Here is a 288358-nt window from a genome sequence, read left to right as displayed (position 1 = left end):
AACAAATACAATTAACATAATTATCAATTAATCAATTAATATAAATTAATTACCAATTAATAAAAATACATTACCAATTAATAATTAATTATCAATTAATTAATTATCAAAACATATAAATATAATTAACATTTAATTAACCATAATTAAATTACTTCCCACCCTATTCCCCTATAAAACCACAACCCGCTACGGAATTAAATTACGCAATAATTAAATTACATAACATTCATTTGTTTAAATAAATTAAACATACATTACAACAATAATACATCATTTTAACACATATACTACCATACATAACCCAAAAAAAATTCGATATTATGGTAATCTATATTTTAAAATTCGATATTATGGTATTCGATATTTTTAAGGTCTATATTTTGGTAATGTATATTTTTAAGGTCTATATTTTGGTAATCGATATTTTGTACCCCAATTTCGATATTCTGACCTATCTATATTTTGTAGAGTCGATATTCTGTCCACTCTATATTTTAACCTCGATATTCTGGGCAGTAGATATTTTGGAATCGATATTTTGGGTGTTTACCTCAAACCTCACAGTCAGGTCCTGTTTTATTGTCAAGCCAAGCAAGGCACTGCATTGTTTCCAATCGGAGCAGGGGTGAAGATGTGTCGATTTTGTAGCAAATCAGCACTGCAGTCTTAACTCCAGCTGAGTTCTTCCCAGGGCCAGAAGTGTACTGTCCTTGTAGGGTCAGAGTCTCAGTACTTATACCCAAATGTGTCTTTGAAGTCGGGGGTGCCTTAAAAGCACCTCCGTAAAGTGCACATGTCCCTTCTTATACTAGCCCTATCTGCCAGGCTCTCTGTGGGGGGTAATCAGCCCTTTGACACAGGACACTGCCTATTCAGATGTAAGTGTTAGCTCCCACTGCCCCTTATTGCCTATGAAGGCTATCAGAATGCAAATAGATTCATATGGGTTATCTGTCACACCCACCCTTCATGTGTTTGGGGCTGTCTAGAGGGAATGCACAAAGTGCAGCTGTTACCCAGCCCAGTGAGATGGGTCCAGTCCTGGTTCGTAGCAAGCCAGAGATCACCAGGCAGCAGGGCAGCTCAGCGAAGCAGAGACGCAGTTCCTCAGAACAGTCAGTCAAGGCAAAGTGGCAATCCTTACAGCACAGCAGTCTTTACTCCAGCAGAGTTCTTCCCAGGTCCCGAAGTGTATTGTCCAGGTAGGGTCAGAGCCTCAGTACTTATACCCAAATGTGCCTTTGAAGTGGGGGTGACTTAAAAGCAGCTCCTTGAAGTACAAAGGTCCCCTGTCATCCTAGCCCTATCTGCCAGGCTCTATGTGGGGGGTAATCACCCTTTGACACAGGACACTGCCTATTCAGATGTAAGTGTTAGCTCCCACTGCCCCTTATTGCCCAGGAAGGCTCTCAGAATGCGAATGAATTCATATCAGTCATCTGTCACACCCACCCTTCATGTGTTTGGGGCTGTCTAGAAGGAATGCACAAAGTGTAGCTGTTACCCAGCCCAGGTGTGTTTTGGACAAAGGCTGCAGGCACACAGAGCAAAGGTAAGAGCAGAGAAATGTATACTTCCTAAAAGTGTCATTTCTAAAATAGTAATGTCAAATCCAACTTTTCCACTAAAGAATATTTATCACTACCATTCCAAAGAGATGAAACATGCTTTAGCTACTCCTTTATAATCAGGAATGGAATTACAGCTTTAAATTGCTTTAAGGAGTTCTCAATGTTAGCCAATGGGTAGGCCACATAGTACTGAAAAACAAACTTAGCTGTTTGTCACTACTGGGACATATAAAACTTTAAAAGTACGTGTCCTACCTTTTAGTTACACAGCACCCTGCCCTTAGGGCTACCTAGGGCCCATCTTAGAGGTGACCTATGTGGAATAAAAGGGAAGTTTAAGGCTTGGGAAATTATTTTAAATGACATGTCGAAGTGGCAGTAAACTGCACAAAGAACAATTGATGGACAGAATGCAGAACAATGTCATACATTCCCCCTAGTACAGAGATCTGGGCCTAAATCCATAGTTTGTTTGCTCACCATGCCATTTCAATTTGGACCCAGCCATATACAAATCATCTTGACCCTGCGCCCAATGGGAAAAGTCCAGCCCGAACTGCCAGGCAAGGTCCTCCCTGTACTGGAAACAAGAATCCTAGGACCGGTTTCGGGCTTTCAGCCCTCATTAGTCAGGATAGCTTGACTCCAGTGGCATGGAGAGCACGGGACCCACGTCTGGGCATACCCGTCTCACTCGGGGTGACAAATGCAAAAAGTACAATTGATGGACAGAATGCAGAACAATGTCATACATTCACCCCAGTACAGAGATCTGGGCCTAAAGCCATTGTTTTTTTGCTCGCCATGCCAGTTTGGAGCCAGCCATAATCAGTCTTGACCCTGCGCCCAATGGGAAAAGTCCAGCCCGATCTGCCAGGCCAGGTCCTCCCTGTACTGGAAACAAGAATCCTAGGACCGGTTTCGGGCTTTCAGCCCTCATTAGTCAGGATAGCTTGACTCCAGTGGCATGGAGAGCACGGGACCCACGTCTGGGCATACCCGTCTCACTCGGGGTGACAAATGCAAAAAGTACAATTGATGGACAGAATGCAGAACAATGTCATACATTCACCCCAGTACAGAGATCTGGGCCTAAAGCCATTGTTTTTTTGCTCGCCATGCCAGTTTGGAGCCAGCCATAATCAGTCTTGACCCTGCGCCCAATGGGAAAAGTCCAGCCCGATCTGCCAGGCCAGGTCCTCCCTGGACAGGAAACAAGCATCCTAGGACTGGTTTCGGGCTTTCAGCCCTCATCAGCCAGGATAGCTTGACTCCAGTGGCATGGAGAGCACGGGACCCACGTCTGGGCATACCCGTCCCACTCGAGGTGACAAATGCAAAAAGAACAATTGATGGACAGAATGCAGAACAATGTCATACAATCACCCCAGTACAGTGATCTGGGCATAAATACATAGTTTTTTTGCTCACCATGCCATTCCAGTTTGGACCCAGCCATATGCAAATCAGTCTTGACCCTGTGCCTAATGGGAACAGTCCAGCCCGAACTGCCAGGCCAGGCCCTCCCTGGACTGGAAACAAGCATCCCAGGACCAATTTCGTGCTTTCAGCCCTCATCAGCCAGGATAGCTTGACTCCAGTGGCATGGAGAGCAAGGGACCCACGTCTGGGTATACCCGTCCCACTCAGGGTGACAAATGCAAAAAGAACAATTGATGGACAGAATGCAGAACAATGTCATACATTCACCCCAGTACAGAGATCTGAGCCTAAATCCATCGTTTTTTTGCTCGCCATGCCAGTTTGGACCAAGCCATATGCAAATCAGTCTTGACGCTGCGCCCAATGGGAACAGTCCAGCCCAAACTGTCACACCAGGTCCTCCCTGGAAAGCATCCTGGGACTGGTTTCAGGCTTTTAGCCCTCATCAGCCAGAATGGCTTGACTCCAATGGCATGGAGAGCACGGGACCCACGTGTGGGCATACCTGTCTCACTCCGGGTGACAAATGCAAAAATAACAATTGATGGACAGAATGCAGAACAATGTCATACATTCACCCCAGTAGAAAGATCTGGGCCTAAATCCATAGTTTTTTTGCTCACCATGCCATTCTAGTTTGGACCCAGCCATATGCAAATCTGTCTTCACCCTGCGCCCAATGGGAACAGTCCAGCCTGAACTGCCAGGCCAGGTCCTCCCTGGACTGGAAACAAGGTTCCTAGGCGCGATTTCGGGCTTTCAGCCCTCATCAGCCAAGATAGCTTGACTCCAGTGGCATGGAGAGCACGGGACCCACGTCTTGGCATACCCGTCTCACTTGGGGTGAAAAATGCATAAAGTACAATTGATGGACAGAATGCAGAACAATTTCATACATTCACCCCAGTACAGAGATCTGGGCCTAAATCCATCGTTTTTTTGCTCACCATGCCATTCTAGTTTGGCCCCAGTCATATGCAAATCAGTCTTGACCCTGCGCCCAATGAGAACAGTCCTGCCCGAACTGCCAGGCCAGGTCCTCCCTGGACTGGAAACAAGAATCCATGATCGGTTTCTGGCTTTCAGCCCTCATCAGCCAGGATAGCTTGACTCCAGGAGCATGGAGAGCAAGGGATCCACGTCTGGACATACCCGTCCCACTCGGGGTGACAAATGCAAAAAAGAACAATTGATGGACAGAATGTAGAAAAAAGTCATACATTCACCCAAGTACAGAGATCTGGGCTTAAATCTATTGTTTTTTGCTCACCATGCCATTCCAGTGTGGACCCAGCCATATGCAAATCAGTCTTGACCCTTCTCCCACAGGCTTTGCAATGGCAGGCCTGAGACAGGTTTGAAAGGCTACTAGTGTGTGTGGCACAACCAGTGCTGCAGGTACACTAGTAGCATTTATATTATAGGCCCTGGTTATCTGGTGTACCACTTTACAAGGGACTTACAAGTAAACTAAATATGTCAATCAGGTACACACCAATGTCACCATGTTTAGGGGAGAAGCTTTAGCACTTTTCAGCAGTGGTAAAGTGCGCAGAGTCCTAAATGATTCAACAAAAAGTGGTGGTAAGCAGGTAAAAAGTTGGGGGGAAGACCACCCTAAGGAAGATAGGACTAACACGACTGCAAGACCCTCTAGACCAGTGGAATTCAGGCAAATTCAGTCACCCTTGATAATGCGCAGGTCAGCTACGGAGACCACGCAGGTGTCAATGCACACAGTACCTTTCTGGGGGGATAGCAGCGAGGTCAATGGCCTCATGAATGGAGCTCACAGTGTCCGGATATTCTCTTTCAGGCAAGGTGCAGTGTTGCCGCGAGCTGCGCTGAGTCCTCCTTGTGCGGCGTGGCAGCTGCAATTGCAGTAGCCTCAGAAGGCTGGAGGAAGCAAGCAGACGCAGCAGTCTCCCTTGATTTGTCCTGCACTGGGGATGACCCTTCACCTTGGGGTTGCTGTTGATGAATGCCGAGCTGGCCTAAGCTTTTGTTGAGTGGTGCTGCGTGAGGCAGGCAGATGTCGCGACTTCTGTGGTGATATCAGTCAGGGTATAGCATAGAGCTGCAGGAACCCTGGTTAGTCACCCTGGACTGGCTTCGGGTGATCTCAGCATAGTAGGGCTCTGGTAGTGCCGAGTCCAGCAGGAGTATTTGTAGGAGCAAAGTCTTTGATGGCCCTGAGACGTCTTGAACAGGGAGTAAGCCAACAAGCCCTTTGAGTTACTGAAGTTGTCTTTGCAGAGGATGCCAAGAGAAGATCCAGTCCTTCTCACTCTCAGACAAAAGGCAGCAGACCAACACAGTTGGGTAAGTTGCAGAGTAGCAGTCTCTCCAACAGCACAGCAACATGCAGCAGGCCAACACAGCAGAGCAGTTAGCTAAGTGGCATTCCCTCCTGCAACGCAGTTACTCTTCCTGACAGAGACTCCTCAGGTCCAAATAGTGAACAGAGTACATGGTGTCAGAGGGCCAGTGCCTATACCCATTTTAGCCTTTGAAGTAGAGAGACTTCAAAGAAAGATCTTTGTAGTGCACAAGACCCTGCTCTTTCCTTCCCTGGCTCCAGGCTTACTACAGGGGGGTATGTATCCCTTTGTGGGGGGCAGTAACTAGCCCTTTCAAGTAGATGTGTGAGCCCCTCCAACCCATTCTGCTCAGGCAAGCCCATCAATGTGCAGATTACCATTCAGTCACTCCTATCCTTCCTTTGTGTATGTCTTTCTAGAGGAAATGCAGGAAGCCAGTTGTCACCTAGCCCAGACGTATATTCTAGAGACAGGCAAAAGGCACTAAAGGGTTCAATTAAGAAAATGCAATCTCTGTAAAAGCAGCATTTTCAGACCAGCAATTTAAAAACAAACTCAACTAAAAGGTGTTTTTTTAAATTGTGACTCCAAAGACACCAAACGTACTTTTCCTATTTTGTCGCAATTTAATGTTACACTTGTAAAAGGCTGGTCCAATATTACCCTTTGGGAGAGATGGGCCTTCAGTAGTAATATATGAATTTAAGAAAATTTCATTAACACAACATGTAAAACTTGAAAGTGCATGTCCTACCTTTTAAGTACACTGCACCTTTCCCATGGGATGTCCAGGGCCTACACTAGATGTGTCCTTTATGAGGGCCAAGCAAAGGCAAGATGGCCGCTGTGTGGACTGCTGTGGGAGCCACCCACCTACCGCTCCGTGGCAACTTTGCTGATCAGCGAAATTGCCTAGGAGAAGCAAGGGGACAATGAACGCTAAACCACATGATCAACCACCAAGGAGCTGGAGCTCGGAGGACGAAACGGACGCAAGCACAAGCGATATCCTGTACAACTGGAGCCATAATTAGTGAACTGACTTACCTGTTGAACCCTGGACAGCTGGTACGGAGGCCACCAAAACAATTCAAGCCCCCCAGGGACCGCACTGAGTCCAGAGCTGCAGGATGTTTACATGGTGCTCTCACTGTCTGGAAGACGCCGTTCGTAAGTAGGCGGAGACAGGCAAAACAAAACCCAGAGAGCAGCGTCCCAGCGAGGAGGCTGAAACGCTGTAGCAGCAGGTAATTCCTGGGATGTTTGCCAGTCATGGGAAGGTGGAGGAGAAAAAGGGGGCTGTGTCTGGCGGGACCCTGCCAGGAACAGCTACAGACATCAGCGATCTCCCCCCGGCTGACATTGTGTGAACGGATTTGCCAGCATTTGTTCAAGGGGAGTCTTCTACGGGGGGAGCAAATGGGCCAGACACTCTAAATACACCCAATAACATAAGCAGTAAGGAGGAGAACCCAAAGGGGGCACCAGCAATATATCAGAAATCAGGCGCAGTTTAAGCCAGGGGGGAACGTGAAAGGGAAGAAATTATTTTCCCTTAATGACGATTCTGCTATATCCAGCACGAGTGATAATCAAAACTCACACCTAGATAATTCTGGGGGTGACTCAGACAGCTCTTTACCCAACCCAGGTACCCAAAAATGGCTTTCCTCCCAAAAAAAGGAGGGGAACACAGGTGGAAAGAAATCAGAGATAAGGGGATCAGCGTTGGATCATAGTAGGACTGGCAAGTTGAAGTGGGACTATTCATCTACTCACTTCTTGGTTGAGGATGGGGGGCCAGGAGGAGATGGCACTCCAGAGGAGATAACTGAGCTATTTCCCGAAGCAGAGATGGCAACAGAATCATCTCCCTCAATGGGGCTTATCTACTCTACATTGAAGCAGATATAAGTGGAAGCAAGACAAGAGCACAAGAGGGCCCACCTCGCAACAAAGAGGTTACAAGGAGCTGTACGTAAGGTTAGCAGGACTTGTACTGAAATTGCGGAACGGACAACAGCATTGGAAGAGCGAGTGGTAGCACTGGAGGCCGGGGCTGAGGCTACAGTACAGCAAGTGTCAGCTAACGAGACCAGGATGACGGATGTCAAGTGGAAGTTGGAGGACTTTGAAAAATGCCAGCGGTGCAATAATACGAGACTCTTGGGAATATGGGAAAATGCGGAAGGATAGGACATTAGAGGGTTTGTGCTACGTCTGCTGAAAGGTGCTCTACCCGAGCTGGCACACTGGGACTGGGTGACAGAGGTGCAGAGAGTGCACCGTTTTCCACTCATGCTAAAAAAGAGGAGGGGGCAGAGCTATCCCAATGAGAAACCTAGGGCCATTCTAATATTCTTTGGGAACTTCCTCCTGAGACAGGCAGCATTTGATAAAGCGAGGCCTGAGGCCAGACGACCTGCCGAAGGATTCATCTTCTCTCGTCAGGCCAGATTTCTGCCATACCACAGTGGAAAGAAGGTGGAGCCTTCAGCAATTGATAATGCCTTTTCAAAAGTTGGGGGGTGAAGTCTTTTTATTAAGCCCGGCCCGGCTTAAGGTTATCTGCAAGGAAAACCCGAGGGTGTTCTCCTCTGAAATACAGGCGCAAGATTTCCTACAAGAGATTTCGGGGCCGGGGAAATAGAGGGAAACCAGTATTGATTTTGTAGTTGGTCTAGAATACATGACGGCTGCATTCTCTGGGGCGATCTTTCTTTCTCCCCTTTTTTTGGGGGGTTCTTCTTTCTTTGCCTTCCTTTTTGTTTTTTTCTCCCCGTTCAGTTTGGCGGAGTCAGGGTGAGTGGAGGTGGGTTGCAGCACTATGCAGGAGGTTTCACAAGGGCGAATGGATAAGCTAAGGATAGCATCTACTAATATTTGCGGATTAAACAATCCTCTTAAAATACGAAGGATCAAAAAAGACGTACAATATTTAAAGGCAGGCATAGTGTGTCTACAGGAGACACATATAGAGGCTGGAAGACGGAGGGTGGGAGAACTCACAGGATATCATATGCTGGAACACGTACACAAGGACAGGTTATAGTGGCTTGCAAAGGCACAATGAGGTTCCCACGCTCAAAATCAGATAAAATGGGTAGATGGGTTATATCTCAATGCTGTATTGACAATAGTTTTTCACCCTCTGCTCAGTGTATGGTTCTGTAATGGATGATCCTACCCTGTTTGTCTGGCTAAATACTGAATTAGTCAGCTGGCCACTCCCCTTAATCATTTGTGGGGATTTCAATATCAATATGAATTCCAGTAACATCAAGTTAAGGGAAAGATCATATCATGGCCATAAACCCAAGGTCTTTAAATCCCTAGCTTATTTATGTATGACGCATAGCATATCAGATTTTTGGGCTATGTAAGAACCTCAGGACATGGGATATACTTTGTTCTCTGCCCCACACCAGGCTCATGCAAGGCTGGACTATTTCGTTGTGTCCCAGGGGGCACTGTCCACATGTTGTATTTCCAAATTCCCTTGTGTCATGTCTGACACAATCAGCTGGTTTTAGAAATTTCAACACAAACACCAAAGCCCCCAATATCATGCTGGACGTTTGATAGAGCACTCCTCAATGATAAAGAATATGTCGAACATATGAAGAATTGGAACCCAAGATGTCTACCCAAGAATAAGGGAAGTGCAAGACTAGATGTGGTTTGGGATGCCCTAAAAGCAGGGATGAGGGGGGAAACATCAAGATATAGCTGGGCATCTCAGAGGACGGAAAAACAGCATGTGCAGGAACTTTATAGGAAGCTACTAGAGGCAGAAACACAGCTGGCGGAGGTAATCACAAACAGTGGAGATATTGATGAGGCTCAAACAAGAGTGGCGCTAGTAAGATTGGCAATATTTGACATCTCAGCAAAAAAAGCAGCAGGGAAATACATGGCCTGGTGTACTAAAATGTACGAATATAATGAGAGAGTGGGACATCTACTCGCGCTGCGCACAAGGCAGCGGGTAGTTCAGGGGGGATCAATGAAATTGAGGATCCCCTGATTGGCTTAGTTTTTGAACCTGCAGATATACAGGCTGCATTCCAACAATTTTATCAACAGCTATATACTGAGGAAGCCAACTGTGGGGAAAAAGATAGAGGGGATTATCTGGCTGGATTCCCAAGGGAGTGTTTATCGCCTGAAGAGAAGGAAATGCTAGAAGCCCCTATTAAGTGGTGCGATTTATTTGCTTCCGATAGGGAAAGCAGTAGGAACAGACTCCATTCCTGGGTAAATTTATAAGAAGCTAGCTCCCTGCCTACAGGAACTTATGAAGAAAGTGTTTTTAGAGGCTCAATCAGGTAAAGGGGCACCAGCCTCATGCAGGTCGGCTAATATAGTTGTATTTCCCAAAAAGCACAAGTCGATCAAGGAGTTGGGGTGCTATTGCCCTATCACGCTAGTTAATAGCGATGTTAAGGTTTATGCTAAAATCTTAGCTTGGCGACTGGCTGGGGTAATTAAGAAATTGGTTTCCCCAGTTCAGCATGGGTTTGTCCCGGGCCGCAGCACCATTGATCATATTCAACAGACTATTACGCTCTATGATGCCACTAGAATTACAGAGACCCTATGGCGCTACTTTTGCTACTTGCAGAATAAGCGTTTGATAGGGTCTCCTGGCCTTTTGTTTGGGCCACTTTGGAGAATAAAGGATTAGGCAGAGGCTTTATTAATGCCATTGCAATGATGTACATTAACCCAGTGGCTAGAGTAGCAGTAATGGGGGAAAAGTCTGACCCAGTTATGTTAAGCCGGGGCACTCGCCAGGGCTGCCCCTGCTCCCCCTACTGTTTGAAAGATCTAAGGTAATTATAACGTCTTAGCAATGCTCAGTAAAGTGGGGGAAATTAAGATTTTGGCTTATGCCGATGATTTGGCGATCGTTCCTCCTAACCCTGAGGGGGAGATAGCAGAAATTGAAAGGGAAGCCAACGTCTTTGGGCATATCTCAGGCTTCCAGATTAACCAAAATAAAAACCAAATTGTGATAAGCAATGCAGTACAGCTACATGATCAGCAGGTAGTTCAGAAAGCAATGTATCTTGGTGTGGAAATGATGGCAGACGTGACAAAAATTGTAAAGGAAAATTTACGTCCTCTACTTCCGAAGCTCAAAATGGACTTTGCCTGGTTAGACAACATGGAACTGACGCTGGTCGGGAGGAGCAATGTCATTAAAATTTTATTTTTGCCAAACATTCTGTATTTTATCAGCTGCTGGTTTAAGTCTCTTAACCAGATGGTTTCCAGATTTCTATGGGCCAATTGTCTCCTTCTGAGAGCGCTGAAATATCTAACTCTCCCAAGGGATAGAGGTGGCTGGGCTGTCCCTAATTTCCAGATATATCATTGGCCTCGATACTACTGAGGATGGCCCTGCTATTAAATGGGGAAAGGGTAAGCTTAGAGGGGGCAGCCCCCATTTCGATATATATGAGCTGTTATTATGAGCAGAAGCTAGATGGTGTCTCTTGCGCCACACCAAATTCAACTATTTTAAGGGTCAAGTTTAAGATTGTGATCTGTGCATTCAAGGTCTGGACTGCTGTCCGTAAAAAAATTGGTTTGGGCAATGTGAATGCTTACACCGCTGTATAGAATAATGAGGCACTCCCTGGTATTTTTAATGACGGACAGATGAAATGCTGGTATGACAAAGGTGTGAGGATGGTTGGTGATGTTATGGATGAGGCGGGGATAGTACCATTCGATTGGATCAAGGACAGGTTTGGGGTGGAGAACAGGCAATTTTACAAATATCTCCAGACAAGGGAATTCTTGGCTAGAAAGGCTGGGGGTCGGCACGGCTTTGCCACAGTAACATTGATGGAAGGGCTACTGAAAGGGGCAACCTTGTTAGGTATGATGTATAAATTGTTAAATGAGACAATGCCGGATGATCTAACCAAGCATTGTGATCACTGGCATGAACTCTTACAAGTGGGATTAGGGGAAGCCATAGACTCTCTACATTTAGCTCAGACATCATTCATAGCAGCTAAACTACAGATGCAATGCTTTAAAACATGGTTTAACCTGTACATCCCTCCGGCTAAGATTGCTAAGTGGGAAAGATCTGCTGGGTCACAGTGCCCTCGCTGCGGCTGCCACGTAGCAGATATTGTACATATGTTTGCATTCTGCCCCAGCCTTGACACTCTTAAAAGAGATGTTAGCAGCATTCTAGAGCAGCAGCTGGGGTGCCAGATGTACATGTCATCGCAGCTGGGAGTGGGGGATACTGTACCACCGGGACAGGCACAGGTATTCCTGTACATCACAATGACTGTATTGAGACTCTGCCTAGCCACTCGTTGGCTGGACCTAGTCCCTAGTCCCACCAACCAGTCAACAGTGGATGGGCAGACTCTTGGTGATATATCAGTGGGAAACATCAGTATATGCACGGAGAGGGCGCAGAGCACAGAAAAGAGAGATGGAAATCTGGGCGCCACTGAGAAGGTGGATTCGTGAGGAAGAGGAACATGTAATTAATTAGTCAGGCTATGTGCAGGGCAGGGTGGCAGGCTTGGAACAACAGGGTTAGACGAATTGGCCTCCTCGAGATTAAATGAAATATCCTTTAGAGGGGTGCAATCTTATGATCTATAACTGACTGATTTACAATGTAAGTAAGAAATTCTGATGTTAAGGTTACTTTATGATCAAATGTAGCTATTATACTATGATCAATGCCGTGCTGTTTTTCAAAGTAAGAACTGGAACTATTATGTTAGTAACCTGGTTCGGGGGTGGGACGTTCCCGGGGGGGGGGGGGACCGGTCTTTCTTGACTGGATTACCTTTCAATGTTTGTATGTACAGTATGAAATATGCAATAAAATATCATTAAAAGGATAAAAAAGATGTGACCTTTATGTATTGAAAGGGAAGGCTTGGACCTGGCAAGTACTTGCCAGGTTGAAATGGCAGTTTAAAACTGTACACAAAGGCTCTACAGTGGCAGGCTTGATGCATGATTAAAGGGCTATTATGTGTGTTGCACAATCAGTGCTGTAGGCCCAGAAGTAGCATTTCATTTATAGGCCCTGGACGCAGGCAATGCACTTTACTATGGCGGTATAAGTAAACCAAATATGCCACTCATGGATAAACCAATTGTCATCACATTTTAGGTATAGAGTATATGCACTGTAGAACTGACCAGCAGTGGTAAAGTGCTCAGTGTACTGAACCCATCAGAAATTAGGAGGAGGAGGAGGAAGGCAAAAGTTCAGGATAACCCTGCAAAAAGCACCATTTCCCAAAAAGTTTTTCTGGTTTGCTTTATCCATCAGAGAGTTTCCTTATTATGTCATAGAATTATTTCAGGTTTCCATGCTTACTGCATTCTGGGCGTCTGTGGCAAGACCATTGATGAATATTTGCTTATCTGCTCTTAAGCTTCTCTTGGCTTTTTTGTTGGTTTTGGTATATTCTCCTTCATCTTTCACTTTTTCTGCCCCTGTTCAGCTATTGGTGACTGCATCTTTCTTTTCCTTTCTCTCTTGCATTATGCGGAAAGTCTTGGCGGTGATTTGTACTTTCTGGGACCCATTACCTTCTGACAGGTTGATGTGACTATTTATTTGATCTTCTCCCACTGACTTTCTGCTGGTTCTCTGTCATCCTCTAGTTCTTGCAGGACTTGAAACTTGTTACTGAGGTGACTGAGTATTCACTCAGTTTTTACATTTTTGAGGAGGGTGGTGTTATATAACTGGTGTTGGTTTGTCGGTATTGTTTATGCTTTCTTCAGCTTTAGCTTTACCCTGGCCATATTAACGTGATGGTCTGATGCCATGCCTGCTTCTCTTATCACTTTCACATCCTTCAGGGACCTCTGGAACATCTTGGCAATGCAGATATGGTCAATCTGATTCTCAACCTTGAGTATTCTTATGTGTGGCAATACACCACCACCTATCACCACTGTTGAGGGCATCAGTATCTGTGAGCCTTTCACCATTCTCAACCATGTTGCCAAGGCCATTGTTGCCCATCACTTCTTTGTACCCAATGTTTTTGCTTTCAGTCTTGGAATTGAGGTCCCTCATTAGTATGGTGATGTCTCTTTCAAGGCATTTCTCCAGGATGGACTGAAGTCTGTTTTAAACTTGTTCTTTTTCCTCTTCTTTGCTCTCATTTGCAGGTGCATAGCACTTGAAAATATTCGAGTTGATCCTATTGAGCAGAAGGTCGCTATGATGATTCTGGGACTGTGGGATTCCCATCCAATCAGCGCTCTGTTGGCTACTGGTGTTAGCATCAGTGCAAGTCTCTGAGTGTGTGGGACATTCTCTTCCTCGTGTTCAGAATATAGCAGCATTCCTCCTAGAGCTAGTCTTTTCTGTCCAGACAGTTGTCATTTGGAATCGCTGTTGCCAAGCAGGTCAAGGTTGTAATTGTTTATCTCCGCTGCCACTTGGGCTGTTTTGCCTGTCTCATACATGGTCCTCACATTCCATGTCCCAATGGTGATGGTCTTGGTCGAAAGCAGTTGGATACGCTTTGTGGCTTCCAGGGATCTCTGGCTTTCACCATAAGGTATCATAGCTCTCCGTGAAGGAAATTCCTCTCTCCCCAAGGCCGGAATGTCTTCTGGTTAACATTACTGTAGGTATGTTTTGTTTTACATTGTGAGATAGCTAGCCCCATGCATAACCCTCCTCCTTTAACGGCTGGACTTGGGACTGGCCATGGTGGAGTTTCATAATATACAGTTTATTTCATTTTTAATGAAGGATGAGTTTCCACTAAGTGGAGCTCTGTCCCAAACTTTTTTACAGCTTTTTTTCATTTTTCATGATGGCTGAGAGATTTTAGAGATTACTGAGAATTGACACAGAGATCAAGAACTCAAAATTCCAGCTCTATCCTCAGATCAGTGTCACTGTGGAAATCTAGCTTGTGAAATGAAGCTTGCTTTACGAGATCCTAAGATGGGATTGGGTTTATCGTTTAAAATGGAGGCCTATTTCAGACAACGGCAAGCAAGGGCATTATAGGCACTGCAGAGTTGTTAGAATTTCTTCTGCACCACTGGAAATCAGTGAAGATCTTTGAGGTCCAGTTCGATATGTGCCATGTAATAAAATAAATCATAAAAAACGTCCATGCATATATTCATCCATCGAGGACTTTGAATCAGCACTCTTCATCTGCTGGATCAAAACTTAAGTTTATTTTGAAAATGGTTTTTCTGCCTTACCATGAATCTTTTTGTATCTTGAGTCACATTTATATGTTTACATGTTTTTTTCAGGTTGCAGCACTTGTAAACCAATAGTAACTTTCCTTTGCTCAAACAAAAATCATTTTTCTCTGTGATGCGCATTAGAATAAGGATGTGCTTCTATACCTGTTCAAGGAACCCCTAAATGCTAGGAAGATCCAGGGCTTTTTATTCCAACTACATGTGATGGATAATTTATTTTCAAATTAAAAAAAAATATTTTGAGTATATGGTTGCCACATTTCCTTTTATTTTTGTGGCATGTGCTGGCAATTAAAAACACACATTGCACCAACTTGCCAATGCCAAACCTGTTGCCTTTGCAAATGTGTTTCTTTTATGTTGCAGAGCAGTCAAGCATCTTTGTTTTCCACTTTTGGTAGCTTCACAATCACTTTCTTTGGGAGTTGACATAAACAACTTTACAACAGGCGCGGTGGGTCCATTGGGGCGTGGGGGCGTAGACCCCCCGCCCACGCACCACCCGCGCTTAGTTTACTTTCAGAGATGCCGAGGGTGGGGACGGAGAACTCAACTGACAATGCATGTCAGTGAGTCATCATGACATCGGACCTTGGGCGGTCCGGCGTCATGTTGACTGACATGCATTGCGGCAGCACAGCACAAGTGCGCATGAGTGGGCATGGTGAGCTAGTTTTTAGCCCGTGCCCAGTCATGCGCACTTGTGTTTTCACGGATTTGCGCATGCCCATTAGGAGCCCCTCGGTCTCCTAATGGGCAGGCGGCGGGCGAGGAGTAGGCTGTGCCCTCAGCCAATCCTGGCGCTGCAGCAGCGCCAGGATTGGCTGACAGGCTGAGGGGTTGCCACTGCAGCGCTGACGTGACAATGTCAGCTCCAGTTTGAAGAGGGCAGAGGCGGTCAGGTAAGGTGGGCTGTAGGCGCCAACGGACGGACCCGAGGCGGCGCGGACGTGCTGAGGACCTCAGGTAGGATTTTAATTTTTTTTATTTTAACACCCCCCGCGCGACTTCCCCCACCACGCGCGACTTCCCCCCCCTGCGAGCCGCGACTGATTCCAGATGACATTCTTAAACGTTATGCCTCTAAAACAGCAGTTGTGACCTGGCTAGACATACGGGGGTTATTTATGAAACTCATAAAAGTCTGAAATGTGCTCCAAACACAAGTAAGCATAGTTCCGACTTCTCGACTCCTACCTCTGTGGATGGGGCACTGGTTTTCATTTTTATTCTCCGTGGGAAGGGTGCCAGTTGTGGGAGTGTTAAGGACCTGTGAACACCTGTGTAAGCACACCTCCATCCGCCAAGTCTGACTCAGCGCTTTGATTGACAGGTCACTGGCGGCCATATTGTTGCTGGAGTGTCACCAAAGCTTATCGCGAGTGGAGGCACGAGCTTGGGAAAACACCAGGGTCATGTACTGTCAAGAGGCGCGAAGGACGCCGACCTTTCCGCAGGGATGTTCGCGGCTCCGGCGTTTAATGACGTTCGAAACCGAACTGCCGTTCAGTGGACTCCTGTTCTCTCAACTTGTTAATAGCCACTTCGCCGTTCGTGATGTTTCCTCTGACTTCCTATCGGGTGACAGTCATACCATGGTGTCTGCGGGTTGAAAGATAATCACGGACCGATCGCAAAAAGTCATTTTGACCCATTTTCCTTCAAATTTAATGTACACCAGCTGCCTGAGCGGCTAACACTGCGACGACGAGGAGTTTATTCCCCAAGCCATGGTTTCAACTTGCCTTGAGTTTGCTTAGTGAACAATGTCTCTCTTGTATGTGTAAACCCCCGTATATATGTTTGCATATGCACCTCGTAGCCGGGATCGATATTATTAGACGTGCGTAAGTCCGTGTGTTCACTACATGTCGGCTTAGTATTTTATGTTCGGGTGTGTTTCTTCCTGAAGATAGCGCAGTTCTGTAGTGCTACAGATAAGAGTTACGGTACCTTCGGGGACCCTGTCCCTGATCTAGTAGTCAGATACATTTTGAGAAAATTGATCGCAGTTTATTGCTGGCCATTAGGGTACCGGTGCAGTGTTAACCTGCTGTCGGTGCCTGAATTAAGTGCGGCATGAGGCACTATATAGGCTGCAGGTCTCGCCATTCACCTACACATCGTGTTTGTTGCCTGTCTGTACCCAAAGGTCCCCCACCCTAGTGAGTCCCCTACAACGTTAAGGAATACGGTTTCATTGAGCACTTATGGATGCGTGGCTGGTTCGTGGTCTGAACTTTACGCCATCTTGCCCCCTTACTTGTTTTTCCTCCTTGAGGCAACACCCAGCAAGTGCAGGATTGGGTGCGTGGGCCGTCTTGATTATCTCCTAACCCGCTAATCTTACATTTAGGAAAAAAGTGTTTGTTTAATCTATCATAGTTTGTTTATTGCTGTGTAACTCATATTTATTACATTTTTCTGGTGTGTTTATTAACGCTGAAATAAATATGGCTGACTAATGGAAATGTGATGGCCATCCAGTATTTTTCTACAAATTACAAGTTTCTATCCATCCATACATGTGAAAATCGCCTCGCATCCTGCATGTGCTTTTAAGGTGTGCATTGTAAATGACGTTCAGTGTTGCAACTGGAATGTGGAATGTATTAAGAGCACGGCAAAATATTTCAGTGTGCGGTGAAGAACGTCATTAGAGCAGTTCTAATTAACGCAACTTTTATTACACTTTGCATAGTTACAGCTGTTGTACTACTATGGTTCTAATAATCTGCATAAAGGCGCGTGGTGCTGTTGTTCCAGGCATGAAACATGACATCACACTAATATTTTTGCTGTTTGTCAGTTAATGTTTCTATTCTTTTGTGGCACACGGTAGATTACAAGATGTACCTGAAGAACATGTTAATAACAGTGTGGTGAAAATACTAAGCAATAACTGCGGGGCACATATTAGAGTAAGAATTTGGAGACTGGGGTGAGGCACGGAATGGCTGAAATTAAAAAGTACGGTGTTTTTGGATGGACACCGGCTGACCTGGACTAGAGGGTTTCAGACGTAGGGGATTTTGTGCTCCACCACACATTTTACGCCCCACCACTTTCAAATGTCACCAGCCGCCCCTGCTTTACAATAGTTGAATCTGAAGAAGAACAAGACCAAGGCCATGGTCAGTGCTATGCTGTTAGGCCAATGAAGTAATGGGAAGACTCTTCATAACAATATGAGGTAGAAGCTTTTTTTACTATCATATTGATGTGATAGCCGAAAGTTATACTTTCATTGAATAACCCGATCAAGGACTGGAGGAGTGCCTACTTGGCCATGTGAATGGTAGATTTTCGTTTAACAGAATGCCGTTCAGAAAACCTCAGTCTTAGTTCCATTCAGCCAGAAGTTGCTTCCCTTCATCCAGAGGAACACATTTTTCAGACAAATGGTGATGGTTTGTATTGGCCAACCTGCCTACACAGAGGTATACAGAGCTGAATATAATTAAAATACCTTTGGGGATGTAAGTTGTATTAGGATGTAACCTACACCTCTAGTCTTATAAACATATTCTAAAGCACGGTGCAAAGAAGTGAGCAGTCTGATTCTGATTTGCTAGTTTTGGTTTGGTTATAATGATTAACATCATTGAAATGCTGATAAAAATGTATGACTTTGGAATCTAAGGATTCCACATAGGAGGTAGATTGCTGGATCCAGTGGACTGTTTTTAGTTTTGAAGAATAAGTGTATTGAGCGTGGTCAAACTATAGACACTGATTCCTTTTGGAAATAGGCTTTCATCATTCCTGTCCCTTCTAAAGAAAGAGTAAAAACAAGTTTTCACATACATATTTTTTTCTTTGGCCTTCACAATTGTGTTGTTAGCTTGGACAAAGCTCAATGTGTTGCCAGATGGGACCAAGATCTGTATACTTAGGAGATCATTTGGTTTGCTCGGAGGTGCCTTCAATTTCTCTAATTTGTCAGTCTCTATATTGAGGAAATTATTTTCACAAAAAGCCATCAGGTATTCACAATGCTAATTCAAGCACTTTAGATTATTTTGAAGAACTCCTGTGCTTGCCATCTTTCTTGATTGATTTGAGTTTGAAAATAAATTTAATTTGCTTTCTTGGTTGTTAAAGATCTCATTCACCTGCCTTTTGAATTTCTTTCCACTTTTCAGTTGTATGACAGCTACTATGTCAGCTGTTCTATAGATAATATGATTGAATGCACCTGGAAGAGCAATAAGGGCAGTGACAGGGGGAACAGCCATTACAACGCGGTTTTTACCACGCGCAGCTTTTACATTGCATGCGTTACAACGCATGCGATGTTACAACGCAATGCTATTACAACGCAAGTCTTTACATCGACTTGCGCTAGATGGCGTGCTAACATTACAAATAGTGTAGTTTACTATCCCAACACCTTCCCTCCTGTTACGTGGACTGGAGTTGGAATAGTAAATTACACTTTTCTAATGTTAGCACGTCATCTAGTGCAAGTCGATGTAAGGACTTGCGTTGTAATGGCATAGCGTTGTAACATCGCATGCGTTGTAACGCATGCGATGTAACTGCACGCGTTGTAATGACACACGTTGTAATGTCATACATCCCAGTGACAGTCAAGTGAATTGAGTCAAGATTGGTGGTATCATCTTTGTGAACCATGGTGGACAAGACCTTCCTTCGATACCTCAGTCAGCTTGAATTGACAGCATGAGTAAATATTACCTGTTAATGATTACACTCAGATTTTGATGTCAGGATGATTAATTAATGAATGGACTGGAAGAAGTTATGTTAGTCTTTACAACAGTCCTGGTAATACAAAATTTGAAGACCTGGTTTTGTGTATTTCCTGTGAGTCAGTGGCATGATCAATTAGATGGAAGTGCCTGCTGACATTTTTTAGGCTGACATTGCTGTCCTTCACACTGCCACCTGAGGAGACATCTCCTTTTGCACCTGAAACACTGCCTGCACTGGGTGGAAGCCACCGCGGATGCAAATGCTGCCACTGGGGACCACAAGTCCCACAACCCTTCTGCCAGCACACCAGTACCTGACATAATTGGGGATTTAAGGTATGCTGTAGTCCTGCAGCACAGGGAAAGTGCCTGCTGACATTTGTCACTGCTGTTGGGGCTAAAATTGCTGTCCTTCACGCTGCCACAGGAGGAGACATCTCCTTTTGCACGTGGAACACCGCTGCACTTTGAGAAGCTGCCGGGATGCACTCACTGCCGCTGGGGACCACAAGTCCTCCAACCACCCCAACCTGCACACCTCTGTATAACATAAATGGGGATTTAATCCGTGCTGTAGTCCCGCAGTGCAGGATACACACGGTCCGTGCCCAGGCAAAGTGGCTGACAGATGCTGGGCAGGGCCACCCCTCTTGGCCCTTGGGGTTGGATATAACTCTCAATCGCTGGTAAGGTTGTTTAGCAATAGGGCTGACATTTTCTTTGTTTAATTTCTGGTCTGTTCTCTGTTGTATGAGTACTTCATAGCTGGATGAGCAGGCCTGCATTTGCAGGGACATTGGGACACTATTAATTACATCATGATGGGTAAAAGGAAAAACAGCTCAGTTGAAGGGTGGACCTCACACCCAGAGGTTGCAAGAAAAAATTCTGCTACGTCTGGGTTTTCTAAATCACCAATTCTTTCTTATCAATTCTCAAAGGCTGGGACAATCAATGATGAAATCAACACCTGAGAAAAAACGATTATTCATTAGTATTGCCCCGACTGCTTCATGTGAAACCCCTGTTCTTAACTCAGATGACCCTATTATCATGGCCTACAATGATACATCGACTGGTGACTCAGGATGGTCTGACTTTACCCAGTTAGCCACCACTATGACTGTCACTGCTGAAGTCCCCTAACCAGCAGTTGTGGCAGGGCCTAGTAACTTATTAGAGGACTGTGGTCCTCCAGCCACAAAGAGCAAAAAAAGTAAAAGGGCAGAAAATGTGTCTGGTCAGTCTGGGACTAAGGGAATGGGGGATTGGGACTGTCGGATTCCTGGGACGGGTAAGCCCCACAGTCCAGTTTTTGAAACTACTAATAATAATGGGGAGCTTGTTTCATTGCTGCAGTCAACGACTGAGACTGGGGTGGGAAAATGTCTGGCTAAATGTCTGGATAAACTTTCCTCAATTGAGACCAGTCTGAATATTTTAAGAGTTTTGTAAATCCAACTTGTCTCAGATGTTGCCTAATGTTAAATAATGTAAACTCTGGTCCTAAAGGATAGGGGCGGGTGGGGCAAGTGGGTTTTAAGCCCATGAGGTAGCTTGAGTCAACTTTCACACCCACACTTCACCCCCCGCAAGCTGGGCCTGTAGTGCATTCTATGAACTTGATATTCACTCAGAAACTGGTGGTATCCTCAAACCCGAGCCTGGTTTCATGTGTGCTCTCAGAGCATTCCATTAACCAAAAAGGAGCTTGTTATTCAATTGTCCTTGGGCCCCCAGTGTGAAGGGCAGGCACCTGTAAAATTAAGGAGGGCTCATTTTCACCACATGTTTAATTGACTCTTCTCCCTGTCTCGGTACCTTATGTAGAGGTACTCAGTGGGGTTTGTGTACTAAAAAGAGGAACTAAAGAAGATTATCACACCGTATGGAATAAAGTAGTTAATTGGATGTCCTTGCTAGGTAGTGAAGGACATAGACGATTACACAGGGTTATCATGGCCAGAAGGGTCGACTTGGTGGGACCTTCACCCAAATCTCATGATGGTGATTGTGTTTTTTTTTTTAATTCATCCATCCAGGTGTAGCTTCCACAGTCCTGAATCTTGCCACCCTGAAGGCCCACACTTCTACTATTCAGGCCTTTCCCTGGGCTATCTTTATCAGCCATCTGTTGTTTGAATCCCCCCTGGGCCCATTTTGAATATTAATTGTCCCCACAACAGACTAGTGAGAGATCCTGAGGTAAATAGTTTTGTTTTAAGGACACATAACAGGTTTAAGGCTCTGGGTGCAGAGGTACTTGATTGACCCACTTGCCCCAGTGTAGAGAATTCATCCGAAAATATTTCTGAGAATGGCCAGTTCACTGCTAGACCGCAATCAATGGTGTTTAAGAACTCACTTTTGGGGGCTCCTTTGTCCTTGGTACATGCTAATATTTAGCATGGGCTCTTATCTCCCACAATACAACTTGTTGCTGGGGAGTGTAGTTTTTATGGGATTGTTCCTGGAGAAGTGTCTATTAGGAGTGTAGGTGCTCCGTTTAGGCATATCATGTCCTCTTTGGATGGGTTATCACCATCTTTCATGGACAGGGGGTCACCTACAGGTGACTCCTTTGGTTTGAAGACTCGTAAGGATTGCAGTCTTTTGAGTACTGTAGTTTGTAATAATAGCCATAGTGCTGATGCTATAAGCTCCCCAGGGTCAGGTGCTTTGTGTGCTAGGGAGTATTTCAACCCTTTTGGCACATCAGGGAATCATATATCATTGGCCTATAATAATACTTCTAGCGGACCTAGACTGGCTTCTTGGAATGTGGCAGGTGGAAATAACAAAAGATTTGGCCTGGATTGGCTATTTTACCTAAAATCTTTTTCTGTAGTTTGTCTTCAGAAGACCTGAAAGACTGACAGCTTCTTCTTTTTAGATGGGTATTAGTTTTTTTTCCCTGCCATACCATCCTCAAAAGTTAGACCTAAGGGTGGGTTACTAACCTTGTTTTCTCTTTACTGGACTTTAGGTTGTGAAATCTGACCATAATCACTCCTAATGTCCAAGATACCTTACTTTCCTCTTCAGTAGGTGGTAGTTTATGGTTCAGAATTTTTATAATGTGACTCAGGGCCCGAATGATTGTAATTCACTGTCTGTCCTACGAGCCCAGCTTTTAGAGTTTAAATCGCAGGGCATTGTTTAAGTGATCACTTACCGGGTAGAAGAATAAAGTGGGCCAAGGTTACCTCTGAGGTATTTATGATGGATCTTGTGGTTATAAAGGGCAAGGTATTTGCCTACTGTGTAGGGGATCTACTGGATTATATTGCCTTTTTGAGTCCCTATCACAAGATCGAGGCAAATGTGAAGGTAATGTTGTTCCTCTCTCCTAATAAGACACCCAAAAATTGACTCAGCTTGTTTGTCAAGGAATCCTCTGATGTTCATAAATTGCTACTGTATGTGCTCAAAACACAGTCAAAAGATCGGGGTCTAATTTCATCTAGACATGCTTTATATAAAAAAGCGATAGAGAGGAGGGAAACTGAGCTTAGGGAGGAGGCTTGGTCCGAGCTGGTGGAAGCAGCTTCAAAGGCTGGCAGTGTCTGATTTTGTGAGATTGTCAATCGCCCACTTTTCAGGGTAAGTAATGGCCAAGCTATCTCTTCCCACATATGCCCCGAGAAATGGTCTGCTCATTTTGAAGGCATCTATATCTAAGAGAACCAGTTTTTGTTTTATGTGCCCCCTTTGGTAACATTGCAAAAAGGCAATTCAATATTTGAAGTAGAGGAGGTTGAATTGGCAATAGTGTGCATGAAAAGCCACAAGGCTCTCAGTCCTGCTGGACCCCTGCTGACCTGTTCAATTTGTCACCGAGCCTGTTGACCCCGATTTTAACACGGTTATTTAATCTGGTTTTGCATGTTGGTTTACAATGTTCATGGTCCGAGTCCATCATTATCTCTGTGAATAAAAAAGGCTCTAGAGATCTTCCATCTTGTTCTAGGCCCATCTGATTGATTAACTCGGCCGTCAAGGTAATGAGCTGGGTGATCCTAGAGAGGGCCATGTCATGCACTAAGGATGAGTCTGTTCTATCTAATCTTCAGTATGGTTTTAGGCCGGAATTAGGGACCTATCTATGATCAGTGTTTAAACTTTCTTATGTTGATGAGTAAGTACACAATGGAAAAATCAGGTTCATTGTTTGTCGCATACATGGATATGTCCTCTGCCTTTGATACGATGAATAGATCTAAACTGTGGCAGATCTTGCTAGACATGGGCCTCTGTCCAGTGATTGTTTACATCTTTAGTGAGTTGCTTAGGATGGGTCTTCAACAAACCCCTGTTTTCTGAGGTCGGGAGTTAGGCAGTGGTGTATATTGGACCCTTTTCTGTTTAACTGGTACGTGAATGACCTAAGGTCCAGGTTACTTGACAAGCAGGTGGACTGCCCACATATTGATTCTCACCAAATTCCAGCGCTTTCATATGCAGTTACTGTCTTGTTGGCTAGAACCGCACTGCGTCTCCAGACTTTGTTAAAGGGTTTTAGATGGTTTTGTGAGTTACATGAATCAATTAGACCTTTCCACCAACTACAGCAAATCCCAGGTAATGGTTTTTGGTGCTACAAAGACCAAGTTAAGTCATGTCATGTCTGTCTAGGATACAACAGTATACTTATTCAGGGGTTGTTTTTGATAAGCCGAATACATGGGCCCCATTGTTTGAAACCAAGAAACTAGCTTTCTCTAAAACCCTAGCCGCTCTTTTCTGTTTTTCCTCTAGAATTGTTAATGAACCATTGAATGCTCTGATAAAGATATATCAGACCAAGTCTGTCCCAGTAGTCACTGATGGCAGTGATGTATAGGGCTATCTTAATCTGACTCCAGGTGGTAGAGAATGGCTTTTGTAGGCACCTGCTGGTGGTTCTGGTTTCTACCCCTGTTTTTATGGTTCATAAGGAACTTGGGTTGCCCTATCTCTTGGAGTTTATTGCACTCTGCCCCCTGATTATGTGGCTTAATATTTGGGTGTGGCCGGAAAAGTTTCTGGGAAGAGAAATAGTTCAGGTTTTCTTGAAGCTTGATGGGTGAAGGTCAATAAAATGGCTGACTTATATTAGGCAAAACCAAAGGAAATGATGGACGGAGTGTTGAACATTGCAAGCACTCACCCCCAGTCAACTGATCTGGGTTTAATCCATCACCGTTTTTTAGCCCACTCTGCCACCCCAGTTCAGACATGGCCATATGCAAATCAGTCTGACCCTGTGCCTCATGGGAACAGTCCAGCCCAAACTGCCAAGCCATGTCTTCCCTGGACCGGAAACAAGCTTCCTGGGACCGGTTTCTGGCATTTCAGCTGTCTTCAGCCAGGCTTGCTTGAATCCAGTGGCAAAGTGAGCAAGGTACTCATGTCTGAGCATACCCTGCCAACTTATGGCGAACAAAGCAAAAACCAAAGGAAATGATGGACGGAGTGTTGAACATTGCAAGCACTCACCCTCAGTCAACTGATCTGGGTTTAATCCATCACCGTTCTTTAGCCCACTCTGCCACCCCAGTTCAGACATGGCCATATGCAAATCAGTCTGACCCTGTGCCTCATGGGAACAGTCCAGCCCAAACTGCCAAGCCATGTCTTCCCTGGACCGGAAACAAGCTTCCTAGGACCGGTTTCTGGCATTTCAGCCGTCTTCAGCCAGGCTTGCTTGAATCCAGTGGCAAAGTGAGCAAGGGACTCACGTCTGAGCATACCCTGCCAACTTATGGCGAACAAAGCAAAAACCAAAGGAAATGATGGACGGAGTGTTGAACATTGCAAGCACTCACCCCCAGTCAACTGATCTGGGTTTAATCCATCACCGTTCTTTAGCCCACTCTGCCACCCCAGTTCAGACATGGCCATATGCAAATCAGTCTGACCCTGTGCCTCATGGGAAGAGTCCAGCCCAAACTGCCAAGCCATGTCTTCCCTGGACTGGAAACAGGCTTCCTAAGACCGGTTTCTGGCATTTCAGCCGTCTTCAGCCAGGCTTGCTTGAATCCAGTGGCAAAGTGAGCAAGGGACTCACGTCTGAGCATACCCTGCCAACTTATGGCGAACAAAGCAAAAACCAAAGGAAATGATGGACGGAGTGTTGAACATTGCAAGCCCTCACCCCCAGTCAACTGATCTGGGTTTAATCCATCACCGTTCTTTAGCCCACTCTGCCTCCCCAGTTTAGACATGGCCATATGCAAATCAGTCTGACCCTGTGCCTCATGGGAACAGTCCAGCCCACTGGATTCAAGCAAGACTGGGGGTGAGTGCTTGCAATGTTCAACACTCCGTCCATCATTTCCTTTGGTTTTTGCTTTGTTCGCCATAAATTGGCAGGGTATGCGCAGACGTGAGTCCCTTGCTCACTTTGCTACTGGATTCAAGCAAGCCTGGCTGAAGACGGCTGAAATGCCAGAAACCGGTCCTAGGAAGCTTGTTTCCGGTCCATGGAAGACATGGCTTGGCAGTTTGGGCTGGACTGTTCCCATGAGGCACAGGGTCAGACTGATTTGCATATGGCCATGTCTGAACTGGGGTGGCAGAGTGGGCTAAAGAACGGTGATGGATTAAACCCAGATCAGTTGACTGGGGGTGAGTGCTTGCAATGTTCAACACTCCGTCCATCATTTCCTTTGGTTTTGACTTATATTAGGGACATCTTTGTTAGGTTACTTTAGCCGACTTTGTTTGATTCACCCTCCTCCATCTCTATAGCTGATATTGCCTGGGCCAGGATTAACTTTTTATTGTGGAAGTAATCGGAGAGAAAAACTATTGAGCTTGAGAAACCTACGGTATGTGGCCATGCATTAATAAGAACAGCTCCTGCTTTTGAGCCGTATTTGCTCAATACTAGTAATATCCATCATAGATTTCTCCTTACAAGATTCAGGTTTAACCAATTTCCTATGTTTTTAGCGTTTCGTAAATCTGCTGACTGGAGTACAAAGTTAAGCTCCTGTACTTGTGATAATTTTACTACCCAGGACCTATTGCACTCTGTTTTTTTCTGTGGCTGTTATGAAATGCCCTGAAGAATGTATCTAATCCCACTATTAAAAGCTTTGCACTTTGTACACGTAAAACCTGCATTTTTGTATATACAGTCACTCTGCTTTCCTGCCTCATCTTTGAGTATGAGAAAGTCATTTGATGAAGGGAGTGTTGACAGGTAATTGCTGTTAGTCTTTTTGGGAAAAAGTTGTTTGTGGACATGTAATTTATAATATTATTATCCTTCGTGAAATATATTTTAAGAAGTGCTCTTTTTAATCTTATAGATACGATGTATAGTTTTATAAAGTAATTTTTATTGACACAAGTCACTCACCGATAAATTCCCCTGCACGGTATAAGAATATTATGATTTTTTTGGATATAAGCAGCTTATAGCCATGGTGTATGGAATGTTGTATTCTTTGTGTGAATTGTCTGTATTTATTTATGTTTTTTTAAATTAATTTATTTTATTGATTTTCTTAAAACAAGCTACAGTGAGACTCAGCAATTCAATAGTACACTACACTTAATACACTTTGTTAACATATGATCAGTGGCAACAGTTGATGACGGTACAGTGATCCAGTAAACACAGTTATGAGCATAACTTTCCCATTAGCGTACACACATTCTTGTACACCCTACTTTTAGTCCTGCACTCGAAAACCATGTTGTGTAGGAAGACTAGACATAATCATACATAAAGCAAAGGACAGTGACATCAACTCAATAAGAATGTGAAACCTGGGGTTAATCAGATGTTATGTCGTTGCCACCCATTGAAGCGTGCTTGTAAGTATTGAATAATTCCCAGACGTTTTTGAGCCTGTTACGTGGGGGAAGTAGTTCACTGAAAAGTTCCATCTGCGTGCTGCAGAATGTCATGTAGTTCTTCCACTGTGAGATCGTAGGGAGCGGACCGCGAGACCAGGTGTTTGCTACCCTGCGTTTCGCCATCAGCAATCCCATATCTACCAGTCGGCGGACTCCTATGTGAATTGATTTAGAATAGCCCAATAATGCCAGTGTTGGGTCAGGTTCTAGGGTTGGCTTAATTATTTGACCTAATTCATTAAATACTGAGACCCAAAAGGGTGCAATGCCAGGACAAGACCATGCTAGATGGAGGAAGTCGGCCAATTGTGCATGGCAGCGATCACATGTATTGTTATCCCTTAATCAGTATCTGTACAACCTCTCCGGTGTATAATATACCCAGTTTAGGTATTTAAAGTGTACCAGTCTATGCCTACCATTAAGTGAGATCCTCTTGGTGCTGGTGCAACAGTAGGTCCACATAGTGTCTGCTATTTCTATATTCAAATCTCGCTGCCATGCTAAACGAGCCTTTGTGTAATGATTCACTCTGTATGCCATTGATGTATTGTAAATATTGGCTTCTATACGCTTTGAGGATGTTGCACATATGATGTGTGTTAAAGCTAATAGCTCCGGTGGTTCGAGATATTCTTCCCCCAGTAGTTCTCTCAGTGCGATCCGAATTCTATGAAATTGGAATTGTGTCAAGATGGTAGGTGTCGGTTCATTGAAGCTAAAATCATCCCAGGCTTTAGAGACTCCTCCATTGACAGATCCCCAACTGTGTGAACACCTAAGGTATTCAGTGCTAGTGTGACCCATCTTTCCCTGCAAGGTGTTAGCCACATACACCATTCTAGTGATGCTTTTGGTGAATACAGGAGCACTCCCACTTGTTGCTGCAATAAGTAATGCCAGCCATGCGTTGTGGCATTAATCGAATCCAGGATGCATGTCCTCCGGTCTGCAGCCTGAAATAGCATCACAGGTAGTGGGAGTGGGGCCGCCACCTCCGATTCAATACGAAGATGTGGTATGTCTGGGGAGCCATGTATCCAATAGAAAGTGTGTGCGCTTTGCGTAGCTCCATAGTAGAGATCGAAATCTGGAGCACCCAGACCACCCATGGAATAAGGTAAGACCAGTATTTGCCACTTAACGCGCGGTTGCTTACCGGCCCATGCTAGTCTAACCATCACAGTATTGAGGCAGTTGAAGAAGATGCGTGGGAGAACCATAGGTATATTGGTAAATAAAAATAGTAGTCGCGGCAGCACCACCCTTTTCATGATGGATTTCCTACCGAGCAAGGACAGTGGGAGCTTAATCCATCTCTTGACATCATCCTCTAATTTGCTAAAGGTCGTCCCATAAATATCCCTGAACAACGTCTCAGAGTCTGTATGTATTTTAATACCCAAATAACGTACCACATCTGTGGTCCATAAGAGAGGGTAGTCTAGGTCAAATTGAGTAGTGGTAGGTGTAAGTGGAAAGATAATGGACTTCGGCCAATTGACATGTAAACCGGACAGTACTCCAAAGCGCACCACCTCATGGAGTACTGCCGAGAGGTTGGATTCCGGGTGCCTGACATAGAGGAGTGTGTCATCAGCATATGTGGACACTATGATTTTGTAATGTGGAAAGCATATACCCCGATTCTGATGATATTCCCTTAAAGCACAGGCTAAGGTTTCTGCTTCTATAGCGTAGAGTAAAGGTGATAATGGGCAGCCTTGTCTCGTGCCCCTGGAAATGCATATTGGGTCTGTGACTATGTTCCCGATTTTTACTCTAGCCGTGGGCCTGCTATAAAGGGTGCCCAAAAGCTGGAGGAATACCTGGCCCACTCCCATTCTAGTCAATACTTGTATCATGAATGGTCATTCTACAGAATCAAATGCCTTCTCTATGTCTAGGAAGACTGCCACAGCCGCTGTCTCTGGTTTTATATGTTGCAGAGCACCAAAGACAGTGCGCAGGTTATAAGTCAAATTCCTACCAGGAACAAACCCCGCTTGTTCCGGTGCTACTAAAATTGGGACTCGAGGGACCAGTCGATTAGCAAGGATTTTTGCGAATAACTTTGTGTCCACGTTGAGCAGAGATAGAGGGCGATATGAGGCACATTCCTCCGAGGGCTTACCGGGCTTGAGAAGGGACACTATCACAGCATCTGACATAGAGGGTGGCATATTCCCTGTGACACACATGTCGTCAAACAGTGTAGCTAGCTGTGGAAGCTGTAAATCTATAAATGCCCTATAGAATGCAACCGTGAGGCCGTCGGACCCAGGAGCACTCCCCGCGCGCATAATAGATAATGCTAGGAGAATTTAGTCTCTTTCTATAGGTCTCATAAGGAATTTCCTGTGCGTGTTCGAGAGCCACGGTAGTTGTATGTGCGCCGAGTAATCAATTATATCATCATCTGTGGTAGCGTTTCGGGAGGTATATAGTTCGGAATAATATTGACGGAATCTGCCTGCAACCTCTGTCACATCAGACAAAATCTGGCCCTCAGCTGATCTAATCTCTACCGTTTGTATCGCTTCCCTACATTTCTTAAGTAACTGTGCTAAGACGGAGCCTGGTCTTTCATTCTCACCATATGCTCTGGCTGTGGTGTATTTGCCGAGATGTTTGATCTCGTCGTCCGCTGCCATATTGTATTCTCCCAGCAACTCTGCGAGTTCCCCCTCAACCGATTTGTCTGTAGCCGACAACAGGCATCTTTCTAAAATCTTAATTTTAACCTCCAAGTCTGCGAGGCGATTGCGGATGGATCGAAGGACCCCCGAGTGTTTGGATATAGTGATCCCCCTAATGTATACTTTGAAAGCTTCCCAAATGATTAGATAGTCTTCAACAGAGCCCACATTCTTATAAAAAAATGTCTCAATAGCCTCGGCCTGTTCTTCTTTGAATACAGCATCTAGTAGGGAGTAGGGAGGGAAACGCCAAGTAAATGGGGGTATTAGTCTGCAAGGTGTATCTACCACTAAGAGGGTCGGTGAGTGATCAGAGAGCGTACGTGGTAACACCTGACAAGTGCAGACCTTATCGCAAAGTGATCTAGATGCAAACCAATAGTCAATACGAGTGTGTATGTTATGATATGCAGAGTAGCGTGTATAGCCACCAGTGTGCGGTTGTGTTGGTGCAGATCGGGGTGTACAAATTCTCCCTACTTCCACGGATAGAGTAATTTCACAGATACACGCACATGCACTCATCATACACTTGGGCCCCTTTTACTAACATACGCTCAAATACTCTACCAACACTGAACCTGTGGAAAGAAAAAACTCCTAAACACCCTGCATCTACACTGAGGTCGATAAGACCTAATTGTAACTGTCCTGAGTCATGATCTAAACAATCTATACAACAATAATCAAAATAGAGTACTCAATAATTGACAAGAAATAACCACCAACACTGTATTTAAAATTAAGGTACTTTATCTAAAATTAGTCAAAGAAAATCAATCAGAGTAAATCATTTTTTTCATAATTACCTATTCTAGCTAAATGTCAGAATGGGTCAGGACAGGTCTCTCAGTAGAAGTCTCCCGAGTCGCCGTCCTCACAGCATCGATCCTCACCAACGCAGGTTTGGGAAGAAGTGGCATAGACCCTCTCTAGGCTGACAATATTTATAATAAATTTAACAAAAGAAGGCAACATAAAATGTTTAAAACGTCCGCTGAACCACTGAGCAGAGCGAGAAGGAAAGGATGTAGTATCGCTACATTTGGAAAATCTCCGCTCAGAAAAATCACAAAAATAAAAAGACGGAAGAAGAGGACTCAAATTTGCAAATGTTTCTTTTTGAAATGTACTTCCTTAGAATCATCACAAAGCCACCGCTATAATCACAAAGTTTATTGTGGCTCCTTTATCCTCCAAGGTTACTTGGATGTTCGCCCAGAGCTGCTGTCCTCACGGAAAATTTCTAAACCAGACGAAGACTGTGGTCAGATGACTCTCGACCATGATCAGCAAGGCCTTCTCATCACAAATTGACTACTTGAATTCAGGCTTTAAACGGCAGCCATCTTTCAACTAGGCCAAAAGGTACCATCTTAATTAAAAGAGACAAAAACAACGTTACCACAGCATAGTGATTAAACAGTGTTAACCCCACTAATACCCTTATGTGTATGTAATTATCTAGCCTTTGCAACACAAAAAAGCATTAGTACACGACAATTCAAAAGCGTTTTGTGCTTTAAAATAAACAGCACTCAGCAACATTTATTTAATAAACATGCACATTATTAGTCAGCAACACAAACGCATTCCCACGTATAGTTTTCTCTTGTTAATTCGTATTGGTTAGTCAGAACATTTACACAAAACAAATAATTAGTAATTATGAATTAATATTTTTATTTTTGACAAATAGACAAACCAGAGCTTAAAAACCCAATAGATTTTCAACAGAAAACTCTGCTCCAGCAATCCACCCTTTGGTGATATTATCACCAAATAAATAACCCAAAAAAAAAAAAATTTTAGTGAAATTTAGTCCCCTTTTAGGAGAAATTGGAAATGTCTTTTTCTCCTTACACAACACTACACACCAGACACCCTTTCATCATCCCTCTTTGTTTCCAAGTAAACACTCTCCCTCAATTCTTCTAATTCTATTTCTTGTGGTTCTCTTTTCAACCTTTTATTTCTCTTTTCATTATTTCTTTTAATTAATTTCTTTTTCCCTCCCCTGTTTTTACAACACAAACACACCAATCTTAGTATCAATAAAGCAACAATTATACAAGTCAAAGGAAACAATATCTTACCTATAATAGTACTACCTATTTTTGCAATAAAACTCTTAACAGCAACTATCTTATTAGCTATTTTAGTCCAAATACTCTCAGCTTCTAATGGTACTAATTCTTCATGCAAATCAGTAATATTTTTGATATAGACCTTCAGGTCTTTGCTTTCGTCTGGAATGTAAGTGCAACAATGTTGAACTTTCAGCATTCCACAAACTCCACCCTCCTTGGCCAATAGAATATCAAGGGCAAGTCGATTTTGCATAGACATGGCACGTACGGCAATCAATTCCGTATTCACCAAAAGAAACCATCCAGCGGTATTTGTCGATAAGCGATCCACCACTGTTGACAGTTTCCGAATTCCATAAGCATTCAAAGAAATTCCCACTGCTGGAATTAAAGCTCCAAAAATGTCACCCACTATTTCAGACCAAGTTTCTCTCTTAAAACGCGTTAGTAAATTAATATGTTATACATCTTCTATTCTATCTATATGTAAGATGTTTGGAAAGACCAGGCCCACATAACACGTGCCATACCAATGGTCAGGCAACCTGTAATAAGCCTTGTTCCCACAAACATAATAACCTCCTGGAAAAATTGTATCTTCTCCACCTCTGAAACCCCATCCTGTTGCAATGAAGTATGTATCATGACACTCACTAGTCCCAACAAAATATGTATCATATTGGGATTTTCTCCTTGTAATGCACAGCTTACCCTTCTGTGGTGCATCTAGAGCTAAAGTTGGACTAGCCCCATTTCTCAATTCTTTTCCCATCTCAATGTCCCAAATTGTCTCACTCAATTTATATTTCCCCGCTTTCTCATGCATGCTCATTCTCCTTTCCTCCACCATATTTAGGAACGCTTTCTCCTCTTCTTTCAGACTGCAAGTTAAATTGTTCTTAAAAATGTAATCTAATGTTAATTCTTCTTTCTCAATAAAAATCTCACCAAAAATGTTAGCTTCTTTAGCTGGATTCAGCTCTTTGTTCATTGGCAATTGCCCAAAAATGTTATCTTTGTTAGACATCTCATAATCTATTTTCCCTAACAAATAAAAAACACTACTCAACACACTACAAGAAATTCCATACGTAGCTGGTAAATGGTGATAAGTAACACCCTCTGAAACGGATGCAGGTAATTGCATACAAACGTAGCAATCCCTAACAACTTTGAAAAAACATTACTAGAAAAATCATTAATTGACCTATCTTTATGTATGTAAGTATTACTAATTCTAGTTGGAACTACTTTTTGTGAACTCTTCTCTGCATTGGTCACATTCTCTGTATGCATCTCAAATGTACCTATTGTAACTTTGAAAGTAACTAATAAAGCTAAAACACCCCATAATAGCATTAATAATCCAGTACAGCAGCAGCACATTTTACACCATCTTCTTAAGAAGGCACATCTAGTTTGGTTAGTCTCTATGTTAGCCATTTTACTACTTTGACCGTGTCTTTTGACTTAGCCTCTACTACTCCACTACTTGAGTCTCTAAAATTCTGGATTACTTCAAACAATTCATTTTCAGTTCTTCTTCTTTTCACTTTCTCCAAGTGATTTCTTCTGTTCACTCAATTTGGATACTTATCACTCTTTACTTCATTTTCTTCAACATCAAATTGTATTAGATCTCCAACAATATCCTCAGTATCCGACTTTTCATCAATGTCAGTCAAGATTACTTTCAGGATTTCACCTGTATCTTCCTCAACCACTTCTCGTACGGTCTCCTCTGGATTTCCTTGACTTTCTGCCTCTTCACCTTCAGACAGTGCCACGTACGTCCATTCCGGCGACCTATACTTCTGGTTAGGTTTTCTTATCCTCTTAATCTCCTCTGGTTCTTTTGACTCTTTTCGCTTTTCACCTCTTGCTGGATTCTGACTCGACACCTCATTCACTTGTTCAGCTTTCGAGGTATTTGCTCGTATCAGTCTGTATCTCAGCCTCTTTATTCTGTTGTTAGGCCAAAGATCTCCTCTTATAACCTTTTTCGGTCTTGTTTCTGTATTATTTCTTTCTCCAATCCAAGTTCTCTTTCTCAGAACTCGACCCTCTGATTTCTCATTCTCACTTTCATCCGATTCTGTTTCAAATGCCTCTTGTTCTTCAGCAGTTTTCTTTCGCTCCACAGTCTTTTTCACCACTGTTTGAGACTTCCCTACTTCTGTCCCTCCTCGGGTCTCCGACACGCAATCTTCTTGCTGTCTACTTGTCCCTTCACCTAGCTTGTCAAGAATGTTCCCTACACCTCCTCGGGGGTTTTCCGCAATCTGTCCCTCTCTATCTTCTTCTAACCCTGCTTCTTCAGGTATAATCTCAAGTGGTTCTTCAATCTCCTCTTCTGATTCAGGAGTAGTTTCTGTGGAATTGCTCTTTTCTCTTCTTTTTCCTTCACTGCTTTTTGGAACTTCAGGCTCTCTTACAGAATCTGATCTCCTTTCTGAGACTCTCAATGGTTCTCTTTCTGAACTTTGATTTTTTCTCACTGGTTCCGTGTCTTCATCATCACTGGAATCTGACTCTTCAAAATACTCCTTACCAGTCCCATCCTTTGGGTTTGGAACTTTCAGAGTATGACTCGCATGTACCCAGTTTTTCACACCAGCACACTTTACTGAAGTTGTCGTAGTCAGAATGACTTGTCTCGGCCTTCCCCACCTTGGAACCAAGCAATTTCTTCTTCTGTGTACTTTTATTCTCACCCAGTCCCCTGGACTCAGATCATGAGCTTGCTTCTTCTCAAGTGTGGTAGCTTCTTCTCCAACCTGGTGAAACACAGAATGAACTGCGTCAGCCAGGCCTTTACAGTAATCCAAAATCATGTCATCAGTTATTGTCATCAACTTATTGACAGGTACAAATGCATGTCGCATTGCGCGTCCCATCAAAATCTCATGCGGACTTAAACCAGTAGTTCTATCTGGAGTAGATCTAATAGTCATTAGCACTAGAGGCAAGACATCAGGCCATTTCATTCCAGTGGCTAAACACATCTTACCAATCCTGTTCTTGATCGTGCCATTTATCTGCTCAACAACACCAGAAGCCTCTGGTCTGTATGCACAATGTAGCTTCTGCTGTATGCTCAATGCTTCACAAATCAAACTCATGAGTTCATTATAGAAGTGTCCACCTCTATCAGACTCAATCGTTACTGGAAACCCGTACCTAGGAATCAACTCCCTTAACAGTAACTTTGCCACTGTTACTCCATCATTTCTCCTAGTCGGATAGGCCTCCACCCATCTTGAAAACAAACAGACCACCACTAGAACATACCTCAGTCTGTTCACTTGGGGCATTTCAATGAAATCAATCTGCATTCTTGTGAAAGGACCACCTTCTCTGCCTATCGTTCCCAGACTCACCACTGTCTTTTTCCCAGTGTTAAATTGCTGACAAATCAAACATCTTTGACAGATGCTCTCTGCAATTGTCCTGAACTTTGCATTGTACCAAGTCTGCTTAAAAGACCTGATCATCGCATCCCTTCCCAAATGTCCCTGGCCATGATACATCCTTGCCATTGTCGACAGCATGGAATTTGGCATGACTGGTCTGCCATCTCTATAGACCCAAACATGGTCTGTTTCTCTTGGGGCACAACCTGCCTTGATCCAGTCTTTCTTTTCTTCCTTTCCTGCCTCATCCTGCAACTGTTTCACTTCATCCCACGTCTCTAGGACATTAGTAAACATCACAGAACAAAAAGACATTTCACTTTCTCGTTCCCGATTAATCGATTGGTTATTTTTCGCACAATACTGAGCAATGTCATTTGCATATCTGTTTCCAACTGTCACAAAATCATCTCCTTGTCCATGAGCAGCACATTTCACAACTGCTAATTCTTTAGGCAGCTGTATCGCCTCAAGTAATTTTCCAATCACCTCAGCATTCTTTATTGGAGTCCCACTCGATGTCAAGAAACCTCTCTGCAGCCAAAGCTGGCCAAAATCATGCACAACTCCAAATCCATACTGACTATCAGTTATCACAGTCACTCTCAAATCTTTCCCAATTTCACAAGCTTTTGTCAATGCCACCAATTCAGCAACTTGTGCAGATTTCACTCCTTTCAACGGTGATGCTTCCATAACCTCTGAAACCTTTCACACTGCATATGCTGCACACAGCACACCCTCATCATTCCTCAGACATGATCCATCCCCAAACAGCACATGATCACTCTCAAGCAAGGGAAGATCCCTTATGTCTGTTCTCGGTTTTGTACAATAATCAAGCACATTCAAACAATTGTGATCATCTTCTGTCTTCACACCCACATTTTCAATATCCGGCAACAACGTCGCTGGATTCACATTCACACATCTCTCAAGAGTCACATTTGATGCTCCCAGAATGACTTTCTCATATTTAGTCAGCCGACTATGTGACATGTACTGGGTTCTGCTTCTTGTCAAAAGAATTGCCACATTATGAGGCACGAATACCCTTACAGGATATCCCATTATGATTCCCTCACTCTGTTCCAGGCTTCTGCATGTTGCAGCCACAGATTTCAGACAACCTGGTAAACCCACAGCTACAGGGTCAAGTGTTGATGAGAAGTACGCAATAGGCCTTCTCAGCTGTCCATGCTTCTGAATTAACACTGAAAGTGCACATCCATTTCTCTCACTGCAGTACAACTCAAACTCCTTTTCATAGTCTGGCATACCCAAAGCAGGGGCTTCACACATTCTGCTCTTCAGCTCCTCAAATGCTGCCATTTGTTCTCTATCTAGTTCAAATGGGTCTGTCATCTCACTTTTTGTCAGCTTAATCAGTGGCTTTGCTATCAGAGAAAAATTAATTATCCACTGACGACAATAACCCACCATACCCAGGAACATTCTCACTTCCCTCTGGGTCTTTGGGGCCTTCATTCCCCTGATGATTTTAATCCTGTCATCAGTCACCTTTCTCAGACCTTTTTCAATATTGTGTCCAAGATAATGCACCTCTTTCTTGCAAAATTGCAATTTAGCTGGAGATACTTTTAACCCTCCATCTGCCAGATGATTCAGTAAAGCTATAGTATCTACTTCACAAGCTTCACGTGTCTTTGATGCCACAAGTAGGTCATCAATATACTGCACTAGTACTGAGTTTTCAGGCATAATCAAGCTCTCCAATGATTTTTTCAATAACTGATTGAATATCGAAGGACTCTCTGTATACCCCTGTGGGATACGACACCATCCTAAAATACGCTGGCCAAACCTAAATGCAAAAATCGGCTGGCTGTCATGATGCAATGGAATTGAAAAGAAAGCATGACACAAATCAATCGCCGTGTACCACTCAGCATCATGTGGAATCTGATACAAAATCACTGACGGATTTGGCACAATAGGACAACATGCCACCACAATTTTGTTAACTTTTCTCAAATCCTGTACAATTCTGAACTTCCCATTAGGCTTCTTTAGCCCCATTATCGGTGAATTACACGGGCTACTCAGTAGTTCTCTCAAAACTCCCTGCTGAATCATTTTCTCAATTATAGGAGTTATTCCTTCAATTATTTCTGGTGTCATTTTGTACTGAGGAATGTTAGGATAAGTAATTCCCTCTTTCACTGAAATTTTCACAGGATCTACACTATTCATCAATCCCACATCCTCTCCAGTAAAATCCCAAACTGTCCTTTTCACTGTGTCTCTCAGCTCTTGAGGCAAATCCTCCAGATCAAACACAGCAAATGCACCAACCATTTCACTCTCTCTATTTCCTAGAGTCATTCGGTACAAAACATCCTCATCTGGTGTCTCAAAAGCTATTCCATCCGGTGTACAAAAAATTGTACAGTTCATTTTACAAAGCAGATCCCTGCCTAAGAAGTTCACTGGACTAGTGTCACAGACAATAAATCTGTGCATGTCTGAAAATGTCCCTATTTGTACCCTTACTGGTTCAGTAAGACGTGTCTTGATTTGTGTATTGGCTACACCAACTACTTGGATTGCTTCATCCGAGAGAGGAAGATTTCTAATATCTGTTGACCTGACAGTTGATCTTGTTGCACCTGTGTCTACTAAAAAAGTAACACTTTCTTCATTTATTTTCCCATCTACAAATGGTCCTGCCTGGTCTATTTCTAGAGTTGCACCAAGTATGCACTCTTCCTCCTCTCTTCGGCACCGTCAATAATCACCCTCAGACTCACTCCCTTCATTCTTTAACAAGTACTGCTGTACCTGGTTAGAACGCCTTTGTTTGTTTACCTGCTCATCATTGTAGAATCCTGAATCCTGATTGTACTTTTGAGACCCTCTATTCTGCGGCAAGGGCGGTTTTGGCTCTTGACTCTGCTGTCTCACAACAGAAGGTTGTTGCTGCTGTCGATTATTCCCTTCGTTCTGCACCTGTTGATTTAAGGTTTTACCCTCATTATTTGCTAATGGTGGATTGGTACATTCAGATCTCCAATGTCCCAGTTGGCCACAGTTGTGACGTGGGAATTTCTTCTTGGCTTCCTCAAGATTCCCCTTTCCTTTCCCTGCATACCTGGGCCTATTCCCTGCATTATTTCCTGCATTATTCGCCTGTTCCACCAACTGTGCTTCTTGTCTTTCCGCAACTTTCACTTGTGCCCACATTGCTTTTTCTTTCAGCTTTCTCTGTTTTGCTTCAATTTCATCACTGAAGTATTTTGCATGTCTCAGAATCTCATCTATTTTCTTACTCTGCCAGTCCACTGTGTGCTCACGAATTCTCTCACTAATCTCAGGTCTCAGGCCATATACAAATCTGTATACAAAATGACTCAAATCTTTGTCACCCAGGTGCTCATCCCCGCTGAATTGTTTAAAAGACAGTATCAGCCTCTCATAAAAAGCATGAACTGATTCTTTTGCTTCCTGTTGTGTTCGGTCTATTTTAACCCAGTCTGTCTCTTTTGGAGGTACTTTACTTTTCAGGTATACCATCACCTGATCATACTTTCTCATTACCTCTGGATCTGGTGCTCCTGTTCTCTGATCTCTTGGATATTCCTCAGTAGGCCAACTCACAACTATTTTACACTCAGTCCACAAGTCTGCTGGAACAATTATATCAAACAGACTATTCAGGTCAATCCACAGCACTTTTGACAATTTCACAAACCTATCTACCTGCCTATACCACTCGACGGGCTTTTCTCTCAGTCGAGGGAAATCATTCGTAAATGATAAAATATCCTGTCTGGTCCATGGAACATGTACATATCCTCCTCCAGGTATTTCTCTCATAGGATAAGCATCCACTGTTTTCTCTTTTTCTCTCACAGGAAATGCTGAATAAGTCCTGTCCCCTGATTCTTCTCTTTTCTTGTACCACCTATCCTTCCACTTCTCTACATCACCCCATCTTCGCAACGATGCAACCATTTCCTTAATCTGCCCTGTTCTACCAGCACCATTCAGATTTTCAATGTCTTTGTCTGTGAAATCCATCCTGTAAGACTTCTGCAGAGCTTTCACCTTATCAATGTCAACTCCCTGTTCATTCGCTACTGCTCTTAACCTGTCATGTGTATTTCTTGCTCTCCAGGTGATGTTTTTGCACATAAACAACAGTTCACCATCATGATGGTTTTTTAGAATTTCTGTAGGAACTGTCCCTGCAACAAGTTCTTCTAATTCTACACGTAACCTGGCCACATCAATAGCCTGTGAATCTTTATCCCTCTTTTGAAGGACTTTCATCCAATCATTCAAATCTTCAGCTGTTATTTCAGTAGTTTTCCTCACTGGAACCACTTTCTTCTGCGGTTCTAAAATCCGCATCCCTGAACAACTAGCTTCACTAGCATCCAATCTCGAATTAGACTGTACCTCTAATCCTTCACTACATGTGTCATGTCTGGATTGTCTCAGATCACTATTTTCTGTCCTTCTTCCTGAATCTCCTGAGGGACCAGCTGAACTTGTTATCTTATTCCCAACATATGGAATCACCAAACCATTTTCACTCGTCCTCTGCTTATCAAAAACAGGCATAACTGGACCTATGGTTACAGGCACCGTAACAGCTTCCAAATGCTTTGTCAGCTCTCTAATCTTTTCAGTCAGCTCTGATGTAGTTCTGGCTAATTCTCTCGTATTCTCGTCACCACATCGATTCTCTCTCTCCCTGAAAGGATTACCACTTCTTAACTCAGGTGTCACATTTTCTGTCTCAATGATACGCAATGTATCTCTTATCGGAGAAACAACTGGTGTGCTCTCTTCTGGTTCTGGTCTATATGGAGGTGGTCTCTTGTAAATCATATCATTCAAGACCTCATCCTCATACTCATTAACTCCATATCTTCTGCCTCAGGAACCCTTTCCGCACCCTTCCTTTCTTCTCTCTCGTCAACTGTTCTCATAGGATATAATCCCTCTGACATGCTAGTATCTCGCCATCTCTTCATTCGATCATGATGAGTTTCACGATCATGTCTCCTCCCAAATATATACCTATAGTTGCCTCCAGACCTCTGCTTTTCTCGCTCATGTACTTCTTCTTCCCATTCCACTAAAGCCTCAAACTGTGTCGGCCTTGGTCTTGGGTCAAGACATAACATCTTTTCCCGTAAATTTCTCAACACGGCCAGATTAAATGAACCATGTTCTGGGAATGCTAGGACACCATCTTCCTTTGTATACCTAACCCAATTCTCCAACCATATACAGGTATGATACCCATATCTCGCAGCCATGAAGGATGCAGGCGTTTTCGTTGGAGGTAACAATTCACCTTCTCTTGTTTTAACATCTTTATCCTTGTCAAACCAGCGTTTTATTTTTCCAAACAAAGATTTTTTCTTTTTCTCTTCTTGGTAATACATTTTGGCGTTTACCAAAACTTTCTAATCCCTTCCATATTACAACTGTACAATACGATTTTTCATCCAATAACAGAGCGACTCACACTAACGCACCAATCCTGGAGCGTCTACGTCACTAGAATACCTCTTCCAATCCTTGCGCGGCTCACACCAACGCACCAATCCCAACGCGAACACTATTCTGATCCAATATCCAATCAGAGCGCGGTCTGTTTGACGTCAGCAGTCGCTGCAGTCGCTTCTGTCTCCTGTCTCCTGTCACTCGTCTACCCCTCCTTTACAAAATTTCTCAGTAGACTTCGTGTCAAATTTCTACAAAATCTATTAGTTACAACATATAAACATCTCCATTGTCTGCTTCGCTAACCACAGAATAGTAAAGAAAATCTATTTCACAAGAATCCCGTCTTTCACTCACTTCTGTTTCAGTACGGAATTAATACTCTCGTTGACACAGTAGCACATCCCTCTACTCTGCCCTTCTATCATGCATTCATTAAATGTTTCCTCTAGGACTGATCCAAAGAGTTTTACAATGAACTAAATGCTCATACATTCACGCACAATCATACAAGAAAAATGTAGTACATACACACAGAATCCTTCCCGAGAACAGCGAACAATCTGTCCCGCTACAGAATTATAACACACGTTAACCAAGCAGCTTACCTCTGCCCAGTCCTTCAAACAAGCTCAGAGAATACCTATTACTTCTCCCGCGATAAGCTTTAACGGTGAACCTTACGGATCCCTGGGACTTAAGACCAGAGTTTCACAGATAACCTTCGCTATCATACGCACTCCTTTTATACCAGAAATATATTCTAATAGTAACATACGACAATGTCACTGATTCCGAACTCAGACAATGTGACGCGCAACTTCAATTGTCACACGTTTTTCCTGCATACATACAGGACCAACAATCCCGTCTTTCCCGAGAGCAGTATATACTTCCCTCTGCCCTACTACGGAACTGCTACTAGCTCCCAAGTTCCAGAAGCACTACATATAACTCAACACGACGGCTCCAACATATAGTATTAGTACATATACCAACATTAATCAATAATCAATAAGCCAATGTACAAGCAATCTAATCAGATCAAGACAATCATCAATAACCATCAAATTCTGCTACCAGGAAATTGGTGCAGATCGGGGTGTACAAATTCTCCCTACTTCCACGGATAGAGTAATTTCACAGATACACGCACATGCACTCATCATACACTTGGGCCCATTTTACTAACATACGCTCAAATACTCTACCAACACTGAACCTGTGGAAAGAAAAAAACTCCTAAACACCCTGCATCTACACTGAGGTCGATAAGACCTAATTGTAACTGTCCTGAGTCATGATCTAAACAATCTATACAACAATAATCAAAATAGAGTACTCAATAATTGACAAGAAATAACCACCAACACTGTATTTAAAATTAAGGTACTTTATCTAAAATTAGTCAAAGAAAATCAATCAGAGTAAATCATTTTTCTCATAATTACCTATTCTAGCTAAATGTCAGAATGGGTCAGGACAGGTCTCTCAGTAGAAGTCTCCCGAGTCGCCGTCCTCACAGCATCGATCCTCACCAACGCAGGTTTGGGAAGAAGTGGCATAGACCCTCTCTAGGCTGACAATATTTATAATAAATTTAACAAAAGAAGGCAACATAAAATGTTTAAAACGTCCGCTGAACCACTGAGCAGAGCGAGAAGGAAAGGATGTAGTATCGCTACATTTGGAAAATCTCCGCTCAGAAAAATCACAAAAAGACGGAAGAAGAGGACTCAAATTTGCAAATGTTTCTTTTTGAAATGTACTTCCTTAGAATCATCACGAAGCCACCGCTATAATCACAAAGTTCATTGTGGCTCCTTTATCCTCCAAGGTTACTTGGATGTTCGCCCAGAGCTGCTGTCCTCACGGAAAATTTCTAAACCAGACGAAGACTGTGGTCAGATGACTCTCGACCATGTTCAGCAAGGCCTTCTCATCACAAATCGACTACTTGAATTCAGGCTTTAAACGGCAGCCATCTTTCAACTAGGCCAAAACGTACCATCTTTATTAAAAGAGACAAAAACAACGTTACCACAGCATAGTGATTAAACAGTGTTAACCCCACTAATACCCTTATGTGTATGTAATTATCTAGCCCTTGCAACACAAAAAAGCATTAGTACACGACAATTCAAAAGCGTTTTGTGCTTTAAAATAAACAGCACTCAGCAACATTTATTTAATAAACATGCACATTATTAGTCAGCAACACAAACGCATTCCCACGTATAGTTTTCTCTTGTTAATTCGTATTGGTTAGTCAGAACATTTACACAAAACAAATAATTAGTAATTATGAATTAATATTTTTATTTTTGACAAATAGACAAACCAGAGCTTAAAAACCCAATAGATTTTCAACAGAAAACTCTGCTCCAGCAGTGTCAGACGCTATACGTCACCCAAGTCAAACCTAACAAGCGCACAGTCAAGCTCCCTAGTAGCTGCAGTAATGGTTCGCACTGGTCCCCCTGATCTGTCCAGACTAGGGTTACGAATCAGGTTGAAATTGCCCCCCCCCACAACTGTAAGCTCTCGCTATGGCAGTCCACTCTGTTGACTAGAGCAGAAAAAAACTCAGGATTATTAAAATTTGGGCTGTATATATTCACTATGAGTAGATCCATGCCCTTCCCACTGCACCTAGTAATGACACATCTGCCTTCAATATCGGTAATCAACGGAGTGATGATGAGTGCTGACTTAGGGTTGACCCCTGTGAGTACACCTCTCGTGTGTGTGGTGAAGCCTGCAGCATGGATGTTACCTAGCAGGCCTCTACAGTGTAACATAGGGGAATTGAGTGGGAGATGCGTTTCTTGTAGAAGTGCCACATCAGTTGCATATCTCTTCAGATATGAAAGGACTTTGCAAACTTTTCTGTGGTCATTCAATCCCCGAACATTCCATGTGAGTGATCTAAGCGTGTCCATCCCGGAATCACGCCCGTCTTTCGCTTTATGTGTCTCGGGATCATTCAATGTCGCCATATCACAATGTTGCGTGGTGCAGAAGAACTGTGGAGCATGTGAGGCAGTCTAATGTCTTGCTTACAACATCGTCTGAGTCCCATCAACCCTCCACCCACCACCCACATCAAGGCCCCCCCAACCAGGACTTGAAGAAAAAATACCCCAAATACCTCACTGAACAGCGCATGCATACTGCTGTTCGGGACCAAAGGAAAAACTATCCCTCCCACCAAAATGCAACAATAACAATTCCCCCAGTGTGTGATTCACACGTAGGCGGAGGTTGCCAACACTGTATAACGACCTTACGAGTATCAATTGTCAGCCCCCTCCACACACATGAACATGCCTATATTAGGCATTAGCTAAAAGAATACGTATCCTGCAAACAGTATATCAACATTGTCAATCAAATGACCATGTTCACCCCCTGCCCCGTCCCGAAGTGTCAAACCACGAGAGATGTTAGGAACACATCAAAACAGCCAAGCTACTTTAAGAATAAAAAATACAAACCACCCCCCAGTACCTCCCGATGTTCGGAATATCAAGCAACCAATATTACAATCTCCGGCCCCCACAAATACAAGTCTCTTATCTGTGTCGTGATCAATCCTAGAGATCAGTCCTGCTTCTCCAAGGATCCTCCTACCGCACCAGGCAAGGCATACCTGTACGGGCTGTGCTGCAGATCTCTGGACCAGTCCTTCATTGCTTTTTACAGAGTCTTGGGGTATGTGAAAATTAGCGACTTGCCCTGGTGATTGACACGTAGGCGGGCTGGGTATAGCATTGCATAATCAATGTTCTTATCTTTCAACTGCTTCTTGAGTGGGACAAACTGACAACACGCCTCCTGGACCTTCATGGTGAAATTGGGGTATAAAGCGAGCACAGATCCCTCGTAGTGTAAAGTCTGTTTCTCCCTGGTGGCTCTTAACGCTGCATCTCTGTCACGATAATTCAATAACTTTGCTATTATCGGCCTCGGAGGTGCACCAGGTGCCGGACGAGGACCCAATGAGTGATGCGCTCTGTAACCCAATGTTCTCGTAATTACGTTCAATTATTAAAAGGAAATCTATTTTTTTTAGAAAATACCTACCCCTTCATAAACCAATATATTGGCATATTTCGTATATGTGCACCTTCACCGATCCCTTACCATTAGGTTTACTTATAATACCATTGCCTCTCTTAATATGTTTTCCAGAGCAGCTAGTATCAGCTACTATCAGAGGAAGGAGGACTTTGTTGTACCTGACAGTTTTAGACAGCAAGTTATCTGTCAGTGATCAGCGGTTTATATCTCAAAATATGTACATTTTTATTGGTCATTGACTCCTAATAAAGTTTGATTTTGTTTACCACAGCCCAATCACGGTATAAACGATTTCAAATCTATCTCATTAACATTGTATCGATAACTAGTGCCATTAAAGACTTCCCAAAAAGGAGCAATTTCAGATAAAGTATAGTCACTTATATAATGAAATCAAAAGGGATGTTTTCATTTTTTTTCGATTTCTACTCAATTGTCAAAGTCCTCGTCTTCAGTTCTTCATTTAAGAATTCAGTCTAACAACTATGCTTTATCCTTTACCTCAGGCATCGCAACCAGGTGAGAAATTGAGAATGTAAATTTCTGCCTCGCTAATAAATAGCCTCTCTGGTCGACACCTCATCGCCCTGGGCAATAAAGAGTTTGCACAATGAATTTAAGCTATTTTAACATAATGGAAGTACACATTTGACAATTTCTCAATGGTATCAGAATATTTGGTGTAAAATAAATGGCATGTTTGGGAGACGAGCAGCTGGCAGGAGAATGATGTACTGTTGCAGAAATCTTGAAATATGGCTTTTGTATCCCTAATGTAATTAAAGGGAAGACGCCGGCTATGGTACTCTAAGATAAAGATAGACAAATCACCATGGCAACTCATGCTTACACTGCAACAAACCTACCGTTCGCTTGACAGTTCGTAATAGAAATGATGACCTGAAAATTTGACCTGACGACCTCACCCCTCCTAAGCCAGTTATTATCTGCCAAGGAAAGTGGATTCTAAACCCCTAAGGTCACATTTCTGAAAACATTTGTACTTGTGCAGCATGTATGTTAATTTTATGTTCTGTAGAGAACACCTGGAATTCCACAGCCCACCACTGGCAATTTCTGTATCACGCTTTTAAAATTCCTGTCACAGATAATGTTCGAATTATAGTTGCACACAAGTGCATATTTGAGACATTGCTATTTATAAGCCGAGAGGGTGGGGAGGGAAGAATTCCCCCTTTAGTTCTGAGATCTCTCCGAGCCATTCTGTTAACCCATTTTACCATGTACGCTCTAATAATATTTTTATAGCATACAAGTAAAACATCGAAGACTTCATAGATCAAAGGTATCGATTTTTTCACCTTTACATTTTTAAATTATTTAAGGGTTATATCCTATAAATCTGCATGAACTTGCATGGTATTTTCATGTCCTTAACATATATCAATATTATTGAAACGCAGACTGTAGTACTGGAATAAATAAATTCCTAGTTTTATAACATTTGTGATATCAGGCGAACATCTAAACCTAAAAAAACACGCTTCGTGAAAGGAAATTAATGTTTTTTTTCTCAGAGAACCCGACAGACTAAACAGCAATTTGAAAACGAGATTCAGAAACAGCCAATACGTAATAATCCATACAGATACAGTGGTAGATAATAGAAGATTGCGCTTTGTTATTTGTTAGAGTATCACCATCTGGGTTACAATATCCACTAAGAAGAGAAGTGCCCAAACAAAGGGGGAAAGGGAAAAAAAGCAAATCTAATATATAGAAACTAATACTAAAGATGTATTTCTGTGCAAAAATCATCCAAATGTAAACATTTATCATTGCCATGAAACAAATGCGAATTTTAGGGGGTTACAGCCTGAACCATTCGCTCCAAAGGCAGTGGTAAAAAGTATCCTAATTTAACCACTAAAAACTATGAAAACAACTGGACTCAGTGATGGTGCAGGAAGCCCAATGTGGGACGTCATTTAAGATTAAAAGTTTTGATCAGCTGATCCTCTGAGACTGCGGAGGGTTAACTTCATGCCTGGTTCAGCATGCCATGAGGAGACTGTGGTAGCGGATAAGCCTCCCAGGGCTTGAGAAGCTGTTGAAGCACAGTCTTCATGAGGACTTGCAGAGAGAGTCGAGGATCATAATACATGGGACTGAACGCCCCCCTAAACATAGCTGTACTTGTGTATGTGCCATGAGAGTTGGTGGCTGAGGTGGATGAAGGTGGGAGAGGCCTCTATGGAGTTCCCCAGAGACAGTGATGCGTTCCCAAGCACCCTCTGTTACACTTGAGGAGGGGCAGATATCTCACTCCGGGAGAAGGTTGAGAGGCCTGAACTGGGAGTGCATGCAGCGTCCCAGAGGGTGTGCAGGTGCATTGAATGGGCATGGGGTGGCATGCCCAGATGGGGAAATAACCTGGCCTCCTCTGGATCCTTACAAAAATGATGGTGGCCATGTTGGTGTGGGTGCTGGCCCTCATAAAGAGGTGTCTCCGCATTTAATGGTGTACTTTGAACAATAAGGTGGTTTGAGTGCAAAAAGTGAAGGTTACAGGACAAGTGCCCAGAACGCCAGAACTTGTTGTGCAGATTCCATCCTCAGGTCATATAACACAGATAATTATAAAAGACACTTGCAAAAGGACCTTGATAGTGATATGGACCCCAACAAAAACTCAGTGTACAGTACAATGGGTAAGAAATGCTTGCAATAAGGGAATCTGGGTTTTGATAGGAGAGTAGACAAGGTAGGCCTTACATACCTTAGTCTTTAATGAATGAGAGGTAGCAAACCTGAAATTAAATTAATCATCCATGAAATGAAAGTGGCACTAGCCACTTTCGACTGAAAAAACAATATGATGAAATCAAGGTCAGATCATAGGTTGGAGGGAATGGATAAGCACGCTTCATAACTTCGCTGAAAGGTGGATTTCGGAAGTGGAAGATGACAACAAAATAAAACAAGCATTGGCAAAGCCAATAGTCTCGCCTTTGGGACCTTATAAGTATTTAGTTATGCAGCGCAATAGCCTTGGTGCAATAACATTTACTGTTGCATGGCTAAACACTTATACGGTCCCAAAGGCGAGACCTATTGGCTATGCCAATGTTTGTTTAAGGACTTGTGCCCTGTCTGCTACATATGAAACATTATGACTTTTTCATTCTAATTTACATGCATTACCACACCAGGCAAGATGGAAGAGTTATGGGGAAATGGGGCGGGCTGTGGAGATCTGGCACAGAGTTTACATTCGTCCGTCATCGTGCATTACGAAATTTAGCGACCATTAGCCATTCGTAACTGTTTTCATAACGAAAAGATACCAATGGCAAGTTCCATTCCCGACTTGTCCGTGTTGTGGGAGAGGCTGGGTTCGGCAACCTCGCGTCTTTGAGAACGTGTGGGAAGGCCATCTTGCAGTGGAATATGTTTTAGGTGAATGTAACTGAGATTCAATTCCTTTAGCAGGGAAAAAGATCCTTACTCATTTTAAAAATGAAAAGCATTTTCCTAAACGACAAGAGATAACATGGGGGTAACGTTTACGTTTCGGCGATTAAAGAATATACTTTCTTCAAGAAGACAACCCACGCAAAGATCAGATAGTTTGTTTAACAAGCCTGGGAGTTGTAAATAAAAAAAAAGCACGCTACGGCCTGCTGCAGGATAGAGAGGGGGGGGGGGTGGAGGCCAGCAGAGTGACGCGAAATAAGGAAACACACTTTTAAAAAAATCACAGGAGGTTAAACTGTGAACATAACTAAATGAAAAGTGGAACCGATAAATCGGGTAAAGGAACGAAGAGGAAAGAGTAAAATAAGAATTTGGAAAAAGAAACAGTGACCTCGCGGGGAAAATATAAAAAAAAAGCACATTCACCACTCCTAAGTGTCTAAAAATAAAGCTGAGTTCTGTAATCAATTACATGTATAAATCTTCAGGACTTTGGGTGATGGGCAGCCGGCAGGTAGATGAACAGGTTTCTTTCCTAAACTCTGCAAACTCCACCCATGCTAGGCTAGTTAATGCTGACGTAGAATAAACAGCGAGCGCACGCAGCCAGGAGCAAGCAGCCGAGGAGGCCGTTTATGGCTGCCTGGTTTACCACTGTCCTGGGGAGGCTGCTGTTGAGAATGAGCCCCCCCCCCCTATCACAAGAGCTCCGATGCTTTATTCAGCCATGAATTCTAATAGGACAGAGAGCGACTGGCAGGGGCTGGTCAATGAGATGAGAGACTTTAACAGAGTGGAGAGGGGGGCGTGTTGGGGGTATATGTGTAGGCGTGATGCGTTTTTAAAATGATGTGGCTGCATTTTACGTAACCCGAAAACAGGACTATGAAAAAAAAAAAGATATCAAGGCAGGGATTGGCACAGTGGTGCGGGCCGCAGTTGTAAAAGGCAGGGAGAGGGTGAGATAGGGAGAGGGTGAGATTGAGAAAGGGAAAGATAGGGATCAAAGGAAACAAGCCGGAAGGGGGTGGCAAATGGTGTGCACTTTGATGTCCTCAGTGGCCGCGGGGCTCACTGAGGACATCAAAGCAAGTGATCAGGCAGTGCTTTTCAGGCTGCCAAATGGTGCGCGCGCCCGAGGCACATGCACTGTATTTGGAGGCCTGAAAAGCCACTGTTTGCACTTCCAAAACTCCCTTACTAGAATTCTCGCCAGAGCAGCGCTAAAGCGCTGTCTCAGACGAGACCTAAAAATGAATAGGTATCTAACCTCGTAAAAAATGAGAACCTGGAAGGACGATCCTGCCAAAATAACATCAAGATTCCAGGGGACCTGGAAACTGCAAACGTGGTGCAGATGAATCAATTTATCAAACTTTTCCTCACATCTATGTGTAGCAGAGAATCACTTTTGTTGGGCGCCATTGTTGAGCAGGGTCATATGACATTGGATCAGAGATCATTCCCTGGTCAAGTGCCACTCACAATCATTGCCAGGATGTTAAACTAAAGGCATTGGGTCTTTGTTCTACAGATGGCCTGGAGTTGGTACCTGGTGGGTTAGTTGGACCCAAGGGACCCTCAGGATTCAAGGGGACCTAATCCCCCAACTCACAACGCACCAGAGAGCCCGTTTGCACAGTGGTGAAGGGAGGGGGTGGGGCCCTGATGTCACAAGTATGCAAACGCACCCTGTGGCGCGTTTTAAGTTGGGGGAATAAATCCCCTTAAATCCTAAGGGTGCCTGGGAGTCAACTAGCGAACCAGGTACCTCAAGTAAGTGCCACAGAGCAGCATTGCAGTTGATCCCCAGGCCCCACCCCTCCCTTCACCACTGTGCAAGTGGGCCCTCTGGTGCGCTGTGAGTTGGGGCTAGTTGGACCCCAGGGACTCTCAGACCAGGAGAGAGGTGTAAAAAGGGGCGTGGCCTTGGACCACCTCTCTGCAACGCAGCTCTGTGGTGCATACTGGAGGTACCTAGTGGGCTAGTTGGCCCCCAGGGACCCACAGTATTCAAGGGGAATTAATTCCCCAACCTACAACGCAGGTTTAAACAGAGCCGCGGGGAGGTGGCGGTCCCCGTGGCTGCGGGGGGGGGCGCGTGCCCTTGCATACAATTAAAAAGCCCCTGGGAGGTGGCGGTCCCCCATGCATTTTTCTTTCAAAAGCTCCGGGGAGGTAGGGAGTGGCTGTGGGGGGTCGCGTGCCCCCGCAAATAATCAGTATAGTCCTGGGGAGGTGGCAGTCCCCGGGGCTAAAGGGGCCTCGCAGGCCACCACTATTATTATTTGGGCAATGCCCCCGGGACTAGGCCCACCTGGGGGCCTCATTTAAATGAAGCGCGGGAGTCTGTGCTTCATTTTTTAAAATAATTTTGGCGGGATTCGCGACCCCAACGCGAATTCGGCTGAAATTATTTTAAAAAAATGCTTTTTTTGGGGCCCTGGGTGCTTGAGGGACCCCCTGAGCAGGCCTAGGGGATCAGGATGTTTCTACCCTGCCCCCTTTTCTTGTTTTTTAACATTTTTTCTTACTGTTTTTTTGTGACTGAGTTCTACAGAGTCACAGAGTACAGAGTAATTCCGTTCAGCAGTTCGGGCTGTAGCTTTGTCTAAAGTTTCCTACGGAAAATAACATGGGGAAAACACATTTTGGGACCCACCTTTTTTCTCGGCCCCCGCATGAGGAATCACCCCAAAACTTTCAAGACAGCCCGGGGCTGCCCCCTTAAACACCGTAAAATATGGACACGTTGGGCAACATATCTGGGAATAGACTTGCTTCCCCTGCCCGATGACGACCAATAAAGGCTGCCCCTCGACCCCTGCTATACCATACTCCTGACCATATTGCTTGATACTATTATTCTCTTATTGGGATGACTCTAGGGCACCTGCTGCATCATGTACTACATCTGGTGATTTGACCATAGTCTGCATAATGTTTTCAATGTTTGTTGACATGCATGTTTGGCAGGTGCGGTCTATTTCAGTGGTAATAGATATTTCTGCAAATGTTGTCCAATTATTCGTTTATGCCACTGTGGGGCTTCAGCCCGATATATTGAAAAATTACCAAATAAAACAAGACAGAAGCTAACCGGAGCGTCCCACTAGTTTTGAAAATTTCGCAAAGATTCGTCAAATGACGCCAAAATATTGGGAAAACAAAAAACTCTTTTCCCATGGAAACTAGGTCCTAACTGTAACTACCTACTGGCGACCACCAGTAGGTAATATATATATATATATATATATATATATATATATATATATATATATAGATAGATAGATAGATAGATAGATAGATAGATAGATAGATAGATAGATAGATAGATATTAGAAAAATAGAAAATGTTATGAATTGTATAGTGCAGATCCTGCATGGGGCTTGTAATTTTATGTTTGGATGAGTACTTCATAGCTGCATGATGGAAAATTCTATGAAAGTGGATACATATATCAATGCATTCAGCCATTATGCTCAGGTGTGCGTCTTTTGCCCTCCCAGATGTGAAGTACACAGTGTGTTGAAGTTCAAAATTACTGAGGTTATGTGGAATAAAATCTTCAGGGAGGGGGAGTGGTTGACATCTGAGGTCAGTTTGGGTGGGAAAGTGTTGTCAATGTTCATAAAATAACGTAGAATGTTTACTGACAGATTGACAAAGTTGTGAAATATATAATACATATACACAATACTCATATGATAATGACAAAGCTCACAAGATATCTTATACAGAATGTTCATGGGCTTAATAACTGTCATAAGATGAGACAACTCATGACATATGTAAACTTACAACATGGATATATGAATGTTACTAGATATACAACTCCAGTCCAATATGCAATCATCATTTGCCACAACATGAGATTCTCAAAGATACTCCTCCTCCTAAAATGTGCATTCTAGAGGGTTCATGACAATGATTGACTTGCAGGGCTGGTACAAAACAGTGAAAGCACGTTTGAATGGGGTAATGATCTCCTAATGTTTCTACATGGTTACAACACCAACACTTTACTCCATAAATGTCATGACTACCAAACACCACAGATCGTTTGAGGAAGTACCTTTAACCTTATTTTTAACATCCAACTTGAAAGATCACCACAGAGTTTAAGACCCATCCCTCTGGCTTCTGTATTGCAGATATTGCATATGAACATGGTTATATGCAGAAGCCAACAACCACAAGAATGCAATTCATGTACTAATTCTCAGTCCAAGTCTCACGTTCCAGGGGTGATTACTGGTTGCTATCTTGCAGTTTGGTGAGCTGGTTGCAAGAAACAAAATTACCTCCCAGACATTCACAGATCAGTCTCCTTTCTCCTAACACTTTAAATTCTAAAGCCGCCTTAGAGGCATTGGATTTGTTGGGTACAATCTTTCTCTCTAAAATGTATTGCCTTCAAATTAGAACTTTGTAAAGTGATCATAGTGTAAATTTCTTTCAATATTTCTTCCGTACCCAATGCTGAAATAATCTAGGACAGATTTAAAGTGTATACATGGGACTATGCATAGAAGAAGCTGAGGGCTCGACTTAATGACCTGGGGCCAATTTTGTGTGACTTGAACTACAACATGAAAACACCTATATTAGCATAATTCTAAAAGGAACTAGTGACAGAATTAGAGAGTTCATAGGTCACACAACAGGATATGGGAATCCTGTGGAAACAGGCTGGAGCATGGCAATTTGGAAGGGGATTAGATGGGCTTGGATCCTGAATGGCCTTCTTTTTTTTTTTTTTTATTGAATTTTTTCTCGATTCAGCAACACAGTTCATTATTAACAGACCATTATTTATAACAGAGAATTACATAAAAAAAAGACATAGAAAATCAGAATATACACATCTCTGGTTTCTTGACATAAGGAAACAGTCGAGGCAATAATACATTACTGAATATCATTGCTGTATCCAAGTTCTAATCGGCTCCCATATAGCCGCCCCCAACTTTTTTTTTGTAGTCCCTTTCAGTTTATATAATGCCCATTCCATATTATATATAGCAATAAGTTTTGCCCTCCAACTTGTAAAGGCAGGAGGCTCAGAATCCAGCCACTGGGATGTTATACAAGACCTCAAAACTGACATACAAATAAACTTAAATCCTCTATGGGATGACGCCTGCCTACCCATATCTGTACTGAATTCTATTCCGAACAAAACCAAAGAAGCTGTAACAGAAATTGGTATTCCCAAAAATTGTGATAAAAAACATTCGATATCCAGAAGAAGTGGCTGTAAGACAGGACAAGAGAAAAACATATGCAGCGAATCTGCTGCATACAGTCCACATCTTGAACAGTTAGTCCCCTTGCCAGCCTTCCACTTAGCTATCCTTGCTGGCGTATAGTACAGATCGAACGTGGCCATATATGATTGACTTCTGAGACTACCAGAGAGCAAGATAGAGCTGGCTGTTCGCATTACCAGCTGTAGATCCAGATTAGTTATCGGCACTTTCTCCTCCCATGTTGCCTCCTGCCTGACCAGATCATCAGTTTGTATTAACGTGAGCTCCACATATAATTGCCCTATTTTGCATTTCCCTTTTATTAAATCCAAAATACGGATTTGTGAAGGGTCACATTTCCCACCCACAATTGCGGCCTGTAAAGCACTTCTTAATTGCAGATACTTGAAGAAATCCGCCTTTCCAACCCCAAATCTGTCTTGCAATGTTGAGAAAGACACCATCTCGCCCTGCTCCAGCAAATCTCCTACTAACCTAATACCAAGTTGTGACCACCTACGCATAACAGAATCCTGAAACACCACAGAAGATAAGGCAGTCGAGTCTAAAGGTGTATACCGTATAATACTAGGGATAGATAGCAGTTTGCGAAACCTCTTCCAGACTGAGTAGGCCGCCTGAATAATTTTAAACCTTGTCTTTTGGTAGTAGCTTGGCTCCAACACTTTTAAAAGTAACCCTTGTGCTGAATTTCCCAAACACCACTCGTATATAGACGGAGAAAAAGCGGGATCCAGCACTGCCATCTTACCCCAAATCAAAACACCCATTGATTGAAACAACGAGACTGAATAATATAAATAAAATTTGGGAGAGCCAAACCACCACGTTCCAATGGCAAATAAAGCCATTTGATTGCCCTTCTAGAACGGCGGTAGCCCCAGAGGAAGCGTAAGCACATTCGTTCTATTCTGTCAAATAGATCTTTCGGGAAAAGGATAGGGATGGCCCGAAACAAATATAATAGCTTAGGAAAGATGGACATTTTCAGAACATTGCCCCTTCCATATAAGGAGAGATGCAGCCGATTAATTCTCTCCAAAGTTTTATTTGAAGAGGCAAGTATCGGCTCTACATTGATACTCAGGATGTTTTGAGTTTGAGGTGAGATAGTTATACCCAGATACGTTGCCTCTGTGACCACCCCCACCCCTAGCTCCATCTGGGAACCCAGCCTCTGAGTGCAGCACTTGAGTCTTCCCCAAGTTTAATTTATAACCGGACACTGTACCAAAATTGCCAGTTACAGCCTCAATTCTAGGCATAGCGCTACTCATATCTGATGACAAAACCGCGAGGTCATCAGCATATGCCAAGACTTTAACTGAGTATAAACTCGAGGTTACCGGTAGAATTCCCAAGTCCGACTCTAAACTTTCGATGAGAGGATCTATAAACAGAGCAAACAGAAGTGGTGAACAGGGGCACCCCTGCCGTGTGCCCCTGTTGACCAAAAAAGTCTGTGACTCCTCTCCCCCCAATCGGACAATTGCACTCGGGGTAGAATACATTGACTGTATTGCCCGTATATACCCGCTAGGAAACGACTTCCATCTCATTACGGCCCATAAAAATTCCCAGGAGACCCTGTCGAATGCTTTTTCGGCATCCAACAGGGCCACCCCAACCGGAACGTTAATCGCCTGGGCCCAGTCAAATACTGAGATGAGTCGCCTAACGTGGTCCGTGGTCCCCCTCCCAGCAATGAACCCATGTTGTTGTAATGAGACGAGGGGGCTGATCACATCTCCCAATCTCATTGCCAGACATTTCGAATAGATTTTATTATCGGCATTTATTAACGAAATCGGTCAATACGAGGAGAGCTCCTGAGGAATGGACTTCTTAGGCAGAACCGCATGTCAATGGGTTTGAATGTGTACTGATGCTCTGAGATGTCGAATGCCAAGGAGCCTGTTTCTGTTTCCACTTTGGTTTCGGCGATGTGTCAGCTGGGCTGCCGTGGCAGGCCGAGAGGAGGAGAAGGAGATGAGGTGTCGAGGGGGTGAGAGGGTTAATTAGGGATGTGAGGGCCACCTGTAATTGCCACCTGTAACTACCACCCCCACTTTCGCTTCCATCGCTTTGGCTCCCATCAGCCACCCCTGTCACCCGGCGACCCCATTCACCTCGAGCATTTCATTGTCCGCAGTAAGGACCCAAAATCCCACCCGAAGCCCATATCTTCAAAGCCCCTCGACCCAGCAGGAGTGCCCCAGTGGACCTGTAGGGCCCTGCCAAAGTCATCAACTTGATCCACCACTGACTAAAGCGACAGCCTCCCCCGGCTTCCCCTAGCAATGCCCGCCAGGCTCACAAACTTGGCTACTGGCCAGTCGTTCTTTTTGTTGCATCCACATCTAGTCAACATGTGCAAACTGTGGTGAATTAGTGCAGCAGGGCAGCTGGGGCAAGAGCAGCAGCAACAGAGCTCACCGAGCAAAGGAGGAGGGCCCTTTGTGACCAGATCAGCAAACATTGCATCACTGGTAGCAGGGGCAAGCACTGGGCCACAGGGTAATTGGGCGTGGCACAGCATTAGCAGCTGTAGCTGAAGGTAGAGCTGGGATCAGGTGAAGAAGCAGCCCGGCTCTGCCCGGGTGTGGCTTGCACATTCCTGAGACTCCCCAGCCCTCCCTCACCACCATCAGCCTCCCAAATTCCCATCATCAGCCTTCTGGCATTTCAGCCTTCTAGTTTTCCAGCTATCCAGCCTTCAGCTCTTAAACCACCCTCTAACTTTGACCTGCCCACTCCTCTACATCAATGCCGTCACCCAAAATAAGATCAGGAAAAATCTGTGGAGATGCAAAGCCAGCTAAAAGACATGGGGGCATAGGAATGGCAAAACCCACGGGGGAACCGGGGGCCCTTTCATCTGAATCAATGGGGAGGCAAGCAGGATAGACAATAGTGTGGATAATATGCCAGCTGCTTCTTCAATCAATTGTACCAATCACACAGATCCCCAAAAGGTCAAAAGATAATGCGAACCAGCAGTATATCTTGAGACCGAGCTTGTGGTACAGGCCCATGTACATGCCACAGAGCCAGGTCTCCTTTGCTCAACATCATGGAGGTCAAATCATAGGCACTACATTTCCATGCATAAATCGAAGTGGACCTTCTAAATGCCCTTGCAGCTTATGCGCAAGGTAGTGACTGTAAATTACAGGCATTGAATGATATGATCAAGAGAGTGGAACAAGACCCGACCAAAACTTACCACTCTTGCCAATGTGCAACAATGCTGAATTCAATTTCAACCTTACCTACAATTTTGGATTACTGGTCGAAGTGAAGGATTTAAAATTCCACCACGCAGCACAAAACCCTCAGGTACCAGTTACTTCCATGGGGTAATAAATAACATCTAAGAATACTATTTGCTAATTAGCTCATAAACCATCCAGTCTAAAGAACACAAACCAAAGAAAGATGATCAAGATAAAGAACATGAGCAAAAACTACCACAGTGGGCACAGCGCAATCAGTGCCATTGCACCCTAGCTGACAAACAGTCACCTCCCCAAAAACACTGGATTCAGTCTCTTCTCAAACTGACATATGAAGATCCTTCTCGAAGAGAGAGCACAAACGACTCCGAAAAACAAGAAAAAAAGGGGGTGACAATTGTTAAGTGCAGTATCAACCCGCAAGACTCCAAACAAGATAGCCACCCCAATGAGAAGAAGAGCCCCCCCCCTCCTAGCAGGACCTAAATTTAAGTCCTTTACTTTACCCACTATTTTGGCCTTTGGAGGGTCACATCAAGCTCACCAGGTTGTCTGAAGTATCACTATGGAACCAAATGCTCATCTTCCAAGAACCAGCTATGCTCACAACCAAAGAGCACCCTTATTTGATCTTAGAAGACAAGGCATCCTCCCCAGCACCCCACCAGACCTACGCCACCACCATCACCCACAGCCCACCTACTGCGAGACATTACTAACTGCGAAGCCTGGCATCACCTTTATTGCAATGATCATCAAACAATAAAGCTCAAGAGCACTAACAGATGAGCTTAGTAGATAAAACAACCTCCCCAGTTCCCCACTGGAGGACTGAAATCGCAGTCACATCCTCATCATTATCAAGAGAACCAACAATGTGAGACACATTAAATGAAGCCCATAAGTCAGTTGCCATGCTGGAAAACAAAGATCTAAGCATGGTGTCCTTAGCATTCCATTACCCATGTGAGTGAACAAAAGGCCCATAGGGTCACAAACACAGCCACACATTCATTTGCTCACCAGACAGACCATGCTGCCATCACAGACTGCTGTAATCATGGACCAGGTACAATGGGCTGGTGGCAAGACACAGGATTAGACAAGGATGGATTTGATACCCTATTAAAAATCGAGAGGGCAATCATGACATTCTAAACAGGAGTTCAATATTAAAGCTGATAGGAGCACTGCAAAACCTGAATCATGTAAGTTCCAACAACATCAAAGCAGTCAAATTCAAACCCAACCCATTGGTATCTGGCACCAAAATTACTATTATCACCTGGTCGGACACAGGAATAGTATCCCAGCATCATAAAGAGCAATTCTCTTTGTGGTGTATTGATAATATCAAAGCAAACCCACTTGCTGCCTAAGCCCACTCCTCCTACACTTGTCTGTACCTTTGGAAAAACAGAGCGCACAACAAGGGCTGCTAAGGGGCAACAGGGCAATTGGCCCCACCCCTTCCGAAACCACCAGGAACAATCCACAAATAGCAAAATCCCACCAGATAGTCTGTCTTGGAATTTATCTAACATCAAGATCGGGAACCCAAAAGCCTTCATGGCTCTCCAATAACACGTCTTGAAGGGACGCATGAAACCCATAGAATAAAACTCCTTCCATGGCCCAGTCATTAAAACTCTGCTCTTGGAATCTGAATGGCCTAGGGAGCAAGATGGAGGAGAACAAATTCATAACCTTCTTATGTGACTTTGATTTCCTGCTGCTGCAGGAAACCTAGAGGTAGAGTCCAACACCCCTCATAGATTCAAAGAGTATCAACCAAAGTAAAAAAAGTCCTCAACATGGGAAGAGCGTAAGGGGGCCTTTCACTTTACATTGCTACAAATCAGAAGTGGGCCCAAGTACAGCTCGACCTGGGCCTATTCTGGATCCAATGGGTTAAACTCTAAGCCAGCTCCTTTCCGGAGCAGAATTTCACATTGTTAGTTTTGAATGTATACATTCATCCAGGCAAGAAGAGCACATCTATAAATATTGAGATTCTGACCAGCCTTCTTAAAACACTACAATCCACTCATCCACAAGCTCACATAGTGTTGTCTGGAGACTTCAATATGAACCTACTCCAAGGCTCGCACAACAAGACTCCCTAGAAACATGCAGAAAGCCATAGCTAAGGAAGAACAGATCAGAATGGAAAGATGTGCATCACAGCCATGGAAGCTATGGGGTTTTATTTATTTATTTAATTAATTTATAAGGCGCCGGAATCACCCCCGAAGGGGTATGTCCACACTAATGGAGGGGAGGGGAGCACAGACCAGAGGGAATAAGTTAGAGAAGAGTTCTGTTTTCAGAAGTTTTCTGAAAGGAAGATAGTCTGAACATTTCTGAAGGTAGGAAGGGAGTTGATTCCAGTAGTAGGGCACAAGGTAGGAAAAGGCGTTACCACCAGCACAAGTTTTTCTAAAAAGGGGAATCACAAGAAGGGATTTCTCTCCTAATCGTAAAGATCTACTCGGCTGGTAGGGGACACTTTTTTCTATTAACTCACCGGGTCCTCTACCATTCAGAGGTTTATGTACGATGCACATACCTTGAACTTAACTCTCTTATGTATGGGAAGCCAGAGTAGTTATCGCAGAAAGGGGAGAGAGGCTGATCTAGCTGGCATGTTCTTGACTAGTCAGGGGAGCCTTGTCTGAAGAATCCTTGTGGAAACCTACCTGTGCCTGTGCCTGTGCCCTTGAAAGTTGGGGGACCGGTGGGCGTTCAGGGCTTGTCTTGCCTGGCTGCACTGCCGCTGCTGTGGCCCGAGTCAGCAGTGTGCGCTGAGTGAAGCATACGGACTACCATTCCCACAATCCCTGGCTGTGGACCCCGCCCCCAACCAATCAGACTCCCGCGCCGGAGGAGATAAAAACCAATGAACTCCCTCCGCGTTGCGGGACGCGCGCGGGACATGCCGGGCTAAGCCCGGGCAAAGGGCGGGCCGTCTACGGCCGTCCAAGGCTGACTGAGGCTGGGCTGGGCCACCCCCCCCTGACTATCGGCTGCCGAGAACTGAGTAAGACTTTTGCGTTGTATAAACTGTGAGTTGAATCATTGCTCGTATTGCATCGCTTTGAAGCGTGACAGCGCCCCGCTTATCACTGCCACACTATGATTACCTGCCCCAGTAAAAGTAGGAAATCTGTCGTGGGGGGTTCAGTCAGGGGAACTTTAGACCATTTTATTACTAGGGCTGCCACTGTCTTAGAGCAGGAGATAGCCATAACAGAGCGCCGCCTGTCTTTGAACCCATTGTACAATAAACGTTCGTCCTTAGGCCATATCGAGAACGTTCTCTCACCACCGACGACTTCTAAAACTGTTATGGACCCTGCAGTTGACGCGGATCCCATTCTGAAGCCCCATGACGCAATAGATACACCATTTGCTGCCAAGGTTAACATTAGGCATACTTCAAATACACAACTCATAACGGATACTTCTACTGAGGACTTGACCCCAATGAAAATTACTAGAAAAAATAAGAAAATGGCTTTTAGAAGCAAATCTACTGTTCCCAAACCCTCAGCTAATCCAATACTGCAGAAAACTAAACGGAGGAAACATTCTCATCTAGTGTCCCCCACACCCACCCCTCAAACCCAGCTGATTCCAATACCTGCACAACCTTTGCACGACCATACTCAGATACCTATGTCTTATCCTCCCAACTTACTACATGACATAGAGCATCTAGTAAAATCACTACTCTCTCCACTGGCGGAGAGGATTAAAAATATCGCAACACAGCTAACGTCTATGGAAACATCTATCGCTTCACTTACTGCACCCAATAGGGACTTAAACATCTCTCTATCAACAAATTCTATTTCCCCCCCCAATACCGGGCATACTTTACCTGACCAAAGACCTAGCCAGCCAACATTATTACCCAGAAAGGCAAATCCATCTGCTGTTCCACCTATATCAGAGAATAGTGCCCTTGGGGAAAAACATTGTAGATCTACGCAATTGTATAACCCGTAGAATCTCACTGTGACAATGTCAACATGCACTCACCCCAGAATTGCAGGGAGGGAGCGACCCACCACATTGATCTGCCCCCAGAAGCAGCCCCATATGTGGTGATACTTACCGGTGTCCCGGAACTGGCCATGGGCAAATTAGAGGGACATCAAGAACTTAAAAATAAGGTAGTTCACTGGTTGAGTAACAACCGGCCACTTCCTAATGATATCAATGGCGAAATACTCCATGTGAGAAGATTGGGATGGTTGGGCTATAGACCAAAGGACATCCAGGGAGATGTGATTATTATAAACTTCAGAGACCGTAGGGTATTGCGTCATATTGCAGACTGGTATATCCCGACCAGTGGTGCAGGCATATCGACACATACCCTAAGTTACTTTTACCCCCGTTCTCTTTTGTTAAACCCGCCAAAATTACATTCATTATTCGCGGCCAATACAGAACTTCCCCACCTGCCTATCCCAACCTCAAATAGATTTGCCATTCTTTCTGGCCTGGATGATCTAGACTGACTCCCAAATGCAGAAAATGAGACTGGTAAAACCATTATTCTGAACCCTCCTCAAATCATCTTAGACTCTGATTCTCTTAATTATAAGAACAATTCCATGAACCTCGGTAAGTCCGAGACAATGTTAATAAAACCCAATCCATCTTTGAATCAATATCTGATGAGCGATACTTCATGTCCACCAATTTTTCGCCAGCCACAGGAAACTATTGAGAACCCCAAGGGTCCAATGAGCGGTAACACCGGCAATAAAAATAATCCATTGGGTGAAGGCCTATTGTCTTGGAACGTGGCAGGTCTCCTTGACAAATTGACAAACCCCCTATGCGTCCAAACTGTTTCCCCTCATAGTATTATCTGCCTACAGGAAACTTGGAATATTAACGAACTGCATCTTCTGGGATCTAAAACTCTACATACCCCAGCTCTTTCCAGTTCACATGGCAGAAATAAGGGCGGCTTAGTGACTTATATATCTGTAGAATCTGGATTATTACACACAAACTTTATCGGGACTGATAATTACCAGATTATCTCCCTAGTAGGTGGTCGTTTTAAAAACATCACTCTGGTAAATTTTTACAATAACATCCTTAGTTCTCGCCTTGACCTGGTCCTTAATGGCCTAAAGGCCGACTTAATAAAAATTTAGTCTCACCTTAAGACCGACATGCTGCTCATCTGGGTATGGGATTTCAATTGCCCACTGTGTCCACTCAGCAATGGGGGCACTTGTGGTTTGGATTCCATCAGAGGTGACACCTCTCCGGATTTTTCGCATACCAAATTAGGAGACCTTCTAAACGGCTTAATATTTCATTTTAATTTATCCTTTATGAATGAGCTGTGTAATCCATCGAAGTGTTTCAAACCAACCTTCAATGGGAGAGGTTGTCACTCTATAATTGACTATACCTTGATATCCTCCAGGTACCCAGAGATTATATCAAACTGGGAGACACTTGATTGTGCCATTAGCGACCACTACCCAATAATGGCGACCTTAAAACTAACCCTTGCTGCTGATGAAGATGTAAGGGTGAAACTGTACCACACCCCGCCACTTGCTTTGGGAACTACCATGGGGCTCTACCTCAAATGGGATAAGGTAGTTCCCCCAGTTTTTCTCAACTCTCTGATTAATAACACATATGAGCATATACAGATATGTCTGTCTACTATAGAAAGCCCTCAGGCAATCAGGCACTCTTTCTCCGTTATTTCTTCGGAGATTAAAAAACTACTCTCTAGAGCACCGAGGAAAACCTTACAAGGCAGCTCTGGCTGGTTCAATAGGACCTGCTCAAAAGCCCTGAAACATTTAAAAATTATTTTAAAAACTAAACCAAGAAATCAGCTGGAAATACGGCAGGCCAGACAACAATATCGCGCAGCACGGCAGACAAGAAAAAAACAGCTGAAAGCAGAGGCCTGGTTAGCTTTACAGGAAGCCTCCAATAATAGGGATAACACTGCTTTTTGGAAAGCAGTTAATGCACCCTTTCTGCAGTGCACACAGCCCACGAAGATTGATATGGCTATAACCGCTGAAACTTGGGTCAGCCACTTTGGCACCTTATACGATCTAACAGGCCACACAGTGCTTGCGGATACTTCGGATATTCATCATAATCCTCATAAAGAGCTGATTGCTTCTAGCTCTTTTCCCTTAGATCTTACCTTTGATTGTGCTGAGGTGCTTGTGGCACTGATAGAAAGCCCTTCCGAGAAGGCTCCTGGCCCTGATTGTGTGCCAATCGATGTTTTTAAATCACATCTGGACTTCTGGGCCCCTCTGCTTACTAATGTTTTAAACTCCTTGAATATTACAGGCTTCATTGATACATGGCCCGAAGCGGTTGTTGTGCCGATTTTTAAAAAAGGCGACAGGAATAACCCCTCTAACTATCGCCCTATCTCACTGCTTGACTCTCTAATGAATGTCGCAGGGCGAATTATTTTAAATCGTATTCACGATTGGCTGGGCGAACAAGACATAATTTCCAACTTACAATACGGCTTCAGACAGGGTAGAGGTACCATCGAGCAGGACTTGAATTTGACCCTTATAATTGCCAAGTACACCCAGGCAAAAAAGGGGAATCTCTTTGTGACCTTTGTAGACCTCAGCTCTGCATTCGACTGCGTCGATCATGAGCTCCTTTGGGAATCCCTTGTTGAGATTGGCATAGAGCCGCCCATTTTTGCATTTATTAAAGAGCTTTATAGAGGAGCATCAGCTCGTGTCAGATATGATAGGCAGGGAGAGTGCTCCGACAGGTTTTACATCAGAAGAGGTGTAAGGCAGGGATGCATTTTAGCCCCTCTGCTCTTCACCCTTTATATAAACTGTGTCGGACATTATCTTAATAGGAATTATCATGACTACCCTACCATAAATGGGAAACCCATACGTATACTTCTCTATGCAGACGACGCAGCAATTATGTCACAGACCCGCATGGGGCTTCAAAGAGCAGTGAAAGAATTTACTGAGTTTATGTCACAGAGAGGTTTAAAAATTAATGCATCTAAAACCTTTACTAAGTCTTGCGGCCTAGGAATTGGAAAAAAACAATGTTCCGTCTTTATAAATGGCAGCAAGCTTGAAAGTGTTGACAGGTTTCCCTATCTGGGCATCACTTTCGAGAAGAAGGGTACCTGGCGGGCTGCCGCCCAAGCTAGAGGAGCTGCATTTTCTAAAGCCTTAGGTGCATTGATTAACTCTTCTAAAAAATTGGGGGGACGCCCGATCACCCCCTTGTTACAGATTTACGGAGCCAAGTGTGTTTCGACTGCCATATTTGGATCTGGGATTTGGGGGATTGAGCAGGCTGATCACATCTAGCGCTCTGAGAACTTATTTGTGCACTATCTTTTGGCTACCCCTCGTTGCACTTCCATATATGTACTGCATAATGAACTCGGCCTGACATACATCACGGATATTATAAAATCTGCTCCTATTATTTTATGGCATAAAGTCTGGACCACCCCTGAAACACACTTCAATAGGGAAATTATCACCGATTGTCTCAATCTGAATGAGGCTGATAACCTTAAATGGTTGAATTACGTTAGAAACTTGTCACGTGATATAGGGCACCCAGAATTTTTCACCGACCCTTCAACTTTAAACAACATACCTAGAGTTACCTTAAAACGATTAGTCGCTATCCACCTGGCTAATCGCCGCTGGTCTCTTGAAAATTCTAAGTGCACGGTTGTGGAGTACCAACATTCTACCATCGTTGAAGGGATGCAGCAATATCTATCCTTAATTCCATCCCCCTTCACCCGTGTGCTCGTGACTCGTTTCCGTACTGACACCTTTTTCAGATTGTTAACATTCCCCAATCAGAACTGTTGGTCCAGAAATCTGGAGAAATGCCCATGTGATGGTTTGTCATTACAATCTAATATTCAATTTTACCAACTGCCAAGGGTCACTTATTTGAAACCACTGCTTAAATCATGGGGATTACGTTCTTGTAGGACAGCTTACCACAAAATGAAAGCACTAGATAACCCACGAGCCATTGCAGTGGTTTCTCTTTATTTGAAAATGATTGTAAGAATAAGGGCATCTATGCAACCTTGATGATTAATGCTTTCCTCTATGTTACGCATTCTTTTATACACAAACGAATTTGATAATGGGTTGCTATAATATTGAAATTATGCTCACTATTATCCTCTCTTTTAAATTTTTATGTCATTTATGATATTTTAATCATGATTTTTATTGTACTTTTTATGACAATGTTTTTACATTTCGAATAAAGAAATTTGAATTGAAATTGACTAGTCAGGTAGCTGTGTTCTGCACCACTTGGAGTCTGTTCGGTGTTGAATCGTGTGATGGAGCTTAGAGAGCATTACAGTAGTCCAAGCGACTGATCACCAGTGCCTGAAAGAGTTTTTCACACAGAGAGTGGGAGGAGAGGAAAAACTTTACACAGTAGGCTCATCATATGAAATCAGGAGCAAGTAGTACCCACTACCCGATCTTTCATAGTAAGATTCTGGTCTAAACAGACACCCATATTCTTAACCTCTGTTTTAGGAACAGGTGCTATACCCAACTCAACGGGCCACCACTCTGTGGACCAAAGCAATTGGGCGTTGTCAAAGAGCATAATCTCCATCTTACCATTGTTCAGCTGGAGATAATTCTCCGTCATCCAAGAGGAGATTGCTTTCATGCCTTCAGAGAAGCGGGAGTGAATATTCGTAGTACTCTTGTCCAATGATAGGAGAAGCTGGGTATCATCTGTGTACGAAATCGGAGTGAATCCAAACTCTCGGATAACTTTTGCAAGGCTTCCCAGATGCACATTAAACAATGTGGGGCTAAGACAGGAACTCTTGGCACTCCCTCATTAAGCTCAAAGGTTTGAGAACAGAAAAGTTTGAAATTAATGGTCTGTGGGCCTTGAGATAAAAAGCTTGAAACCCATAATGGGGCTGGCCCACAGATCCCAATCTCCTCTAGTGTTTGGAGTAGTACACAATGGGATACTGTGTTGAAGGCTGCCCATAAATCCAGGTGCACCAACAAGACTGCCTGGTTGTTGTCAAGAGAATGTATGATGTCATCTGCTACTGGTCTCAGTTCAGATTCAGTACTGTACATAGGTCTGAAACCAGACTTTGAAGGATCCAGACATCCAATAGACTCTCTGTATTCTGTGAGTTGTTTGTTAATGTGATTTTCTAGGAGTTTGGTCATCAAGGGCTAAAGGGAAATAGGTCGATAGGTCCACTGCCGGGGAGTTCACCATCTTGCGAACAGGAATTATCTGTGCGGCTTCAAACTCTTGTGGAAGTTGACCTTCCCTCATTGATAGATTTAGTATTGGGCAAATGGAAAGAGGAAGTTGTTTGAATAACATGAAGAAAATCCTAGCTGGGATTAAGTTCAAAAGTGACCCTGATTTTGCCCATTACAGCATTGCCTCCATTGTATCTACCCCAAGGGGGGTAAAACTATCTAGGAGGTTTTCATTGGCTGAATTGGGTAGAGTGTGACTTGGTGCTTCTTTCAAAAAAATCACTAGCTCCAGGAAATTTATGATAAATCAGATTGACTTTTTCTTCACAGTAATTAGCAATCATGTCATATAGTACTTGAGAAGGGGTGTTGTCATTGGTACAGGCAATTGGGTTAGTAAAAGATTTAAGAACTTTGTATAGCTCTTTAGATGAGTTCCCTGCCTGGCTAACTCATGAGGCAATGTGGGCTCTTCGACCTTTTTTTTATATTCTTGTGGTAGAGTGCTAAGGTAATCTTATAGATCTCGTTCTCCTTAGATTGTGTCCAGTTTTTTGCAGTAGGCCTTCTCCTTACGCAATTCAGGTGAGTACCAAGCCTCATGCGATCTCTGTGTGTCATTGTGTTGTCATTTCAAAAGAGCAGTATATCTATAGCTAATTTTAGTGCATTATGATTGTTATCTAAACTCAAATTAATATCCCCCGACTCCTGATTCGTGGGTGCCGTGAACACTTTCATGAAAGCGTCCTTAGTACTTTTTACACCATTGTCTCCTGAGGCTAAAAGAGGCACTGGTAGGGGGAATACCCACCTTATCACCCAAAATTTGAAAATCAATCAGGGAATGATCGGACTATACCGCCGGGCAGGGGGGCCTCTGTGTGGATGCAAGGAGAGTTTGTTAAAATGAGATCCAGCATGTGGCCTGCCAAATGGGTAGGAACCTCATTAATTGTTTACAGGCCTAAGGTAGCCAAGTCGGAAAGGAGCTGAGTAGCTTCCATGTTAGAGGTATTTTCACTGAAAAGGCTGAGGCCTGAGGGGGCACCAGGGTTAAATGTTAAAAATATCCCTCATTTTGGGTCACCCACTTAACACCACTATTCAACCATGCATACTCAACAAACTCAATTCCAGACTCCTGCTGTGGCAGCATACTCCATCTGATTTACAAATCTGACGCTCACTCAAATCCTGCAAACTACAGAGTAATTCTTCAATCGATGAATAGGCAAAACTTAGCGCCTCAAATTTGCTCTTAGATCTGGAGGCCTGGGTCAACCAGGCAAACACCATTCCAAGTGTCTTGCTCCTCACAGAAAATGCCAAGGCAAAATCACAAAAGCTCTTTACCTGCATTGTCGACCCGAAGTCAGCCTTCAACAAGGTTGTGAAGGAACATCTTTGGGAATAATGGCCCATTGGGGGATGCTGCCAAAGCTACTGAATGCGATCATCAACCCATATACCCACACTTGAGTAAAAATCAAGGACAGAGATGGTCGGAGAACTGCATGTAAATGATGTAAGACCAGTAGAAACATAGGGGTAAGCCTTAGCACCCTGCTTATTTAACATTTATGTGGTCGACCTTGACCTCCATGTGGCCCAAGCGGCGAGTGACCCCCCCCCAGGCTGACCCAAAAATGACTAAGATGCCTCCAATATGAAGATGACATTGTCCTGCTCAGCCAAACGCCAATAGGTTTGCAGCGCCTAATTGACCAACTGAGTGGTTACATTCAAAACCTGCTCTTACATCTCAACTATGGCAAAACTAAGGTGGTCTGCTTTTTAAGTTCATTCACCAAACTGTAGCCCACATTCTTTTGGCAGGCAAATGGGCATGTTTTAGAATTGGTCAAATCATACATGTACCTCAGCTTCAAAATGAACTCCCTGAAGCACAACAGCAAATAAACTCCTCTTCGCATTCAAAACAATACACACAAAGACATGCAACACATCGACCCACCACCTACATCAGGTCATTAACGCAAAGTTTATTCCATCAATCACCTCTGGCTCAGAACTGCTGAAGGGGAAAGACATGCAACCCTAAACCAGTTACAGTTGAGCCTTTCAAAAAATATCTTTGGGTTACCGCAGTATGTTGCGCATACCCAACTCAGAGTAGAGTTTGGCCTCCTTTTCCAGGGTCCAGCAAGGAATGGGGCTCTAGTGAAATTACGATGAAGACTGAAATCTGCTCAACCCCACACACTGTCCAGCCTGCATTGGTAGGAAATGAGAAGACAGCCGCACAGTGAGGCTGCGCGGCTCCCTGTTTTACAACAATCAATCAAAGCCTTAAATCTAGTAGATACCTGGGACAAACCAATGGATTTTGCTGCCTTTAATTAGATCACCAATAGAGCTGTTAAGCTCTCATCACAAATTCATCACAAGGCAGATTTCACACACAAAAGTCATGCTTAGGAAGTTCTCATATCACATGTTGGCCGGGGCACACAGCTATTCCTGACCACCCATGTGTCAGCAATCATGAAATACAACCTGCTGCGCATACAACTTGATTTTCATCCGTCAAAGGACTTGGTCCCCACTTGGAAGCAGGCATGCTCCAATTATGGCTGTCACATATGCAGATATAAACAGGAAAGCTTACTTTATCTTCTCTGTGTGTGCCGGGCCCCCCTAGTCAAAAGCCAAATTATTCTACGGCCAGACTTAAGAGCCTTACAAATTAGTACATGCTGCTCATCAGTGATTGCTCTTCTAAATTGGTCCTCAGTCCAATTGTCCAGTTAGTTAATGAGGTTTCTTGCCTATGTATCCAGACAGCTTTGGCACCATTCAGCTGGGTGTTGGGCAGGTCCCACTGGGATAGGCTTGAAGACAAAGGTCCCTGCTGTTATTCACCTCTCATGCCCCAGCACTTTCAAGCCCTGGTTGGTTTGCTGATATCTGCCTTGTGTCTAGAAGACAAGTAACATCTGCACCTGAGGAAAATTCTCCTGACGATGGCCTCAACGGTGGCTAGGGATGATGGCCCTCAGGCATGGGTAGGGGCTCGATGTACTCAGGGCAAGAGGAAGGAAGCCACCTAGTGGGCTCTTTTTGACATGCATTAGCACTTTATCCTCTAGCCAAAAAGCTCTCCTGCACATATGGAGTCTTCTGCCCAACTCTCCATGAGCAATCATGGTTCTTTTATAGTTTACTCAATCACTTTTGAACTAGTGACCAAATGAATCCAACCCACGGTATCTCAGTTTGTTCAAAATGAGGAAACAACAGGAATCGAAATAACGTACATGATTTATGGAACCGCACTGTATACTTTGGACTGGATTGTGATTTCTTTTTACTGCAGTTTTAAATATTTGTTATCATGTTCAGTGTAATGATTTTAATTAATCAAACAATAAAGAATACATTTACATGTGCATGTTAATTATATGTATGTCAGACAGGGGGCTTACATGTAACATACAGACTACCCTTGATGCATTTGTTGCATACTACACCAAGCTATCTGTGTATAGAATAGTTGCTAATATATTGAAAATATCTGACTATTTAGATAAATTTTCACTAGAATGTGTGAATGGTGAGGCTAGAGAGCAGCTCACAATTCCATTGTTGGTAGAAGAATAATAGACAGCAATATAATCTCTAGTTAGTGACAAGGTTCAAGAATCAGGTGACATAACAGCAGAGTTCTATTCACACCTGGGAATGTCCATAAATAGGGGTCTCAAATGTGCAGTTCCACAAGTTAATTCCCCTATGAAATATTCTCTCATAAACAAAAAAATGCTGAATAGAATTGGAATCACATCAAATTTGACTACTAGTTAGACTTTTATTCAGAAAGAGTGCATTTTGTTATTTGGTGAAAATCAGTTCAGCCATTTTTGAGAAATAAATGTTTCAAGATGTTTCTCGGGTTGAGCACGAAGCGGTTAGTCAAAAAGTGAGTATATCTGGACCGCTCGTGTCTGATTTGCCAATGTAAAGGTGAATAGTCAATTCTGATCGGCAAGCCACAACATGAACAACATGTTGGGCCAGCTGTTACTGGATGCAGGCGCATGGTTAGTGTGTCCAGAAATTAATTAAAACAATATAAGGGGGTTGAGTGAGCACACTTTGACCCAGAGGCACATGTTGAAGGGACATCTCCTCCTTTATTGACTGGCTGCAGAATGGACAACATGTTGTGACACCAGTTGTGGGACTCAGGGACATGGTCCTAATTGAAATACAATGTAGTGAAATGCCAAGTTTTTTGGATAACAAGGTCCACAAATAAGGGTGATAACACATTTTTGTCACAATGGAAATACTTTGTTGGTGGGGTTTACTCATTTTAGGAATTTTGGTGAGTTGTCAGGGGATTTTACCTTTTAAAAGATGTTGATCATTTTGGGGGATTTAATTAACCATGTGTGAGAGAAAAGTTGTTTCTCTCATGATTTTTCATAGAGGTTAAGGAAGGTGCTTGGATGCAAAACTGAGAGCACATTTTCTATAAGTTCAAACTATCTTGCACTACCATGTGAGATCAAAGTCTGAAATTCTGAGAAAAACATGTGTTTCAACAGCAGCAGCTTGTTAATAGACCCCCATGATCTCCTACAGCTTCTCCACATGGTTCTAGTGAACAACTAGAGCACTAACAGCCTGCACTTATGACAATGGAGTGGCACACCCGAACACCATTTTGATGAAATCAAAACTCTAAAATTGATGGAATTTCCTTTCAAAATTAACTAAGTGAGGGGGTTGATTTTGTCACTGAAATTAGGGTTAGTGCTCAAGAAAGCGAAAACAATATTCTACGAGTTCTCAAATATCTTTCTTATCCATTTCAAGTAAAACATTCTGACATGCAGAGTGAAACATTCTACTTCTAACACCAGCAGAAGTCTGTCTGTGAATTAACTCCCAAGTAATCAACTGCAGCTTCACTACAAAGTTCTACTGGACTAGAGTGCTAACATTTTGTATTCAAGACAAAAATGAAGCACTCCTGAATGACATTTTGTTGGGATACGAGTTGAATTTAAAGCCTTGCCTAAGAAGTAGAGTGAATAAATGATCATTGAGATGGCCAACTAGTTTTCCTTCCCTTTCCACTCCACATCACTGCACTACACATAGCCTACAATAAAAAGTGCTCCAATGTAATTCGCAAGTCGCAGCATGCCTAAATCCGAAGAGGATTGAGAGGAATCCCAATGATGAAGCATGCCACCTAGCGGCAACCCTGGTGGGTGAGGGGTCTCTTGAAAAAAAGTATTTTTTCTAGACAAGAAATTACAACAAATTCTTGCTATATCCTATCTAATTCACTAAGGGCAGGTTTTCTTCGATATACTCGATTTTTGTCTAACTAAGTAACTGTTAGGAGGATAAACCTAGCCTCTACCGCTGCCTCTCTCTCTACTTTGGTAACAACATGATAAACAGTCAAGAAGCTCAACATGTCGAATTGCCATACAAACAAAACTTGTGTACAAGGAATTACGCAAAACAGACCAGATGGTATTTGCATTTTCCGAGATGGATATCTTGGCATACAATGTACATGGTAATGTTTCCGGGTGTGGCATGAATACAGCCCTCTACATGAGACACGAAGACCCAAAAATAAAAGACTTGCATCATGACAATGAGTATCCATGACCTACTAAAAACAAAATACAAATACAAACGGTCCCATAATCCCAGTGCCCCACATTGCTAAATATCTTGCAAACAGAGAGCGTGTATAAAACTATTCATAGTTAATATATAACAACATAGGGGGTATAAAAGGGCATAAATCAATTGTATAAGATTATACACCCAGCCAAACATCAAGCCCAAGTGGGCACATTGAGTATAAGGACAATATAAAACTCTCAATTGTAAGGTGGAAAACAATGATAGGGCTCAAGGGAAAACCCTTGTATCACATAATTCCAAAATAAAAATGAAACAAATTTGATGTGAGCTCTATCACCCTTGTAGAGAAGGAAGAAAGGGATTGGGGGAATCGATTACCATCTTCATCACCTCCCAGAGAGAAATATCCTTCCTTTCTTTCTACAATAACATCATACGCACAAGCCAGAATTGTACAACATGATCATGAGGTGTTAGAGGCTACAATACGATTGAAAGCAAGGTGAGTAGAGTGCAATGGTCTAATCATCTTCCAAATGTACCCTCGGTTCTCCTTCTGTGTTCCAGCCACATTGACCTTTGGTCTCCAGGTCAATAATATGCCTAGATTCTTGTTTGCACAGCACTAAAGTCCTATTGCCACCTCTGTCTTGTTTTATGATGTCATAGGATTACAGGCTCCTGTACTAAAATGTACCTCTTCAAAGTGTTTGGCTATGTATGCTGTAATGAGTGTTTTTGTTGTTTATCATTCTTATGTGTTTGAGAATTCCCTTTTTTAGCCTGGTGGAGCGTACTGCTTACATATCTTTTCTTCCAAGGGAACTTTAAGACATAAACCACAAAGGAAGGAACTACAAGTTAAAAATTGGTAGATGGTCTTGGTGCCCTTATCAAATGCCTCTGGATATTCCTTCCTACCAGTACTATTTCCACATGTTTTACTTCTGCTGCATAGAAGTAAATCACTCAGATGGCAAAATATGTCTTCCTATGCCTTTGTAGTATCACTGTGCATCAATGTTTCTCTGAGCTAGTGGCTTATTTTGCGTGTGTGTGTGTGTGTGTGTGCGCGCGCGCGCTTGTGTGTGTGTGTGTGTGTGTGTGTGTGTGTGTATATGTATGTATGTATGTATGTATGTATGTATGTATTAATTACCTTCTGGCGATAGCCAGTAGGTAGTTATAGTTAGGACCAAAGTTTCCATAGGAAAAACGTTATTTGTTTGCCAGTAACTTTGGTACCGTTTGACGAATCTTCACAACATTTTTAAAACCCATCCCCCCTATGGTTCAGCTGCTGTGCTGAAAGTTTCAGGGTGATCTGTCAAGCGGGGAAGAGAAAAATGGGGGCCCCAAAACATGTTGTCCCAATGTTATGTCTATGGGGATTTTTGATTTTTTTAATATGACTACAGCCCGAACCATTGAACAGAATTGCACCAAATTTGTCAGAATGCTAGATATTGGTCCATAAAGAATAATTTTTTGTGATTTGGTGTACATCCATTCAGTAGTTTCAGAGATATTTAACTTTATAATATATAGCTATCTAGCGACCTACTGAAATCTGATTGGCTGCCAACACATCAACCAGTAACCATTTTTCACTCTGTTGAAGCGGAGTCCCACAAAACATGTTTTAAAAAAAGAAAAGGGGGCAGGGTGGAAACACCCTGACACTCTAGGTCTTTTGGTGTTGTGGGGTCCCACAGGGACTCCACAGGATCAATTAAAGAATTTATATTTTAACATTTTCAGTGGGATCCACAGAACCCACCAAAATTCTTTAAAATATGAAGCGCAAATTCCAGTGCTTCATTTCTAATCAAGGAGGGGGGCACATGCCCAGCCTTCTGGGGTTCATTGATGCCTTGGGGACAACCACCTCCCTGGGGCTTTGAGAAGAAAAAAATGTAGGTGGTGCCTGAGACTACCACCTCCAGGGGTTTATCTATTTAACAGATGGGGGCTCTTGGGCCCCAGCAGCCCTGGCACCACCACCTCCCTGGGGTCTTTTAAGTTGAAAGAATGCAGGGGGGCTGCTTGGACAGACTCCACAGCCCTGGGGACCACCACCTCCCCGGGGCTTTTCTAAAGTATAAAGTGGAGGTCAAGCACCCCCCTCTGACACGGGGACCACCACCTACCCAGGGATAAATTGAAGAAGGGAGGGGGGCCCCTATCTTGGAGCCTTAGAAGGCCCTGGGGACCACTACCACTCTTGATTTCTCAAAGCAGTGCACAATTACTTTGACACAGAGGGAGCTGCATCTGTGTCAAAACAATGCTGGGTACTGCCGGAAGCAGGAGGCCAGCAGGAACCATGGGGGCCTTGAGGTTCCCCACAGTCTCCATCATTCAAGAGTGGGGCCAGGGTACCCACAAGAGAGGCTGGACCCCATGGGATGGGGTCCCCAAGGCCAAAATCAACCCAGGAGGGAGGCCACAGAGCCCCCTCCACTTATTCATTTTATTTTATTTTTTAAATTCAATGCAAATGCCAGGCCCTTCCCTTTTAAAAACTCCCTTTAATGAAATTTAAAAAAAAAGAAAAAAAAATTGTGTCCCCTTTCTTCCCCACTCTCCAAGCGTGCCTCGTGGCACACTTCTGGTTTGGGGATGAAATCCCCTTAGGTTTATAAGGTCCTTAGGGCCCAACAGCTCTCCTGGGATGCACCTTGAGGCAAGTGTGGCTACTGTGGTTCCTCACCGCCCCTTCCCATGGGGCACTCCAGCCCCTGACTTGGGGTTTCAAGGAAACCCCAACTTTAGGTAGAAATTGACAAAGGTCATTCAACATGGTGATAATTTCTAAATCAGAAGAGATTAGATAGGGGCCCTAGTATTCTCATCCTGATGAATGCCATGGACCCTCCGGGCCAACACTGCAGAAACATGTTGACGATATAAATGGCGATGGGGTACTAGTTACCCATTTCGACACACTTGCTTTTTAATATCAAGCAAACACCTAACAAATAAATTGCATTTGGTGATTGCATTGATTTGTAACCTCTCACTCTATTTCCGGCCCCCACTTAGTTTTTAGAAGTGCCTCCCTGTCTCCAGGTGTAGGCCCGCTTTCTACCAAATGCAGTTATTAGAGAGCGAGGACTGCCAGTGATGAAGCATGACACCTGGTGCTGTGTGAGGACAGTCCTTCACATTTTTTTAGGTGCCCTGCACCTCACTTAATCAAGTGTAGTGTGCTTGTTTTTGTGTATAGAATCAGTGATTTATTCAGAGTAGCTTGTTTTGTGTGTACATATTAAGCTTGGAGGACAGCTCACCCTGAACACCCTGTAGCCTCTATTTCCCTCCCCTAGCAAACTCTAGGTTTATGCGTGTGGAGATGGGGGATAACGTTCCCTTAGATGCTAAGAGTTCTTGGTGGCCAACAAGCCCGTCTGATAACTCCAGTAAGTCCCGCACAGCATGATTGCTGAGAGTACTTTGGAGGCCACACCCACTTTCTCCCCCACTCTGCAAACATGCCTCATGGTGCACTGCTGGTTGGAGGATAAAGTCCCCTTGGTTCCAGGAGGTCCTTGGGGTCATCAAGCTGTCCTGTTACCTCGAGTAAGTGCCATAGAGCGGATTGCTGAGAGGACTTCGGAGGCCACATCACCTTTCTCCACCACTCTGCAAACATACCTCCTAGCACACTACTGGTTGGAGTAAGAGGTCCCCTTGGCTCCAGAGAGTCCTTGGGGGCCACCAAGCCCTCCTGCTACCTCCAATAAGTCCCACAGAGTGTGATTGCTGAGAGGACTTCAGAAGCCATGCCCCTTTCTCTACCACTCTGCAAATGTGCCTCCTGGCACACTGCTGGTTGGGGGCATGTTCCTCTATTATGTGTGCTGCATAATACAGCACACATAATAGAGGAAGTAGCTTGGAGAATAAAGAAAAAAATAAATTTCTCTTTGTTATGCCTCTCCTTGGGCAGTGTATTTTTTAGCGTATTCCCAGGTTTACTAGGTCTTGTCAATTTGGGAATGTGTCAAAACCATTGGAGCTGCATGGGAACACCCATGCAACACCCATGCAATGCCTTTCCAGGAAGATTTGCGCTGTGTTGCGATGATCCAGATTTTTGGTGCCACTCAAAGTCATGCTAGTGGCTATGCGTGACTTAAAAAATCTGGCTTAAAGCTTGCATCTCTCTTGCGCCACGTTGCTTGGCCCTGAGTGTAGGTAACAATAACACATTTATCATCACACCTGAACTGGCAAGGTGTTAGGGATTCATTATTATTTTTTGGCGTGATGTGCAGAGCGCAAGTTTAAATCCTAGCAGGTCACTCAGCCTTTCATTTCCCTGAGGGTGGTATACTGAAAACCACTGTACTGAGTGACATTAAGTCCTAGTATTTGCAGTTCTTGAAAGAGTGAAAACTATTATCAAGCACCATCCCACCAGGTTAATGACGATGCTAAAGTATTTTTTTATGCCTTGCTTTTTATGGATCACAAAATTCAGCCGGAAGACTCTCACTGTGCAGCACGTGCCCAGCATTGATGCTAGTAGTGAGTCAATGACGGCATCGCTCTATGAAAAGTATTATTGACTTGCTATAAAAGGTCCATCTCACGCTTCTTACATGAGATATCATCACTTGTCCTTCAACTAGTGGACAGACTCATCGGTATGAAAGGAAACTAGGAATGCTGCAGTTTTCTGGCGCTCTCTTTCCCACCTTAGAAAGAACTCCTGGTTCAGCGCTGTGCATTCACCAATCACTTTTTCTTCTAGGGGAGTTTTAATATCCACATCTTTTTCTGCCCTATAGTATCTCTACTATGGTCTTTTCTGCAGTCTTTTAGTATGACTTCTAGCAGAAAATAGTTTTAAAGGCAATGGAATGCATAATAATTATGAGACGACTGCTGCAAATCACCTAACGTAATGCAATGTAACATAACATACCATAACACACATAAGATACAAAGCAACATACACATAATTTGGAAATTCATCCCTTGAATACCATTGCGTTGCCTTAGTATTGGCCGATAGCGTGTGACATCCTAGCCGAATAATAATTACATTACGTATTGTATTCATGTGGCCCAAAGTGGTTTGATGAGAATTGTTCACATGCCCACCGCTCCTTGATTTTAGCCTTGAAAAACAACCTTGTGATAGGGAACTGATAGCTAGGTGGCGGAAGGAGTATAAGATAGTACTTCACAGCCGGAAAAAAGAGATCAAGGATGAGGCAAGGAATTTACTATTATTTGTGGAGGTGTTAAGGGACAGCTCTGGATTTTGGTCTATTATATACACCCCTATTTTTGTGGGGAGGATAATGAGGCTCAGGAATGTAATATCACAGAGGCCCAGTCGTTCTCTCACTTTGAGGCGACTTATGAGTCCAGGGGGTCATCGGATTGCATCCCCTGGTCTTTGTTCCATCATGTTAGTGTGCCGATTGAGTTTAATGTGGGAAAATTGAGAAAGCCATAAGAGATACGGCTAGTAACAAAGCGCCAGGCCCAGACTGCATTCCTGCAGACCTCAATAAAAGTAATCCTCAATTTTGGGCTAAAATCCTTGCCAATGTTTTTAGTGCTGTGGGTTCAGCAGGGTTCCCGGCATCTTGGTCAAAATCAATTATTATTCCCATTTTTAAAAAAGGGCAGAGAGGGGATCCACGGTGTTATAGACTGATATCCCTTATTGATTCCTGTGTGAAAAATTTAGGAAAGGTAATCTTAACAAAAATTACAGATTGGGTAAATGAGAGGGTGATTTTATCTAACATGCAATATGGATTTAGATGTGGGAGGAGCACTATGGATCAGTGTTTGAATCTGTATTTACTAATAGGCAAATATACCATGGCTAAAGAGGGTTGCTTGAGGATGGCATTTATGGATCTATCCTCTGCGTTTGACCTGGTTAACAGGTCAAAGCTATGGAATATTTTGTTGGAAAAGGGACTTGATCCTTGTCTAGTTTATTTTTTAGCTAATCTCCATCAAGATCTTATGGCTTCGTATAGGATATCCCAGGCTGGTGATTGTACTAGATCTTTTAAATAGGGCAGGGGTGTCCGGCAGGGTTGTCTTTTGGCACCCCTCCTTTTTACTCTTTATATTAATGATCTGGATAAATCACTTCTGGAGGCAGCTCTGGATATTCCGCGTGTGGGAGATGCTTTTGGGGCTCTCTGGACTTGAAAGTGAATAATGGAAAGTCACACACTATGTCAGTAGGTCACAGAGCTAGAAAAACGAAACCCTTCTACTGTAATGAAGTGGAAGTTTCCCCCATGTCCTCTTTTACTTACCTGGGGGTCCTTTTTGACGATAGGTCATCATGGGTTTTGCAACAAAAAGTTAAAAACGACGCAGTCACATGATCTTCTTTATCTCTTTTAGGGTTTGCACAGTGGTTGGGGGCCAGACCGATAGAGGCTATTCTAAAGGTTTATAGAGCTAAGTGTTTGGCCATTGCAGCCTATGGATCCTCTATATGGGGCTACAAAGACCAGGTTGGGATACAGATAGCTGAAAATAAATTCTTACTGAGTCTTCTGTCTGTACCATAATCCACCCCATCGTATGCTATACATCAGGTGTTAGGGCTAGGTTACGTTACTGATATTTTGAGTACAGCTCCGTTGCTTTATTGGCTCAAAACGTGGCTAAACCCTAATTTAACTCTGAATCATCTGATTTTACGGGACTGCGTTAAGTTAGATAAGTCCTCTAAAATGAAGTGGCTGTCGTATCTTAAAAGCATGTTATCTAAAATAGGATGGCCAGAACTTTATGAGGACCCTGATAAAATCCGGAAGGAGGATGTGATGTGGCTAAAATCAAATTTTAAGAATTTTTTGATGCTGGGGCGAGAAGAACAGGAGCTATGCAAAACTTTAGTTAGGGCTCATTCCTTGTTAAAAACAACTATTAATATGGAACCTTACCTGTCAATGGTAAATAAGCCTTATCATCGCTGGCACCTAATTAGGCTCCGCTTTAATTTGGTTCACTTCACATTGGGGGATTACAAGGGATGGTGTAATCCTGATGACTCAGAACCCTGCCAATGCGACAAATTTTCATCCCAGGATACTTTACATTTTTTGATGTTCTGTGACTTTTATTCTAATATTCGCATGAGATTTCTGGTACCCATCCTGAGGGGAAAGGGTTTTTCTCAGGCTAGACCAGCGTTAGTTTTTCTACAGTCATTGAGTAACCCTGGTGAAATTTTTAATATCGCATCTTTTCTCGTAGCGGCGGTGCGGTTAAAGAAAAATAGAAACTTGATGATGATTCCTTCCTAATTAAGAGTTTATGGACTATTGTTATTTAAAAAGAAAAGAAAAAAAAAGTTTGGATAACTCGGATAAGGGGTTTTATCCTGTGATAGTGTTTTAAATATTAAGCTTAAATGAACTGCAACATTGTCCGTGTATTTTAAATATTATGTTAAATGATCTGTAATATTGTTTATGTCTGTTGTTTGTTTTGTACTTTTATGGTTTTAACTAATTGAATAAAGTGGATTGACTGACTGACTGACATTACGTAGCATAAATGAGCACAGCATTGCACAAACATAAGACAATAAACTCCTAAATCAGCGCAACAAAAAATCCAAAATGCATCACTTGACCTTCTGTTTTGAGAGGCTTTGTAAATCAGTTTCAATTCTTAGGATTTTTGTCATCAAATTCTAATCAAGTTATTATCAGTAGTGGCATTGCTAAGTTTGTTTTCCCAGTCAGAATTACATGTCTCTGAATAATTATTTAAATTGTTGAATATTCTTGTTTAGTAACTAAAGTTTCTTGTTTGAAAAGCTGTTAAATACAAGATAAACATTTTTTAAAGTTGCTAGAAATCACCAATCCAATTTTTTTTATGAATTCTCATAACTAGACTCAAATTCCTACTTTGTAATGGTCCACACATAAGAATTTGTAAGTAAACCACTTAATGGAAGTGCGTTTTACTGATGTGTTTTTACGGCTCCATGGCTCATTAGTGTCAGCAAACAACTGTCTTGTGGTAAATAGAAGCAGAATTGAAATGTACTTATTTAAGGGATAATTACCATTGCTCTGCATCTTTTTATGGTGTGACTGGAAAGTGTTACATTTGTGTCTTTGCGGCTACAGAATGTTTAAAAACTGGATCTATAAAGTACTTTCTGAAAGAAAGATGTGAATTAATCTGCCAGGTTGTATTATTCAGTTCATTTTCTATGAATATTTTATGGATTATATGCATAGTAAATATCCCAAATAGGAAAGCTAAAGTTGCTAGCAAGAATACTTCTGCTTTCTACAAACCATATAATTGCCGGAATGTACTTACAGTAAATGGCAATACATTATGCATACAGCAGAACCAGTTCATGAGCAACAGATACAAATATAAGATATTTCTAAATAAAGTATTAATGAAGATGCATTGTTTGACTGGAACAAGGATCCATGTTCCAAAAGTCATTTTCCCCACGTGGTCTGTGTAATACTTCTCTAGCTAATGGTTGTAGCTACTTAAGCCTTTCCATATTCATTTTGGAAGCTTTTATTTTATAAAAAATGTGGAACCAGAGTCGGGGACATTCAAGGAAATTAGGTTTCACAGTCATTGAGGTATTTATCATAAAGAAAGAAATGCAAAATTTGAAAACACTAAACTATTTTTTGTTTAATTTATTTTTGCAGATATAGCAGTTATAACTGGAAATGCTGGAGTGCAAAGAACTATTCTATTGTGCACAATATTTTTATATTTAAAATGTATTCTGCTTCCTCTTTAATGGATGTATTCATTGAGATTAATAAAAGTACTTATTTGTAAAACTAGTAAATGACCAAAATTTAGGGCTGATCAGAAATCAACTGGAAACTGTTGCACAGGTAGGAAACAGGATATTTTGGAGATTCATAGGAGCTCAGGGTGGATTCCAATTTACACCACAGCCTGCTGAGAGGAGCAATCCAACCCTGTCAAACTCTGTTCTGCGCATACCTCGTTTGAAGATATCTCAGGGAGAAGACTGCCATTTGGACTTGTTTTCCTGCCATTTAGTCAGCAGCCCTTCGTCATTTGCACATGCTGGTCTCAGCATCTTGTCAACAGGGCCTCTTCAAGACTGTTAAGTGAAATTTACAGAGGGCACTTCAGGTGCTAGAGGAGGAGGTTGTATGGGATGAGCCTCAAACGCATATTTGGAGTACATGGACACCAGAATGCTGGCCAGTGCCCACTAGCCAGTCCTGGATCTTCATGACAATACCTGTAAACACTAATCCCACTCTTAGACTTCTTCACCCTCCAACTCCCCATACGAGTCTCTCTTGTCAAGTTGTGCGAGAGGTCACAAGCTAGCAGGCCACACCACTGAAAAGAACAAAGAGAAAAAATTTTGAGTATGTTTGCAAATAGTTGGTGTTAGGATGGTCAGTGCAGTTGGTAGGGCCGGTTTAAAGCAGGACATATATGTGTAGGTGATGGCTTAGTAGGGGAACACTTGAGGGAAAGATGTAGCTGAAAGGCAATAGCAGCAGCTGTGATTAGAGTGAGAGGTAGAATATGACAGCTAACAGATAGTTATTAGCTAGCAAATAGGGTATTGTTGTAGTTATGGGTTACTTGAGCAGAAGTGTATAATTGTGTATTGTATGGTGGGGTGTATTCAAGTAAATCTTTAAAACACTTCTGTTTAGTTTCAGGTGTGTTGATTGTACAAGTGTTTGAAAGCAATTAATGATGAGGTAGTTCCTAATGCCAGAATCATTCGCATTTTCAAGCTGTTGCCCCCCCCCCCACTTGTGGCTTTTCTTTGTAGTCCCTTGGGTTTTCATTGGCACATCTCAGCTAACTCCAAACATTTTGAGTTGAAACAGAGTGTGCAATGTTACAGATCTTGTCTGTTGCCTGTGCATCGACACCTTGGGCCAAATGTATTAAACGTTTTGCGTTGCCCTGCGCTACACAAGGGGATGCAAAACCTAAAATGTGATTCACCAAGCCACGCAAGGCCACCTTGCATGGCCTGGTAAATGCAGAGTAACGCAAGACAGCACAGATCAATGCCTTACATTACTCTGGGGCAGAGAGGCATGCTATGGTTGGAAATGTGGGTGTTTCCACGCATCCACCCATGGATTCTAACATATTTCTGGATTTTCCAACACTGGCAGACTTGGGAATGCATCAGAATTGTATGCCTCCCCATCAGCGGCACAATGAGAAGAAATATCTTTATTTCTCTCATTGTTTTGTCTTTATAATGGTGCTGCAATGTGTAGCACACGTATAAAGAGGAAAGTGCCTGTGAGGATTGCTTTTGCACAGGAAGGTGTCCCTGACCATGGTGAAAGGGTACCTGATTTGGTACTAGACAACACATTGTGCACCAGTGCAGGTAGAGAGCATATAATTTTAAATATGGGGCAATCCAGCCCTTTCGCGCAGTGCATTAAGGTGGCTTACTGCATTGCACTGAAAGAAAGTTAGATAAATCTGCCCCCACCAGTGCAGTGAAGGCACCAGCAACATCGGTTTTAGGGTTGTATACATGTTCCATTAATACACAGTAAGGGGTTTATAACTCACCTGCCTCAGATATAAAAAATGATGGAATACATGTGAAAGGTCAGACAGCACAAGAATTCCTACTCTACAGAATGAGAAATGTGAGGACAGTGGAATGCTTGTATAGTCCAGCCGTGTTAGCGTCTGGGCAATGTAATTATCTTCTTGGAAATTGCATTAAGTTATTTACACTACAATGACCTGGACAGTACATGGAAGTCTGCATCCCAGCTTGACTTCCTGTGTGTGGGATCTACCTGCTACAGTGTCAGGGGGACCTTCCAGGCAGGTATCACACCCAGGGCCCCATGCTGCAGAAGATGCTTTCATTAGCACAGTCAAGAGTCTGGGCAATGTACCTACCTAATGCAAATATCAATCATTTCATTATGTTGTGGCTTCTCACAGTGCCCATAAAAGCAACTGTGATAGGCTTTGGGTTTCTTAATTGCCTGCAGAGTAATCATAATGCCGCTCTACAGGGAAATTTGTCTACATTGTTTTACCCACCCCTAGTCACTTCAATAGTCCAAACACTGACTTAGTAATGTTGCACATACTGTGTCTGGCTTACCCATTACTTAATGTTACAAATAAAAATCATAAGCTGTTAGTTCCCTATTTGCACACCTTCACATTTTAGTCCTCTCAGGACTTCATTGTGAGGCATTACCCTATAAGGACATTGGTACGGGTATTTCAATACCTGGCACATGGATGTGATTATAAAATGACTTTATGGCTAGACCGCTCAAAAACCAATTATGCATTGTCAATGTTTCAGTTATATTACTTATGAGCCAGATTCGGAAAATACGGAAAACTGGATGCAGAAGTGTGTGAACTACAGGTTGCATCAACCATCATATGCAAGTTGAGAATTTGATGCATTTTCTTGTTTCTGTAGTTTTGCTCAGTGGCCCTCAGAGTTACAAGTGTCAGATGTGTGCAGTCTATCACAGCAATAAATTTAGGGAAAAAACCCCTGGAACAGAACTTTGATTTGACAGAGGTCATTGTACGGTTGTTCCATAGGAAGAAAATGGATGACGGTACCCATTGACTTCTTGAAAACCTACCAGAAATTTGGCTGTGACATAGTGTGTAGAATAGGGCTCTTGTGAATGCCAATGGCAAAAAATGCAGTACAGTGGCAGTTCTAATGTGAATGGTAAGTAGAAGTTGATCCTCAATGGATTCTGGGAGGTGCAGGATTGTTTCCTTGTCTAGCCGATATAGAATGAGAAGGATGGCTTGAGGCATGTGGCTGGGATTATGGTGCTTCCTAAATAGTCTAGGCCTTCTCCTCTAACTAGAGGTTGGCAATCTTTTTACACACTTGGTTTCATTCTGATCATTCTATTACCTACCTGACTTAGTTAGTAGCAATCTACAGAGTCAACCCAATAACCCTAAGAACCAGGGTAATTACATTTATAACAATTAACAGTGGTTCACTCTGGAAAGCGTTAAGCCTACGGAGTAACTCTATGACATCAACTTTAAAACATGTCCATCAAAATTATGGAAACAATAAAATACATAAAAACTAACCCTGGGAAAGAAAAACACTAATCTAACTGAAATCATGAGGATCCATGAATCTCACTACTTTTATAGATTTCTTTAAATGTTTACACCAAATTTTCTTTAGACAAAAACTCAGGAAAAAATATCTATACAATGACTATTTTATTCAAAAAGACAATGGAGTTCATATTCTCTCATATGTACATCAGCACATTGAGAGCTCATATACAATATGGATGGAAGGAATGCTGAGTGGCCATCTAGCTGTTTGTTTCCCAGTGTGAGGCTTTACGTACTTTATTCTTTCATAATTTTAATGGACATGTTTCAAAGTTTATGTCATAGTGTGACTCTGTATGGTTAATGCTAACCTGAGTGAGCAAATGTCAGTTGTTATAAATACCTGACTTGGTTAGCAAAGGTCATAGAGATGGTTGTTTTTGAGCAACTTTAGATATCTTTTAACTCCTTGTTATGGAATGATAATTTCTTCTGCATGGCATATGTGTGTGTTCTCCTGCCCTAAGTGTCCATCAGTATGTCTGTCTGATATTCAGACTTTTATATTGTCACTATCATCACGCTGACTTAGCATAAATGCCAGTCCTGTCCTTGATTACGCAAGGTCCATGACCTGTCTTGGAACCTGGAGAGGTACACAAGCATGCCCTCAAAGACGACACAGGACTACTGTCCCGCTACTTGTTGTAACACATAAAGCAGTGGTTGCAGAATTCTGTTAGTAGTGGACTGGATCTGAGTCAGCAATAAAATAAATGAGCTACTGATCCTTTCATGTAAAGTTCCACAGTTATATGAATTCCAAAAAACTTGCACTAACTTCCTGTGTGCATTTAGATTCCATGTGGGTGTGGAATACATTTTACACATGGGCAGTAGTCGGACTCTGTGTGTGTGTGTGTGTGTATGACTCTGAGTACTAAAACCATTGGAAGTATTTTTTGATCGCTGCCAGTTTAGCATGGCACAAGATGGAGGAATAGAACAGATTTCCCAGGCAGTGGAAGTATAGTACCTATATTCCTGTGGCTAGAGGTTGAAGATCCAGACACTGAAGTGAAGAGGAGGAAGACAGGGATACCTTTAGAAATTCCATGAAGACTTTATTAGCATGGGGCTGCTGATGAATTCTCTGTGAACTCTGCCATTGAATAGTAGGGGTGAGGGTGGACTGCAGTTTATATTGTTGAAGGTGAGGATGTTTTATGTCAAATGTGCCCTATTTGTCTATCTCTGACTAAAGCTTCAAAGTCGGTGATGAGAGCCAGATGCAGAAACCTCACATATTGCGCCATTGTTGTGGCCTCTCGAGTTTGGAGAAACCTCTAGTGCTACCTGCTGTTGGAAGTATCACTTTATGCAAGGGCTGTGTCTGAAGAGTAGACAGATAAAGAAACTATAAAAAGTGCCACCCCAAGCAGGTTCTTATTTTTGAGATCTTGAATCCATATCTCCTGCCTAATAAAGTGTATAAGGGTCTGACCCAAACATCTATACATTGTTTTATTTCCATGTACTTTGTGACCTGGGAAGTACATGGAAGTACTCGAAAGACTGCTGTGTGAGAAGGGCTGGTATCTTTCTGAAAGTCAGTCTCTCAAGAGTGTGGGGACATCACTTGAAGTCTGCACTTTATGCTAAAGAACTGAGGCTTGGCCTAGATAATGTCATTACTGTGGCAAAGTTAAAAAGCAACTATCTTGATCTGGCAGCCAATTGCTCTATCCACACAAGATGTTGTAAAGGTCTTTGCAGATATAAGAAAGGAATTTTTTGAATTACGAAATGCTCTTCCAATGCACGATTTGGTTTGATTCACTTTTCTTTTCTCAATCTGGAAGGAGATGAGGCCTAGTGGCTCGATCTGCTGCCGTTTGATACTTGGGAACCCAGGTTGAAATCCAAGCCTTGGTGCTGGATTCATTATTGTGTGAATATGGGTAAATCACTTACTTTTACTAGAGCCTAAAAAAATGTAAATGTAATGTGTGTAAAATGCATTTCTGTAATCCCCATTTGATGTACATGATCTACAAGATTTTCGCCCAACTCCTTGTAATGCACTGAGCTCCTTTGCTTCATAGATAGATTCGAGCAATTTAAACACCAGTTCAATGTAACATATTAAGATAAGACATGGATATTTCTATACAAATGTAGAGGAGGAGAGATGAAAACACCTTAATATTGTAATTCTGTATTGTTTGTTTGCTGAACGATTTTGCTGCTATTATTAAAAGTCATTGGTTATAATTGTTTTTCAAAATCCTTGTTTTAATTGTATTTATTTTCCTATTTGTAATGGCTTCACGTATTTGTATCATCCAGCTGGTGTGTTTTCTGATCTTTTCTTGAAATCACAGTGGTTCCCAAGGGAGTGAGGATGCGTCGTCTTCATTATTGGGGTCTATCCGGTCTCCATTCTTTTTTACCCATATAAGCATGTTTTTCATTGCCATTGTTTTTACTTGTAGTTTCTTTTCTTTTTCTTACATTTTTCCTTTACCTTTCAGTCCTTTCTCTTTCCCATTTACTGTGAATCTGGAACTTTCACCTTCTGCTTGTATATTCAAATCCAAATGTATTTAATAGTAGTTTCCTACTCTTATTATGTATAGACTTGTTGTTAATCTCTATGTACACTGATTACAACAATTCAGAATTGTTTTATGGAATGATAAAGGGCGAGATGATCAAAAGACAACGAGTTCTCATTTTTATAGGGTTCAAACGTATCTTGCGCTAATTTAAGAGATGCATCTGGATGAAAAGGAAACCTTTCAGCTTTGCAAATGCTGAATGGGTACAATTTTTATTTCCCTTGCCTTGAAAAAAAGAATGGCACAATTATTCTCTGTAATAGAAATTTAGATGTTAATCTTACTTCTCAAGAAATGGATGATAACGACAGATGGATCTTAACAAAGTTAGTTAGTGGCAAGATTCTGATTACAATTGTTAATGTTTATGGCTGTAAAAAAGCACATCATACATTTTAAGATTGCATTGAAAAGTCAAAGGGGTATGCCAGAGACTATTGTTTATTTGTGTGGATTGTAATCAAATTTGCTATTAATTTTCAGACAGGAGCTCAAAATGTAGGTAAATTCCTTATAAAATGTGTTAGCAATTTTGTTCTGCTATTTCTCAAAAGTTGTTAGAGGATTCCTGGAGATTGTGTAATCTTGCTATCAGAGATTACACTTTCATCTACCCAGTACCCAACTCACAGTCTACAATAGATGACATATTCTTCAGTGAACATTTATCTCAAACTTTAGCAAACACATATATTGGTGCAATTTTCATTTCAGATCATGCCCTAGTCATTTCAGAGTTAGACCGCATTATTTTTCAGAAAAATGCAGATAGATGGAGATTCAACAACGCAGTTTTTACAAGCACTTTTCAATATTTAATTGAAGAGTTTATCTTTATTATTTACACTGATACCTCGATAGAGATGATGTTGGAATACTATAAACTAGTGACTCAAAGTGTTATAAATAACTTTGTTTTGAATGGTGAATCATAATTTGCAAGAGTTTTGGAATCAAGAATTGAGAATCTCTATTTGATATGCATGAAAATGTTAGGGAAACACTTTCTCTTTCAGTCTGATTTCCTTTAGTTATTTATCAAATAACAGCTCAGGAAGGTGATTAAGGAGAAGGTGAGACCTGGAATGAGGAAATAAATGAAACAGACTGCAGGATCTCACCAATCCAGTCCCAGTGTTCAACTCCACGAGTTACGGTTCATACACAGTCTGTTGAGGATTCTGTTATGCAAGCCACACAAAGTGAAATTGAGAAACTAGAAGTGAGGCCCAAAAAACTGCAGAGGAGGAGTAGTGTTCAACATAACAATGTTTTGAGATCACAATCATCACGACCTGCTTCCTCTGGAAATAGTACTGATAATGTACCGATATTTGGATATTTAGAAGCCTCAATGTTGAGCGTCCAGTAGCTACAACACAAAAAATAAAAAACTATTTGTACGAAATTGAGGGGCCTAGAAAGAAGTATAAAAAATGTTTTCAATATTTGGCAATGATTATGGAGAAAAGAGGAAAAGGTCTATGGCTGAGAAAATGGATACTATGACAGTGTCCCTGAATAATTTATATGGTCAGTTACAGCAGGAAAATATGACACAAAGTCATATACAACATAATTTTTTTGAACACATGTTGACAGTTGAGTCGCTCTATAAATCACCTTGCAGACAGAACTGCACCTAAAATTGACCCACTGTCAACTTGCAAACAGAAATTAGCCAAATAAAAGCCCATGTTGCACGTGGCCATTTACAAGTCACAAATGCAGTAGAAAGCTTACACAGAAGGCAAATAGCAGGCTGGTGGCAAGTAGGGTCTGCTGAAAGTGAAGAGGTTTCCAGTGTGAGCAGTATCTCTCTTACTAAGGCTATAAGCATGCATCTCAGTCGAAGTCATGGTGGAGTTAGGGATATGCCAAGAAGTGTGGGGTCAACAACATCTGAAAGACCCAATGCTCGTCAGGGTAAATGCAAACATTACAACATTATACATTTCTCCAATTATTGCTGCTCATTTATTTAAGAAAGTGGATTCAACACACATCAAGTCAACTATACAACAGATATATTTTATCCATTGTTTAAGCTCAATGTTGGAGCATACATATACATACCTAAAAACAAAACAAACATTTGTTTTATCTATTCTTATGCATCACATTTACCATCACACTTACCTTAAAAATAATAATTTCTAATGACGGTATGTCATACCCTCCCTTGTACTGCCCTTAATGCATTCTGTGCTTGATGTGGTGGTTGTTTTTGATCCTCATCATGTGACAATGACTCAGACATGACCTCTGCTTAGCCTTTATGAGTTGCTATGTTTTGCAATATAGCATATTTTGCTATTATCTTACAGCCCGTGTCACTGATGTATGCTGTAGTGCAACACTACTCTTATTGAGACATCTAAAACTACATTTGAAAGATCCAAATGTCCTTTCGATTATATATATTGTCCTTTTGTGTGCAGTATTGTAACAGCACTCAATTTGTGTTGAAGGATTTAGGGAAGGTGTTCAGATCCATCAGCAGAAGCACAAAGTGTATGCACCGTCACATACAATGTAAATGACTTAAAAATGAATGTTTAAACTGGATAACGAAATGGGTCATATAATTTTCTAAATATGATAACACTTACCAAGTAAATATCCTTCCCCAAGATATGCTAAACATAAAGGAGTCATGTGTGCTGCCTAGAAGTACTTGTCTCAATATATGTGAGCATATTGGATGCATCACAAACAACTTGTATGTTTAGGGAATGAGTATTATTTCTATTTAAATTGACACACACACATTGTCAGATGGTGGGTATATAGGAACACAAGTTCCATCAATGCATCCAGTTATATGGTGGAAATTGTGCAATTCTATAATATTTCAATGTTGTCAATTGTAACTCCTGAGAAGTGCAAGGAAATGTTAATGAGTATTAATTATCCTTAACATAGCATCCAGAAAGCCCTAAAACATCTGAATAGTACACCTTATTCTGCAGTGAGCATAATACCTGCACACAGGTATGAAGAGTATTGCTCCAGCGAGTGTTTCTCTCTAGTTACGAGCTCTAAAATAACTGCTCAATGAAGCCTGTAGTTATCAAAAATGTCCTTCTCTGTTTGATGAAAAAGTGTTATTCTGAGCGTGAAAATCCTTTCCTGTCTCGTCCTCCACTAAAAGTCATCCACTATCTGCATCCTCTGCACCATCACGTACAAAGCAGCCATTTGTAGGAAAAGCTGATGCATTTTGGGGCTGTTTATATAGGCTGCCCTTGGTTACCTACCACCTCTTTACAGTTGGGAGGAAATTGCAGACGCCAAATACCTTGTTGCTATTTGTGAATGCTTTGTATATTGAAATAGCAATAGCGGTATTATGAAGTCACAAATAGTGACTGGGTATTTTGAGTGGCTAAAAAAGTGATTAGGTAATTAATCGGTTTGCAAAAATAGCAAAGCAAAGGCATTTCATATATACAAAACAGCAGCTTTTTTGCGGTCTGTATCCAGCTTACAATTGATTACCGAATCACAAATGCTTCCTACATCTGACCCTTTGTTTCTATTCAAAATAAGACATCAAGGGCCATATGTAGGAAGCCTATAAATACCGATTCCTAAATACCGAATTTTACCGAATCGGTACTTAGAAATCGGTATTTGCTATGTACCTAATTTTTCGGTAACTCTTACCGATTCGGTACAATTCGGTAAATGTTACCGATTCTACAATACCGACCGGAGTTTACAAACCGGTATTTACCAAATTGGTAAATACCGATTAGGTATTTACCGAATTGGTAAATACCGGTTCGGATTTTACCGAATCGGTAATTCAAATGTACAGCAATTAAGGAATCAGCCAATCCTATGCAAACTCCACCCCACCCAACCAGGAAGTGGCCACACCCAGGCAGGTGCACACAATCAGCAGACTCTGGAGAGGCTGGGAGTGCAGAGGAGAGCTACAGAGCCAGTGCTGGAACTTGCACAAGAAATCTGACACAATGGCCAGCCAGGACACAGAGAGAGATGGAGGGAAAAGGAAGAGGAAACTCAAATTCAGTCCAAAGGAACTGCAGGTACTTGAGGAGGAGGTGGTGAAGCAGCACCATAAGCTTTTTGGAAAGCAGTCCCTGCAAGTGGCTGAATCAGAGAAGAGAAGGATCTGGCTTGGAATCCAGGCGCAGGTTAATGCCATAGGAGTGCCCCCCCGGGACATTGATGTGCTGAAGAAGCGGTGGTACGACATCCGTATCATCACAAAGGGGAAGATGGCTGATATGAAGAAACAGGCCAGCCGGACAGGAGGAGGAAGGAACAGGGCACCTGCCCTGACTGAACTTGAGGAGCTCGTGGAGTCCACGATTGAGCCCAAAAGTGTCGTTGGGATTGGGGATGCAGACAGCTCTGCCAGAGCTGCTACCAAACAAGGTAATATGCATGCACAGCATTGTGCCCCACCTTCCCCTATCCCAAATCCCCAATTGGGCAATGTGAATCCCACTCCAGTACAGGTGTTTGTGCATACCAGCAATGCATTATGGGAGATGTAGTCTGTGAAACCCCAATAATGACAAGAATCGCGCAGAACAACAAGGCATGTGACACACATTAGCGATAAGCAGGCAGAGGACAATGAGATAGTTTTGCAGAAATGTATTACGATGTTAGCAATGCAGGGCTGCAGGTACACTGAGCTGATGTTGAATTTCTGTCCACAGGCGATACTTCGCGCAGGACTGTTCAGGAGAAAGGAGAGAGGGCACCCCGGAAGGACACCACGAGTGCTGTGCAGACAACAGCACCACAGCCAGCCTCACCACCACAGCCAGCCACGCCACCACAGCCAGCCTCGCCACCCCATCCAGCCTCGCCACTCCTGCTGGCCTCACCCGCATCAACACCACCTGCATTGGTCAGGTCTAGGAGGCGTGCTGTTGCCAGATTGCATGTGTCAGAGTCCTCATCAGAAGAGGGTAGCTATGCCGGTTTGCCCTCCGCCTCTGAGGGAGCACACACAGGTGCCAGACGCCGCCGCAGGGCTCGGGTGCGCAGTCCACCTCCACAGGGTGAGAGCCATGGTGTATTCTTAGGGCTGGAGACCACCATGGTGAAGGTGCAGCGCCTACAAGACAAGGCAATCCAGTCAGTACAGCGCCAAATGAAGGGCCTCAATGACACAATGGGCAACATTGACAGGGGCATAAGCTCAATGGCTGAGGGCATGAGGGAGATGGCTGCGGGTATGCAGGACATGTCCCAGTCCATCATGCTGCTGTGCTCAAAGATGGATGAGGACAGAGAAGCACGGTGAAGGGAGAGGCAGAAAATTAATCATCATCACACAAGGGCAGTGAACCGCCTAGCAACTGCCACTTCTCTGCTCTGCAGGCGCTCCGTGGCAATGCAGGAGGGGCTTGCGCACTGCAGAAATGATGTTTGAAGGGGGCTGGTGAAGGTGACCAGTGCACTTGAGGTGCTGCTTACAAGCCAGTCTGCCACAACTGGTGCTGTGGATGCTGGGGACAGGGAGGACACCACCAGTAGGAGCAGCATTACCCCCCCTGTCACAGACACACGGAGGAGCATCAGACGGCATGGGGCTGCCACTGGTCTCACAGCCAGTGAGGGCACTCAATCACTGGCATCACGCACTGTAGTGCGTGGGCGCCGACGCTGATGCAGCACACAATTACAGGACACAGTTGGGTGAAGGAACCCTTGACTTCCAACTATGGATGTCACCAATTTGATAGGCCAGTTTTGCCGTTGTGTTGTGGCATAGTGCCGGCTAATTAAAACTACATAATGGCATCCAACTACTGGCTGTGTCCCCTTACTTACTTAGAAATAGTTGCATGTGATCTCTGCCCATCTCTGTCTCCAATCTGTTGCTGCTGCCACTCCTGCTGCGTTGGGCTCTGGCTGTGCAAACTCATCATCATTGTCCTCAAAATCTATTATTTCCACCTCTGTACCTGTCTTTGTGGCAAGGTTGTGCAGCATTGCACAAGTGGCAATGATCTTGCAGCAGATGATGGGTGTGTACTGGCGTGCGCCTCCGCTTTTGTGGAGGCAGCGGAACCTGCTTTTCAATAGTCCAAACGTGCGCTCCACCACGTTGCGTGTTGATTTGTGTGCCATATTATATCGTCTCTCACTCAGGGTTGATGGGTGTAGGTAGGGAGTGAGGATGAATGACCGCACGGCATATGCACTATCGCCTAAGTGAGTAAGAGAGTACCATTAGTCACATACCTCAATACACATTCATATGCGGTAAGTATTAGGGAGTGTCACAGTGATTTACCTAGCAGGTATCCTTCTCCAAATTCTCCGGCAACCAGGCGTGTGTAGATCTCACTGTTCTGGAAGATGTAGGAGTCGTGGGTGCTCCCAGGAATCTTAGCTATGATATCAGTGATTATGTTGCCTGCATCGCAGATTACCTGCACATTTATGTAGTGGGTGGACTTTCTGTTCCTGTAGATGTGCTCAGTGGCTGCTGGTGGGCAGATTAGAATGTGTGTGCCATCAATACAGCCTATGACATGCGGGAACTGTGCCATCTGGTAAAAGTCGGTGTTTCTTTTCTGCAGTTCAGCCTGTGTGTTTGGGAAGCTAATGTAGTGTTGCATTCTCTGCATCATGGCATCCAGGAACTTCCTGAAGAAACGGGACAGGCAACTCTGGGATTCCCCGCCTACCGCAGCTATCACTCCCTGGTAACTGCCAGATGCGAGTAGATGTAGGCTACAGAGCACCTGCACATGTGGTGGTATGGCATGCGCCCTTGTTGTTGGTTGATTCAGGAGTGGGTGCAGGTCCCTTATCAGGTCCATGATGGTTTGGGGGTGTAGCCTGTACCTTTCATGTATCTCAGCCTCAGTCTGTTGAAAGAGTGTGATGCGATGTCTGTAAATGATTTCCTCCTGTCTCCAAATCCTCAGACCTGCTGCCTGTAGACGTAGGCGCCTTGCAATCACATACAGAGCCGCCATGGTGTTCAAGCTGTTGCATTTTGGGATTGCTTATATGCACTGTGGCTGATTACCACCTGCTTTCACTCAGTGTTAATTACCGACTCTTAAATACCGAATTTCATGGAATTCGGTAATACCGAATTTACCTACATCTCTTTTCTCGTTTTACCATTTCATATTTACCGAATCGGTAAATATGAATTCGGTAATTATGAATCGGAAATTTAGAATTCGGTAAAGATGAATCGGTATTTACCGATTCATAATTACCGAATCCTTCTTTTTGGACTCCTACATCTCAATTGGCTAAATACCGGTCGGTAACGGGATATTTACCGAATTTCGGCCGTTACCGACCGGTATTTAGCTACCTACATATGGCCCTAGAAAACTAAAGAAAAACTATATTACTCAATATTGAAAAAAGAACATTTCTTTTATACATTAAATTCTAATCCTAAACTAGTTGATGCTAATTTTCAATATGACGAAATCTCCACTAACAATGCACCTGGATATTACTTACAAGCAGTGCTGGATATTATGGTGGTCAAAATCTGCAAGATTATTAGCAAACGGCTTTATTAATTTAGAAAAGAATTAGCTAAAATAGATTCTCCAACAGAAAAAGTATCCATATTCATAAATATGTGGATGTCCTTAATGAATGTGTTGAATTTTATATACTTTTATACACTCCTGATATTACACTGAACGACGATGAGATTTCCTATTACTTAAAGTCGGTTAGGGAGGATTCAACACTTAAGAAGACCATCTCACTCTTAGAAAGGATATTTCACTTAATGAAAAAATCAAAGCTTATTAAAAAGAGGCAAATTGCGCTGTTCTTGATGGTTTTTTGGTTGAATTTTATTCCGATTTCTCTTATATTTTATTCCCTAAACTTCTACAGATTAACATTGTTCTCATCCTGTAACAGATCAGGGGGTCTTTCCCGAAAGAAATGGCTTGCCTTATTCCAAAAGATGGTCTATATTCTACGCTTTGACAGCATTATATGCCAATTTCCTTTGTGAACACTGATTATAAAACTTTTATGAAGATTCTAGCTTTGTGTGTGGATGCCCTTTTACCAAAACTCATTCTCTGTGAGCAATCTGGCTTTGTAAAAGCCAGGCTATCTTCTAACAATAGTAGATCATTTTTTAATGTATTAGGAAAATCATCCAAACTTGAGTACCCAATGAGTGCTGGAATTATAGATGTTGAAAAGGCTTTTGAAAGAATGGGATGGAGGTTTATTTTCAGAAAACAGGAATAGCATGGATTCCTCCTTCAAATGATTGGCATATTATCTCTACTTTAAAGCTCACTTAAAGCTTCTTCATTTGTTGATAACATTTCCTGCTATTTTCGTCTTCAATGAGGTAGAAATCAAGAGTTCCCTTTTTCTACACCCTCAGTTACTATATCTCTGAAACCTTTTCTATCCATAATTATGCTGAATCACGCTGTAACTGGTTGTAAGTATGGAAAAGATCAATTAAAGTTGTCATTTTGTTGGCATTTAGTTAATTACATTATTCTCTATTTTTATAAATTGGAGTGAATCCTTTAGTGAGTTGTATTTTCCATTTTTAACTTTTTTTGTACTTCAAAATTCTTACAAAATGTTTTCAATGCTCAGCCTTTCTGCTCTGTGCCATAGCTACCAGGGGTTAAGCTCAGGCCTAGGTTACTGTAACCTTTACTCGACTTAACAAGAATGGTACCCTTATTACTTGTGGTGGACTACCATCCTCCCCAACTAATAATCAATTTCTTCACAAATGTGCTTCTAACTGTCCCTTTTAAACAGATTCTCCTACCACTCATGAAGGCATCACTCATCATTTGCAGAGATTCTTTCTTCAATGTGGGAGCAGCATTTGTGTTGCGCCTCATTGTTGTGCGGCACCTTGGCTGTAAATTTGGAGGCTGAGCAAGGCTGAGTCTGTTCTTCCTCTCTATCCTTATGCTCTGTCTCAGTCATGGGCTCTGCTGTTATTTTGCAGTGAGTTACACTAATGTGTTGCTGCATCCACTGGTGGATGATGGCTGTGCAGTGATCGAACCAGAGTACATTTCAACTAAACCTATTTCCTTACATTGCTTGCCTGATGTATGTTGTACAAGTTTTTAAAGAGGCTGCGTAAGCATGTGCAGCACAGATACATGGCTGCCATTCAATCAGCTTCTTCCTCTCATGACCATGTGGGTGAGAAGGTAGTTACTTCTCATCAATACAGGGGCTGTGAATGTTTCAAATTTCTGTATATGTGACTTGCTAAAACTTGGAGGTAGGCAAGGGACATCTTCTGTTATGTTTGTTGACGATACCCTCTTCTTCACTTTTGCTCACTTTTTAATTTGTCATTGCAAGCAGAGAATTCTATTATCTTCTTTTAAGACATAGGGGGAGTTTCTAAAGACATTAAACTTCCCTCACAGGACGGACTTACTGCCAATAACATGTTAGTCCAACTGTTCAATTTCAAAAAATCGTCAATACACCACATTTCATACAAACGTCAAAAGCAAATTTGAAACCACAAAAGATTAGTGGAGTCATTTTGAACACACATTTTTTTCCTTTATGGTCATGGATGTTACCGATGATGATAACGTGGGCAAACTGGTGAGTACTAACCAGCAGCTCCCTTGGTGATGCTTACGTGAGGTACTTCCTGACATCTCTCATTTTGCCACTAATCATTTTTTCATTTCATTTTCCAATCTTTATTTCGACCATTTGGTCATAAAAGATGCACATACAAAAAAATCACATGAATTCTATCAGATTTGTTAAAACATCAATACATGATTTTAAGATCAACACAGACAATAAAAACAGTTATTAAGAATTGAAGTGATTCTAAAATCTACCCAGCATTTTTTAAAAGACGAATACGCGTATACCAAACATTCGTAAAGAATTTGGAAAGTGCAAAAACGGTTGGGCCAGAAACATCGGATTTTAAAATCCTGTACATAGGTGTATATTCCCTGCCACCCAAATTCTTAATCAAGGGAAGCAGCCAATGCTTTCTGGCTGCCTTGTAGGCTGGGCAGAAAAAGATCACATGCAAATCATTTTCCTCTTTATCAACGCAAAGAGGACAGTATTTGGTGGAAGGGACTTGTAGCCAGGTGCTTGAAAAGGACCGAAAAGGCAATGTACTGTATCTCCACTGGAGAAATAACTTTCTGGTGAGTATGGGATATATGGGATCGAAAGCCTTCTCAAATCTGTAGAGATCCTTAGTTTGCAGGAATATGGAAGAGAGGGACCCCTCTGTCTGGGTAGCTAAGGCCCTTGCCCTTTTGTGTTCGTGATACAGATTCGCCAGGGATCTCTTAGAGATTCCTGGTGCTACATTCGCTGGTTCGGTCCACAATTCAGGGAGCCCCAGATCGGTGCAAATTGACTGGATGTTTTTGACCCAGGGAATACTGAGCGCCTTGGGGTGCTTTAATAGTTCGGCCAATTCCGCCCTATAGTCGGCGAGATCATCGCTGCTCCATAGCCTGCGCCAGAAGGCAATGGGTCTTAGACTTATCTCGTCGGCAAGTGGCCGTAGCCCTAGATCAAGCCTCAGAGGAAGAAGTGGAGTGCTAGGGGGAAGTGCGGTTATTTGTCTTATAAACTTATTTTCCGTGGAAGACAGGTTCCGACATGGAATGTGGCCCCACAATTCAGCCCCGTACAAGATCGCCCCCCTGGCCTGGGCTTTATATATCTGAATTAAGGCCCCCAGTGGGCGGTAGGTCGAACCAATCATCATCCGGGATATACCCCCGGTAATTTGCACTAATTTAAGGTTAGCCCTGCTCTGATGGGTCCCCCAGATCATATTTTCGTTGAGCGTCACGCCGAGATATTCAAACGTGGCTACTCTTTCCAGCCGCACTGCTCCCAGTTGGGGATTCGGGCGCTGTTTGGGGCTCGGATTCAATACCATATATTTGGTTTTAGTGGCGTTGATTTCCAACCCTCTATCCTGGCAGAAGGCCACAAAGGCATCGAGTATCCTTTGGATGCCCATGGGTGTTTTAGATATTAGCAATGTGTCGTCCGCGAACATTATTGCGGGCACACTGTTGCCGTTTAATTTGGGGGCATCTGTGTAGTCGGTGGCGTTAAGATGGGCGATTACCCCGTTGACAAAGAGGCAAAACAGGGTCGGCGCCAGCACACAGCCCTGTCCTACCCCTCTGCCAACGGGGAATCTGTCAGTCAGTTCCCCCGACCTCCCACACCTCACCTGGGCATAATTGTTATGATGCAACCTCTGCAAGGTCAATAAAATATCTGGTGGTACGCCCATCCCTGCCAAGATAATCCAAAGTTTTCCCCTGGGCACGAGGTCGAAGGCGGCCCGTAGGTCCACGAAAATCGTGTACAAACTACCGCCCTCGAACCTCACTGTCCTCCAATAGACCAGATTCAATCTAAAAACCTGGTCCACAGTCGATACCCCTTTCCTAAATCCTGCCTGATAGGGACTGAGGGCGCCCACCTCCTCTATCCAGTCCTGGAGCCTATTCAGGAGAACCCTGCCGAACAGCTTCTGCGCTACGTCTATCAGACTAATCGGTCTGTAGTTGGCTGGGAGGAGGGGGGATCCCTTTTTGAAAATCGGGACCACCTCAGCCCCCAGCCAAGTACTAGGGATTTCCATCCCACCGAGGATACCGTTAAAAAGAGCAGCGAGGTAAGGCGCCCAGACGGTGGGCTCCTGCTTGAACAGGTCTCCCGGTAGCCCATCCAGTCCAGGCGCCTTCCCCGAAGCCAGGCCTGAAATAGCAGCAGTGACCTCACTCAGTGTTATTGGATCCGCCTGAGGGCCCAGCCTCTCCGGTTCGATTGGCGCAGGGAGTTCTCCAGACTCAGCGCTATATAGGGACTGGAAGTGGGCCTGCCACACTCCAGGAGCTATGTTAGGCTCCACTGCCGAGTGTAGACTCCCTGATCCCCCATTCACAATTCTCCAGAACAGGCGTTGATCTTGAATTGCTAGGGCCTTTGTAAGTTCTTCCCACAGATTTTCCTCCCATTCTATTTTGGCCTGAGCAAGAAGCTTCTTGTAAGCTTGCCTGCGTTGCTTAAGGCGTTCCCCTCCTGTGCCCTCCTTAATTGCTCCAAGGAGTTCTGTTTTGGCCCGTCTACAGGCTACATTATACCATTGTGTTTTACCTTGGCACCTCTCCCTTGGCTTTCGTATGTTACGAGTAAAGTGGGGTGCCGCAACTTTTATAAGTTCCTCATGGGCAACAAACAGTTTGCTCCTTATATCTATTTTATTTGCCACACTGTCAAGATCCCCAACAGTTTCCAGGATGGGAGTAATCTCTGCATAAAGCAGTGGGAGTTTATCCTTGCTTGTGACCATATGCTCCCACCTAATTCTTCTCCTACTGTTGTCTATGAGGAGCGTGGGGCGATTCCCTTCCTCATGGGTCACTGGGGCCTGAGGTGCTGGATGAGCAAGGTCTAACTCGAGGGCATTGTGGTCACTGTCCAACCTGTCTATTACCCTGAAGTCCTGTATTGTTGACCATCTCGCCAATTGGACCAGGACATAGTCCAAATGAGACTCTCTTCCCCGCCGATTGTAAGTATTTTTGCCTGGTATATCGGATCTAATTCGCCCATTACACGCTCTGAGTCCAAACCTTAACGTAAGGGCAGTGATTTGCAGTGCCAGTGGGGTCCAAGCTTTCGGAGATGGCACATCAACCCATGGTACTGCCCACCTAACTTCTTCTTCTGATAAGAACCCTTCCTGGAGGCCGGGGAGTGGCTCAAAGTGAGAGTTAAAGTCCCCACCCACCACATAATATGAATCAATCGACAGTTCAGATAAGAAGTTCGAGAGTTCATCAAAGGTCGATGATTCTTTTGCCATTCCCATCGGCCTGGAATAGATGTTGACCAGCAGGAGGTTAGCTTTGTTTGGCCATGTTAGTAAGACCGCAAGGATGTCATCAGAGTTGAATGGGAGCCGTGTGGCCACACAGCCCAGGTGCGCAGCAACCCACGTCGTAAGGCCCCCTGATGGGCGGCCTTTGCCTTCCCACCTTGCTGGGATGAAAAATGACGAATAGCCTTGATGTCCATAGTCCTCTCTGGCCCAGGTTTCCTGGAACATACATATGTCACCAGTTTCTATGTACTTTGCCCAAGCCGGGTCTTCCAGTTTGTTAGCTAATCCCGCGATGTTCCAGGAAATTATCTTCAAATGTTCGGAGGTGGCAGATGCCATACCATGAGGGTTGGAGGAGGTGAGTCCATGCCCCACTTCAAATGCGGGACCTATAGTAGGGGCAGCAGAAGATGCATGTGGCACCGGTGGTCTTGGCGCACCATTGCCCACAAGGAAAGGAACCGTAGTTATCCCCTCAGCAACAACTACCCCATCAGTGGCTTGGTGAAAAGATTCGGTTCTGCCATGGTCTGAAGCAGCTGGATCATTCAGGGCGCCAGAAATTGAACCGGAGGACACAGCGGGGGAGCCCAAGACCCCTGGCACTGTCTTACAGACGGTAAGTCAGTCGACCCCATCCAAACCGTTCAGGCAGTTAAAGCGATTAAAATCGCAAAAAGGTGTTTCAGGCGGTTGGAAGTACAGGCGTTGTAGAAAGCCTTTGTGTTTACGTCTGTGTTCCACCCTTGTCCAGTCATCGTGTGTTGGGACCTGGTGCCTGGGAATCGGGGGGAAGAAAAAAGATACTGGGAGGGTCTGTATGGTGGAATCAAGGGATCGGTTCATTCCTCCACAAATGTGTCGTACCGTTCCCGGATCCTTAAAGGTTACCATAATACAGTCCCCCACTATGGTTTTCCTGGTCTTCCCTAGCCATGGAACCCTTCTCACCATGATGATTTCGTTATTAAAATGGGATGGCAAGGGTCGGTTCCAGTTAAGCCATTTGATTACCTTTTTCTTAAGGGATTGGTAGTCCTCATTTTCCCCTGATCTTAAGTGGGGGGCACCAGCTAAGACCACCATTAATCTATTAGCTTCAGGCGGGAGGTCTGGCCTTCGTGGTCTGGGAGTTGGGCAAATGGGCGTGGGTGGGGGGGCGTTAACCTGATCTTGATGTATTCCAGAGGACTCTATTTGAGAGCTATGGGAGGCTAAGTCCACGGGGTGGGTAGGTCTGTTGCTTTGATTATTGTGCCGTGCCTGGAGTTGGATGGCCATAAGGGGTTGCAGAGGGGGGGCAGGCGGTGGGTTTCTGGGGGGGGCTTTATTGGCATTAGTTGCAGCTTCTGCTTTGGAAGGATCCCCTGCAAAGGAATGGGTTCCCACTAGCTTTGTCTGCTTACTTACTAGAGTGTTCAAAGTGGTAAGAGAAGTTTCTAGTAGGGTGAGCCTGATCTCGACTTTTTTTAAGCTGTCGGTAATGGGCTGCAAAAGGGAGCGGAGTAGGAATTCAATGCTCCCTTTGGCAGAGAGTGGGAGGTTTAAGTTTGAAGAAATTACCTCTGGTTCTTTAGTGGTGGCCGTTATACTGGGGTTTGGGGGCGTGGGCGGTGGAATGGTAGGCACTATCTCCGTAGGCTTCCCCGATAGAGCGGTGTTAGTGCGTTTCTTGCCAAAGTCAAGATGTGATATTTTGGATTTCCCCCGCCCCCCCACTGTTTTCCGAGCACGTTTACTGGGTGGGGGCCTATGTAACTCCGCCACTACATTTAATTTGGACTTGCTCTTATTAACCAATTGCGTAGGTGGGGTTTGAGTTACCAGGTTAATAGGGGTATGGGAGAACTCGAGAGGGGCTGGCTCTGTGTTTTTTCCAAGCGCTATCCCTGGAGTAGAAGGAATTTCCCTTAGTAAGACGGGGAAGTCCTCGAGTGTCGATTTAATCAGACTGCTGGGTGGAGTGCCTTCCTCTTGAGTGGTGGGATAAGGAATGATATCGGTCAAGGGCCTGGTTTTCATAGATTCAATGGAGCGCCTGCGCTCCACCCTACGCTTCTCAAGCGAGCTTTCCTTGTCCGCTTCTCCTTTAGTGGGTTTAAAGTAATTATCCAAAGTCCCAGAGCTGGAGGCGCCATCCCTTGAGGGGGTTTCCCGTGGTGGGGGCGAAGGCATTGCCTTAATTGTAACACAAAGGGGGATCAAGAGAGTGGGCCCAGCCCAGCCTCCTTCGGCCACTGATGGCCAAAGACGGTCCCGCCCTTGTCCCGGGCTTCTCCCGGGACGCTCCCGCGCGCTCCCGCGCAGCAGTGTTCGTGCTCTTACTTATGGCCTAGGATATAATTGGGTAATGGGTAAGGGCGTGGCGATGAGGGAGAGCGGCCCAGGTGTTGCGGGCGGAGCTGAGCTGTGACTCTTGGGAAACTGAGTCCAGCCCCTCCTGCTCGCAGCCCTCACAGCCCTTAACCCTGGTCTGTCCCAACAACGGCAGCTCCCAAGTTCCAGGCGCCCCTTGGCGAAGCGGGACCCGCGGAGCGGGTTCCGCGAGGCGTGAGGTCAGAGGCAAAGGCAATGGCGATCCAAACGCCGTCCAGCAGGTCCACGTACTGCCCAGGTATGTGCGAGTGTTGTTCCACGTAGAGGGAGGAATCCGGCAGCTTTCACTGGTCAGCTGAGGGCGGGGCGATGAGGGAGAGCGGCCCAGGTGTTGCGGGCGGAGCTAAGCTGTGACTCTTGGGAAACTGAGTCCAGCCCCTCCTGCTCGCAGCCCTCACAGCCCTTAACCCTGGTCTGTCCCAACAACGGCAGCTCCCAAGTTCCAGGCGCCCCTTGGCGAAGCGGGACCCGCGGAGCGGGTTCCGCGAGGCGTGAGGTCAGAGGCAAAGGCAATGGCGATCCAAACGCCGTCCAGCAGGTCCACGTACTGCCCAGGTATGTGCGAGTGTTGTCCCACGTAGAGGGAGGAATCCGGCAGCTTTCACTGGTCAGCTGAGGGCGGGGCGATGAGGGAGAGCGGCCCAGGTGTTGCGGGCGGAGCTGAGCTGTGACTCTTGGGAAACTGAGTCCAGCCCCTCCTGCTCGCAGCCCTCACAGCCCTTAACCCTGGTCTGTCCCAACAACGGCAGCTCCCAAGTTCCAGGCGCCCCTTGGCGAAGCGGGACCCGCGGAGCGGGTTCCGCGAGGCGTGAGGTCAGAGGCAAAGGCAATGGCGATCCAAACGCCGTCCAGCAGGTCCACGTACTGCCCAGGTATGTGCGAGTGTTTTCAAATTTGCTTTTGATGTTTGTATGAAATGTGGTGTATTGATGATTTTCTTAAATTGAACAGTTGGACTAAGAGGTTATTGGCAATAAGTCCGTCCTGTGAGGGAAGTTTAATGTCTTTAGAAACTTCCCCTATGTCTTAAAAAGAAGATAATAGAAATAACTTTTCAGAATAAGTTGGGTCCTTTTTGGTTATAATTTACTGAGTGGGGGGCACCTGACTGTTTACCCCCTGGTGCTACTTCTGTGTATTTGATTGCAAGCAGAGATACTTGTCAAGAATTCTGTCAGTCCAGTATATGTAACAAGTTCATCCAGTTGAACAGTTTATTAACAGTTTATTGCACCTGATCTGATAGTCTGCAAGTGAAACCTACCACAGAACATTTGTAAAGAATAAGCTCATGCCGCCTTAACAGTTTATTGCACCTATAATAGAACCTCAGCATATTTGTGAAGGCATACTTCCTGCACATTAGGTTGGTAAAGATGGTATCATGATATTTTCAGATATATATTTCTTGGCTCTTTTCAGAAAGTAAAAATAAGAGAGTCGTACGGCAAAGCACAAGGGGTAAAAAAAAACACTGTCAATAAACAAATATACATTAATGCAAAGCACAAGGCAAAACACAGTTTATTCACCACATCTAATCAAAGAGGTACTACACTGCTGTAAAACCTTGGCTGTACCTTTAACTTATACCATCTTCTAAATTCAACCCAAGATAATGTAAGAATTGGCAAAGTCAATTGGTGTGGGTATTGTGTGTTTGAGCATGAACCATATGCATATTAAAGCCAGCGAAGAAACAAAATGTAAACTGTTTTGGAAATGCCCTGTCTTCAAATTAGTCCTGTATTTGTTTCTATTTTAAATACATTTTAAATGACAAGGGATCCATTAATGTAGTCTTTTTACATTTCTGTGACATTGAAATAAAAGATCTATAATGAGAGCTCTCTTGCCACTTCACCTTGTTTTGAAAAGAAGCAAAAATAGAATGGTATTGAAGTGAAGCGGACTCACTATAAAGACCACCTTTCAGTTTCATGAAATTAAGAAAAGAAAAAAAACTCTTCACTGCAGCACTTATTTCAACCATCGTCAGGGAAGGCTGGGGGCAACAAGAGGTGGTGGTGGGCAGGTGTAATAAGAAGTGCATAAGGAAGGAAGGGACTGGATAGAGATATGTGAGGGTGGCAGGGGGCGGGGACAGAAGCAGAGAGAAGAGGAACGAAGGGGGCGAAGGGTCATACAAGAGGCTGGCAAGCAGAGAGAAAGAGGAGTGAACTAGGGGTGAGGGACAGAGAGGAGTAACAGAAGAAGGGCAAGTGAGACCCAAGGTAGGGAGACAACCGGAACAGACAGAGAGGGCTATAGATTGAAAGTGTTCACTTATGAAGTTCGATGCAAGCACTCAAGCAGATGCTGAAGGATACACCCACAGAGTAATTAGCACTACGTGAGAGATGACTACGCTACTAGACAGAGCCAAATTGTGATAGACAAAGTCTCAAGAGAGTAGATAAAAGACGAATGTCAAAGTAAAGCAATGTGTAAGAATTTGGGCTATTGACTGAAGTGGGTGAAATCCATATTAAGCAGAACCCACAATCCTTGTCAGGGTGAAGTCACAAGCAACCCCCAAATAAACTTGTGCTCAATCGTCTGGTAGCTTGGCACAGAGCAGTCAGACTTTACTGAGAAGCAATACTTATGCAGCACGTCAAACAGTAATAATGTGAAAACTCAACACAAGAAAAATACTATACTGATCCAATCAATATGCAAGTTTAAAGTGAAGTGCTAACTGGTTATTTGGTTGCGCTTGACTGGGACAACGTCACAAGTCAGGCTGACCATGATGGAGTGTATGCCTGCTACAGGGACATAGTTAGGCCCTCTGACCACAATACCTTAATCCTGGTTGGGAAGAGAAGTAGAGTCCTGTGTCACAGATGCATCACTCAGCAGGGACTACGCAAGGTCTGGGTGAGGATATTCAGCACACAGCGGTTGTTTTAAAGAGCTGTGAAGTGCGATGCGATCTCCTGATATGGAGATGTGTTGCATAACGGTGGATCCAAGGGCTGCGTTGGGCAAGGCGATGTCAATGCATGGACATGCATTGGCGCCAATGGGCTGCGATGGCGGTATGAAGTACTTGCATCTGAGAAATACGCATAGCAGAGACGATGCATCAATTCTGAGGGTGAAGCATCGAGCAGCAAAGCTGATGCGATGGTTCTGCAGGAGTTGCACTGCACTGTGAAAGAGATGCGTCAGTTTTGCTTAATCCACAGTTGGGCTGGCAGAGCACCTTCAGGCCCACTTCCAAGGGTCTAGAATTGGAGCGGCACCACTTGGGAGATCAGGACCCACAGATGGCAGAGTCCTGGTGCTGGGTTCAAAGTTGTTGGGAGCCTGTTATGTCTCTGAGGCTTCTGATCAGGTGGCCAGCCAACTAGCCCTCGTAGTCAATCTGGGATCCTGGGTTTAGCGATGTAGGTCCAGTCCTTCTTACCCAGGCAAGAGGGCAGCAGGGCAGCAAATCAGCACAGCAGGGCTGCATTCTTTGAGAGCAGCAGTCCAGCAGAGTGGAAGTCCTTTCAGCAGCATAGCACTCCTTCTTCCTGGTAATTTCCACAGGTTCAGAAGAGTAGTGAAGGGTTGGGGTCAAATATTTATTCCTGGTACCCAATCTGAAGTGGAGGAATCTTCTATAGGTTTCTACCCCAGAGGTATTTAACATGTCCTGCCTCCCTGCCCTGACCCCAGCTTTTCTTGGGTCACAAAAGACTAGTGACAAACCCTTTGGGAGTCTGCTCAGGAAGAGCCTTTGTGATGTTAAAGTGTGGTACGTGAAATTTCCTCCCTCGTTAACTCAGAGTGTTCCATTCCATTAACATCTATCTTACCTTTGTCTTAGTGTGTCTAGCAATCAATCAGGATTTATAAAGTACAGCTAATCACCTGAAAGGGTATTCAGGCGCTTGCAAATACTGGAGGCATATTCGAACATTCAGTTCTTGAGGTCCATTCAGAATTCCGGAAATTAGGTGATGGTCCAGAGTTGCATGGGGAGGCGGTTGCAGGTCTTTGCTGTGATGTGGGGGAAGCAGGGCGGGGGAGTATGGCCAAGTGAAAGGGGGCGCAGCTTAGTCTTCTAGATAGTAGAAGTTCAGGCAATGGTCAATGTAGGCGGTCCTTAGCTGTATAGAGCCATGTGTGCGTGGGTCAGCAGCTTAAATTGGCATCTGTTCTGTATGGGCAGCCAGTGGAGATGACTGAGTGGGTAGTGGTGTGGGATCATCAGGGTAAGCCGAGGATGAGTCTGGCTGTGGACTTCTATCTGGTCTGAAGTCTCTGTAGGAGGTATACAGCAATTCCTACGTAGAGGGCATTGTCATTGTCAAGTTGGCTGGTGATGAGGGCCTATGTCATGATGTGTCTCGTAAAAGGGGTAACCACTTGAAGATCTTACACATCATGTGCAGAGTGAAGAATTATGTGGAGGAGATGGCATTGATCTGTGATTTAATGGTGAGCATGCTGTCAATGATGATTCTGAGGATTCTGGTATGGTTGGAGGTAGTGGGTGTGGGTCATAGGTCTGATGACCTCTAGGAGTTGGTCCATGTGTTGCTGCTGTTGCCGAAGATCAGTACTTTCATCTTGTCTGTGTCCAACTGCTGGCAGTCGATGATGTTTGTCATGCATCTGTGGACATTGGTTCTGGTGGTGGCAGGGTCATCGGTGAGTGAGAGGATGAGTTGGGTGTTGTCTGTGTAGGAAATGATGTTGAAATTGTGGGATCTGATGATATTAGGCAGTGGAGTCATATATGCGTTGAAGAGCACCGGGTTGAGAGATGAGCCCTGAGGGAAAACGCAGATGACCTCCTTGGGTTTGGAGGAGAAAGTTGAGAGGTGAATCCTCTATGATCTTCTGGAGAGTAAGGAGGGGATCTATCAGAAGGCATCCCCTTGGATGCCGATGGGCGGAGTCTTTCGATCAGCTTGTGGTGGGATATGGTGTTGAAGACAGCTGAGAGATCAAGGAGAATCAGATCTGCTGTTTCTCCTCAGTTAAGGAGGGTTTGTATGTTGTCAGTGGCTGCGATTATGGCGGCTTCGATGCTGGGAATACGACGGAAGCCGGAATGAGAGGTGTGGAATAGCTGGTTCTTCATCAGGTGTGTCATGATGAGTTGCTTGTTGATGATCTTTTCAGTTCACTGATAGACTATCGATGATAAAAACATTGATGTTAGAAATATCAAAAGAAAATACAGAATACCAAAATATCGACTTCCATACATACACAAGTAAGTACAAAAATATTGAATCCAAAATATAGATGTAAGAAATATTGATTTATATATATATATATATATATATATATATATATATATATATTCACTTAAAAAACCAAAGGTTTCACACATGTTATAATTAGGTGGACATTTCACTCGTAAAAAAACAATGAAATTCCCCCGTTATAGTTAGTTCAGATAACTATAACTTGCACGCCCGCAGTCCACTGCTCATGACGTCACATATTACATCACTCATGACATCACTGATGACATCATCCTTTTGATAGAGTGGCGGTCGCGCGAGTTATAGTTATCTGAACTAACTATAACGGGGGAATTTCATTGGTTTTTTACGAGTGAAATGTCCACCTAACTATAACATGTGTGAAACCTATGGTTTTTTAAGTGAATTTGCAAGGTTTTTTAAATGCTAATTCCTAACTATAACGTGTGTGAAACCTATGGTTTTTTCAGTGAATTTGTAAGTTTTTTTAAATGCTAAGTTATGTATCTATTATTATATTTTTTATATATTTATTTTACAATAAACTACGTATTAAAATTTTTATAATGGTTTTTCACCGTGTGCGCACGGTGCGCGCATGGTGCGCGCACCCCGCGATTAAAAAATAATAATTCTAATGTTTTTTTCTGCCTTCGTGGTCCTTCAGGGACCCCCTGACAAAGGCTAGGGGGTCAGAAACTCTCTACCCTGCCCCCTTTTCACGTTCGCCACCTTCCTTTTTCACTCTCGCACTCAAAACAAACAAAATGGCAGCCGACACTTCCTGATTTAGACTGATTCGAACGTTGACTGACATGTAACTACCAATCAGAATTACGCTTGCGCACGCATATTCATGTACTGTAACTGCAACTTTCTCAGGAACTACTGAATAGATTGACTCCATATATGCAAAAGGCACACCCCTGACCTGAGGACTACCTCTTTGCCAAATTTCAAGTAATTCTGTTCAGCCATTCGGGCTGTACCTTCGACTAAAGTTCCTATGGGAAAATGCATGGGGAAAACGCGTTTTGGGACCCCCCTTTTTTCTCGGCCCCCGCTTGACGAATCCCCCCGAGACTTTCAGGGTAGGAGCTGAGCGGAGCGCCCCATTAGTTTAGAACATTTCGCGAGGATTTGTCAACCGGCGCCAAAGTTATTCAAAATAGAATTTTGAGATTTCCTATGGAAACACGGTCCTAACTATATATATATTCACTTAAAAAACCATAGGTTTCACACGTCATCAGCAGAGGATTGCGGTCGCGTGAGTTATAGTTGCCTGCACTAACTATAACGGGGGAATTTCATTGGTTTTTTACGAGTGAAATGTCCACCTAACTATAACATGTGTGAAACCTATGGTTTTTTAAGTGAATTTGCAAGGTTTTTTAAAAGCTAATTCCTAACTATAACGTGTGTGAAACCTATGGTTTTTTCAGTGAATTTGTAAGTTTTTTTAAATGCTAAGTTATGTATCTATTATTATATTTTTTATATATTTATTTTACAATAAACTACGTATTAAAATTTTTATAATGGTTTTTCACCATGCGCGCACGGTGCGCGCATGGTGCGCGCACCCCGCGATTAAAAAAAAATAATAATTCTAATGTTTTTTTCTGCCTTCGTGGTCCTTCAGGGACCCCCTGACAAAGGCTAGGGGGTCAGAAACTCTCTACCCTGCCCCCTTTTCACGTTCGCCACCTTCCTTTTTCACTCTCGCACTCAAAACAAACAAAATGGCAGCCGACACTTCCTGATTTAGACTGATTCGAACGTTGACTGACATGTAACTACCAATCAGAATTACGCTTGCGCACGCATATTCATGTTCTTTAACTGCAACTTTCTCAGGAACTACTGAATAGATTGACTCCATATATGCAAAAGGCACACCCCTGACCTGAGGACTACCTCTTTGCCAAATTTCAAGTAATTCTGTTCAGCCATTCGGGCTGTACCTTCGACTAAAGTTCCTATGGGAAAATGCATGGGGAAAACGCGTTTTGGGACCCCCCTTTTTTCTCGGCCCCCGCTTGACGAATCCCCCCGAGACTTTCAGGGTAGGAGCTGAGCGGAGCGCCCCATTAGTTTAGAAAATTTCGCGAGGATTTGTCAACCGGCGCCAAAGTTATTCAAAATAGAATTTTGAGATTTCCTATGGAAACACGGTCCTAACTATATATATATTCACTTAAAAAACCATAGGTTTCACACGTCATCAGCAGAGGATTGCGGTCGCGTGAGTTATAGTTGCCTGCACTAACTATAACGGGGGAATTTCAATGGTTTTTTACGAGTGAAATGTCCAGCTAACTATAACATGTGTGAAACCTATGGTTTTTTAAGTGAATTTGCAAGGTTTTTTAAATGCTAATTCGTAACTATAACGTGTGTGAAACTAAGGTTTTTTCAGTGAATTTGTACGGTTTTTTAAATGCTAAGTTATGTATTGATTAATTAATTTTTTTTCAGGTTTTCCACCGTGCGCGCACCGTGCGCGCACCGTGCGCGCGCTGTGGGCGCGCCGAGCACCCACGGTTCGCAGTGCGTGCTGTGCGCGCGCGGTGCGCGCACCTCGCGATTTAAAAAAAAAAAAAATTGTTTTTTTCTCCCTTGGGGGTCCTTCTGTGACCCCCTGACCAAGGCTAGGGGGTCAGGAACTGTCCACTCTGCCCCCTTTTCACGTTCTCCACCTTTGTTTTTCACCCCCTCAGACTGCGAGAGACAAAATGGCGGCCGACACTTCTTGGTTTCGACCGATTCGAATGTTTACCGACATCTAACAACCAATCAGAATTGCGCTCGCGCACGGCAGGGTGCGCGCACTGTGCGCGCACGGTGCGCGCGTATAGATATTGATATGCTTTTAAATGCTATTTTCACAGGAAATACTGAACAGATTTACACCAGACCTGCAAAAGGCACTTCCTTGACCTTATGGCTACCTCTTTGCCAAATTTCACGTAATTCTGTTCAGCCGTTCGGGCTGTAGCTGCGACTAAAGGTCCTATGGAAAAATGCATGGGGAAAACGTGTTTTGGGACCCCCCCTTTTTCTTGGCCCCCGCTTGACGAATCACCCCGAGACTTCCAGGGTAGGAGCTGAATGGAGCGCCCCATTTGTTTTGAAAATTTCGCGAGGATTCGTCAACCGGCGCCAAAGTTATTCTAAATAGAATTTTGAGATTTCCTATGGAAACTAGGTTGTAACTATAACTATCTACTGGCGACCGCCAGTAGATAATATATATTGCAAAACCGTTGGTACTCCCATGAGCAGCACTTGATGGAATAAATGCACTACGACTCCCACAATGCATATCCACTGCCTCATTGGAGCGGTCCCATTTAGGGCGTGGCATGATTTAAATTGTGTATGGGAGTGAGTGCGAGCATGTTCCTGGTGTAACGCCTTTGAAAAAGATTATTTCGAAATGCGGCTGTGATATTTGTACCTGCCACTGGAACTCTATCCTTACCTAAGATTAAGGCTGGTAACCTTTGTGACCTTCGAGTGCTGCTTATGGGAGTACCAACGGTTTTGATATATATATATATATATATATATATATATATATATATATACATATATATATATATATATATATATATATATATTTTTTTATATTTATTACCTACTGGCAGTCGCCAGTAGGTAGTTATTGTTAGGACCAAGTTTCCATAGGAAGAGTATTTTTTGTTTTGCTTATAACTTTGGCGTTGTTTGATGAATCTTCATGAAATTTTCCAAACTAATTCTTTGTTCATATCAGCTCCTATGTGGGAAGTTTGGGGGTGATTTGTCATGGGGGGGCTGAGAAAAAAGGGGTGTCCCAAAACATGTTTTCTCCATGTTAATTTCCATAGGAAACTTTAGACAAGGCTACAGGTCGAACGGGTGAACAGAATTACCCCAAATTTGACAGGGAGAAGGGTCTTGGTCTAGAAAGCAAGCTTTTGTTTATTTGGTGTAAATCCATTTAGTAGCTTTGGAGAAATATTGAAATGTACAGATATCGATATTTGGGAATTCTGTCATCTGATTGGCTGAGGCGTTACGAGCACGAGCTTGCTGCTTATTGGCTGCGAGCGGTGTAAAGTGATGTGCTCTAGTGTTTGTAGGATACCTGTGGAAGTAGTGTTAGTAGGCGTTTATACCATACAGGGAATGGCAAGCGAACTACTGAGCTCTACCGTGCGTTTATACTATACCGGAAGTGGGAAGCGAAGTACTATGCCTACCGGTGTGAAGACTCAAGGATCAAACTAAGCTGATTGTTGTACAGTGATGGGTTGTGGATGATGTAGCATACTGGCCGCTGTAGTATAACTGTAAATAGTGTTAGTATGCGCTTATACTATACAGGGAGTGGGAAGCAAACTACTCACCCCTACTGGTCTGAAGACTCGGGGATTAAACCGTGAGCTCATTGCTGTAAAGTGATGTGCTCTGTGTACTATTTAAATGTAAGTCATAGTACAATGTTAGTATGTACTGATACTATAATGTAAGTATGTAATGTTGGAATGTAGGGCTGTCATGAGGGGAATCTTGGGGAGTTTGTACATGGTGCTGGAGAAGACGGATGCCTTGGTGTCTGGTCCTGTTGGTGGCTGTTTAAGCTGTCTTCTTTTTCTGCAATAAATCTACTTATCGGATCCACTGCTGTCTTAATGTTCACTACATAAATTTGGCGTCGAGCGGGAGAAGGTGAAAAGAAGGCAGCACTCACCAAGATTTTGCTCTTGCTTGCGTTGTGCTGAAGACCCGTTTTCTTGGTGAATCTGTTTCTACTCATCCCAGGGTCATCGGCTGATCGAACTATGTGATCCTACCTCTGGTAGGATTTATATTTTTAGATTTTGGGCTTCCTCTGCCTCTTCACTACACTCTGGTTGCTGTACCACACGTGTGCAAATAGTGTTAGTATGCGTTTATACTAATTCTGTAGTTATGCATTAAACAAAGCATCATGGTCCCATGGAGTGTCACCTTCCAGGCGCAAGTCATACAATGTCCCGGGGTGTGCAAGTGCGGGACATTTATGTTTGCTATTACAGGACGGGAGAATTGCTTGCACCCTGTGATAGTAAATTTTTGTTTGCCTCGTTGAAGCGAGAGGAGGAAAACCTTGTATCGTTTCAATAAAGCGGAACCGGATGGTAAAAATGGAGAAAAGAAAATGAAGTGGGGTCTCACCCATTCATTTAAATGAGCATACTGGTGGGCAATGTTCCAGGGCCAATCCCATTATTATATTGCAGGGTCTCTGCAGCACTGGGGATCTTAATCTCACATGTAAATTAGGTGCGGGAGGGCACAGAGACGTTTCGCAGACTAGGGGATTTTTTACAAATTGTTCGGGGGGCTTCGAGGCCAACTCAAGACCGGGGATCAGTAACCTCCGGGGCTTTATTTAAATATGCAGGGTGGGCCTCGCCAGTCCTTGAAGCCTCGGTGGCCCTAGGCAGTGCCTTATTGGTTCTGAAATCACACAGGCAGTACTCATGGTGTTATAAAGTGATACACTTATAGAACTTTTGCCGTTGTACAATTACCCAGGCTTCATTTATGTAATAGTCTGTTGGTTTATATTTGGTAGGTGCACCGGAAAATTAAACAAAATTTCCCTTATAACCTACTATCAACCGCCGATTTTCACAATAAACTACAGACAAGTGTTGTCAGAAAAAGAAGACCCATACACTCAGTTATTTATTGGGGAAAAAAATAACTTTTATTAACACAACGCAAATAAATGAAAATGTAACTTTATTAGAACAACAGTATAACATGCAAGAAGTGGGTGGGACTCCGCTGGAAGCAGCGTACAAAACCTGCAAGACAAAAAAGAAACATAAGTATGTGTGCCATGTCTAAGAGAAAAAGAAAGGTAGTGAGAATGAACGGAGGAAAGTGAGAATGGGACAGAGAGTGAGTGGGTGGAAGGGAGAAGGGTAGGGAGAGTGACAAGAACAGAGGGAGGCGGAGACAGAGCGCCGGCCTACTGCACCCAGCCCTCACTGTTCACCTCCCGTCACCCGTGTGTCTGGGACGCTGGGGTCCGCGAGAAAGAGTGTGGTCCAGCAAGTCCATAAAATGAAACAGAGATATGAATGAGGCCAGACAGTATATTATTATCTATGGCAACATCGCTTGCCTGTACCTGTGCACCCAGGCTGCTGTACCCCAGCCCCTTTCTCCACTGTGCTCATTGCAGCTCCTGCGCGCCGAGGCTTGACTGCTCACCTGCCACAACCGGTGTGTCCAAGGACGTGCCGGTGCAAGCTCCAACTCCGGGGTGCCGCTATCAGGGTGGCCCTGCAGGTCTCCGGTCGGGGTTGGCGTTTTGATACCACTGTGGAAGGCGTCAGAATGCCCAGGGCATCATCACGGGGTGATCACCCGCTCCGCCGATTTTTGCTCCACTAACCCAGTGCCTGAAAAGGAAAAAAAATATATATAATGTTGGAAACGTCTTGAGGTAAATGAAGGTTTCTTTCAACGTTAATAGAGAACACCAATTGAGTGCATCCTTCCTTCTTGAAGTACAATCTTCAAACTGGTAGTGGTAATCGTGGTTCAAAGAGGAGTTGGAGTGCATGAGAATACACAAGGTTAAATAATAATATGTTATGCCAACGTTCACATACAAAGGAACAGAGCGCATGCTAGAAGTATAATGTGCATGTGAAATGCAGTGGCACAAGCCTGTGTGCATGTACACTTAGTAATCAGCTCACTACAGTGCCCAAAAGCCAACGCCACGTTTCTGTAAGGCAGCACTGTCCCCTGGCTCAGGCCTACAGTACGGTCCAGCAGGTCCTTAAAATGAGACAGAGATGTAACTGAATGAGGTCAGAGATCACATCGGTACGCAGGGTAACATCGGTTGTTCACACCTTTGCACACAGGCTGATGCACCCCACCACTCCCACAGCACTGCGCTCAACACATGTCTGTTAGGCAGCGCTGCCCGCTGGCTCAGGCCTACAGTACGGTCCAGCAGGTCCTTAAAATGAGACAGACATGTGACTGAATGAGATCAGAGAACACATTTTTAAGCAGGGCAATATCGCTTGTTTGTACCTGCGCACCCAGGCGGATGCACACCACCCCTCCCGCAGGATCGCGCTCAATTGAAGCCCCTGTGCACCCAGGCCCCACTGCTCACCTGCTGTCATTGTTGTGTGTCCAAACACGATGGGCAGCAGTGTTCACAATTCAGGTGCAGTGTGGATTGCGACGATGGTGTACGCCTCATGGATCCCTTTTTTTTATTGCGCATTGTGATATACGAGGTGGATGCGGCCATATCACCTGAGGCAGTGTAGAAGAACATGTGGTGTAGTCGTTATCCTATTTATACGTACACAAAGTGGGCTGGGCTTGTATATGCCAGGTGTGCGTAGGGGTGTGGATAATAGTTCCGGGGACCTGGGCGTTGTTCAGTTCCTGCCTGGCCAGAAAGTGTACTTATGTGTGTTTCTGTTGCAGTTTTGACGTTTCAGAATGCGCAATTTACATTAATGTAGCATGTACCGGGAGGGCGGCAATTATCGCAAGTGAGATGCTGTTCGAAAACATTGAATGGCCAACATCACATGTCGTTGTCAAGGTTGTGGATATGCACAGACACTCATGTCAATGGTGTGCGGTATTATTGAAAGTGTGGCTATCGCAAAGCGCACACATGTGAATGTGCTCGGATGGAGGGAGGATCAGCAGTGAGGCTACGTCATAAATAGTGATAACGTTCATTATATTTAAGCAATGCATGCCAAACGTGAATCTGAAAGTCTCACATATGACACACTACTATACTGGTAAAGCCTGACAACAGAGAATACAGCAATACAAATGTACACATTACTGTTAACTGTTTGTCACATGTGATCTAGGATGTGCACTCTGTCTGAGGCTGATGATACTCCTTCAGGCAAGCAATATCCAGGCCGATAGGCAGCACAATAATGTGCGCAGACCAGGGGCATCGTGTAACACACATTTGATTTTTGATGTAACGTTTGAGATGCATGCCGATCACACGTGGAAGGCTAATGTACAGACCATGAATATTGATCAAGATGATCGTTGCATTTTGTGTGTAGTAGAAGATGTGTGTACACAGCAAAAAAACTTTTCAAAAAAGCTCTCTAAGCAGAAGGGGTGTGTCTCATCAAAAGCTGTAGAGAGAATGACTAAAATGGGTGGGGTCCTCCAACTGTTACAATGGCAAATGCTATGAACTCATCAAATGCTTTTTTTAAGGTCACATGGCAATCGCACATTGAGGGCGCAAGGAGGCCGCACCCGACAAGATTTTGAGTTTATTACAGTTAGAAATATATAAATGTTTAAAATATTTTTGATTATTGCTTGCTCTCATACACAGTTTAAAGTTATTTAGATATAGTTTTGAGACATTAAAAAAAAACGAGGGAATGGCGTACCCGGCGCGACATCATACGTCTATGACGTAACACAGGGCCTGGCAGCATGCATTCGTCACATACACAACACGCAGCAGGCGCGACCCCATACATACATGACCTAACGTGTGGCTTGGTACTGTGTACCAGTCGGATACCTATGTAGCAGCTGGTGCGTACTCATACATATATGATGTTACGCGGGACGCGGTGCCACAAATCTGTCGGATAAGAAATGCGCATCCTTTACGGGTTTAGCAATATGGCGGATAGGATTCGCGTGGTGATGGAGCTTGGTACACTACCGGTATGGGAGTGCAGTTTTCTCAGAAAAAAAAGATAAATATATTTTTGGGGGAGGATATAAAACATTGCTTAATTTTTAAAGTTAAAAAAAAGAAGTATAATAGAGTTCCAAAATACTACAAAAATAGAAAAAATATAGGTTTTATAAACATTAAAATATGAAATTAACATTTAAAAAACCTTTGAAATTCACTGAAAAAAACCATAGGTTTTACAGACGTTATAGTTAGGAATTAGCATTTAAAAAACTTTTGAAATTCACTAAAAAAACATAGGTTTCAGGGACGTTATAGTTAGTTGGACATTTGACTCATATAAAACCAGAGAAATTCACCTGTGATAGTTAGTTGAGCTAACTATAGCTCGCGCGCCCACAATGCACTGCTGATGATGTCACATATTACATCACTCATGACATGGTCAGTGACATCACTGATGACATCACAGATGACATCTCAAATGGCATCACTGATGACATCATCCTCGTGATAATCTGATGCACATACTGATGCCCTAATATACATTTTGATACACCCATTCTAAAGTGCAGACTACAATATTTTAAACTATACACACAACAATCCCATATACTACATACCACTCACTGTTTCCTAGGTCTACACACACATCCAGTCACTTATACATGTAGTCACTCATCAATACAGTAGTATATTATGCACTCATACATCTATACATGCAGTCACACTCCGCTGCTCATCCATAGAGTTAGTCACACACCTAGTCAGTAATGCAAAGAATCAATCACATATCCATTTACTCATGTATACTGTTACACACACCAAGTCCGTTATTTATAGACACACCATATCACTTATTTATAGAGATACTAACACGTATTTACTGTCTTATACAATTACTGATACAAGCAGACACTCATTTATACACAAACTCTTCAAATAACTTACTCTCATGTATAGTCATTTATATACTCCAATGCTCACATATAGTGCCTTAAAACATATATAGTTAGTCATGCATATACCACTGAGACATTCATTTCTCACCAACACACCCATACACACAGTAACTCATCCATAGAGCCCTTCCCAGATGCGCTTTTGAATCCATACAACCAGTGAATCACCCACTCAGACATCTACGCACAGAGTCATACCCCCCCACCCACCCATACAGACACTCAGGGATGCATACAGATACTCAGACAACAAATCAATAACCCATATAGATACTCATGTAGCTATTCAGCAACCCATGCAGTTGCTTACACACCAACTGAGAGACTAATACAGACTTTCACACAGTGTAGTCACTAACCCATGCCTTCAGTAAGACATGTTCAATCACTCATTTATACAGTCAGTCACGCACCTACTAAATGATCCCTTCAGGCACTTGAAAATGCATTCATTCTTCCATACACCTTGGCATAGATATATATGAAAAATATTTAAACTTTACAGAAACATAAATTCACTGGATGATGTAATCAGTGATGTCATCAGTGATGTCATTTGAGATGTCGTCAGTGATGTCGTCAGTGATGTCACTGACCATGTCATGAGTCATGTAATATGTGACATCATCAGCAGTGCATTGCGGGCTCGTGAGTTATAGTTAGCTCAACTAACTATAACAGGCGAATTTCTCTGGTTTTATATGAGTCAAATGTCCAACTAACTATAACGTCCCTGAAATGAAACCTATGTTTTTTTGTGTGAATTTCAAAGGTTTTTTAAATGCTAATTCCTAATTATAACGTCTGTAAAACCTATGGTTTTTCCAGTGAATATACACACACATACATATATATAATATATATTAAACATTAATATTAATTGTAACATAATAAATTAAATTATATATACATTATAACAAAATATAACAAATAAACTCAATATAAAAAATAAACACACAAACATATTAATTATAAAATATATATATATCAATAATTTAAAATATTAAAAAATCTACATTAATTTAAAGCATTAAACGATTAGAAAATATAATAAACTTACATTTCCCAATAGAATTAGTCCAACAGAAGGGAAAGTGTTGGATAGCAAAATAATTGAATGTACTATTCCAACTCCAGTGAGTTCAACAATAGGGAAAGTGTTGGATAGCGGAGGGGTAAAAATTACTATTCCTACTCCAAACAGTGCAACAGTAGGGAAAGTATTGGACAGCGGAGAGGTAAAAATGACTGTTCTCACTCCAAATAGTACAACAATAGGGAAAGTGTTGGACAGCGGAGGGGTAAAAATTACTATTCCCACTCCAGTGAGAGTAACAGTAGAGAAAGTGTTGGATAGCAGAGAGGAAACAATTACTATTCCCACTCCAAAGAGTGCAACAGTAGGGAAATGGTTGGATAGCGGATTGGGAAATTACTATTCCCACTCCACTGAATGCAACAGTAGAATAACTGCTGTATAGCAGAGGGGTAAACATTTTTATTCCCACTCCAGTGAATGCAACAGTAGGAAAATTGTTGGATAGCGGAGAGGTAAAAATTACTATTCCCATTCTAGTGAATGCATCAGTAGGGAAACTGTTGGATAGTGGAGAGGTAAAAATTACAATTCCCACTCCAGTGAGTGCAACAGTAGGGAAAGTGTTGGATACCGGAGGGGTACAAATTACTATTCCCATTCCATTGAGAGCAACAGTAGGGAAAGTGTTGGATAGCAGAGGGGAAAAAATCACTATTCCCACTCCAAAGAATGCAACAGTAGGGAAAGTATTGGATAGTGGAGAGGTAAAAATTACTATTCCCACTCCAGTGAGAGTAACATTTCAATTAAAAGAGTATAAAATACCCCATTATGAGTATGCACTGTAAGGAAGCACAGGAGGCATGCCTATTTGCACAGAGCTTTAGAAAAATTCAAGGAGCATCAAGACGAGAAGGATTGTTTTACTAGTTTGTTTTGTCAACTAGGTGTATTAACTTGTTGCTTTAGTTAATTGTGTTAACTTATCTTCTTAGCATTTTTTTCCTTTTCAAGAATGATGGCATCAGCTAGCATGTTGCGACCTCCTACTTTTCTGTCAGAGGCAAGTGTGCCACTTTTAACCTGGAGGAAATGGAAGAAACTGTTTGATTCTTATCTGGTTATGATATGGGGAGAGCAAACCTCTCCTATAAGGAAGAAGGGAATTTTTCTTTCTAATTTAGGAATTGAATGCAGGAATGTTTATGGGAGCTTGGATGAGATTTCAGTAGGTCAAGGGGATGAAGAGCCAGCATATATTTATGAAATGTCAGTGAAGATATTGGAGCTGCATTTTGGCGAGTCTCTCTACTTGTCGAAGGAGTGGCAAGCATTTGTAAATGTCAAAAAAAGAAAATAATTTTGGGCACAGATAGTGTTCAACAGGTCCTATTATTGCAGGAGGGTTTAAACAAAGTTATTTTCAATTTAATGCCTGATACTAATGCAGTTTCAGATTGTGATACAGATGTTATAAAGTGCCGGAGTGCATAGTTTTCATTTGTGGGAAGACTGCTGGAGTACTTGTTGACTAAATTCTCCCTACAACTTGATGCTGAAAAGAACTGGGACTCTATATTTGGTGTGGAAGGGTTTGTTTTACACAAACCTGACATAAATCCTGTTGATTATGGCGGTGCTTCTGTAGATCTGTTAGGCTATGTTCCCATGACAAGAGTGTTTAAGGGAAGAGAAGCTGTAGGGAAAGTTTATGTGGTGAAGAGAGGGGACAATCTGTTGGGTTGGAAGCATCAAAGTGATTTGGGAATTACTTTGAATCCAGATTCACCAGATCAAGTTATGATGATTGCACATTTGGGTGATTGATTGAGTGATTAATTGATTGATTGATTGATTGATGGCAGTGACGTAATCAGTCACTTTCCTACAGTTTCCTCACAAAAGTTAAGTCTGCTTTAAAGATATGAACATACAATCATATTCAAAAAGGGGGCAAGAGCTGTAGTTCATAAAGTGAGGAATGTTCCCCATTAGGTGTTGCAACCATTTCAGACTAAATTAAAAAGACTGAAGAGTTTAGGAGTAATTGCGAGGATTGAATCCTCTGAATTGTTGCAGCCTATAGTTTTGGCACACTGGGATGGTGGAAAGAATAGAAGAATGTGTGGTGACATTTGAGATTTGAACAAGAACATCTGGGTGGACAGGCAGATGCCAGCCTATATCGCAGAGGAGTTGTCATTATTGGACAAAGCACTAGTGTTTCATGTTCTAGATTTATCCTGCATGCCATCAAGTGTTGTTGAGTGAGGACTCTAGACATCTAACTTCTTTAGATAGCTAGGCACTTTCCATTTCATCAGTATGCCATTTGGTCTAGACTCAGCATTTGCTTGTTTCCAATGTGTGATGATAAAGGATGTAGAAGGTGTTAGAAGATTTTGCTTTTCCACAACAACATTCTGGTTTATGGCAAGAACAATGGTGATCATGATGAGATTTTGGGACAAGTGATGTTTAGATTGCAAGAGTGTCTGTTAACCTTGAAAAGAAAATAGTGTCATTTCAAGCGGGGACTGTGACTTATCTGGGTCACGCCATCCCTGGGGAAGGTACCAGTCCCAAAATGGACTTAGTTAAGTCCATTGCTAATGCGTCAATACCAAGAGACAAAGGCTGGGATCATGTTTAGGTCTCATGGAGAAGTATTCTAAATTCATTAGGGATTTTGCTTCACATATTCATCCAATGAGGCAACTTCTCAAGAAAGGACACAAGTTTGAATGAGTGATGAGTGTTCAAGTGCTTTTGAAGCCATCAAGAGACAGTTGAGTGGTATGCCAACCTTGATGGCATATAATGTTTGTAAAAGAACTATTTCGACAACTGATGCCAACCTGAATGGATTGGGTGTAGGTTTCTTTCAACTAGATAATGGTGAAGTAAAGGTGGTTGCATTTGCATCTAGGACGCTTAGGATCAGAAATTCACTATTCTGTATTAACCCTTTGGGTGCCAGGCCTTTTCCCCCTCCTGTGCCTGGTGTTTCCCTAGTGGGTGGGTGTCATGACGAGATAGTCTCGTCATGGGCACAGCGCGACTGTGCTCCATGACGAGACTATCTCGTCATGGGCACAGAAGAGGTTAGAGATGGAAGCCCTTGAATGCACTTGGGCAGTGCAGCATTTCAAATTATATTTGTGGTGTATGCCTTTTGTAATACACAGTGATCATGAGCCATCAGTGCAATTGTTTTCATGTAAGGGGAGTGAACATGCAATGCTCAGGATTGGTAGGTAGATGGAATTCAATTTTGAGGTGCAGTATATGAAGAGTTCCAGAAATAAGGTGACAGATTGTCTTTCTAGGTTGCTAGTAGAGAGTGATGATGCTGAAGTTTTTTCAGGAACTAAAGATCTCTTGGACAGGTCAGGAGGCCATGAAGGAAGATGAATGAGAATTGGAGAAAGGCAATATTGTGTTTTATGGAAGAATCAGTGAGTTTGTAGTTAAAGGATGACCAGATTTGAAAGTTCTCGGTGAGGGGGACAAGCAATATGGAGCTGTGAGGGAAGAGTTGTACATGGAAAAATTTGATTTGTGCAGATGTGGAAAGAGAATTCCACTTGAAGGTGTGAGCGAGACATTTGGTGTGTGTGGCATAGGAGGGTCATCAAGGTAGAAATGTAACTAAGTTGACATTAAAAGAGCGTTATTGGTGGCTAGGTTAAGACAGGTTGGTGGAGGATGTGGTCAGGTATTGTAAAGAGTGTGCTCAGGCAGACAAAGGAAGAAGGGTGAGGCAAGCACCTCTTTCACCTGTGGAACCTTGGCAAAGTTGGGAATGGATATTGTGGGACCTTTTGATTTGGTGAGTCCTTCAGAGAGATTTGAAGTGTTGCTGGTTGATTATGCCACCAAATGGGTGACTGCTAAGGGCTTTAGTTCTGCTACTTTCTAAGGTAGTCATTGAATTCCATGAAACAGGAGTTTTCTAATGAGGGATTACTAAGGATGTTGTGACGGACAATGATGTGTAGTTTGTGTCGAAAGAGATTGCAGATTTTGTCTGTGTTCTGGGTATTTAGCATTGCCATAGAGCACTTTATCAGCCTCAAGCCAATGGCCTAGCAGAGGTCATAAATAAAATAGTGAAGGGATGTGCACAGAGGGCATTGCCAAGTGGGATGCCCAGGGTAGATACGCATAGGGAAACCTTTTGGGCACATAGAACTACTCCAAATACATTGACATTTGTGTCTCCATTTGAAGGGCTGAGGGAAAGTTGGCTAAAAGTAAGTTGACTTCAGTTTTGTTTTTATATGGTAGCGATGGTTGGGAGTGTGAATCAACTGACAAGAGTATTGTGGAACATCAGCAAAGATGCAAGGAAAGATACGATGCTTTGCATGAGGTGAAGTGTGTCAGATGGAGTGTTGGCGACATGGTTTCTATCAAGAAGTGTAGGTTTGTAAAGAAAGGCATCACACATTTCCTGGGGCCTTATAAGATTACAAGAGTCAAAAGGAATGTTGTCATTTTGGAAATCGATGATGTGTGCAGTATGTCACAATTGGTGAAGGAGACAAACATTAGTGACAATTTTACCACCACTGTTGCTTTCTGTGAGTGGCTGCAACTAGGAAACAAGGGTTGTTAAGCAAATTTATTTAGCCTGGGGAAGAAAGGGAATCACTATTTATTGAGTGTCTTGAAGGTTGAAGATCAAGAAGACAAGAAGAGCAAGACGACAACAAATTGCATGATACTGTTTTTACATGAGTTGAAGTTATTGCACTCGCTATTTTGAACCTGTTGTATGTTTAAATATGTTCTTTCATTTCCTTTGCTTTTATATGTAAGTGTTTCTCCACTATTGTTTATTGTTATTTGTTGGTGGAGAAGGGATGTGTTGTGGATTGGCTAGTTTGGATGTGCAAGAGTGTCCAGCTAAAGGGCTACTTTCGAGAATGGAATGCTGAAATGGTGAGGCAGTGTGCAGTAGGAATGGAGAGAACCAGAAGCAGTCTGTTGGTGACATAACATGTGTCTTTGTAAAGCGTACGTTCACCACTATGGGTATCTTGGCGCTGAATAACAGATGTTTGTTGTTACCCAACTCAATGGTACTCATTTTATCCACCTCAGATGGTTGTAAGTCTGAGTGGACCCACCGGGATGTGAACTTGTGACCATGAGGTTGAACACAGGCCCCTGCAGTAGATGCCTAGTCCACTGAGCCACCAGACCCGGCACAGAATTGAGGATGTTGGAATAAAGTCCTTGAAATGACTTACTAACTATGAGTCATTCATAACTTAGACATACCAGTTTACAGTCCCCTGATTTGCTGCTCACATTAGCTCATGATCCTAGGCACCCAATATCAATTATAGAGATTATTTATCTACAACCCAATAAGAACTGTTCTGTCCTCAAAGTATAAGACACTGGACTGTTTTCGCTCAAAACAGAACAATTCAATTTTAAGTACATTCTAAAACTTAAGCCCCAGATCACACTTTTCCCTTGTCAAAGCATTGCCTTTTGCCATGGGTGCATGCCTGTGGACCCCTATGTATAACTCGCTGCAGACCTGATCCCGCAAACAACACCCTTTGCCCTAAATAATATATGTGTACAGGCATCCCTGTGAACATTACAACTCTGCGTTGCGATTAATAGTCTCAATGTTAGCCTGAGTAAAATGTAAATTATGCAGTCAGAATAGGTGCACTTCCTGAAAATGTATGTTACGTGAATTTCCTGAAATGAAGTCATCATGCAACTTGCCATAATTATGCGTGATTCACTGCAAACGTTTACTGTTGAAGCATGGGAGCAACTGAACACAAGCATTTGCAATGCAATAGGTCTTGCAGTAACACGAGTTAAAGCTATTGGCATTGTAAATGACAATGCCAATAGGCATTGTTATTTGCAATGTCAATAGCTCAAACTCGCGTAAATGCGAGACCTAATGCATTGCAAATGCTTGTTTTTAACGCTAGAGAGTGGATGAAAACAGGAATACCTCGCTTCCTCGGAGTTAGGCATTTGTGTTAATTGATTAATTAGCAATCAAAGGTACAGATATTATCTATCTCCTGGTGAGTCCAAGCCCACAGACTGAGCGCCTCAAACTGCCTTCAAAATATTCTTCGGAGAGCGCCGTTTGTGATGAGCATCATTAAGTCCGGAATCAATTATCCGATTACCCGGCGCCCAGCTAAATTCTTAGCAAAGTAATAATGGCAGCCGCAGACAATGACTGAATGATCTATCGCCGTTATCAAAGTGTGTTGATTCAGAGCATGGTCTCTCGGAGAAGGGAATGTATATTCGGAGGCGCGCGCTGCGCGGGCGTCGCAGGAGCCTTGCGGCTTCGCGAGCGCTATCCAAGGCCAGGTGTTGCTCGCGAGGCGGAGTTATGACCAGGTGTCGGAGCCACACGTTTTGGAATCTCAAAACATAATGACATTGGCTCGAGGGAAGCAGGGAAAACGGCCCGTGACTTTCCCATCTGCAGGAACAACTGTAGTAACCGCGGCTGGCAAAGGTTCAGCAGCAGCGGAGCCCACGCTCAGTGAACCGGGCCGAAATTACCATGGATGCTTTTCCAGGGGTGGCAAGGATCATTCTCATCTGTCATTAAAGGGTGCATTCCACAACTGGAAAAAAGTATTCAATATCATTTGAAATGAATTTCAAAAGCGCAGAATTACATTTTAGTAAATGAGGGCCAATTGAGACTAGCTAAATTGTATTTAAAATAAGAAATGTCTGAGCCTGCCGTATGGGATGACAAATCCCGGAAGGTTCGAAGCGGTCTGACGTGTCATGGAAGCACCTGGGGTCGGCTGTTTAAAGAGCACACTTCCTGGCAGAGCTTACCTTGATGAATGGTGGAGGGAACGGCCATATGCAGCCCTCCCGCCTTCAGGCCTCAATGTGTCCAAGTGTTGGATCTACAACAAAAGCATAGCCACACATGAAAGGGTAATAAAAAAGAAAAGCCGAAATGAAAAATCATCAAATATCATCTATATAAATCCTGTACTGAGTGGCAAATCTATTTAGCACACTTATTATGTACTAGCAGTGTTCTGTAATGAAACGCACCACCGATTAACATTTACATTTGGTCAGTTTAAAGATGATGTAAACACAAATCGTGTGTTTGTGTGTTCAAGAGAAACGATTTATCTTTTCACTAAATAGTTTATATGGCTACATACTATTTGTCAACAAGCTTTGGCAACGCGGCCGCGTCAAGCCGCGAAAGTGAAAGTGATCGCAATCGCGATTACGATCGCGTGCAATGGAGGGCGCGCGTGCACGTTCACGTGCACTGTAGCTTTAGGCCACGGCAGCACTTTGAAAAAGCCCGTTTACAAAATGTCTCGGCCAGATCAGCGCAAGCGCTGAATCAGGCGAGACCTAACAAGCATCTGTTCTTCTCGCTGCTTCCGGTTAAATGCAATCTTGTGTCAAAAATGTATGGATGCACATCGCACTAAAACAAGGTACGAAATAATGGATTTGCATTTCAAGTAATTATGCGTAATTTCAAGTAATTTTTCTGTAATTATGCATAATTACTAGAGGTGTTCAAAATATGAGTGATTTTGTTTCACCTTATTTTGCAAAATTATTGCACAATTACGCATAAGTGCACAAAATGAAAATCCATATTTTTAAGCAATATGTTATTGGAAGGACTCATTAAAACAAAAGCACCGTAGTTAACCGCTTCTCAGGTTTTGTTGTTTCTGCGCTTTTTTCCTACATTTTTACAGGCAACAGCATGTTCGCACTAAATTGTTACTGCAAAAGGCAGGTAATTGCATGAAGGTGGCATAAAGGTGTAATTTCGAAAAATTCGCATTACAAGCGTAATACAAAGTTCCCCAAATGATGGCATCATAATTTACATGCCACACAGATCGAGCACTCCATCCGCCCCCGCTTTTTTGGTTTGACCTTAAAGGTATCACAAAAACACTACAAGGCCGCCATACCCTCCAGCACATGAGGAGCGGAACACTGCAGGGTTTAAACATGCAGCTATAAAAGAAACAAGAGATGGCATCACCAAAAATAAATGACAGAAAGAGAAAGTGGTGGTAGGAAGAATACATTTGAGGCACAAGGAATGGAGAGGGGTGAGCAGTGTTGCTGAAAATGTGTTGTAGTGGGGATGCGGCCATCAATGTTACAAGCAAAAGGAACAAGCGATAGACTGATTGCTGAACAATGCAAACATTCACCCCCAGTCACAAGGATCTGGGTTTAATCCATCATTCTTCATTGGAACAGTCCAGCCCAGAATACCAAGCCAGGTCCTCCCTTGGCTGGAAACTAGCTTCCTGCGACCGGTTTCGGGGCATCACCACTCATCAGCCAGGCTAGCTTGAATCCAGTGGCGGAGTGAGCATGGGACAAACGTCTGGGCATAGCCTTCCCACTTAGGGTGACAAAAGCAAAAGGAACAAGTGTTGGACAGAATGCTGAACACTGCAAACATTCACACCTAGTCACAAGGATCTGGGTTAAATTCACCAATCCTTTGCTCACCACGACACCCCAGTTTGGACCCAGCTAAATGCAAATCAGTCTTGACCCTGCTCCTCATGGGAACAGTCCAGCCCAAAATGCGGAGCCAGTTCGTCTCTGGACTGGAAACAAGCATCCTGTGACTGGTTTCGGGCCATCACCCCTCATCAGCCAGGCTAACTTGAATCCATCAATGTTACATCATAGAAGCCATAGATATTGTGAAAATCCAAATGGCAGATTTAGCAAAGGTTTTGCATCACCATTACACCACAGGAGACGCAGGGCAAAGCAAAACCTATAGTGAGATTTATCAAGCCAAGCAAGGCCACCTTGCATGGTTTGGAAAATCTGGAGTAACGCAAGGCAGTGCAAGTCGCTGCCTTTTGTTACTCTGCCCAGGGAGGTGTTCTATGGGTGGAGCATGGGTAACCTGGACATCCGTCCATGGATATTGGTGCAGTCCCAGACTCACCATAGGTGGTAGTCCTGGGAATGCATCAAAATGCTACGCCTCCCAGGCTTCTTCCTCTTTCTTTACGTCCTGCAGAATGCAACACACTTATAAAGAGTAAAAAGCATCAGAGGATTGTTTTTGTGCAGGTTTAGGTTTTCCCCTAAAAAAAAGAAAATTCTAAAGCCTGCCTGAAAAGGGTGGAAGCCCACCCTTTTTTTGGGATGGGACCAAGGATCTTCAGATCCTCTGTGGGTCCCCTGTCTTGCAAAAAAAGATTGTCTTTGGACCCTATATGTTTTTTTTGCCTGGGTTTTTTTGACTGAGTACCCATACCCTAAAATAGCTGCTGCTCCATCTGTGTTGATGTAGTGGCAGCCAATCAAATCTTACCTTTCGATTTGATGGATCCGCAGATCCTCTGCGGTGTGTTTATGCATAAATGTTAATCCTTACTTTCTCCAAAACTACTGAACTGATTTACAACAGATCACAAAAAGCATGCGGTTTGAGTTAAGATCTAGCTTTCTGGCAAATTTGGTGTCATTTGTTTGCCGTTTTTGTGTCATTGCTGTTCATGCTTCCTATAGAAAATTGCATGGGGAAAAAGTGTTTTGTGACCACCTTTTTTTGTACCCCCACATGATGGATAACCCCAAAACTTTCCAGTGACGAGCTTAGAAAGATTAGACTGTTTTGGCAAAGTTTTGGGAAGATTCCTCAAACGGCGCCAGAGTTGTCAGCTAACCACAAAATCCATTTCTAACATATATGTATGTCTATAAGACCTGCATTATAAAATCTGATATTCAATCAAATTCACCAACATGAACTCTTAAAAGGAGACTTCACAGTGAGGTTCGTCAGAGCAAAGTTGAAGAGGTTCAAACTATGGTTAACGGCATGACAGATCTAGACGAAGGCACTTCCCTGAACACAGAAGTATACATCCTCAAAATCAATAGCACTCAGTGAGAGATGGATGCCTCACTAGGCTGAGCAAGCCAATGATTGAAGGAGGCTGGTTGAATACAAAGCCAGTAGTCGGATGGGGCGGACTCCAAGATACTTCTCTATGTATTTTAACCAATACGTCTGTTTTATAGCTGCATTGTCACAACCCAGACCTCAAAACATATTGTTAAATATTTAATTAATTTGTTAACTTAAATGTATAAATGCTGTTTAATTTATTTGATGAAGAATATCACTATAAGGCATAAATGCCCCTCTTTCAAATGACACAACACAAGGCGTGATCTCTCAAATCAATCTTGTGTTTAACCCATTTTACTTTGGTAACTCAAGTTCAGCACCGTGGTGGACCACCTCTATTTTCAATGTTACTATGTTGCTGATGAGCTACATTTGATTCACCTGTCAGTGGGTGTATGCCTATGTCTATGTCAGATAGTGTGTGTCTAAGTATGTGTGTACATGTATCAACAGTATAATTAACTCTTCACTTTCGTTAGCTGAAGTACCCCTTGACTGAAAAATCGCAGCAGTTAAGCCCCTCCAGAAAAAGCAATTATCGGACCCCACCACTCTTTCTATCCAACGGCCTATCTCCCTACTACCCTGTCTCAATAAAATCAGTGAAAAAATAGTCAGCAGTCAACTCATAACTTTTCCGTAATCCACTAACAAGCTGTTTCTGACTCCATCAGGTTTGAGGCCTTTACATTCCACAGAATCGGCATTTTTACATACCTCGGAAAGCCTTAAATTTGCCATGGGTGTTCCGCAGGGCCCCATATTAAGCCCAGTGCTGTTCAACATCTACATGCCCCCCTCTTAGAACTGATATCATCATTCAATATTGAAACTACCTCATATGCCGATGATACTCAGCTGATCCTAGCATTAGACAATCACTCTGTCAAAGTTGAAGCAAATTTCCAACACTGTCTCACGGAGGTCATACACTAGATGAAGCAAAACCACTTGAAGTGTAATTCAGAAAAGACAGAAATCATGCTTCTAGGCAATGCCAATACTTTCACCCCAGTCAGTGGTGGCCGTCCAATACCCTCCTCCACCCAAAACGGTGGAAGTAGTTAAAACTCGTGGGCTAAAATTCGACGAAAATCTAATATTCCGCCCTCAAGCACTATCAATGTTTGGGAAGTGTTTCCAGCTGATTAAATTCTTGAAAATGTTTCTTCATCTTTTCCCAGCTACAGCAAGAAAAACGGTCACATCAGCCCTAATAACCTCCAGATTAGGCTAATGCAATAGCCTTTACGTGGGTGCCAATAAAGCAACCTTTAAAAAGCTTCAGACGGTTCAACATTCGGCAGCCCGCATAGTGCTTAAACAGGCACATCGCTCCTCAGCTTCCGCAGTTTTAAAAACACTGCACTGGCTACCGATTCACAAAAGAGTGCTATTTAAGTTACTCATCATCACTTTCAGAGCTTACAGGGCCTCAGGACCCGCATACTTAAGATCCAGATTTATGCCACATGTCACCACATGCCCTCCTAGGTCCTCCTCTGCTAACCTCCTAAAACCTACACCATTCAGATTTAAAACTAAGGTGGGTAGAACACTCACTCTTCTAGGAGTAGAAGCACGGAATATACTCCCCAGTTATCTCCGTCTCATCCAATCTGAAGCCTGTTTCAGGAAATCTATGAATACGTGGATTTTTGGAGCACCGACTCTTTGTGCTTCTCACTTATCTAACCCTCCAGTAATTCCGAGACAGCAACATAATCCTGTACTTCCCATCTATTCTGCTCAGCCTCAAGATACTCCTGCGGAGTGATAGCTGTGCATTAAAAGTAACAAATACAATACAATGTATGGAAAGGACTTAAAAATCTAAACAATTGCTCCATAGGGCCAGTCCTATCGGCTTTGTCAGTGCTTGTTTTCTTTTCCACCTCACATTTATTTCAGTTAACACTCTTCATATAATTTTTTTCTTTAACCCTAGACACTTTATAAGTCGCCATTTTCCTAAATTTTCAACTTAATGACGAATTATTTTGAAGTGTAAAAAAAAAAGTATGTTTGATTTGATTTACAAAAAAAAATAGTAAACGACATTAACATCTTCATTTATACAAAAAATGTGTCTAAATATTTATGTAAGATTTGTAGGACGTGTTCTTCTAACGTCAACAAAATAAGTATATTTGTAAAGTCCTCTATCACCTATGCGTTTCTGGAAGCTGGATAACAGATGTTTAATGTTACCCAATACAGCAATGCACAAATGAACCTTGAGGGTTTATGGAAGGCTAAGTAGACCGATCAGAAATTCGAACCTCTGCCCATGCAGTCAAAAAATAGATGCATCAGTCCACTGAGTGAGAAGCCATTTGAAGTTTATGAAATACGGTAGTAGATATGTTTTGCTTTCAAAAAAGTATAATAATACTAATATTTTTTACGTCTTTATTATAAATATGTTCTTGGCGCATAAAAAAGATAAAGTGGCACTTTTCAAATTATATTTAAATAATTGAGTGTACAGGTCCTAATCATAAGTTGAACTTGGAGAAAAATGCAATATTTAGCAAGATATCCTTCTGTCAGCAAATTAGGCTGTTACAAACTACACAGTAAAATGTGTAATTAAATTGATGAATCTTAAATTGCTTATCTTTCACACGTTGGGTCAAAAAGAAATTCAGCAAAAGGCATACTTTTGCACAGGAATGCACTAGCGTATGAATCTTGCTATGAAGGAAACAGCGTTTTGGAAATAATGAGCTGTGTAGTCCGAAGATCTGGTTTTTATTATGCTTTTTTTCTCTTGCTGTATTCCAGATGTGGATATTTCTGGATGAGCAGGATGTGAAATGCACGACTTCCATTTTCAGAAATGGCCGCCATTAAACACAGAAAAATGAGGACAGGAAAACAAGTAAACTACTAAAATGTGGAGATGTAAACCAGTCACAGAGAAACATAGCTTGCTGACGTCTCTGAAGTATGTCATGTCCTTTAACGTCTGACAGGAAGGATAAGAAACGTGCCTCGGCAAATTATTACCCTCGGCCAGCTGATTCTCTTGTAAAATGTTCTCAATGAACAAAAGGCTAGGTTAAAACATAGTTATATGCAATAGTGATGTGCAAAGAGAAAAATACTGTTGCTATGGTGAAATATATTTCCACTGCTTCGACTGCTCCTTTTAATTACGAAGCTATTTGAGAACGGGATGTGCAGCATTCCCCGCCTGAGCTGTCTCTTGTAAGCTAACAACACAAAATCTATTTGGGTTTCCCTAGTGATTTTGAAAAGTGCTTTCCACATCCTCCCATACCAAGCCCTCTTTTTTTTTATAATGATGGGATTCCTGGTGTGTGGGAGGACAGCTATGCCTCATTCACACACTCCCTTTCCGTGACATGCCCTCAAGTGTTTACTCCCATCTCTCCAATAAAGAAGTTAAAATGTGTATCCTCCAGGACTTTCAGCAGCCACCATGTTTTAAAATCACGACAGTGGTCCTTTGTTTATTTTTTCAGAATCCTTGAGATACGTTGAACATGTGTTTAAGTTCAGAGGAAGCCTGTGAACAGAAAATAGAACACTGCCAAAATTCCCAGCCCTGGATCATAAGGAGACTGCGAGTGGGAGGAAGGGTGGGGAAAACTATTTCATTCATAAATGCCAGATGGTATCGCAGCTTGGGATATGAGCTCAGTTGCGCGGTTGAGAAACAATGAAATGTGAGAAAAAGGGCATGGAATAGTTGTTTGAGAACTGGAAGTGCAGCCTGAGTGAGTGTGCTTGGCCAGCATCCCAAACCGAAATAAGATCACTCAATGTACTGTAGCCTCTTTACCAAATGATCCTGTTATGAAGAATTGAAATTACGAATATGTGCGCGTGTCTTTTGTGAAATTAGGATCACGTTTATCAAGGTTTTGCAGCGCCCTTGCACCACGCAAGGAGGCGCAAGGGCAGCAGGAAACCTAAATGAGACTTATCAAGCCACACAAGGCCTGTGTGTGTGGCCCTGCATGGCTTGATCAATCTGGAGTAATGCAAGGTAGTGCAAAACGCTACCTTGCATTACTCAGCCCCAGGGAGGTGTTCCATGGGTGAAGCATGGTTGTTCTCACGCATCCTCCCATGGATTCTAGCTCATTCCCAGATTGACTATTAGTGGTAGACTGGGAATGCGTCAAAATAGTACACCTCCCTAGGTGAGGTGCAACAAGGAGAAATATCTTTATTTTTTCATTGTGTTTTCCTCTTTCTACGTGTGCTGCATTCTGAAGCACACATAGAGGAAAATACCTCTGAGGATTGTTTTTGTGTAGGAAGGTGTCCCTTACTGCACAAAACCGATCCTTCTTACAACGCAGGCACCCTTGCAGCATGATGCCAAGTGCTTGAGCACTAGGAAAGGACAGGAATGTGCAGTATAATGATAAATACAACACATTCCTCCCCTTTCCCGTTCGCGCAGTAGAGCAAGTTGGCTTGCCACGTTGCGCTGTGTAAAAAGATATTATAAATATGGGCCACATTTAAAAAAAATGTAATTTTCATTCATTAACATATGCCTAATATGTATTTTCTCATTTGATCCTTGTTTAAAATTAGGATGTGGACACATGAATATAAAGCCCTGTGGGCTAAGAGGGCTGTCGTGTGCACCCCCTGGACTTGAGGAACTAGCAGACATACTTCAAAAGCACTGAGGAGCAACGGTACTTGAAGAAGAGGTCGTCAGAGCAGAAAAGTAAGGTGCTAGGGTTTCTAGAAAAATGAAAAGACAGCGTGATTTATGACTGCCATTTTTCTATTTTTCCAAGCTTCTCTCTTTTTTTCTGGAGTTCTCTACATATGTGCTCTCTTTACAAGACATGAATACAGGCAGAGACCATCCATGTCTTGTCACTCCCCATGATTGGAAAGCTAGACCTTTGCATTCTCATCTTTCAACAGTAAGTAATAAAATATTAGTTTTTGTTCACAATGCCTTCTATTTGTGGCGGCCATCTTAATTGCACAGTGCAATTGTAGAGATACGAAGTAAAGGATTAGAGAATAAAGCAAGGCAACTACACAGCCCATAAAGTGATGGCTGTTGCCATGGTGTGTGTAGTGAGCCAACCGGCCACTACCAAACATTGTAGCAGCAATCATCCGAGGGGCCAGGCACGGCTCCTCGGCTATAAATAAAGGGTGTGGGTTCGCTCGGGGGGGCCAACACGGACTAGCACTGGGACTTCTGTGGTTCATTGTCCAAAGTCCCTCCAGGTACTAGGTCCGGTCCCATAAAGGTCACCCAACACCACCACTTTACAATGTGGAGGACACTTGGATCCTACAGGATTCAATATGACTGATGACAGCAGACAAATCCAGATGTTCTTCTCTGGGTCCAAACATTTGCTGATATCCTGCAGTTGTCTCATCCGGTGGATGCCCAAACCGCAGATCAGTGAGTAACGTCTGTGGTGTGCAATCCAATTACGGTGCACCGTGCATGCATTGCTCATGAGCAATTTTCACTCCCACTGCCTGGTTGTGTGTTTCGCCCCTGAGAAGAATAGCAAGTATGCTTGATGCAATGATAATCTAAAAGGTGACAGTGTACTCCTGCCAAATATCACATCAGCCATATTTGACCTGTCAGCCTTCAGAGAAGAAATGGGATCAAATGGACAGCTTGGATGCCCCTTGACGACTCGGACTTTGCAGATGACTTGGCCATACTCTCCATAAACATCTGCAGATGCAAGAGAAGACCTACAATGTGGCAGCCACATCAGCACAACTTGGCCTCAACATCCACAGGGGTAAAACCATGTTTCTGAAGGCCAACACAGCCAACATAACATTAACAAAGCAAGGACTGCCTTCATTCAGTTAAAGAAAATCTAGAGCTTCAATGACCTAACGCTGCAAACCAAGATTAAGCTTTTTAACACCAACGCAAAATCAGCCCTTCTGTATGGAACAGAAACTTGGATGACAATAGTGACCACCACCAAGAAAGTCCAGACCTTCATGAACACCTGTATGAGGAAAAGCCTCGAAACCCGCTGGCCAAACACTATCCACAACAATCACCTATGGCAACAGACTTTCCAACTTCCTGCTGATGAAGAAATCCTGAAAATATGCTGGGGCTGAATAAGTCACACTCTCTGCAAGCCCGCATCAAACACCATCAGGAAAAACCTGACCTGAAACCCTCAAGGGAAAACGAATAGAGGAAGGCCAAGAAACACCTGGTTTTGAAGCCTCAAGGCTGGCTGCCAGGAGATGGGTTACACCTGGAGTCAGATTGAAAGAAAAGCCCAGGACCAAGATGGCTGGAGTGTCCTCAATGATGGCCTATTCCCCAGGAGGGATATAGGCATATGGAAGTAGTAAGTCTAAGTTAAGCCTGACTTCTTTTGTGCCAAGCTTCCCAGGGTTAAGCATAGGTTAATTTATGGTTTAAACCTTTTATTAGTATTTTTGCAACAGGGTACAACAATTATCCCACCTACGTCCATTGGCCAGTAGAGAGACAACAAAAGAGTAATAACCTGGGTGGGCAACCACGAGGGATCAAAAGGGAGACATTGTGGGTGCGAGGGGGTCTGGGGAGGGGGTTGAATATATCCACAACCTGAGAGAAATGAGTCACCACTCGTAAAACGAAATGAAAAGGGGGTGTGAGAAGGACAATAGGTCGTATGCTGTTTCACGTGGACACGTAGACGGGGTGGGTCAAGGGAAGGACATGCAGGTAGGCCAGGCATATCAGTTCTGTAAATCCATTTGAAAGGTACCATATGCACGGTCTCCATGCCTTATCGAATTCCATTAGCATATGGGTGACTACCGCCATCAATTACTCCATGCCCAATAGCCCCCACAGATTATGCAGCCAGTCCAGTCCCGTTAGGATTGAGTCTGAGACCCAGCGAGAGAGTAAAAGCTCCAAGTGCTAAGGAAGGCGTTCTGGAATACCAGCAAGATGTAGCTGGGAACTCTAGGGAGGTCAGTGTATTACATTTCTTCCACAGCTGCTAACAACTCTGACCAAAAATAATTGATTGTGGGCCATTGCCAGAGAATGTGCTTAAGGTTGCACAAAAGGAATTGATTGTGGGACAGTGCCAAATAATGTGCTTAAGGGTGCTAGTCTATCCGCAGTGAGCCAACAAGTACTGTCTCCGCCCACTTTCCTCTGGGAGACCCTGGCTGGTGACTAGTACCAAAATTGAGAAAAATGTATTTGCCAGAGGTACTTTAGGGGGTGGTGCAGGCTCTGTGTAGAATCTCACACCATTCTTTAGTGGTGAATGTGTGTTCACATTCTTCCTCCCTGTTAGAATGGGGAACCTCTGGTTGGCACAGGTAGGTACTTGTGACAAGCAGTGGTCCCTTCTTCTATTCAGGGCGAGAGAATTACCCCTTCAGAACAACCCCTGCTCACCGTATAGGTAGTGTGGCGTGAGCAGTCAGGGCTAAACTTCAGGGCGCTAATCAGTTAAGCATTTATGATCACACACAGTAAATCACAACGATCCCCCACAAATGGACACCAGGCGTAAGTTGTATCAAAAATACGGATGCTTTATATAAAAGATTCTTTGTTACGCAGGCATGTACAAGACCATCAATAACGGTTGCGAAATGGAAGCCACAAGATGATAATTAGGCACTGTTCTTTTCTTCAGTCACTTAGTCTATCACGAGCGCTTCGCAGTGCTCGGTTGGGTCAGTCCAGTCACGGTGATGCGCAGTGCACCCAGGGTACAGTGATACGGGGAAATCAGACCGTTGCGGACCCCGAGTCCGATAGAGAGTTCACTGTACCTGGGAGCGTGCGATGTGCTTGGACGAGTCTTCGGGGGAGATGCAGGTTCTGCACCTCGAGGGTCTCCGGATCGAGAATCAGCGGGCGGCTCTCGGTAGACCGGTGCGGCCCCAGGCCTCCGACACGGACTGTGCGGGAGGTTACTTCAGCGGGCGGCACGGTCAGACTCTGGCTGGGGGTGAAGCGGGGCGGCCGGATACGTTACGACGTATGGGCGGCCGTCCGAGGCTGGATTTCACTTCCTAACCAGAAATCCGGCGGGAGGGCGAGAGGGCACCAAGCACGCTCCAGTAGCAGGCAGGTGACAGGGAAGCGGGACGGCCAGACTCGATGGGTCCAGAGCGACACAGGTAGAGCGGGGCTCTCGGCGAGTGGAGGCGGACAGGCTTCTGGGTGTCACGGCCCTAGGAGGGATGCGAAGGTGCGCAGAGCACTCCGGCGGGAGAAAGCACACGGCTCGAATTCTCAGACGAGCGGAGACACGGTGAACCCACTGGTCCTGGGGTTCAGTTCAGGGGGCAAGCTCTTCTTCCAAGCCCTTGGAGATAGTTGAAAAACAAAGTGTAAAGTCTCTTTCAGTCTTTTCCTCTCCTTCCTCAGCAAGGCACCTACTGCAGGCCAATCCCTCAGGTCAGGGAAAGTTACTCCTCCTTCAGCTTCTTCCAGGTCCTTCTAGTCGGGCAGAGTTCCTTCGTGGTTCAATCTGGATCTGATTTCTTAGGAGCCAGGCTCCTACTTTTATACAGTGATTCTTTTGTTCTTTAGCGCCAGGGGGCCTGGGCCTGGCTCAGCCCAGTTCTGGAGTACTTTGTTTTGGTGACTCTGCTCTTTCCTTTCAGCAGCAGGGCAGAGACATCAGCCGCTCCACAGGGGGCGGAGCCGGCTTTGTGGTGGCAGAGCACAGGTCTATTCAAGAGTCAGGGTGTACTCCTCCCACCCATCCTGGGGCAATCTCTCTACCCACCACCTGGCAGCCAACCTGTCTCCTGGAATCCCCCAGCCCTGCTCCTGTACCGTTGCTAGGCAGAACACACACCCACAGCAGAGGCGGACTGAGATGGTCAGGCACGCAAAGGCTAACTTTCTAAAAGTAGCATTTGCAAACCCAGGATATTAAAATAACCTTTACTAAAAGATGTATTTTATTATCCCGAGTTCAGGCATACTAAACATGACTTCCTACCATGCTCTCTGAGTCCACTGGGGTCACAGCGTGTAGCGATCCCAGCAGCCCATTCTGGCCTATGGAGAGCAGGTAGCCTTCAATAGTGAAAAACGAAAATGGCTGTAATTCACTATTAAGACATGCCACACACATCAGGGCATGTCCTACCTTATGCCTACAATGCACCCTGCGCTTGGGCCTACCAGAGGGGTGACTAACATGTAGTTAAGGGAAGGTTTAGGGACTGGCAAGTGGGGACACTTGCTCAGTCAGCGCGACGGTACCGGACCGCGCGCAGGTTCTGCAGTGGCAGATCCTAGACACATTTTACCCCGCTGCTTCGGTGGGTGGCACAATCAGTGCTGCAAGCCCACTAGCAGCATTTGGATATACAAGCCCTGGGCACCCCTGGTGCACTCTACTAGGGACTGATAGTAAACCAAATATGCCAAACGTGGAAGTCAATTCACATGATACATTTTTACCATAGGGAGCACTTGCACTGTGGCAGCTAACACCAACACAAAAACACATTGAGGCACAGACAAAAAAATGGAAGGGTAACCCACGCCAATGGTGCCAGGTCTAACACTCCCATTGATGCTCTGCTAGTGTTTTCTAGGGTGCCTTGGGGCATTGAGGAATGCATATATGTGGGAGAGAAGTCGCTCATCTGAAGAGTGGGTAAGAAGCCATCTTGTAAAAGGTGTAAGGGTCCTACCGGCGTGGGGACAGGCCAGAGGTAAGACCCAGTGGCGGATAGCTGTATACTGCCAGTGCACAGTGGATGGGAGACTATAGGCAGACTGAATCTGAGTAAATTCCATAAGGCCGTCTTTATCAAAGAAGTCACTCACCCTCTTTCAACTAGTAATGTGCCACTTAGTGAACCCAAACCTTCCAAATAATACTACCCTCCACTGCTTGATAGATAAAGCACAAATGTTTTTTGGTGCTAGGTTGGGCCTACTGACGATTCAGCACAGCTGTGCTGCTTGATAATAGCATAGTAAATTGGGAATACCCAGCCCACCGTCCAACTTTGACAGGCACATCTGCTTCCAAGCCATGCACCCCTTCTTTGCTCCCTTATGAAGTCGTTAATAAGGCATTGTAACTTCTCGATTACTTGCGGTGGAGGTTGTAGTGACAGGGTTTGCATGACATAACGCCCATGCCAGGAAAGACCATATCCCTTCCATTTAGATAGGTCGTAATGGAAGACACTGAAATTGCGGCATAATTGTGGTCAGCAGTGCACTCAGGCGTGGCGTGTATTTGCAAACCCAGGTACCTTACCCCTTGTGAGGATCAGGCAAATAGGAAGCTCCACTCAAGTTGGGCTTGATCGCTCTTTGGGACAGTCAAATTCAGTGCAATGGATTTCTGTAGATTTGTTTTAAATCAAGAGGCTACCCCAAAAGCTGCCAGCTCTCCCATCACAGGGGGCAGAGAGGTCTGTGGGTTCTATAGGATCAGTAAATGTTGTCAGCCTACAAATCTGCCTTGTGGTCCTTGCCTCCCATAAATAGCCAGTTATGTCCCAATTGTTACGTATCCATTACGGAAAGGGTTCCATATAAAGATGAATAGTAAGGGAATCAAAGGGCATCCCTGGCGGATTCTCCTAGAAATAATGAAGGGCAGAGATACAAGCCAGTTAACTCTTACCATCGCTTTGGGGGAGGCATAGCTGCACTGAATCCAATTGACAGAACCATTGACCAAAGCCAAATCGAGTCAACACCGAGCAGAGATACCGCCCGTGCACTCGATCAAATGCCTTCTCTGCATCTATAAAAAGAAGGAGTGCCGGGATATGGGAGTGCTGCGTCTTGTCTAGCAAATGGCAAATACTCTTAGGCCTTAATTACGAGTCTTGCGGTCCATGGACTGCCAGACGTGCAGGGGTGTGGCGGTGGCAGTCTTACGACTCGGGCGGTTGGACCACCATGAGACCGCCACTGGAACTGCCATTTCCTGGAGGTGTTGCGGCGGTCCTGAGGCTGCAATACTCTGGCGGGGCCGGCGTGCTCCAGCCAAGCATACTGTGAGTTTCCTCTCTGCCAGGGTTTTCATGGCAGTTCCTCCTCCATGTAAACCCTGGCAGAGAGGAAGAGCACCCTATGTTTTCACACAGGGGGGCACAACATGGGCCCCCCTGTGTGCATGCACACCAGTTCCTGCAGGACATAGACTTTTAAGGACCTGCCTCCTTATTGCACTTTTGCAAAACATGGGACATTGAGGAAGCTCTGCTGATTAGACCTCAAGGTCCACTCCTGACAATATAGGCTAAGCCTCAACTTGAGCTAGCCTGGGCCCTTGCCATGGATGGCTCGAAAAGCAAGGGTGAGTGCTTTAAACTCAATCCTCCTGGCCACCAGGAGCCAATGAAGCTGTCTCAAGAGTGGAGAAATGTGCTGGCAAAAAGGGACCCTATGAATTAGCCTTGCAGCCGAATTCTGCATGGTCTGTAACCTGTAGGTCAGGTAGTCAGGCAACCCCAGGTAAAGGCAATTGGCATAATCTAGCTGGGAGGTTACCAATGCATAGACCGTAATCCTACGGCTCTCTTCTGGCAGGAAACATAAAAATGTCCTGATAGATCTGATTTTCGCAAAGCAGGCTGCAGAGATTTGCCTTCTCCCACCTAACTCCAAGATTTCTAACAACGTCCTTAAGGATGGATGGGGGGCCCAACTCCCTTGGCCACCAGAGGCATGACGGGGAGGAGATGCTTGACTGAAAAAAAGACCTCGGTCTTGTCTGCAGTAAGTTACAAGTAACTTTCTTTCATCCAGCTAGCAATGTCCTTCAGACATTCTTAAAATTTTTAAAAGGCTGGTGTGGATTGCTCTTTAAAAGAGAACACCAACTGAGTGTCATTTGCACACGAAATGACCTTCACCCCCCAAGCGGAAATGAGAGCAGTCAGCGGGTCAAGGTAGATATTAAAGAACAGTGGGCTTAATTTAGAACCCTTAGGTATCCGCATATACGTTGTTTGACTGATGACAGGAGAGAGCGAAGGAAGACCTATTGACCATGGTCTTCAAGATATGACTGGATCCAATCAAGTTCCACTGCCTGCATGCCATTAGCCATGACCTTGGCCAGGACCAATCATCACAATCTGTAATTTTCTCTGCTTCACTGAATATTTGAACCACATGCTTAGTTTGTGTCACATTCCTTGCTATATGTCCACTTTTATTGAAAAATAACAGCAAGTGGAATCAGTGAAACAGTCAGTCTTCCTTGCTGTAGTGCCAAGAGGTAAAGTGCAATTCTATGTTGAACAGTCATGGCAGCCACTGAATTAATTTCTACCTGCAATTCTTGAAGTGCATCTCCTGTTGCATTGAATGCTATAGCTAGCTAAGCAGACATGTAAACAAGGGTCAATTCTAAATCAAATAACCATATCGAGGAATTAATACATGCACATTAGCTCAAAAATAGACTATCTCCAGCCTCCAGAATAGATGCATGTATATTTCTTATGTATCACTGACAAAATATTGATGTAAAAAATATTGATGACAAAAATATTGATATAAAACTATACAATGCAAAACTATTGACTCCCTATACTTAAACAGGTAAGTACAAAAATATCAAATCAAAAATATTGAAGTAAAAAATATAGATGTATGAAATGTCGATTTAAAAATATATATAACATAAAATACATTAAATATATTAAATATTAATATCATTTTTAACAAGATAAATTAAATGTAATATACATTTTAACTAAATATAACAAATACACTTAATTAAAAAAATATATAAACACACAAACTTAATAATTTATACATATACATATATTTACTTAAAAATAATTTATTAATTATTATCTTTATTACATTTTCAAACTTTTAAATTATATAAAAATAAAACTACTATTCCCACTCCAGTGAGTGCAACAGTAGGGAATGTGCTGGATAGCAGAGGGGTAAAAATTACTATTCCCACTCCAATAAGTGCAATAGTAGGGAAAGTATTGGAGAGCGGAGGGGTAAAAATTACTATTCTAACTCCACATTGTGCAACAGTAGGGAAAGTATTGGATAGGGGAGGGGTAAAAATGGCCTTTCCTACTCCAATAAGTGCAACAGTAGGGAAAGTGCAGGATGACAGATGGTTAAAAATTACTATTGCCATTCCAGTGAGTGCAACAGTAGGGAAAGTGCTGGATAGCGGAGGGGTAAAAATTACTATTCCCACTCCAATAAGTGCAATAGTAGGGAAAGTGCTGGATGGCAGAAGGGTAATAATTACTATTCCCACTCCAGTAAGTGCAACAGTAGGGAAACTGTTGGATAGCGGAGGGGTAAAAATTACTACTCCCACTCCAATGAGTGCAACAGTAGGGAAAGTGCTGGATAGCGGAGGGGTAAAAATTACTATTCCCACTCCAATAAGTGCAATAGTAGGGAAAGTGCTGGATGGCAGAAGGGTAATAATTACTATTCCCACTCCAGTAAGTGCAACAGTAGGGAAACTGTTGGATAGCGGAGGGGTAAAAATAACTACTCCCACTCCAATGAGTGCAACAGTAGGGAAAGTGCTGGATGGCAGAGGGGTAAAAATTACTATTCCCACTCCAATAAGTGCAATAGTAGGGAAAGTATTGGATAGCGGAGGGGTAAAAATTACTATTCCAACTCCAAAGAGTGCACTAGTAGGGAAAGTAGTGGATAGGGGAGGGGTACAAATGACTATTCCTACTCCAATAAGTGCAACAGTAGGGAAAGTGCAGGATGGCGGAGGGTTAAAAATGACTATTCCCACTCCAGTGAGTGCAACAGTGGGGAAAGTGATGGATAGCAGAGGGGTAAAAATTACTATTCCCACACCAATAAGTGCAATAGTAGGGAAAGTGCTGGATGGCGGAAGGGTAATAATTACTATTCCCACTCCAGTAAGTGCAACAGTAGGGAAACTGTTGAATAGCGGAGGGGTAAAAATTACTATTCCCATTCCAATGAGTGCAACAGTAGGGAAAGTGCTGGATGGCGGAGGGGTAAAAATTACTATTCCCACTCCAGTGAGTGCAACAGTACGGAAAGAGTCGGATAACAGAGAAACAAAAATTAATAATAGCATTTAAACAATTGAAAAAATGTAAATAATCTTAAAAATACATAAACGATCATTTAAAAATATCAGATTAAATACATTAAAGATTAACATTAAATATATTATTAACATATAACAAAAAGGTACAACTATTATCCAAAATAAATTAATAAATACATTTATAAACAATATTTATTTAAAAGAAGCAAACATTAACAAGCAAAAAATATTTAAAACATACATTTATTTATTTTATTTCCTACCCTATAACACCACAGCAATAAAAAAAAATCAACATTTGTATTTAAATTATTTTTCATAATTAAGATAATTAATAATGATTTTAAATATTATTATTAATAAAAACATAAACATTCATTGAATATGCATTCTTTAAAGCACTGCGCGGGAATCCGCGCAGCGCTGAAGAGGTTAACACTATAATATGCACAACACACACCTAAAATAAATTACAAAATTGCCATCATTAATTATTAATTAACTAATTTTAAATAATTAACAGCTAATTATTAATTCATCAATACAAATAAATTACTTCCGCCCTTCCCACCATTTTCACATATAAACACCACAACACACACCTGGAATAATTACACAATTAACATGATTAATTACCAATTAATTAATTAATTAAAATGTATTAACAACTAATTATTAAAACATTAATAAAACATGAATGTACATATTTAACACTATAACATCTCAATTTAACAAATATTAATAAATAAAAACATATTAAAAAAAATTCTATAATAAATTACTTCCCAACCTATTCCCCTATAAACCCACAACCCGCTTTGGTACTGAAAACGCAAAATTCAAATAAAACAAATATAAAAACTACAAAAAATAATCAATACATATTAGAGAATTAAATTATTTCCCACACTTTTTCCTTTTAAACCCACAACCTGCTACGGAACTAAAATTCGAACACATATAATAAAAATACAAACAATTCTTATACAAAAAATACATGCATCACACATATAAAATATATTCTAAAATACATAATATTAATAAACAATCAATATTTTCAACATCTATATTTTTGCTAACGATATTAAACACTTCGATATTTTTTCCATCGATATTACATACCCAAAATCAATATTCTTGACCACGATATTTTTTCTGTCGATATTCTTGACCCACGATAGTTTTTACCACGATATTTGTGCAATTCGATATTTCTTCTGCGGTATGACTGACATTTTGGATGTACAATTAGAAGCAGCACACATGCCTTCTCAGTGCCAGGGACTCACCTTGTATGCTTTTATGCCACAAATTAAATACATACCCCCCTGTAACTGTGTGTCCAATGAGTGATGTTTACTGAGCGGGAGGCCTGTCCCCTCAGGGAAGGTGTTCGAAAATTGATCACACCATTTGTAATCAATCCATGCAGAATTTATAAGCATAGCTGTCAAAGAATAATCCTCAGGATCGGTTTGTTGCATAGAGGGGTCCCCCTTTCGATACCCCCGTGCCAGATTGCTGTTATAGCACTGGTAAACAGGATGAGCAAGTGAGGGAAGGTAAGGAAGGAAACAGTAGGGAGGATGATCTGTTATGACACCAAGGAATCATAAATATACTGACTTCTAGTATTCGCAAAACATAACATCTGTGCACATACACAATATCTATACACTCAATATAGTCACTACCTGTACAGAAACAAAAAAACATTAGTCTGAAGTATTTCTAAGAATTTTCATAGGTTCCTGTGTAGATCCACAAATAAGCTGATATGGTTACTGCGAGGGAACAGAGAAACGAACATTCAAATAAAAACACTTCAATAATTTCACAGTATTCTCCTCCAATATCAATACACCATACTAGCTATGTATATATTGCCTAACATACCATAATTAGACACCAATGTACGTCACAGGGGATGAGCATGGTCCTATACCGCTCTCGGCACCACCCCTGTTAATAAGAGCCAAATAGAAATAGGAGCACAAATGAAAGAGAAGACTTCAGGCACCGGAAATACAGATTTCCAGTCACAAGAATAGATAAAGGTGTTCCCAAGGAACAAATAAGTTTCAGCAAAAGTAACGTGAAGCACACCACAAAACGTGTCTGAATGGGTATTCAAGTACTATAAATCCAGATCTAGTCAAAATGCTGCAAAATACATTCCACAGCAAGAGCCACTGGATGTGGCTCGCCAACTGTGGATCTCCCTCCACAACTGTGGAAATGCCCTCAGCCAGGATGCATGCTCTTGTTACATCTAGGTCTGAGCATAAAAATCTGCTCCACTCGTGGAGCTTCCATTCACGTGCTTGAGGTTTGTTTAGGCTTCGGCTCGCCAGTGCCACAATAATTCCACGCTGCTAGCGAGCTTGTGTGATACTTGTGCCGATCGCTTGAGCAGTTTTTGTACTCAAGAAGCAGCTTAGAGGTTTTCAAGTGGATTTTCTTCTCCAACTGGCTGTTGGAGTTGTTCTTTTTGAGCAAGAAACAGGAAGAAAGTGCCCCAGAGACTCCTGCTTCCTATTTCGGTCTGGCAGGCTCATCCCAGTGCTTTGTATATCTCTTGGTCACTTATCATTGGGATTTGGAGCTGAAGGATCATTCTCCTTTTCTGCTGCATATATACCATTGGATTAAAGAACTTTATATTTGAGATTTCACAAGTAAGTTGAAAAACTGGTGTATAAGGGTGTTGTTTGTTTGATTGGAGGCATGCAGGATTTATTTGTACTTTTATTTGAATTTTTAAATGTATTGTGGTGGGTGCCCTGCAGTTTTAGTAGGGGCCTAGTGATTTTTTTTGCATGTACTTTTTCTTCTTTTGTAAAGGAAAAGTGTTGCACAGTTTAGTACATTTTCACCATGTTTGCAATATTCATTTAATTCACTTTGTAGCCTAGTCTGCCAATGGGTCTTTGAGCGTTGTCAGTAGTAGACATGGGTGCATGAAACAAGTGTTTCTGTGGTGTCTGTTGAATTGAAACATCATTTAGGCCATGGATGGCATTGGATTAAATTACAAAATGATACACTCCTCATGAAGCTTACCTACTTTCTGTCTTTCACCTTGACTCTAAAATACAGTTTCTGTTTTACAATCCACAGGCCTTCTAGTCTCCTGCCTGAATTAAAGGCGAAAGCTGAGCTCCACACTCCTGCTTATCTACCGGACCAGTCCAGACAGGTACCCAAGAGTGATGGACATTCCCAAGGAAATAGCAGATGTGCCACCTAATTTTGTAATAGAGCATAATTTTTCTTTCTCTTAACAATGATATTTAGAGAACTGGGTGGGTGGGTACACTCCCAACCTAGAAAACAGAAAATTTTGATATCTGATAACTTGGGTCTCGGGGTTAGAAATACTGTTTGCAATGGATTTAACTCTACTGTGTCATACTCATTCCTTTGTTTCCTTCCGCAACAGATTGATGAGGAATAATGTGTTGCTCATTGCCCATATGAATGTGGTCCTTGTGTATTGTTCGTCCTTGTCAAACCTTTCCCCAAATACCCTTTCCCAGCCATTCATCAAAGCCTAGTTTCATTAATATCAAAGTCCTGCACACTATCACTCCAGCACCCGCTGTTGAATGCGGCCTTTGGGTTCCAGATCCTTATTCGATAAAGCGAATGGAGGTGTGCCAGGTAATGAAGTTCAGTCAATCTTAATGTTTCAAAACCTTTTATAAATACATAACTCTTTCAATAGCACATATAGCTCAGCCAACGCGTTTCATTAAAAAACAGTAGGAACATCATCAGAGCTTAAGATAAAGTATCGCTGAGATCTTGTTTCAGTGCAAAATTAGTGTTTTCAATCCAGCTTAATATGCTGGTTGGTTTAGGAATTCCTAGGGCATCATCATGCCCATTTTCAAAATACCTTGCTAAGTATCCTTCCAGTTCCGCGTCCGCACGTCGACCTGATTTTGGGCTGAAACAAGATCTCAACAATACTTTATCTTCAGCCCTGATGAAGGTCTTACTGTTTTGGAACGATTAATTCCAAATGCTTTTCTGTTTCCAATTCTACCCTGACTCCAAATAGGCAGATGAGTAATCAATAAGATTCTGCATCACAAACCCTTTATATGAAATGCGTATATTATCCTGTCTGCTGTAAGTAGACATTGGGGAAAAAGATGGCCTGCACTCCAGGGATAGGAACAGGCTATATAGATTGTATCTGACACGTTTTTCACAGTGTATTCCATAAGCCAAACTTGACATCAAATCATGCACTTACTCACACCTTATTCACTGGCCTCACCCACCACCCCATATTATTTCCGACAAATTCATTTGCTGGGCACTAAGTAAAGAAAGGTAACTTGACTTACTCTACTGCATGATAGAGTAGAGGAATTAGGCGGGCATGGTAGAGCTTTTGCTATAGAATAGAGTGGTCACTAGACTGATCATCAATTCATCATCATTGGCTTATTCAGTCACTGACAATAAAGGAGTGAAGTACTAAGAGGTGACTGAGAGGGCAGAGGGAAACACATCTTGTGTGTTCGGTTTGCAATGCATGGAAAACATTGAGCATGCCTCAGTAACTAAATCAGACGCGCATTGCAGAGCCAACACTGCAGAATTTAAACATACTGCCCTTCGGTCATAGGTGGCAAAATGCCATGGGCAGATGGTGGGGGATATGATGAGTGGGATACATTTGGCTCACTTAACAAATACAGTGCGTCAAGGGAGTAGAACAAAAAATAAAAAGTACCCCCATTTTAAACCATAGTTTTGAGAACCCCACATAAACAAAATACCTGAAGTAGGTGAGAAGCATGCCCCTTTCCATAAGAAGAGCTGCTTTGCTTATTGATCAAAACAGTCCATATATTCATTCATCCTTTCATTATAAATCACCCATAGCCACCATGATTAACCTTTTCTTTCTCTCACCCAGTCTTTCACCAAAATCTCCAGTCCATTATCCATCCATTCAATATCTACCCTTTCTTCCAACCATCCTTTCGCCCAACCATCCCTTTACCCACCCAGGCACCCTTTCATCCTCCCACCCTTTCACTCATATACCATTTTTCTTTCTTTTACCCTTATGTTCTTTCACGTTTCCCTCAAGTCATCAATGCTTGTTATGTGAGCTTTTGGTGAGCTGCGGATAATAGAAAAAGAGAAAAAAAGATAATGCAGAGATTAGAGCAAAGAAACAAAAATTAAATCCATTGTGCTTTGCACGAGTGGGTTGCATCCTGTACTAATCATCAATTGGAAGGAAGACAGCAGGTAAGGGTGTCAGAGCAACTTTATTTCTCACCAGGAACACCAGCCTCCCGGCACCAACTCCCATACAGGAACCCAGCACCAACATTCCAATACCCCAAGATTCTACCCCAATCATAAGACCCAACATTAGGGAAATAATAGTAATAAATAATGGACTTACTGGGGTTAGCAGAGCCCTTGGCAGCAGCACTGGTGGTCGGCACCTCTGGCTGCCCAACTTCTCCCAGACCCTCTAGATCGTCCCTCTTCTTGCCCTTGCGTGATGATGTAGGAAATGAAGAAGATTAAAAAAACAGATTAGTCATTCAGGTAATATCCACTTAATTATTATGACAGGCAAACGCAGTCACATAATTGTACTTCTCTAGAACAGATCAGCTATAGTGCTAGTTTTGAATATATCAACTATCGTTGAGTTGCAGATACTAATCCGAAAATCCTTATTCCAAATTTTCTTAACAAAAACTACATTTGGAACTAATGCATTGCAGTGAATGATCTTTGATTCTATGCGCATTTTTCAAACCCCTTGATGGACCAACTCATTCTCCCTTTTTTGCAATGCATATATGCATACTACACATCACAGTGAAATAGCTTGGAACTGCACAAGCTACATAAACAAAGTCACAGAGAGAATGCATTTACTCACTGATATCCCTGATTCACTATAGTGACAGGAGGACAGTCTGCAATGGCTTCTTAATTAATCAGCCAAAGCGAGCGCCAATGATGAGGAAGATTAGGGAGCGCTGAGCACCTGCCTAGCAGAAACTAGAGACAGAATCGCATAATAATAATATTCCAACGTAACCTAAAAGTAACTTACCTCTGATTGTGAGCAGCATGCTATTCTCATTTTTTTTTTTACAATTGTAGAACACAAACACAACAAATATTTAATACTCACGAGCCCCGGAACCTCAATATCAAGCAGGTCCTGTACACAGTATAAGATATCTGCCCCGCGGTACGTCAGCTACTGGACAGTGCGCCGAACCTGACTGCTGCACTGCACGCCCCTGCGCACACTTCCCCAGCGCAGCTAACACTCCTGCAGGGCTATCCACTGCCAGGTCTGCCACCTGCTTCCAGCATGGAGGAGAGGTGGCGCTGCACAAAGAAAACAAGTGCTGCCACCTCCTCTCTGCTAAAGATCACCTGGGGATGCATACCAGTGTGGCGGCACCACCCGCAAGGAGGAAAATCCTCTGCCATGGCGCTGTGTTGGGGATAAAAGAAGGAAAAGGAAGGGAAAGGAAAGGAACAAAGACATAGGAAGTAAGGGAAAAAAATACACAAAATATACAAAGTGACGAAAACATCCCAAAATTCCAAAACACGTAAAATACACAAACACAAAGACACACATTAATATAAAAAATAAAAATGAGTGGTAGATACGTTTTAAAGGGGGAGGATTAAAGAGATAAAAGAGGAATTAAAATTTTCCCGGCACAATAAAAGAGAGTAGAAAAATAAGGTGGCCTTGCCCATGTGAATCGATTGGTGCCATTTGTGCATAATTTCCACTGCAAGGACATACATGAGAATCGCGTAGTGCTGTTCGATCGCGATTGTCAATATGAGGACGCACTCCGCATTGCACATGGCAATGCGCACGTGCGCCCGGAAAATCCACCCGTGTTTGGAACTCCACGTAGCACTGCAGAGTTTTTTAGCCACTATAGCTTACCCTGCTCTGGAGAATATTCTTCAAATTTTATCTCATGTAACCTCTCTTAGTATATATGATAACAAAATGTTCTTTTTTTTAATTGTATGCTTTTATTATTTTATGACAAAACTCTTGGTATTGTTTGTTACCCTGCTCTGTAATTAGTGTCTGTTAGTCTGCTGGATGAACCATCAGTGTACCACTCATAGTCTGCCTTTTCTAATGGTGTCTGCTATAAATCTGGTCTGGGTGTGGTGCATGTCTCATCAACCTCAACACAGTCATGATCAGGGGTCTCCTCCGAATCACCCACTGACAAATTAACAGGTGGGCATCTTTTAATGGTGATATTAGTGTTAGACAACAAGGCGACCACATAACCTGTGCACCTGACACAAACCTGTTATGTTGCTGCAATTGCCAAAAACAACTGCACCGCATGTGGCACATAAACAATACAAGGGGAACCCAACACAATGGGAGCTGTTCTCTCTACCATCACAGCTGCTGCGGCCACCACTCTCAAACAAGCCAGATTCCCAGTCACTGCTGAAGGCAAAGTCACAGACTACTATGACACAGGTCTTTTTCCAGAGCCATGCTGCTGTATCAGCACACCATTGCAATGTAATTTTGCTCTGACACATAGAGATGGAAAGGCAGTTTGTAATCAGGAAGCCCCAATGCTGGCACAGTACATAATGTTTCTTTCAGTTTCTTGAAACAGTCTTCAAGTCCATTAGTCCATACAAAGTTGTTGGGTGCATCTTTTAGTGCATTTTCTCAAGATGGCACCATAGGATCTGTACTCATGGATCCACTGGAGGCAGTAGTTCATCATCCACAGGCAGGATATCATTCCTTTCATGGTGGATGGGGGCTGCATGTTCTGAATCATTTTTATTGTGTCAGGTGATATGCAGCGTGTAGCTTTGGATACCACATGCCCAGGTAAGTCACCTCTTTTTAGCAGCACTGTCTGTACTGACGCACATAAGGTAATTCTGCATTTTCTTCAAGTGACACTTTATGGGGAGGGCATGCTGCAACAATCCTGCCTCATTTTTGTGTTTTGCCCAGACCTCTGAATTCACCTGCTCAAGAACTTTGTTTTTAGTCAGCTGTAAAGCCATATTACCCTTCAAGCTTGTCAAAAACTAAAGTCCTATAATTTCTGAGTATAGACAACCTCCAACACTAACCTTCTCCATCTTCCAACACAGGCAAAAATCCTACAGGAAATATTAAATTCTTTATTTTTTAGAAAGTTCTAAAGGTATTTGACCATTGGTCAAACACAATAAGGAGCTATAGGGGCTGAAAACAGGTCTTCCCCCACTCTGAGACTTATACACAATGAATGACCTGTTCACACGGTGAAAACACAGCTCGTACACCTAATATAGTTGTCATATATTTTAGACAATCTATTGAGCCAGTGGTTATACCATCTGTACTTCTATAGGAATGGATCACCAATAAAGAGAAAAAAGGGGAGAGAAATTTATGAGAGTTAGAGGCTATCTATGTAACCAGTGACCTGTGTCTCTAAAACCCTAATGTGGTGAAAAAGATGTGAAAATGGAATGGTGGTGCCTCACGGTAGCAACACCAGGGAGGATAAAGCAGGAAGGTACTCGCCTGCTACCTCAAGATCTCATCATCAGCTACCACCACTCCGAGGAAGAAATGTGCAAGAGAATGAAGATGGGTAGAGACCCAAAAAGACAAGGTGCTAGGGTGTGTGATAAGGAATAACTGTGCAGTGATTCGTGCACCAAATACAACCCCACAATTAGGACCTGGGGATCAAGAAGTCACTCCACATGTCCCTATTTACAAGCTTGACCGAGTACGTGTCCGGTATCAAGACACGGTGCTGAGTTGATACCGGACACGTACTCGGTCACGATTCATGATAGGAAGTGACCGGAAGAGCCTTTGACGGAGTGATTGAACTTACACATATAAGTGCTCGAGGGTAAAGATATGCCCAAGATGGGCTATATCCCGAACTGTTTTTAATAGACAAGTGTTGGTGCAGGGTGGAGCGATAATAACCCACGCCCTGAAGAAATTGCCGTGAGTTTATCCAGTGGCAATGAAACATGTCGGCATTTTAAATGAGCAGACACACAGCACAGAATAAAAGTTGACAGCCAGTGTGATCTAGCTCAAGCTTGTAAATAGGGACATGGGGAGTGACTTCTTGATCCCCAGGTCCTAATTGTGGGGTTGTATTTGGTGCACAAATCACTGCACAGTTATTCCTTATCACACACCCTAGCACCTTGTCTTTTTGGGTCTCTACCCATCTTCATTCTCTTGCACATTTCTTCCTCGCAGTGGTGGTAGCTGATGATGAGATCTTGAGGTAGCAGGCGAGTACCTTCCTGCTTTAGATCCAAAGGTGGAAGGTGCACTCATTAAGATTGAACACATTAAATCAAAAAGTCCAATTAATGTGATGTTTCTTTCTGTTTAATTCTGATGTTTGTAACACGAGCAACGTACAGCCAATGCGTTTCGTTCCTTGCAGGAACTTCGTCAGGGCTATTTCCTTTACGGCTACCATGCTGAGACGCGACTGTTTTTCTGAAGGATAATTTTTTGCCTTCAATTGCCTATTTCGCCATCTTTCATATATACCATCATTATGAGTATATGAGGGTCTGCCTTGTATATACTTCACTATATTAACAATACACAAGACGAACAAAGATCGCAAGGATTTTATTTATCACTCTTGGATACTTTGTGTACTTCGGAAATAGCCCTGACGAAGTTCCTGCAAGGAACGAAACGCGTTGGCTGTACGTTGCTCGTGTTACAAACATCAGAATTAAAAAGAAAGAAACATCACATTAATTGGACTTTTTGATTTAATGTGTTCAATCTTAATGAGTGCACCTTCCACCTTTGGATCTATGTTTTGATTTACTTTGCATCTTTGGACGACAGATGTAGGAAGTGTCTTTTGCACCAAAGTCTTTTGATTATTAACAACATATGTGTTTTGGTTGAGCTGGACCTTGGTCGGTCGTTCTGTTTTCGTTTGTAAACCTTCCTGCTTTATCTTCCCTGGTGTTGCTACCGTGAGGCACCACCATTCCATTTTCACATCTTTTTCACCACATTAGGGTTTTAGAGACACAGGTCACTGGTTACATAGATAGCCTCTAACTCTCATAAATTTCTCTCCCCTTTTTTCTCTTTATTGGTGATCCGTTCCTATAGAAGTACAGTTGGTATAACCACTGGCTCAATAGATTGTCTAAAATACATGACAACTATATTAGGTGTACGAGCTGTGTTTTCACCGTGTGAACAGGTCATTCATTGTGTATAAATATTTGACCATTGGTCCCAAACCTTTAGGGTAGAAACCTGGTGCTAAAGCTATATCTGTGTGTCGTTCTGAAGCTGGCATTTGGAATAACCTTTCTTCCTGTGGTCCAAGCTCAATGCTCACTGCACACCCTTTTTTGCCTATATACAATGTGACCTTGAGCAACTCCATTGTCCAGTACAAATGTACGCTCGTACAGGCCCAGGTACTAGTGTCAATTGCACTAAATGAGTGAGCAAATCACTCTTAATGTCAGGGCTGTATTTAAGCAGTTCTTGAAACTTGTCATTATAGAATTCTCACTGTAATGGTGTTCATTAGTAACGTGTTGGTGACAGAGACAAGACGGGCTGTGCATAACACAGAATCCTCACTTAATATGTGAGCGTTAAGTGCTCTATTAGCCAATTCTAACCTGTCCTCAGGTACTTGTAAATAAATCCCATTTTGTGAAAAATATAAAGTTTCATGCTATTTACAGAGGCGGTCTCTCCCCAGCAATTATATGGGTGCATTTGATGATAGGAGAAACTGATGGGTCCAGTGGCGAAACTATGCCTTTTGCCGCCGTGGCGGTCCCAGACTTTGCTGCCCCGCGGCAGCCATAACAGTAGGGCGGAGGATGCTGGCGAACACAACTTATGTTTTCCACCCTATGCAGCTGCATGAAAGAGTGGGGGAGTAGACTGCTGCCCCCAAAATTCATGTCGCCCAGGGCAGACCACCCACCTGCTCTTTCCTTGCTATGCCACTGGATGGGTCATTGTAAAATCATTAACAGCTATTGGTAGGGGTTCTGTTAACTCTTCATGCATCAGCATTCCATTTACAGCTACAGTAGTTATTTTTTGCGACTACTGGGACCTAACGTGTTTCTTACTGCTGATAGGGTTGCGCCACTGTCTATTAGGAAATCAATCTCTTTACCTACTACCGTAATTGGAAACAGGCAAATCTCCTCAAGTGTGTCTGATACCTTCATCATAAAATACTGGGCTTGAGTTTCTGTACTTTGGGGCATCATCCATCTCTCCACATGGTCCTATGCTGATCCATGTTTTCCCTGGAAATGATTCCTTACCTAGTGCTGTGTCTGCTTGATGTCTCTGGGCATGGGTGGTACTGTTTGCTGGACCTCCTCCCTGTAAAAACTTCCATTCCAGGTGTTTCTATCATTTCTATCATACCTGTCAATTCCCTAATTCCTGTCATTTTCCCACCTGTCTCTCCTACATCGATACATGTTCAATTTTTGGCACCAATGCCCATACTGAAGGACTGGGTTTTTCTAAGACCCAGCGGTGCCAGGGAACAACACCTGAAACCTTCGCGGGTTACCTGTTCTGGCGTACCAAACACAGAGACATGGGACACTTCCAGCAACGTCAGAGATCAGCGTTTATTTACTGCAGGGATACAGAGGTCACAAGAAGTACACAGCGTGTAGGTTCTCGGAGACTGCTTCAATTTGCAAAAGTGGATCGCTCCTTTTATACACGTTTTTCCCATAGGACAGTATAGTGAACAAAGATCACAACCCGGTTCCCATAATAAACTTCAAAAGGGTCGCGTTCATGTTTCAAGAGGCCGGAACATAATCACCACAGTATTGCCGGTTCCCAACTGTAAAAACATATCTTCTCTGCAATAAAACACATTCCATCCTGATCGTAAACACATTAGGAGAAGGGACAAGAACAGATGCAAAGAAAGGACAAGGATGCACAACAGATTAGAGAAGAGTGTTAGGAGTAATAAAGGGAACTTGATAACGGGATCAGAGACACCGTGTCTAATGTATGCATGGCTGAAACAATAGACCGGCATGGCAAGATGAGCCTTGAGAGGGGCCATCTGCCTTCGTCGTGTCGTTTCCCTCGTCATAAAAGTCATACTCCAAAGAACACGTGTCCCTCATGTAAGCTTGGGAGTCCCAGGGTCACGAAGCGGACAGAGTCCGTTCGCTGGCTACTTGAGGGCAAGAAACAAAATGGATGCCGTATCTAAAATGGAACCCGAGGGGTCAGATGAACAAACCCAAAAATCAGACGAACCATACGTGGTTGCGTAGCGAAACTGCGTACACCCACTATACTCGTCATTTGCGGTTCATAGATACCCAACTCACCCATATTCGTCACCACCCAAAAAGTGTCGTTCCGTCCCACACGGAACCTCAGACGCTCCTTTTGCCCTCATGTAGGCAAGCACTAGTCAAGATCGGAATCTATTTCAATATTCATCAGATCGTGCAGTTGCTGCTGGAACATTATTCTATTCATCAACGTCTCCTTGGTAACAGATGGTCGTCTTATACACGTCGTAGCACATAGGCCACATAAGGCAGGACCACACTGTACACAAAGACAACACGTGAACAGAAACGTTACAACAACCCCGACGATCATCAGAATCTTCCAACCCCAAGTTGACATCAGGCCCCAAAACCATCCTAGTAGCGTCCAATTACCTTCGTCCACGTGTATGGACTCGGAGATTTTGTGCAACTTCGAGATGGCTTGGTAGACAGTTGGAGCATTGTCAGGAATAAAAATGCAACAACTCGAATGGATAACTTTACACACGCCACCTCTATCTGCGAGAACAACATCTAGAACCATACGGTTCTGCAACGTCATGAGTCTATCCGCCTGAAGTTCAGCTGTGAGATTACCAAGGGCACTTGCAGTAATATTAGCAGTCGACTCTACTACACGTGTCAGCTGTCTTAGGTTCCTACTATTAACCATAGGTTCCCAAAACGGCAAGAAACCCTTAAAGAAGTCTCCTGCTTCTTGACTGGCAGTATCCTCTTTGCTAATAACGCCTCTCACAACTCTAGTCTTGTGATAATCTGAGGCAACTGTGAAAGTCGGTGGTAAAAGATTCGCAATATAACATGTACCCGAAAAATCACGGGGTAACCATGTATAGGCGCGTTCATAACATACAAAATAAGTGCCCTTAGCGGTCAGAAAAACAGGGGAGGAGAGCATCGGCAGAACATACGTGTCAGTGCAAGCACTGTTCCCAAGTTGTGCTCTCGGATTTCGACCCAGACCTTTCAAGCAGAAATTACCGAGGTGTGGTACAATCCATATTGGGGACGAGCTCTTAAGCTGTCTATCACCCACTGACGTACTATACTCAGCCTCGCTCAGATCCCTATAAGCCTGTACCTCTTCATTTGGGATAAGCGTTGCATCAAAAACATCTCTATCTAAATCCGCTATCGCTATCGCCAAAGGTTTGTGATACGGCCCAGGACCAAAATTGGCAGAACGTGGCTCTCGACTGGGGTAGGAATCTAGCGCACTACGGAACATAGTTTGGAATGCTCGAGCCGAACCCTGGGAGCTGTACGGAAGGACCAAATATGGAATACCCCTATCCATGGTATGTGGCATTAACCCACACACCCAACAATTGGTAGTATTCATCACCAACTGATGCTGATGTAGAAGTTGAACGAAGGAGTTATTCATAAATTCCGCACGCCTAACCTGTTCATGTTGAGGCAGGGGATGAAAAGAATGTGGGGAAACAGTGGTGAGGGAGCTCAGTTTAGGAGAAGAGGTAGGTGAAACAGAAGGCAATAACAACTGTACTCCAAAATACACTCCACCCACCAATAACATAGATACGATCAGGAACAAAAGGAACACCTGAAACAAAAAGCATTTTGTACATACAACTCTTCTTAATTCTGATCTCTGCGCCGACATCCTTTCTACTTCCAACAGCTTAGAGAATGCCATCCTCTACAAACCGTCCGTGACGTATTTGACGCACTTCGTTCTGAGTAGCGATTATCAATCCCCAGGAGTTCCCAGGAATCGACAAAAGTAACCGACCTAGCGTCAGAAACCTGCTAGACAGAAAGGAGTACCCGCACGGCCCTACGGTGACCCGGATGGAGAGGTACCCTCGAAAAGTTCAGATTACAAATCTCTAAGCCGTGGGAAAGCACATAAAAACTCAAAAAGGAAGGATATAATTGTCCATAATGTTCATAACATCAAAAGCAAATATACAACTAATTTTTATTAGTCCTTGAACGAAGAAAGTATCGACTTCTTCCAGGTCGAGTTTGCTCTACAAGCAATTGTTCGGCTGGCGCAACAGTGTTCGATGAAGTGGACAACGAGTCAGACCTTGGGCTTTCTGCTACCGATAACTCCACATGTGGGTTTGGCAGTGACAAATCATTTCCCACAGGTTGAGCGTCGCTAAACGGCACAAAGTGCAAAGGAGTCTCAGTTTCTGTTGTCGAAATCCCAGTCCTCACCCAACCATCCGTCGGTAAGGGAATCGGTACCCTTTTCGTATGGCTGGCGTGCACCCAATTCTTCCGGCCCTCCAGTCGAACCGCAGTCCTCGTCGTCAATAAGACTTGAAAGGGGCCTACAAATCTTGGCTCCAAGTTGCGCTTTCGACCAAAATTTCGGGTAACAACCCAGTCTCCTGGCCGGAGCTGGTGTCCAGGGCCCTCTGTCTGCGCCGGTAGAGCTTCAAAGACCTGTTGATGGATTAACCGTAGTTTAGTGGTCAAATCATGTAGGTAATCAATTAACATTGGGTACTCAAGACTATTAAAAGCCCTTGGTCTCGGGACCCCCCAAATATTCGCAGGGCGGCCGAACACAATCTCATATGGGCTAAGCCCTACTCGAGAGTGTACGGTCGCTCTGGTCGATAGGAGAGCCAGAGGCAAGGCATCAGGCCATGATAGACCAGTCGTAGCCTGGATCTTGGCGAGTTTTAGTTTTAGGGTACCATTGTACCCTTCAACCAAACCCGCTGCCTGTGGATGATTAGCGCTATGGAACTTTTGGCGAATTCCAAGACCCTTGCACACACTCTGCATTACACTTCCCACAAACTCACTTCCATTATCCGACCATACAATCCGTGGCATTCCGTACCGAGGAAAGTATTCCTTCAGCAGGATTTTTGCTGTGGACAGGGCAGTGTTATCCTTAAGAGGATAGGCCTCAATCCATCTGGAGAACGCACAAACCACAACCAAAACATACTTTAGGTTATTGCATCTCTCCATATGGATAAAGTCCAGCTGGATAACCTCAAAGGGACAAACAGGAGGAGCAAAATGACCAGGTGGAGTGGGAGTGCCCTTGCCGGGATTGTGCATTAAACACACTATACAGTTCTTAACCACTCTCTCGGCACACTTAGCAATACCCTCATTCCTCCATACAGGTGACAAAAACCTTCATATTCCTTTCGCACTAATATGTGCCAACCCATGGGCCATCGTCACAACAGCTAATACGTACGCATCTGGTAACATCCACCTCTGACATTCCGTCAGGTCAACCCAACATCCATGCATGTCCAACTTTCCCGTACTTTCTTTCCACTTAGTCTTTTCGGCTTTAGTAGCTTCGTTCTGAATTGCTTTCACACTCTCAATAGTATTTTCACACATACCAGTCTCCATCGGCCACCTCACTGAACTCGTGACATACATTCGGGTCGCAAGATCCTTAGCCGTTTCCTTAGCAATCTCATCCGCGAATGCATTACCACGACCAACATCATCCGTCACCTTCCGATGTGCACTACATTTAACAATCGCCACTTGTTTAGGCAGTGTAAGTGCATCCAAAAGGTCATTCACAAGCTGCCCATGCTGAATCTTCGTACCATGTGATGTCATAAATCCTCTTTCTCTCCACAATCTTCCAAAGTTATGCGCAACACCGAATGCATACTGACTGTCGGTAAACACATTCACTCGCTTTCCTTTAGACAAGACACAAGCTCTTGTCAATGCGATCAACTCTGCAGCTTGCGCTGAATTCTGATTCAATCTCGCAGTTTCCACAACCGTGCTCAACGTCACTACAGCATACGCAGTCGTCACATCGCCATTCGGCAATTTAAAGCACGAGCCATCCACATACAAAGTACCATCGGGATCTGTCAAAGGAGTGTCTTTTAGGTCCACACGACCTTTTGTTTCTTCCTCAGTTCGTAAATAACAATCATGTGGTGGCACATCATCTGATTCCATATTAATCGGCAACAATGTCGCCGGATTCAATATATTACAATGTTTGATCTGTATATGACTTGCCAAAAGGGTCAGCTCGTACCCAGACAACCTTGCACTCGTCAGATGTTGAGTCTTTGTCCGATTCAAAAGAGTATCAACTGCATGCGGAACCATCACCATGAGCATATGATCCATAACAAGACCTGCGGACTGCCGAATAGACGCCGCAGCTGCCGCTGTCGCCCTCAAGCAACTTGGCAACGCTCTCGCTACCGGGTCTAAGGTCGAGGAAAAATATGCACACGGGCGCTGCTTGCCACCAAATTGTTGCGTTAAAACACTCAATGCACAACCTTCCCTCTCGTGAACGTATAATGTGAATGGCTTGCTGTAATCGGGAGTACCTAACACAGGAGCCGAACACAGTGCGTCACGTAGCTCAGAAAAACTTTTCTGACATTCCTCCGTCCATGGCAAAGGAGTCGAAACGTCCTTGCACGTAAGAGCTATCAATGGCTTCGCTAACAGTGAAAAATTCGGAATTCACTGTCTGCAGTATGACGTGATACCTAAAAAGGCACGCACATCTCTCTGGGTCGTCGGCACGGTCATTCGAGCAATTGCTGCAATTCTTTCAGGGGTCAAACTTCTTCCCGCCTTTGACAATAAGTGACCTAAGTAGGTAACTTCTTGACAACAATATTGTAACTTAGAAGGTGACACTTTGTGGTATAAGTCACAGAGATGCTGCAATAGTGACACAGTAGCAGTCTTGCAAACTTGTTCAGTATCTGCCGCTACCAACAGATCGTCAACGTACTGAATCAAAGCCGCACCAATTGGCAGCACAAATGCATCTAGTTGACTTTTAAGAGCTTGGCTGTAGATCGATGGGCTCTCACAGTAGCCTTGAGGTGCGCGTTTAAACCGGAAACTGCGACCTCCTAACGAAAATCCGAACAAATCACGACTTTCCTCAGCAATCGGAATGCTAAAGAACGCATTCTTCAGATCGATTACCGAGAACCACGATGCAGAGGCTGGAATCAGAGTCAGTAAAGCTGTAATGTCTGGAACCACAGGAAACTGCGGGACAACAATTTTATTTACTTCCCGCAAGTCAATAACTAGACGGTACACGGGAGGCTTGGACAGATCAGTTCGTTTCAAAATAGGCAACACGGGACTATTACACACGTTACCTCGTGTCTCCTCGATAACGTCTTTACCGATCAGATCATAGATGATCGCTAATAGTGCCCGTTCACCATCAAGGGAAATACGATACTGTGGTATGCATGGTAAGCGCGCATCAGCTTTCAATTGAACAACATATGGTGGGATGCTCAGTAGGCCCACATCATTGGGACCTGTTGCCCACAAAGAAACCGGAAGAGAACTCAATTCCGGCGGGAGCTTATCGATTGACAGGTACATAGGGGAGATCACATTCTCACCCAAGGTAAGCTCCACACCCGTAGGAGAGCAGTACAAAGTCGCATGTAACCTCTTCAGCAAATCCAAGCCCAAAAGATTCTCACCACAACCAGTAGTCAAAATCAAAGGAGCTTCTAACTCATGAGACCCAATCGTAAGGAGCAAGGGGCTAGAGACTGGATTGCTAACGGGGGCGCCAGAGAATCCAACGGAAACATTCGTTAAGCCAGACAAAGGCGCGCCAGGGAGTTTCGAATGCATAATGGAACTTTTTGCTGCACCAGTGTCCAACAGAAAAGGCTCAACAACGCCCAATGTGGCTACTGCAACATAAGGCCCTCTCTGATCAACCGGAACTGATACTTCTCCCTTCCTTTGTCTATGGCTGTCCTAGTAAATACCATCCGTATCAACATCATGCTCAACGTAATGGTCATCCACATGATACTGCGCAGATCTACCGGACAATGGTTCACGTCGATCGAAACAATTCTGCGAGTCCGAGGAAGTGGCAAAACGCTCGGCCTGATTCTGAGTAACTCCACGACCTCTACCACGTGAAGCTTGTTGAGGACCACCACGACCTCCTCGAGCTGACACACCATTATTCCTATCACGGAGAACCGGACAATTAAACTTCAAATGGCCCTCCCCTCGACAGTACGCACATTGATTATATCCCAACACAAAACGAGGTGCGGGAGAGTCATTCCGTGTCTGCGATCTAGAGAACTGGGATTGCGATCTATTTGGCTGGTGCGAATCATTGAAATTTGAGCGCGGAGGATACGCTTGCTGCAATAGGACCTTAGTTTTAAGATCCTTCGTTTTCTTATCTGCACGTTCACTTTCCTCCTTTTCCCTATTTTCGTAATATTGGGCCGTAGCCAATATTTGAGCAGTGGTAGAAACAGCCCATGAACTCTCAGAATTTTTCAACTTATTGCTAAGTTCGGGCAACAAGTTCGATACAAACTTATCAACAAACAACCGCTGACCACCTTCTGAACCCATGTCCTGGCCACTATGATCGACAAATGCTTCCTCAAATCTCGTAAAGAAGTCGGATACGCTTTCATCCCTCTTTTGCTTGCACGCGGACAACTTGTCCCAATTGACGCGCATCGCTGGCATAAGCGTTTTCATGAGGGTAATTATCCTCTGGGGCAATTCCACAATAAGCTGCTCAGGCTTAGCTCCACCAACTTGCTGAGCGTCTGCCGCTGTAAGGGCAGCCCAATCACCGCCCAACTCGGCCGCGTGATTCTCGTGACGAATTTTCGCCCAAATCGGCTGAGGCACTACATTGCCAAACAACATATCAATATCAGCAAGGTTCATAACAGTAGCATCCACCAATTGAGACAACTCCTTATAATAACCCGCTGGATTTTTACGGGGATCAGGCAAAGTTTGCTTCACCTGTAAGACTTCCGATCGTTTCCAAGGGAGGTGTATCCACACTCTCTGAAAACGGCCTGGGACAGCAGGGTTAGCATTAGGATCACCTGGCATCCATACTGGGGGAACTTCCCGCATCGGATATTGACCAGGCTGTGCCATCCACGCTGCAGTCTCTTCCTTAAACAATGCTCGAGGTTGCACTGTACATCGAAATGATAACAGACGTTCTAGAGCTTCTCGAACCTTGTCACCCACGATCACACCAGTTGTGAACCGATGCTGGAGATCAGAAACCTCTGACGGTACATTATCTACCACATCGTAATCCCACTCCTCCTTCAACGATTTACACAATTCCTCGAACACGAATCGTTGAGTGGGCGCATTAAACTGAGAAAATGTGTCAAACACTACACGTGAAGAGTATTTAACGGGATTACGTATCCATTTACGTGCCATTTTTACCAGCGATTCACGTTCCCTATCATCAGGAAGCTGACTACGTCGCTGAGCGGCATCAGAAAGAGTTGAGCCGAGTATTGGCCCAAAAAGCGGAGAGTAAATAGTAGCAACAGCAGTCAGGAGACGACTACGCACAGAAGGAGAAGAGGAAGAAGATGCAGGCGCAGCAACAGTAGGGGTAGAGGCAATAGAAGTTGACGCGGCACCAGGAGTAGCAGGAACGACAGACTGAGGAGGGACTATTTGTGGCACGAGGGGTTGCGGGGGAGCGGGAGGAATAGCGGGCTGACCAGCGGCCGCCAAAACAGCAGGTGGAGGAAGAGGTAGAATCACCGGACCCAGAGTATCGGGAGCATAGGGAGGTGGTGATTTCAACAGATAAGACAATAGCGAATCCTCTACCGCTTCTTCACCTGACTTATCGTCATTAGACGGTAACACCGGATAACATTTATCCACTGCCATATGATGAAGTCGAGCCCGAACTTCCTGCTCTTTCTCATTTTTGTCTCGCTGATACTGTTCAGCATCTTGCATCACCGCAATAACACTGTCTCTTTTATTTTTCTTACTCTGTTTGATTTCTTTCTGCTTGGCCTCTTTCCGCCACAACCGGAAGGAATCAAACATGGCCGGCCTAGCCTTCTTTTTAAACAGTTTAGCTTCCAAATTATCTAAAACGGCAGTTTCGAAACTACCATGAGATGGCCAACTAAGAACCCCATCATTTTTAGTGTAGCGGACCGAATATTCATTATACACGATAGGACCCACGCCATGGCGACTATAGAGCTCGTAAATTGGAGTTCCAACCGGAGGTATCGGACATGAATCCTCCAGCCGGGAATCCATTCTGCAACATTTGAGAAACCCGAACAAAGGACTACGGCTAGGCATCGCGCACACTAACCGAGTTTACAAACTTCAAGGGCTATCGAATTTATGATATCCTCGCAAAAAGTTTGCGAGACCCTCGGTTTTTGGCAATTGCAATCGTCAAATAAAACCCAACAACTAAGAACCACTAATGCTATGGTACCATGCAAACAACAAAGGAACACTGGGAGTGACCCACAAATACTTAACTGAAAGAACAATGGCGTCACCAGGAAGGCCCGTCTATCGTCTCGCCGTACAAAGGACTACGCCAGGCGCCAAAACAGGTCGACAGTCAGGGCATCAGTCCGTCGCAGCCGTCAGGAGGCGGGGATCTTCGCGGGAAAAGACGTCGGGCCACTTATTTCGACAACTGGATCGATGAAGCGGGGTGCACCTTCCCTCGGAGATTTCACACGAAGTTCCTCACGATCGTCGGGCTTTGGACCGGTACCGCTGATGTCGCCCTACGTTGGGCGCCAACTGAAGGACTGGGTTTTTCTAAGACCCAGCGGTGCCAGGGAACAACACCTGAAACCTTCGCGGGTTACCTGTTCTGGCGTACCAAACACAGAGACACGGGACACTTCCAGCGACGTCAGAGATCAGCGTTTATTTACTGCAGGGATACAGAGGTCACAAGAAGTACACAGCGTGTAGGTTCTCGGAGACTGCTTCAATTTGCAAAAGTGGATCGCTCCTTTTATACACGTTTTTCCCATAGGACAGTATAGTGAACAAAGATCACAACCCGGTTCCCATAATAAACTTCAAAAGGGTCGCGTTCATGTTTCAAGAGGCCGGAACATAATCACCACAGTATTGCCGGTTCCCAACTGTAAAAACATATCTTCTCTGCAATAAAACACATTCCATCCTGATCGTAAACACATTAGGAGAAGGGACAAGAACAGATGCAAAGAAAGGACAAGGATGCACAACAGATTAGAGAAGAGTGTTAGGAGTAATAAAGGGAACTTGATAACGGGATCAGAGACACCGTGTCTAATGTATGCATGGCTGAAACAATAGACCGGCATGGCAAGATGAGCCTTGAGAGGGGCCATCTGCCTTCGTCGTGTCGTTTCCCTCGTCATAAAAGTCATACTCCAAAGAACACGTGTCCCTCATGTAAGCTTGGGAGTCCCAGGGTCACGAAGCGGACAGAGTCCGTTCGCTGGCTACTTGAGGGCAAGAAACAAAATGGATGCCGTATCTAAAATGGAACCCGAGGGGTCAGATGAACAAACCCAAAAATCAGACGAACCATACGTGGTTGCGTAGCGAAACTGCGTACACCCACTATACTCGTCATTTGCGGTTCATAGATACCCAACTCACCCATATTCGTCACCACCCAAAAAGTGTCGTTCCGTCCCACACGGAACCTCAGACGCTCCTTTTGCCCTCATGTAGGCAAGCACTAGTCAAGATCGGAATCTATTTCAATATTCATCAGATCGTGCAGTTGCTGCTGGAACATTATTCTATTCATCAACGTCTCCTTGGTAACAGATGGTCGTCTTATACACGTCGTAGCACATAGGCCACATAAGGCAGGACCACACTGTACACAAAGACAACACGTGAACAGAAACGTTACAACAACCCCGACGATCATCAGAATCTTCCAACCCCAAGTTGACATCAGGCCCCAAAACCATCCTAGTAGCGTCCAATTACCTTCGTCCACGTGTATGGACTCGGAGATTTTGTGCAACTTCGAGATGGCTTGGTAGACAGTTGGAGCATTGTCAGGAATAAAAATGCAACAACTCGAATGGATAACTTTACACACGCCACCTCTATCTGCGAGAACAACATCTAGAACCATACGGTTCTGCAACGTCATGAGTCTATCCGCCTGAAGTTCAGCTGTGAGATTACCAAGGGCACTTGCAGTAATATTAGCAGTCGACTCTACTACACGTGTCAGCTGTCTTAGGTTCCTACTATTAACCATAGGTTCCCAAAACGGCAAGAAACCCTTAAAGAAGTCTCCTGCTTCTTGACTGGCAGTATCCTCTTTGCTAATAACGCCTCTCACAACTCTAGTCTTGTGATAATCTGAGGCAACTGTGAAAGTCGGTGGTAAAAGATTCGCAATATAACATGTACCCGAAAAATCACGGGGTAACCATGTATAGGCGCGTTCATAACATACAAAATAAGTGCCCTTAGCGGTCAGAAAAACAGGGGAGGAGAGCATCGGCAGAACATACGTGTCAGTGCAAGCACTGTTCCCAAGTTGTGCTCTCGGATTTCGACCCAGACCTTTCAAGCAGAAATTACCGAGGTGTGGTACAATCCATATTGGGGACGAGCTCTTAAGCTGTCTATCACCCACTGACGTACTATACTCAGCCTCGCTCAGATCCCTATAAGCCTGTACCTCTTCATTTGGGATAAGCGTTGCATCAAAAACATCTCTATCTAAATCCGCTATCGCTATCGCCAAAGGTTTGTGATACGGCCCAGGACCAAAATTGGCAGAACGTGGCTCTCGACTGGGGTAGGAATCTAGCGCACTACGGAACATAGTTTGGAATGCTCGAGCCGAACCCTGGGAGCTGTACGGAAGGACCAAATATGGAATACCCCTATCCATGGTATGTGGCATTAACCCACACACCCAACAATTGGTAGTATTCATCACCAACTGATGCTGATGTAGAAGTTGAACGAAGGAGTTATTCATAAATTCCGCACGCCTAACCTGTTCATGTTGAGGCAGGGGATGAAAAGAATGTGGGGAAACAGTGGTGAGGGAGCTCAGTTTAGGAGAAGAGGTAGGTGAAACAGAAGGCAATAACAACTGTACTCCAAAATACACTCCACCCACCAATAACATAGATACGATCAGGAACAAAAGGAACACCTGAAACAAAAAGCATTTTGTACATACAACTCTTCTTAATTCTGATCTCTGCGCCGACATCCTTTCTACTTCCAACAGCTTAGAGAATGCCATCCTCTACAAACCGTCCGTGACGTATTTGACGCACTTCGTTCTGAGTAGCGATTATCAATCCCCAGGAGTTCCCAGGAATCGACAAAAGTAACCGACCTAGCGTCAGAAACCTGCTAGACAGAAAGGAGTACCCGCACGGCCCTACGGTGACCCGGATGGAGAGGTACCCTCGAAAAGTTCAGATTACAAATCTCTAAGCCGTGGGAAAGCACATAAAAACTCAAAAAGGAAGGATATAATTGTCCATAATGTTCATAACATCAAAAGCAAATATACAACTAATTTTTATTAGTCCTTGAACGAAGAAAGTATCGACTTCTTCCAGGTCGAGTTTGCTCTACAAGCAATTGTTCGGCTGGCGCAACAGTGTTCGATGAAGTGGACAACGAGTCAGACCTTGGGCTTTCTGCTACCGATAACTCCACATGTGGGTTTGGCAGTGACAAATCATTTCCCACAGGTTGAGCGTCGCTAAACGGCACAAAGTGCAAAGGAGTCTCAGTTTCTGTTGTCGAAATCCCAGTCCTCACCCAACCATCCGTCGGTAAGGGAATCGGTACCCTTTTCGTATGGCTGGCGTGCACCCAATTCTTCCGGCCCTCCAGTCGAACCGCAGTCCTCGTCGTCAATAAGACTTGAAAGGGGCCTACAAATCTTGGCTCCAAGTTGCGCTTTCGACCAAAATTTCGGGTAACAACCCAGTCTCCTGGCCGGAGCTGGTGTCCAGGGCCCTCTGTCTGCGCCGGTAGAGCTTCAAAGACCTGTTGATGGATTAACCGTAGTTTAGTGGTCAAATCATGTAGGTAATCAATTAACATTGGGTACTCAAGACTATTAAAAGCCCTTGGTCTCGGGACCCCCCAAATATTCGCAGGGCGGCCGAACACAATCTCATATGGGCTAAGCCCTACTCGAGAGTGTACGGTCGCTCTGGTCGATAGGAGAGCCAGAGGCAAGGCATCAGGCCATGATAGACCAGTCGTAGCCTGGATCTTGGCGAGTTTTAGTTTTAGGGTACCATTGTACCCTTCAACCAAACCCGCTGCCTGTGGATGATTAGCGCTATGGAACTTTTGGCGAATTCCAAGACCCTTGCACACACTCTGCATTACACTTCCCACAAACTCACTTCCATTATCCGACCATACAATCCGTGGCATTCCGTACCGAGGAAAGTATTCCTTCAGCAGGATTTTTGCTGTGGACAGGGCAGTGTTATCCTTAAGAGGATAGGCCTCAATCCATCTGGAGAACGCACAAACCACAACCAAAACATACTTTAGGTTATTGCATCTCTCCATATGGATAAAGTCCAGCTGGATAACCTCAAAGGGACAAACAGGAGGAGCAAAATGACCAGGTGGAGTGGGAGTGCCCTTGCCGGGATTGTGCATTAAACACACTATACAGTTCTTAACCACTCTCTCGGCACACTTAGCAATACCCTCATTCCTCCATACAGGTGACAAAAACCTACATATTCCTTTCGCACTAATATGTGCCAACCCATGGGCCATCGTCACAACAGCTAATACGTACGCATCTGGTAACATCCACCTCTGACATTCCGTCAGGTCAACCCAACATCCATGCATGTCCAACTTTCCCGTACTTTCTTTCCACTTAGTCTTTTCGGCTTTAGTAGCTTCGTTCTGAATTGCTTTCACACTCTCAATAGTATTTTCACACATACCAGTCTCCATCGGCCACCTCACTGAACTCGTGACATACATTCGGGTCGCAAGATCCTTAGCCGTTTCCTTAGCAATCTCATCCGCGAATGCATTACCACGACCAACATCATCCGTCACCTTCCGATGTGCACTACATTTAACAATCGCCACTTGTTTAGGCAGTGTAAGTGCATCCAAAAGGTCATTCACAAGCTGCCCATGCTGAATCTTCGTACCATGTGATGTCATAAATCCTCTTTCTCTCCACAATCTTCCAAAGTTATGCGCAACACCGAATGCATACTGACTGTCGGTAAACACATTCACTCGCTTTCCTTTAGACAAGACACAAGCTCTTGTCAATGCGATCAACTCTGCAGCTTGCGCTGAATTCTGATTCAATCTCGCAGTTTCCACAACCGTGCTCAACGTCACTACAGCATACGCAGTCGTCACATCGCCATTCGGCAATTTAAAGCACGAGCCATCCACATACAAAGTACCATCGGGATCTGTCAAAGGAGTGTCTTTTAGGTCCACACGACCTTTTGTTTCTTCCTCAGTTCGTAAATAACAATCATGTGGTGGCACATCATCTGATTCCATATTAATCGGCAACAATGTCGCCGGATTCAATATATTACAACGTTTGATCTGTATATGACTTGCCAAAAGGGTCAGCTCGTACCCAGACAACCTTGCACTCGTCAGATGTTGAGTCTTTGTCCGATTCAAAAGAGTATCAACTGCATGCGGAACCATCACCATGAGCATATGATCCATAACAAGACCTGCGGACTGCCGAATAGACGCCGCAGCTGCCGCTGTCGCCCTCAAGCAACTTGGCAACGCTCTCGCTACCGGGTCTAAGGTCGAGGAAAAATATGCACACGGGCGCTGCTTGCCACCAAATTGTTGCGTTAAAACACTCAATGCACAACCTTCCCTCTCGTGAACGTATAATGTGAATGGCTTGCTGTAATCGGGAGTACCTAACACAGGAGCCGAACACAGTGCGTCACGTAGCTCAGAAAAACTTTTCTGACATTCCTCCGTCCATGGCAAAGGAGTCGAAACGTCCTTGCACGTAAGAGCTATCAATGGCTTCGCTAACAGTGAAAAATTCGGAATTCACTGTCTGCAGTATGACGTGATACCTAAAAAGGCACGCACATCTCTCTGGGTCGTCGGCACGGTCATTCGAGCAATTGCTGCAATTCTTTCAGGGGTCAACCTTCTTCCCGCCTTTGACAATAAGTGACCTAAGTAGGTAACTTCTTGACAACAATATTGTAACTTAGAAGGTGACACTTTGTGGTGTAAGTCACAGAGATGCTGCAATAGTGACACAGTAGCAGTCTTGCAAACTTGTTCAGTATCTGCCGCTACCAACAGATCGTCAACGTACTGAATCAAAGCTGCACCAATTGGCAGCACAAATGCATCTAGTTGACTTTTAAGAGCTTGGCTGTAGATCGATGGGCTCTCACAGTAGCCTTGAGGTGCGCGTTTAAACCGGAAACTGCGACCTCCTAACGAAAATCCGAACAAATCACGACTTTCCTCAGCAATCGGAATGCTAAAGAACGCATTCTTCAGATCGATTACCGAGAACCACGATGCAGAGGCTGGAATCAGAGTCAGTAAAGCTGTAATGTCTGGAACCACAGGAAACTGCGGGACAACAATTTTATTTACTTCCCGCAAGTCAATAACTAGACGGTACACGGGAGGCTTGGACAGATCAGTTCGTTTCAAAATAGGCAACACGGGACTATTACACACGTTACCTCGTGTCTCCTCGATAACGTCTTTACCGATCAGATCATAGATGATCGCTAATAGTGCCCGTTCACCATCAAGGGAAATACGATACTGTGGTATGCATGGTAAGCGCGCATCAGCTTTCAATTGAACAACATATGGTGGGATGCTCAGTAGGCCCACATCATTGGGACCTGTTGCCCACAAAGAAACCGGAAGAGAACTCAATTCCGGCGGGAGCTTATCGATTGACAGGTACATAGGGGAGATCACATTCTCACCCAAGGTAAGCTCCACACCCGTAGGAGAGCAGTACAAAGTCGCATGTAACCTCTTCAGCAAATCCAAGCCCAAAAGATTCTCACCACAACCAGTAGTCAAAATCAAAGGAGCTTCTAACTCATGAGACCCAATCGTAAGGAGCAAGGGGCTAGAGACTGGATTGCTAACGGGGGCGCCAGAGAATCCAACGGAAACATTCGTTAAGCCAGACAAAGGCGCGCCAGGGAGTTTCGAATGCATAATGGAACTTTTTGCTGCACCAGTGTCCAACAGAAAAGGCTCAACAACGCCTAATGTGGCTACTGCAACATAAGGCCCTCTCTGATCAACCGGAACTGATACTTCTCCCTTCCTTTGTCTATGGCTGTCCTAGTAAATACCATCCGTATCAACATCATGCTCAACGTAATGGTCATCCACATGATACTGCGCAGATCTACCGGACAATGGTTCACGTCGATCGAAACAATTCTGCGAGTCCGAGGAAGTGGCAAAACGCTCGGCCTGATTCTGAGTAACTCCACGACCTCTACCACGTGAAGCTTGTTGAGGACCACCACGACCTCCTCGAGCTGACACACCATTATTCCTATCACGGAGAACCGGACAATTAAACTTCAAATGGCCCTCCCCTCGACAGTACGCACATTGATTATATCCCAACACAAAACGAGGTGCGGGAGAGTCATTCCGTGTCTGCGATCTAGAGAACTGGGATTGCGATCTATTTGGCTGGTGCGAATCATTGAAATTTGAGCGCGGAGGATACGCTTGCTGCAATAGGACCTTAGTTTTAAGATCCTTCGTTTACTTATCTGCACGTTCACTTTCCTCCTTTTCCCTATTTTCGTAATATTGGGCCGTAGCCAATATTTGAGCAGTGGTAGAAACAGCCCATGAACTCTCAGAATTTTTCAACTTATTGCTAAGTTCGGGCAACAAGTTCGATACAAACTTATCAACAAACAACCGCTGACCACCTTCTGAACCCATGTCCTGGCCACTATGATCGACAAATGCTTCCTCAAATCTCGTAAAGAAGTCGGATACGCTTTCATCCCTCTTTTGCTTGCACGCGGACAACTTGTCCCAATTGACGCGCATCGCTGGCATAAGCGTTTTCATGAGGGTAATTATCCTCTGGGGCAATTCCACAATAAGCTGCTCAGGCTTAGCTCCACCAACTTGCTGAGCGTCTGCCGCTGTAAGGGCAGCCCAATCACCGCCCAACTCGGCCGCGTGATTCTCGTGACGAATTTTCGCCCAAATCGGCTGAGGCACTACATTGCCAAACAACATATCAATATCAGCAAGGTTCATAACAGTAGCATCCACCAATTGAGACAACTCCTTATAATAACCCGCTGGATTTTTACGGGGATCAGGCAAAGTTTGCTTCACCTGTAAGACTTCCGATCGTTTCCAAGGGAGGTGTATCCACACTCTCTGAAAACGGCCTGGGACAGCAGGGTTAGCATTAGGATCACCTGGCATCCATACTGGGGGAACTTCCCGCATCGGATATTGACCAGGCTGTGCCATCCACGCTGCAGTCTCTTCCTTAAACAATGCTCGAGGTTGCACTGTACATCGAAATGATAACAGACGTTCTAGAGCTTCTCGAACCTTGTCACCCACGATCACACCAGTTGTGAACCGATGCTGGAGATCAGAAACCTCTGACGGTACATTATCTACCACATCGTAATCCCACTCCTCCTTCAACGATTTACACAATTCCTCGAACACGAATCGTTGAGTGGGCGCATTAAACTGAGAAAATGTGTCAAACACTACACGTGAAGAGTATTTAACGGGATTACGTATCCATTTACGTGCCATTTTTACCAGCGATTCACGTTCCCTATCATCAGGAAGCTGACTACGTCGCTGAGCGGCATCAGAAAGAGTTGAGCCGAGTATTGGCCCAAAAAGCGGAGAGTAAAGAGTAGCAACAGCAGTCAGGAGACGACTACGCACAGAAGGAGAAGAGGAAGAAGATGCAGGCGCAGCAACAGTAGGGGTAGAGGCAATAGAAGTTGACGCGGCACCAGGAGTAGCAGGAACGACAGACTGAGGAGGGACTATTTGTGGCACGAGGGGTTGCGGGGGAGCGGGAGGAATAGCGGGCTGACCAGCGGCCGCCAAAACAGCAGGTGGAGGAAGAGGTAGAATCACCGGACCCAGAGTATCGGGAGCATAGGGAGGTGGTGATTTCAACAGATAAGACAATAGCGAATCCTCTACCGCTTCTTCACCTGACTTATCGTCATTAGACAGTAACACCGGATAACATTTATCCACTGCCATATGATGAAGTCGAGCCCGAACTTCCTGCTCTTTCTCATTTTTGTCTCGCTGATACTGTTCAGCATCTTGCATCACCGCAATAACACTGTCTCTTTTATTTTTCTTACTCTGTTTGATTTCTTTCTGCTTGGCCTCTTTCCGCCACAACCGGAAGGAATCAAACATGGCCGGCCTAGCCTTCTTTTTAAACAGTTTAGCTTCCAAATTATCTAAAACGGCAGTTTCGAAACTACCATGAGATGGCCAACTAAGAACCCCATCATTTTTAGTGTAGCGGACCGAATATTCATTATACACGATAGGACCCACGCCATGGCGACTATAGAGCTCGTAAATTGGAGTTCCAACCGGAGGTATCGGACATGAATCCTCCAGCCGGGAATCCATTCTGCAACATTTGAGAAACCCGAACAAAGGACTACGGCTAGGCATCGCGCACACTAACCGAGTTTACAAACTTCAAGGGCTATCGAATTTATGATATCCTCGCAAAAAGTTTGCGAGACCCTCGGTTTTTGGCAATTGCAATCGTCAAATAAAACCCAACAACTAAGAACCACTAATGCTATGGTACCATGCAAACAACAAAGGAACACTGGGAGTGACCCACAAATACTTAACTGAAAGAACAATGGCGTCACCAGGAAGGCCCGTCTATCGTCTCGCCGTACAAAGGACTACGCCAGGCGCCAAAACAGGTCGACAGTCAGGGCATCAGTCCGTCGCAGCCGTCAGGAGGCGGGGATCTTCGCGGGAAAAGACGTCGGGCCACTTATTTCGACAACTGGATCGATGAAGCGGGGTGCACCTTCCCTCGGAGATTTCACACGAAGTTCCTCACGATCGTCGGGCTTTGGACCGGTACCGCTGATGTCGCCCTACGTTGGGCGCCAACTGAAGGACTGGGTTTTTCTAAGACCCAGCGGTGCCAGGGAACAACACCTGAAACCTTCGCGGGTTACCTGTTCTGGCGTACCAAACACAGAGACACGGGACACTTCCAGCGACGTCAGAGATCAGCGTTTATTTACTGCAGGGATACAGAGGTCACAAGAAGTACACAGCGTGTAGGTTCTCGGAGACTGCTTCAATTTGCAAAAGTGGATCGCTCCTTTTATACACGTTTTTCCCATAGGACAGTATAGTGAACAAAGATCACAACCCGGTTCCCATAATAAACTTCAAAAGGGTCGCGTTCATGTTTCAAGAGGCCGGAACATAATCACCACAGTATTGCCGGTTCCCAACTGTAAAAACATATCTTCTCTGCAATAAAACACATTCCATCCTGATCGTAAACACATTAGGAGAAGGGACAAGAACAGATGCAAAGAAAGGACAAGGATGCACAACAGATTAGAGAAGAGTGTTAGGAGTAATAAAGGGAACTTGATAACGGGATCAGAGACACCGTGTCTAATGTATGCATGGCTGAAACAATAGACCGGCATGGCAAGATGAGCCTTGAGAGGGGCCATCTGCCTTCGTCGTGTCGTTTCCCTCGTCATAAAAGTCATACTCCAAAGAACACGTGTCCCTCATGTAAGCTTGGGAGTCCCAGGGTCACGAAGCGGACAGAGTCCGTTCGCTGGCTACTTGAGGGCAAGAAACAAAATGGATGCCGTATCTAAAATGGAACCCGAGGGGTCAGATGAACAAACCCAAAAATCAGACGAACCATACGTGGTTGCGTAGCGAAACTGCGTACACCCACTATACTCGTCATTTGCGGTTCATAGATACCCAACTCACCCATATTCGTCACCACCCAAAAAGTGTCGTTCCGTCCCACACGGAACCTCAATACCGTCAGCAAACATAACACTGATCCCTACTCTTGTCTCTTCTCTGGTATCTTTGTCCTCCATTCTGTCTATGACGTGCCCCCTAACAGTACATTCCCTCTGGCTATTCCTCTCTTTGTACTTACTGCAACATCACCCCTTTGTCATTTTTAGCTGTATCCATCTTTACCTTGAAAATACCATCCCTTTCCATAATTATCGGAAACATGAACAACTCTTATTACCCTTTAGTAGACCAATCAGGGTAGTGCAGTTTACAACTTTGGACCACATAAGCTAACAATCTGTTCATAAGTGTCTGAGTAGCTAATACTTTATATACCTCTGTCGCCCACGGTACTCCTGCACTATTATCCCATGATCCATTGCACCTTAGGATGTAATTAGTCACTGACTCACCTGATTTCGTCAATGCAGTTGTGGCTTGAAAAATATCACCATGTTTCACTGTTAAGCCATTAATTGTATCCCTGACAGACTCAATTCATTAATCTATTTTCTGTAACATCCATTTTTATTAGTCAGTGTTGTCTAATCTCTTTCCTGTGGAATTTGGAATGCACTTTTTACCAAAGACAATCTGCAACCATATCCTATTTTTAGTGAAATGTATCCATCTCTAGGAAGAGGGGTGTAGGCAATACATATTTTATGAAGCCATTCATAATATTTCACACTGGTTGTGAATGGGTCAGGCATATCCTTAGTCATCTGATCTGCATCCAAGGGGGCCCATGGCATTTACAAGGCTGCCCCTCAACACTATTTTTGGTGCAGTCATTTTAGTGTTTAAAAGTATTTCATGAGTATATGAGTTCAAACGGTTTTCCTTTAAAGCCTGTGTGTGTGACCGTGTAGGTATTAGCCATTCTAGCTTATCCTGAAATGTATTAATGAAGCATTGTATTTCCTCCCTGTCAGTGTTCAGCTCCTCGTGCAACTCATCTGCCTCACTTCTCAGGTGAGCTCACTGCTAACCTTTCCTCATTGTTGTTTTTCTCTTCTGCACTCAGCCCTAAATGATCCCTCAAACCAAAAGTCAAAGTTGAAGTGGGAGTTTCAAAGCACATGGCATGTTCCCTCCAAATGATAGGTGTCCATTCAGTACCGGGGTTCTAAAACCACCTACTCTGGGGCTATTTGGCATGTTAGATACCCAAGTTAAATCACCTTCCAGGGATATATGGAAATAAGGGACACATGATAATGTTTTGGAGCCAGTGCCTGCTTCTGTGTGTAATTTCTTTCAGGAGTTCGACTGACGACGCTTCAGTTCATTCATCACGGTTTTCGGTGCAAGGATATGAGAGCCGAACATGGCTCAGATTTGTAATAAATTCATCTCTCAGACTTGAGGGAGCTCATAACTTCTACATAAGCATTTACAGGACATTTCCAATGGACCACTCTCTTGGACACATCACCCCCACTAATAAACTAACCTGAACCGATTTAAAGGAGATTCACGACAGATTGATCTAAGGAAGACTACAATCTTAGATGTGGGTCCTCCTCTCTGGATTAATACTCTACAACTGAGGAATTGCCTGGCGGTGTTACCAGTGCCTTGATGAAGCCCTGTTTAGGGAGAACCCGTTGGCTGCACATGTACTTTTTTTAAGTTCAGAAGGTTTTTATTGGATAAGTAAAGGTGTCAGTACATGAGAAAGAATACAAACATATCTTCAATTAGAGGAGAAAAGTAAAACATGGCAATGAAAATATACAATTAATCAGAGGATAACAGAAGTTTAAGGCTAAGTAACAAAAAGCAGCGCTGGTAATAATGAACGATAAAGTAGCTTATATGAAAAGAGTAGTACAAATGAAAAGCAATGTCACTCAGGGAGGCTTAGAGACCTCTTGCTGAATGGGTGAAACATGAGAGGAACGTTTAGCACAGGTATCTAGATACAAGGTTACAGGAAGCCATAAATCATGTCGTTTAGCAGCCAAACTAAGGGGGTGCACAAAAGCAGTATCTAGCCTGTGATTGTAACAAACATTGTACCACCATGCTTTAAAAGAAATATTCGTAAAGTTTTTCCAGTTGACGGTGATTTGCTGGAAAGCAACAGCTAACAACAAGTCAACAATTTGCGTATTAAGATCAGTGTCATCCCAACAAGGAGAAAGGCTACCTAAAAAAATATTGACAAAAGAGAAGGGAATTGTAGTGCGGAATATGGCATTGATTTGGGCCCAAACTAGTGTCCAGAAATTTTGCGTGAAAGTGCAAGAGAAAAGCATGTGGAAGAGAGTGGCCTTAGGAGCAGAACAGGACCAACAAAGATCCGGTGTAGAAGAGAATCTCTTATTCAACACCTGGGGAGAAAAGAGAAGCACAAAGATCCGGTGTAGAAGAGAATCTCTTATTCAACACCTGGGGAGAAAAGAGAAGCCGGCTGCACATGTACTTGACTGAAGCTATTAAAAAGATTTTTTTACATCATTTGAAGACTCAAGAACATTCTTTTGGTCATTTGACTGTTTATATCTGTTGCCTCTCTTTCTTTTGTACTTATTTCGTACCTAGTTTACTACTATGATTTAGGATTCACAGAGCTTCACAAAACTATACCTGTAACTAAATGCACATTTATACAGAAGCATTCATATTTAAGACTCACCCAAGCCAGAGAGAAGCAGATGAAGAAACTGAGATACCCAGCAAAATATGGGTGAAAGACAACAAAGGCACGAAGAGATTTTCAAAGAAATATTGCACAACATCCAGGCCATCATTTGTGATAATGTACACAGCAGCCATGTGTGAGTGGCCTGATCCACACAACAAAACATCCAGTGTCTAGGGAACTGCCATGTGTTGTAGATTTGTAGCAAATACTATCATGCCTAAAGAGAGAGCTCCTGAAACTGAACCCCTTACCTCGAAGTTTCACCCTCCAGAAGAGAGATGGATAGGCAGCAATTAGGAACGAGATGGAGAAGAGGGTTGGGAATACCAAGATTACATTCTCAAAACCGAATGAAAATCAAGAGATAAACAGGAACTATTTGATCTAATAGGGCATGACAGCCAGGATCTAATCAGAACATTCTCTACAAACAGGACTGAGGCATAAACAAAAACTGGGAGAATCAATATGTGTACAATTTAACTCGTAGTAAAATGTGGTACAAGAATGCCAAATCTTCAACTTTGCCAGCAAGGTACCAGGCGAGCTTTTAACCACTTTCACTGTGAGGTTCAAGAACTTGCTACAATACTGCACACGTATTATGTTCATGAATGACAAACTTTGACTTCAGGTTATTAAAGGCTGCCTATTAAAGCTTCTAAAAAAGTAAATAAATACAAAAAACTCTCTCATTAATGGAATTCCTGTAGAGGGCTGAAATTGGTGAAAAGGTCAAAGAGAAAGCAATCTGTAGTAAAGAGAATAAGAAAGAAGGAGCATCTCACACACTATCAAGGAAGACTCAAAAGACGGAGGGGCATATGTACAAGCCCCTATTTCTGTGGCGATAGGTGCTTCGCCTTATTTACAAGGCAGCATTAAGCCACTTAATGTGGCTGAAAGCTGCCTTGTAAATAAGGCCCTCTTTCACACTATGCTTAGCGTGAAAGGGGTGGGCAGTGGGTGTTGCAATGGGCGTTCCGCCACAACATCAATTGATTTTAACGCTGCCACCTATTTACAAGGGTCGCGTAAATAGGAGGCAATGCCAAACCTAAGACCAGGGAAAACCTGGTCTTAACTTGGTGAAACTAGGAGAAATTTCTCCTCATTTTTGCTTTTTCCATGTGTGCTGCTTTGTGCAGCACACATGGAAAAAGCGAAACGCCTTGGATTGTTTATGTTCAGGAAGGTGACCCTTCCTGCACATAAATAATCTTTTTAAAAAACAACATTTTGTAACTTCCATGTGTGCTGTATGAAGCAGCACACATAGAAGTTACAAAATGTAATTTCAAGATTGTTTATGTGTAGGTGAGAGGGACCTTCCTGAACATAAACAATCTTACCCTGCATGCAGACACCCTTGCACTATTGTGCAAGACTGCCTGCGTTGGTGCTGCACTGCTAGTGTAGTTCCAGTGCAGGGGGAAACGCATAGCTGCACCATATTCTTGTAAATATTGTGAAGCCTTGTGTTTCTGAAGTGGCAGAGTGAGGCGTTAAGCCATGACGGCTAACGCCTTCCTCTGCTACTTCTTTGTAATTATCTCCCTGACAGTTACGCAAAAGGAGAGTGAGAGGAAAGAAAATATTCTAGAGAATGGACATCGGATACCAATGAAACATAACTACCAAGATATTTCACACAAATTCCTAATTTGATGCAATGACTACAAGTCGAGATATAGAAAGACACCTGGTCATAAGGCCAATAAATCTGCAGAAATATTAAGGCGTCATGTGTCAAGTCATACAGGCTCTTTCCAAGTGGTGTCAAGCAGCAGTACATTCCATGAAAGTGGCATGAACAGCGAAAACACCAGAGAAAGACACCACAAAGGCAAGCACATTCTAAGGCAATATTTGATCTCATGGAAGAGAAGCAGAGACAATACCCACATAGACCTAATGGATATCAAACAAACAGCTACAAATCAACAACCTTAACAGGCTTTTCAGAGAGCGATAAGGAAGACCGTGAGTCTGCCAGATGTGAGCAAAATCTTCCATCTCCAAACAGTCCCCAGACAGTAGAGGAGTAAAAGGCGGGAAGCTGCTCAAAATCTCATGGCTCTCTGTTGAATTAACTGATACATTACCTGAAAAGATTCCAATATCAGAGAGCAGGTCATGAAAGTAGCCTGGATCAACCGGTTACACCAAGGTCAAGAAAAGATTCCTACAGCAGAACACTAAGGTCAACATAATATCTCTGCAAAAAAACACCAAAAGACACATCAAATTTTGAGAACATTTTCCATTCTGACAATAACACACTGTAATAGCCCAATAGGTCCACCATCTACAAACCACACTGTGCCATATAAGATGGAGCCAAACAAAGACATGACAATCAAGGGCTCGATAAAAATGGTTGGTGGACGTTCGTTGTACCGCCACCCTGTTGCAGATGGGACCAGCCGACAGGCTGTTAGCTGTCCCACAGTAAGCATTAGGATGGGACCCCACCACGGCGGTCGCAATGACTATATTTTGCATTGCAGCAGGTGCTACTGGCTGCAGCACCCGCCACAATGCAAAAAAGGGAAACCATACATATCCCTGCACTATGTGGCAGGCACCATGCAGTACCTGCCACATGGTAAAGGGATATGTAGGGGGGCACCATAGGTGTCCCCTAGGGAGCATGTACCAGCCCCATTGGGTAATGGGCGCCCGTGTCCGTTTCTGCCCACCGTTTCACTGTGGGTTGACTGCAGCAGAATGACCATCGGAAAGGAAAATTGCAATCCCCATGGCGGTGCCTGTCAAGCACCACTGCCATTCTGGGGATGGAGAGCGGTCAGCCAGGCAACTGGAGTAATTCCGACTGTCGGACCCGTGGCGGTCAGTCATTCCAACCGCCACACATCTGCCTGGTATTGTAATATGGTGGGTGGTAAACTTGTTTACAATGGCAGGGAGACCGACAACCTGTTGGTGGTGGTCTACGGGCCATTGTAGTCAGGCCCAAAGTGTTGCCTGGCACCTGAGGTACTCAAGTGACTCATCTCTCAGCTCACATAGCCTGATGTATGGAAAGACACTGAGGGGCTCTCCTCAAGTGGGAAAAAGGTTGATTGATTTTTCAATAGAATACGAGGTGTTCTGTCAGAGATCCGTCATTGTTTTCTATAATGTCGAGTGAAGTAAATAGAACCCAGCAGGATTCAGTCTGTTCAATACACTGGACCAAAATTTACAAGGAATAGAGATCGATAGATAGGTAAAGGAGGCAAATGAAATCAATAAGGAAGTGACGTAAATAAAACAACAAAGGAAGAGAGGGTGAGTTACAGGAAAACACAAAGAGATATATGAGACTAATAAGAGAGAACGAGAAATATATATAATAAAGGGGCAGAAGGGAAACAGTGGAAGAAAAACAAACATAAATTGAGACAACGTGAGAAAGGAGAACGAAAACAGGAAGGAGCAAAAGAACATTACTGAAAACCAGAGAGAATGAAACAAAGTGAGCCTACAGGAACAAAGTAGTAGAAATGTAAAGAACATACAAAAAGGCAAGACAGGGAGAGAAAAGAGGTGAAAAAGAGAAAAGAAAGTAGGATAACAAGATGAGCAGGGTAGAAAAACATGCTGAAAAGTAATGAACAGATGAGAGAGAGACAGAGAAAGCAAAAAGGAGTAGAGAAAGAAAGGAGATTATTAGAGATAGTAGGGAAGAGGGAGACTGAGTGAACGAAAACAGTTGAGAGAAAAAGGCAAAGAAGAGGAAGTGAGTGTGAAGAGATCATAAAATGGAGGGATAGAAAGAAAAGTGGGAGGGAAAGAATAAAAAACAATAACAGCAGGCCAAAATTTGGCAGAGACTGACAAAGGGAAACAGACCAAAAGGGATGAGGAGAATGTAGAAACAAAGGAAAGAAAGAGTGTAGGGGAAAAGTGTTAATCAAGGATTCAGATACACACTGAAAAAGGGAATTTTATTTTGACCAGTGTTACAAGACCTAAAACCTTTTTAATGCAATATTTTGCACTTGTTTGCTACAAATCTACAAATGTCCTTGCTGAAGTGCTTTCACACATCCTGTAAAGTGGTGTTTGTTTCTTTGTGCCAGTGCATTAAAGTTCAATTAATGTCCCTGGGTAAGAACTCCATCTCTTTTGTATACCCTCCAAACCCTACTAAATGTGCTTTAAACACAGTGGAGGGTATCTACAAGGACTGGCGAAAACTACCGTTAATGCTAGTTAGTGGATAGTTTTCTTACTGCTGTGTACCGCTGAAAACTATCGCCTTGTTAGCGACGTATGTACAAGACGTCGCTACATGGCAATAGTTTCGGGGAGCAGCGGTGAAAACTGCCACTAACATTAGCGTGATGGTGATAGGAATTCCGGCGTTAGTGGATGAAAATCAATGAAAGGCTCATTAGCGGCAAAATACGCACGTTAGTCAGCCTAATGTGAGTTTTTTTGCCACTATTGGAAAAAATAGCCTATCAGTCAACCTCCAATAGAAAATAGGGAAAAAAACACCAATGAAATGCAGAATGGAACAGCCAGGGCCAAGTGCAGCACACATCAACAACCCCCTCAAGCCACCCAACATCCAGGATGACCAGGATGAGAGCCTGAATGCCTCGCTGGACCTGCGTCTGGAGCCTGGATACTTCGGCAGACCTGCGTCTAGAGCCTCACTGGACCTGCATCTGGAGCCTGGATGCCTCGCTGGACCTGCGTCTAGAGCCTGGATGCCTTGCTGGACCTGCGTCTGGAGCCTAGATGCCTCGCTAGACCTGCACCTGGAGCCTGGATGCCTCGCTGGACCTACGTCCAGGACCTGGAGTGGAATGCAGAGGAGCTGTGGAGTCAATGAGCCGTTTTGGTAGACATTGAGGCAAGGCGATCGTCCGTACCTGGTGGTGAAGTCTGGCAGGTCACATGGAGACATGTTGCTGACTTGTGTGAGAAGACCGCCTTGAGCTCCTTGGAGCTGTAAATGGTAGAGGCACTCCTGCACACCAAGGTATGGAGGTCTTCATCGCATACTATGATCCACCACTACACCGGGGTGCATGGAGGGGATTACCAATGGTGAGTGGCGCCTCTCTGTATCACAGGCCAGATGATGTTGCGCTGACCGGATGCTGTGAAGGGTGAGGCCCCTGAGCTGCGCCAAACTTATGTGGTGGGAGTGCTGCAACTTCCCACCTAAGGGGGCCCTGCTGCATCAACTGCATCGGTAGGTTCACCAGCGGACAAGCCTGCTGTACCCAGGCTTGTGAAATCCCACCTGGCTGAGGCTCCTGCTGGCTGACTCACACATTTGGAAAGAGTGCAGAGGATTGCGCCACGGTGTCAATGTCCAGGTAAGGAGAAGGTGGGACGCGTAGCGGAGGAGGCCCGAGGGTCGAGTCGCCCAAGCCTAGCACCTGTAGATGACGCACTCCGAGTGGAGGCTCATCCACTATGGCGGAAGAGCGTCGCCCCATTGCTTCCAAACAGTGCAAGAAGAGGGAAAATCCCCACATGATGATAACTTCCTGATGTAATCGTGCTATGTTTCCTTTGCTTTAGAGCTTCTCCACTCACGGAGCAGGGCAGGGGTGGAGTGGCATGCCCACTCAAGTGCGCAATGACTGTTTAGTCAGCCCACTGAGCCTGCCCAAAGCAGTCATGCGCATTGTCCTTTTCACAATGCCTGCTGCATTACAGCCTGCATGGAGAACATGTCTACCCCTCCAGCCCCTGGCTGAACGCCTTGTCCTGATGCCAATGACCAATCCCAATACTGCATTGTAGCGTTGTGAATGGCTTAGGGGAGGGAGCCTGGCTGCCTACTTCCGGTTCCTGGAAGCAGATTCAGGAGAGCAGGAGCAACGAAGACACGGAACCCGGCCTCAAAGTAAGATTTCTCTAATTTAAATATTTACAACACCGGCCCGCACACACACACACACACCCGTGTCCACGCCCCATCCAGTGTCCTTTCCGGCGTTTCCCACCTCCCCGCTGTCCAGCCCCCCGCAGCACTCCTCAATGGCAGCCGCTGTGCGGCCATGTGCAGCGTTCGTACCACTGGTGTGCCAAAGGTATGTATGAAGTTACGACACATACCATTTCATCGCACTCCATTACAATGCATACTCATACGAGGCATATTGCAACAGTAGGGAAGGTGTTGGATAGCGGAGATGTAAATATTGCTATTCTCACTTCAGTGAGTGCAACCCTAAAACTAACCCTTGCACCCCAGTGCATGCCCAGAATCCTAAAATTATTATTAGAGCCCCCAATACACACACTAAAAATCATATTTGACCCAAATTCACACCCCAATTTTCATAATTGACCCCAAAACACACCCCAAATTTCAAATTTTACCCCATAATACACCCCAAATTTCATCTACGACACCCGAAACCCATACCCACCCCAAAACTTAAAAATACCCCATTACTGTCCTCACAATGCGTTGTAATGGAATGCGATGTAAAGGCACCTGCGTTGTTGGAGTTGCATTTTAAAGGCATTACGATGTTATGCCTGTGTTGTGATGGACGTCTCCCATGCCAAAGGCAAGCCATAGACAAGCCCATCTGCATCCGTCTGCCCCTGGACCGCACTCAGCACCAAAGACCCTTCCTATCGGACACTCAACCGCTACGGCACCAGCACTCTCCTCGCCATCAACCCTGGATGCCACATCGCCTGCCAGGCCCAACATCTGCTCCGGACCGGACATCGCCATCGCAATTACTGACGGCTACTAAATCACTCGCAAGGACCACCCCGAGGAGGAGGCATTGCCATTACCTACTGAAGCACACTCCGACTGACCACACACTCTAACGACCCAACGGTGACCATGGAACACCTCAACTTCCAGATCCAGACCAACATCAACCCCATCCTCTGCGACACTCTCATCTGCAGGCCTCCCGGGCCATGGACCATCCATTCTCAGATACCATTGTAGACCTCATTGCACCCCAGGCTCTCCCAGCCACCGACGACATCCTACACGGCGAACTCAAGTTCCACCTGGACAACTCCAGTGACTAGAACACCACCCCTTCCTGGGGAAGCCCCCAACATCAGACTCAAGCAGCTAGTCACCGCAGCAAGCCACATAGCAGGACACACGGTCGAGTATGTCTCTTCTGCCAGGGTGAACACCACTGGATTTTCCTAGACCAGCCATCATTGTATACATCACGTCTTCACCATGCCCATCGTACACCACCGCCATCATCACCCCCCCTCGCAGCTGGATCAAGGCCACCGAAAAACATCACATCAACTCCCTCAGCACCACCACTATGCCAACGCTTACAGACGATGACACCGCAGCGCCCAACCGCCACCAATGGATCTCTAACTGTGCCGACACCCTGGCACCCCTCAAGGACGGCACTTCATCAGTACCCTCAACCTGCCTCATGGCAGGAGTAAGGGTGAGACAGTGCCACAGGGATAGGCTGGCCCCAAGCATTACTGGAGTTCCGTCATGGTTGTGACACGACTGCAGCAATGCGTGACTTTAGCGCAGACAGATACATCAGAATTCCAGACGTATCTGTCATTACTTGCGTCATGGAGCGCTGTCCAGTGAATACAGCACACTGTGGTGTCGCAAGAAGGGGATAGTGAAAAGTGTTGCAACGCTGTCCTGTTGCAGCTCTGAAACACTTTTCATGACTGAGTCCCAGGAATGTGCACTATTTAATTGATGATGCGCATTCCTGCCCTGTAGTTTTGTCGCTGCAGCAGTGCAGCAACATTGCTTGCAGCGCTGCCCAGCACCAAAACCTGCTGAAATGAGGCCCCAAGGCTTATCTCCATTTTAAAGCCCAGCTATTTTCTGGTCTTATAAAACTTCCTCTAACTTCAGTTAGCGCCAGTTTTTTGGGTGTTCTAAACTTCAAGAATCCCCTTGTACATATCGCAAAGTGTGGTTAGCAGCCGTTTTTGCACGGGAACGCTGCCCTTGCATGTCATTATCGCTAACAGAAGTGGCGATCTTTAGAATGGACGTTTTCACCAGAAAACTGCAGCTAACAGAGGTTAGCGGCAGCTTGTACATATGGTGATAAAAATATTGCTGCAAAACCGTCGGAAAAGTCCCGCCAACCAGGCGTTAACTCCTTGTACATATGCCCCAGTATTTTTAACACCGTTTTGGTCAATATACTTGCAAACAACGTCTAACCCCCTTCTAATTTCAAAGGTAATCAAAGCGACTTAACCACACATAGCGCTAACAGAGTGGGCAGTCGAGTTGAGAAAGAGAGTTCAGGAAAGAAGAAAATAAATAGGGGGCAAGGTAGAATGTAGGAGGAAAGAGTTTTGTGGATGGATTTGCCCAAAATGCTCGCATCTCACCACATAGAATAATAGTGCTTTGAGGGTAAACAACCTTAGGTGTCTGGTCTACTGATATCTAGGGAGGGAAAGAGAAGAATAAATAATGGGGTGTGGGAAGGGATCTATAGGATCAAAAAAACGAAAGAAGTCGGGTGAAGGGAGACATTGAGAGGCAGCAATAGATGACACCTTTAAGTGCTGAAACAAATGTTGCTGGTCCAGTCGTCTGTAAAATATGCTTTTAGCCGCATATGCAGAAATCCAATGTTCATATTCCACCTTGAACCAGAAGGAAAATCCCACTCCTACATTTGATCTGGGCTTTCGAGAGACGAGTGTCCCAATGTTAGAACTGTCACCAACCCCACTCTCCCCCGCCGCCACACACACACACACTCACACACAATTTGGGGACAGTTGTGTCCCTGCATTGAAATGCACACATATTTGTACAAAGTGGTAAACGTTGTGTTCTCACCCACTCGGAGCTGGGTCTGCGTTTAAGCATTGCACAGACTGTCAACTACTCTGGAATTATATTTAATCGTATTTTTAGTTTTTAGCCTTGTCGCTATTAGGAGAGTTCACATGTCACGGCCTTTTGCAAACAACTGAGTCACTGATGCACATAAACAGAGGAGGAACAATCGACTGCAAGGCAGCAGCTGTTTCAAACACATGTTAGCTTGTATTTCAGCACCACCCATCATGAGTCATTCAGTATATTTTGTGACAAGCGCTTTGAGGCCTCCTTGGTAAAAAGATCTAATACGCCTATCACGTCTCATGTTGTAAATAATCCGGCATTTATAAGCTTGTGTTGCTGAAGTACTGTTTTCATCATCCACTGCAGAGACACATCAAAGAGACAGTGGCTGAAGAGGCCAGAGAGCTGAGTGGGACACTCTCATTTCTTCCCACAGACATTGGACTGCCACCGGCATTTCACTCCAACAGCTGCAGCAACGGCCTCGCCAGCGGGACTCTCCTCTGATCTGTCATCACAAAAGGCCATTTCCCGTCTAGGAATTGAATCCAGAAATATACCAGTCGTGAGCACAACAGGAAATAAATTAAACCCGTGCTGGAAAGACGTCTTCATTCACTAGTACAATGCAAAGTAATGTTGTGGCAACAGAAGTGTTCGATAACATTGAGACAGGTGGGAGTCCTTTCAAGTGTTCTCCAAACAAATCAACATTTTTCTTTTCATTCAACTTCCTTTCCATCTCTCAGAGAAATATTTAAAATCTCATTCTCTAAAAGGTCCGGCATGAATTTTATTCCGGGTATGTATGCTTTAGCAAAAGTTCACAAAGAACTTGAAGCTTATTTCCACACTCTGCTTGGTTTGCATCTCTTCCTGATTTCATCTCACTGCTCACACCAAGCCTGCAGCGTTGATTTGAGTCCTTGATACCACTTCAGTTCTAATCAAGCAGGAATATAATAACTGAAATCAAATTTCGCAGTCCAAACATATTAAAGACAACTATAAATGTTCATTTTTTTTTATTAAATACTATCTTTGAAATTAAAAATGATTTATGCCTCTAAATTTGGTCAACCTTCACCACATGAAAGTTTAGGAGTATTATAGAGTTCTCAGTGCATGTTAATGTTTGTTAAATTTTAAAATAAAATATTTACAGGATATGCCTTTCTAACAGACAAATTACAAAACCAGACAAAAGTTGTGCACTTCACCACTGTCTTTGTACAATTTATATTAGATCTCTTATACAGTGAAGTAGGTACTTGAATAAGGTTAGCCTATGTGTTTCTAAATGTGCCTAATACAAAACGATGGATTGAGTTATGAGCATAGGATGTGGGAAACTGGATTGTTAGCATAGGGGGTTACAGAGGGAAAGGAGGCGTAGGACTCCAGTCTTGATGTGAATTGTGGCTGAACTCTCACAGTGACAAAACAATCTGATTCATATTAGGTCAACCGTTTTCTGTGAGAGATAACTGGTTCAATCTTGGCAGTTTGGTAGAAGCAAGAAGGCCCTTCTCAGAGAAACTACAATTGGTACGGGTGCAACAATACCAAACTTATTGGAGTTAAGCAATAAACTACTGAAAATATTCAAAGCAATTAAACTAAAATGAGCAAAAGTAATGAGTAAAATGGCACGAAAATAAAAAGATTTGTAGAACCGCTCACGGAAATGAACATACACCCATGACAACATGTGTTGTACTTATGGTAATGAGTTTAAAGTCAACTAAGGAGACAGCCTTCCATGTAGGTTGGTCATTTAGGGCCAGATGTACAAAGGTTTTTTTTGTTCGCAAATGACCCGATTCACAGAATCAGTCCGTTTGCAAATGAAAAAAGGCATTTTAGAATGTACAAAGGCCCAATTTGTGATTCAGTAACCTATTACAGAAGCACAAATCGAGTTTTGTGATTTGGTACTTGAAAGGGGCGTGTTTAGGGCATCCCTTCCTGATACCGAATCGCAGTGGTATGTGTAAATGTTTTGGGACAGTAATGCAGTCGCAAAACGTTTGCATTTTACCACCTACTTCAAGTAGGTGGTAACTCATTTGCAAATGTAAAGGTGTCCCTAAGGAAACCCTTCCCCTTTGTGAAGGTTTGTAAAAAAAAAATAAGAGCAGGGAATGTTCCCATGGACCACTGCCTACTCTTAAAAATTGAAAAGAATACTTTTCTTTTTTCTTTTGGAAAAGTATCCCATTTTCTTTCAAGGAAAACGGGCTGCATTTAAAAACACTGCTCCATTGAAAAGCTATCACAGACATGGTGGTCTGCTGATCCCAGGAGTCTACCTTCCTGTAATTTTTGCAATTCCCAAAGGGTCTCAAACCTAGACCTACCTCATGAATATTAACAAGGTAGGTCTCTTTGCATCCCACTGGGAATCGCTAAATGTGTCAAAGACACATTTATACATTGTTATTCGCAATTACCAAATAGCAAATTGCAAAAATGCCCTATTTGTTAATCGCAAAGCATGCACTATGTACATCTTACGCTTAGTACCATAAATTGAATGATAACAACATCTGGTATTTACAGAGCACATTAATATTATTTCAATGTGTGGGAGGGGTATTCCTTTCTTTTATGATCACAAAATGCTATTGGCTGATCCAAATTATGGTTGACACATCAGACAAATAATGCCCTAGGGGGCCTGATATAAACACGTTAATGGCTGAAGTGGACTGACTCAAATTACAACATGCTTGTGTTTATGCATACGCATCAGGAGATGTATAGCCCATTCTGGAGCCTCATTGGACTAATGCATCCACAGCAGGGATCTGTGAATGACCTGAGAATCACAGGTTAGAATCCCAGTGGGTCCACTCAGTCTTCTTATCCATGTAAAGTCAATAAAATAAGTATCATGGACTGGGGTAACAAAAAACATCTGTTATTTCAGTGGCAAGAAACACATCAGAGCGAATATGTGCTTTACAAATAAACATTATTTTATATTATGTTATTTTAATGTTATGATATGTTATGTTATGGTATGCTATGCAATGAGATGTTATGTTATGTTATAGCTAGTTTTGAGTAATAGGCTATTTGGACCTGTGTAGCTGTTAATGGTGTGCACTGTTTGCTGGAGTGGGGGGAGTTCGTCCCCCAGCATTCACCACTGCTACTGCTGGCCTGAGGCCATCAGCACGCCATCTCTAACACTCCTAAGCACTCTGCACTTCCCACGGCATGGGAGCTTTAAACATGTTGTGCTGGAATGGGACTTTGTCCCCCAGCATTCACCGCTGCTGCCCTGCGGCAGCCTGAATACCATCTCCTGCACTCATAAGTACTCGGCACTTCCTGCAGAGTGGTAGATTTAAACTTGTTTTGCTGGGGTGGGACTTCCTCCCCCAGCATTCACTGCTGCTACTGCTGCCCTGGGGCCGCCTGCACACCATCTCCCGCTCTCATAAGTGCACCGCACTTCCTCTGGTGCAGGAGCTTTAAACTTGTTTTGCTGGAGTGGGACTTCGTCCCCCAGCATTCACCACTGCTGCTGCTGCCCTGGAGCCACCCCCCCCACGGTCTACTACGCTCATATACACTTTGCACTTCCAGCGGACTGGGACACACACAGGACGCACTCAGGCATGTGCCCGGGCGAAGACTGGGCCAAGAGCGGGCCCATACGTACCGGTCGGAGCAAGGAGGAGACTGGGCCTACTCACTTGGTTCTATCTTTTCTTCTTTCTTCCGGCCCTTTTCCACGCTCACTGTCATCACAGGGAAGAGAAAACATTAATTTACCTTGGCGAAAGCTTAGTCTCCTGGTCAGCCTCATACCTCAATAATGAACTTTATAACTGGTGTATTGGGAGCAATTGATAAAGTGATTACAAGTGTTTAAGAGAGAATAACTGCTTGCCATCAAGGGGCGAAGGATACTCTAAATGACTCTCCACAAGATACTCATCTTAATGAGTCTTCCAGGCTGTTGTAGAAAAGGTGGTACATTTCTGTGTTCAAGATATTTCAGTATGTAGCATTCCGGTTTCCCTGCCTGATCCCTTATCACAACCCACTTCCCAAGCGCACGAAGACACCAGTGTCCCATACCAAAGCATTAGATACCAACTCTTTGACAGGGTCATTACCAACCACTAAGGTTTCCTCTAAACCAACTAGAATTAAGATTAGAACCAAAACCCCTAGGATACATCCGGAAGACTTCAAGTGTTTGGTGCCTCAGTACAAGCATTGGAATCTCTATTGTAGACCTAGTTAGACTCTCTATCTGCCAGACTATCACATGTGGGGAGCCTAACAACTAGCTGTTTAGATTTATTGAAGCTTAAACCAAGTTCTGCTACTACTTGTCAATTTCCTAAAGCTAGCACAGTGCTTCCCTGACAGCTGCTATCACCCTTACTCATTCCATGGGTGACCAACCACCATCACAGACCCCTGTTTGTGGCCTGATCACTCTGCCTGAGAACCATAGCACAATTTTGCAGCTACCTTCTTGTATGCAACCTCATAGTGGGCCGGCTACAGGTAAAATAGGCAGGAACTCTAATTTCTTGATTTGCCTCCTGAAGTGACATCTTATGTCATAATTGTGGCACATATACCCACTGTTGCCCTAGTAGATACTGAATCCTGGGAATCGTTGAGAAATATGTCATTAACATGGGTGTGAAACAAAATTTATTGGGGACCCACTTTTTCCTTTTCTAAATTGTGAAAAATGGGTTGGCATGGGTACTTAAACTCTACCTGGGGATTGTGTAGCTTTGTCATTTAAGTCACCCAGTTTAATTGAAACAATTTTGCATAGAACAAGCTGCCTACCTGTGTCTCCGCATCAGATATATATCAGTATTACTGCTTGGGTATTTTATCGTCCACTGCCCATTGTCAGCTGCACAAATTTACCTTTTAGACCATTGCCTGTTCATGCACCTTAATTCCATCCTGCTATCTCAACCTACAATTGCTTCACCTCGTTAGCGACATCAAATGGTGTTGATTGACTTACTTCAAAGGCATCAGTGGCTGCCCTAAATGGTAATGAGCAGGCCATAGTGATCAGAGGGTATTTGTCAATCTCAAATCATAGTCCTTGTAAGTCAAGTTTTCATCCTTCACCATCCTCAACTAACTTTGTAAATTCTCCCACTCCATATTTAAGGCTCGAGGGAGCCTCACATCAAATGAATTATAGAGTCTTATTTTGGAATGTGCCGTGGTTGACACTCCATAATGGCTGGACTTTACAACAAGCTTTCATATTTTAATGTTCCAGGAGACTTGGACAGTTGAGTCTGTTCACATTAATGGTTACAAAACCTTTCATGTATCCTTCGTGCCCTTTAAAGTTAGCAGAGCCAAAAACAGTCTATGTATTTATATCTCCAACTACCTGTGTGCAACAACTGCTTTGTATGTTCAAATTATTGTTATTAAAATGTTATCTAATTACAATTTTGTGTTGGTCAATTTACATCATAATGCACTGTTGAGTGATTTACCGACTGCCCTTGGTCAGTTGGATGGCGACCTTGAGTCCGCCTGTGGTTGTGACAAGAAGGCAGTTTCTATACAGTGGGGGGGGGGGGGGATTGTAATATTTATTTGTGCTCACTACCATCAAAAAAGATTTGTGGCTTGACGGATATTCACAATAGTGATCAATTCCATTTAACTAATAATGGCTATGGTGATAAATTGAATGAACAGCTTTTCAAGTTTGACCTGGCTTTTTCTAATGAAGTTTGTACCCCCTCTGTTCCTTTTAATTGCACAATCAACAGCATGGGTTGATAACATAGTAATTGATTATGTTATGTCATCTTACAGACTTTCTACACTATTATCTAATTTTACCACACATACCATTTTTTGAGGGATCATTATCTACATAGCATAAACCTTCATTTTAGTTGCTCGATGAGCCAAGCAAAGATTGATAAAGTATGCATAGTTGATAACATTGAGATAGCAACACGCAATGGTCTTTCACTACATTGGTCCCAGGTTAATTAGAATAATTTCCAGAAAAAAGTTGGTTATTAAACATAGAGAGGCCTTTGATATTTGTCTCAACTACACACCCAACCCTAATGATATTCTAAAACTCTTCCTTACTATCACTAAGGGGATTAAAGAATATTTAACTGATACGAGGTGACAGTCTACTCACAGTGAACAAGGCTGGTTTGACCATAAATGCTCTACGGCCCACAAGAGACTCAGGGTTGCTCCCCGAAAGTCCCCAATGTGTACCCTGGATGTGCAGACGTGAATACAAATTAGCCCTAAAGGTCAGGACAAAAAAATGTAAAGAATGAAACCTGAGAGTCCCTAATTGAAGCAAGCACAAACAAAGATATTTCAGCCTTCTTGCATGTCATAAATAGTTCCTTCTTAAGAGACGATAGGGGCCCAAGACTGGAGGCTGCCATTACGGAATCTGATTGGGTGACTCACTTCACCAAAATGTATTCTATTCCCAGTTTGGTGCAGGTAGGGTTAGTATCTGCTGATTCTGTTGTTTTTGTGGATTTCCAACGTAGTCTTGATAGCCTTTCATTTTCATTAGACAAGATTAACAGAGCTCAAATGGCTAGTAAGGGTGGAAACGCACCAGGCCCGATGGCATCTCCATCAACCTCTTCAAGCAAATATATCACTCTGGGATCCCATACTTACTTTGGTATTAGGGGTGTGCTGTAGTTCTGTTTTTTTGGATACTTGGTCAGAGTCACTAATTATTCCCATTAATAAGAAGGGTGATCATTCCAATCCAGCTTGCTATTGTCCCATTTTACTACTTGGTTCATTGTTGAAAGTTATTGGCCGAATTATACTGAATAGATTAGAAGAGTGGGCAGAAAACAATGAGGTTCTCTCCAATCTTCAATATGTTTTCTGCAGAGGCTTAGGGACTAAACCTTACGCTTCTGGCTGGGAAGCATACTTCACTTAAGATGGGCCATATGTTTTTAGCCTTTGTTGATTTATCTATTGCACTTGACTGTGCCATGCACGATAAGCTATGGTCCATTATGACAGACCTTAGTGTGGACCCACCTATAATATTATTCTTAATAGATTTGCTTTTGGGGAGTAGGGCCAGGGTAGGGTACGGACTTTAGGGAGAATGTACCCATTTATTTGGTATAGAGGAGAGAGTTAGACAGGGTTATGTTTTTGCTCCTTTTCTGTTTACCCTATATATCAACAGTTTGGGTAATGTTTTGGCGGGAAATTGCAGAGACCTCCCGCCAATTGCTCATCATCCAATCTCAGCCCTCCTCTATGCAGATGACGCCATGCTTATAGCCCGTACCATACTCCCCTAGGTCTAAAAAGTTTAATTACCCGCTTTGTCCATCACATGCAGGATTTGGGTTTTACAGTTAATCTGCCCCTTTTATATCAGATACAGCCAGAATTCGAGCCAATTATTTTATGGCATAAGATCTGCCCTTGCAACAACACATTATTAAATCACAAGGTCATCTGTGATTGTCTTAAGTTGACTTCACCTCTACAAATTCCTTGGCTGAAATATATTAAACAAACCTGTATGGATTTGGGACACGCCAAATACTTTGACCGTCTTGACACACAACAGTGCATCAGTAGGAAGGAACTTAAAAATGGAAGTTTATCTTTGAGGATCATAGATTGACCACAGAACGTATAAAACCTAGTGTTGTTAAGTATTGAATAATGATGATCACCTATGACATACAAACATATCTCAACTTTGTACACAATTATCGTCACAGGTTCGTTCTGACCCGCTTGATATATTTCACCGTCTGCAACATTTCCCATTATAAATGACTGGCCTGAAGTTTTAATTAAATGCCCATGTGACAATCTTTCTAACCAAAGTACCTTGTACATCCTTTTTTTCTGCACATTCTACAGGGATATAAGGAAGCTTTAAATATTGCCTATTTTACAAGAATTACAATGTGTACAATATCGCCCTGCCAATTCGTTTTTGCAATCTCTACCCACTTTACTCATTTGCTGTAGTGTGTCAAGCTATTTATGTTCTCTGATTCAGCTTGGGAAGTCTTTCGTCATTTAGAATGATTCGGCTGTGTCAAGTTGGATTTCAACATATTATGTTATTTGCACTTGATGATATTACACTGTAATTTTATCTGTTTTCATTCTTTTTTGAATTTATTTATGTATATTTGTTTTTAACCATAATGTGATAGAATGTAGTATTTTGTATGCTTTTATTATTTTAACATAAAAATCGAATAATGCTGATTTAATTTAATTTGATTTGGTGTTCATTGCCCTACATTAGCTTCCCATCAGTGCAAAAATAGTGAGCACAAATCCAAAATTAGGGAGAAATATTCCAACATTCAGCTGTTATAGCAAAAATTAAGAACATAGTTAATTACAAAATCATGAACACTTAGGGGTCCATTATGATGTCGGGCAGATCGCCACCGCCCGACCGGCAGTGGCAATTCGCACATCTTTCCCCGCCCGCACTCCATTTACCCCCCGCCATATTACAATGGCTGGGGTTACAGCGGCGGACGGAAAGACTGTCTGCTGCATTTTCGCTGGAAGGCAATCGCTCCGATTGCCTGACGGGCGAAACTCGGGCCTTATATGGTGGAGGTGTCTGGAAGACACCGCCATCCATATCAGGATGCCTGGCGGAGAAGGCCTTTCCATGGCGGCGATGCAGCCATGGAAAGGCATGCGGGAATTGCTTGGGGGGGTCGTTGCAGGCCCCGGGGGGTGGGGGGCTGCACTTGGAGCCTTAGCATGTACAAGGTGGCAGGCACCGCGTGGTGCATATCACGTTGTGCATGCCAATGCACAACATGCACATTTAACATTGTGGCAGGTGCTGCTTACAGTACCGCCCACCACAATGTTAAATGTGAGGGATGAGACTGCCAGGGTGGCGGTCGCATCCTAATGGGCACAGCGGGACAGCCGCATCCCTAGCGGTCGGTCCCGTTCACTATATATATATATATATATATATATATATATAATCATGATCATGATCATGATTATAGATATATATATATATATATATATATATATATATATATATATATATATATAATCATGATCATGATCATGATCATGTGATCAAGTCCCCCAGGAGGGATGAAACGCGTTATGGCTGCCTGGTTTGGTTTGGTTTGGTTTGGTAAATAAACCGATATTTGAAAAGAATCCGTGGTCCGTGCTCCCTTCTGCTCAGCTGGTCAGACACGAGAGAGGAGAGTGCTCTGCTGATATATATATATATATATATATATATAGTTTCCCGACTTGTTCCCCGCTGTGTCCTTGGACTTGCTTTCCAGTGAAGTGGTCTTTTTGCAATGTTTGACGCGCCTGCCAGAGGCGCGAAACAAGGACCCGTCCTGCAAGTGTCTTCTTGGGCAAATCTGGCAAATGAACTTTGTAATCATGGGATTGATAGCACCAGGACCGCCTCAAGAGAAAATCACGCCAGTGGCTGTTGCCAATGGCAGCCGCTGACTGCACAGGGAGGTGAGCGTGATTTCAGTTCACCTCGCGGCCCGGTTTGACTCTATATGGAGACTTGGACATAGGAGACTGGAGGGAGCCCTTAAACACGAGTATTACATCATAACCAGCTGCTACACGGCTGCCCCTTTGCAAGGCAAACTTCAGCCCCTACACGGGGAAGACTAGATCTTGCTGCCGCACTTACCTCATCAGATGCACGCTGGGAATTGTAGTCTCATATTTGATTGCAGTGTCCTTTTGCAGCAAGGTCAGCTGATATCCCACCAATGGGAGTGCCGAAGGAACTTCAAAGGAGGGAGGAGGTGATGATGTGGTAACAGCGGCGTCTGAGGAAGGCTGCCATGCCAAAATGCATTATGCCAAGCTGTACCAGTGAATAAAGAGTTTCCCGACTGGTTCCCCGCTGTGTCCTTGGACTTGCTTTCCAGTGAAGTGGTCTTTTTGCGATGTTTGTCGCACCTGCCAGAGGTGCGAAATAAGGACCCGTCCTTCAAGTGTCCTGGGCAAATCTGGCAAATGGACTGTGTAATCAAGGGATTGATAGCACCAGGACTGCCTCGAGAGAAAATCACGCCAGTGGCTGTTGCCAATGGCAGACTGTGACTGCACAGGGAGGTGAGCGTGATTTCAGGTCACCTCACGGCCCGGTTTGACTCTATCTGGAGGCTCGGACGTAGGGGACTGGAGGGAGCCCTTAAACACGAGTATTACATCATCACCAGCTGCTACACGGCCCCCCTTTGCGAGGCAAACTTCAGCCCCTACACGGGGAAGATTAGATCTTGCTGCCGCACTTACCTCATCATTTGCACACTGGGAACTGTAGTCTCATATTTAATTGCAGTGTCCTTTTGCAGAAATTCAACTGATATCCCACCAATGGGAGTGCCAGAGGAACTTCAAAGGAGGGAGGAGGTGACGATGTGGTAACAGCGGTGTCTGAGGAAGGCTGAGACGCCGAAATGCATTATGCCAAGCTGTACCAGTGAATAAAGAGTTTCCCAACTTGTTTCCCGCTGTGTCCTTGGACTTGCTTTCCAGTGAAGTGGTCTTTTTGCGATATATATATATATATATATATATATTTGTATATTTATTTTATTTATACTTATATATATTTATACTGTTTTAGCATGATTTTAGACCTTACTTTTATTGGATGTTAACTGGTTTTACTGATTTTTCTGGTCTTACTGGTTTTTATTCGGTGTCTGTGGGGTAGTGAAATCTGACATGTTTTGGTTTATTGCTGCTATTGGAATAAGACAATATTCTATGAACATATAATCCATTTCAGCGATTAGAATGTGTACGGTTTATTTAATGATGATTATTTCTGAATTTTGTGCTTTAGGATTCCTGGCTGCTATATTTGATCGTCTTTTTGCACATGTGTTTGTATATATTTATTCATATATATATATATTTACTTTACACATATATATATTTTCCCAATTTCTATTTAGAGAGAGCATCTTTTTGCACTAGCATCTTTCTGCACTAGCATCTTTTTGCACTAGCACTTTTTTTGCACTAGCACTTTATATCATTATTTACCTCTATATTGATGGCAAATTTGAGGTTTCTTTAAGCGTCCAGTCCATCCATTGATATTATTTTCTAATAAGTGAGTTTTTATGAAAAAATTGCTTATTTATCACTTGTGGTTTATTATACACTATCATCATTACACAAGGTATTTGTACTATGCATATAAACTATATCAACAGACATACAGAATTATAGGTGGTTAACACATAAGCTTTTTTACAGTAATTGGGCACTTGCCCTCTATTCCAGATATGCATTTAGCATTGTAGAATTGATTACTGATTATATAGTTTTTACTTCTGTTCAGTATTTATTTATATATATCATTGCTCTGAAGGGAAATGTTTCCTCTATACTGTATTAATTATGTGTAAAATGTATTCTTGTATACTGCATTAATTATGTGTAAAATGTATGTTTTCCACCAGCCATATACCATGTAGTCTGTTGTTTAGCCCTATGAAATAAGTGGGCGGACTTTACCTTTGTGAAAACAGTATTTAATTGAACTATTGGTATCGACATGTCATGTGAACTAGACCGGGGTGACCCGGTCGAAACGCGTCATGCTGCTGAGGGAAGAATAAACAACACTAAAAGAAACTTTTCCTGTGTGGTCCGTTCCTGCACGTTTGCCGAATCAAACTCAAGTGCCAGGATTGTGTTTTCATGTGTATATATATATATATATATTACCTACTGGCGGTCGCCAGTAGGTAGTTATAGTTAGGACCCCTTTTCCATAGGAAATCCGCAACATTCTATTTTGAATAACTTTGGCGCCGGTTGACGAATCCTCGCGAATTTCTCAAAATAGGTGGGGCGCTACGCTCCGCTCCTACCCTGAAAGTCTCGGGGGGATTCGTCAAGCGGGGGCTGAGATAAAAGGGGGGTCCCAAAACGCGTTTTCCCCATGCATTTTTCCATAGGACCTTTAGAACGAGCTACAGCCCGAACGGCTGAACAGAATTACTCGAAATTTGGCAGAGAGGTTGTCCCTAGGTCAAGGAAGTGCCTTTTGTAGGTTTGGTGTAAATCTGTTCAGTAGATTCTGAGAAAATAGCCTTTAAATCAATATATATATCTGAGCCCGCTTACGGTACGCTTACCGTACGCTTACGGTAAGCGTACGGTGGCGTGCGCGAGCGAGATTCTGATTGGCCCTTAGATCTTAGTAAACATTCGAATCGGCCGAAACCAGGAAGCGGCGGCCGCCATTTTGTGTATTTCACTCTGAAAAAAAAGAGTGAAAACAAGAAAAGGGGGCAATGAGGAGAGTTACAGACCCCCTAACATTTGTAAGGGGGTCAAAGAAGGACAGAAAAGTACAAAAAAAACATTTATTGATTTTTTTAAAAATCACGGGGTACGCGTACGGTAAGCGTACGGTAAAAAAATAAATAAATAAATAAATGAAATGCAGAATTAAGAGTTTAGATATTAGGGAGCTCTAAAAAGAGCTGTTGTGTTTAAGAAGTCATTTTTTTAAGTGGTACTTACAAGTAAGTACCGATGCAGAGTCTAAGGTTCAAAAGGAAGACTCTGTTCCCTTCATCATTGAAGTGCACACCATCTCCTCTATAAATGTCTTGCATGTCATAACGCAAGTTGTTGTGGTAAATGGCACCCATACCATAGTCACGGAGGAAAGCAGAAACAGATTTGTTGACGTGCTTTCTTGCTTTGTCAATCTGCGGACAGAAATGATTGGACCAGTTCCATTTTTGCCTTTGGCATATGTTGGAAAACACAAAGGCAGTTTTAGGGAAAAGTGAAAACAGTTGTGCAAAGGTGTCCTTCATAAGCATTTCCAGCCCTACCCCAGTCAAAGTGCCTAGGTCATTGCCACCACAGTGCACTATTATGAGGTCAGGGTGTTGGATTTGCATGAAGGATTTCACCAATGGCATCAACTGGTGCCACTTTAACCCTCTCTGACCAATCCATTTAATGTCTACATTTGGCAAAGCAAGGTCTCTCACCATATCTGTTTTCTCTGCAAACTTTTCACTCCAGAAGACATAGCTGTGCCCTACAATCCACACTGTGAACATCTTCAAAGGAGAACTGGATGCACTCAGGAGGTGTCTTTCAGTAGAATGGCAATATGAAAAGAAAGACAGTTTGGAAATGGAGGCATACATATTTTTTTCAAAACAAAAAGAACTGATTGGATGTTTCATACCATTCTAGAATAAAAACTAGGCTGTATGTGTAAATTAATAGAAGCATGTTTTGTATTGGTACAGAGAAATGTGTTACCAAAGAACAGTACTATGGATTTGCTGTTAGGTTTGAAAAGTCAAGCACTCTTGCTCTGTGGAATTGAAACATTGTGTGGCGAACTTCTGACCTAACTCCACACAGCAGTGTTCCATGAGCTGTTGCTATGGTAGCAGGCAGAAGTCAAGTTGGGGGAACGGTACTAGGCAGAAGTCAAGTTGGGGGCAGGGTACTTTTGGAAAAGGGTTGGTTTTCAACCAATAGAAATGTGTGATTACATTTGAAAAAAAAGGGGGAAGCACTGAGATTTGAAACTTACATGTATATGTGTGGAAAAATAGAGGGAAAGTTTGCCATTATCTGGTTCTGCTGAGAGGAGAGAGGTGAACACAACAGAGATCCTGGTCTGATAATCTGCTGTTTGAGTGCCACATTTCTTTCACAACTAACTAATTTTAAAGGTGAGTTATGAGTTTGAGAGGGGATGTATGTGGTAACTTAAGAAATGATTAATAGAAATGGAAATTCTTTTTGTTGAAGTTGCGTTTATCATTTTCTGTTTTGGGAGAAATTTAAATGTGAGGAACATGTAAAATAATATGGACTATGTTTTCACAATAAATTAAGGTGTACTGGAAAAAAAAGAATAGTTTAAGGGTTTGAGGTTGGACTCAGTAATGCAAATACATTCAGCATCACTAAGGCTGGTTTCCCTTGCTGGAATGTAGGCAGCCACCCAGGTTACACATGGTGGTGGTCTGAAAAAGCAGTTTGGACATGTGCATTTAAGAAAGTCAAAAAAGTGGTTTCATAATGTGTCAGTCTGTAAAAGTGATTTTCACTTGCCAAAAAAAAAGAGCAGTAAGTGTGCTATCAAATTGGCAAAGAAATTTCGTTTTGGGACTAATGTGAAAACATGACTCTGTGCAAAGAGGAATTATAGGCAGAGATTTAATGCGTTTTTATCTGGTGATTTCACAGTTGCATTAGATGGAAAGGGGGAGCGATTTTTTGGGGGAAGAAGCAGACTCTTAGCACACACCCATCTGCTTGCCATGTATAATCATGCACAGTATTTACAAGCCAGTGGGGTTTTTAGGTTTCAGCCTGTAATGCAAATACATTCAGCATCACTAAGGCTGGTTGCCCTTGCTGGAGTGTAGGCAGCTACCCAGGTTACACATGGTGGTGGTCTGAAAAAGAAGTTTGGACATGTGCATTTAAGAAAATCAAAAAAGTGGTTTCATAATGTGTCAGTCTGTAAAAGTGATTTTCACTTGCCCAAAAAAAAAGAGCAGTAAGTGTGCTTTCAAATTGGCAAAGAAATTTCGTTTTGGGACTAATGTGAAAACATGACTCTGTGTGCAAAGAGGAATTATAGGCAGAGATTTATTGCGTTTTTTTCTGGTGATTTCACAGTTGCATTAGTAGGAAAAAGGGGGAGCGATTTTTTGGGGGAAGAAGCAGACTCTTAGCACACACCCATGTGCTTGCCATGTATAATCATGCACAGTATTTACAAGTGAGTGGGGTTTTCAGGTTTCAGTCTGTAATGCAAATACATTCAGCATCACTAAGGCTGGTTGCCCTTGCTGGAGTGTAGGCAGCCACCCAGGTTACACATGGTGGTAGTCTGAAAAAGAAGTTTGGACATGTGCATTTAAGAAAATCAAAAAAGTGGTTTCATAATGTGTCAGTCTGTAAAAGTGATTTTCACTTGCCAAAAAAAAAGAGCAGTAAGTGTGCTATCAAATTGGCAAAGAAATTTCGTTTTGGGACTAATGTGAAAACATGACTCTGTGCAAAGAGGAATTATAGGCAGAGATTTATTGCGTTTTTATCTGGTGATTTCACAGTTGCATTAGATGGAAAGGGGGAGCGATTTTTTGGGGGAAGAAGCAGACTCTTAGCACACACCCATGTGCTTGCCATGTATAATCATGCACAGTATTTACAAGCGAGTGGGGTTTTCAGGTTTCAGTCTGTAATGCAAATACATTCAGCATCACTAAGGCTGGTTGCCCTTGCTGGAGTGTAGGCAGCCACCCAGGTTACACATGGTGGTAGTCTGAAAAAGAAGTTTGGACATGTGCATTTAAGAAAATCAAAAAAGTGGTTTCATAATGTGTCAGTCTGTAAAAGTGATTTTCACTTGCCAAAAAAAAAGAGCAGTAAGTGTGCTATCAAATTGGCAAAGAAATTTCGTTTTGTGCCTAATGTGAAAACATGACTCTGTGTGCAAAGAGGAATTATAGGCAGAGATTTATTGCGTTTTGCTCTGGTGATTTCACTGTTGCATTAGATGGAAAGGGGGAGCGATTTTTGGGGGGAAGAAGCAGACTCTTAGCACACACCCATGTGCTTGCCATGTATAATCATGCACAGTATTTACAAGCGAGTGGGGTTTTCAGGTTTCAGTCTGTAATGCAAATACATTCAGCATCACTAAGGCTGGTTGCCCTTGCTGGAGTGTAGGCAGCCACCCAGGTTACACATGGTGGTGGTCTGAAAAAGCAGTTTGGACATGTGCATTTAAGAAAATCCAAAAAGTGGTTTCATAATGTGTCAGTCTGTAAAAGTGATTTTCACTTGCCAAAAAAAAAGAGCAGTAAGTGTGGTTTCAAATTGGCAAAGAAATTTCGTTTTGGGACTAATGTGAAAACATGACTCTGTGTGCAAAGAGGAATTATAGGCAGAGATTTATTGCGTTTTTTTCTGGTGATTTCACAGTTGCATTAGTAGGAAAAAGGGGGAGCGATTTTTTGGGGGAAGAAGCAGACTCTTAGCACACACCCATGTGCTTGCCATGTATAATCATGCACAGTATTTACAAGCGAGTGGGGTTTTCAGGTTTCAGTCTGTAATGCAAATACATTCAGCATCACTAAGGCTGGTTGCCCTTGCTGGAGTGTAGGCAGCCACCCAGGTTACACATGGTGGTGGTCTGAAAAAGAAGTTTGGACATGTGCATTTAAGAAAATCAAAAAAGTGGTTTCATAATGTGTCAGTCTGTAAAAGTGATTTTCACTTGCCAAAAAAAAAGAGCAGTAAGTGTGCTATCAAATTGGCAAAGAAATTTCGTTTTGGGACTAATGTGAAAACATGACTCTGTGCAAAGAGGAATTATAGGCAGAGATTTATTGCGTTTTTATCTGGTGATTTCACAGTTGCATTAGATGGAAAGGGGGAGCGATTTTTTGGGGGAAGAAGCAGACTCTTAGCACACACCCATGTGCTTGCCATGTATAATCATGCACAGTATTTACAAGCGAGTGGGGTTTTCAGGTTTCAGTCTGTAATGCAAATACATTCAGCATCACTAAGGCTGGTTGCCCTTGCTGGAGTGTAGGCAGCCACCCAGGTTACACATGGTGGTAGTCTGAAAAAGAAGTTTGGACATGTGCATTTAAGAAAATCAAAAAAGTGGTTTCATAATGTGTCAGTCTGTAAAAGTGATTTTCACTTGCCAAAAAAAAAGAGCAGTAAGTGTGCTATCAAATTGGCAAAGAAATTTCGTTTTGTGCCTAATGTGAAAACATGACTCTGTGTGCAAAGAGGAATTATAGGCAGAGATTTATTGCGTTTTGCTCTGGTGATTTCACTGTTGCATTAGATGGAAAGGGGGAGCGATTTTTGGGGGGAAGAAGCAGACTCTTAGCACACACCCATGTGCTTGCCATGTATAATCATGCACAGTATTTACAAGCGAGTGGGGTTTTCAGGTTTCAGTCTGTAATGCAAATACATTCAGCATCACTAAGGCTGGTTGCCCTTGCTGGAGTGTAGGCAGCCACCCAGGTTACACATGGTGGTGGTCTGAAAAAGCAGTTTGGACATGTGCATTTAAGAAAATCCAAAAAGTGGTTTCATAATGTGTCAGTCTGTAAAAGTGATTTTCACTTGCCAAAAAAAAAGAGCAGTAAGTGTGGTTTCAAATTGGCAAAGAAATTTCGTTTTGGGACTAATGTGAAAACATGACTCTGTGTGCAAAGAGGAATTATAGGCAGAGATTTATTGCGTTTTGCTCTGGTGATTTCACAGTTGCATTAGATGGAAAGGGGGAGCGATTTTTTGGGGGAAGAAGCAGACTCTTAGCACACACCCATGTGCTTGCCATGTATAATCATGCACAGTATTTACAAGCGAGTGGGGTTTTCAGGTTTCAGTCTGTAATGCAAATACATTCAGCATCACTAAGGCTGGTTGCCCTTGCTGGAGTGTAGGCAGCCACCCAGGTTACACATGGTGGTGGTCTGAAAAAGAAGTTTGGACATGTGCATTTAAGAAAATCAAAAAAGTGGTTTCATAATGTGTCAGTCTGTAAAAGTGATTTTCACTTGCCCAAAAAAAGAGAGCAGAAATTGTGCTTTCAAATTGGCAAAGAAATTTCGTTTTGGGACTAATGTGAAAACATGACTCTGTGTGCAAAGAGGAATTATAGGCAGAGATGTATTGCGTTTTTTTCTGGTGATTTCACAGTTGCATTAGATGGAAAGGGGGAGCGATTTTTTGGGGGAAGAAGCAGACTCTTAGTACACACCCATCTGCTTGCCATGTATAATCATGCACAGTATTTACAAGCGAGTGGGGTTTTCAGGTTTCAGTCTGTAATGCAAAAACATTCAGCATCACTAAGGCTGGTTGCCCTTGCTGGAGTGTAGCAGTCTGGACATGGGCTTTTTAAAAAATTTGAAAAGTGGTTTCATAATGTGTCAGTTTAAAAAAATATTAATACTTTTTTCTTTTTTTTCAGATTCATATAGAAAATTTTCGAAAACTAGAACCATTTTTAAAGCTATTTTTAAAAAAAACAAATGAATAAATATTTTTTTGAGTGAGTATGGTAAGTCAATAATAATAATTGTAGTCTCTCAAGGACCTTGTAATGTGATAATTGATTTTTAGTGTTTTTTAAAAAAAATAAAAAAAAAGTACGCGCACCGTACGCGTACGGTAAAAAAAAAAAAAAAAAGTTTTTAAAAACATATGTAAAAAAAAGATGAAAGATAAGGTTGGCTCTTAAAAGAACCGTTGTGTTCATGCAGGGACAGAGGAAAGAAAGCATGGGAAAATTATTCAAAGTGACAAATGTGCTGATCTATTTTGTTGTTCACTAGGGAAACACTGGTCTCCCTATGGCAAATTAGATCTTGACAAAAGGCGCATCGAATATCAACCCTTCGAAATCGAGGGTTCATTTCCAGAGGGCCAGCAAAAGGAGATTCTCCCCCCACAGATGAAGGGCTCACCTGACCTGCAGAAGAAGGAGTCAGCTCTGCAGATGATGGTCCAGGCTGAGCTGCTGTGGATGTACTTGCTTGTCTTTCTGAAGAGTTACCTCCAAAAAGATGACCATGTGTCCTTTTGTGTACATCCTTGAGGTGTCTCTTCATGGTGTGATTCCCAAAGGAATACTTCCTGTCAGGATTACCTCTAGAAAGTACACGCTGACACAGCCTGCAAGTTACTAAGGGTGCATTCACCTTTTGCTGGCCTTCAGGAAAAGTAAAATAATCCCATACATAAGAGGGCTTTTGTTTCCTCGATCTCTGCCTCAAGACAGTGCTGCTAGTGCTAGCCTCACTCTCAAAAGAGCTCTGCTGTTCTGCCATCGTATCCCAAAGACAAACCAGCTCCTTCTCCTAAGGGATCACAAGCAGAAATGAGGGGAATGGGTGTGGTGTAGGAGAGTTCTAGAACTGAAAGTAGTTTCAACCAATCAAAAGTTGTGTTTCATGATCACATGACCTACCGTACGCTTACGGTACGCTTACGGTGCGCTTACGGCAAAAGTACGCATGCGCGTAAAAAAGACACGCGCTTGCGCGCATGCGCATAACAGACACTACCCGACACTTCCGCGTAACGTGCGCGTGTAGCGCACACGCGTACGCGTCCCACGCGGAGTACGCGCGGCTACGCAAATTGCGTAACTATGCGCAAGCAGCGTGGATAAATTACGGACGTAGCGTAAACCGTACGCTTACCGTGAGCTTACGGTACGCGTACTAAAAAAATAATTAAAAAAATAGAAAAAAAGTACTGCAAATAAATTTTACATGTTTATTTTAAAAAATATATTAAAAAAAACATATTAAAGAATTTTAAAAATTTAATCATAGTCTTTATAAAAGGTAAGAAAATTAAAATAAAAATATGTTAGAAAAAATAGAAGAAAAAAAAAAATTAGCATTTAAAAAACCTTGCAAATTCACTGAAAAAACCATGGGTTTCACACACGTTATAGTTAGGACTTAGCATTTAAAAAACCTTAGAAATTCAGTGAAAAAACCATAGGTTTCACACACGTTATAGTTAGGAATTAGGATTTAAAAAACCTTAGAAATTCAGTGAAAAAAACCATAGGTTTCACACATGTTATAGTTAGCTGGACATTTTACTCGTAAAAAACCATTGAAATTGCCACGTTATAGTTAGTTCAGCTAACTATAACTCGCGCGCCCGCAATGCACTGCTGATGACGTCACATATTACATCACTCATGACATGGTCAGTGACATCACTCATGACATCACTGATGACATCTCAAATGACATCACTGATGACATCATCCTTGTGATAGAGTGGTAGACCTCCTCTCACCCTAATATAACCTTTGATACACACATACAAAAATAGAGACTAAAATTTACAAAAGAATGGACATACCAATAACAGTTACAACAACCTCTTCAGTAATTCTAAGATCCACATACACATCCATTCATTCACCAACAGTTCAATACAGTCACTCATACATGTACTCACTTATCATATGTACTCATACACCTATACATCCTGTTACACAATGCCACTTATCCATAGAGCTACTCACACACATAGTCACCCATGCTAATAAAGAATAAAACATACATTTACTTGCATATACAGTTATTCACACACCACCACACTTACTTCTACGGAAACTTACACATACTTAGTCTTTTAAACAATCACTTATAGAAACACATACTTATTCATACAGGAACTCTTCCAATGTCTCACTCTCACATATACTCACTTATTTACACCAATAGTCACATATACTAGTTTAAAACATATGTAGTTACTCATAAAGACACTATTGAGACAGTCATTCACTCACTAACACACCCATACACACACTCATCCACCCATACAGTCCTGCACACATGCTGTCTTCAACATATACAAAGAGTGAGCCACTCATTCATGCACCTATGCACTACGTAATACCCGCCACCGAACCATGAAGACACTCAGACTGATACTCAAAAAACCAACTAATAACCCATATAGACAACCATGTAGCTACTCATCAACCCATGCAGCCACATATACACAAAGTGAGAGACTGATACAGATATTTCCATATTTAAACATTACTCACTAAGCCATGTATTCACTATGATACACTTAATCAGTCAGCTACACAATCAATTTTTCAAAAACAAATCATCCATTTAGACACTTATATACCCATTTATTCTTCCATCGACCTTGACATATACATAAATAAAACATATTTAATTTTCAGAAAAACACACATTCACTGGATGATGTCATCAGTGATGTCATTTGAGATGTCATCAGTGATGTCATGAGTGATGTCACTGACCATGTCATGAGTGATGTAATATGTGACGTCATCAGCAGTGCATTGCGGGCGCGCGAGTTATAGTTAGCTGAACTAACTATAACGTGGCAATTTCAATGGTTTTTTACGAGTAAAATGTCCAGCTAACTATAACATGTGTGAAACCTATGGTTTTTTTCACTGAATTTCTAAGGTTTTTTAAATCCTAATTCCTAACTATAACGTGTGTGAAACCTATGGTTTTTTCACTGAATTTCTAAGGTTTTTTAAATGCTAAGTCCTAACTATAACGTGCGTGAAACCCATGGTTTTTTCAGTGAATATATATATATATATTATCTACTGGCGGTCGCCAGTAGATAGTTATAGTTACAACCTAGTTTCCACAGGAAATCTCAAAATTCTATTTTGAATAACTTTGGCGCCGGTTGACGAATCCTCGCGAAATTTTCAAAACTAATGGGGCGCTCCGTTCAGCTCCTACCCTGAAAGTCTCGGGGTGATTCGTCAAGCGGGCGCCGAGAAAAAGGGGGGGTCCCAAAACGCGTTTTCCCCATGCATTTTTCCATAGGACCTTTAGTCGCAGCTACAGCCTGAACGGCTGAACAGAATTACGTGGAATTTGGCAGAGAGGTAGCCATAAGGTCAAGGAAGTGCCTTTTGCAGGTCTGGTGTAAATCTGTTCAGTATTTCCTGAGAAAATAGCATTTAAAAGCATATCAATATCTATACGCGCGCACCGTGCACGCACTGTGCGCACACCCTGCCGTGCGTGAGCGCAATTCTGATTGAAAGATGTCGGTAAACATTCGAATCGGTCGAAACCAGGAAGTGTCGGCCGCCATTTTGTCTCTCGCAGTCTGAGGGGGTGAAAAACAAAGGTGGAGAACGTGAAAAGGGGGCAGAGTGGACAGTTCCTGACCCCCTAGCCTTGGTCAGGGGGTCACAGAAGGACCCCCAAGGGAGAAAAAAACAATTTTTATTTTTTTTTAAATTCGCGAGGTGCGCGCACTGCGAACCGTGGGCGCTCGGTGCGCGATGCGCACCGAGTGCCCACAGAGCACGGTGTAAAACCTGAAAAAAAACCCATAACTTAGCATTTAAAAAACCGTACAAATTCACTGAAAAAACCATAGGTTTCACACACGTTATAGTTACGAATTAGCATTTAAAAAACCTTGCAAATTCACTTAAAAAACCATAGGTTTCACACATGTTATAGTCACCTGGACATTTCACTCGTAAAAAACCAATGAAATTCCCCCGTTATAGTTACTGCAGGCAACTATAACTCACGCGACCGCAATCCTCTGCTGATGACGTCAGATATTACATCACTGATGACATATGTGTTTTTCTGAAAAATAAATATTGGTAATATATGTATAGCTAAAGATTAATGGAAGAAGACATGGGTAAATAAGTGTCTAAATACAGTGATGTAATATCTGACGTCATCAGCAGAGGATTGCGGTCGCGTGAGTTATAGTTGCCTGCAGTAACTATAACGGGGGAATTTCATTGGTTTTTTACGAGTGAAATGTCCAGGTAACTATAACATGTGTGAAACCTATGGTTTTTTAAGTGAATATATATATATATATATATATATATATATATTTATATATATATATATATATATATATATAAAACATCCAAGGTTGCCCCAAGGAAAGAGCCTCAAGCAGGTAGGTGATATTCCATCAATTTAATCACAAAGGCTGCAGTTGACCAAAACAAGAACAGGCAGCAAACTTTCTCTATTGCCAGACGCGTTTCGAGTGTCCTTATTCTTAATTATTGGCTTGAATCCGCAACATGAGACAGAAACGTGCAACTTATTTCAAAAACACCGCCCCAGTGGGTGGGGTCACTTCCTTGGCCTCTCGGTATTTGTAGTTGCACGTAAATAAACTGCAGTGAGTCTGTCTTCAATGGTTTGGAAATTAAAAGTTCAATAAAACCACAATGGGGTGCTGCACAAGTTCGTTTCAAACAGATGCATGCTTGTTCCTTCACGACTGGACTACCTCCCGTAACTCTGATGATATCGAATAACATCACCACGGGAACGCTGCAATGGCGGCGGGCCTCTTTCCGCGGCCGGGCCGACCGCTTAATACAAAACATCCATTGAAGAATAGCACCCACACTGATCACACTATTTAGAAACATGATCATAGAAAAACATGTAAGCTCATTTGACAACATTTGTAAATAAAGCATAGCTAGACTAGAGTTTTCAAAGTGGAATGGCTTAAGGAGTGGAATGAAATAACTTTTACTATAAGTAGCATAATACTGAAAAACAATATAAATTACAAAGTAGACTGAATTGATACTTGATTACAAGAGTGGGGGGAAGTTAGTGCTCTATGACCCAGCCCTTCTCAAAGCTAGCAAATAGATGACCATTAATAGAAAACATTAATAGATATCTGTATTGCATTGTTGTCACAATTTTAAATTCTCAGGTGAATAGCTGTAATGTTTATATTAACTATAGTCTAATCAATGTTTTCATTGTGGTATCTGCCGCTAACATTTATAATTTTTGCTAGTACCGACTGTTTTATCAAAAATATGCTACGTATTTTTACATGCTTTTCCTTTATTGCTTTTTCAGAAGAATAAAGATATTTATAGAAATACATCCACACTGGCATACTAAAACACATAGATTGTCAGGAGTGATTTAAAAAACTAGAAACGGACAAAGAATATACATTCAAGAAAAGATAATATATATTTTCCATCTACATTGCTAGGAAGATTGTGACTGCGAATTTCTTTGAGGAGCATTTTACTACTTTGTCCTTGGGTTATTACCTTACTTGAGCAATTAATCGAATAGTCTATTTTCTAGCCATCATGGTTGCATAGCTTCCTGCATGATTCTATTTCCCTCCTAGTCAACTTGTTAGGCTGTAAAAGGAGACCAGAGTATTCCTTAGTGCACTGAAACTGTGCATGCTGTAGGCAGTTCCTCGTTCTGGGTTGTTCCTGCTATTCTTCCGTACCTTCCCTTCATCTATCATCCTGTTCTTCTACTTTTATTCTAGCCTGTTGCGATCTGCGTTTAAATACTTTCCTAAACTTTAATTTACAATTCTGGCATCTAGGAGGAGTGCACAAAGCAGACAACCTATAAGACAACGGTGCCTAAATTAACACAAATTGAGTAGGAACCCATGCAGCTGGGCCTGGTGCGAGGTGTGTTACCTGGTGAAGAAAAGAGCAGATGACGAAAGATGGGTCTGTACTTGTTTTGGAACCTTAAAGATCATGTTTCCTGTCGTACATGCATTCTTGATGCACAAGCCAGCTGGAAACGCCTGCACTCGTCTTTAGTGCAGCGGGTAGAGACAACTGAAATAAATAAATCTCTGCCAGTTCCTTAAGTTTCTTCTGTACGGTTTGTTCTTCTCCCAACCACTTGTGCCAGAGTGAATGATACTCTATGTACCAGTTATGATTGACTGTGGGGCGTCTAGCACCTAAATGGTTATCAGTTTGGCCCAGTATCATAATATACCATTTGTAAAGAGCAGAATGCCCTCATGTGGTAAGCAGTAGATGAAACACCTGTACCTTTATCAAGGTATCACAAACTGATCATATATATACTTGATCACATTTAATGTAATAATTGCTCTGTAATATTTTCCATTCAAGGACTGTCTTGAACATCTCTTCATAGTACTTATTATCCTTATTTAAATTGTATATGCAAAACCATGCTTTTAGGCTCTGAATATTGCACACAACATTGAACTGAAGAATAGTTCTTAACTTCCTTTACTGACCAGGCCCAAGGGACAATTTACACATCATGATCAGATGCTCATTCATCTTCTGTTCCTGAGAAATGCAAACAATATCAAAATATTTTCATCAAACAAAAACAATAGAGTCTACCATCTCATAGACCTTTGTTTATGTGCTAATGACCTAGAGTCTTAGGTAGTTGTTTCTTTTGAACAAATGTATTCCTTGTCACCATGTGAAAGAGAGCCTTTTCAAATGGGCATTCTAAATCTCCAGGCAGTGCTACTCCACTTCCACACTTCGTTCATGCATTTTTTTACGGGAAAATCTGTTCCTTTCTTATACTCTAGAACCTGTACAAGTCATAGAGATTTTCATAAAAATAAATCTAAGAGAAAGTTGTTATATAAACAAGGGTGTCAAATGGAAGACTGTTATTATCATACATCTTGGGCATTTTAAATATACAGTAATGCCATTGAGCTTTGAAATTCCTCAGCAATCTCCCAAAGATTATGTGACACATTCCCCAGACTCCCTTCTATTACAATAATGTGTATATTTGGTGATATTTTAATCTTCTCATAAGATCCATTTATAAATGAAAGCCATTTCAAGGAAGTACTTTGTCAATTGCACCAACAAAACCTACTGGCTAAACCAGAAAAATGTGTGTTTGATAACATGCCCATGGAGCAAAGATCTAAATGGTAAGAATGGTAAGAATCTAGTTATTCCAGCGATATCCAAAGAAAGTGACATTTTTAAGGATGAGTTTAAATTTCAAGCATCAAAAATACTCACTTGGAGTTTTTCCTAGTTGTGCCCAAACGATTATAACCATTGTTTTGGAAAGGCGTAGAGAAGCAGCTACGTAGTCCCTGACAATATTCATTAAATAATTTACATTGCTTTTGATAGGTATTTGAATTGCTCAACATGGCATATCTGAGACTTTGTGGTGGGAGGGGGAGACTGTGATATCAAGCATTTCCACTTAGCACCCTATTTATTCCATAACTCAAATCACATGAATCAGGCTCAGACACAAACTTGAAGGCAGTATAACTAGCTATAGAATTAACGCATAAATATGACAAAATTCTGGATTTAATGTTGTCACAGACCTCCTTGTATTTTCCTAACTAAAATATGTAAAACCAGTCAATTAACCAAATACTATGCTGCCAACGAGCTTAGTGTTTTTTTTTCTTTTTGCAAATGTACATTGAGCTAACTGGCCAAACGCATCAAAGCGCTTTTTATGAGCACCAGATTACATTACACAAGCCCACCTTTTTAGTATAAGTCACAGGGAGATTATGTGGTTTATATAGAATCACTGGATGCTGAACCGATGCCTGGATTTGAATCTGGAACCCCAATTCGACAGTCAGTAGCTCTGGCTGTTAGACCACACCTCTTCCCGTGAGTTAGTCTGATGAACTGCCAGATGTGCATTGGGCCCAAATTGGCCTTAGTCATAAACTATCAAATGGATGTTCACTGGTATGACTTAAGTGGTGAAAGTGAATCTGCTCCTGCGTGATCTCATCTGACTGCTCTATGCAGAGGAACACAAGAGAGTCAAATAAATGATTACACTGACCACGAGCTATGAGAATCAATTTAGAATAAGTAGATGAGTTATCAAAAATGCAAATTTCAGAAAATAAGTTCACGTCAATGAAAAACAATGTCAAAGCAGCTAATGCGGCCCGGACCCTCACTGAAATTCGAGCTTCCATATTCTGCCCTAGATGAGCAGCACTATCCTGATGTGTTGCCGTTAGTCTGCTATGTTATTCAAGAGGAAGGAACTATGACATAGTCTGAGGCCTGGACTAGGACTGGTTGCCTTTGTTAGTGGGGACACTGTGAGACTTTTCAGCAGGTCATTAGTAGTTAGAGGAGTTATTGTGTGCTCAGGTCAATGTGCACTGAGGGCCTGATTCTCAAACGTGACATATGGCTTTGAACTTGTTTACACTTTGGAGCAAGTTTAATACTTTTTAGGATTTGCAAACATGAACTGCAAGTTGCTATTAAAAATTAAGGGGCATATTATCAAGCACAGCGTTAAAATTATCGCGCTTTAGCGGCAGAAAACTGCCGCTAAAACAGCGATAATGGGCTTGATAATATGCCGCAGAGAATTCCAATAGAAGCCCATGTTGACACCAGAACATGGGCTTCTATGGGAATTCTCAAGGGCTTATTATCAAGCCCATTATCGCCGCTTTAGCGGCAGGTTTCTGCCGCTAAAGCGGCGATAATTTTAACACCGTGTCTTGATAATATGCCCCTAATGTACTAAATCCAGCACTGCACGTGGCCAACTGCTAGTACTGCAACGCCCTCCCCAAGAAAATAATGCAGGTAGGGATTTAACCTAAAACCTCCACAAATAGTGTAATATTAAGTGCTGTTCCCTTACACTAATTTAATTGTATTGGATCAACTGGTGTTTTGGGCCAAAGAAAATGAGATTATGTCTGAATTACAGTATGGTTTCAATGAAGGTGTGAGCACTATGGAGGAGTATGTTAATTCTTATCTTATAAGTATTCAGTATGCAGTGGTGAAAGTTGGCCCTGTTTATAAAGCATTTATAGAACATGTGAATCAAAACAAATTATCAGATATTATGACAAATCTTGGGGTATGGGATGATAATATACATTTTTTAAGGCAACTCTATAGTGAAGTGACAGCGTGTGTCAGATACAGCCTAGAAGGGAAGCAGACAAAATACTTTCATATCACAAGGGCAGTGAGACAAGGGTGTGTTCTGGCCCATTTCTTTTCCTCATATATCAAAGGTTTAGAAAAATATCTACTGGATCCTACTATTGATGTTCCATGTGCTGCCACTCACCCCCTAACCGCTCGGTTTTATGCAGATTATGTTTTGCTAATGGCGCCCACCCCGCTTGGGCTTCAAAAGTTGTTACATAGATTCTTAACCTTTATTTCAGACCTTGATCTCACTATAAATCAGTCAAAGACCAATATTATAGCCTTTGGCCCAAATAAATATAAACATAGGTATTTTGTTGTGAATGGCTCAAAGATCAGCCCAGTTTCTACCTTTTCTTACGGGTTTTATTTCACGATACCTGTGGCTGGTCACCATTGGACTGCTCAAGGGCAGATGCATTTGATGGAAGCATAGAGGCATTGTTTACATTTGCCTCAAAGTTGGGCAGGAAGCCCAATAGAGAACTCATTATGGTTTATAAATCTAAATTCTTTTCTATTGCTACATATGGTGTTGGGTTATGGGGCATACAGGATTATGATCTTATTCAGAAAGTGAAAAATAGATTTCTGAGAAGACTATTGGGAGTCCCTCAGAGCACATCGACCTTGTTGTGCCATTTGGTACTATGGACCTTAGTATGATGTTGGTGGGATCGGCACTGACAGGCCATCGGTGGCGGTCCCAACGACATCCAGGATAGCCGTCCGACTGCTGCATTACAATGCAGTCAGTTGGACCACAGCGGTCGAAGGGACAGACGGATGCCTTCAACAGGCTCATGGAGCCCATCGGGGCATTGGTCGGACCGTAATCCCTACAATGAATGCGATGCCTGCGCATACACCACCATAGGGATTATGTTGTCCATTTCCCACAGCCTTTCCATTGCAGTCCCACCTCCAAGGAAATGTTGTCAGAAAGGGAATTTGGTGGCCCCCAGCAAGGCCCCTGTCCCTCGTGGGCCTCAGCTATGAGGCCCTGGGGGTCAGATGTGTTCCCCCCCAAATCACATCACATCACATTTTGCCTGACACGGGGTGCATGGATGTTTAAAAACATCCCTTGTTCTATTGCGGCTTCTACTGTGACCCTTTTCCGCACCCCACTACATGGCGGCTGCATCCTAATATGGAGGGTGGGACCTAGGACTACTCATTGGGCAGTCCCACTCTGACCGCCGTCATAATAGGGCCCTATGTCTGGATTATATCAATGATATTATGCTCTGGACATCTCTCCTGTGGTTGCCATCTGGACTAACACTCAAGCTTTACTCATTCGGTTGAATCTGAAAGATTGCATAGGTCTGCATAAGGCCATGAAAATTACGGGGTTAAAATATATTAAGACATTAGTAATTGTTTGAACATGCCAGACTTGTTTGACAACCCAGAGGGTTTGGTTGGTTCCCAGGGCCGTTTCTACCATTAGGCAAGACTAGGCGGCCGCCTAGGGTGGCAAAAAGGCTAGGGCGGCAAAAGGGGAAAATAATTTTTCATTTAATCTATAATAATCTGGGCCATCAATCATTCATAGCGCGAACGCGCTACTCGTGACAGCCCTGCTTCTTGTTGCAGACCTGCTCTCAGAGAGAATGGACCAATGAAATTAGGAGGGGCAGCACTGTCATCATTCGATTTGCCTCTTGGCGCGCAGCGGACTCGGAGCTGAAAGGAGGAGTCAGGAGCGTCAAGGCAAGGACTGGTTGGCCGATACTGCAGCCTGCTTCTGTTGCACGTGGCGTGGGAGTCTTTAGGTGCCAGCAGCAGGTGTATTACGGACACGGTAGGATTAATTTAGTGGTCGAAATCATTACCACTTTTACTTCTCTGACACGGTCAATGGCCCGTCTCTGTTCCTCTTCCTCTTCTTACCTCAGTTTCTCTCTCGCTGCTCCTCACTGTGTGTGTGAGGGAGGTGCATGCGTTGTAAATATGAACAAGCGAGGCATTTCTTGGCACGCTGTCTAGACATGGAATCTGTAGTGAGACGTGTAAAGCCTACAGCCACTCTCTTCTTGCTCCCTATCTTTACAGCATTTGGGGTTTAATTTCTAAAAACAAACCGTGAAATGCCGCCCTTGTGGTCTGAGGTGCCGGCCCTGTCTTTACACCAACTGGATAAGGGTGAAAAGGAAAGCTGATTAGTTGTTTCATTTCACGTTTCTTCCTCCCCCTGTACCCCTCTCCCCCCCCTCCCACACTCCTGGCCTAAAAGCTGTTTAAAGAACGGCAGTAGCATGTCTTGAGTAGGCGGGCAGGGGCCGCCAAAATCGCATCTGCATTCTGATCTAAATGCGAGAAGATAGGTCCTGTGACTGAGGGAGTTGAAAGGAAACCGGGAGGGGGCATCGTCTCCCTGCCCACTCTCGCTCCGACTGTCTAGAGTTTAAGGACTAACTTGCAATGCCAACGGCCCCAGTCATTTGGGTGTCCCTGAATGGTTCCCAGCGGCGGCACCTTCAGACCACAATGGACCCAGCTCCCGTCCATCCGCCCTCCTAACTGCCCCTTTCTGTGGGGCGGGGGCTGTCTGCCTGGGCGATGGCCCAGGAAGTTAAAAACACACACACAGCGGGACTCTGCTTGCAAGGGTACTTGAGACACGGCCTCGCCCCTTCTCCCGTGCTCTGGGGTCCGTTGGAGGAGCGAGGGTCATCAGACCTTACACCATAGGGAGCAACCATTCTGCTTGGGAGATTAAGGGGGGAGAGGGGGGCAAGCCGACACCAAACTCCTTTATTGTGTGTGAAAAAGGCCGCTTTATTGAAACAAGTGCATATCACAATTTTAACTCCTTGGCCACTGCCTTACCCCTTGTGTTTTCCCCCCACCCCTACGATCCCCACATCATTTCCCCCATCCCCCCAAAATACAACATAACCTTCCATAACCAACATATAACCCAATCCTACACCATGTAACCTTTCCCAACTCCCAAACTCCCCTGACCGTAACCCCTACCTGCCTTTAGTGCAACTGTAACTAACCAACCTCTAATCTAAACTTATCCAACCTGTCTATCCTTTACCTGTCCCTGGACCCACATTACCAAACCTTTAACAACAAACTCTAGCCAATCCCGGCCAACTGTCAACCACCCCGCCACCCAGGAAAAGGGGGGAAGTGTCGGCGACTGCGCCTCTTCCTCCCCTTTTTCTGCCCCCCCCCACGCGCCGCGACCCCGCATGACCTAACGCCTATAAACTCCCAACAGACGCGCCAACACTTCTCTCAACTCCAAAAGATACAGATCCATTCCCATCCTGGACAAGTGCACCCCGTCATCCCTGAACATCTCCCGCGCATCGTATCGAATGTCCCCGTGAGCCACGCGGTCAATCCCCAAATGCCGACAAAACCTCACCATCTCCGTATTAAGTTTTCGCCGCGCCTTATCTACCGCACCTGGGTTCACCGCCCCCCTCCAACTCCTCCGGGGAACAAACTCCGTCCACACAATTGAACAACCCACCCATCTCTCTTTAATCAAAGCCAGGTCCTTCTTCATCGCCCGCATTAGTGCCAAACCTGTCTCCCTTACCATGTCGTTCTCCCCCAAGTGAAGAACCAATACATCTGGGCACCGACCTGCCCTTAAGATCCCGTTCAACACCGGCACCAGTTCCTTCCAACGCATCCCCCCCCTACCCCTCCACCCCACAGAGAACACATCTTTATTGAAACCCAACTGTTCCCCAAAATAGCTCTCCTGCGCCTGCAATTGGGCCCTCCGCACGAACGAGTGCCCCACAATCCAGATAGACATTTCTCGGGCCAGGGGTCCCATAACCGAACCTGAAAAGAAAAACAAGAATGAAAACCTATCCACAACCTCTGACAAGCTCCGCTGTACTGTGTAAAGTCCCTCTTTTGCCTGTTTTTTTTTTTTTTTTTTTTTTTTTATAGTGTCGCCCCACCCCCCGGCTCGCTGCGCACATAACGCTGGTAGCAATTCGAAGACCACCTTCCCAACTTCATGATTTCTTCCCTGTCCCAACCCCTCGCATGCGCCTCCGACGCTGCCCCAATGCGAAACGAGTGCGTGCCAAAACCCTTTTCTTCGACCCCCAGAGTCCTAAGTGCTTTCCTCAGTACTGCCAGCAATTGTGAAGCTTTAACGCCTCGCCCATGCTGATGGGAGAAGACCAGTCCCCCCAGACCCCCAGCGCACGCCTTCCACCGCATACCCCAGCGGAACGGACAAACCCTCGGGGATCACCCTTTCCTCAACGTAACCCACTTCCCCCGACTCTTCTGGTATGTCTTTGCCTTTCGCAGCCAAATGCTCACTACCCGGTCCCCAAATGATACCTCCTCCCAGGTCAAACCCCGTTCCCCTTTCGACCCCAGCAACTCTGATACCCGAAACGCCCCAAAAAACATCCAAGACATGAGTGTGGCGAACAGCAAGGCCTCCCCACCGTCCCAGCACACCGCTGGCAGAACCCCCATCACTCGACCTAAGAGCTCCCAGGACAGAGGCCTCCGCACCCTGGCCACTCTCCCACATTCCCGCGCCCAGCCTTCCAAAATCCGCGCCCCCAGCTCCCCCGCGGATGGCGCATAACCCCACAACAGTTTGCCGATGAACGCAACCCCCGCCAACTTGCCCACTATAGTCACCCTTGTCAAACCCCTCTCCACCAAATCCAGAATAAATTGCACCACGTCTTCCCGTCTCTCTGCCTCGGAAGCCCGCCATCTCGCCCCTGCGCGAACAAACTCCTCCCATGCCGCCCTGTACGCTAGTTTCGTTGACCGCGCCAATGAACCTAGAACCAATTGTAGCATCCGGTATTGCCTACTTCCCAGAGTTGGTTCGGCATCCTGGTCGGGTTCACGTCCGCGTCCTTGGCGAGCCCACGGAATCTCCCCCACTGTGAACGAGACAAGGCATCCGCAATGTCATTGTCCACTCCTGGCACATGCACCGCGCGAAACGCAATATCATGCCTCAAACACCCCAGCACAAAAACCCTCAACAGCTTAAGCACCTGCGCATCCCGCGCCGACTGCCTGTTCACCACCTGGACCACTGCCATGTTGTCGATCCTGAACGTGACTTTTTTGTGGGCCAGCAAAACCCCCCACAGTGTGACTGCCACCACTAAGGGAAAGAATTCCAAAAACGCGATGCTCCTGCCTCCCTCTAACCAGTCCTCTGGCCAGGGCTCCGCACACCATCTCCCCTGCCAATACAGACCAAATCCCTTGCTCCCCGCTGCATCCGAGAAAATCTGTACGTCCCATACCATGTCCACTTCCCTCATCAAAGGCACCCCATTGAACTGGTGCAGGAAAAACTGCCACATGCGCAAGTCCTCTCTCACCCCTGCTGACAACCTCACATGATGGTGCGGAGGCCTCTGCCCCTCCAGTGCGCGCCCCAGTCGCCTACAGAAAGTCCGCCCTACTCTGACCACCCTACAAGCAAAATTGAGATGTCCCAGCAACACCTGTATGTCCCTGACCGTCACCTTCTGTCGTGCCAACACCCCGGTCAGCAAACTCAACATGTTTCGTTTCTTTTCCTCCGGGAGGCGCGCCTCCATGCGTACCGAATCCAATTCAATACCAAGGAAGGCCAGTGCCGTACTGGGGCCCTGCGTTTTTTCCGGGGCCAGCGGCACGCCCATGTCCCCCATGATCTCATGGAATCTGTCCAGACCCTGCTGGCAGTCCGCGGAGTCTGAGGTGCCGACAAAGAAAAAGTCATCCAAGTAATGTGTCACACCTTGGTGACCCGTTCGTTCCGTAAACAACCATTGTAGGAACGTGCTGAAACATTCGAAAAGTGCGCAGGACATGGAGCAGCCCATCGGCAATGCCTTGTCCACATACCAGTGACCGCCGAATTGTATGCCTAACAGATCCCAGTCATCTGGATGCACTGGCAGCAACCGGAAAGCTGACTTGATGTCGCACTTTGCCATCTGTGCCGTTGCGCCCGCGGACACCACCAGTGCCATGGCCACGTCAACCGATGAATAGGACACAGTGGCCGCGCTGTCCGCAATAAAATCATTGACCGACCCACCTTCTGGCCATGACAAATGCTGAATGAGGCGAAACTGGCCCACCTCCTTTTTAGGTACCACACCAATGGGTGACACAATCAGATTAGGCAAAGGCCACTCGCAAAATGGTCCCGCCATGCGGCCTTCCTGTACCTCCTTGTCTAGTTTTGCCTGTACCACTTGTGGGTGCTCCCTCGCTGATCGCAAATTGTCTGCCCATCTCCGGACCCTCGGCCCCTCGTACCCCAATCTGAACCCCTCTTGAAACCCCAATCTCAATGTTTCCGCCGCCGCCCTGTCCGGATAGGCCCCCAGCGCCCCACCAGCTGCTCTACCCTAACCGGAGTACGAGCCCTTTGCCCCAGCACCCCTCGCCCCCCTCCCTCCTCCTCCCTGCTGTGACTGCTGTTGGGCTCCAGCCTTAGGGGCTCCCGACTGCCAATGCTGCCCGCTCTGGCCCGGACCTTGAGTCCCCCAACACTTGACCAGCGGATGTCGCTTGCCGCAGCTCGAGCATTCGTGCCGAAACTTACAATACTCTCTCGTGCATAGGCCTTTGTTAAAGTCCCAGCAAGCCCCTTTGTCTCCTGTCGTCCCTCTGCCGGCTCCCCCCACCCCCCCGCGGGTGGGACCCCCTCGAAAGGGCTGGTACACAAGCGGCAGCCCGCTGGCCGTAAATATCGTCTTCCCCGACCCCGCCAGGCCCATGGTATGCTGCCATAAATCCGTATCCAACTCTCCCCATTTTGCCTCCGCATCCCATGCCATGCGCGCCCGGAATTCCTCATCATACTGAGCCCAGGCATATCCACCCCCTGTAATCTGTGCCTTCCTAATGACGTCCATGTATTTAAACATGGCCACTGACCTCTCCGGAAACTTCTCGCAATACACGCTGGCAAATATCAGAAAAGCCGCTGTCCAGTTTTCTATCGTCAGCGGCACCTTAGGCCTTTTTGCGAGCTCAAATTCCTCTTCCTTAGAACCCTCTTTCGCCCTGACCTCTCTGTGCAGGAGTTTTAGTATCTCCACATACTCCCCCTTCCAGATCCGTTCCTTTGTTGCCAACATCAAGTGCGCCCCCAAGGGCTTTGTCACTCCCATATATGGTAACCGCTTTACTTTCAATTCCTTGCTTTCCAGTTTAGTCTCCTCTGCCTTTGCGTCCCCTGTCCCTTTCTCGCTTGTCCCCTCCTTCTTGGTCTGCCCGCTGTCACCCTGCCCTACTCCGTCCGTGCCCACAGCCACATCAACCACATACGTACCTTTGCGCAATCTTTCCCCTACCCCTCCCTCCACCCCCACCCCCCCCACCCCTCTCGACACCATCCTTGGCCGCCCGAGCAAATGTGCATTACCTGGCGCCAGTGTCTACATCCATCGCTCCTCCCGACGTCCAGTCCTGGGAGCCGAGCTGCTTTCCCACCTTGATGTCCGACCCGTGGGCTGCGCCTGGCGTCGTGACACCTGTAAGAAACTAGCCACAACATTACTCGGCCCCCCGTCCCTACCGTCTCCCACCTCACGCAACTCTCCTTCCTCCATACTCTCCTCCTCATAGTCCAATTCCTCCTGTCCTGCACCCCCAGCGTTCCCCGCTGGACCTGCCACCTGCTGCTTAGGAAAACAAACAACATTCCTATCGGTGTTCCTCCGTCGCTGACCCCCGGGGCGCTGTAACCCCGTGGGTGTTGGGGCCGGCGAGCCCGTCTCGGGCCTACTTGTGCCAGCCGCGTCGGGATCCCTCGCAGGTACTGGGCACGCCGCCCGAGGCTCCACCCTCCCTTCTCCTTGGCGTCGCCAGGCCGCTCCCAGCCCTGCCAAGTCCGGTACCCCGCGCTGTTCCCGCTGCCGCTCCGCTACCTGCAAAGGAAAGGAATGGTCTGGTGTGCTGGGCCTACCTAATTTCCTCCTGCCATCCCATCCCCGCTTGCCAGCCCCCGACGACTCCGCGACCCACGCCTTACCCACCGCGCTCAAATCCGCCCCTTCGTCGTCCTCCCCCTCGCCGTCGTCCCCGTCGCTCCACTCCCCCTGCCCGCTCCATCCTACCCCATGCCCGCTCGACCCCACTCCGACCGCGCCACCCCCCCCACACCCCTCCCCCCTCCCTTCCGTCTCCCCCGCCCGTACGCCCCCGACCCCCGACGCCCCCCCCAACCCCTCCGCCCAGGACTCGAATATATCCAGGCCTCCCCAGTCCCTCTCACTGCCCTCCGACTCAAATAGCACTGGGGATTCTCCCCCTGCTGCTTCCCCCACAGGGCCCCCCCTACCTGCCCCCACCCGTCGTCGTCGCGCCCCGCCACAACCCTGTCCCCTCCCCTCCTCTCCCAGGTGCCCGCGTCAAACCCCCCCCCGCCCCTCCCCGGCTCCCCCCCCAGCCGCCTGATGGCCCGACGCGATCGCCACCCCACTGAAGGCCGCGCTCCCCCCCCTCCCCTGACCCCCCACCGTCTGGCTAACCAGCCGATCCATGACTCCAATATCCAGGCCCGAGCCGCCCCCCCCCCACTCGTCACTGCTGAACCCTCCGACCATGGGGCCGCGCGCCTCCTGGACCAGCAAGTCCATCCTCCCCGCCTCGCTCAACAACCGGATAGCCTCCAGGACACGATAATCGCCGCAAGACATGCCTCCAGGTACTTTTAACCCTCCTACTCTCACCTACTAATACACCCAGAAAACTTTAAGCTAGCGCACCCAGCCACCAGGTCACCAAGCCTAAAATGGTGGCAGGGATATCGCGCGTTTTGCTTATATATCCCTTGGGCTACTACCCCTGGATTTGGGCTACATTTGGGCTATCCCTCAATTATTTACAAAATGGCCGTTCGGCCACGCCCCCCTCTCCCCCCTCCCAACCTGCCCGGGCGGCAGACCTCGCGGTGCTCGGCTGCCCCCCAGGCTCCCAATCTGTGCAGGCCTCGCAGGAGCGTGGGCGCTTTTTTTTTTTTAACTCTGTTTGCAATATAAGCAATACTGTCCCGTTCAAAGCTCGTGTAAGACATGTCTGCTGTCAGGCAAACCGAGGGGTGCCATGGGAATCCATGTTCATCTAAAATGACTATAGGTGCAGTAGGCAGCCATCTGCAGGCGTGTGACACACACTTGTGTTCGTTTGCTTGCATAGTTGTTTAGGCCTTCAGTGGCTTCCGGGGTTGGTGTGTGAGGGCAGGTAGGGGTTATATTACTCTTGTGCATAATTAGTAGTAATATGGAGGGTGGCGGCATTTTTCAGTTCTCGCCTAGGGTGGCCAAACTCCTAGAAACGGCCCTGTTGGTTCCTGTAAGAAAGTTCTAAAAACAATGTTTTTAATTTGCTTCATACTCAGAGATTGCAAAGAGAGAGCAAGAAATCATCTGTAAGCAATTATATCTCACTCACCACCAGCCATCAGATTGCTTCATTTCTTTATTGGATCCTGCTAACGGTCATAAACAATTATTGACACAATCATGATTTAATACTCTGAACTTCATGGTTGCTGTTCCAACCCAAGCTGGCTACTATGGGCCTCATTCCGATATCGGTCGGAAAGCCTCTGACCGCTGGCCGGAGACTTTCAGACCCACATGTTAGGTTTAAAGTCCAACCACCATATTATGATGATGGTGGTAGGAGTTTAAACCTGCGGGGGAATCCAACGTGGTTCCGACAGGCTCACGGAGTCCGTCGGAAAGCACTCATAATCCTTAATAGATGGAGCTTCCACCATCGGGATTAGGATGTCAGTTTCCAGCAGCCAATCCATGTAGGCCTTTCCGACATGGATTGGCTGTCGGAAAATTACTTTGGGGGCCCCTAGCAGGGCCCCCTTACCCCCGGCCCTACGCATTTGGGCCTAATATCCCTGCACTGTGTGGAAAGCCACTCGGTGCAGGGATGTTTACAAATTAAAAAATTTCAGTGGGAGCTTGTGCTGCGGGCTGTTTTGGCCGCATTCCTAATGGTGTTGTTGGAACTGCTGACCAATGTTCGGGCGTTTCCTTCCCCAAAACAGTGTTGTCGGAGGCAACTCTGACCAACATCGTAATTAGGCCCCAAGTGATATTATCTGTTTGGCAATGTAACCAACGATGCCCCATTTGTATTTTTTGTAAATTTTATGTATCACCCCAGACGTGCTAACCATAGGGAATGTAGAGAAGCCCTGCTGTTTATTCAAAGTCTACCATTAACATATGTTTTCTCGGCAGTAGTAAAATATCTCCAGAATGCTTTCAGTTTAAGGAAAGTCTTGAGATTAATTTACTCTTGCCTTTTAGATGATTGTTGATTCAGATACAGCTGAACGTTTGGCTTCGAATTGTAAGTCAGATTGGCATTTTATGATATAATTATGATTGTTACATGATATCCTAATTTATTTTTGATTTATGATGTACTGGTTTTTTGAACATATTGTGATGTTTTGAGCTGATTATAAGTTTATGACTCTGATGTAACTGATGAATTTTAATGTAATGTTTTTTTTTTAATCGATTAAAGTTTATACTGACAATAATTAAATTATTCTATACTTCACTTCTAATAATTATTAGTGCACATTCAAAAATATTATTTTTTCCTTAAGTGGGAATTTTATTTTTAATTTAAGCTACAGAAAAAGAATTTTATTTAAGTTAATGTTTTTCTAGCAATTAAAGTTTTATTTTAAAAATATTTTCATAGTAATGTGGCTTTTTTTCCTTTTGTTCTACATTTAATTAAATATATAAATGAATTCACAATAATATTTGTCATGAATACAATAATAATATTTATTTTGGGGTTTGTATACTTTACAATGTGAAGATCTTTACCCAAACTGCAGAGTCTCCCTATGTATTCACACATTACTATTCCTCATCATTCACTCTCCTGAATCCATGGAATTATTTCAGACCACCCTGTTGTTTATACGAGATTGGATGAATAGCAAGCATTTAAAACGTAACTCTGAAAAGACTGAAATTGTCATAACTCACAACAAACAGGTTCTATGGAAATCTTCTTTCTGGCCTCTATCACTGGGTGACCCTCCTAAGCCCAAGAGTCTTGGAATTATCAATGATAAGAATCTATCGTTGAAGCACAATTTGGGAGCACTCACTTCTGACTGCTTTACTCAACTACGAAGAATAAAGAAAATTGGCAGATTATTTACTTTTGATGCTTTAATGCAGATTCCCTCAATCTTGGTCTCCCTAAAGGACTAAATCAGAGATTGCAGTTGGCTCAAAATCAGGCAGCAAGACTTTTTTGTCAACAGCATAGACGCTTTCACATTACCCCTTTATTGAAAAAACCCCACTGGCTACCATTGGAACATCGCTTGATTTTCAAGTCAACTTGTGTTATGTTTAAATCCCTAATGAAAAATGCCCTTTCTTTCTATCTTCTAGAGTCAAACAATATATACCTAATTGCAATCTCAGGTCTAGACACAAGAACTTCCTCAGAATTCCCCCATTCAAATGGAAGAGATCAGGCGGGTCTAGATTTGCTGTATTGGCCCCTTGGATTTCGAATTCCCTGCCCCCAGAGATCAGATTTAATACAAATTACATGCATTTCCCCAAACCCTTGAGGACACAGCTCTTTTGACAAGCCTATGATTAACTTTTTCTCTAGCCAGATGCTGTCTTTCACTGTGCAGCGCTAAGGAACCTCCCTGGTGAACGACTGCTTTATAAAACTCATATAACATCACCCCATTTAACAGCTCCAAAATATTCTTAATAAAACTGATCTCTGTCACAGATACAGCAAGTGCCCTTTAGCCAAAAGTCTAGACCCTTTATTGATTGAATAGAACACGGCGGACCAAAAAACCATAAAGACCCCTCCACCAAAAAAATTCTATCATGCACAGGAGCGGTCGGTCAAGAAAGACAGAGCACAAGGCAACTCTTCACAGAGAGGTACAGCACTACATGGTGGAACAGATTTATAAGAGCCTCCAGTCACATTTATGGAGGAGCGCTTAAAAGACCTGAGGAACGATTTACAGGCCTTAAATATAGCATGGTGTCCAAACCTTTGAAACAGGACCTCTATGGACTACTAAATCAATGATCTTAATTGGAGAACACAGGTGACATGTGAAGAGGAAGTCGAGGTCTGGTGTCACAGGGACTCTTCTTAAGAGATCAGGCTACAAAGGCTCAGACTCACCTGGCTATTCACAATGGCATAGTATATAAAGGGGGTCCCATAAACACAGAGAAAGGCAACATTGTGGCATTTGTCAAGTGATTATTTCAACATATACTATAACTATTCAAGGAGGAGGAAACAATCTTGCACCGAACGCATACTGTAGGATTGGGTCATGGAAAGGGGGACCACCTTTGGACATTCTGACATGCTTACATTGCTACCAGCAAAGAGAAGCCATTATAATGGCAGTCAGAGTAACTAAAGAAATCCTATTCGAGAGTAACCAATTAGCTGTATTCCAAAACCTCTCTCTTACCTCACTATAAAAGAGATGAGGCTTCAAGGTGCTTACTGATTTTCTGGAAAGCAAACACATTAAGTATAGGTACAGTCACCCCTTTCACATTTTTCCATGGAAAGTTACTACCTGAGAATCGCAGGCACCTCAATTAATAGACCTTCAGTCTGATCAACAGGGAATGGGGGGGCATCCCAGGCTTTAGCACACCATATTTCCAACCCTGAAAGATGGAAAAGGGCGCATAAAATTCAGAAAATTTCAAAGCCGTCCAAAGAAGTATCAGAGGCTGAAAGATTGCCCCTACTGATGTAACTACGAAGCAATGACAAGAATCAAGAAAGCTGAATTTGACTGCAGATGGGATCTGGGTCCAACTAAAGACCACAAAAGAGTGGAGCTGCAGATGCCTTGAATAGACTGATAAAGAACTAGCGGTATAGTTTCGGGATAGAGAAGGTGAAGGATGCAGGTTAATGCTGATGAGATGGAAATCAATACTACTTAATAGAAGGACAGTGACTGGCCCAGTGGTCACTGAGGCCATAGTAGGCGCTAGTGTTCAAGTTCTTTATGATTGGAAATTTAATTGGGGATGACAAGGGAAGGAAACACATCCCTGCATGCCTGACACAGGCAGTCAGATATACAGAGGCCCTTAGTAGGCACCTAAAATAATTAAAGGCGCATTGACTCACAGTAATAGCCTCTATCCTGGGCGTTGATGCCAGGGCTAAGAGCCCTAGCTGCAGGCCCGCAGGTCAACACCACAAAGGGGGAGAGTGAAGTCCGACACCGTTTGCATAAGCGGAGCCCCACACATCTCTGCCCCCGCCCCCGGCCGGCCAGGCTTGGACAATAGACACTTTGATCAGCCCTGGTACAGCGACCCGGTAGGGACAAAGCAAAGTGAGGCAGGAAACCCGACAGGTCGCGCAGCATATGTTGTGGCAGGCGGCGGTGAGTACTTCTAAGCCCGGAAAACCCACGATCAAAATGGCGTTGTCTAAGGGATAGCGAGCGGCTCAACAGAAAATCAATAAATTCGCCTCCCTTAAAACATCAGAAGGGGGCACCCAATGTCTGAGCCGGATCAGCACCCACACGCACGAGGCGAGGAACAAGTCTCGCCTACGCTCCAAGATGTACTTGCTGCAATTAACGGAGTCCGCACCTCACTGGAGAGTTGTATCGACTCAGTGGCCACTGATATATCTCTCCTCAGAGCTGATCTCCAAATATGGACTCTAGAGTGAAAGAAGTTGAGAGTGCCACCCAGGAACTTGTCACGGACGTCTATGGTATGGACAAACAAATCCGGGAATTGCAGCAAAAAACCAAACACCTGGCGGCCCAACTGGATGACTATGAGGGGAGGTTGAGGAGGAACAATGTCCATATCCTGGGGGATCCTGAATGGGCGGAGGGGCAGGCCACGGATCTCTTTGTCAAGGAGCTGGTGACCAAACATCTCCAGGTAAGGAACCTACCCAACTACTTCACAATTGAGAGAGCCCACCGCGTACCCGGAGGCAGACCTAGACCGGGGGCACCCCGGCGACCTATCCTTGTGAGAGTGTTTAATTTCTAGGATAGAGATAACATCCTCCAAACAGCCCGAACTGCACTCCCTGTCTGGTTTGAGAGCAATACAATAACTTTCTTTCCTGACTTCACCAACAAAGTCCCAAAACAGAGGCGCTCCTTCCTGGAGGCAAAGAAGGCCCTGCAAGACCATGAGTTTAAGTATGCCATGTTGTTCCCCGCAAAACTGCATGTCGAGGCAGATTGCAGGACCTGGTTTTTCACAGACCCTGCAGAGGTGATGGACTAGCTTGATGAATGACAGAAGCAGGGAGACAACGGACGCCCCAATCGAACCCATCATTGAAATCTCCGGCCAACAACCTCAGTGGCACGCCCTCGAGCAGATACATCAGGACTTCACTGGGGATGACATGCAACGAATTGAGAAATCCCGCAAGGGATGGCCTGTAGGATTAGTCGGCACCATGGTATCAAATTAACACAGATCAAGCAGAGCGAGGCGTGGACTTGATATTATAACGGCCTGGTCTGATCTGTCACCTACTGATCTTGTGTATTGTTGGCTGATGGACCGTAAGCAAATAAGCTCGGAGGCTGTGATGAGTATACCTTATGTTACATAACATGACCCCGGATGTATGGACTGAATACCTGGTTACCAGGGGTGGGAGAGGCGGGGTTGGTCCACGTTTCCCCGCCTAAAGGGCGGGTGGGCGATGGGCACTCTGCACTGTTGGGGGTACGTAGCAGGGAGGCAGGGAGGGGTGAGGAGGGAGTTCGGGGGGTTGGGATGGGTAGTTTTTGTAGGTCTAGCCTTGTGCAGCGATGCTATTTCCACATGTCACGTCATTATCTATATGCACACTAGGGTTGTTTGTAGTTTTAGTTTCATGCAGCAGCACTGTTTCCAGATACCAGCACAGTTCACTTTATATGACTTCATTGAGTTGGCGTGGGGTTCAAGCGAGACACCATTGTACCTTACTAATGGGCCACCCGTACACTACATGATGGCACAGACCAGCGCACAATTCCACTTTGCATCCACTAACATTGTGCACCAACAGGGCACCACCAAAAGCATGTTTCCTCCACCCGAAACACGCACAGGTAGATTACCAAGCCACACATGGGATCACACATAGATCTTAAGTTCCTCACGTGGAATGTCAACGGTCTCGGGGATAAAATCAAGCGGGGGATAGTTCTCCAATATCTGAAGAGAAAGGCACCAGATATTGTTCTTCTTCAAGAAACACACTTAGTTAGTAACACCTGTTGGGCCTTGAATAGGTGGGGATACTATTTGGCCGCACACACAGGGATTACATCGGGCTCCAGAGGGACAGGGATACTCCTACGTAAAGGCTGTCCATATATAATACAAACGACCTGGTCTGATGAGCAAGGCAGATAGGTTGCACTGTCGGGCACCTGGGTAGGGAGGACATTTAAAGTTGTAACAACATATGCCCCCCCTGGGCTGCAGCGCCTCACTTTGCAGGACCTAGGGAAACTCCTTCTGGAACTCTCATTCGGTTTGCTGGCACTTGGGGGGGGAAATCAATGCTGCTGTGGATGGAGCCGTAGATCACCTACCTCCTCGTAGAGACCCTTTGGGGGGATCCCAACTTGCTGAATTCCTGTCTGCCATGGGCCTTGTTGATATCTGGCGATGACTCAACCCCACTACTTCACAATTTACATTCCACTCCGGGGCCCATGACAGCCAATCATGGATCGATCACATGTTCATGCACGCACAAGATATCCATGAGTCTCAATGCCTCGCACGAGGTATCTCTGACCATTCACCTATCCTCAACAGGTTGACGTTTGGCTCCCTCTTGCGTTGCACGACCCTGACCATAGACCCCTGGGCACTCAAAACACTGCATATGAAGGATACATTGACCAAACAGACCGACCTAATATTAATCAAAAATGTAGGATCTGTCTCCTCGGCCCAGACTTTGTGGGGTGCGTTCGGCACAGTGATGAAGGGTAGGGCTCTTGCATCGATGGTCGGCCATAAAAGAGTACTCGTTAAACATATAGATCAGCTCGAGGATGATATCCTACGTAGAGAAAGGGCGCTTGCACTCACACCTGACCAAGAGGCGCAACACACGTTGGCAGTCGTGTGCCTCGACTACAAGTAGCTCCTTATGGACGCTGCTAAGGTTAAGTACAAGTCCACCTGTCATAAGATATATGAGCATGGGGAGAGAACAGGCAAGCTCCTTGCCTGGCTGGAAAAAAAGGAGCAACTTTAGAGATGGGTCCACATTCTGCATGGGCCTAATGGGGAGGCAATCACTGATCCTCAGTGGATTGCGGACACCTTCGCCACTTACTTTTCATCAGTATGCACATCTACTGGGGCAACCATGCCGTTTGCGTCTGCAGAATTGCTTTCAACTATACCAGTCACCTGTCTGTCCTCTGAGTATAGAGACTCCCTAGAGGGAGACCTTACCGAACATGAAATCCAATTGGCAATCTAAGATGTTCGTTCAGGCAAGGCCATGGGACCTAATGGGCTCCCGATTGAACTCTTCAAGCCACTGGCCTCCAAGTTGTCCCCCTACTTGCTCCAAATGTACATTGAAAGCTTTGAGAAAAGGGATGCTGCCAGCTGAAATCAGGACGGCCTCCATCGTGGTCATTCACAAGCAGGGTGAACCAGCTGATGACTGTAAGGCCTACCGACTCAGCTCACTCCTAACGGTTGAGGCAAAAATACTCACAAAACTGCTGGCCAATCGGCTTATTCCCCATATCACCAGACTTATACATCCAGACCAATCCGGCTTCATGCTCGGGCAGAACACTTCCCTAAACCTACGACGATTGAACGCCATACGATTACGGAGGATGCAACCCTGTTAGCACTAGATGCCAAAATTACCTTTGATACTATTGAATGGGATTTCCTCTTCTCAGTATTAGTGAGAATGGGATTTGGACCCAACTTTATACAGTGTGCTGGCCCGATCGCCAGCACACTGTGGTGAACAAACACACCTTCAGACAGTTTCAACTAGAAAGGCGAACCAGGCAGGGGTGTCCCCTATCGCCCTTAATTTTCACCCTCATGCTCGAGCCACTTGTGGTCTGGGTTAGAGGGAATCCCCTGATCCGTGGTCTGAAGTGGACGGAGACCCATGAAGACCTCATTTCGCTCTACGCGGATGATATCCTCTTGTACCTGGCCTCACCATCACAATCTCTCCACCGGGTTCTGCACATATTCCACATCTTTGGCACCCACTCAGGGTACACTATCAATTGGACCAAATCTCAACTATGTACATTATGAGGGACTTCACCGTGCAACCCAAGAGGTTATGAAATTCCAGTGGCATCAAGGGGCTTCTGATATGTAGGCATATACATCACAATTGATCCAGCCTTATTCTATGAGACCAATCTGCTTGAACCCCTGGCACGTTTCCGTGCTGATGTCAAACATTGGTGCCCTCTCCCCCTCACTCTCCTGGGACGTGCGGCCCTATTTAAGATGCTCGCGATGCCGTGCATCCTCTATGTACTGCAGAACGCCCCTAATAAAATACCTGACACCTACTTCACCACCTTAGAAAGTGCCGTGCGCACTCTGCTTTGGGAGGGACGAGCTCCTTGGATTGCCATGAAATAACTTACTGCGGGGTGGTATGATGGGGGCATTGCTCTACCTGATATTAGACTCTACTATCAAGCATCCCAATTGATTGCAGTCAACAGATGGGCACATGGGGCCATGATGACCCGATTTTCCACATGAACTGGTGGCTTATGGGACAGGGGGGCTACAACAGGGCACTATACACCAACACCCGGAAGTTAAACCTTACGGGGCACACCGAGCGCACTATTGACACGTGGCATGGGGTACATAGGCAACTAGGCTGGCATAATAAACTCACGCGAGCCACACCACTCTGGGAACCTGATCTTTTGGGTCACCTCAGCATTTGCCCCGGGTTTGATAAATGGGACCTTATTGGCATCTCAACGGTTGGGGACATGTGGATTTCGTGGAGGCTCGCCACCTTTGCAGACCTTCAGGAGAAGTATCATCTTGCACAGACCAAAATATTTCGATACGTACAAATCAGACACGCAATTAGGGTGGTGCTGCCACCCTTTCCGAGGCCTCTCCACTGGAAGACAGGCTCCTACTCGATCCCATGAACAAAAAACGCCATATCCCTCACGTATAAAAACTAGTAAATAACCGCCCGCATCCCTTGGTATGCCTACGGCAATATTGGGAGGCGGACCTTGGAGACATTGACGATGATGGCTAGCGAGACGCACAGGCCTCTCCCCGAGAGGTAGCTTTCCCCATGAGACTACGCCTGGTCCAATTGAAGATTCTACACCGCGTCTACCTAGACGCTGCGGTCTTAGTCAAAATGGGCAGAAGGGTAGACAATCTGTGTCTTAGACAATGTCATCAACAGGGGACCTTTTTCCATATCGTTTGGGGCTGCCCGGCCATGCGGACATATTGGGATGACATTACCAAGCAAATGGAAAGGGCGGGGGGTAAGACTCTGAAAGCCTCCCCACAGCTCTGCCTACTAAACATCTGGGATGCCACAGACCTTACACAAACTGAGAAAACATGGGCCTCATTGGGGTGGGCCATTGCGAAATGTAACATTGCACAGAAATGGGGGGTGGGGATCATGCCTACGGTCCGTGACTGGGCAGTTGATATGGATAGAGCAATGGTGGCCGAAAGAGACGTCTTTAAATACTGGGGATGCCCAAGGAAGTGGGATCGCAAATGGGGTGGGTGAAACAGATACGGGGGGACATTTGCCTATCTCTGACAATTGAACTACGGTGTGAAAGACTTAAACTTGTTGACATTTTTGATTCTGATGAGGTGATTTTAAATGGAGACATGCAATGTAATTGCCGGAATGCTGCCCAACCCACAACATATATATGTATGATATGACCTAGATGCATTGCTGTACTGCTGCTGTTTTTCTGTTTGATCAATAAAGAGTTTATAAAAAAATAAAATAACAAAAGGCGAAGATTTTACAAAACAGCAGGGGAATGACAGAATTTTAACTATCCCAATAATTAATAAACTCAAGATACTGAACCTCAGTGCCAGGAGTTACCACACACATGTCAAGAGAGGAGTGACACTTTCATTGATAAGGGACTCTGGTGCAAGATATGTTTCCAGCAGGAGAACCATCTACTTAAAAAAGATTGGCATAGAATGTGTTGTAGATGGTCCCTCCATCCACAGTTTCTCTCCTCTGATGCGATCAAGAAAGATGGGGCAGCTGCCATGCTGTAGAGCCCTTGTACGGGGCAACTCAAAGAAGAATAGAGGTAATAGTGGGCAGAGTACTAGCTATTGGATTATCACAGGGTGAATACACTTTAACGGTTTCCTGTATATATGCAGCTAATACTGGCCAGGAGAAATTTCTTAGTGCTATCAATTCCACTTATAATACAGTCCCCAGATAGAGACATGCTGATTGGGTGAAATATTAGGGGTTCATTTGGATGTCTGTCGGAAAGCAGACCTGTGGTCGGAGGCTTTACAACCTACATCCTTGGTTTAAAGTCCAACCGCCTAATTACAATGTAGGTGTCGGAGTTTAAACCAACTTGCCAGACCAACTGGCTTTCGATGGGCTCAAGGAGCCAGTTAAGCAGTTGGACACCGCACATAATCCCCTACGGATGCCATTTCCGCTGTCGGGATTATGATGTCGGTTTCTGACAGGCTTTTCATGTCAGGGTTTCCGACATGAAAAGCTTGTCGGGAATTGACTTTGAGGGGGCCCCCATCCATACACCGCCTCTGGTTGGGGGCCTGGGGGCACCTATGGTGCGGTGCCCCCCTGTAAATCCCTTCCATGATGTGCCTGCCACGCAGTGCAGGGATTTAAAGAAACTCTCATTTCTCTATGGGAGCATGTGCTGCAGCAGATTTCCAACCGCCGCACAAACTCCCATAGGGAAATGGGAGTTTGCGGCCACACCATATGTGGTCGCATTGTAATAGGGTGTTTGGAACCGCCGATTTTGAATCGGCCCGACATTGTAATTAGGGCCCTACAAAAGCCCAAAATATTGAATCGTTCGGTGCAGACATCTCATGTGTTCATGCTAAAGCCACAATATCCAATATAATGTGCCAAAGAAAGCATCCAATATCCGGGAGTCTTGCTAGAATCATCCCTGAACAATGCAAACCATTTAAAATATAACCTGCTAACACAACAATCACAGAAGAACCTACAATCTTTTCTGCCTGGGACAGCCAGCAGCTATTTAAATGACTGCACTACCCAGATTTCTATATATGTGGCTCAGACTCTCCCATTAAAACCACCTGAGGGTCGGGGATGCGTGAAGAAATACCGTAGGGTATGGGGCAAATGGCTGGGTGCCATGGATTAATCATGACTGTGTGCTGACTGTTTATATCCAATTGAGCCTTGTGGGGTCGAGCATTCTGGGAATGATTATTCATTCGCTTGGAAATTGTTATTCTCTTTGTACACTGCTGATTTGCTGGTGTTTGTTTACTGTCAAAAGCAATAAAATTGTTTATCAAAAAATAAAAAAAACACCTGAGGGGACACTGGCCAACATACAGAAGATCTTCAGTAACTTTATATGGGCTAGCGGGCATCCACGGATGCCAAACATTTATTTTAAACTTTATTTGTAACATTTTAATAACAACACAACATCCTCAGCAATGTAGTAAATGGTGCAAGTTGCATGCCTTTGTCATCCACAAAAGCTTTTGCTTTCACCCTTCTCATTAAGCTGAATTTGTGTTTGGTGGCTTTAGGACTTTGTACATTTTGCTAACCAGCGCTAAAATGCTTGTGCTCACTCCCTAAACGATAGCACAATTGGCTTACACTTGATTGGCATATTGAAGTTAAATATAAGTCCCTACTAAAGTGTTAGACCATATACCCAGGGCTTGTAAACTAAATGCTACTAATGGGACTGCAGCACTTATTGCGCCACCCAATTAAATAACTCCTTAAAACACGTCTTAGGCCTGCCAGTGCAATCTGAATGCAGTATTAAACTGCCAAATCGACTTGGCAAAATAAACCCTTGATAAAACTCCCTTTTAATTATGTAATTGTCAGCCCTAAGGTAGGAAATAAACAGCCTAAAGGGCAGGGTGGATTGTTCCTAAAAAGTTGAACAAGTACTTCTAAGTTTTAGATAGCCTGTTAATGAAAAACTCGCAAATTCATTTTTCACTACTGTGAGGCCAACTGCTTCCATAGGATAACATGGGTTACTACATTTAATGTAATAAATGATACCATTTGTTTGGGAGCATTTTGAAATGTCATGTTTGGTTTAGAAGGAATTGCAATTTAAAATCCTCTGTAATCCTAAAATCTGATTTCAAGTCACAACTCTGAAAATGTCACATTTAAAAATTTAACATTTTCTTGTCCTAACCAAATGGTGCATGAAACCTGTTTCCTGGGTCACATGACTAGGTGTAATTGGCAGTTGGCCTTTGTGGCCTTTGTGTAGTCCTTCCAGACAGCCACACAATGGAGGGACTGGGTGTTGGCAGGGTGGGCGATCCAAGCAGGATGGCGGGTGGAGCTGTGCACTGTTCGACTTCCCCTTCAAAGACCTTGCCTCGGCTCACACACAAAAAACGCCACACTAGCCTATTGTGACTGCAAACACCTGGACCCAGGACAGGGAGTTTCCTCCACTTCAAAGCTGGAACCAGGTATAAAATCAGGACTCTCTGATCCACTCTTCAGTTCACTTCAGGACCTGCAGAAGGACTCTAAGAGGATGTCCTGCTGTCTGTCGCCTGACCTGTGCCCTCAGAGGACTTCCCTGCTGCTTGAGACCTGCTTTTCTGCTTGAACCCAAGGTTTCCAAACTGACTCCAAGGGCTAGTTGGCTGGCCTCCTGATCAGAGCCTCAGGGACAGAAAAGGCTCCAACCATCTTGAGCCATACCTGGACCCAGCTTGAGTGAGGCCTGACACTCCGAGTGGTGCCTCTCCTGTCCTGTACTCTTGGAAGTGGTGCTAAAGGTGCCCAAATAGCCCAAATCCACAACTTGGACAACATTTTTTTGCCCAAATTGTGCTCTGAGAACCAAGAGGAGACTGGTAACTACCAGATTGCCAATCCACCCAAGATGCAACGCTGGATGGCCTGGCTTTGTGGAAGATCCTGCTACACTCTTCTCTGCAGCAACAAATCCATTTCAGTGGCTCCTCCCAGAAATGGTATCCAGCCGAGTGAAAACCTCATTGGCTGAAGCCAGCAGCTGACAATTTTCGCCTTCTATAAACAGACTAAGCACAAACATAGAAATCTTCGCCACAACTTTGTCCAGCAGCTCCCTGACAAAGACGCCTTCTCCTCCTCCTTGGACACTGCCGGTTGCCTTGCCCGCTGAAATTTAGCTCCTCGAACATTCTTCTTCAGAAATTTTTCTTAGTCCAAAGGTAGGCGGAGACTGGGCTCAATCCACTTCAAGTGCCCCAACCACTATCAATCGCGGTCGGCCATAACTTTCGACTGCCCCGGTGTTCCGCAACATGTCCGCAGTCTTTTAGAACTTTTTATCGCTATTTTTCACTTTAAACTTCAAAAATTAATCTCCACTTCTACTGATTGAATGTTTGTCATTTTGATGTCAAATAATTTATTATCATTTTATAAATTGATGTGAAATTTTTCTTGTGTTGTGTTTTCATTTCATTTTTTTTTTTTCATTTTTCCAATCTTTATTTCGACCATTTGGTCATAAAAGATACACATTGTGTTTTCACATTGTGATTGTTTAAGTACTGCATAATTACTTTACACATTACCTCTAAGTTAATCTTGACTACTTTTATGCCAAGCTACAAGAGGGTTAAGCACAGGTTAATTAAGTGACTTTTTGTGGTTCACCCTAACAAGGATTGTGGCTGTTGCTTAACTAGGGTCTCGCCCATTACAACCAACAACCCAATTTCTCACACCAAGCATTTTACATTATTATTTCCCAGTGCATATTCAGTGTTTTGGTGACCAGCCCCAAGAGAAGATTGAATAAGCATTGGCGATTTATGGACCAAGCAATTGCAGGCATGCCCATATGGAGAACATATTTGCTCACTGGAAGACATAGGCCCTGGTGCCTTCACTCATTCCCCCCGGTGACGAGGCAACCCTGAGGGTATAGGTCACTGTGATCGCTGATGGAGGCAACTTTGAGGACATGGGACACTACTGTCATATGGGTGGGTCTATCAACGTTTCTCTCATCATTCACTCCCATAATATGTAACCTGGACTTCGTATCGGCTACTGTGGGTACCGAGTTTGAAAGGTGGCAAGAACAGAATGGTCAACAGGTAGGAGATTTCTTTGTCTTGGGGGGTATTAAATCATTCCAACAGGTCAAGGTAGATTACGGCATACCAGAGGAGGAGGGACAAAGATATCTTCAGATCAGACACTGATGTCCGAAGATGATATTTAACAAAGCAGCAAAGCCCACACTGTGACTGTTAGAAAAATAGCTGATAACTAGATCAGGGGGCATGTGGATACTCTATTAATGCCTACGTGGCAACACCATAGAAGGAAAACCTCCCGAGCAATGAAGGTTGGAAGTTGAATTGGATTTAGCAATGATCGTCAGCTTACCAGAGGGCTAAAGTTGGCAAGCCTATCACTGCAATCAAAGAAACACGAAGAGAGTCCGAAAGTGATGTAAACTGAAGTTAGACGTTGCTGAGATCCAGGAGGCCCTTGTAAGGGAAGCCATATTAACATAATGCTCCCATCATAGGCAAAGAAATCTGACCATTTTCCGACAGAATGTGGTAGCTGATTATCAGTATAATAAAACAAAATGGTATACTAAGCTGACATTGTTGAATTGGGTGAATCAAATAAAGTTGGAATAATGAACTGAAATTAAGCTAATCCCGTAGTTTCAAATATATAATAAAATGTTGACCAGGGATGAAAAATGTATTTTGCTGCTCGTGAAATGAATTAAGGGTAACCTGATAGTGTATCTAATAAGCAAATCGGTGTTTTTCGCTTTTAATTCCTAGCCATGTCTGCACTTTAACTTTGCTTTTAGGGGAATTTCTCAGGTTCTATACATTGAGGTGTTCCATCCAACACTAAACTAAACTTAACCTTTGTTTCTTACAGTAAAAATATATATGTTTATATATATATATATGTATATATATATATATATTATCTACTGGCGGTCGCCAGTAGATAGTTATAGTTAGGACCCTGTTTCCATAGGAAATCCGCAACATTCTATTTTGAATAACTTTGGCGCCGGTCGACGAATCCTCGCGAATTTTTCAAAATAGGTGGGGCGCTACGCTCCGCTCCTACCCTGAAAGTCTCGGGGGGATTCGTCAAGCGGGGGCTGAGATAAAAGGGGGGTCCCAAAACGCGTTTTTCCCATGCATTTTTCCATAGGACCTTTAGACAGAGCTACAGCCCGAACGGCTGAACAGAATTTAATGAAATTTGGCAGAGACGTAGTCCTCAGGTCAAGGAAGTGCCTTTTGTAGGTCTGGTGTAAATCTGTTCAGTAGTTTCTGAGAAAATAGCATTTAAATCAATATATATATCTGTGGCAGCTTACGGTGCGCTTACCGTGCGCTTACGGTAAGCTTACCGTACGCGTACGGTGACGTGCGCGAGCGCGATTCTGATTGGCCGTTAGATCTTAGTAAACATTCGAATCGGTCGAAACCAGGAAGCGGCGGGCGCCATTTTCTCTCTCGCACTCTGACAGGGGGTTGCAAAACAAAGTGCAAAACCATGTAAAGGGGCTGTTTAGACAGCTCCAAAGCACCTAGCCATGTCGAGGGAGTCCCCAACGATCCCCCAAGTGAAAAAAGGGAATTTTAATATTTTCGAAAATTTCGCCGATTACGCTTACCGTACGCGTACGGTAATAAATAATAAAAAAAATAAAAAAATATCCACACTCTCCCCACCCCATGTGCAAATGGTGCCCGAAGGGCAACATTTGCGCATGGCTTATTACATATGAGCAAAACATATATTTTACCTGTCACAATGATGCTCATCATATGTCCTCCATGTGCGCACGGTGCGCGAAGCGCATCTTGCGTTCATGGCCCATCTAGCGTAACGTGGGCACGCGGTGCGCGAAGCGCACCGCGCGCGCACGGAACGAACTGCGTTAAGTGGGCGCGCACGCCACAAATGGCGTAAAGTAACTTAGCATTTAAAAAACCGTACAAATTCACTGAAAAAACCATAGGTTTCACACACGTTATAGTTAGGAATTAGCATTTAAAAAACCTTGCAAATTCACTGAAAAAACCATAGGTTTCACACATGTTATAGTTAGCTGGACATTTTACTGATAAAAAACCAATGAAATTCCCCCGTTATAGTTACTGTAGGCAACTATAACTCACGCGACCGTAATCCTCTGCTGATGACATATGTGTCTTTATGAAAAAAAAATATTTGTAATATATGTATAGCTAAAATTTAATGGAAGAAGACATGGGCAAATAAGTGTCTAAATACAGTATTAGCAGGGTTTTTTAACGGATAATCCCATACGGGGCATACGTACATCACATACCTGCAAAGCTCATGGTAAACGCCCGCCGTAAAAAGCTTTCAAATGCATGAAACCAGTGCACCGGAAGTAAATATATTTATTTATTTTAGGAGTTTTATATGGCGCTGACCTGACCCGAGGGTATTGGAGCGCTTTACAACAGTGAGACTTAAGAACTACATAGTAGAGGAGTCTTAAAAATAGAGTTCGGGAGTCAACAAGTGCTGTGTATTCATGAGGTAGTGGATGGGTCATGAGGTAGCTTCATTGAATGCATTCTTGAGGTAGTGGGAGAGTTTTGCAGCAGCCTCGCCTTCTGGACCTACTTGTCAGGTGGCGGACTTTAGTGGATCAGTACGATGCAGAGTCAGAGAGCAACTGGATCAGGGTTGGCATGGAGGTGGCAGCTATCCATTTGGGATGGAGCGGTTGAGGAGGTGGGCTTGTAGAAGTTTTTTTAATTTTGTGAAGGACGGGGTGGTCCTGATATCTGCTGGGATGGAGTTCCAGATTTTGGACGCGTTTCCGGCGAATGATCTGGCCGCGGTTATTTGTTTGTGTCCTTTCATGGGGATTAGAAGGAGGGAGTTGGAGCTCCTGAGGTTCCTTGTTTGGCCAGCCCTCTTTAGTTTGGCGGCCAGATAGTCCGGTTTTCCTGTGTGTAGGGCTTTGTGCATGAGGCAGGCAGTTTTGAAGTTGGCCCTCTGTTCCACAGGGAGCCATTTTAGTTCTCTTAGTGAGATGTGATCATGGGCCATATGTATCATGCAAAATTGCGATGGCAAACGTCGAAATTCGCAGAATTTCGGCGTTTGCGATCGCAATTAGGCTTAATGGTATGTATAAAAGACAAACTGACTCGCAAAATAAGGAATCGCAAATTTTGCGATTCCTTATTTTGCGAATGTATTTTAGGAATCGCAAAATGCGATTCCTTAAATGGAATGTATGAGGCACCCAAGTTGTGCGAATATGGCATAAGGAATTGCAAATTACCACCAACTACAGGTTGGTGGTAATTTGAGATTTCTTTAAAAAATGCACATTTTTGCATTTTTCAAAGTGGCATGCGGCGCACACACATGCCCTTAGGGCATGTATGTGTGCCACATGTGCACCCATGCTCATTTCAGGGGTGCAACAGGGTGTCCTTTTGACACCCTGGCACACTTGAAATTGCATTCTCAATTTGCGATTCTCTAATTGAGAATCGCAAATTGAGAATGTCTTCCCATTCATTCCTATGGGCCTCTAGGCCCATAGGAATGAATGGGGAGGTATTCCTTAATTGTGAATTGCAATTTGCGAAAATGCAATTAAGGAATATGTAGGATTCGTAAAATGTATTGCAAATCCTACATACATAGCGTTTTGCGATTCTCAAATAGCGATTCTCAAAAATTCGCTGTTTAAGAATCGCAAAACCTAACATTGATACATATGGCCCATTCCTGATTCCGGTGACCATTCTGGCTGCCGCGTTGAGGGTTGTTTTGAGGGGAGCTAGGTGGGATTTAGCAGTGCCGGTTAGGGTTGCGTTACCATAGTTCAGTCTGAAATGCACCAGTGCTTGTCCGGCTTGTTTGAGGTCTTTGGTCAGGATGAATGGTTGAATTTTGTGGAGAAGTTTCAGGCTAAGGAAGGCAGTCTTTGCGGAGTTTTTGATGTGGTGGGTCATTTTCAGTTTTGGGTCAAGGGTGATTCCCAGAGATTTTACTGAGTTAGCCAAGGTGGGAGTGCTGCTTAGAGCATCCATATCTTTGATCCATTCTGCAATTTGTTGCTTCTCTTCCTTGTTGGAGATTAGGAGGATCTGCGTTTTGTCTTGATTGAGTTTGAGGTGGTTTTGGGACAGCCATTGTTGAATTTCTTTTAGGGTGTTATTTAGTCTGGAAATGTCATCTGGGGAGGAGGTTTCTAGATAGATCTGGGTGTCGTCCGTGTATAGGTGGAAGAGGATCTTCGCGTTTATGAGTATAATGGTGATGGGTTGAATGTATATGTTGAACAGTGTCAGAGAGCACTGAACCTTGGGGTACACCCTTGCTGACTGGGCGAAGGTCGTATGTAAAGTCTTTGATTTTTATCCTTTGTGATCGGTTTTGTAGGAAGGCTGTGAACCAACGGAGGGCCATCTCGTCTGCGACAACCCTTTCCTGTAGGGCCTTGATGAGGAGATGGTGTTCTACCGTGTTGAAGGCAGCCGACAGGTCTAGGAGAATGAGTGGGCAGCAGTGATCAGTATCAAGTGACTTATGGATGTCATCTGTGATGTTGAGGATCGCAGTTTCAGTGCTGTAACCTTTTCTGAAACCTGATTGGTGAGGATCAAGAAGGCTGAAATTGTCCATGTGCTGAGTCAGTTGAGAGAGTACACATTTTTTTGGAGGATTTTGGATAGGAGGGGAGATTGGAGATGGGTCTGAAGTTGTTTAGGTCCGTGCAGTCAAGGCCTGGTTTCTTAATTAATGGCATTACTTGGCCGACTTTAAGGCAGTCAGGTATGCTTCCGTTTCTCAAGGAGCTGTTGATGATTCTGCTCCAGAACGGGGCTGTGGAGAGTTTGAGTTCTTTGGTCAGTTGGGAGGGTATAGGGTCAAGGGTGTGAGAAGCGGGTTTGGCGGTGGAGATTAGCTTGATAATCTCGGCTTCTGAGAAGGGATTGAAGGATTTCCACGTATTAGTGTGTAGCCGGCCACTGTTTTCCAGTGCGACTGGGGGCTGGCCTACGCATGCGGAGTTGGCGTTGGTGTCCGTGTCTAGTGAGAGCTCAATCTTGGAGATTTTTTCTTCAAAGAAGGTGGCGAAGTCTTCGCACAGTTCCTTGGAGGCCGGGGTAGAGGATACGGGGGGCTTGGAGGTTTGCTGCTTGATGATTTTGAACAGTTAATTGGGCCGGAAGTGCACCACCCTAAGGCATAGTCAACGAAAAAAGACTGCCTTGTTACATTGACAGCGAGATCCGCGTGTAAGCAAAATGTGGACTAAAAATAGAAAAAATAAAAAAACATGTGATGCGAAATATGTTAGCTGCAGGCTAACCCGTTAATAATCGTGTCATTCCCAAAACAAATCTAATGAAAAATCAATATACAAATTTCACTTTTCCTCGAAAATCAAGGATCATATCTCAGAACAAATTTTTCACCCATTACATATTAGGAGGTGTAAATTCACTAAATAAAGACACAAGGTAGACTTTAGTGGTATACGTAAGCCCCGTGGTATCCTTTGAACTTTTGTGATATCGTATTAGTTTACTAGCGTGAAGACGCTGATTGATTTCTCTTTTTGCTGCAAATAGTAACTGCTTAATGTTAGATTGTACTGATCCTATGCTTGAAGAAACGCATTCTGATTGTTCGATTAAAGAGTAAGTACAGTTTGTGTCTTCCAATGAAAAGCCAAACGTGTTGGATTTGTTTCCAGTTAAATTTGCTATGTCTTCGTATGACATTCTTAATCGATGGGTGCAGACCGATTAGATCAGCAAGGGATAACTTATTAAGAGTTTAGAGACGGTTGCACTTCCTTTTCCAGAAAAGTTTGTTAATATTAAAATTGTGTCCTTATATTTGGGTGCTGTAGAGTGTCACCTCCTGATCATGAGGTGTATTGCATAAATACTATGGAAAGCTTCCTTCAACACGAGAAGGGCAGACTCATGTAAGCACTCCTGGACAGGGACTTCAGCATAGCAACATGGGTGATATTTATTATATAAATACGATCACTCCTTTGGAGCATTTTGCTGGCATTTTGAGGTCCCCCCATGCCAGAATTCCAGCCCAACTGATTCCTGTCTACCTCCTGCGAGGGATGAAGCCCAGCTCTCCACCAAGGCAGACTCCCTGATGACACTTACCGACAGGTAACGTGGTAGTTAGATCACCCTACAGGGATTCTGGCTGATTCACCCACCCTAAGCACACTAGGATAGGTAGCAGTATGTAGTAATACAAAATATAACAGTACTTATATGCTTGCATATTTTCTCTAAAACAGCACAATGTTTGAATTGTTTATCTTCTTCACCATTCTTGTACTGCTGATCACACTGTTCTGTTTCCTGCTATTAATTATTGCAGCATTCGTATTTTACACAAGAATCATAATGTTACAATAAATATTGAAATGCCATGTTGAGTATTTCTTGTGTATCTGTTTGGGCGTGCATGACTTACTAAACAAAAAGGTCATAGATCTATTACTATGATTTCCTTGGGGATTCAGGGTTGTTATGTTCTGAGGTTGCACATTCCACCTCTTACCTTACCTGGTTAGGGGTACAGTTCAGTGCAGTGTTAACTAGCAAGACTAAGGCCAACATATCAAGATAGCGTGCATACAATCAGTCTTGCACTGTTCTCACATTGTTGTTCTCTAAGAAACACAGCTTTACTGAGAAGGTATAAGCTGTACAAGAGCAGGAATGCACCATAGTTACCAACATATGGCTCATTCCTGCACTCTACCTGCACTGGCGCACAATCTGCTGCCTAGCACCAGCTCAGACACCCTTGGGCCATGGTGAAAGTGAATGAAGAGACACCTGCTTGCACAAAAACAATCTTAAGAGGTGTTTTCCTCTTTAAACATATACTGCCGAATGCAGCACACTTAGAAAGAGGAGACAACAAGAAGAGATAAAGATATTTCTCCTTGTTGCATCTCCCCAGGAAGATGTACCATTTTGACACATTCCCAGATTTACCAGTCTTGGTAAATCTGGGAATGTGTCAAAATCCATGGGTGGATCCATGGGAACACCCATGCCCCACCCATGGAATCCCTACCCAGGGATGAGCAGCACAAGGCTGTAACTTTGTCACCATCACTGTGCTACAGTAAGCAAGATCTATGAACATACGTAGTGAATGCTGGCCCGACAAAAAAGCGTATTCCTTGTGCTCAGGGTACGATGCTAGACACACCTTGAACACTTGACTATCTTGTGCCCACTGCTGCAGGCTCTTCATGTTTGCATGTGATTGTGCACCTATTCGTGGAGAGGTAAAGTGCCTTGCATTTCTCCTGATTCAGCAAGCAAACCAGGCCCTCACGAGGTAGCCTTGCATTGTTTGGTAAATCTGACTTAAATATTCCGTTGCCCTTGCAGCATCTTGCGTTACACAAGGGCAACGCAATACAGTGATAAACTTGGTCCCTAATATCCTCCTACCAGTGATTGGTGTTGTCCACATCCCCTACCCCACCAAATACTGGCAAATAGTGGCACACATAAACACAGCATAAACATAGCCTGTGTATGGAAGAAAAGTTCTGGCTTGTCTACAAATATCTACAATATCATGCCCTCACCAAGCTTTTTATATTTTATTGGTAAATGTTCTTGTTATTGGCCACTAACAGAAATTCACTCTAGTTTGTCCTGGGCTCAGGAGCTGTACTACATCCAACAGTTACACAATGTTCACCAACTATTAGGGTTTTGGGATGTCAGCTCCAACTGTAGGAACAGTGTGTAATAAGTACCTGTGGATGAGTGTTGGATTTGGCCTCTACCTTTACCAGGAAATTATTCCAATGTGGTTATTGGATACTAAATCCACCTGCCACCACTGGGCCCAATAATTCTGCAACTTCAGCAGTAGCCCATTTGCAAAGGTCTCTCAAACAATCACCAAGAACAGCGTTCACCACTGCCTTCCATTACATTGCTATGTGCCTCTTTGCCACCATCAATGCTACATCAATAAAGCGTAAGATATGATTAGTAGGCTTGGTATGCGTGGATAAGCTCAACAGACAATTTTCAATGGTCTTAGTATCAATCTCCCCACTACCTTTGATATGCATCCCAACAGCTCCCTCTAGTAGCGCTCTATCACTCGACAGAACTATACCATGTGTATGTTATGTTATGTTAGCAGTTTTGTAAAGCGCAACAGCTGCCCTGGCAATGGGGCGTCCCGGCGCTAGAACCATCGTAACCAACTGGGAGAAAAAAAGAAGGGAGAGAACCTACATGGGGGGGAAGAGAAGAGTTTTGATAGCTTTGCGGAAAGCCAGTAGGTTGTCAATACAGCGGATGTGGAGGGGGAGGGTGTTCCATAATTTGGCCCCTAGCAATCTGAAGGAGCGTCCTCCTATGCGACAGTACTTCGTGTGGGGGACCAGTACTAGGTGTTGCCCTTTGGAGCGGAGGTTGCGTTGGGGATTGTGGGGCGTTAGCAATGGGCGAAGGAGCTCTGGTCCCTCAGCACTCAGAATTTTATAGGCAAAGATAAGGGCCTTAAAATGGATACGGGCTTCTACCGGTAGCCAGTGTAGTCTTTGGATGGGAGTCCACTTCCCATTCTCTTTACTGGGGGCAGGCTGAGGACATGCTGAGGTACATACTTCCTATCTGTTTGGGGCCCCTTGTTCGCAATAAGCATGCCAATGGTTCCTCTGACAACACAAAGATAATAGGTAACAGGGGTTTCCCTGTCTTGTGCCTCAGCCCACATGTATTGTTTCTGATATTGTCTCGCCTTTTCTTACTCTTACCACTGGTTCTGTGTATAACAGCTATACCAATTGACAGAACTCAGGACCAAACCCAACTCTCCAGAGGACTTCCAGTAGGTATTGCTAGTCCAGGGTGTCAAATGTCTTTTTGAAATCTAAAGAGGCTGTCCAGTGCTCCTGCCAGTGTCTTAACAACCAGTTAATCTCCTTAAACAGCCAACAAAGATTGAGAAAGGTGTTCTGATCTGGAATGAAACCATTTTGGCCATGGTGTTTTATTTTCTGGGCTATTGGGATCAAGTGACTGGCCAATCACTTTCCTAATATTTAATCGTGCAGATTGAGGAGTTAGAGATATATGATGACACTAGGACTGCTGAAGAAGAGCAGGGGCTCTTCTTCAGAAGTAGTCAGAGGTCTGGCCAAAGGCCCACCTGCTCGGCTTCATCAGTGCGCAACCCCTTGGGAGTAAGTAGCGTGAAATTCTACTGGGAACCCATCAGTTCCCAGTGTTTTACCTCTAGCAATCTGTTTTATTGCAACTAACATCTCCTGGACAGTAATCGGGTCCTCTAGTTCAGCTCACTCTACACCATTTATGGATGACAGGGCGACTGTTGAAAAATGTGGATATCTCAGCTGCCTCAATCACTTGGGGAGCATTTTGAATTGTGTAATAAGAACACCTCAATAATGATTGCATGTGTGAACAATCTCTCCCTGAATGTTATAGATCTCCCCTATGGGTACCCGAGGGCTGTCAGCCCTTAAAAACCATGCTAACATAGGGCCTGCCTTATCACCCTCAGCATGCTGGCAGGCTACCCAGTCTCAGTAATTGAGTTGCCCTACTCTATTCTGTATTTCCTGATGGCCTGCCCACTGCTGTTGGATCTGGGTCTCAGTCATGGAGCTGTTCTCAAATTCCGTTATGATTCTCTGAGCTCTCGATTCAACATCTGCTTGACCCTAAAGGAAGTTTTAATACATAGTCCCCTGAGCACAACTTGAAAGGTGCCCCATTCCATAGCAGCATCTGTTGCTGACCCTCATTATCATCAAAGTGCTTATCGACATGGTCTTGACCATAGACCTATATGCAGGGTCGTTTAGGGCCTCTGGGTGCAACCTCCACATGGGAATATTGGGGTAGAAGTTACCCCATCAAATGGTCAGTTTAAGGGGGCAATAGTTGGGGAGAGTGCGGTCCAGATATTCCACATTTGTCACCTTTGTCACCATCACTGTGCTACAGTAAGCAAGATCTATGAACATGCATAGTGAATGCTGGCCCGACAAAAAAGCGTATTCCTTGTGCTCAGGGTACAATGCTAGCCACACCTTGAACACTTGACTATCTTGTGCCCACTGCTGCAGGCTCTTCATGTTTGCATGTGATTGTGCACCTATTCGTGGAGAGGTAAAGTGGTCCATCCGCACATCGGGCACACTACTAAAGTCATCTCCCCACATACATGTGACCTATATATCATTTATTAAGAATGGCAACAGTGCAGTCCGGCAAGCTGGAATTGTAGCATTTGGTGCATAAACAGCCATCAGGGTCATTGGGGCCCCATCAGGCTACATATCTGCCCTCTTGGTCAACTCTCTTGGAACACATCACAAAATTACATCACCCTGGTGCCACTCAAAGAAGGACCCCTCAAGCATAGCTGGAATAAGTGGTGAGTTATATGAGTCCAAACCAGCATTTCTGCACTTTGTGAAGTTATGTGGCAGTCAAATGTGTCTCCTGGAGACATGCAAAGTGCATCTGGCACCATCTCAGGCTAGCATGAATTCTGTAGCGTTTTGTGTATGGCCATCCCCCTAACGTTCCATGTCAACATGTGGTATTGGAAGACAATATCTCTGTCTAGTCCAGCCATGTGCATGGCAAAAAAATGGAGGGTAATCCTCTGTGCCTATGGGTCCCCCCACCACTTACTCCTAGCGGACCACCCCTGAAAAAGAAGAACATATTGGTCAATCCTTGCTCCATATCGAACAACCCCGGAACTCTCCCTCCCTGGTGAGGGTAAGAATAGGTGTGGGTGGCAAACTCCATTCCGCCAGTGAAGTTCACTGAGTTTTCACCACTCCACTATAACTCCACCTACCGCCACGTATCAGAGTTTAATGGCACTGACCCCAACTCATCATAGTCCCATTCAATTTCTCTGCCTCTGTTGTCATTTCTTACTTTATTTTCTGCTCTGCTGTTGGTTGTGAAATGTTTGAATATCTGCTTCTTTTGGCTCAGCTGTTTTTCACCTCCTGAAAAAGACACTGCCATTGAGGTTTGCACCATGTTCTCTTGTGTTGCCAAATGGATGTGAGGATTTTTCAGTCTGCCTCTGGAAGTTTCCCATTGGCTGCGATGGGGCCCATACAACTCGGGCCTGGTTCCCGATTTGGCAGTCACTCACACTGTTTCTGTTGTGCTGTTTTCTGCGCATCGTGGCTTTGCCGGTGACCCGCATTGAGACCCTTGGTACAACACCTACTGCAGAGGTAAGCTGTAAACCAAGTCCAAGTATAGCAATGGGCAGGCTTTGCCAGTGCTTAATTTGTAAAATATTAAGTGCCAGTGCCCTGACCAGGAGGCCACTGCAGCTTGCACCACCCATCGCCCCTGTCATCGCTGGCTAAACAACTACTAACCATCTCTCTCGCATTTGAATGCGACAGTTCAGATTATTCCTGGTTCCCAAAGATAAAGGAATGGCTGGGGAGGTAGGTATTAGTAATTTTTTATGTATCATGTTTTCCTAAACAACTTATATACTGCTCATATCTAAATTACATGAGCAGAGCCACCTTGTGGCAGACATCCCTACGTGTGGTGTTGACAATTAGGTGCTGGTGCCGAGCACCGGAAACCAATTAAGTGCTGGTGCTCAGCACTGGAAAGCTCCTGCTCAAATTAAGCACTGGGCTGTGCGCGTCTTTCTCAGTGCACAAGCAGTCACAGCAGCAGCTGGTGGAGGGCAGGGAGGCCCCAGAAACCTCTGCTACGGCACTCCAGCCAGCCCAATAACTTGTTGCTGCCAGTGCACAACTTGAGCATTTTCATATAAGTCACATTTCCAACAACGTGATTGCATTTTCCCTTCTACGGTACCGTACCCGCACAATTGGTGCACATTCCGCACGGTTACCTTGCAAGACTCAGTACAGATTACGAGAGTTACAAATGTATATATATATCTGTATATTGCCACTTTGCCTCACTCGTCCACTTCTCCAACGGAAACTGCAAAGTATGTGCATTATAAAATATAGCCCTTCTGCACGCGTTTTCTTTTAGTTACACTTACATCGCGTATGCGCTTGATTAGTTGAGTTGTAACTGTAGTGGAACCTAATGAATAAAAACTTTCTTTTATCTGTCTACTGTGCAAGTTTTAAACACACCAGTTAACATTTGCACAAGGATTGAATTCTAAGCAACAATAGGTACCTGGGAAGTATTTCTAATGCACAAATGATAGCGTATGTTTAGAGCTAGTGCAATCAATAAACTTCATTAACAAGCCAATCACTCTCACATAGACAAGACTGAGGGGGGTTGAATACTAACTAGAGAGGCCAGGAGGATGTCACAACTACAGAGTTTGTGAGAGAGCAGATAAGGTGTTGTATAGAGTTTTTGTTGACAGTGTGCAACAGAATTGAGGAATTGGCTATGGGGCAAGTTTATATAGTGCTATTGGCAGGGCCAGCTTTAGTGCTGGTGGCGCCTGGTGCGAAAATCATTTTTGGGGCCCCAACGCCCTATGACGGCCTCCTCAGATTCTCTCAAAACCACAGGGCAAAAGTGCCCCTTATCTCTCTAATCATAAGTTATTACTAAACACAGCCCCCCCCCCCAGGTCAGCATACCCTCCATAGCTCAGCACCCAGTGCGGCCGCACCAGTCGCACAGCCCTAAAGCTGGCCCTAGCTATGGGGTTGGGTATTCGGGCAGCAATTTATTTTTGTATCACTAATAAGCTTTCAACATCCCTTTCATTGTCCATTTCGGACTGCTTTAGTTTTGATGATTGTTCAGCCGCAGGTGGACTACTCTTCTCTCAGTGCTGCTTCTAGCTAATTGATGTGCTAGGATCGGCTCATCAAAGCTCACTGACGCAAGACTTCCGGAGCTGCCCTGAATTATGCCAGGATGACAATGGAAGGGCTGTTGCTTCATCCTGGCCCGGCTCACACAGTAAGCGGGCCAGGGCTCTTTTGACATTGTTGACTTTACAATGATTTAAGAAGGATGGGTTTTCTACTACAAATGCAAAAAGAACTATTGATGGACAGAATACAGAACAATGTTATACATTCACCCCAGTACAGAGATCTGGGCCTAAATCCATCGCTTTTTTGCTCACCATGCCATTCCAGTTTGGACCCAGCCATATGCAAATCGCTCTTGACCCTGTGCCCACTGGGAACAGTCCAGCCCGAACTACCAGGCCAAGTCCTCCCTGGACTGGAAACAAGCATCCTAGGACCGGTTTCGTGGTTTCACCCCTCTTCAGCCAGGATAGCTTGATTCCAGTGGCATGGAGAGCACAGGACTCACGTCTGAGCATACCCGTCCCACTCGGGGTGACAAATGCAAAAAGAACTATTGATGGACAGAATGCAGAACAATGTCATACATTCACCCCAGTACAGAGATCTGGGCCTAACTCCATCGTTTTTTTGCTTACCATGCCATTCCAGTTTGGACCCAGCCATATGCAAATCAGTCTTGACCCTGTGCCCACTGGGAACAGTTCAGCCCGAACTGCCAGGCCAAGTCCTCCCTGGACTGGAAACAAGCATCCTAGGACCGGTTTCGGGGTTTCACCCCTCTTCAGACAGGATAGCTTGATTCCAGTGGCATGGAGAGCACGGGACTCACGTCTGAGCATACCCGTCCCACTCGGGGTGACAAATACAAAAAGAACTATTGATGGACAGAATGCAGAACAATGTCATACATTCACCTCAGTACAGAGAGCTGGGCCTAAATCCATCGTTTTTTTGCTCACCATGCCATTCCAGTTTGGACCCAGCCATATGCAAATCAGTCTTGACCCTGTGCCCACTGGGAACAGTCAAGCCTGAACTGCCAGGCCAAGTCTTCCCTGGACTGGAAACAAGCATCCTAGGACCGGTTTTGAGGTTTCACCCCTCTTCAGCCAGGACAGCTTGATTCCAGTGGCATGGAGAGCACGGGACTCACGTCTGAGCATACCCATCCCACTCGCGGTGACAAATGCAAAAAGAACTATTGATGGACAGAATGCAGAACAATGTCATACATTCACCGCAGTACAGAGATATGGGCCTAAATCCATTGTTTATTTGCTCACCATGCAATTACAGTTTGGACCCAGCCATATGCAAATCAGTCTTGACCCTGTGCCCATCGCTATCGGTATCGCTTTGTTTGCCCTAAGTTGGCATGGTATGCACAGACATGGGTCCCTTGCTCCCTTTGCCAATGGATTCAAGATAGCCTGGCTGATGAGGGTTATGAACCCGAAACCGGTCCCAGGATGTTTGTTTCCGGTCCAGGGAAGACATGGCTTGGCAGTTCGGGCTGGACTGTTCCCATGAGGCACAGGGTCAGACTGATTTGAGTATGGCCATGTCTGAACTGGGGTGGTGGAGGGAGCTAAAGAATGAGGATGGATTAAACCCAGATCAGTTGACTGGCTGTGAGTGTTTGATTTGCTCAAACGCCCCGTCCATCATCCCCTTTGGTATCGGATTTCTATTACAGCATCTACAAGGCTCTGGATTCTGTTATTAGTCCGAAATGCATTCCGCCATCATCGCAAACAAGATTCTCTTCCTCTGTGACAATGCTTTAATTAAAACCCCTTGTGAGCATGCAGTGTGGACATGATTCTACTAAACGAAATAGCAGTGTCGCGGAATTTATCATTATTATTTTTGATCTATTGTCAGGTGCACAAAGACTGGTGTTGACTCTCACATGTCACATCGTCATTTATTGACGCCGTCGATGATAAAAACGTTGTCTGGTGTCAAAAGGTCTTTACGTGCAGCTTGTAAAGGAAGCCATAAAATTCTTGCTTTAAGCCTTTGCTTAACACTGCACAGATCAATAGGATGCCATTGCAGACATTTATTCATGTTACCACATAATTCCTGTTTATTCCATAGCATAGGTCATAATACTCTGCCAGCTTGCAGAACTCCATGAAATCACAGTGAAATTTTCTGTAACTATGCAGAATTCCGCGGAGTGAAACGGCGTGAGCTCCACCCAGGCCTACTCAGCTTCCCTTGCACAACTCAAACTTTGACTAAAAAACACATTTCCCTCTCCTTTCTCTGATGGAAAGTTCTGGAATCTGTGGAGGGCAACGCATTTCCTTCTACCCAGAATATCCCTAAGTGTCCTGATAAAAATGCTATCTCACTTGTGTGGGCGGGCCTAGTGCCCATGACAAGAAAGGACTTAAAATACAGCGGAGATACACCACATTTTTCAACTCAAAACTGACCCTTTTTTTGCAAAGGGAGGAACTGTAGATTGTGGACCGTGGTAAATTGAAGGAAAACTCCCTGTCTACCAGTATTTCTGCCCCCCCCACCCCCATGAGCCAGATAGGGATTTGCCTTCGATTCCCTCTGAGGACAGCAGAAAACCCACTACACACCAGGGAATTCAAAATGGCACCACACAAAAATAGAAGGGTGCAGTCTTCCCTGGTAGCAAGCCAATGATGTTGTCCCATCTAGCCCCCTGGGGGGTCAGAAAGACTGTGGTAGCAGTATGGTCATACCAATAGTGAGCAATCCCCAACCCTTTTTGCCTGGTGTCTATTGGGATTTCTGCTCCCCCCCAAGGAGCCGATTTGGGTAATCACCCCATCCTCATCTCAGGTGAAGCAGAAAGACTGCCTGGCTTCTGGTAGGGATGGGTGCATTGCCAAGCCCATGGTGGCCAGCTACCACCCTGCATTAAATAAAACATCCCTGTTGTCTAGTGGACTTTCTGCTCCCCCCAGGAGCAGATTGGGGTTAATCACCCCATCCAGAAAGACTGTCAGCACATTTTTGGGAGGGGGCATGGCCATGCTCATGGTGGGCAGCACCCATCCCTGTGTTTATTTTTATATTGCGCCCTGGTGTCTAGTTGGCATTCTGCCTATGTGGGGGGAATATAATGGGCTAACCACCCCAATCCACCCCCTCATGGTAATCAAGAAAAATTGTCTGGCTTCTTGCTAGCGTGGAGGCATGGCTAAGCTCGTGGTGTGCATCGCCCATCCTATATTCTTTTTTTGAGAAAACATTCCCTGTTGTCTAGTGGTCTTATTGCCCTTCTGGAGGGGAAGCTTAGGGGTTAATCACCCCAATCCACCCCCAGGTGGGCAGAAAGACTGTGACCAGATTTCTTTGGAGGTGGTGGCATAGCCATGCATGCCCATAGTGGGAAGCCCCACCCCTATACTTATTTGTATATTAACCCTGGTGTCTAGTAGGCTTTATGCCCCCCGGGGGCAGATTATGGGTAAATCCCCTATCTTCCCACTGGGGGGACAAGAAAGACCAAAATTACTAGGGGGTGGGGGAGTACAAGCCCTTGCCCAAGGTGCCATTCCCCCATACTCCTAGGTGTCTAGTGGATGTATATCTATCTGCATGGGGATCGCTTTTCTGTGGTAATCCCCAAGCAGGGATCCACTGGGCTGAGATAATATTATAAAGGGGGGGATTCTCCTCTTTCCAATGATATCCCTCCCAAGATAAGCAGTGCTCAGGGGGCTGTGATATGTCCCCCCAGGCACTGATGCAGGGAAAGTAAAACAAGTCTGTAAGGAGGAGGCATAGGAATAACCAAGTGCTATGGAAGTGTGCTCAGTGTGGAGTGAGACAAGATGGCGTCTATGTGCTGAGCGGTGGCAGCACGGGGTAAGGATTGCAATGGTTTTCACTACCGGAATGCAGAAAGAAATGCGTATAATGCTCTGGACTGGATCTAATGCTGCTGCTCTGCCTGGCTCACCAGTAGCCCTGTGTGCATTCTTTGGGGGTGAGCGGGAGGTGTCAGCTCTTCCCTCTGGCCCTGCATTTGGTGGGCTTGTGTCTTCCATTGGTGAGGCACTCATGTCTTCATTGCTGTTCATATTGCTGTGGCTATGATGGTCTTAAATGGAAGGATATGCAAAGCACCTGGCTAGAGAGCTTAGCTCTCTGAAAAATCTATTGCTTCACCTCCGCCCCCCACCCTTTTCAGAAATCTGTCACCTGGTCACAATCATACATTGGCAGGGCCATCACAAATATCCTCTCAAATACAGACACATCTACAGAGGGCTGAGCGTGGAGAAGAAGCTGGAACTCTACCAGATCAATTGTTGTCAACAAGAAACAGCTGGAATCCTATTTTGAAAGGATACAGCCGTCAAGATTAAACATGGCGGATTCTTCTTGAAGTAACACTGTTAGTGCTGGGTCACCAATGGTCGTGGCAATACTTCCTCCTAATACTATGGTGATTTGCCCTGCTTCTAGTACGTGATGGGCCATGCCCCTGCGAATCAATGGCATCAATACTTCTCTTGCCCCTATAGGGACTTTTTTGGAATCCCAGGCTAAGATGGATAATGGTACTCTATCCGTAAGGTACGTTGCTAATGTAGGGCAAAAGTGCAATACATCATCTCGTCAAGATATCATTGCGCCCCCAAATAATAGTGCAATCAGGGATGTGCCACTGAGTCTTACAGCACTCAGGCTACTTGTTCTCTGACTGATCAAGGACATGCAGAGCTTCATAGACCAGAGCGTACAGAAAACGTAACTGTGTATCTTCAAAGGGGATCAAAGGTATTTATCCTATTGCAGCCAGTGATACTATATCTGGATGTCCAGAAAAAAAACATTGATCCATACGAGGCTTTCTTTTTGCTGTCAGAAACCGCAGATGCCGGCTAAAGTGAGGATAAGGAGGATAAGGAGGGTGATGAGGAAGTGGAGCCTCTGGGTGGTAGGCAATGTAACATCTTGCATCCCCAAGGCCTATAGTTATGGGGCAGTCTGTCTGATGAGGATTTAAAGGTAGTCATGGTGGATTTAGAGAATATGGAAATCCTACAACACTATATGCATGATGATGATGAAGATGGTGCTGTAAATCATGAGGCAGCGAAGATGGGGCGGTTGGTGTCAATTAGGAATGTCTATTGTGGAACTGCTTGGCCCACCATCTTATAGCATCTATTTATATTGTGAATGCACCCATCTAACTTATATGCCACAAGAAAGATATGGGGCTGAGCAAGCGCTATCGCAATCTGCCATGCATGATCTGCCCCCTCAGAGTCAGACACAGAAGCAAATCTATAAAGTGTGTTTACCGGACAGCTCAACTCTCACCTCAGTTTATGATCTGCTCTGTGCAAAGCGAGAAGAACAAAGGTGTGCACTGCCGGAGTTTGAATCACAAACCTGAAAACACAAGCTGCAATTCATAAGCTGTCAAAGCAAATGGCCACACTGTGAAGTTGCCTTACAAAGCTGGAGGAAGGCATGTGGCCAGAGCTTAGATACAAACTGGGATGGTCCTGCTGGATGCAGCAAAGGAGTTCGACTGGGTCTCCTGGCCTTTTCTCTGGTGTGTTCTGAGGAGTTTCGGGTTTGGCCCAAAACGTATTCAAAGAATTAACATAACGTATCACAAGCTGTCGGCAAGAGTCGTGTCTATAGGCTTACCATCTGAGATGTTTCCAATTATGCGTGGCCCCTCTCACCCCAACTATGTATCTTATATCTAGAGCCTTATATAAAGAAACTGGCTGAATACACTCATATTTCACTGGTAGTCCTAAATGGTTAAAGGAAGGTTATAGCTTATGCCCACGGTGTGGCAATGTTTACATCTGATCAAGTTACAGCATTACCATCAATTGAAAGTGAAGCTAGAAAATATGGCGATCTGTCTGGATATTCTCTAAATTTCAACAAGACTCAAGGCTTATATAATGGTAAACAGCCCACCCGAGACTTACGGTTTGTAGAAGCAGAAAAATATCTTGTAGTTCAGATTACACCTGCCGATGCTTAGGTTTTGAAACTGCAGTTATAAATCACTGATAAATTATATTGCTCAACCTCTTACTAAATCGAAAAATCTATCTATTGGAATCCAATTTAATGATATGTCGACAAAATGCTAGCAACGTCATGGTTCTTTGAATCATTATACGACCCGAGAATAATTTTGTCGACCTACAGCCTTCCTCCCGCCAGATCTGGTGGCTGCCTTCCTCATTCAGCCCCGCTCCTGGGGTTTGTTTCTTTTTTGACTTTATTATTGGATTTCTGTTCTCCCACAACCCCACCATTTTGTTTCAAAATTATTGGGGTCCATGACTTGGATCCTCCATCTTGCGGCTACGACAGAATCTCATGATTGATTGATGCTGCTGATCACCGCCTTTGCCGCTAGTTTGACTTTTGCCTTAGTTTGACCCCCTCTTATGACTCATACACCCCTCACTTCTTGTTTTAGTCACAGTAAGGCACCCTTGTGACTCGATTTTTTGGTGTCTCGGGAAGTACTTTCCTCCATGGCAGGTCTGCCAACCCAGATCTGCTTTCTAATCCCCCTTTACTTTTCCCCACCTCCCTCCATGCTTCATAGAACTTGTTTCTCTATTGTTATTTAATGTACTAGTACCTGATGTAATTTTGAAATCACTGTTGTTCTCTATGCTATGTTTATGCTCCAGTAACTTATGTAACCCTGTAACCCACTGTAAGCCTTCCTCATGTTAAGCGCTCTGATACCCCCGGGTCTAGCCAGCGCTACATAAAACTTCTCAAATATACTCACATCGGTGCCCGAGCAACGTTGGCCGATGCCCTGTGGAGCTGTCCTATACAGCTATTGAGGAGTTTGGCTCTGGTTCACCCCTCGGCGTCACCTACCCAGCCGGACATCGGACATTGTTTTCCTCGTCTCCCCGTTGTGTTTCCTACCTGCACTCCTTACCCCTGTTTTACCCGAGCAGCTTTGGCTGATGCCCCGTGGAGCTGTCCTAAGCAGCTACAGAGGAGTTTGGCTCTGGTTCACCCCTCGGCCGTCACCTACCCAGCCGGACATCGGACATTGTTTTCCTCGTCTCCCCGTTATGTTTCCTACCTGCATCCCTTACCCCTGTTTACATTCCCCATTTACCTGTCACTCCCCACAAGACGTTTGTCTTGGCTATGCTACATGCTATTAACTCACATTTCTGAGTAATCTCATGTTTTCCTCCTATGTCTATACTTGGCTCCTGTAACTGATGTAATTTTGTTACCTGCAGCTAGCTGATCCTCATGTAAAGCGCTTTGATACCTTTGGGTCTAGCCAGCACCATATAAAACTTTTCAAATACATAAATAAAATAAAAATGAGGTTCAAGACCCTGCAGGTATACAGGCAGGCCTGGACCGACCCATGCTTTCCCAGTTTCTCTTCAGACAGTTTAATACATATCTGGTCCCATACAAAATTAGTTGGTCAACTATTGGGAAGATAACTCTCTACTTCAATTCAACACATTGGTACCAATTTACCTCATTCCAGAGTCGTTTTATTTTAAATATCTACAGATCAAGGATTATTTCAAAGATCAGTTTATTAACTCGAACCCAATTACTTTCATGGAGTATCTGTTGTATTCTGGACACAAAAGCATTATTGACAAGATCTACACTCTTTTTTTTTGAGGAGCAATCTCATAATATCTACAAACTTGGGGATCTATGGTCTCTGAAGCTCTCAAAACCAGTTTCAGCCAAGGAAGTGCAGCATAGAATCAGTTTAAGCCATAAGCTATTGAATGTATTCAAGATGTCGATCAGACACCGGCCACACTGCATAAATAGGGGTATTGGACCGACTCAAAATGCCCCAGATGTCATGTAGATAATGCTGATAAGTTTATATTTTTATTACCTCTCAGGCTGGATTGGGAACTTGGGGCCATATGTAGGTAAATGATATTTACCGATTCTTAAATACCGAATTGTACCGATTCGGTATTTATGAATCGGTAAATGTAATGTAGGTAAACAATCGGTAATTATTACCGATTCGGTAAATATCGGTATTTAAGAATCGGTATTTACCGAATCGGTAATAATGCATCCCTTCCCATTCATTCCTATGGGCCTCCCATTCATTCCTATGGGCCTGGAGGCCCATAGGAATGAATGGGAAGCCAGTTACCATTACCGATTCGGTAAATACCGAATCGGTAATAGGGGAGGCATTATCATGGGTGGCAGGGTGTCACATTGACACCCTGTTGCACCCCTGATTCTTGCATGTGTGCACATGTGGCGCACATACATGCCCTAAGGGCATGTATGTCTGCCTCATTGCACTTTTCAAATAGCACAAAAATGCTTTTTGAAAGGTATTCGTCATTTACCATCAACTTGTAGTTGGTGGTAAATAACGAATCCAGACACCAATGATGCACTCACTTGAGTGCCCCCTACATGGCATTTCTGGATTCGGTATTTACCGAATCGGTATTTTACCGATTTCTTAAATTCCGATTCGGTAAATACCGAATCCAGAAAATCAGCCACCTACATCGCAAATGCCTAAATACCGGTCGGTAACGGGATATTTACCGAATTTACCGACCGGTATTTGGCTTCCTACATGAGGCCCTATGTCTTTTAAAAAAAACTATCCATCCCCATTTCACCCTAACTAATTCTGTTAGGGTATTCTGAAACATTTTGGTGAGATTTAAGGGTATCGTTCTTGCTTGTATTGTTCTGGCCAGATTACAAATCACCAGATTATGTTTGGGTTGCAATCTGCCTGATGTGAAAGAATGGTGCTATCAGTTTCACAAAATCATGGACAAGCATAATGCTTGGCAATTTTGAATAAGGCATAGAGAAAAAAAGAACGTAGCTGCTTAACAATTACACTTCTTTAAAAAAAGGGTGGATTAGTACATAACATTGCAAAGAAGAAGACGGCATGGAGAACAAAAAGCAAATGGCTACCTAACACACAAAGGCACACACACACACACTGGTTTCACAAAATTGTAAATGAGCATATGGCTCAGCAAAGAAGGCGGCGAAAGGGAGAAAAAGGCTGCCTAATACACGTTCCACAAAAAGGTAATCAACTACATTGCATTCACTGTGTTTGATCTGTCACTTTGTCTCTATCTGAATATACCCACAATGTCATTACTCTTCTTTAGAGTGACCTAAGGGCCTTCTTCCCTCCCCAACATCCCTAGGCAACTTCCTTTGATCTCCTGTCCATTTATGCTAAATCGGTCTTCCACCCTACAATAGTGAGTAACTGCAGGGGTTTAAACAGACCCATAAGTTATGCTCATTCAGCCCTAGTTTCCACTCTTTTAACCTTCCCATCAAATACTTAATTGCAGTGTTAATGGGTATGCTCTGAATGAAGCACAATAAATACATGTTGTGCATATATGCATCTTTTTGCAGCCTTGAGTACATTGAAATGTAAGAGTTGTGTGCAACTTTATTTTCATGTACACAGATGTGTCATGTGCTTCAATCATTTAATTTGCTTCCTGTAACCTTCATCAGGATTTTAAAAAGGTGTTTGATGTGCTTGTAAACTATTCATTCATAGAGGCTACCTCTGCTCTGTTAGTGGGCTATTTAACTGATTTAAATATTGGTCACCCGTTATATTACATATGCCAGGTGATCAAGTGTTACCAAGGTAGTCTGCTGGAATGACAGAAAGGGGATCAACTGTAACAGCACTGTACCAAAACTGAAGTGGGCTGTAAGCCATTTGACTATTCTGCACGTGGTATAAATTTGTAAGGTTGTCATAGTACACAAAAAAGTCTGGTGTTCTCTTACCTACAGATTGTCAATAATGTATATTCTTCAGACTGGTATCTAGTCAAACTCTTAATACAAATCACTGTCATGTATTGGACCCCTTGCAAGACATAAAGGGCCTGATTTTGATGTCGGTCAGAAAGACTTCGGCCGCTGGTCGGAGGCTTTCCGACCTACATCGTAGGTTTAAACTCTGACTGCCATGTTACAAAGATGGCGGTCAGTGTTTAAACCAGCTGGGTAATTCTACTTGGTTCTGATGGGCTCAAGGATACCGTTGGCTCGTCAGAAGGCCTCATAATCACTAATAGATGGCGTTTCCACCATCGGATTATGATGACGCTTTCCGACAGCAGTTCCAAGTCGCCTTTCCGACATGGAGCTGCTGTTGGAAAGTGTCTTTGGGGGCCGATAGTAGGGCCCCCTTCTGCCCTGGCCCTCCATTTGTGGCCCTGGGGGGCGCCTATGGTGCCACGCTTCACACCCCTGCACTGTGTGGCGGACACAGTGGGGTGCCTGCCACACGGTGCAGGGATGTGCAAAAACCTTAAATTTTTCAATGGGAGCTTGTGCTGTGGGCGGTTTCAAATATAACAAAAAAAACGCTAATACTGTGACAAGTCTACAAACTCAACTTCTTTTATGAGGACACATCTTGAGCTGAAACAAGAAGTGTCAAAGACCTTTATTTTTTAATTAATCAAAAAGTTTATTTATTTTGAATTTTTAACCTTCCATTTGACAGAACAATTTTTGAAGAGTAAACAATCAATTAATGACAGTTTTTTGAAAAATTTCTCCACACCATTCATTGATTTTCATCATACATACTATTCTGACATATCATTCATTCTCATACATTGGTCATACCCATACATTCACAAGCACACATATCCTAAATATCTAGTTAGAAAATAAACGTGAGGGTCTTTCTATTAGGACCACAGAAAGAAATTTTGAACATAATAGTCTCTATATTGGTTTCTTTTTTAAGAAAAAGAGTTTTTTTTTTTTAATTCTTGTGGTCTCTTCACAAGGTCTACGTGTTTCGAGACCCCTTCTTTCCTGGGGCTCTCATCAGGACCTCAAGTGGAGTGCTGTTGAAGTCAGCCAAAAGATATAACTTTGAAAATTCCGTTCTGAAGAGTTGTCAAACCACTGTTTAGAAAAAGTGGTTGAAGCGTGATGTGGTGTCAACTCAGTTATGTGTGGAAGAAAATACAATTTTTTTCTTTTTTTCTTTGTAGCAACTGACCATCGACGTCAGTTGCATTCGATCGGAAACCTGCCACAGACGAAGTGAAGACTATGTTCTCAAAGGAACTTGAAGATCGGCTGATTTCAACAATTGCTACAAAGAAAAAAAGAAAACATTCGTATTTTCTTCCACACATAACTAAGTTGACACCACATCACGCTTCAACCACTTTTTCTAAACAGTGGTTGACAACTCTTCAGAACGGAATTTTCAAAGTTATATCTTTTGGCTGACTTCAACAGCACTCCACTTGAGGTCCTGATGAGAGCCCCAGGAAAGAAGGGATCTCGAAACGCGTAGACCTTGTGAAGAGACCACAAGAATTTTTTTTAAAAACTCTTTTTCTTAAAAAAGAAACCAATATAGAGACTATTATGTTCAAAATTTCTTTCTGTGGTCCTAATAGAAAGACCCTCACGTTTATTTTCTAACTAGATATTTAGGATATGTGTGCTTGTGAATGTATGGGTATGACCAATGTATGGGAATGAATGATATGTCAGAATAGTATGTATGATGAAAATCAATGAATGGTGTGGGGAAATTTTTCAAAGAACTGTCATTAATTGATTGTTTACTCTTCAAAAATTGTTCTGTCAAATGGAAGGTTAAAAATTCAAAATAAGTAAACTTTTTGATTAATTCAAAAAATAAAGGTCTTTGACACTTCTTGTTTCAGCTCAAGATGTGTCCTCATAAAAGAAGTTGAGTTTGTAGACTTGTCACAGTAGTAGCGTTTTTTTTGTTATATTTGATTAGAGGCCCAGCTTTACTGTCTTCGGCCCACCTCCAGTGTTGGTTGTGGGCGGTTCCAGCCCGCTGAACAAGCTCCCACTGAGAAAAGGGAGTTTGCAAATGCTCCATGTGCCTTTGCATCCAAATTGCAGTGTCGGAACCGCCAAACTGGGGTTGGTCGGTTCTACATCTGCTGCAATGTAGGTCAGAGGCAACTCGAAATCAGGCCATATATGTTTTTCACTTCCTGTGTTTATGGATGTTGTAGATGTCAAATGGGAAGCTTTGTGTCGCCAAACGGTACAACATGCTTCAGCATAGCTAATTTGTGCAGGCTAGTCTTTAGAAAAAACCCTAAAAAATCATTCTACAGTTTAATTCGATTAGGTGGTTGTATGAAAGTGCCTCTTTTTGTGGTCACCCCAATATGTGTGCACTGATGCTACTGGTTTTGTGACTCTGTGCACTGGAACTCTAATAACTAGACCCCAGTGCATGTGCCCTGAACCCCAAAACATGTTCAAATTAGCTAAACCCCTAACTGGCATATTTAACTTACCTATAAGTCCCAAATATATGGTACAAACGTGTTCTCAGGGCCTGTAAGTTAAATAGCCTTACTATGGCAGTTTAAAAACTTCAATTTGACCTGTCAAAATAAACACATTTAACAGGCCTGAACCTTCTTTTTAAATCATATTGTCACCTTTAAGTAGACCTTCCTGCACTAAAAACAGGGTGCATTGTGGTAAAAAGTAGGACATGTAGAAAATTAATATTGCATATATCCTTACAAAGAAAAAGTCCCAAAAGCTATTTTCACTGTAGCATGACTAGCTGTTCCATAGAAAAACACTGGAATACAATATTACATTTAATAATGCCATCTATGGCTAAGAAACAACCATAAATGTCATTCTTTTTGGACTCTCTGTAATGTTTATAAAAAGCCCAATTCACTAATGAATTGAGATATTTAATAAATATTATGGAAAAGGCACTTTTCAAAGTTACCTTTTCTCTGCCTAAAGCTTCTCGAGGCTAATTTACATTAGCCCTCAGCTACAGCTCTTTAAGTTCCTAGCCATGACTGAGATGTGAAAACTGCTCACAGAGCAGGAGACAAAGGCATGGATGTGGGGAGGTGTTTTTGTTGCTTTGTCAGGATATCCATTTGGGCAGCACTCAGGAACATGATTAGCTTCAAAGAGGCCTCCTCTGTCACAGTCAAGCACCAACTGACACCTGAGCAGGCTCTTCCTTTGCTCCCTCAAACAGGCTCCAATCATTGTGAAAAGGAATTGCCTCCAGAACTAGTTTGAAGTGACCACGGAGGAGATGTTGCTCATTTCCCTGGCCACACCTCTAGGGTGCAACAATAACAAGGTGATGGGTGGAATGCTTGAATTAATCTTAACCACTAGCAAACACTCGGGCAGCGGCCAGCCATCATTTTTTGTATACTTTAGTGTGTCACCCTAAGTGGGACAGGTATGCCCAGGTGTGGGTTGTGTGAACATTGTGTCACTGGAACTAAACTATACCTTGCTGAGGAGTCCATAACAAGTGCTAAAATGATCCTGGGTTGCTTGTGTTCCAGTTCAGAGTGGACTTGACCTGGCAGTTTGGGCTGGACTGTTCCCACTGCAGCAGGGTCGAGAGTGATATGCATATGGCATATGCAAACTGAGGTGGCATGGTGTGCATAATAGCGATGGACTGGGATTAACAGTGGCTGACATTAATTCAAACATCCCATTGATCACTTTTTTGTATACTTTAGGATGTCACACCCCTGGGGTGGGCAAACAGACTCTGCCCAAGGTGAGAATGGTTTCATTTATTTCACAGGGGTACTGTGTGATTGTTTGCAGTAGGGCCAAGAAAGTGCTGCAAAAATAGATAGATTTACCCAGGGAAGACCTTTTTCCCTATTGATTCAGTAGGGTTCAGAAGTCATCCCCATCTACAGATTACTGTCAGGCATAAATGTGGCACCTTCTTCAGAACACTCAGACCTGTGGAATAACAATCAAAATGCTGCACCTGCTGTATGAGACCCGTGAGGAGACTTAAAGGGCTGGACCTGCTCCCATTTGTATGCATGACAAAGAAGTGAATTCCAAGGGTCATTTAGCTGACCTCCTGTTAAGTTAATGGCACACAACAAGCTGCTAGAAACACTTTTTCCGCAAAGCTCAGCTGCCCAGTTCCAACTAGACCTGCCCTGGACCCTGCTCATGGCTTCTGCTGGACTGAGACTTGCCCAAAACTACTGTTCTTGAAGACCTGGGAACCTTGGTTGTGTCAAAGTGTACTGTTAATAACATCCTGAAAAACATGGGACCAGAGACCTCATGTGGACTGGGAAAAACTTGCCTAGTCGATATGACCAAGGTGCGTTGCTGCTGGGCTAAATATGCAGGTTTCTCCCACCCTGGGTTTTTCCGCACCAGCAAATCTGTTTCAGTGGCACCTCATGGAGAAGGTATCTAGCTATTTGGAGCCCTCTTCAGCCTTGTCGTGTTGGAGGAATCTGAGCCCCATAAATGTGACTAAGTCCAAACATAGAAAACTTGACAGGGGGAAGGTGCTAAAAGTATGTAGCCTGTGAGAGGACTTCCCTGGGTGTGAATATTGCATTTTCCCGCTCAAAGCTTTTCTTGCCTAAACCAACAGCTTCACCAGGACCTTGTCTGATGTCATGGAGTCCTTCTCACATACAGCCTGCTGCTTGCCCTGCTAAAGGAATTTGACTACAAGAAAAAAGAAAAGTCTCAAGGTAAAACCTCCAACAAGGTCGACCGTAGTTGGTATACGCAACTAGCGCTCCATCACTTTCAGCCTCAAATCACTCCTAGGTCTTGCATTACAAGGTTGACCACTTAACAATGTTTGGCCGCGTTTTCATTTGCAATTTTAAAAACTCATATCTCTGCTCCTCCTTATTGGATTATTGTCATTTTCATGTAATTGTATACATTAAATTGTTCTTCATCTTTAAAAACTGTAGCGGATTTTTATTGTGTTGTGTTTTCGACTTTTAACTGTGTTGGCACTGTGAAGACCTGTAAACATTTTTTTAAGGTAAGTCTGTCTGCTCTGTGCCATAGCTAATTGGGGTTGAGCTCAAGTTTAAATTACTGAATCCTTTGCTAGTCCTAACAAGATAGTGACGTTATCAATTGTGGTGGGCTCCCATCCACCCCAACTAATAATCCCCTTTTTCACAGTGATGGTGACAACAGAAGGACGAGCTCCCCAGTCCTCACAAATTTTCAGGGTATGTACTGTGCTTCAACACATTTATTTATAGATTTTCAAGCAAAGCTGTCCTATTTGTTAATGACGAGACAGTTAACTTGAGTCATACCACTAGAAGGTGACGTGTGGGATGTGCCTTGCTTTCTCTTCTCCTGAAGGACATATTTATTAAACTTTCAAACATGTCCTCGTGCCATGCAAGGCCTGCTTTATTTACTGGCCCAGGCCCTGCTAAAACTTCGGACATGTCTGTGTGTTAGTGTGCAAGTAGTTTTATTATACTCGTGCTATGTTTGTTGTGCTACTCGTATGGCAAAGACCATATTGACTGCTCCTAAGAACTTCTGAGTCAGAAATTTGGAACTTGTGTCACAATTTCAGACAAAGCACAACAAGGGCGGGACTGGGAGCATGTCTGTGAAAAGCTGGCCTGGTATATGCTGTACACTAGTTATAGTGGGCACCCTGTACCAGTCCAAACAACCCCTTATTGATGATAGGTTAAAGACAACCATTATTGAAAGCTATCCTAGTGGTAGCTATGGAGAGCAGCCTTCAGGAGAAGTCTTGAAGCAATGTAAAGCAGCTTGTTTTACCAGTCTATAATCTCTTGAATGGCTAAATGAAAGACAAGCACACCAGGTATATATATAAAATATATGTATTTGTTTCTAAACACACCCTCCTAGTCTCTTTATGAGACTAGAGGTCAAAACACATAAGTTACACTTCAAATATGACAGTAAAATAGCAGAAATACACTTCAGGCCCTAGGGGCGAGCCAAGCCATATACTAAAATAGTGGTATAAGAACCACGACTTAACTAGACACAAGGCCTAGAGCCAGTAGAAACGCTGGGACCCCAAGGAACCACCCAAGGTAGTGACACAAGGGACCCACGGGGGCCGTGGGCAGTGTGAAAACACAGCTGCGAGCTCCCGTTAGCTTCTATGGGGAAAGTCGCGGTTAGATTTTTAAAGATTAGGGACACTTAGAAATGAGTCAGGACCAAACCCTTTGGGACTTAGGAAGTTCCAGGGTCAACACCCACGGGAGCACCGGAGTACTCGTGTTACCTCACCTAGGGAAACCGAGTGCATAGGTGTCAAATGGTGTCAAATGGTGTTGGGTTGTGTCGTCGATTTCAATGGGAGCTGGCAAAGAAGTGCTGCTGCCGGGAGGACGCGAAGTGTCCGAAGAGATCCAAGCCTGGATTGAAGTCAAGAAGAACCTGGAAGCAGGGGGGACAGAGTCTGGGTCACTTGCCAGTGATCAGGAGGACGATAGGCGGATGCCCACCGATGTCGGGTGATTTCAGGTGAAGAAGGTAAAGCTTGACTCTTCAGCCACAAGGACCAGGAGGCATTAAGGACAACCAGGAGCTGGATTCGAGCTGCCCACGAAGGATGTTGAGTGCTGCAGCGTTGGTGCCCGGATTGGACACAACAAGCCTTGGCAAGAGCAACCCACGCAGAAAGAAGAAAGATGCTTTGGTGCAGACCAGCAAGATCTGAGGAACTCACCACTTGGTTGGGAGTCAGGGCACGTCTGGTGCAACCAGGAGAGTCCAAGGAAAATCAAAGTTACCTTCACAGGGACCCACCAGTCGATGGACCAGGGATCGCAAAGGGACCTCAAGAGGAAACACAAAATGGCAGCCCACGGGTGACTCGGGGTGACTAGGCCAACAATCTTCAGTGGATTCTCTGCTCTAGGAGGAGGCTACAAGTAACCCCAAGCACGACTTCAAGAGACGTTGAGAAGTCAATGCACTTGCAAAAGTGCACGTTGACCAGGAGTTCCGGTACCACGCTACTCACGAGGGCTGCATGTCTCAGCTTTGCTGGGGACTTGGGTCGGCCTCTGAGATATTTGGAAATCCTCTTCCTCGGCTGCAAATACTTAGGAGTCCGGCGGGAGCTTCGGAGATGCTGACCGGCAAATTGCTTCATTGGTGCCTGCCAAGCAGGGGAGTCACTCCTTGACCCCAAGGGAGATTTCTTCAGTCCTCTAGTCTTTAGTAGAGCTTCAAAGTTCCAGGATTCAGCTTCAGAGTTTCGTCCAGGGATATCTAAAGTTCTGGTTACAGAGGTTCCTTACTTATACCTAAGGAAGGGGTTGGACTAACTCTGGGGACCCACCTATGGGAGGATTTGGAAAGAGGGGTAGCTACACCCATTTCCTTTGTCCAGTTTCGTGCCAGAGCAGGGGCTGGAAGCCCATGAACTGGTTTGAGCTGGACTGTGCACAGGGACACCAAATGTGCCCCCAGTGCAGGACTTCAAAGCACTCAGAGAGTGCTCCCACCCAGCCCCAATACACATAAGCCTGTCTGGGAGGTGGTTACACCTCCCTGTGTCAGAAAACCTATTGTCCAGGCCTCCCCTGCCGGAGTTTCGGTCAGCAGCAGGAGGCCAGACCCGTGTCTGTGGCTGCAGCATCCATTTTGTGATGCCAGGGCTCTATTAGATTTCTACCGGGTATACCAATACTGCCATGTCTCTCCCTCTAGAAGGGTGGGATCATATCCTCACATCAAGAACTGATGTGGGGGTATGATTCCAAGGTGTTTTACACCAAACATGACATGTTTCCGTGCAGCCAGTCCAAAGTTAGCATTAACCATTTTAGATATAATGCACTTAAGAGTATATGGTCAGGCTGCACCACTGACAACCCTGGAGAAGAGATTCCGAAGGCTGCAGAGGGACTCAGCTCATGCCTGGGCACCCTCTCACATATAACCAAGCACCCTGCCTTCAGGATTGATAAGGCCTGCCATAGGGGTGACTGATAGGTTACTATGTGCAGTGATAGGTGAGGTATAGTGAACCTATACCTCAGTAAGGGGTGCATGCACCACCTTACCCAGGTTGGAGTAGCAGACCTGTGGTGTGATTTTGAAGGGCTTTCCAGGGGTAGCACAATACTTGCTTCAGCCCCTGGTAGGCCTCTGGGGTACCTATGCCCTGGGTACATAGTATACCATATACTAGGGACTCACAAGGGTACCCCAGTATCCAATCTGGAGTGTACCTAAAGTACATGCAATCAATTTAGAGAGGAAGCAGCTAGGCTGGGGCCCTGAATAGCAGGGTCCCAGCCAGCCTAAAGTCGAAAAACAGTGAAAGACCAGCAAAAAGTGAGGGTAAACATGTGAAGCAGATCCTACTCTCCTACAATGCCAATGTCCATCAAACATTCTCCCCAGATATACGGATGTATGTCGTTACAACGCACACTTTTACAACGCATGCACTTACAACGCATGTTTTACAACGCAACATCCACTACAACGCATTCCATTACATAGCATGACACTACAACGCATTTTTAAAAACTACCTTTACAACGCATTCCATTACATCGCATACTACCTTTACAACGCATACCATTACAACGCATAATATTAAATTGCATTTAAGGTAAGTATTGGATAGTATAGGGGTAAAAATTACTATTCTAACTCCAGGGGGTGCAACAGTAGGGTAAGTGTTGGATAGTGTAAGTGCGTTGTAATGGTATGCGTTGTAAAGGTAGTATGCGATGTAATGGAATGCGTTGTAAAGGTAGTTTTGAAAAATGCGTTGTAGTGTCATGCAATGTAATGGAATGCGTTGTAGTGGATGTTGCGTTGTAAAAATTTTGTTGTAAGTGTAGTGCGTTGTAATAGTTGCGTTGTAAAGGTTGTTCACCAGATATACATATATCCACATAGAGTATGCAGTTCCTCTAAAGCTACAAAGAGAAGGAGAGTAAAGCAGCAGTAAGTCAAAAGAGGTTGGGCAAGCAAATTGGGGGGGGATCTGATTGCCATAAGCAAGAGTCCTCACACACCGGGCACTGCAGGTCCAAAGGGCCCCTCAAGGGTGCTCTTTGTTTGAGGTCTTTTAAAAATATGATGCTGTGATGAAGTGTGTTTGGAGGTGCAGTGTGTGTAGATCGGTGACTGTGTGCTTTAAAAATAACTGAGAGACAAATCTGGAGTTTTAAAACGTAGATCCTCTTGTTATTAATAAAAGCAAGGAGTGGCTGTAGTGGAGGTAAGGATCCAGTACAGCTCACAAAGCAGTGAAAATGTGGTCAACATGTTTCTTGGCATATAAAGCTTCTGTGGACCTTTGCGCCAAGCGAGCGTGCCTCTACATGGCCAATTTAAAAAAAGAAAAACAAAATTGTGATTACAACCTTGCATTAACAATATCATACTGTGGTGTCATTACATAGACAACATACTTATCTTCTGGCTGCTAGACAATTGACTTCGGCGTACAGACACTGCAATTGATCTCCAGTCTGAAAGCATGCAACAACACACCCCGCTCCATCCATCAATTTAGCACGGAAAAGGGCCAGAAACAACAATTGTGCAGCATTGTTGGAACCCTGTACTAGAACACAGGGTAACACTATCACCTGTGTCACAACTTTCACCTCTAACTCAAACAAGGTACAAAAAAATCATAGGCAAGTATTGGTCCATCTTGCAAACAGGCTCCCTGGAGATTCCCACACCACGTTTGCGTTTAAACAGACACATAATCTCAGAGACATAATAGTCCACATCACGTCACAGAGGGCACCTAGGCTCGATCAGCATCCTCTCTTGAACCTGCACCCCATTACAGGACATTATCCATGTGGCTCTTGTGGGTTTTGTGACTTAACTGAACCTACAGATGTGATTGTGCTTGACTAGACCTACACATGGATACAAAAGAATCACACCAACCTTAAATGCAAATAAGTGTGTATACATGAGCACCTGCCCTTGCACCAAAAGATACATCAGCATGACAACTAGACCTGTCAAAGTGAGGATCACAGAACATTAGAATGCTAGCCGATGTAGAAAAACACACTGCCACTAAAATTGTTACTCACTTCCTCACCCAAAATCATACTCCTGACAATGTGCGCTGGTCTTTTCTTCAATGACACCACAATATGAGCAAACAAACTCTCTTTCGTAGGGAACAACACTTGATTTTTGCTTTGCTACACGGGACTGGCATCAATAATGATATTCTCTGATGTGAATTGGATAATTAAGGCTCTCCTATTGATGAACCACCCTGACAGGGCCTGATGCTCATCTGCCTTTCCCGTGGGAGTCTATAACCATGGGTTGACATATGTGAGTTTACACACCTGAATCACCTTTCAATTAATTTATGATTTACCATTGCCTCATGAATCATTCAATCCTTTAAAAATATATGCCTACTTTGGTATCCTGTCCATCTCGATAAGCCTGAATACTAACTTACGTTGGGCAGTGGAATTTTTATTTATGAACCTACTACTGCCCCTCTGTGTCAAACGAGACACATGCTGCCACTCTTTTCACTCTTTGAACCTCCACAACATACTCCACCCACTGATGCTTGGGTGAAATACATTGGTGGAATTTAAAGGCATTCAGCCTATCAGCCATCCATATGTGCAACATATAAGCTTTTCACTTTTAAACCTTCTTTAATCATTCTTTCACATCATTTCCTCTTTTATTTCAAGCTCTTAAACATGTTAGAAGGCTTTTTATTACTAACCCAACCACTTCAAGATGGCAGCTTTGCTGTGCTGCTGTATTTTTGGACGGGTGTTATACCCGCCCCCAGTTTTCCTCCTCGTAGCACCATGTGCCGCATCCCAACCAGCATTCAATGGACGAGTGCTAGTTTTTGATATGTCTACCCTGTTTTTCTAATGCGGGTAATGATTATGAGTTTGTTGGGGTCCACCTGTTTTAAATTCACACTTTTGGGTCCCACAGTATTCCTCCCAAGATGACGGCGGGACCGGCACGGCTTGAGGTCTTGGTCATGGGCGAGCTTCACACTCGGAAATTAACTCAGGTGCACTCCTTTACCGCACATGTGAGTGACCAACATTATCATGACCAGTGCTTAAATCTCCCCTCTGGCTCCCTCATTATCTCCAGGCTGGCAGGGAGGGGTAGGTCACCGTATTTCCAACACGCTGGACACCGTGAGTACCTGGGAGAATCTTTAATCTAATTTATCTGCTTTCACAACTGGGTCATTTGCTTACTCCAATTGAGTAAGACTCACTGTTGTTGAGTAAGACTCACTGCTGTTGCAGCTTAAGGTTGTACTTCTTCATTTAAATGGCAGATTAAAGAATTTCCATGCTCATATATGCGTGGAGGATGTGCTTTGTGTTTGTAACGTCACGTGTATCACCTGCCTTTATGTTTGTTTTTACATGTTTGCACAATCACTGACAGGAGTGATTCTGCCTCTGGCATGTTTTCATTACAGTTGCCTAATGCATTGACATTCTATAGATAGGTATAAATGCCTGAGTACCCACCGCTGTTGTCCCTCTATTACTCTGTTCTCTCTCTCTCCTTGCAGGTCGGATTTTAGATATTTAGCCAGTTAAGGTATATCCTACATTTTGCGGGTGACTTTTTGTGATTGGTTACTTTGTTAATCCTTACACCTACAACCCCAGTCGATTGTATATTAGGTTTACATGGTCCTTAAGTGTTGCGCAGATCCACAGCAACTTTATATGGCAAGAAACATGTTGACCCAAGTTCTCACTACTTTGTGAGCTGTAGTGGATCATTACCTCCAAATCAGCCACTCCTTGGTTTTATTTATAACAAGAGGACCTACATATTAAAACACCTGAAGGGTCTCTCTTAGTTATTTTTAAACCACATAGTAACCAATCTACACATACTGCACCTCCACACACACTTCATCACTGCATCTTATTTTCAAAAGACATCCGGCAAAAAGCCCCCTCGAGGGGCCCGTTGGGCATTGCAGTGCCAGCCTAATGATGAGCTGCCCGAAGATGATGCATGACACCCATCTGGGTGTGAGAGGGCTATTGCTTATGACAGGGCCAGCTTTAGCATTGGTGGTGCCCAGTGCGACTATCATTTTTGGTGCCCCCCCACACCCCATGACTGCCTCCTTGGATTCTCTCACTACCACCAGGCAAAAGTGCCCCTTATCTCTCCAATGATAAGTTATTGCTAATAACAGCGCCTCACCTTGAGGTCAGTGCCCCCACCATAGGTCAGGGCCCAGTGCGGCCACACCAGTCGCAGAGCCCTAAAGCCGGCCCTGGCTTCTGAGCAATCAGAACCCCCCCGGATCTGCTTGCCCAGACTCTTCAGACTTACTTCTTTACTCTCCTTCTCTTTGTAACTTTAGAGGGACTGCATACTCGACGTGGATATAAGTTACACAATTCAAAATCTTGAAGCTTAGTTACATGGCCTAAGGCACGTGCGCTGTGTGTTTAAATTAATTTAGAGAACTATGTGCAAAATGCATACATTGAGCATGTACTCCCCCCTCCCCTTCTCAGTCTAAAGGCCCACAGTGAAGTGGACTTTGAGCTTGCATGAAGTAAATAAACAAAGGTAATGCTGATGAGCTGGTTAGATAGAAAGGAGGAAATTACAAGTATGTCAGTGCCCTCAGCTTTGATACTTAGTAAAAGGGAAACCACCAGAGTTGTTTTGCATTTTCAGTCTGAGTTTCTTGTCATAAACCACGCTTCAATGCAATGCACCTTTGTGGTCTGTGGATTACGCCATAGCTAAATCAAGCTAGAACATGTTTCACATGTTGTTTCGTTAATCATCAACTGTACAATCAAGATTGCGCATTGTAAAACACCATTTGGGAGTGAAAAACGATCAGATATGGAAAGGAGTCTCAGTGCCTCCCTTTTTAAAGTGATTGCTCGGTGCGTGTGTTTGCTCTGCAGCAGGCTCCTGAATGGCGGCTGTTTGTTCTGTGCTTTTTTAGTTAACGACTCTGAAACAGATGAGCCCCTCCTGTTTCCATAGTTGGGAGTTGCCTAGCAATATATCATACTGACGGCGAACAAATGTGTAATGGTAAATATTATGGTTTCATCTAACACTTCCACAGTGAAATAAACCACAGAAAAAATGAAGTTCACGTAACAGATTCTAAGGTCATTGACCACAGGCGCAGGCATTTGAAAAAAGGGAACTATTACAGCACTCGTCACCCATAAGTGACTATTTATTGGAACACGTTATGGGTCACAACAATTCAGAGCACAGCGTGCACCGGAAAATTCCATTCTTTGGTGCTGGCAGGCATTATATATACATGACACATTTAGAGCACAGGTGAAAGAAATACAGCAGTTTTCTGTGTTTCATTTCAAAACAATATATGGTGTTTCTCGGAATGATGAATGATTAGTCACATAACAAATCGGAAACTAGAAAGTGCAAACAGTATTCAAGTATTGACGAATTTAAGAATCTATTTTCGTCTTCTTTTCATTATATGTTTGTCTTCTTTATAATAACTAAAAGCGAAATATTAGGAATTGTAAAAAAAAATGTTCAACAAGAATTAAGACGGAGATATTTGCGGACTCTTTTTTTTTTTTTTTACTAAATAACCACTTTTCTGCTGCGTGGTTAAAATAATATTGAGAAAAGTGGCCTGATATTTTTTCCTTGATGTTCTGAAATATTAATATGCAATCGACGCAAAGTGGTAAATTTTAGCAGATTCACAAATTTTAACCCGCAAGGTATAGATAGGTAAAAGAGCTTCATGACAGCCCCTGCAGTAGGGCGCTTCATCCACACGCAGCGCACTGCATCGATGGTGCAGCGGGGGCAGCGTCACCGGGACTCTCGTTTGAGAGGTCTGCTGCACTCCAGTTATTGCTGGTGTATTCCTTGCTGAATTACGCTCCCTTTTTGCTACGCCTCGGTCCACACATCTGAACACTTGCATACAGTCGTACAGACAGCTATATTAAGTCTGATAAAACGTTGTATTTGTAGAGAGAAGTCATTGTTGAGTTTTGGAAATGCCCTACTGTCGGTCCCGTGTCAATGTCTTTATCTTTTGAACCCGAAGTGTCGCAATTATAGTCTTGGGTGAATCCATTGTAAAATATTTGGAACACTGTAATTTTAGTGCATTGCGAAGTTCCTAGAATGTTCGTGCACAGTGGTATGGAAGGCTGTTGATGCAGCAGCTTCTAAGCATTCTGGGAAACATTGACAGCGAAAAACGGAAATGGCTTGTTGGTAGGTGTAGAGGTTAGAGATTTAGCCCAGGAAATCAGCGACATAAAGGGTATGCACAAACGCAGCACATTACTGGGCAGGAAGACCTCGTGACCTCCCGGGCCCTGCTTTTTATTACACTTTTCACGTCACTGCTCCCACAGCAATTTACAGCATTCCGAGAGGGCGAACTGAGGGGCATATCAGCAACAACCAGCGATAATTATCGCTAAGCGCACTTAGCGCTAGGATAATTATCGCCGGCTAGCGTGGATTTTTATCGCTGAGATAGCGTGCTATTAGCAACGCTGATCTCAAAAGCGATAAAAATCCTAGCGCTAACTGCCAAACGTGTGATTATCGCTGGAAACCCAGCGATAATCCCACAAAGTTTGGCGATAGCTTGCTGATAGGGCCTCACATACTTAGCCATGAAATCCACCTTCCATAGGATATCATGGCTAAGTCAGTTTCACAGCAGGCGTAAGGAAAGTAGCGATAACAGAGGTTATCGGTACTTTTCCTGTCGCTATGCTGCCTTGCGTGAGGCTTGATAATAGGAGAAATGTCGCTTAGCGACATTTCTCCCGTTATCCTGTGGAGGAACGCCCATTTTGCATCTCATTAGAGATGCAAAGATGGGCGTTAAGGGAAATGGAGATAAGGCAAGGTTTCAAGCGATAGCGTGACCTTGCAGACAAGGCGATAAAATTACCGCTGCTTTTCGTCCGAAAACGGACACAAAAGCGGCGATAATTTCTTAACGCCTGCTTGCTGATATGCCCCTAAGAGCTGCCCCTCTCCCAGTGGTGTAATCTCCTGAGGTAAAACACAACATTCCATTCCCCCCAAAAATCAAAAATTTAACAACCAACATCCATTGCCCAACCCAAAATGTCACAGTGTATAACTTAAAATCATGGAACCTGATTGACAGAATAGGATAAGCTCTTAAATTGTATTGTGGATAATGTCCGCTGGAGGCAACACCAGGGTCACCCTTGAGGGTCCAAAACCTTCTGAAACCCTTTTTGAGTTAAAACAAGGACTGAGGCCATTGAAAGGGTCTCCCAGCTCCTCCATTGCAAGGAGCTGCCTGATTCTTTAGATCTCCCAATAGTTGTACCATCAATAGGCCCTTCCCGGCACCAGTCCTCCACCCCTGAAGTCTTCTGCAGAGGACCCATGAATTTCTTGAATAAGGATACAGTTTCAACCCCTCCCTGAGAAGTCGCCATGGGGCCATGTTGTTTTTTTAATTACCAGGGACTCAGTTCAAAATGTAACCAAAACTTGGTGCCTGGGTACCTGTCACACACCACCACAATATCTCTGTCAAGCCTGACCCGCCTCTCCCAGATGACAGCTTCATTACTCAAGACGTGAAGACACAACACCTGCCCCTCATCAATAAAAGCGTGCTTTGACTTGGATAAAGAGGAATGGCTACAATAACCACTCGATCCATACACAACTGGCTCAGAGCGCACCCAGTAGTCATGTGTGGGGTCTGTTGGTATTTACAAAGAAACAAGTATAAAGTCGGTTCTAGAGGTTGCTGGTTGACAAAAGCAATTCAATTTGCTTTGTTTATTGTTCGCATAAAGTGCTGTACCTCTCCATTACTCTGAGGTCAACAGGGAGTTATCTTCCAATGCATAATGTGCCATGCCTTCGAGTACTCCGCTATGACTTGGTCTCCAAAGTAAGCACCATTGTCAGTTTTGAATTTCCTGCACCAGACCATGGGTGGCCATCACTTTCTCCAGTTTTGCGATAACTTCGCTAGATGACGTGGTGGAAACAATTTGGAATTCTGTGTATTTGGAGAAGCCTTCACCACCACCAAGATATATTGTTCTTATAGAAGTCTACCAAAATAATGTTATCCTCTGGCATGGATTAGTTGCTATTGTTCCAGCACATGCCAGACATACTCCTCTATTTCCTGACCTGCCTGTGCCACTTCTGGCGTGTCTTCATGAGGGAGCTGCAACAGGTAGTCTGCTAGGTTCTGTGAGCCAGGCTTTCTCCACTTTGAATGAGTACAGACAACTTGGCACATGTAACTAAATTAAAGAATAGGTCCCTTCCACAAATGGTGAAATGTAAGTGGGATAAGGAAAACAATATTTTAACCATAGCAGAATTTGGATGAGCGTTAGCACACCACTATATACTACATGGTTATAGTAGCAAAGCTCCATGAAGTAAAAAAAAAACAGAGTTTAAAGCTGCTTCACATATTACCCCAACTCACTCCAACTCACTCCTTATCTGTCCAACAAATTACCGTCTATCTTGCAATTTGAGAAGTTGAGGAAAAGAGCTTATTTAAAGCCATAAATAAAGCACATTTTAATTGCCCATTTTGCAAGGCAGTGCAACACCAAGAGTGTAGGAGTAAAAAGGAAGAGAATGTTATAATCATAACAGGCTCAAGAAAAAGGAGACAATATCCTGTTTCTTTTTTCCAAACCGAAAATGAGGCCAGTGGCTCCATTCAGCGCATTGCAACATTACAAAATTGCCATGTGACTAAGCCAAGAAAGAGCATTGTAAAATCCAGGACGACATTTTAAGAGTGGGACAGACATTATGATGGGACCACAGGTGAGCCAATTGACGGCAAAGAGCCACCCAAAAAATTGCTAAATGAAAGCACTTGAATCACCCTTTACCCCTGGGAATCATTCTAAATAGTTTTCCACTTTATTATTAATTAGCTCATCTGCACCACTTGAGAAGGGGGACAAACACTATGTAGATCATTCTGGACTTTGCCACAAAAATTTCAAAATGTCGAGACCACATCTTCGCTGAACTGGAGCACAGTCGACACCAGACATTTTTCACCTTGGTCAGCCTCATCGCTAAGGTGCAGCATTAGGGATTATCTAAGGGCGGGCAAAAGACCCAGCCATTGGAAAATCCTCTCAACTTTAGTAATCTCCCTTAAGCGCAAAAGAAAACCATGTATTCAACCACTAGAATCAATCTGAACAACTGATACTTCCTTTGGTACCTATAGAAGTGTGTCTGCTCACTGTGGCACAGCTATACCTCACTGAGGAGAGTTAAGTAGGCCAAACCCAGTCTGGGGTTGCTTGATTTCCCATCTGCAGGACACCTGGCCTAGCAGTTCAAACTTGGACTTTTTCTATTGGAGTAGGGCCAAGACTCATTTGCATATGCTGATCTCTGTTTAGAGTAGCAGAGTGGGTGACGTTGCACTGGAAAGCAACCCCAACTGACCACCATTAGCTGACATTAATCAAGCTTTCCGCTTGTAGTTCCTGCGCCTGACCCAGGGGCCTTTTGTTGTAATCTAGAAGCCTTAATTATACAGACAGTGTTATTGTAGTTATGGCTGCAATAGATTTGTCCAGAGCTTTAATGGTTTTACTTCACGTTGCCAAGCAATCTATTCTTTTTCAGACTCAGGAGAGTTCTGACTTCAACTGGTTTACTTCTATTGATTATACTTCCATCGATAAGAATTGGGTCAAATGCTGAATGTTGGAATTGCTAATGTTAAGAAGAAGCAGAAGTTGTTAAACAGCTGCAGTAATGTTACCACCGATGACTTAACCTGTCTGAGATCAATGTCACAAAGCAGATGGAAGAGGTTATTTCTAGGATGAAGATTTTTTTCCCACAGATGTAATGTCACCGTATTGGGTTTCATATATTTTCCTTAATATTCAATTTCTCTTATGCTTTTTGCAATACATTTGTACAGGCGTGATAGGTTTTAGAAACAAAAATCACACACGACTGCCCAATGCACTTAGCAGGTATCTTTATGAGTTCTTCTACCTAAAGGCATACCTCAAGTACATTTTCCAGCTATGCATATGACTGTCCAAGAAGCTGAATAGGTGTACGGTAGAGTATACCCTGTACTGTGTGCCATTTATGGTAGAGGACATACCTTGTGTATTATTTTTGAGCAGACTACCGGCTAAGCGACATTCGCATAATATGCATGGTTATCACAAAAATGATACATATTAAATTTTTGAAAAAAATATTCAGTTGCTACACCTCTATATATTAACCTGAAGCATGGTAACAGCTCTCCATCTGACCTCGAGTATCCTTTTAAAAAAAATGTAATTGAGCAGAAACAATAGAGTAATTCATTACATCATAAGCAATAGAAATCGAGTATTCATATTATTTTGATGCTACAAAAAAAATAGGCTTCACAATTAAACGATAAAATATATTCCATAGACAACAGGGATCAGTTATAACTAAAAAAAAAGGAATTATCTCCGGTCTGCCTTAAACAAGATTAAAGTGCAGTTTAGCTACACTATATATAGGTGGCATTTTACAACCTTCCAGAAACCATGAGTATCATTGGTGTAGACTTGAGTGTGAATTTAGTAGGGTCAGGAGGGATACCTCTTACCAATGACTGAAAACCAGAAGTGTGGGTTTTCTTCTCTGGTGGGCAAGAGCCAGCGTTCCCAGGACCGTGTTTAAGGCGCCGTTAACTTTTCCAATAGGGGAAATGATTATGGAGGACCGATATACTGCTGGGTCCACAGTTTGCACCGCGTTTCCTACTCCCTGTTTGCTAATTTACTCACTCATTTCATTCTGTGTTGTTTTATGTAGCGCAATTAAGACCCAAATGAGTGTCAGAACAGTTGTAAACTGCCTCCAAGAAGTTTACATAAGGGTGGATTCATGTTTATTCAGTGGCGTAGGAAGGGGGGTGCGGTGGGTGCGGGCCACCCCGGGTGTCATCAGTGAGGGGGGTGTTTAAACACATATTTTTGCCATTTTGTCAAGCCGGGGGTGACAAGAAATTTTCTGCGCCGGGTACCACCTGACCTTGCTACGCCACTGTGTTTATTTTGTCCTAGTTGTAATGAATCAATGCCTTCAATACAAAAGTAGGCAGAAGTGGAAGCACTAACACTTTATTTATGTTTTCTCAAAATGTGTTAGTTACCTTTGGTGAACCCTTCAGTATCCAGTAATATGTTAAGGTACAGAAAATTCACAATGTTAAGGCGAGCCAACACTGCAGGGACGATACGCAAACGTCAATAGTAGCACATATGAGTGTTTTTCAAAGGTACACTTGTTTTACCTGGCCACCTACCATGGCAACAAATTACGTTTCTGTAATAAATATTTGATATTATCTGGACCAATAAAGCTACGGAAGAATGATGCCTGGGCACGTATTCCATGACAGGGTAAATATCAGCTGTTTGCTTGATCTAAATAAATGTACCATTCACTTTGGCCTAAGTCTTACTTTAAGTTTTGAAAACATTCGTGCAATTGAATGGAACCCCGTAGAATATTGTGGATAGGTAAATGTATTCCAATTCGGCCATACAACTTTTATTGATGATTTTTCTTTAAGGTTTTCAAAATTTTTCTCAATTTTTTTGTCGAGAACAAGAATGCTTTCGTTTAATCAAACGTTTCTAATTTTCACGACCATCATTACATAAATCAGTCATTCAGAGACGGTCAAACAAAAATCATTATGATGAAGAACATTGTCAAGAGCCTGTGTTGTACTTGAAATTTCATTCTCAAATGGAAAATGCCAACATTTCTCGATTAGGAGGCTAGGGGGATAACACATTTTGGGGCATATTAACAAGGGCCGGAGATAAATATCGTAAAGCGCGCTTAGCGCTTGCATATTTATCGCCGGCTATCTCTGGAATTTATCACCCAGGTAGCGCGTTATTAACAACGTGCATCGCCGAGGCGATAAAAATTCCAGAGATAGAGTGGATATCGCTGTTTTCCATGGTGGAAAACGGCGATATCCTAGATGACAGGGCCGGTGGTCTTAGCCACAGAATCCACCCCCATGTTAAGTATGCCTTAGTCAGGAATTTAACAGACGTTAAATTCCTGCGTTAAGGCATATTTAACACGATTTAAAAAATTGCTACCCTTCCTTGTTAATATCGCGAAGCTACCGTCGTGATATTTTCAGTGGTTGGTTTCACAGCCACGCCTACTTTGCATCTCATTAGTGATGCAAAGTTAGGCGTGCTGGAAACGGGCGCTAAGTCAGCAAGACACGCGATAGCGTGTCTTTGCTTATAAGGTAATGAAATTATCGCCGCTTTTCGCCCGAAATCACCGCCTTGTTAATATGCCCCTGAGTTTGTTTTAGGAGTTCACTTGTATTGTTTTTTCATATGGTAGAGAAGAGTGGCATTTCATCTGTACCTGCATGGCTTGATTCTTCAGGGCCTACCACTAGACAGTATGACTGCAGTGAATCTTTAAATATCGGAGCAGATTCACAATGTTTGAAGGGCATTTTGAGTGTGATGTTTGTAAATACACACCAGCTAAACCCCCCCCGTACTTCCCGGTGTATCTAGTTGCAGAAATGACAAGGTTTGCTATATTTCTTTTGGTGGAGGCCTGCTCTTGCTCCAAATACTACAATCATGCCCATGAAAACAGGAATAAAATTATTTTTTTGGCCAATGTTTGATGTTTGCAGGACATTCTGTGTAAGAAAATGTGGTCGAATTCAAGAATTACCAGCGTAGAATTCCCCTTGATCGCTAGGTTTCAGAAATGTCTCCCATTGAAATAGTTTTTTCCTCGTAATTTGACATCTTCAGACCTTTCTGCTTAAGAGAAAGTGACAGGGGTCCAAACAACCCTCAACAGCTTACATTTCTGTACCTCTAGTGTTCAGAAATGCCTTGGGTGTGCAGTATTCCCGGGTTGCTAGTAAATTTCGAGCCCAAATAATGCTGTCATCTCCTTGTTAAAACACGGTCACCAGGAGCATAGGTATGGAGAGCGAAGGACGCATAAGGCATACTTCACTGGGGAATAAAGGTGCAGTTGGTGAGGAAGGTAGGTCAAAGTGCAAAGTTAAAAGAGGAATAAAATGGTGGACATGTGACAGCTTTATACAAGTTCTCTGTGTTGTCTTCTCTTTGGTGTGGACCCTGTCACTGCAATCATGGTTACTGTCAACTCAGAAGAGAAACAAGGTGAACACCACCCTTGTGTCTCCCCTTCTATTAGCTATGCTGTGGCTCCTCCCGTTGTTCCTGCAAATAGTGAAACAACCGTGAATGATTTTTTTTCCACTGCTCCATACTTATGAAGAACCACTACTATGCTACAATATTTGACCTTTGCAGGTCACTATGAGTGAGAGAACAGCTTCTGAAATGCAAGAAAGTGACACCTCTTCAGATTCTTCCTCATCTCTACTTCTCAAATATGAGTGTGGTTGGTGGGTGATCCTAATCCCAATGTTAAAACTCAGTGGTGACAAGCAGTGCATCGAACATTTTCAAGACAAGAGTTTATCTCATCCTCTCCACTGTATTATGGCATCCTCACGCCTTAATGGGAAGAGAGACATTTGAGATAACTAGGCAGGGTTTACAAGGGAGACTCACACTAGTCCCGTGGGTGGGCAGCTCCTGTACATTCCCCAGTTGTAGAAAATAAACCCCCCTTTGTAGTTATTTGCTTGCGGCTTCCCTGTGCTGTTGGATGGGAGGGAAGTGTCCCAAGTTTCGCTCCTGAGGGAATGAAATACAGGTGCAAGGGAGAGGTCACACAAAAGCCTGCCTTGTGTCAAGAAGCCTGGCTACCCACTCATTTGATATTTCTTTTAAATAATACCCTCTGGATTCGGGGGTCAAGAGGGCATTTCAAGCCCCTCAACAGGAGCAGATTATGGGATAACACCCATGGTCTCCCCTCATAAACCAAAGAGAAGCACTTGTGATAAGAGACATGGCACCCCTCTCTATTTCTATTGTTCTGCTCAACAAAAAATGCACCCTGGTGTAGAGAGAGCCTTTCAGTACCCTGAGAGGGTAAAAGAGAGAGCTAACACACACCCAGGAGTCCTTCCTTATTGTAACTGAAATTCAGGTGGTATGTGGAGGCCAGGGAGAGGCATGACTTGTGCCATTATACTGAACTCCCCACTTTGTTTTTTTTTTATTCACAAACAATAATCCCCTGTGTCAAAGGGACTTTTGAGGATGGCAAAGGGATTACATTGGGGAACATCACTAATCTACTCTTACCACAGCAGCTGTACTGCGGATGGTGAGTGGAGACCAGCGAGCGACCGCCTTGTACAGGGATGCCAGGCTCCCCACTCTCTCTGTTTTTCTCGCTTGATAAGCAACATTCTCGGATGCCCATTGTGCTTTGTAGGTATCAATCGTGGGAAGAAAAGGGATGTATACTTTCAATATGCTGTTCCATGGAAGCTGAAAAGGGGAGGTTGACAGAGACATGTTGTACTCCATGACCAAAACTGTCCTAGCTTTGAATGTGCCTTAGGTTCTTTGTTGTGCAGGGCAGTGGACAATGTCTCCCATTTCTGGTCTATCACATGACAGCTGAAAGGCTGATGGGTGAGGCGGTTGTGGGAGGAATCCAGCCATGTAGGAGGCATTCCCAGACCTGGATTGGGATCCTAACATTGCTGTAAAAAAATCCTCATACCATCAAAACAAATCACAACAGAGCTAGATAGCAAGTAAGTTGCTGCTCAACCACTGCATGGGGGGCGAGGGAAGTCAACCTCTAAACTGTTTGGAGACCTCATAGTGCATAATATAGTTTACTTTCCCTAATATACTTGATAAAATGAAATGTCTTCTATAGGCAGTTCATTCGTCATGAAATTACAGGCATAGAAGCAAGTACATTCTAACCGCAGGGAACATTATTTGTTGTCTGTGTCCCCAACTCAACGTGAATTAGCACACAAGAAGCACACAATCAAGTTATGAGAAAGCTACACATCACATTGACTTGCTTTGGAAACTACACACATTGGGTTCCAGAGTACCAGTGTTTCATGTTTTACGACAGAAAAAGACCTTTTTCCCCAAACCCCTCCGTGCAAAATCACTTTTCATTTTGGAACAGAACCTCCCTCCCAAATAGCAACTTTTTCTTCACTAAAATCATGATTTTGACACACCAATACCAGCAAAGTCAGTTTCATCGATAGCTCACATATATTGCTGACCTACAAGGACAAAACCTGACTCACCTGCCTAATTTTCTACTCACATGGGAGAGATGCCTACCAAATGTAAGGACGACTACCGTATACCAGAATGGCCATCAGAAGCCAGGGTTGGCACAATGGCTATGAACAGAATACAATAATAAACAAAAGAAGGCAAACTTAGTTCGGGGGGCAATCAGGGTGTCAAGTGTCTATCTGGAGCTGGAGCTGGAGGTGAAAGCCACCAGAGTGCAGCACTAGACACTAGTGAGATGTGCATATTATGAATTAGATGGGGGTCAGCCACTCATGGCATCAGGCCACACCCTGCACCATTGTGTCAGAAAGAATCCTTCTACATCCCTGGGAGGCAGACTCTGAGGCTTAGCCACAATTTGCTCACCCTATAGAAGGCAGAGAAAGATGTTGATGGACATGATTTTTGGACCAGTTGTTGCATTTTAGCCACTGTCTCATCTGTCAAATCACATACACACTATTTCATATCTAACCTACCCATTTTAAGTATACCATTTTTACCTCATTTGCCCCTTTTTTCCTCCTTGGTTATATAGTTTACACTGCTATTGATTCTGGAACACTTTACACCATGCCCACTACAACTGCATACATTTGTCTTTTAGTCATAAAGAGACATTAAACCAGGGACAGGGTGCACAATGATGTTTAATATTTCCTACCTTGCATGGTAATGTGCTATCCAGGGAGGACAGAATCCAGTTATCGATGGCATCAACATTCTTATTTCGATTACCTGTGGTAATTGGATTTTCCTTCTGCAGTACTAAACAGTTCCACATTCAGCTTAGCCCATGGACAGCAGCTCCTGGCCAAGCAAGGTGCAGGCTACCTAGACCCATAGATCTGAAGTGATAAAGGAACTGCATAATGGCCCGGCCAGTGTATAGGTAACAACAAGGAGAAATAAAGATATTTCTCTTTGGCTTGCCTCTATCATGAAGTCATGTGATTTTGATCCGGGGTAGGTGGAACTCTCTTAGTGGTACTCGGCGGAATTTCACAGATTCACTAGAAAACTCTGTGAATTTCTGCAGAGTTCTGTCACCTGGCGAAGAGCCACCCTGCCCCTCCCCCACTCCTGCCCCTGCTAAAGCCCTGGCCCCCTCCCCCTCCTGCTAAAGCTCCGGCCCCACCGTCTCCCCCTTCCGCTAAAGCCCCGGCCCCACTGTGCCCCTCGCGCTAAAGCCCCTGCCCCTGCATAATCTAAAGACTTACCTTCCTCCCAGATCGGTGTCTCCTCTGTCCTGCTCCTGCTGCTGGGCCTGGCTCCACTTCTTCCTCTGCTCCAGGAGAATTACAAGAAACACTGCAGTGTGCATGATGTACTGCGTGACGTCATGTGCACCGCAGTTCTTCCTGTAATTCTCCCTGAGCAGGGAAAAAGTGGAGCCAGCCCCAGCAGCAGGAGCAGGACAGAGGAGAAACCGATTTGGGTGGCAGTCAAGTCTCCCTGCACCGGTGAACTCCTCTCCACTGGGTAGGCAGAGATTTGGAAAACTTTGCACTCTGAACGGAGTGCAGATTTACTAAAACACCGCCCGCCCTTAATTTTGATGCATTCCAAGGTTTACCAGTCATGGTACATCTGGGAGTGCGCCAAAAAGCATGGGTGGATGCATGGGAACACCCACGCTCTACCCATGTAACGCCTTCCTACCGCAGCGACTTGTGCCATCTTGCGTTACTCCAATATACCAAGCATTTCACATCCACGCATGGTGGCCATGCATGGTTCGGTAAGTCTTACTTAAGGATTGTGATGCACTTACGTCACTTGATGCAAGGGCAACGCAATCCTTTCATAAATCTGGGACTGCATGCTCCACATCAACTTACCTTGATGATAACAAGCATTTGCAATGCAGTAGGTCTCACAATTGCGAGATTTTAGCTATTGGCATTGTAAATGTCAACGCCTTTTAGTTATATGTTTAAAAAACCTGCCATAATAAAAGACATTGTCATTTACAATAGGAATAGGTCAAAGATTCCAAAATGCAAGACCTATTGCATTGAAAATGTTTATTGTAAACTGTAGGTGGGGTCGTGGTGCGCAGGGGGCAACACTAGATGCAACACTAAGAATTTTATGAAGCGAGGTTGCGAAGCAAAAGGGCATTATAATGTATCCACTGTACTTCCGGTAAAGTGACAGGCCCATGAACTCATGCTCCGTCTCTAGGTCCATCTGTTCCTGTGTATGGGAGTCCAATGGGATTCTGTGAATTGAGAAGGGTCAAAGGAGGGTCAGTGGGTCATATTAATTTCTCTGGAAATGCTGAGTGGTGTGGTTGAAGAGAAGTGCTGTGCACTGTTATTCACTAGCTGCTGTACTGCCGGGTCACAAAACAATAGCAGGGTATTATGCGGTTACACAGAAATGTTATCCCAACGCCGCCCCACCCTCCCCTGCCGTTCCCATGTCAGACTTCCTCGACCATCCCCCACGCCCCTCGGGAGCTGGGGTTTCTGCAGGCCACAGCGCTGCTTGGGAGCTCAACTTAAAAAGATAATGAAAAATGCACTATAAATGCCCATTTATTTAGAAAAAAAAAATTAAATGCATTTTAAAGTGCAGCGTGTTCTCATTGAATACAGGGGTTTTCGGGCATTGCTTTTATTGCAGAGATTAACTTCGGAAACAACAGACTTCGGAAAATCAACAAGCACGTTCCTCTCGCTAAAAGGAGGCAGCAGGGGGAGGGGCGAGAGGAGGGGGCGAGTGAAAGCGTTTCACTTGAGGGAGCGAGCAGCGCCAGGAGCAATAATTGTTACCATAAGGTGCCGCGCGCTCCCGCAAGTGAATCTCCACACGTGTACACGCTGCCATTGAAGGCAATGGAACGCGTGCACGTTTTTGGCTGAAAAGCCAAAGCAATTGCAAAAGGTCTTTTTGCCTACGCAATGCATGTGCGCTGCATAGGCGAGACCTAAAAAGTAATTGATATGTTTGCCATGCTACCATCCATATTTTGTTTTGTTCAGGTACTCATTCGCAAAGATAACACAAAGGAACTTTCATAAATTCACTCGCAACTTACATGCCATTCAACTGCAAAAGGATCCATTTCCTTTCTAACACCTTCAAATGACTGAATGTGGTTTTGTAGAAAAATGCATTAGAGGGGACCTGCCCTAGACAGACATCAGCCAAACACTTGTCTGAGAATGTCACATGCATCTAGTTAAACATGTTGTTGTCAAAAAAATCCCTGCCATCTGTTTTATCTCCCAATAACACATAGATATCTTATTTCTCAATTATGGATGAATTCCACTGCACATGCCTTTTCTTCCTCCGTGACCACCGTCCAGCTCCCCACTCTCTCTCTCCATACCTGGCAGGTCATCCTCTTCTCACTGAACTTTTTTTTATTTCACTCCTGCTCTCTGTCAATAACAAAGCACTTCTCCCTCTAGCTATACCCTGGGACTGCTATAACCAGTGTTATCCAAGATCCTATGCCTTCACACTGGTAGCTCCATCTACGCCTTTAACTTACTATTGGTACTCCTGCTCATAACCTTGTATCTCTAGCCTTTACCTGTCCGTTACAGCCCTGCCTATGCCTCAGCGTCTCCACCTTCACAGCTCTACTACACGCTATTACATATAACACTGCTAGTACCAATACTTTTACTCCTTTCTTTAACCTCTTACCACTACCCATACCTACAGTATAGCAAATTTCCCAATATTTATACCGCTGTAACTTTTACAACCTATGGGCTTGCACCTCTGTCCCTCTCTATATATCCAAAAACGATGGTACTTTAGTACCTTTACTGATGCTGAGCTCCTGGCACCTGTACAATTGTCTATACCTAGTAACGCTAAACCTACTCATCTGTACCTCAGTATTTTGACTTGTGCTTACCCTAATATATCTTTCAACTTAACTTTTCCATTAATTATTCATATTTTTCTCCTTAACTGTTCAATTGTGTTATTTTCTTGTCCACATTTGAAAAATATGTTTTTCATAATTTTGGAAATTTTCATATACTTTAACAAATCTAGTGAAATTAAGGTGATGTTTTTCAATTTGTGTTTTCTCCAAAATGAGGTCTAGCTATTGAAACAGCCTGTGACAGAATTTGTAAATATAAAATTCTAAAGATAAACGCACAGCTCATAGTCGCAGAGATGGAAAAGGCTAATACACGAAATGGGCCATTTGACAGAGGGAGAAATTGCAGTTTAGATGGAAAATAAACCCAGCATTGCCAAAGACAATAGGTCATGCCTTTTGTTTCTACTTTCGTTTCCAATGGATTTTAGCCATACTGCACAGCATTCCTGATGCTGTACAGCATGGCTAAAGAATTACAAAGACACTTTTCATTAGGATGGCTGCCTCATTTTGAAGGCTCAAGCATGTGCCTATAAAATTACACAGGGGCTTTTTTTATATTTTTATGTTCCGATCCAAGATGGATCGGTAACTGAACAGAAACAAAATGCTGGATAGGGGCGCAGAAAACAGGGAAGGCAGGCATGGAAGCAAAAAGTTAGACACAGGTGGCAGAGAAAGCAACATGGGGACGGAAACAACACAGGAGGGGCAGAGAAGCACATGACAAGACAAAGTAATATGAAGGAGCACAGAAGCACACGGTGAGACAGAGCAACATTGTTGCTCAAATATGAATTTACCTTAAAAAAACAAAAGACAAGAGGCGTTTGGAAAAACAGGAACAGTTGGCTTAATTAAATGCTTCGGTTGGGAGTATAGTTACAGAAGCGGGTCAAAGGACTATCTCAAAGTACAATCGATCTGTGCAAGGTTTTATACATTTCTTTGGGTATCATAAAATGTTTCAGTTGATCCTTTTTTGGTAACGAATGCAGGTCTTGTCTTTGGAGTCATAAATAAGGCTCCTGATAATGAATGCAGGTGGGCTTTGATGTTGCGTAGGCATAATGGGGGCCAGTAGGTAATGTGTACAGATGTCTGGCATGAGGGGCATGTGATCACTGCATGTACTGTGTGTGCTGTGTCCTTATTGGCTGTGTGTTCCAAACTTCATGTGGCATCAGACTTTATGGTGTTTTGGGAATGCGCTCATCCCTACGGCCATTTGTGCTTTATTGGGACAAATTTCCCTGGACCATTGTGGTGTTGCTGCACCTATCTGTGGGATTGATCTGAGTTTCCTGTTCGCACGTTTGTCTGCTGGCTACGTGCCACCCCACCTGTGACCTGTCAATCAGTAACCTCAGGCCTAGGACTCAGAGCCTACTTGACCACGTATTTCTGAGTCAGGGTCGACGGAGAGTTCCTGACAGGTGAATTAGATAATAGAAATGCGATCTCGTTCTTACATATGAATGTATCATTATTAATATTGACATCTACTTTTTCAATATTAACATTATGCAACACAGACACGAGTAGGTGGCAAGCACATGGTGAGATAGTGCAACACAACAATAGGGAAGGGGAGAACACAAGGGAATCATCTGGTAAACAGATGCACTTGCATACTTACCTACAAAGAAAAAAGTAGTACCAAAACCACAATTAGTGTAACGTCTCAGTAATGCATCCATGCTCCAGGGGAGGAACAAACTCAAGATGTGGAAATTAAACCCACAAAAGCAAGTAAATAAGAAGCAAGCAAATGACACTGAGGCCAAACAATGGTAAACAATGGGCGGTTGCTAAGCCCACTGTAAGCTAAAACAATGTCTTGCAACAGACAGCACATGCACTCTCTTAGACGAGACCTAAAAATACACACAGACACACACACACACACACATTTCATCTCTGAGAAATCTAAAAAGTGTACAAGATTTATGTGTGTTGCTTTAAAGTTATCTCTGCTTCTTTGGTGTTACAATGGTTAACAAAAGAAGTATCTTTAATAGTAATCTTAGTAGTTAATTTTATTTACCCTGTTTCTCTAGTATTTTCCCAGTCAGTGTTTACGTGTCAATTTTGACACAAAGCAGCCTATGCAATAAATTGTAATGGAATGATCATGCTAGAAAACTTACTGAACATTGGCTGGGCAATGAACTGCACTCCCTCACATGGATAATTGCTATGGAGACGCTAATTACTTTATACCAGTGTTAAACAAATGAAAACAGACAATCATGTTAAAAAAAATGGCATGACGCTGGAGCACTCAATTGTGAAAGCACGACACTGGCAGTCCAAGCAATTGAAACGCCAGAAACTGCACTCGTGGCCCCAGCACATATAATATATATTATGGTTTTGCATAAATAAATGCAGATCTGTGGCACATTATACTGACTATACGAGGCTACCAAGAGTGACAATATTGCAGGGGAACAACTATCAAGACCATAAAGAGCTGACCAGCTTTGCTTGCAGGGAAAGGAAATAAAACAGCTGAGAACCCTGTTAAATAAGGCTTTGAGAACCCTCTGCACTAATAAAAATAATCAGACAATGAGAGAAAATATTGAAGGAATAAGAACCCGCTACAGAAAAAAGCTTTGGGACAAAATGAAACGAGAAGCAGATAGGAAATAGGGCAAACTGCATGCTGTTATAAAAACGTATGACTCCAGGAAATTTGGGTGTATAATCAATGACCTCTCGGCCAAGAAACCGCAAATAGCCACATCAAACATCGCCCCTGCTAATTGGGTAAAGTACCTAAAAAAGCTGTGTGCGGACAACAGTTTATGAAACAATAAGGACGCCTTAAAGGGGAGGTCACCCTGTCTCTGTGCTGAGGATATCCCAAGCCCTTCTGGCCTCCTGGCACCTGTCTTCTATATCTCAACTGTTATGTGAGCTAAGATGTTAAAGCCCCTGTTTAATTTGTGCTAGACGTTGGAGAAAGCTATTAGTGGGTGGTAGTCTGTGTACTGAAATGTATTCTTGCTCTTCTGAAGCAAAGGTTACTATCCTTGCACAATTCATTTGCTTATGTAGTCTTGGCAAGTATGTTTCTTATGGCTGATGAATGTCAGAAGTGTCTTACTCCTCGGCATCAGTTATTATGGCTTGCGTCCATTCAGAACCTTTATTTGGCATCTTATTTTTATATTAGTATTGGTACA

Source organism: Triturus cristatus, chromosome 10, assembly GCF_964204655.1.
Source record: "Triturus cristatus chromosome 10, aTriCri1.1, whole genome shotgun sequence".
NCBI classification, from domain to species: Eukaryota; Metazoa; Chordata; class Amphibia; order Caudata; family Salamandridae; genus Triturus; species Triturus cristatus.
The sequence above is the reverse complement of the archived record's forward strand: the minus strand, read 5'-3'. Positions refer to the sequence as shown.